Source organism: Rhinolophus sinicus, linkage group LG04, assembly GCF_036562045.2.
Source record: "Rhinolophus sinicus isolate RSC01 linkage group LG04, ASM3656204v1, whole genome shotgun sequence".
NCBI classification, from domain to species: domain Eukaryota; kingdom Metazoa; phylum Chordata; class Mammalia; order Chiroptera; family Rhinolophidae; genus Rhinolophus; species Rhinolophus sinicus.
In genome coordinates this window covers 85970405-86238744 of record NC_133754.1, presented here as the reverse complement: position 1 = coordinate 86238744, position 268340 = coordinate 85970405, and the positions used below count along the sequence as shown (strand labels likewise).

Below are 268340 nucleotides of genomic sequence, written 5' to 3'. Positions count from 1 at the left end.
GTGTGTTTGTAGTTTCAAAGACATGGCTAAATAATTTATCCAAGTTAGGATTTGGGGCATTAGATGGCTTAAAGAGGTACCAATCAGATAAAAGTAATATTCAATGCTAAGGAAAGACATAAGTGTACTTGGCAGAGTGGGGTAGGATTGAAAAAATTTACTGAATTCTAAGCCATCCTCATCTCTAAGGTGTAATAAGGAAAATAGCTTATATGCAAGGATACCTGCTGCAAGAAATCTCCCTCACCCCTCGTTGCTTAGGAGCAGCCCTAGGAAATAGTAAGATAAGAGAAGCCACGGAGAAGCAATTGATTTTGGCACAAAGGAGCCCCGCCTTTTGATAGCAAGGGTGTTTTTCATATACAAACACAGGAATGAGTAGCTATATGCCTGCTACATGTATTTTTGTCAGTATATTATATAAATGCCAAATTACTGATTTGTTTAAGGGCTGGCATTTGGTAATTTGTTTTGTGAATCTTAATTTGTTTAGCATCATCTACATTGCCTCCAGTGCCCTGAATGCCTACTCTCAAGTCCTGAGATCCAGTTGTGTCCCTGCAATTCACCAGGTGTGAGATCTTAGCCAGGTAATTAACTCATTGGTCTTTACCTTCCCCATTTGCAGCAGTTAAATTGGTAAGCTCCAATATCCCTGCTGGTTCTGACTTACATTTTTTTCATGTATTTAATATTTTATTCATTCACTCAATAACCACTTACTGAATGTCTACTATGTGATAGGCATTGTTCTGTGGACACAGCAGTGGGCAAAAACAGGCCAGGTCTATGCTCTCTTAGAACTTATATTCTGTGAATCTGCTCCTTTACTATTAATGAAATATAAATTGTAAGTGGTAAGAATGCAAATTTTATGATGCCCTCATTGATTATGACACATTTCTGCATTTTTCTGAATCTAAAAGTAATACATTAATCAATAATACCCTGGTTCAGTGAGGGTGTGGAAAAGTGAATGAGCAGTCTCTTTTCCTGTAGGTAGGATGTAAATTAGTTCAACCATTTTGGAGGATAAATTCGAAATGCACATATATTTTGATCCAGGATGTTTCCTCTGTGGAATATTTCTTATGGAAATAATCACATATGTTCACAAAAACCAAATGTATCACTAATAATATCAGTGTTTGTTGTAAAAACACACATTTGGAGATCCTCTAATTATCCCTATTTAGATGGATGGATAAATAAATTATAGTATATTATATTAAGAAATACACTGAAACCATTAAAAAATGATATAAATGCTGACATGGAAAAATAACCAAGGCATACTTTAATAAAAACTCACAGAACTTGTACACAATAATTACAGTTCTATTTTTTAAACTATAGAAGAAGATACCAATTGCTACTTCTGGTAATGGCACAAGAGTGAACTGGTCACATGAACCCTCCCTTCAAATAAAAATTATACAAACTGGATAAAATAAAACAAAAATATTTTAAGAGAGTGGAACGTACAAAAGTAGACTGAAACTACAGGAAAGTTCAGCTAAAATTTTCAGTTAGAAAGGGTAAGAATTATGAGGTTGTGACTTTCTGAGCCAAGTGCACTGCCCAATCCTAGTATCAATGACTACAGAAAATTGTAGAAGAAAACCACATTGTTATTAGCTAAAGGTGCCAGAGATAAGAGTTGAGGAGTGGAAAAGCAGCTGGAAATTTATCAGGGAAATCTGGCAGTGAGAGAGCAAGAGAAATATTGAAACAGAAATTCTGAACATAAACTCTTCCCAAATCCTTGACTAACAGCTAAAATCCACAGATATTGGAGAAGACCTTAGGGATCCAACAAACAAGCATGGAGAAGGAAATCTACTCTTGAAAAAAATAAAATTACATGAGGTCATACCTATGGGTTTGTTTCTTTTAAATATAAATATATTTAAAAATGTATTTAAATATATAAATGTGCTTAGTTAAAAAGCAAACTCTCTCTCTAGATGATAGATAGATGATAGATAGATAGATAGATAGATAGATAGATAGATAGATAGATAGATGATAGATATATAGAGAGAGTTTGTTTTTTAACTAAGCACATTCCTCAAACATGCAAAACCTTGGCTGGAAAAAGTGAAGGAAGCCTTATGCATCTGAAGTACACAGAACAGAATCTGTAGATGGCACAGTAGCTGGCTGTGAGATCCCTAGAAACAAGGAAACCGCTGAGAGGGTAAGCCATATCCACGTACAAAGAGCTGGCTGATTGACAAATAATGCAGACACAACAGAGGCAAGGTTAAAAGGCAGTAGTTAGAAACTGTAAGAATATAACAAGATATCAGCTGCTGCATTATAGGAGGAAAGTTTGCAGTTTGAATTTACACAAGTTAGCTGTCTGGAATAAAGAGCAGTAATCCTTAGAGGAATGTAACAGAATCCTGAGTAACTACAATGTATTAAATGAGATATCCAGTCTCAAAACAGAAAATAATTAACATGCATAGAAATAGAAAAGTGTAACCCTTACTAAGAAATAAAAGCAGTCAATAGAAGTTGACCCCAACTGGGCCCAGGTTTTGGACTTAATAGACAAAGACTACAAAGTAGAAATTATAAATAGATTTACATTTTTAAAGAAAAAATATGGCATTAATGAATAATAGCATAGAGTATCTCTACATAGAAAAAAATTCTAAAAAATAAAATTTGCAGAAGTGGAAAGTATAAGAACTGAAATAAAATTTCACTATAGAGGCTCAATAACATTGGAAATTGCAGAAAATATAGAGCTTATCCAAGCCAATACAAGCAGAAAAAATACTGACAAAAAATGAACAGAATCTCAGAGACATGTGTGACAATATTAACCAGTACAACATCTGTGTAATTAGAATTTTAGGAGGAGAGGAGAAATAACAACAATAATTTAAAAAAAAATTTTTTTTGAGGAACTGACATCTGAGAACTTCCCAGATTGGACAGAAAACATGAATCCATAGATCCAAGAAGCTCATCTAGTCATAAGAGGATGAACTCAAGTAAAACCACTCCTAAATATATCAGAGTCAAACAGCTGAAAGATGAAGAGGAGGCGGAACTGTTGAAAACAGGAAAAGAAAACCCACAAGTTACATACAGGGAGACAATAAAAAGGTAACATAACAACCAAAATATTGAAGCCAGAAGACTTTGGAGTGCTGAGGGGGGAAAATGTCAATTAACAATTCTATACCCAGTGAAATTATTCTTCAAAAAAGAAGACAAAACAAAGATAATTTTTCGATAAGCAATAAAACAGTGTGTTGCAAATAGGCCTGCATTACAGTAAATTCAAAAACAAACAACAAAAACAAAAACAAAAAAACAATTTTTGGCTGAAGGGAAATAACATCAGATAGCAATTAAAATATATAGAAAAAAAATGAAGAGCACCAGAAATGGAAATATGTGGGCAAATAAAAATTACTATGTATTTTTTTCATTTCATTAAAAGACTTAAAGCTGGTTAAAGAAAATAATGATAATAAGTAGATGGGTTAAAACATATAAAGATCTCATGTATGTGACTAAAATAACTCAAAGGAGAGACAGAAAATGGAAATATATTGTTTTGAGATTCCTATATTTTACCTAAAGTCAGTCAATACTAACTCTAAGTAGTCAGAGTTATGTTAAATATTGTAATATATGAATAAAAAATAAAAATAAAGCAAGGAATTATAGCTAGAAAGCCAAGAAGAATAAAAGTGGAATCCTATAAGATATCTTATTTTAAAATAAAAGGAGCAGAGGATAAATAAATAAAAACAGAGATGACACAAAATAACAGCAAAATGGCAGCCCTAAATACAACCACTATACCACTGCATTTTCTACAAATATTAAAAGTATAATAAGAAATTATTATGAACAACTTAATGCCAATAATTTCAACAACTTAGATAAAATGGATAAATTCCTTGAAATACACAAACTACCAAAACACTTAAGAAAAGACAGATAACCTGATTAGAAATTTTTATTAGAGAAATTAATCTGTATATATTATAGAAAGTTAATTTATAGTTAGAAACTTTCCCATAAGAGCAACAAATATTCTTGTTTAGATGGGTTGACTAATATATTCCACCAAGCAATTAAGGAACATATAATATCAATTCTACACAATTTTTTCCAGAGAATCAGAATACAGAATACTTCCTAATACATTCTATGAGGCAAGTATCCTGATACCAAAACCTCACATAGATACCACAAGAAAACTACACATCCATGTCCCTCATAAATAAGCCCCCAAAATTCTAATAATCTTAGTAAACTGAATCCAACAATATACAAAAATTGTAATACATCCAATTGAGGTTTATTCAGGAATGCAAAGTTGATTTAATATTTGAAAATCATTCAGTGAAACAGTCTAAAAAAGAAAAACTATATCGTCGTATCAATAGATACAGAACAGGCCTTTCACAAATTCCAGTATCTATTCCTGATAAAAATTTACAGTAATCTAGGAATAGAAAAGAACTTCCTCAATCTGAAAAAGTGCATCCTTAAACAATTTACAACTACACCATACCAATGTTAAAAGACTGAATGCTTTCCCCCTAAAATTAGGATGAGGAAAAAGTGTTCACTATCACCATTTCTATTCAACATTGTTCTAGAAGATTCTAGCCAGTGTAAAGAGGCAAAATAATAATAATAACAATAATAATAAATTAGTCATCCAGATTGGAAAAGGTAAAACTATCTTTCTTTGCATTCAACATGATGATCTATGTGAAAAATTCAATAGGAATCTATTTTTTTTTAAAATCGCTGGAACTAATAAATGAATACAGCATGCTTTCAGGGTTGAGGTCGATATTCAACAATCAATTGTTATTTCTATATATTAGTAACAAATACAAATTAAAACTTTAAAAGAAGTGCCATTTATAGTACATCAAAAAGTAAGAAATAATTAGGAATAAATTTGACAAAATACGTGCAATATTTGTGTGCTAAAAATGATAAAACATTGCTAAGAGACATTAATGAAGATCGAAATACATGGAGAGATACACCATGTTCATTGATCAGAAGTATTAAATATTGTTAAGATGCCAATTCTTCCTAAATGTATATGTACAGATTCAACACAATCTCATTCAAAATTTCAGCAGGCTTTTTTGTATAAATTGACAAACTGACAATAAAATTCATGTGGAAATGAAAAGACCTAAAATAGCCAAAACACTTTGAAAAAGAACAAAAGTAATTTCAAGAAATTTTATAAGCCACAGTAATTAAGATAGTGTGGTGTTGGAGTCTCAAAGGAGAGATCCAAGATGGTGGAGTAGATCAACATAGTGGCTGAATCCTTCCATAAACACATTAAAATTACAACTAAATTATATAACAGTTAACTTGGTGAACCATCCGAAGTCTAGCCAAACAGATGTCCTATAATTAAAAAAATAAAGAAGAAGCCATGTAGACGAGACTGGTAGGAGGTGCAGCGTCATGGAACGAGCCCCAAACCTCCCGTGGCGGTTGAGAATCAGGCATATCAGGATATCTCAGCTGCAGAGGTTACACCCAGAGGAGTGAGGGAACCGAGCCCCACACAACACACCAGGCTCCCCAGCCCAGAGGACTGATGCTGCGAAAAGGAGCCCCTACAACATCTGCCTGTGAAAAACAGTGGGGATTCCAACTGTACAGGTGGGACAGAAGGCTGCAGGAAACCTAGACATCTTCTTAAATGGCCCTCTTAAATTACCTTCTTTTTCTTTTTTTTTTTAGATTAGCTCGCAGGCACTCACCTTGGGCTCCAGTGGAGGGAAGGTGACCTGGGGGCATGAGAGACATACAGGGGGCAGACTGAAGTGTGTTGCTTCAGGGGGAGGACTGGAGGACAGTTAGCATTTTCTTAGTTAGGGGTCCTGCTCCTGTGCAACCAGCAGATGGGGCACCATCTTTCTTATCTTTCTTATGTTGAGCCCACTCTCACAGGCTAAATCTGAAACTTATTAGCCTGGTGAACTCTGCTGTTCTGCCATGCTGACTCAGCTGGGACCCCACCCCACCCAACTCCCCCATGCCCACACGTGGAAGGGACTTTCTCCAGGAGCAGCCACCCCCCACCCCCATTGCATTTTTCTTGGAAAACTATCAGAATCCAGCAGGCCCCAGGCAGGCAGAGACTGGCCACTATGTGCTCTGAGACTTTTGTTGAGTCACTCAAGGCTCAGCACAGGCACCAAACCAGAGTCTACATTACCCTGGTGACCACAACTCTTCCCACTCTAGTGACTCCCTAACACCCTGCCTTACCCAACTTGTGTACCGCCCGAGGTTTTATCAGTGGTTGAAACTTAAGGGAACCAGCAGGTGGCAGTAGCCATTATTCTAGGATGTCCTGGCTTTTTGTGGAGTTACTCCATGCCTGGTACTGGTGGAAGCCATTCTTAGTTTGCAGTGTGGACTCTCCCATGCATCTCCAGGATTAGCACAGGCAGCACACAACCATGGATTGCTTTGTAACTCCTACCAGGTAGCCCCCAGCCATCAACAGGCAGTAGCTAACCTGGGTCTGCAGTGGAGCCTCTCCCAAGAAGCCCCAGAGCAAGCATATGTGGAGGTTAGCTTCAGACCATAGCAGAGTACCAACAAATTAACCTCACAAGTGGCACACACAAAGGGTGGTCTCAACAGGCACTACAGCCCTCTTGTACAAATTCCACTCAGGAGGGAAAGCCTCTCACACCACAGCCCATAAGCTGGAAATTTAGCCAAACCACACAGCCACTCAGCCTGAGGATCAATCCCACCCACTGACGTGCCAATAGCAATCAAGACTCAACTATAACAGCAGAGCACACACAATCCACACAAAGGACATTCCTGGAGTACCTGGCTCAGGTGACCAGGGAGACTGTCCCACGTCCCAAAAGGACACCTACTATATATGGCCCCTGGCCAACACTGATAGAAATAGCAGATCTACCTAATACATAGAAACAAACACAGAGAGGCAGCTAAAATCAGGAAAAAAAGAAATGTGTCCCAAATGAAAGAACAGGAGAAAAATCCAGAAAAAGAACTAAATGAAATGGAGGTAAGCAACCTACCAAAGACAGAGTTCAAAACAATGGTTATAAGGATGCTCAAGGAACTTAGTGAGAACTTCAAGAAAGAGATAGCAAGCATAAAAAAAGGACATAGAAACCATAAAAAAGAACCAGTCAGAAGTGAAGAACACAATAACTGAAATGATGGATGTACCAGAAGGGGAATCACCAGCAGACTAGATGAAGCAGAAGATTGAATCAACAATTTGGAAGATAAGATAACAGAAAACACCCAATCGGAAGAGCAAAAAGAGAAAATAATAATATTTAAAAAAATGAAGACAATTTAAGAGACTTCTGGGACAACATCAAGCATAACAACATTCATATCACAGGGCTACCAGAAGGAGAAAAAAAACAGCAAGGGAGTGAGAACCTATTTGAAGAAATAATGACTGAAAACTTTCCTAACCTGGCAAAGGAAAAAGACATACAAGTCCAGGAAGTGCACAGAGTTCCAAACAAGATGAACCCAAACAGGCTCACACCTAGACACATTAAAATTAAAATGGCAAAGGTGAAAGACAAAGAGAGAATCCTAAAACCAGCAAGAGAAAAGCAACCAATAACTTATAAGGGAGCTCCCATAAGACTATCAGATGATTTCTCAATAGAAACTTTGCAGGCTAGAAGGGATTGGCTGGAAATACCCAACGTGATGAAAAGTCAGGACTACAATTGAGACTACACTACCTAGCAAGGTTATCATTTAAAATTAAAGGACAGATACAGAGCTTCCCAGACAAGAAAAAGCTAAAGGAGTTCATCACCACCAAATCAGTATTACAAGGAATGTTACAGGGACTTCCTTAAGATGGAAAAAAAAATCAAAATTATGAATAATAAAGTGGCAATAACTACATATCTATCAACAATTACTTTCAATGTAAATGGATTAACTGCTCCACTCAAAAGACATAGGAGGTGTGAATGGATGAGAAAACAAAACCCTTGCATATGCTACGCACAAGAGACTCACTTTAGATTGAAAGACACACACAGACAGAAAGCAAAGGGATGGTAAAAGATATTTCATGAAAATGGAAATGGAAAATGTATAAAAAGCTCGGGTATCAATACTTACACTAGACAAGATAGACTTTAAAACAAAAGCTATAACAAGAGACAATGAAGGATCCAGTAATCTCAATTCAGGATATTTATCTGAAGAAACCCAAAACAGTACTTCTAGGGGACCTGTGCATCCATATGTTCATTGCAGCATTGTTTACAATGGCCAAGATGTGGAAGCAGCCTGGGTGTCTGTTGATGGACAATGGATAAGGAGAAAGGGATACATTTTTACAATGGAATATTGCTCAGCCATTAAAAGGAAAGGGTTCTTGTCATCTGTGGGGCATGGATGGATCTGGAGGGTATTGTGCTAAGTAAAGTATATCAGGGAGCAAAAGACAGATGTAATATTATTTTGCTCATATGTGGAATCTAAGGACAACATTAACAAACAAAACAGAAACAAACTCATAGATACAGAAAACATTTTGATGGTTGCCAGATGGGAGGAGGGTTAGGGGTGTGGCTGAAGGAAGCGGAAGGGATTATGAAGTACAAATTGGTTGTTACAAAATAGTCATGGGAGGTAGGGCATAGCAATACAGTCAATAATATTATAATAACTATGTATGGTGTCTGATGGGTACTATATTTGTTGGGATGATAGATGGGAGGGGGTTGGGGACAGGGCTAAAAAGTGAAGGGATTAAAAAGTACAAATTGGTAGTTATAAAGTAGTTATGGGGATATAAAGTAAAGCATCGGGAATATAGTCAATAAAAAAAGAAGATGGTGTGGTGTTGGAATAAGCTAGGCAAATAGATCAATGAAGTAGATAGAGTCCAGAAATAAATTCACACATATAAGATCAATTGATACTTCACAAAATTGTTAAGGCAATTAAGTGAGGAAAGAAGATCAGTTCAACAAATTGTACTGGTATACTTGCAAAGTATTTAGAATAGTGATAGCTATTCTGAAAAAGAACAATGTAGTTATAGAATTTATGCTACACATATATATGAGGTCTGGTAATTAAGTTTGCAGACTCATCCTAGAGAAAGTGTTACATATCTCGTTGCTGAATATCACTATGGTCACCTTCGAAGTACTCCCCTTGGGAAGATATGCATCTATGCCAGTGCATAGTCTACCCTTCAAAGCAATTTTGGAACTCTTTTTCTGGAATGCCCATCAGAGCTGTCATTATATTACCCTTGATGTCCTGAATGTCATCAAAATGTTTTCCTTTCAACATTTCCTTTATCTTCAGGTAAACAAAGAAGTCATTGGGGGCCAGATCAGGTGAGTAGGGAAGGTGTTCCAATACAGTTATTTGTTTACTGGCTAAAAACTCCCTCACAGACAGTGCCTGCCGTGTGAGCTGGTGCATTGTTGTGTTGCAAGAGCCATGAATTGTTGGCAAATGTTCAGGTCGTCTAACATTTTCACTCAGCCTTTTCAGCACTTCCAAATAGTAAACTTGGTTAACTGTTTCTCCAGTTGGTACAAATCATAATAAATAATCTCTCTGATAGCAAAAATATGCTAGTAACATTGTGGAGAATTGGCTGACTTCCACTGTGTACTTTGACACTTTGTTTTAGGATCGTATTGGTACATCCATGTTTCACCATCAGTGATAACACAGCCCAAAACATCGTCTTGCCTCTCCAAATGGTCTTGGCAAACTTCGATTGTCCTTTGCTTTTGTTCATCGGTGAACTCCTATGGGACCATTTTGGCACACACCATTCTCATGCCAATATTTTCAGTTAAGATTTTCCTAAATGTTTCCCTATTAATGTTTACTTGGTCTGCTATGCTTCTCATAGTCAGCCAATGAATTTGATGCAAATTTGATGAATTTTTGCAATGTTTTCACCAATTCTGCTCGTTACTGGCTGCCCTGTCCTCTATTCACCAGTGACACATTCTCTTATCTCAGAAAACTTGTTAATCCATTTGTACACTGCCATCTTCTTCAGGGCATTATCCCCATAAACTTGGACTAGCATGTCCTTGATTTCACTTCCACTCTTGCCAAGTTTAACAAAAAATTTAATGTTTGTCCATTGCTCTAATTCAAGCTCATTCTTGCAGCAGCACACAAAAACACAGAAAATATTAATGAGCACCATTCAGCAAGACACCGTCACATGTCGACACGAACACAGCTGTGAGACACTGATACACCAAGGTTATGAAACCTTACGGAGCTATTTGTATAATGCTGCCAGTGTCAGCGCATGGTGGCAAGTTCGCGAACTTAATTGGCGGACCTCATGTATTCAGGTGATTTTTGACAAAATTGATCAATTGGTTTAAAAAAAAGTGCTAGAAAAAACTGGATATCTGTATTTTAACAATAAACTTCAACTTCCATGTCACTCTGTAGAGGAAAATCAATTTAAGAGGGATCATACTGTTATAGGAAAAGAGAGTCCTTGACTTCACGTGAGGAAAGAATTCAAACGTGAGCTGATATAGAGTTTAAAGTAAAAGTAAGTTTACTTAGCAGAGAGTAAGTAAGAAATCAAAGCCCACCCTATAGACAGAGTGCTGGTCTCTAATTGCTAGTGAAAGAGAGACTCCCTAGGGTTTATATGTGTTTTCTGCTTCCATGGAAAATTCATTAGTATGGAGGATAGAAGAACAATGGTGAGTTTATCTTCAAGTTCAGTAAGATGCAAGAAGAGTAAGGGCAGGTTGTTTTTTAACTCCTGTAAAGCACAGCCTGTGTTTTCTTTCCGTGGGCATAACTACAGAGATGGTCACAAGGGATCTCTGGTCTTTGAAGAGATGCTCTAAGTGAATGATTAGCGAATGGTCTCCCAGAGCTCTGTGTGTTTGGGCACACAGGCAGCAGGCTTGGAATCCAACCTCTTACTTCCTTCTTCTGCAAAAATAGTACCCATGCCCTTTCCCTATATTAGTATCTTTAAAAGTAAACCATCTATAACCATAGAGCTTCTAGAAAAAACATAGATATTCTTAGACAAGACTTCAAAACCACTAACAATAGTACCAAAAATATTGATAAATTGGACTTCATCAAAATTAAATTGTCTGATATTCAAGAGCCATTTTTGAGAAAATGAATAGGCAAGTCACAGACTGGAGAAAATATTAAAATAAATATGTGACAAAGGACTTGTAGTCTGATAAATACACATTAATAATTGAAAATCTTATGTTTAAAATGGGCACAAACTTTGGACAGACATTTCACAAAAGAAAGCATATGATTAATCAACAAGCACAAAAAAGTAGCTGAGCATCTTAGTCCTCTGGAAAAGGCAAACTGAAACCACAATGTGCTAAAATTTTACACTCACTAGAATGGATTTTTAAAAAGACCGACAACAGCAAATGTAGGGAGGATATACAGCAGTTGAAACTCTCATACATTAATGGTGGGTGTGAAAAAAATGGTGCAAACAACTTGGAGAACTATTTGGCAGCTTCTTATAAAATTAAACATACATGTCCCCCATGACTCAGCAATTACATTCCTAGGTACTTAACAAGAGAAATGCAAACATATGTTAACTAAAGGACTTGTAAAAGAATATTCATAGGATTCTTATTCATGATGGCCCAAAACTGGAAAACACATGTGTCATTCAACTAGGAGAATGGATAAACAAACTATGGTATGTTCACAGGACAAAATACTTCTCAAGAAAGAAAAGTTCGTAATTGATAATTGCAAAATATGCCTGAATCTTACAGATATTAATCTGATTGCAACAAATGGAAAAAAAAAAAAAAACAGAGTGCTTACTGAAGTTGACAAAATTTTGGCTCCATGACCTTGGTCATGTTGTTATATCTGTAAATGTTAATTACATGGGACTTTGCAGATGTAATTAAGGTTATTCATTGGTTGACATTAAAATAAGAAGATTATTCCTATGAGCCCTTAAAAGCAGAGGTTGGAGGGGAAATCAGAGATATTCGAAGCTTGAGAATAACTCAAACTAGCCAGAAGATGGAGGGAGGAGTCCAAGTGGCAAGTGTGAGAAGGAAATGGATTCTGCCAATAGCCAGTGCTTGGAACACGATGAGACTCTACCCTCGGCCAACACCTTGATTTTGGCCTTAGGAAACCTGAGCAGAGAATTTAAGCTATAATGTGCCAGATTTCTGACCTAGAGAAACTATAAGATAATAAATGTCTATTGGTTTAAAGCTGCTAAGTTTGTGGCAATTTTTTTTATGCAGAAATAGATAACTAACACACTGTATGACTTCTGTTTATTTTAATTACTACAACTGGCAAAACTAATCTATAACAGTAGAAGTCAGAAAATAGTTGCCTATAAAAGGAGAGAACTAAGGAAAAACAGCGGAAGGGAAAGGGCCAGACAGAAACTTTCTGGAGATGGAAGTGTTCTGTATTTTGCTGTGGATAGTGATGACACAGGAATAATTGTCAAAATTTGTTAGACTGAATACTTAAGTTCTCTGTGTTATATTACATGTAAATTGCATCTCATTAAAAATGAAAAAATATCCCAAGGAAATACGAATAGTATTTATTTACTCAGCATTTACTCTCTTAATGTAGTTATTTGAATGCCTAGTATGTGCCCAGCCCTGTGCTGCGCCCTCACACGCGAAGACCATTTTGTTTTGACATTCTCTGTCCTGTTATCTTGACAGATGTGCTTCAAACCGGTCACTTCCCTTTCTTTAACAACAAATTTGATCATTTCAACTAGGTCTTTATTACATTAATAGTGGAAAGTTACATGTTATAAATATGCTATTAACCTAAAACATTTGTATCTCCAACAGCTACAGCATGAAACAAAATCTAGCTTATTTTCATAGGAAACGGAAAATTGTATATCTAAGGAATGATTTGATTTAGAATTCTGAGTCCATCCAAACCGTATGGGTTTGAAAGTTTTGAGATTAAACTGAAGGAAGATATTGAGATTTATATTCCTTTTTCACTTATTTCTATTCTGGCAGCATTTGTCTACCATAGTTTATTTATTCAGTGCTTCCATCCTTGCTGATACTATTCAAGATATGTTTTTAATATTATATTGTGGTGATTCTAAAGATTTGAAAGTTTTATAGAGAGTAGAGGGATTATTATAGAGATATAAAGGTTTTTAAGTTTCATTTTCCTTTGCAGAGTCTTTTGCTTCAAAATTTAAAACATGTGACAGTTCACAAAAGGATAAATACAAATGACTAATAAACATATGACAGAAGTTAAGCCATTCAAATAATAAAAGAGAAATAAATTGCAAATTAGATGTTATACTTTTGCCTCTCAAATTATCAAAGACTTTAAAACGTGACATTATCCAGGTTTGGCTGGGATGTACCATAGGTTGCTCGTGGAAATAGAAATTGGAACAGTTTTTGGAAGAAAAATGTGGCCCTGTGCATCCATAGTCTTAAAATGCAGGTAGCCCTCTCTTTGCAAGGTATTATGTTTAACTGAAGCTCAATCATATCAGAACCGTGCAAAGTAAGGACTGTTTGTGTTGCTTTAGATACAATAATTTCACCTCCAGAAATCTACTTAGCGATAAAAAATAGGGATGCATAAAAAGATTAACTTTTAACTATGTTTATTGGGGCATAATTTATAATTTAAAAATGGGAAATAATTCACATATCCAACAATAAGGAATTGGTTAAATAAATTACGGTGCTTCCATTTAGTAGAACACTATGCTTCCATAAAAATCATGTTTTCAAACAATAGCTAAAGACATTTGGAAATGTTTATAATATTAAATTTAAAAGCAGGATACAAAAATTACATACAGAATGATCTCAATTTTATGTGCATCTGTGCAATCATGTTCCCAAGAATATACATGCATGATACTAGTTTAAATTGAACCAAAATGTTAAGAAGTTTCTTTCCGAGTGATGAGATTATGGGTAATATGTAATTTTTCTTAAAATTTTCTATACTTTTCCAATCTTTCACCTCTCCTTCTGGGCCACTAATCACATGTATATTAGATGATTTGATATTGTCCCATGGATGTTTTAAAACAAACTCTTTAAAAGAATAGTCTGAGATTACAAAAATGTTGCAAAAATAATATAGTTCCCATATACCCCATATCTAGTTTCCCTTATTAAAATATGGGCCATCTGTGGATCTGTTTCTAACAGCATTCTTTTCTCTTAACCATGGGTCCCATTGTCCTACTATTCTTAGCATCTCACAATTTTGTTGTTGGATACTGATAATGTAGTTTAAAAGAACAATGGGAATGGCCCTATCAAATGGCATGGCCCTTACTCTGTCAGTCCTCTATGATTCAGAGATTGGTCAATCTGACCTGCAGTTATGTTGGTTCTGAGCTTTGTTGCAAGTATTTAGATTCAGTTCATGGTTAGTTTTATAAGTTTTAAGAGTTTGAAGAAAATAAGACTTTTGTTTCAGTATATCTAAGAATTTTAGCACCTGCAGGAGTCTGGAACTATCTCCAACCTTCATAGCCTAGCCCCCAGCTTTCCAAACTGTGGGAAACCTGTGTATGTTTTATAGCCCAGGGCCCAATTTTGGGGAGTTGCTGTCATATTTTCTTTGCTCTACAATTCTGCTTCTCCATTATAGAAGTTGGGAAGCTCTTTTCACTTTTCTGTCCTTCCCCCAGCTTTCAGTTGGCAGGCCTGGTATGCCTCAGGCAAAGGACATTTATCTCAGTTCTCCTGCTTTGCTGCCATTCCTGCAGGCTGCGACTTTGCGATAAGTAAAAGCCCATCCTCTCAGAATGCTTCCTCTCAGCTTTACTGCCCTCCACCCAAGCTTTGCTGGGCCACTGCCTTGTAATCGATGAAATTTGTATGCCTTGCAGAATTTCTCTCATCTGTCCTGCCTTGTTTCCACTTTCAGCAGGCCACTTTCTTGTGCTTGGGAAAACCTGCTGTACCTCTGGAGGATGTTTTTCAGCTCTCCTGCCCTGGCACTAAGTGCAGGCTGAGTGGGTACAGACTAGTTCTGTCACTGGGTGCCTTGTCACTCTAATGACAGCCCACATACAATCATTGAAAGTTTGTTGAAAGATAGGCTGGTTTCTCCCTTCTTTCTGTGTTCCTTCCACACGTCCCTAGGAATGAAAGCAGCTGTAGAAATCCTCTTCTACGAAGGGCTTGATTCTTTCTAAAATGTAGTTAATCCAGGTTTTTTTGCCTCATGGATTTTCTGATAGGTATAAAACAAGTAAACAAACCAAACTACTATTTTGTAGAAATTCTGGACTGTTCTGTTTATTAGGGTAAGAATGACAAATTCTTGTCACTTTCTACATCTTATACAGAAAGCAAGTCTTGTCCCCTCATTAGGTGTTGTGCATTATCCTAAAGATATAATTTGTGTACCTTTCACAAAGTCACCTTTGGTGCCCGCACGCACACACACACGCACCTTTTAAATATGGCTAACCAATGCTTTAAAGCCTCAAATTTCAACATCCACACTAAATATTAGGAGCTCAAACTTTCCTTGGTCTTCAAAACTGCCCTCTAGAATTTCCCATATTTATGATGGAATTCACATAATAAGTTTATTCAACAAATGTTTACTTGTATATCTACTATGTGCTAAGGACTAGTTACCTGGTACCCTGGAGATGCAAGATAAAAGCCCCATGGCATTTACCGTCCAGTGGACTTCTGGAAAAATAATAGAATCATGATTTAGATGTAAGCACACCCACCATATTCGAGTTCACCGTAGTCTAACATTTGAAAGAGCTATTTCAGGAGCCAAATTATTAAGGATAATTTATTCCAGATCTCTGCTGAAATAAACAATGCTTCTGAGCTCTGTACAGATGTGTAGCCAGCAGGAAGCTGCCTGACTACATCAGCAGTCAGAGCTCCACATGGAAAGCTGAGCATCCAGGGCCTCTGTGCATTTCCAGGCACGCCCTTGGGTCTCAGGCTCATGAGGGGATTATGCTCTTCTTTGTGTGTAATTCTTTCCTTGGTGACAGATTTAACATGGATAATCATGCTCATTTAATAAGCAATCCAGTATACTTTAACAGAAGTTACTAATATAAATTAAAATGAATCTTCATCTACAATTTTAAGAGCTTCATGTATATGACAGAGAAGGACACTGTGTGAAGAGTTAACCTAAAAATAGTAACATCCTGAATTGCATTATTGCATTATCTATTTTACTTAAACAACTGAGACTATAAAAATTGGAAAATTGCATTTCATGATAGACATGATTTAGGTACAATATTAAATGCTTAACCCAAAAGATTGTGCTATTCATCTAACATATCACAAGACATGAAATCATGTTTACTCACACAGTTTTAGCTTATCAACTAAAGCGGGGTCAGCAAACGTTCCCTCAAAAAAATCCAGATTGTGAATAGTTTAGGCTTTGCAGCCAATACAGTCTCTCTCCCAACTACTCAGGTCTGCTATTGCAGCATGAAAGCAGTCGTAGACAATAGGTAAATAAATGAGCACCACTGTGCCCCAATAAAACTTTATTTACAAAAATGGCAGCAGGCATAGTGCATCAACCCCTGAACAAAAGAGTTGGGAGTGCTGGAGTTGTAATTAGACTCTCCAGAAGAAATTACAAGTTACACACAAAATATGTTGATGCATGGCTGGGCACCAGCAGAATTGGTGGCTGTGTATGTGTTATGTACAAAATCTGACTCTATCGTGGAAGTATTTCTAGACCTGTGTGATAGGATTTATAAGCTGGTATCATATCAGCGCATAACGACATTTTGCCTGAGGGTGGTCAGGGAGAAAGATTCTCAATAGACTTTGATGTCCTAACTTTTCTCTGGGTGGGGAAGAATAATTAGATTAAGATTACTTCAAAGTTATATAGATGTTTTCAACACCATTCATTCATGATGTTGTTCACATCGTGCTAGGATCTGGGGATACAAAGATAAACAGAAAAACATACCTGCTCCTAAGGGCTTGCAGTCTACTAATAAAGTGATGAAAAACAAATTAGAGAGATTTAATAAATTCCATAGTAAAAAACATAAAGAAAGCACTCTGATGTGGAGAAAGGGAAGCACTCAACTTTTCCTGAAGATATTAATGAAGCCTTTGTGAGAAAGACGTCATTGATTTGGTCTTTAAAGATTAAGTATTTGCCAGGAAGACAAATGGAGGAGATAATGCTAAACGGATAGGCAATTTTATTTCATTTCACTTTCTTCTTGTGCCTTGTCGTCGGGCTTCTGTTTCCACAGCTTAATCTATTCTCTCCCAAAGGAGACCAATCCATTAACTGTTTCTCAGGCTGCATTTTCTCTGTGACTATTCTGCTGCATTTCACATTGTTAACCACTATCTCCTCCTCTTCCTTTCTTTTCTTCTTTCTACAGACTCATGCTTTGGGGAGATCACTCAGTTTAAAGTATGAAAAATAGATGGTTACAGGGAAACTGGTTAGGATTTTATTGCGCTGATCGAATTAAGAAATGATATGGCCTGACCTAAGACCTGGAGTGTTAACAGAGAAAGGGAATAGGTTCTAGAGTAATGAGAAAAACTGACTCTAGTGAATAGGGACCAGCTAGCTGGATGTGGTGCTGGGTGGGTGGATAAGTATGACCCCCACAGGCTGGACTCAGAGTCTTACAACCTTGACAAAGTGACTGTCTTCTCTCTCAGAAGTGCTTTCCCTCCTGAACATATTATAACATAAATTTTACCATCTTAACCATTTTTACATTGTATAGTTCAGTGGCATTAAATAAATTCACAATATTGTGCAACCATCGTCACCATCTATTTCCAGAACTTTTTTTTATCTTTTGCAAAACTGAAACTCTGTACTCATTAAACAATAACTCTCCATTCTCCTCTCTCTGCAGTCTGGCCACCACCATTTACATTTTGTCTCTATGAATGTGATTATTCTAGGTACTTCATATAAGTGGAATCATACCATATTTGTCTTTGATGATTGGCCTATTTCACTTAACATAGGGTCCTCAAGTTTCATCCATGTAGCATATGTCAGAATTTTCTTTTTAAAGTTGAATAATATTCTATTGTATGTATATACCACATTTTGTTTATCCATTCATCCATTGAGGGATACTTGCATTGCTTCTACCTTTTGGCTATTTACTTACTTTTTAAAGTTTAAATTACATTTGTAAGATGCTTACACTATTCCAAACTGAAAATACTTCGTTACACCCTCTCCCAGTCACCCAACTAAAGCCCAAACTCTCTAAAGTTTCCTTTTAATGCCCTCTTACTGAGACACCAATGATTTCCCATGGCCTGTGTTCTTCCCTGAAAGAAGGAACAACTCAACTTGTTCAACTACAGGTGTGTTTGGCGGTTGTGGGGAGGGGGTTGTCTTTGGCTGAAGTGTATATAAGTATAGAAACACATTGTTGACTTCATTAGGTGCAAGTAGTATTCCTTCCTTTTATGATGGAAAATTTGAGGTGGGAAATAAATGAGAGGTGCCAAGTATGTAACCCACCTGCCGGCGTGGCAGAGCCAGCTCCACTGGGGACCATTATTTCCTAAACTGGGTCATTCCAGAAACAAAATTTCAGGGCCTATCACATTGATCCTGTTACTTTTCTCCTTAAGTTTTCTGTTGCAAATCAACTGACCCCGTTATTTAGTTTCTGAAATGCTTTACTATTTCTTTTTCTGTGTTGGATAAATAAGTTCAGTAGAGGCACATGCTTTGAAGATCTTGCCTAGATTAGTGTCTTAAATCTATAAATTGTAACCAGAGACTCAGTTTTTAACTTGTGCTACACTCCTCTGGGATGGATTCCTAGAAGTTAGTGGAAGTTTTTGCTCTAGTATCTTGTAGAACCAGAGGAGGAAAGGGCCCTATAAGGAGAAAACATAAAATAGAATGGCTACTTCTAAGAATTCTCTCTGTCTCTCTGTCTCTGTCTCTGTCTCTCTCTCTGTCTCTCTGTCTCTCTATCTCTGTCTCTCTGTCTCTCTGTCTCTCTGTCTCTCTCTGTCTCTCTCTCTCAGTGTCTCTTTCACACACACACACACACACACACACACACACACACACACACGATGTAGACCAATCTAATATTTATTGACACCTACTCTGTGCCAGAAACTATTCTGGTTGCTTGAGATACCCGCCCTCCTGGAGTCTACATATAGTAGAAGAAGACAGACAAGCAATACAAACAATAAATAAATTCTATAGTACAATAGAAGGTGCCTAGTACTACGGAGGAAAGAAATACAGCAGGGAAAGGGGGTTCATGATACGAGAAGTGTTGCGATTTTAAATAAAGCAGTCAGGGTGGACCTCATTAATAAGGCAGCATTGGAGTATAAACTTAAAGGAAGAAAGGGAGTTAGGTGTGTACTATCCATGGGAAGGGTGTTCCAGGCACAGGGAACAGCCAGTGCAAAGACTCCGCAGTATAACACATTCAAGGACAGAAAAGAGGGCTGTGCATTTCGAATGGAGTGAGGAAGGAGAAGAGGTAATAAAAGGTGAGGTTGGAGAAGGGAGGACCTTGCACACCATTGAAGGGGGTAAAATGGGATTCCCCTAGAGGGTTGACCAAGGAGTCCTCAGAGACTGAAGTAATGAGTAAGAAAAGGACTTTGATCGATATGCAGCCAAGATTACAAAGGAGACCAACCAAGAGCAGCTGCAACTAAAAACCTGAAAGAAGCCCAGTGTTGTTCAAAATATTTTCACTATAATCCATAGTAAGAAATACATTTTACAGCTATAATCCACAGTAAGAACTACAAGGCCCAGCAGTTACACAAAAAAACATGCTGGTAACATTGACTAAATTGATTTCACAGCCTAGTAGTAGGTTGTGATCTGCAGTTGAAAAGCATTGTTATCGGTAACGTGATCATTTTGGCTACACCCTAACACATGGAGAATATAATCAACATCATTGTCAATTCTGAGCATGCTTTGGCTAAACACCACATAGGGCCTAATGACTTTAAACAGGGAACCACCATTAGCTCATTAATCAAAATCCAATGTGTATATAAGATATTCTGCTTTCATGACAGCTGTCATCATGTAAAAATATTGTGTGGGCTGGGTCACTATTAGGAAATGTAAAACATGTGAAATGCGGGTACATCATTTCTGACAGGCGGCCAATATTTATGGTAGTTGGCTAAAGAAATTTTATGTCAAATAAACAAATGTTTAATGTTTCCATTAAAGCATAGACCTGACCCTAATTAGTAACTTTGCTAATAGATTTTTATTCATTATCTCCAAACCAATCTTTAGATATATTTGTTTTTAGAAAACTGCACAAATTTTAGAACTGTATATCAAAATGTTTCAAGAGTTTCTCTTGATTTTATGAATATATAAACACTGGTACTTTTCTGAACTGTTAAATTGCCCTTTCAAAATTCAAAATTTGTTTTCAACTAGATTATAGTTTAAAATTTTTTTTGACTTCAAAATGTTCTTAGATTTACCGTTGGATAGCTCAAGGTATACAGCACACTGGAATCACCCCCACTGTCCCCCTTACCACACAGCAGTGTCCCATGTTTTCAACAGTGTTATCCAATGGATCTTTCTGCAATGAAAGAAATGCTTTATATCTGTGCTTTCTCTGAAGGAAGTCACTAGCCGCATGTGGTTTTTGAGCACTTGAAATTTCAACTGTGACTGACAAACTGAATTTTTCGATTTTGTTTGTTCTTAATTAATTTAAATTTAAATAGTCATGTGGGGCTAATGGCTGCCATATTGGACAGAGCAGTTTCATTACAAAAAGCTGAGCAAGACACTTTCCTGTTTAAACCATTCCAATGGCTTCCAATGACCTTTCCAATAAAATTTAAAATCCTCAGTTTGATATTCAAAACCAAGACGATCTGACCCCTGCCCACCCCTTAGTCACTGCAACTCTAGACTCTTGGGTTTTCTTTCTGCTCCCGCAGCATTCCACACTTGCTCCGTCTGTCCTCAAGGACCCAACACAGGTCATTCCCTCTGCCAGGAAAGTTCTTTCCACTCCCACCCAACACTCCTCTCACATTCCCCTGTCTCCTGGCCAAATGCTGCTCTTTCCTTAGGTCTCCTTCTCACTTTTTCATTCATTCAACAAATATTTGTTGAGTCCCAACTATGAGCCAGGCATTGTCCTAGGGGCTGGCTAGTGACAACAAAGACAATGGAACAAGATAGACAGGGTCTCTGTCCTTGTGGAGCTTATAGGCTAGTTAGGCTGTTAGACTTTTAAAAATAAATAACCATAATAATAGTAAATTGGTACAAGCATCTCAAATCAGGGCTATGAGCTGGACCAGAGAATAATGGCACATGGGGAGAGGGTCCTCAGAAGCTATGACATTTTCATTGAGACCCTAAAGAGAAAGGAACCTTGTATGTGAAGAGGAAGAAGAAGAGCACTGAGGAGATCTTACCACAGCAGTAATTAAAGCTTGTCCCTGTGATTACATATTTATTTACGTAATTATATGCTGTCTGTCTTGTCTTATTTTCTCATAGCACAGAGCCTGGCACATAATCAACACTCAGGAAATTCTTGTTAATGTTTTAATAAGTACTGTTTTGAAGTCTAAAAATAGAACAATTGCTATAGAATAGCTATGAAAGAAAAATCATTAGTGATTATTAATTATGATTTACTTTGGCTTATAAAGATAATTTTATCCAAAGGTTTTGGACCTTGAAAGTACAGCATATAAAGCACAAATACTAATTGTCAAGAATCAAGAATTTGTTGATATTCTATGAAATCTTAGAACGTCTTATTGAGGCAAGTATTTCTTGATTCTCATCTTTAGTGCTTAAGTTCCTACTAGTTACTAAATGAATCACTAAATTAAGCCGAATTAAGGCCATTCCTTCCTTTCATGCTTCGCATTCCTTCCTTCTTGGTTGTTCAAAATAAGGAGCATGCCAACTCAAGTTTGCACAGTAAGTTCATACTTCAAGTGCCCACCTACACTAGTACAAACAAATAAAATATAGAGCTATGATAAAAAAATTGAAAGGGCATAACTCACGTTGTAAAGCAAAACAAGCATCTCTATGGATTATAAGTAGAGCAAAAACACACAAAAATTAGTTGGGGCTGGTGCCCCAACTTATAGGCTCTGAGCCTATAGGCAGGTGGAGGGAGCTGGGAGCTCCACTGTGGTGGGTACCAGAATTAAAGGTACCATATGTGAGACAGGGATCAGGGCAGGCTCACTATTTCAAAAGGAAGTGAGGTAGAGATGAAAGGGAGAATAGTGAATGAGAGAAGATAGAGACACAGCCTCACAGCCAGGATCTGTTCACGGCTGTGTGTGACTATGTGCCTGGATCTTGGATCTCTCCAATATGACCAACTATAGGAGCTCTGAGCTACAGATATAAGACTTGGATCTGAGTTGGGAGCAGAGTGGAGGAGATCAAAATTTCTAGATAAGGGGGCTTGAGTGGAGCAGGAGGTAGGGGTATGGAAGACAAGCAAAAAACTATGTTTCAAGGTAAGCCTGCAACCTCAAATTCCAAAACACATAAGGAAAAGGACAATTGCTACTTAAAACATGGCCCACAGAATCTACAAGTTATATGGATTCTCTCACAGTGATATGAAAATAACAGAGCAATCTGAAAGTAACGTTAAAATAAATGTTTCAGAGTCCCAAAAAGACAAAGGAATACCCTCATAAAAATGACAGGAAATTATAAAATAAAAACTGATAGAAATAAAGTGAGAATAAACAACAAATCCAGTTGGATTCCTCAAAGTGAAAAATACAGCCATTGAAATAAATGCATAAAGTAGAACAAATTCTAGACTAGAAGTAGTCAAATAGAGAAGCAGTGAATTAGAAGACGGTGATGAGGAAATGACTGATAAAGCAGCATACACAAGGAGGTAGAAATATGAAAGACCAGTTTACAAATGGTGGCTAGATTGAGAGGCTCCAACAAGAGTTATAGAAAAGAATGGAGGGAACAGTAGATAAGCAAGATTAGAGAAATAATGGCTGAGCGTTTGCAAGAATCACTGAAGTACAAGTACACACAGAGCTTCTCCCCATCTCTTGCCACTCTCCAACTCCTGAACCTTCCAGTGTGCCCACCGGCACGTACTATCCGTCACACCCTGAATCCTTTATATCTCAGCCTCTTCTCTAAATGTTTTCTTCTCCTTTTTGCTCTAAAGCAGACCTGTATTACCCCAAGAACAGCGCTTTCCTGGACACCCTCTGGAGTTTTCTCCCTTATATACCACCGGGCTTTGAGGTGGGGTAAGTGTTCTTGCTCCTTATTGCTAGGAAGAAAAATTAAGAACTTAAGACAAGACTTAACAAGCAAAATCTATAGGAGAAAAATATAGATGAATTTAACTACTTTAAATATTTTTTTTAAAACCTACACAATATGACATTTAGAGTTAAAAGACAATCCACAGACTACAAGAAAGTATTTATAATATCTATAATTGACAAAGGATTAGAAAACAAATTGTATATACTTTTAAAGTCTACAAATCAAAAAGAATGACAAAATACAAAATGGGTCAATTTCACAAACAAGCAATTAACAGAGGAGGAAACCTGAATGATCAAGAAAATATGTTTAACCTCATAAACAATCAGGGGAATGACAAATAAAGTTACAAGATATCCACCTGAATAGCAAAAATTTTAAAGTCCACAATGTCAAGGTGGTAAAAAAAACCAAAAACTCTCAAAAACATCATCTTGTGGAAGTGTAACTTTCCATAAGCAACTTGGAGAGCAATTGTTATCATCTGGTAAAATTCAAGATGTACATATCCTATAATACAGCAACTCCACTTTTAAGTATAGATCCTAAAGAAATGCTCAGATATATATATGCACACTTTGATCAGTAGATGTATGTTCAATATATAGCTTATAACAGAGAAAAATTGGATACTATTTAAGTGTTCACCAATAGAATAATGAGTAAATACATTATATCACTGTTATACAGTGGCAAGCCAGTAAATAAAATAGATCTATATTGTCAACTTGGAGAAATCTTAAAAACATAATCTGGCATTTAGTAAGTTCCAGAGTGATACATATACTGTGGTATAAATAATATGAACACTCAAAAATAATGCATATTGTATATGTGATATACGAGTATATGTATCCCATTATGTATGTATATGATATATGCACGTATGTATATATGTAACTTTTATATATATAATATATATATATATATAATATATAAAAACGGGACAGGACAAATATACGCTTAGCTTCAGGATAGTCATTAATTACCCTTTGGGAGAAAAAACAGGAAGTTGTACAGAGGAGGCATTAATTATATCTGTAATATCTTAATTTTTAAAATTAAATAAATACTTAAAGCCAATGTGACAAAGTTTCTCTGTACTTTCTAAATATTTATAGATGTAAAGAACTTGCTGTATTATAATCAATACTACAGATGGCCTTTTCCTTTAAAACTGAGACCATGTATAAAACACAAGACCACATCCTTAATTTGTAAAGATAGATTGGTAAATACATTTTAAAAATCAGTTATATGCTGTGGACATGGTTTTCAGCAAAGAAAGCCCTAGTCCCTGTTACCACTTAGAGTTGTGATGGGGGAACAGACTTAAGTTGCAGCCAAAGAGATTTAGATTAGACATTCGAAATAACTTCAGGTCTCTGCAAGATAACCAAGACTGCCTGGGGATTTTGAGAAAAAGAGCTTAGCTGAAACAGCTTAGATCCTAGCCTACTTGGAACCAGAAGGGATTATCAATGTCACAGATGTCCTTTGAAATTTGGGATTCTGTCCATCGACTCTGTAGATATGAAGATCTTAATTGATTTACTCAGAATCTATGGCAAGGCAAAAAGGACACCCAGAATCAAGAAAGCGTGGTCCTCAGTCCTCGTAAGAACCAACCTTAATGGGAGAAGCTAGTGATACCCCAGTAGGACCAGAGGCAACCAAGGCTTCAGGGGCCAATGATGCCAGGTAAGGTGCTGCTTTACCTGTACTCCAGCTTATTTCTATTCCTACATCAAGAAGCATTTCTAGAGGAGCATTTGAGTTTCATACCATGCAAGGTACTCTGCAGAATGAATATGAGAAAATAACATCATTGCTTATTCTTCAAGTTCACAATCAAATTTGAAAAGACCCACACATATGAACTAATTAGAAAAATGTAACTCAGCAACTAATAATCAAGGACAAGCAGTACCGACATTAGTAAAGATCAGCCTAGGCTAGACTCACAGTCCATGAGGGGTTTGTGATGAGCCTCGTGGGTGGGTAGAACTTGAACAGTCACAGAGAGTCAAGGGCATTCCAGATGCTGGCTAAATGTGGGCACAACTTGATGGATATTCATGCAAATCAGAGAATGTTGTTAAATGGAGGGTTCTGGCTGGAGTGCAGACGTTTTAGAGAGCACAGGAGGTGGTGAAGTGAAATAGTTGACTACTGCTGTGTGGTCACAGAACGCTTTAAAATCAGCCAGAGAATTCTAGACTTGAGGATGGAGAGGGAGAGAAGCCAGTGTGTGTTCTTGGGTAAGACAGGAATATATTGAAAACCATGTATCCAAGATTTGTTTGGCAGCACTTTTCGTAATGAACTATTTCACATGGATTAGATATAAAGTAAAAGATCACCATGCTTTCCTTCTTTTTGATATTAAAATATATGATTTCTGTTGTTGTTGTTAAAACACTACTCAATTATTTTAGAACACACTTAAGGAAAGAAGCCTAGGTATAATTGGATAACCTTAGCATCAATCAGACCATTATGCTGAGCCTTAAGCTGGAGCTTAAAACCCTTTCCCCAATGGTTTGTTCTTTAGATTTGCACTGCATCTAAGCACTATTTCTCAGAAAAATGGCAATAACAGTCTTAACAGCTAACATGGGAAATACAGAATCTTCAGTATAGAATCTTAACAGTTTTACTTCCAATCCAACATGACGCTACACAGTGTTCCTATGCCCTTGGAGAAGGACAGTGTGTTAGAGCCGCAGGTGGACTATTGAGCTGAGAGCAGGACACTTGGGGACCTGTTTCTGTGTCTCCTCAGTTGTTTCTTCTGTGAAGCCACTTACCAGTCTAGGTTTCATCTAAAATTGAGGGGAATTCAGTTAGATAAACTAAAAAAAAAAAAAAAAAATACTTTTCAGCTTAAACCTTACGTAAAATACATTTCTTTGTGTATCAGGAGTTCTGGCTTGAGCCTAACTGGCATGTTTTAGGGCATCACTGGGCATATTTGGCAAGCAGGTAAGAAAAGTCTAGTTGCATGAGAATAGAATTCTCTTGTGAATGCAACCCATTAGTAGACACACACACATTTGGTTCAAAAACAGTTCTTTAGTAATGGAGACCGTGGACAATAATATATATTGAATACATTGTCTACTATTTAGAGCCTCTTTGGCCCAGCCTCTGTAGACTGGTGGTTGAATTCTAGGAAAAATTCAGAGAAATTGGAGGACAAACTGCTCAGAAGATCACTTAGATCAATTCCTTTCAACTGCAAGGAATTAAAATTCCTGACTAAAGCTGGCGTAATCAATAAAATCATTGGTCTATATAACCAGATTCTAAAGCTAGAAGACTGGTTCTCTTCATGCTCTCTATCTGGCTGCCAGTGGCAATGGGAGCTACATGCTTCTTAGTTAAACCGAAGACATGAAATATAACTTTCTTTTTATTCTGTCTATATCATCTCAGATTATGTGCCCATCGCTGGACTCGTCTCAGTGGCTGGGAGACTGTCATCGACTTGAACTAGGCAGGTGCTATCCTGGGTGGTCCGGATGGTAGTCTGAGATGTATTGAAGAGGGGTGGGTAGGTTTCTGAAAAGTACTTTGGTTCTACTAATGAACATTTTGCAGGCAATGAACTTCTTCCATGACTGTGACCTAGTGTCTGGGGAAGCGGGAAGAAGACAACGTCTCCTACCAGGTGAAAATACTTACCTAGAAAGACCAAAACACAGGATTTGTTGACAAGTATGGGTGTCTGTGATAGTTTTATAAGATTTGGAAGAACATACATTTCTCAATCTAATAAATTGTCCAAAGTGTAGTTTTGGTAACTCTCATGTTTTATATTCTTTAATATGAATCGTTTTCATACTTGTTGCTATTGTTTGGGTGGAAATCACATGTTCTATGTAGTTGGAAGGAAGTTGCCTAAGATAAATTATCAAATACGTGTGATTATTGAAGACGATATCAAATGTACAGATGATGACCCTATAGCCCAGGAGATCTGGGATGAGTGAAAATTCAAGAAATGCTTTTGGACAGACCTCTGGGGATTTGGCTAAAGCAGAGAATGGAAGACATTTTTTAAAATGGATTTTCCTTGATTCTTGGTATAATTATACTTTGAATCATGAATATAGTCTATTTCTTGATAGGTGGGTTTGAACTACAGAAATTCTAGTTCAGCTTTGACCTCTGCTGATGGTATCATTTTAATGTTAATGCCAGTTGACATACACCTTCTTTCTTTAGCAATAAGACCTCCTTGAGCTTATTAGAGGAGTTGTGTTTCCTACCTCTTTCAGTGAGTCTACTTTGCATATAAACGGGAAGCCTGGCTGTGGCCTAACTGAATTTCTAAGCACATAAGTGTGGTTTCCTGATAAAGAAAATGAAACCTGTCTCCATGTCATTATGAGTCTAACATATATGCTAATTTTTAACCGTGCATCTGATACACACTGAACAATCCTATTTCTACTCCAAAGGGAAAAAGTTAAATTTATGTTACATGTCTGTAAGGCATTTTAAAGTTAATCGTGCCCTTTGGGTCTAATTTAATTTGTGTAAGATTGCTGTTGATGATTAGAATAACTACTTAAGATTTTTGTTAACAGTCTGTTACGGGGACTTAATGGAAACACTCCAAAAGCAGTCTGTTCACTTTCCCCTGTCAAATTCAGGTTACACAGACTTCACAGATGTTGTAAGTATAATAGACATCAATATGAAAAGAGGATAGAACACAAATTAAAATCATAAGTGTACTAAAACTGCCAACGTTGAACCTTGGTTAAAAACATCTGTCACATAAAAGCAAACATTCAGAGCTATTGGGTCTTTTAATAATTGTCTTTATTTTTCATATCTTTGGTATTTTCATCATTTTATGTTACTGCTCCCTTTGGAATTTTTCTAACAAATGATTGCTTATTTAACATCACTGATTTTTTTTTACACAAAATGCTTTTGTAAGGCATTGGTGCTGATACTGAAAGTGACAGTCACAAGCATAGCTGGAATCCTAATGGTCTCAGAATGGGAAAGGTCAGCGGACTAGTGCAGAGCACTTGAAGGAAATGCATGTATTTAACTTGTACAGGCCAATATTAAATCAAACTAACCCTTTGATTCTTCCTACAAAGTTATTTTTCATCAGTAAAAAATTTAGTGACCATCCTTCAGGCATAAAGTATCCATGAAAAACACTGGTTCAGTCTCCCTTTTGTACAATCAAGGAGATTTCAGGATGGTCTTGAGTCAATCTCCTGTTATTTGTTATAAGTCACACTTTTTGTTTTTTTCAGATTTAAGACTTTATTTCTCTCGTAACTTTGTTTCATAGCTTTAACGTTTTTATTCCTTTATTCTGTTTCCACTTTCTGTTACCCAGGCTTTGCATTTCAAAACCACAGACCTTCTAGTTCATTTTTCGTTTTCTTCTCTCTCATCTCCCCTTCTACTTTCCAGGAGTTCCTTCCCCTTCCTTTACTCTGATTTCTTTTGCAGAGGGGTAGATTTTCCTGAATGTTAAGTACCCTGTGAGCTGCAGTTAAGCGTCTGCAGCTCTTGTTCAGCAACAAGAGCAAGAGGACAGCGAGCGGCTCCCCGTCCCCAACCCCATGTTCCACTGCCCAGGAAAACTCCTTGGTTCTCATGTGGCAGGTAAGGGCAGGTGCGGGCCGGCATAGGCACCCAGCACAAATGCTAAGCATTGTAGGCAAATACTTTAAAAATAATCAAGTCACTCTTTGAGTAGGAGGTGGTTGTAAACTTTATTTATTCTTGCTTTAAACTTAATGGTGATATTGCAATTTACACATAATAATCAATCAAGTGATTGAGGACTTAAAACTTATGCAGAAAGCATTCTCTTCATAGGCATTTGGCTGGGGGTTTACCATAAAGTAATCTTATCCTAAAATGATTTTTAAAAGTGTATTTATGCATAAAGTAAAACGTAAGGTTTAGATTAACCCTATTTCTTAATTTAGAAATCTCTGTTTTATAATGTTTTATTTAACGGGTAATTGACATTAAGAAAAGAGATTTTAGGATGGCTGGATGGCTCAGTTGGTTAGAGCACCAGCTCTGAACAACAGGGTTGCTGGTTCGATTCCCGCATGGGATGGTGGGCTGCGCCCCTTGCAATTAAAGATTGAAAACGGCGACTGGACTTGGAGCTAGCTGCACCCTCCACAATTAGATTGAAGGACAGTGACTTGGAGCTGATGGGCCCTGGAGATACACACTGTTCCCCAATATTCCCCAATAAAAAAAATAGAAAGAAAAGAGATTTTAAAAAACTAAGGGAAAAGGTTGCAGATCATCCTACCTCAACCCACTCTCCTCCTGGTCACCCCAGGTTGGCCGGCCACCACGCTCTCCTTCCTTAGGCTGTCATTTGCACCACCGATGAAGTTACATCAACTCTCATTTCATTTTCATTCAAAACAAAATCTCTTTTATACTAAAGCCGAGAATATGTTCAATGTCATGCATGCTGAGGCTCAAATACAAATGTCCTGCAATCATATTCCCCCCTATAATTCATTATGTAATTTTAAAGTATGGTCAAGCCTTTGTAGTTTACTGTCAAGTCAACTATATCTTTAAAGATTTTTTTAGACTAATCTTTTGTTTCTACATCCCTGACAGTAATGATTAAAAACGGCCTTACTTCCCCCATTCCCACAAGTCTGTCACATGTTCAATAATCTTGATGAAAACATGAGATCAGTGTGATTTAAGTAGAAAGATTTTGGCAGCCTTTTCATATTTGCTTAGATTGTGGAGATCTAATTTGAAGGTGGGCACTCTTTAAAAGGTTTGATGCCCTTTCCTGCGTGGAGCTTTGTCGTCTGTGACTCCATCTTATTATAGTTGCGATGTGGGCTTCTCTGTTGGAGACCTTTGTTATTAATATATCTACCTCAGTGCATGGCATGCTGCTAAATGTTAACAGCTGGCTTGAGGTGTGTGTGTGTGTGTGTGTGTGTGTGTGTGTGTGTGTGTGTGTGGTGGGGGAGGGACAGTTTGTAGCACCACAGTTTCTGTGGTGTAAATACTCCCAGCAATGACAATTTCAAGCTACCAACTCGACATCACTGAACCTAAAATTGGGAAATGATATGTACAATGGGCTCCTGGGATCAGGTATAAGCTGCTCATGTCGTTACTTATGCTAAGTGCCATGTCACTAAACTGAGACTTAACTTAATTATAGGTTCATCTTTCCCCAGAATGGAATCTTACACAGTCACTCAGGAATTATCAGATCAGCACCAGTCAGGTGATCTGCCTGAGAGAGACCCCTGTCATCCCCTAAAGGAAAGTAACTTTGCAATAACCAACCTGTTTCTTTGCCGAGTACAACTTCTTTGTTCCTGCTCCCTTCTGGCTAGAAATGTATTTCATTTTGTTCAGCTCCTTGGAGCGCCTTTCTATTTGCTGGATTGGATGCTGCTCGATTAGAAGCAAGTTTTTGCTCACATAACCTCTTAACAATTTGAATATGCTTGACTTTATCGTTTAACACTACTCACCAAGCATTTACCCACTGCGAGTCCACAGCTTTTGTTATGTATCATGGGAGGAGAGGATATATAAAATAACGTGTCTGACAAAGGAGAAAGAGACCCAAAGCAACGCCCAGAGCAAGGCAGCGTGCAACAGTGACCCACAAACTCCACTGAAGGAACTCGGACAAAAGCTTGAAAGAAGGGCACCTCCGTGGAGGAAGTGTGCTTGAAGGACTCAGAGGACTTCACGACATGGAGGGGAGCATGGAGGGGAGCGAAGGAGGCATTTCAGACAAGGGGAGGCTTGACGGCTAAAATAGTCGTGCATGTTCTTAGAAAAGACAAAACAGATTTTCAGTCGTTAAGACTTCCCTGATGACCCCAAATGAAAAGCTTTTTGTAAAATTACAGAATATTTGTTTCCCACTTACCAGGCATGTTTACACACAGATCCTCACTATAACCTTGGGAGACAGGCAGAACAGAATAGCTATTCTTATCATCGTCTTCATCATCATTATCATCATCATCACCCTCATTTTATGAATACGAAAACCTAGAATAAGAGACGTCAAGAGCCCGCATGAACTCCTATAAACCCTCGTCCAGATTGCTTTGTCCCACACTGTACTGCCTGCCGGCCGGAGGGTGCTCACCGAGCAGTAAGTAGATCGGTAAGAGAGTACGGTAGCCTCTCAAACGGAGCCCTCAGCTGCATGAGCGTCACGATACGCTTCTCTTTATGAAGAAACTGAAGAACTGCCTCAGTGGGTTCATAAAGAAGAGCAAAGCCTTCTAATGGAGTCCTTATCAACAACATTTATTCAAGATACTGTGAATCCACTTTGGAAATAGGCCAGTTATTTGAAATAAATGAACACACAAACAAATAAATACATAAATAAAAAAATAAATGGTTTGACTTTATATATTATTATTCTGTCTACTCCCACAAAACATTTCAGACAGCTCACGATGAAGTGCTCTGTATGGCACAGGGTTCTTTGGGTTGCAAGTGACAGAAAGCCAATGAGAAGCTAGCTGGAGCTACGAGGAAAATTCATTGGCTCAATTAACTGGAGTATAGTCAGGGGTATTTATCATTTTAGCATATTTCATATATATAAACAAAATACAGCTTTCTGTGTCTTTATAAACTACATGTGTATAATACTGTTCAGTTTTTTCTGTGTAGTGGACACTGTGTTGTATGGTCACCCAGACCTTCATTCCCCTGTATGGGAGTACTGGCCACAGTTGAATCCTTAACTGGGAATGTCCATTGGCCAAAGGGACCTACCTTACCCAAAGTCACACCCCCTTCCTGGGAGCATCCATCAACTGTTGGATGGGGGATGGATGTCAGTAGAAAGACCGGGCTTTCTTACCTCACACAGGGCCATCCCAGCCCCAGACCTCCCCATGGAATTGACTGAGGCCTCTGTTGCAATTGAGCTGTGGTTCAACTTCTCCTTCTGTCAGTTCAGCCTCCCTCACTCCCTCACAGGTATTAATCTTGAGGGCACACCCCCATAAACCTTCCATGAGCTACAGCACACTGGCAGAATCCATTTCCTGGGGAACTCGAGATATAGCATCCTACAACTTGCTTTTCACATAGCTCATATTCTAAAGATTTATCCACGTTGGTGTGTACCCAGTGCATTTATTCTAACTGCTACATGGCATTCTATTCTATGGTAAATCACTGTGTTTAATTATTCACATGTTGACTTGTTAGCCCTTTTATGCAGTTACAGAAGTGCTGCAATGAATACTTGTATATATGTCCATTTGGCACATGTTGAGGTGATTCTTTAGTGTCTATAACTAGATGTGGAACTGTTAGTCTGTGGATTATGTGGGCCTTCAGTTTTATTAAATAATACTAAATTTCCAAAGTGATTATAACAATTTACTCTCTAACCAATGATCTTTAAGTATTTCTTCTTCCACATCCTCACCAACATTCTGTGTTGTCAGATTAAATTTTTTTGCCAAGCCAGTGAGTGTAAAGAGCCATCTCAATGTTGTTATAGTTTTAATTTTTCTGACTACTGGTGAAATAATCTGGTTATTGGTTACTCAAGTTTCTTCTATAAATTGCCTATTCACATTTTTGGCCTATCTTTTCTATTTTCTCATTTGCTGGAATTTTTTTACATATTAATAATTGTCTGCTTTGTGCTATGCATGCAGCTTAGTGTGTGCCTTGCTTATATATTTTGTAAATGGTATTTTTAATTTACGATATTCAAGTTTAATATCTTTTTGAATCTTATAAGTACTTCCCTATTCCAATGTCATAAAGGTATTTTCTGTTTTCTTCCAACCTTTTACAATGTTGCTTTTTCACATTTAGGTTTTCATCTATCTGAATAGACAACTTCCCCAAGACTACTAATTTGCAATGCTGTTTCTGTCATATGACAAATGTCTATATATGAGTTGTTAAGTATTTAGACTTCTTTGTTTTTGGCATTCTAAAGTTTCACTATGATATGTCTAGCTATGGTTTTATTATTTTCTCTCAAGAATGAGGGCAAAATAGACTTTCAAAGAAATAAAACCTAAGAAATTTGTTACATCCTTGCTGAACAAACTATACTGAAGGATATACTTTGGGAAGAAGAAAATTGAAATCAGATGAAAGAATTGGGATTCAAGAAGCAATGGTGAGAAAGGAATTTGGCAAAGATGCAAGTAAAACAAAATAAGCACTGACTATAAAATAATAATCGTAATACATGTTGGCTATTTTAAGGGTATTTATATCACAAAACATAAGAAAGAGAAGGGCAAGAAAAATAACAAAAAGGAGAAGATTTTGAGAAATCTGTGCTGGTTGAGATCAAATTTGGTGCTTTTCTTTTTTTCCCATTATGCTAATTTGTAAAATAACAAATTTATGATTTTTTTTAAATATTAAGAATTTGCAGATGGGATTCACTCTAGATTGGGTGCCGTTAGAAAGCACGGCAATTCTGTGTGTGGATATCTCAATGAATCTTGTCTACAGGGAGGGGAAGCCAAAATGAGGATAAAGCTGTAATTGGTAAAGAAGTAGCAGTCACTCATTTTGGCTGAGAGAAGGTGTTTGGTATTTTGCGGGTGACACAGTGACGTGTTTTGTCTGTGATTTGCCAAAATCATGAAGTGTACTTGCTTTGTCTCATTTTATCATGACCTCAGAGCAGCCTTGTCTGAGGCTGGTGATATTCTGGGAGACCGTTTATGTCTATTGGGAAAGTCACATAGTCTGGCTGTGAGCGCTGGGCCAGCTTCTTATTGTCAAGGGCTTCTCCTCTTTCTTTCTCAAAAGCTTCAGTTATTCTCTAACTGACAGATTACATTTCTCCTTTTGTTAACAAGAACAATCCAACTTGGGTTGGGTAAAAAAAAAAAAAAAAAGAGTAAATATAAAGGAAATACTCTCCCTGGAAAGGATGGTTCAATACTACTCACTTGTCCCTTTTCTAAACAGTTGGCCCTTTCAAGAGCTGATCCTTTTCTCCTCTCTAGTGTACACATAAGTACCTTGCCTTCTCTGTTGTCCCTAGATGATCAATTGGAAACAAGACAAAAACAAGGCATAATCTTTTCTCATGATAAAAGTGATGATAAGTGTGAATTTTCACTTGTTTTGAAAGAAGCATTTTCATGTTTTTAATAGTCTATAAGAAAAAATAATTCTTTCGCTACCCTTAGTTCAAGCTCTCTCTGGTCTGATCACTAAGTATTGCTAAAGGTCATTTGACTCTGAACTATTTTTTTTTTCCCCAGTTCCTTGTTTTTTTTTTTACTAGAAAATGAAAATCTTTTGCTTCTGCTATTTAGAAAAGTCTCTATGATCCTATACTTAGAGGTATTAAGGTTGCTATTCCCTTCTTATTTTTTACAGAAAGACTTACTTGTCTCTTTGCATGTTAGCAGGCCTAGTAATAAGATTAATTTATAGAATATTTTATGATAAACTAGATGTAATGCTACAAGCCACACTGATTCTTCCCATAACTGCCTGTCTAGCTACATATATGTTTATTCAGAAACTATTTGCTGAGCACATGATGTGCCCATACCGCTTTGTCCTATGCACTGGGACACTAGGAGCGGGGAGTGGTTAAGAGCTCAGTCTCGGTTTGGAATTCCTGCTCTGTCATTTGCTCATTGTGCGTGTTGGGGAATTACCGTGTTTCCCCCAAAATAAGACCTAGCCGGACAATCAGCTCTAATGTGTCTTTTGGAGCAAAAGTCAATATAAGACGTGGTATTATATTATATTATATCATATTATATCTGGTCTTAATTTACATTATACTATATAAGACTCGGTCTTACAGTAAAATAAGACCGGGTCTTGTATTAATTTTTGCTCCAAAAGACGCATTAGAGCTGATTGTCGGCTAGGTCTTATTTTCAGGGAAACACTGTAGTTGGTCTCTCGAAACTTAAATTTTTCCTCTGTAAAATGTGGGGTTCATACTAACACTTCCCCTTAAGGCTGCTGGATGACTGAAAGAGAAATCCGAGTTAAGTGTTTAACGCAGAGCTTGTCACAGTGCTCAGTTAAAGCCATGGCTATTTTTTGAATGAAGTGGTGAATTACTAGATGCTGTCCTCTCCAGGAACTGACTGAGAGTCAGGCTCCACTGCCCAGTAAGAGAACTGGGAAGGTTGGAGACATTTCACTCATTCTCCATGAGAGCGTTGGGAGGCAGGAAGAGGAGTGCTAAGGAGAAGGCATTGTCTACGGGAGACCTGAAGGATGAGTAAAAGGAGTCCAGGCAGCCGTGGAGAGTGAGGGAGAAGGCAGAGGAATGAGGTTAGTGGAGAGCAAGGTGGTCCCAGCACTGGGAACACAGTGTCAGTGCTGGATGCGACAGAAGGCATTTCCTGATGTCCAGACTGTGGACAGGGTGGGGAGAGGGAGGTGGGAGGCACAGGGGTTGGAGGGGCAAGAGAGGACCAGATTTCAAGGCCCATGTGTTGAAAGCATAGTACCTTGGACTTCACTCTGAGAACAGTAGAAATCTAGAGTGAGTCTCCAAACACGGATCCCCCTTTCAAGGATTTTCTTTTTTTCTTTTTAAGTCGATAAAGGAAATTGCTTAGAGATGTTTGTTACAGCGCATTAAAAAAAAAAAAGCTTTTGCCCTTGGCTCTCATTAATAGGACATAGTGACAGTTGTCCATGTGTGTCCTGGTCCCTCTCTTGATTTTCCTTGACCCCTCTTTTCTTACCCATCCCTTATTCCATTCCTCTCTATTTTAAAGACACCCATTTCTCATGTATTTGATAGATGGCCTTAAATGTGCATGTATCCTTATAAAACATATAATGTTGTTTTATGTGTTTTTAACTACATGGCATTCTGCTATAAATCTCTTCCTGCGCCTAACTTTTTTTCTTGATATAAAGCATCCATGTTGTCACGTTGCGCAACTAGTTCATTATGTGTACATTTAATTCATTGCTTTGAACTGCTGCATAATATACGAGGTCTGACAATTAAGTTCGCGAACTCATCCTAAAAAAAGTGCTACATACCTCATTGCTGAATATCACTATGGTCACCTTCAAAGTACTCCCTTTGGGAAGCTGTGCACCGACACCAGCGCTTAGTCCACCTTTCAAAGCAATTTTGGAACTCTTTTTCTGGAATGGCCATCAGAGCTGTCGTCGTATTACCCTTGATGTCCTGAATGACATCAAAATGTCTTCTTTTCAGTATTTCCTTTATCTTCGGGTAAAGAAAGAAGTCATTGGGGGCCAGATCAGGTGAGTAGAGAGGGTGTTCCGATACAGTTATTTGTTCACTGGCTAAAAACTTCCTCACAGACAGTGCTCTGTGAGCTGGTACAAGAGCCATGATGCAAGAGCCATGAATTTTTGGCAAAAAGTTCAGGTCATCTAACATTTTTATATAGCCTTTTCAGCACTTCCAAATAGTAAACTTGGTTAACTGCTTATCCAGTTGTTACAAATACATAATGAATAATCCCTTTGATATCAAAAAAGGTTAGCAACATCGTTGCAACAAGTTTGAGAACTTGTCAGACCTCATACATTGTAGCATTATTTATAATACTTTCAAAGAACCTAAATATTGCACACTACTGGAATGGTTAGGTAATCTTGGTACATTAGCAGTGTGAAATAACATGCTTCCATTAACCATGATAATTCTGGATGCCATGGGCAACATGTTTATGTCAACGTAAAGGGAGAACAACAGACAAAATTGTCTTTACACTGTGAAAACAACCGCATAAAAGTATATATTCATACAGCCAACGGCTGGAAAAGATCAGAGAAAAATAAAAACAGCTCTGTATGTTGGAGCACGGGAACTGTGGGTAACGTTCCTCTCATGGCTGTTTGTTATGATTATGGTGTGCCTGGCGATATGGCCTACACACCAGAGCCTTTCCCACAGCATAATCTTGGGGGAGGGAAGAGATCAGATAACAATTTGCTGCCTGCCCCAGAGTTGGCATCTGGGTGTCCCTTCTCCACCAGGAATGTCCTGCAGTCACCATCAGCTGTCTCCTCCCATGGGAAATAGAATTGAAACTAAAAATCTTTTCAGAAGGCTGAAATAGATCTAGCACTGCCCACTTTATCTTCAAGATTAAACAAGAAAAGCAAAGTACATTAAGAGTTTTATACCAGGGGTGCCAAAAAATGTATACAAGTGGACACTTTGGTCAATGTTGCTTAAGCAGTAGTTCGCCATAATCAGAAGTGTCCAGATGTTGATGGTAACCACTTTGAGCACCTCTTATAATTGCAGAAGTCAAACGTGACACTTGTATGCATCTTTTATCGGTATATATTATTAACATTTTAATAGTTTTTCCTTTCTTAAAATGTGCATATATTTTTTGGCACCCTCTGTATGTTATTCTTCCATTTGTGCAAAAAGCAAGACACATTAATGTGTACATGCATGGAAAACTTCTGGAAGAATAGACAAGAAACTGTAAACAATAATTGTTCTGGGGAGGGGAACTGGGGATCTGGGGTAGAAGGAAGACATACTTTAAAAGTATGAGCGAAATATTTATCATCGTCTTTTTCAAAAACATGTACCAAGCATCACTTTTTCAATTAAATTTTATTTTAAAAAGTTTATATCCCCAAATTTCATGTCCCTAACCTTGTAAACATCACGTTCAAAAATCTTAATTTTTAACTCATTACTAAGAGTCTTCCAAAATAACAAATTCGTATTTTGAGCCTCAAATTGTGCACCTCTTTTTAGTGATAAGGACTCAGCCCAATTTGAGGACTACATGCGTTACGAATCACAAAGCACACAATAGCCTGACATTTATTCCAACGGAGAATGCAACTGGTGATCAAGATACATTGAAAACTGAGAGTACATTAGGGTTCAGATAGGATGACAGCTGTTGTCCTTAACATGGACTTGCTCCAGGCTTTTCTTCCCAGCCAGGGGTGTGCGAGTGCCCTGCGAGGGTAGCGGGCGTCACCCATCCTGGGGACCCACTCCCCTCTCCCGACCCCGGCCTCCCCAGCTCTCCCGCTCGGGTGTGTGTGTGTTGGTGGGTGGGGGGCCCTCAGCCGCCCCACCACCTCCCTGGGAGGGCCACTGAGTGTGGCGACCTGGCGCCCGGGCCGAGGCGACCCCGCCCGCCGTCGCGTCCCTGGGTCGCCGTCCCGCGCGCAGCGTCACTCGGAGCCCCGGGCGAGCACCTACCACTGGCGGAGAAGCGGAGGGGAGAGGCCGCGACCCTCCCCCCTGCCAGCGGGTTAGGCGCCAGTACTTGGGTTGCCTCCACCTGGCGCTAAATTTAAAAAGTTAACCGGAGCAGCCTGCTGGCTCCGGAAACGAAACCAAATTCGTCCCGCGGGCCGCCTGCTGGGCCCCGCCAGGCCCTCCGCGCGCCGCGCCACCCGGAATAGACCCTTCTCCCGCCATTTTCCGTCAGGCTCCAGCCAGGCCCCGCGCTCCGAGGGCTGAGGCCGGCGGCTGCCGGGCCCCCAGGCGCCGCGCTAGGGCCCCGGGCGAAGGCGGGCGGCATGGCGGGCCGCGTGGACTGCGGGGACAGCGCCGGCGCCCGGCAGCACGTGTTCCTGCTTCCAGGTAAACACACCCGCCCCAGTGCGACGAGCCAGCCCGCGCCGGGCGGGACAGCGCGCAGAGCGGCGGGCGGGGTGGCCCCGCGCGCGCGCCCTTGCGGGGCCCACCTCCCGCGCGGAGCCCGGACGCAGTCTGCGCGGGGCCCACCTCCCGCGCGGGGCCCACCTCCCGCGCGGGGCCCACCTCCCGCGCGGGGGCCCGGACGCAGTCTGCGCGGGGTCTGCGCGCCCCTGGGTCCCGCGTCCCCGACTGGCTTCTCCCCGGGAACACATTGTCCCTTATCTTGGTCACACGTTACAACCAACTGCGGTTTTCAAAACTCAAAGCCGGAAGCGCGGAAACGGACCGAGAGTAGCCCCCCAGCACGGATTCTTTGTGGCTCGGGGGGGCTGGAGGGGGCGGCCGGGCCTGCGGACAGCGGGTGCCGGGTCACGGGCGCTCTGCGGGGCCTGAGGTGCCTGCCCTGGGCGTGTAGTTTGGCGTCCCCCAGTCGGCAGCGGCGTCTGCGTTCCTAATGAATCGGAAGCTGGGATCCACTAGGCCCGGAATGGCCTCGGAGACCGCGCTGTCTTAACAAGGCCCCCGCCCTTGGACAAGCATTGGATGGGGAGGCAGGAGGGAAGCTGGATAGTGGTAGGGGTTAGGACAAGGGTGATCCAGAGATGCAGGGGGGTGGGCAGTGATAGAAGTGCGGGAGCCAGGCCTTTCCGCCTCCCCCTGGATTTTGACCAGCCATCTAGGGCCCGCAAGGGCTTATGAGGATGGACAGTAGGTTACCACACGCTGGGCCCTGTTAAGTGGCAAAATAAAGAGTTTGGGACTAGAAAGTGCAAACCAGAAAAGTTTGGCCCTTTTATAGAATGATTGTTGATATGCTGGCATAACTTTGGAAATAAGGAACATCCGTCATTTGCTGTATTGCAGGATTTAGCTCAGCAAATGCAGTTTTTGCTGATGACGATGTAGTTGCCCAGTAGTGTAGATTTTTATGGATTGTTACATGGCAACTTGTCAATATTTTTGTGTGTATGTTTCACTTTTTCCTTTATAAAGAGGTATAAATACATGAAGTGCACACATTTAAGTGTACAACTCAATGAGCTTTTCATATGTATATACATCTGTAAGGATCCTTCAGGTCAAGATGTATTAATAGAACTTTTTCAGTCATCTCCTATGCCGGTTGTTAGCTAGCCCCAGTAATCTCTCTTCTGACCTGTCACAGAGATTCCTTTTGCCTGTTTGGATCAGTGTTTGCTCTTTTGTGTCCCACTTCTTTCACTCAGCATCATGCCTGTGAGATTCCTCTATATTAGTTGTAGCAGTTTGTTGGTTGGTTGGTGTTTTCATGGCTGTGTATATTTTATTGTATGAATATCCATAATCTTTATCTCCTCTACTGTGGATGGACATTTGGATTGTTTCCAGTTGGTAACTATTATGAATTAGACTTGTAAGGTAGACAGAGTCACAGGGTGCGTACCCCAGAGTGGAACTGCTTGTCCTAGGTACTTGTGTGTCCAGCTTCAGTAGACACTGCTAAACAGTTTTCCAAAGTGGGTGTTCTGAGTGACACTCCCATCAGCAGTGTGTGAGAATTCCTATTGCTCCACATCCTCACTAGAGATGTTTGTAGTAAAACAGTTAATGCAAAATTCAGGGTTTTGACAGAAGCCAGCAAATGACTGCCTGTATGTGTGCTTTACTTTAGAAAAATCCTCTTCTCACTTTTGTCACATCAATTCTATGAAATTTTAAGGGTAGGAACTCTCATTCTTTGAGATCAAATACATTATTATTATTCAGATACACACAATGACTGAAGATAATCTAAGTTTTTTATTTTGTTCTGTTTAATCAGTAGCGACATTTCATTCTTAACCTGTGTTGTATTAAACACAAAATCCTTCAAAATAATTAAATATTGATGGCATCCCTGGAAACTAGGTATATTATGCTGCTGTGAGAAGAATTTCAGTCCAGCTCCTGTTCAAAACTGAGATGGACTGTGACCTTTGCATTCACTGCAGGAGGTTGAGGCAGCTGTTAAGGAGCCCAGAGAAGGAACTGGGGGGTCAGGCCTGCAGGTTCTGGCCCACAGCTTCAGCTTCCTGCGCCAGTAATTCTTCTAGCTGGTGTTTAGTGACACCTGCAGGCTGTGAGAGTACAGTGATGGTTTAATAGTTACTGCAGTGCAAAAGTGCGTCTCAGACTTGAGGAGATAGGTCACCTGGGGAGCTGGTCCCCAGCCCCAGAGTTTCTGATTCAGTAGGTCTGGAGTGGGCTTGAGAATGTGCATTTCTAGCAAGCTCCCAGGTGAGGTGGATGCTGCTGGCCTGAGCACCACAACAAGAACCGCTGCCGTGAGAACAGCCCTTGCGAGCTGCATCGGGAAATAGGAATGGCTGTCCTGAGGTTGAGGTCTCCTTTTGGGGGACCAGAATTCCCATGGGCAGGGGAGTGCATGGAAGCACAGGGTAAGAGACGTGCACAAGTATTTGTTAGGAAATTAGCTCCAGTAAGTCAGCATTTGAGATGAGGAGACTGGACCCTCAGCTGAGTCAGCACCGTAGCTACAGTCAAATTGGGCCCTTAGTAAAGAAAACAAAGATTATATGAAATTTTTCTAAAGTGTTTGGTGGGAGTAGTCTGTGCTTGGTTTTAGAAAACCGATAATCTGAAGAGCTTACTCTGGAAAGTGAGCCCATTAACCAACAGGCCAACAGAACTTTAGGGATTTGTCCACGAGGCAAATGTAAAAGCCACAGAACCCTTAAGATGACACTTTTTCTCTCAACATTTAATTGATGTTATTTATCGAGTTGCCTACCATAGCATTGTGTTATATCTTGAAGAGTAAATTAAAAAGTACTATTTAAGTCTCTTTGCCTCTCGTTTTTAATTTGTCTGAAAAAGTCGAATATCCCAGGAAAACAAAAGCTGGAACTTGGCAGGGATACTTGTGAGGTAGTCAGACTTGGGGCCTTGATTTTTTCGTAGGCCGGTGGAGACAGAACTGCCTCCCTTTTCAGCAAGGTAAGCATTTCTTATAGTTTAGGACGGTCTTAATGTTTCTCCAAAATGGCCTGGGAATACTAGCTTATTTGCAGTTGTAGTTACTATAAGAGACCATTAACATCTCTACTTTTTGGAATGTGGTAGAAGTTTCCATCCCTCTTTGCTGCCCTAAAAGTAAATGCTTAAGTCGTATTTTTAATATTTTTCTCTAGTCCACATTTTGTATGCTTGTCAGTTCTACTAAGTTGGAATGGATGCTAATGTGAAAGGCCAGCTGGGAACAGATTCACTAAGTGTAAGATAGAAGACTGTTGATTGTTATTGTGACTGAACCATGTTCCTTAGCCATCTCCAAGGAAATGTTAAAACATTGGGAAACCCTAATGTTGTGTGAGGGAAAAGAGCAAGGATAGAAATGATTTCAGGACCAAAACAAAAGGACAACAAAAACTCATTTGGGTCTACTTTGGCTGAAAACGTCCTTTAATCAGCCTCCTGATTAAACTGGACTTCAGATTGCATCTTCAACTATAGATAAGTTTTGCAATAAAATTATTCCTCTTTATTTTATGCAAATACATGTTTAAGAGTATCTTAGGAAACTTTGTATTTGTTACTTATTTCCCCACAGCTAGAATCACTAATGCCAGTTTGGAGTTTTGGGTTGGGGTGGGGGAGTAGAGGATGGGTTTCTCTTTGAGAGGTAAAAATCCCAAGCCCGCCTGCCAACCTTAGACATTCCAAATACATAATGAGCCTTTCATGTGAGGCGCCATGATAATCACAAATAAAGATATCAGATTTGTCTCTCCACATGGAATGCAAAATAGACTTGAAAGCGTTGTATGAATGTGAACTTTAGAACTATGTTCTAATTAAACAATTAAAAAATTAAGCTAAAAAGGAAAAACTGATTTTCCTATTTAATGATAGAGAAAATTTATATCAGTGCTATTTCTAATTAGTCTTGTAGCTTTTAAATAAGCCCACAAGAATACCACTTGTTTGAAAAAAATGTAAAATTAATGTGGCAAAAGAAGAATTACTATAGACTTAAATGACTTTTCAGTGACCCTGAAAAACAAAACTTTTTTCCGTCTTTACCTAAGTGCACATGGTTAATCTCAGAAGGAAACTTTAAGCAGATTTTTTGTTCTTTGTCAAAACTGTTTGCATGTAGTATGTCTGTTTGTGTTTAGAAGTATATACCTTGTGGACTAAAGGCTTCCTTACTTTCAGAAGAACTTATTCACATGGGAGGAACCTGCACTTAGCTTGGCCAGGAATAGGGGAGACCTGGCCAATTCAAGTGCTGATTTTAGACAACCTCTGAATAATTAAGCTCAGCTTCTTGGAAGATTTGTCATTTACTGAATAGTCGTCTGCAGGCCATCAGCAGTGTGGGAGTCTCTGAGTTTTCCAGCACGGAGCATGTTTAACATTTTCCACACAAATCCAGAGTCTGGCTTTGTCTTTATGAAACGTTTTTTGGTGGGAACTCGACTGACCTTTCTCAGATGGCCACTGGATCTGCTCCCCTTGCTATTTGAGCACGTTCTGAAATGGATGGACTTAATCAGTTGCCAGTTGGTGTAATTAGGCTGTTTCCGGACCCTGATCTTGTCCTGCTAGTAATTGTTCCAAAAGACCTGGGACGTTTATAAGTAAGAACTCATGACTCCTGCATATTTATCCTCCAGGGCAGGAAAAAATTCACAAAAGAAAAGTAAGCAATGTTCATAATTTTTTATTTGAATAGCAGAATAGGGGCTGCATGGGTTTTCCTCATATCCTCTGAGCTTTAACCCTGATGTTAAGAAACAAACAACTCACCAAAGTTCTCTAAAGCCTGGCTATAATAAAACACACCTAACACTAGATTTATGCTATCGATTAGCTCTGTGTTCTTGGACAAATTGTGTTCTCATTGTAAAACATCAATTTCCTCATCTCCACAGTGGGGAGAGCCATACCAGTCTCATGGGGTTTTGTCCAGTTGGTTTGAGTTACAAGTAAACTCTCTTTTGCACCCCAAGCTCTTGGCCTGGGGCTTGGGACAGAGGAGGCATTCAATAAACATTTACTGAGAGAATAAATGTCTCACATTCCATTTCTTCCTGCAGCGTTCTTTGCTTATGTTGTCCTTTTTCTTCTCCTTTCACTCCTATCCAAATTCTTCCCTCTCTTCAAGGTTCGGTTCAACTTTAGTTTCTGTGAAGCTAAGCCATTTGCTCCAGTCCAATTTCTCTCTTTTTTTTTTTTAATTGAGATTTTCTATTTCCTTTTTTTCTTTTCTTCTTTTTTTTTTTTTTTTTTCAAGATTTTATTGGGGAAGGGGAACAGGACTTCATTGGGGAACTGTGTATTTCCAGGACTTTTTTCCAAGTCAAGTTGTTGTCCTTTCAATATTAGTTGTGGAGGGCGCAGCTCAGCTCCAGGTCCAGTTGCCGTTGCTAGTTGCAGGGGCACAGCCCACCATCCCTTGCGGGAGTCGAAACCAGCAACTTTGTGGTTGAGAGGACACGCTCCAACCAACTGAGCCATCTGGGAGCTCAGCAACCAACTGAGCCATCTGGGAGCTCAGCGGCAGCTCAGCTCAAAGTGCCATGTTCAATTTTAGTTGCAGGGGGCGCTGCCCACCATCCGTTGCAGGAGTCAAGGAATCGAACTGGCAACCTTGTGGTTGAGAGCCCGCGCTCCAACCAACTGAGCCATCTGGGAGGCAGGTCAGCTCAAGGTGCCGTGTTCAATCTTAGTTGCAGGGGGCGGAGCCCACCATCCCTTGTGGGAGTCGAGCACAGTTGAACTGGTAACCTTGTGGTTGACAGCCCACTGGCCCTTGTGGGAATTGAACCGGCAGCCTTCGGAGTTAGAGTTAGGAGCATAGAGTTCTAACCGCCTGAGCCACCGGGCCGGCCCCCAACTTCTCTTTTTTTGAATGCCCATGACTTTGTATCTGCCTGGACCCCTCCTTGCTTTTCACCATGTTCTCTGCCTGCCAAATGACTACTTACTCTTTAAACCAGCATGTCACCTCCTTCAGGAAGTCTTCCCTCTCAGCCTCTCCCCGTTAGTGTACAAATTAGTGATACCCCTGCAATCACCTACACATTCATCATGATTATCAGTTCACTATCATTTTTATATAAATATGTATTGAACACCCAACACACGCCAGTAGCTGGGAAGAATCCAGGCGCATTCTCCTTGAGTCACCACTGTTAGCTTCTTGTAGTCTTAATTATGTAGTCTACCCTGTGAAAGCGATACTTATTTGGTGTATTTATTATAAATAAACTCATAACAAGCACCTTGGCCTTAAGCTTCAGAGCCCAACCTTGCTCGTTGCCTCTGAAAGCAGAGCATACTACTTAGGACTTCTAGCCTTTTGTTCAGAGGTCCTTTGTATTTATTTTTCTACTATCTTTAAAAGTGACTTTATTTTCTAGGTATGTCTGTCTGCTTACATGTAATGGGCTACCTGTTGCAAGGGTCAGACCCGCATGTTCTGGTGCCTATTTTGTGATCTGCCTCTGAAATAAATAGGACCCAGGCTGGCTGAGGTCTTGTTGGCCAGAGCTGATTTTCCTGGGAGGGCCTAAAGTCCCAACAGCATTTGGTGAAGCTCTGCTGTGATCAGTTTCTCAGTTTTGACCAGTTAACTTTTCATTTACACATTTTTCTCCATGTATTTTTTTTTTCAGTAACTTTTAAAATTAGAATGATAATACATACCCAGTAAAGAAATTTTAGTAATGCAGAAAAATATAAAGAAGAAAATAATTTGTCCATCATCCTACCACCCAGAAATAACAATTTTGGAAATATTTCTTTCCAGTCTTTTTATGTTGTATGTATCACAGAATGAATTCAGTGTTCTTAAATTTTTTCTCATTTTTCATTTCTGCCTCTATTTCGCCATTTACACTTTCTGCTTATTTACTGTAACATTCACTAAAATACTCAGGGATATTGGGGTTATACAAGAATGCTGTATGGTTTTATTCCTTGTACTTGATCACAGAATTAGAGAAGATAGTTAAATTGATTTAATGGAGAGCTAGGGGACTGATATTTTTTTCTCTTAATTTTGATGAAGATAGAAACTTACACAGCCATATGATATGAACAAAGTTGACAAAGAGAATTTGTAAGTCCCACTTTGAGCATTGAAGAAGCTTATTACGAGTTTATTTATAATAAATACACCAAATAAGTACCACTTTCACAGGGTAGACTACATAATTAGAATGGATTATATGTAAGAGTAAATAAAGACTGAGCATACAAATAGATTCAAGAGAGATGAAGATAAATTCCTGGAGCAATATGGACACGCTGGCAAGGCAGGAGGTTTTGAAAGCTATTTGAGGTGGGATGTTTTAGGACAGCCACGGCCTCCTGAAAACATCCCTTGGTGTGCTTGCCAATAAGTAGGATGCCAGTTTGAGTGGACCGTTCGTCTGCGTACTATTTCTTTAGTGCGGGGGGCCAATGCATCCTGACTGTGTGTTACAAAACCTGACAACCCTTCACCCCTAGTGGATTCACGTATTCCTACGACGGGCTGGCTGTGTGTTGGGGCGAGGGGTGGTGGGCTGGTGGAGGACATGGCACATCCGGAGCATCAGAGGGTCCAGGGTGTCTGCCTCCCTGAGAGTTGACTTCCTCCTCTTAGTGGACCACAGGCTGCACACTGCACCCAAGTCTCAGATCTCCTGGTGTCTGCTGGGAGAAGCTGCCCTGATCTTAGTTCTAGTTTTAATACACTTTGATGTGTATTATTGTATTTGACCCTCACAATGACCTGGGAAGTAGTCAAGGCAAGCTTCATTATCACTATTCTGCAAGACTCAGGGAAGTCCAATAATCTGCCCAACACTTTATAGGAATTAAGTGGCACAGACTGCCAGCTCTGCTGTGCTCCTGGACCCCTGCTGTGTGCCAAAGGCCACTCTGCTGACTGAATGACTGTTGAAGAGGTGGAAGGATCAGGAAGGGCTGGGGACCCCTCTGTTGTGTCACTGGACATTCCCTTCCTGGAGGCAGCCCTTGTTACTGGACCTTCCGGTCAGGTCCGTCCTTTCTGCCCATCCAGAATTTTCCTGCTAGGCCTTAGCACTATCTATGTGTTGCTGGTCTTTGTGGCTCTGAAATTGCTGCAAACCTGAAGTTTTTCATCAGTTCTTTAGGGTGCACACATTCCTAGAAACAGGGCAGTTGATAGGGGCAGCCCTGGAAGAACGGAGGTTTTATCTTCTATGGTCTTGGTTAAGGCCAGTTTTTATTTTATCTTCAAAGCTTCCAAATAAAGAGAGAACTCTTAGAGGAACCTATTACTTGGGAATTATTTTCCTCATTCGTGCCTTTCTCTAGCTTTCTTGGTTTGCCTCCTGTAATGTTTGAGGAGGCTAAGAGCTTAGAAGTCAGGAAAACAACCCAGACCTCTTTGATGGCGGTGCTAACATCTTTGGAAGGAAAGGCATAGAGTTATTACTGGAATTAGCATTTTTGGAAGCAGAAAGTAACTTGAACATTATGCTGCTTTGTCTTACATGTAATATATTTGAGTCCTAGCAAAGTGGTTCCAAGGAGGTATCTCAGAAAATCAGGCAGAAGGGATCCAGGTGTTCTGAGTATATTCTAATGGATGATGACTGAAGAAAATGAACTGGGACCTATTTAGGACGCAGAGAGTGATATTCTCATCATTTTTTCCCCTATTAGATTTTCTTATGAAACCCGAGTAGCCTTGCTACAGTATCTAAAAATAAAATGAATGGTGCTTTGGTGTCTGTTCTTCCTTCTCCATGTAATAGCAGGTGTGTGTTTTCAGAGCTTATCTGCTATGTGCCAAAAATCAACAGGGCTGTGAACAAATGCCCATTGCTTCCAGGTCATAAGAACACTTGGCAAAAAGGTGGTTCTCTCTCTCTGGTCTTGTGTCTTTAAATTTTATATGATATGAAGAAACTTGTCTTAGTTAAGAGCGGAATGAGAAAAAGCTGCCAAGTTTAAGAAATGGTTGATACATAACTTCATATCAAGTATAGAACAACCCATACTATATAGTCTGTAGATGAAAAATAATATTCCGTTTTGGCTTGTACAATATTTTTCTGACTAAATTTTCAAAATTATGATTAAGTCTCTGTGTTGATACATGCTATGCCCCCTAATTTTTAAGCATTAAAATGTCACAGATTACTCGGGCGGGTGTATGCAGCTATGATTAGGATATTGTCATCTCTAATCGGAAGTTTTCTTTTCTTGTCATTGGTCAGACTTGACTTTATCAGTTTTTATCACTAGATGTTTCTTGTATCCCACAACAAATTTCTCTCATCCTTCCTTATGTATTTTTTGATCCTGCCTTTTTCTGTCTTTCTCTAGTACCCCCGTCCTTCCTCTTCATCCTGCTGCATCCCTGGCAGTGTGGGGTACTGGCTGGATTGGAGAGGGGGCAGCTGATTATATGACTAATCCTGGAGGCTGAGGAAGACAGAGCAAGGGGGACAGATGAGTCTGAGATGGTTGTGTCGTAGGAGAACAAACAGTCATACCAAGAGTTATTGTGCTTTAGAGCTGCAGTTTGTTTTTTGAGTTTAGAAGGGTGAGACTTGAGATTAAGATATTCTCTGACGTGTCATAGTTTAAAATGTGGGTGGCTTGAGTTTAAATCTTGGCTATTTATATAGTTGTATAGCTCTGTGACCTTGGACAGATTTTTTAACTTTGGACAAGTTTCTCATCCATAAAAAGTGAGAATTAAAATAGTCCCCCTACCTCATTGAGATATTATGAGAATTATACAATTTATATAAAAGACATTGCCTGGTATATAGGAAAAGCCTGATACATATTAGATATTGTTTGTTGTTTTACATTTATTGGACACAGTTGTTTCTTAAGTTCAAATGTCAGGAAAATGGTTATCAGTTTCTTTTTGTTGAGGTTTTTAGATCAGGATGATAAACAGATGGAAGATTTGCTGCTAGAGTTAATGGTGACCAGTGGGACATAAAATTGAATCTTTACAGAGAACACAGAGACTAAATGTAAGTAAACTGCTATGGAATTGGTTTGACACAAGAAACTAGAGGGGCAGGGCTTGAGATAATTGGGAAGTCGGAGATATTATTGAATCTGACATGGCCACAAAGACTGAGTACCTGCTTCTGATTTGTCTGAATTTTTTCTGTTTTTGTAAAAACACTCTTTTAGCCAGCATGGCTTATGTCATCGGTTATGTAAGAGAAAACATTTTTTTTTTAAAAAAGTGTAAAACTTACTCTTTAAAAAATATAATGTGAAGTCTTATTTTATTCAGCATAATTTTAGAAAAGGTGTTTCACATTAATAAATTTTCTAGATAAATGAGGTTCAGTTCGTTAAGTATCAAAACTTGCGTTTACCATGTCTTAATGAGCTTTTTCTAAAATCAAATAACACATTCATATATTTATTGAGTGTATTGCATGTGCTAGAAGCTCTGCTGGGTATTTTACTATATATTACCTTAATGCTCATAAAATGCATTGTGTTCTGGCTTTTTAAAAAAGATACACTGGTCCTAATTTATATCTTCTTGAAAAGCTAATTGTTAGGCCTTTATGTATTTCTTGGAATTTTTGATACTATTGTTCTCTACACACTCTTAATGTTTCTGTGTAGTTGAGAGAAAGAAAGCTGATTTTTAACTGAGTGCTTATTACATATTCTGGGCATTTTCACATATATTATATTTAAACCTAACAAAAAGCTGTAAAATAATTGTTATGCCTATTTTTATAAATGAACCAACTGAGGCACAGAGAAGTTGAATATCTTGCTCAAGGTCATACTGCTGATTAAGAAGAGGATCTTGGATTAGATTGTGCACCTGTCTGACTGCAGATCTTGTTGATATTATCAAAGAAGTAGATCAAAATAGGTTTATGGAGGAAAACCCTTCTCTACACTCCCACTCTCTCTTTTGTCTGATTCTTTCCCATTCTAAAAGCAGATTTTTTCTTCCCTAATTAATTTAGCTGTCCTTCAGCTGTGCTAGCTGAAGGTAAAAGTTAGAAAAAAGATGGAGCTTCCAAGTCTGGTGGGTGAGAAACTAACCGATGGGATGACCCAGGTTTTTCCAAATTTAAGTGAAAATAAAAATCTCTTTAACTTTGATAGGCCTTTAATTTATAGTCACAGGTAATTTTGTATGCCTAAGGACAGGTGTAGACTAAGGACTTTATTAGAAGTATTATAGCAATATGAGATTGTTGTTGTTGTTTTTTTTTCATACTAAGCCTTCAAAATATGGTGGGGGTAGATGCATTCTTCCATAAAAGCAATGAAAACATTGACAAAGATGGCCAAAATCAACTTTTTCAGAACTCTTGAAATTAGCCAAAAGCTTCCAACAATTTGAGGAGTGTTTATTCAAGAAAAACTGCTGAATCTCATTAAACAGGATTTGTGGCATTGTAACTTGAACTGCTCCCATCTCCCTCTATTCAGGTCTGCAGTAACCTTGAAAACCACCAGTCTTGCAAACATGGTACTTGTAAAATCCAGCTGCCTTGCAACCACTGGACAGGTCAGTCCTTATTTAGAGCTCCTCAAAAAGTCCCATTCCCAGAACACTGTCCCTGTTTGACCTGTCTTGCAGCTCCCTTGAAAAGCCCCATTTGCAGGGCATTGTTATCACTTCGCCCTGATTGGAGCTCAGAACTTGCTCTGTGGGAAAAGCAGTATCCCCAGGGCCTTTGTTAAAAACAATCAGAGGCACTTGTTTAACAGATCAGCTGCTGAGGGTACAATACCAGTTGGGCAAATAACCTGGCCAAAAATTTGAACTTATGGGAATAAGATATCCATAAGGGCCTTTAAAGAGCTCTGACATATTCTTAGGGAATTAGAAGGTTGTGCACCTATGCAGGGCTGTGTACATGCTCAGGAAAGACCAGAGAGGGCCCTAATCTCTCGCCTCTGACTGACTTTGAGGCCCTAGGCAATCAGTGATTAAATGCTAAGGCAGAAGTTTAAAGTGCTTGAGTGCTGAAGGCATGCCCCAACACACAGGCAGAACCCCTCAGCAAATGTTGGGACACAATACCTGCAATGAAAAATTCCCTATCAGGCTCAAATAGCAAATCTGAGCTAAGAGAGGAAAAAGCAGCAAACCTGAAGATAGATGAATTGAGATTTTCTAGCCTGAGGAACAGAAAGAATTAAGAAAACTGAACAAAGTTTCACAGACCTGTAATAAACCATCAAGCATAATAGCATATGTATAATGGGATTCCCAAAAGGAGAAGAACGGGACAAAAGGAATATTTGAAGAATTAATAGCCAAATATTTCCCAAATTTGATGAAAGACATTAAGAAGCTCAACAAACTCCAAGTAGATAAACTAAAGAAGATCCATGCCTACACACGTCATAGTCAAACTATCAAAAGACAAAGACAAGGGAGAGAATCTTGAAACCAGCAATAGAAAATGAACTATCTAGGAGGAGACCTAAGATGGCTGAGAAGATAAACACTGTGCTTGCATCCTTCTGTGAACCCATTAAAATTACAACTAAATTGCAGAACAATCAACCTGGAGAACCATCTGAAGCTAGCTGAACAGAAGTCCTATGACTAAAAATATAAAGAAGAATCCATGTTGAGACTGGGATGAGGGGCAGAGACACGGAATGGGCCCCAAACCTCCGTGTGGTGCTTGAGAATCAGGAAGGATATCTCGGCTGTTAAGGATCCCTCTGGAGGAGCAAGGGACCCCAGCCCCCCACCCCAGGCTTCCTAGCCTGGAGTACTGGTACCAGGAAGGGGAGCTGCAACAACATCTGGATGTGAAAAACGGTGGGGATTCCGACCATCCAGGGGACAGAGGCTGCAGGAAACCCAGACATCCTTTTAAATGGCCCATGCACAGACCCATTCCTTTGTAGGAACTCAGCTTGGGCTCCAGGAGAGGGACAGTGACTCGCAGGGTATCAGAGGCATACAGGGGTCAGACTGAGCTGTGTGTCTTTGGAAGTGAGGACTGTTGGGTAGTCACCATTTTCATTGTGTGGGGTCCTTCCATGCAGCTGTCAAGTGGGTGCCATCTTTCCTGTGTTCAGCCCTCCCCCTACCCCCAGGTCAATTCTGAATCATTGTTCTGTTGAGTGCTTGCTCCATTCTGTTGACTCATGGGACCCCACCCCTCCCAACTCCCTCAATACTGGAGGCACTTTCTCTGAGAGCAGCCAGCCCTGCACGAATTGCACTCTTTCTTGGAAATCTTTTGGAATCCTGGGGCTCAAGGTGGGTGGCGACTGGCCTCAGTGTGCTCTGAGAATTTTGCTGAGTAGCTCCAGGCTCAGCACTGGCACAAAACCAGAATTTACATTAACCTGATGACCACAAGTCTTCCAACTCTGGTGACTCCCCAAGACCCTGTCTTATCCAATTCACGTACTGCCCAAGACTTTATCAGGGGCTGAACCTTATGGGAGACAGCAGATAGCAGCAGGCCTCTGGGTGTCCTGCCTTTTTGCAAAGTTACCCCAGGCCCAGTACTGGTGGTAGCTGTCCTAGGTTTTCAGCGTGGCCTCTCCCATGTCTCCAAGTTTAACACAGGCAGCGAACAACCTCAGATTACTTTGTAGCTCCTACCAGGTAGTCCCCAGCCACTCACAGGCAGTGGGTGACCTGGGACAGCACCAGAGTCTCTCCCCAGTGGCCCCAGAACCAACATACTTGGAGGTTGGCTACAGACTACAGAAGAACATGCCCAATTAGCTCCACAAGCAGCACACACAACGGGCAGTCTCAGCAGGCATCAGAGCCTGCTGGGGCGAATCCCACTCAGTGGGGTAAGCCTTTCACACAGCAGACCATAGGCTATGGACCTGGCCAAACCCTACAGCCAGTCAACCTGAGAATCAATCGCACCCAGTGACATGTCAGTAGCAATCAAGGCTCAACTAGAGGAGGGCACACACAACCCACCCAAGGGACACCCCTGGAGCACCCAGAGCAGGTGACCAGGGAGACTGTGCCAAGACCCCACAGGGCACCTACTGCATAAGGCCACCTGGTCAAGACTAGGAGTCATAGCACATCTACCTAATACATAGAAACAAACACAGGGAAGCAGCCAAAAGGAGGAAACAAAGAAATGCATTCCAATGAAACAATAGAAAAATCCTGAGAAAGAACTAAACAAAATGGAGGTAAGCAAACTACCAGACACAGAGTTCGAGCACTGGTTATAAGGATTCTCAAGAAACTTAGTGAGATCGTCAACAAAGAGATAGAAAGCTTGAAAAGAGACATAGAAGCCATAAAAAAGAACCAGTGAGAAGTGAAGGTTACAATAACTGAAATGAAGGATGCAATAGAAGGAATCACCAGCAGACTAGATGAAGCAGAGATCAGATCAGCAATTTGGAAGACAAGATAGCAGAAAACACCCAATTGAAACAGAAAAAAAAAGAATCCCCCCAAAACATGACAGTTTACAAGACCTTTGGGACAACATCAAGCGTAACAACATTTGCATCATAGGAGTACCAGAAGGAGAAGAGAGAAAGCAAGGGATTGAGAACCTATCTGAAGAAAAATGACTGAACACTTTCCTAATCTGGCAAAGGAAATAAACATACAAGTACAGGAAGCATGGAGGGTCCCAAACAAGATGAACTCAAGCAGGCCCACACCAAGACACATTATAATTAGAATGACAAGTGTTAACGACAGAGAGTCCTAAAAGCAAGAAGAGAAAAGCCGTTAGTTACCTACAGTGGAGCTCCCATAAGACTGTCAGATGATTTCTCAGCAGAAACTTTGCAAGCCAGAAGAGAGTGGCACAAAATATTTCACATGGTGAAAAACAAGGACATACATACAACCAAGGGTACTCTACCCAGCAAGGTTATCATTTAAAATCAAATGACAAATAAAGTACTTCCCAAACAACAAAAAACTAAAGGAGTTCTTCATCACCATTCCAGTAAAGAATGTTAAAGGGACTTTTAAGACTGGGGGAGACAACTAAATTATGAATAATACAATGGCAATAGTACTTATCTATAAACATTTACTTTGGATGTAAATGGATTAAATGCTCCAATCAAAAACATAGGGTGGCTGAATGGAGAAGAAAACAAGACCCTTACATATGCTGCCTACAAAAGAATGACTTCAGATTGAAAGACACATACACAGATGGAAAGTAAACGGATGAAAAAAGATATTTGATGAAAATGGTAATGAAAAACAACAACAAAAAAAGCTGTGGTAGACATACTTATACCAGACAAAACAGACTTTAAAACAGACTATAACAAGAGACAAAGAAGGACTAAATAATCCCACTTCTGATTATTTATTCAAAGAAACCCAAAATACTACTTCGAGGGGACATGTGAATTCAATTGCAGCATTGTTTACAATGACCAAGATATGGAAGCAGTCTGGTGTCTGTGGATGGAAGAATGGATAAAGAGGAGGTGGTACATATATACAATGGAATATTGCTTGGCCATGGAAGGGAATGGGTTCTTGCCATCTGCAGCAGCATGGAGGACCTGGAGGTTATTGTGCTGAGTGGAGTGTCAGACAGATAAAGACAGATGCAATGTGATTTCTCTTATGTGGAATCTAAAGAACAAAACAAACAAACAAAACAGAAACAAACTCATAGATACAGAGAACATTTTGATGGTTGCCACATGGGAACGGGGTTGCCAGTGGGTAGGTGAACAAATGGGAAGGGATTAAGAAGTATAAATTTGTTGTTACAAAGTAGTCATGGGAATGTAGGGTACAGCATAAGGAATACAATGAATAATATTGTCATAACCATGTATGGTATCAGATGCGTATTAGATTTGTTGGGGTGATAGATGGAAGGGGATTAGGGGCAGGGTGAAAAAGGTGGAGGGATTAAAATGTACAAATTGGTAGTTACAAAATAGTCATGGGGATGTAAATTATAGCATAAGGAATATAGCCAGTAATATGGCAATAACTATGTATAGTGCAGAATGGGTACTAGACTAACTGGGAGGATCACTTATATAAATGTCTAACAACTATGCCATACAACTGAAATTAATATAAAATAATATTGAATATCAAGTGTAATTAAAAATTTAAAAAGGAAAGGGGAATAAAGGTCCAATTTCTAGGTATAAAACAAATAAGTCATGGGGATGTAATATGCAGCATAGGAAATATAGTCAATAATATTGCGATAGTATGATATCAGATGGTTGCTGGACTTATGGTGATCACTTCTTTAGGTATATAAATGTTGAATAACTATGGTGTACCCCCTGAAACTCATATAATATTGTATGTTAGCTATATTTTTAATAAAAGTCTTTTTAAAAATGACTTGTAAAGTAAAGGATCCTCAGTGAGATGAGCAGCTGCCTTCTCATTTGAAACCATAGAGGCCACAAGTTAGTGGTTTGATATCAAGATGCTGAAAGAAAAATACACTCAACCAAGAATTCTACATATGACAAACTATCCTTCAAAACTGATGGAAAAACTAAGACATTCTCAGATTAAGAAACATGAGAGAATTCATCCCTAGGAGACATAATTGGCCCCTCTCTCCCGCCAAAATCATAAAGGGAGTCCTTTAGTAGAAAGGAAGAGACACTAGATGGTAACTTGAATCCACATGAATACAGAGCACTGGTAAAGATAAATACATAGATAAATATAAGAAAGAGTACAATGTGTTTTTGTTTGTAACTCTTTTTTCCGATCTGATTTAAAATACAACTTCACAATGCAATAATTATAAAACTGTTAATGGACTTTTATAAAGATGTAATTTATATAATAAGAGCACAAAGGGAGAGGAGGAAGAATATAGTGCAGGTAAGTTTCTATATACTATTGAAATTTTCAAGTTAGCATTAATCTGAACTAAATTATTGTACATTAAAATACTAATTGTAATTCCCAGGACAACAACAAAGAAAATAACTCCCCCCAAAATAGAGTGAAAGAAACAACAAGGGAATTAAAATGGTACAATAGATAATATCTTTTTTAATACAAAAGAAGGCAATAATAGAGGAATAGAGGAACAAAAACATATGACATATAGAAAACAAATTGTTAAATGACAGATATAAATCCTACATTATCAGTAATTACATTAAATGTAAATGCATTAAACATTTCTATTAAAAGGCAGGGATTGGCAGAATGGCAGGTGGAAAAACATGATCCTACTATATGCTGTCTATAAGACAAATACTTGAGGATCAAAGGCACAAATAGGTTGAAAATAAACAAATGGAAAAAGACACACTATGCAAACAGTAATTTAAGGAGAGCTGACATGACTAATACCAGCTGAAATAGACTTTAAGCAAAAATTGTTACAGGACACAAAGATATTTTACAACGATAACATCTCAACAGTTTAGTCTATTAGGAAGATATAACTGTTATAAACATATGTAAATACAAGGTTGGACAACTAAGTTCGCGAACTCAACCTAGGAAAAAGTGCTACATACCTCACTGCTGAATATCACTAGGGTCATCTTCGAAGTACTTCCCCTAGGAAGCTATGCACTGACGCCAGCGCCTAGTCCACCCTTCAAAGCAATTTTGGGACTTTTTCTGGAATGGCCATCAGAGCTGTCTTTGCATTACCCTTGATGTCCTGAATGTCATCAAAATGTCTCCCTTTCAATATTTCCTTTATCTTTGGGTGAAGAAAGAAGTCATTGGGGGCCAGATCGGGTGAGTAGGGAGGGTGTTCCAATACAGTTATTTGTTCACTGGCTAAAAACTCCCTCACTGACAGTGCCATGGGAGCTGGTGCATTGTCGTGATGCATTGTTGCTGAAAAGTTCAGGTCTTCTAACTTTTTCATGCAGCCATATCAGCACTTCCAAACAGTAAACTTGGTTAACTATTTATCCAGTTGGTACAAATTCATAATAAACAATCACTCTAATATCAAAAAAGGTTAGCAACATTGTTGCAATAAGTGCAAACTTAATTGTCAGATCTGGTATACCTAATGAGAGAGTCCAAAAATACATCAATCAAAACCCGACAATTCAAAGGCATTATAGACAATTGAACAATTATGGTGGGAGATTTTAATAACCCATTTTTAATATGGATAAAACAATTAGGAGGGAGATCATCACGGAAATAGAAAATTTGACCACCATATTAAACCAACGAGATCTAAGAGACATCTATAGAACACTCCACTCAACAACAGTGGACTACAAATTCTTCTCAAGTGAACATGAAACATTCTCCAGATCAAACCATATTTTAGGCCATAAAACAAACCTCATTAAATTTGAAAGTATTGAAGTTATACAAACTATGCTGTCCAAAAATAGTGGAATAAAAATAGAAGCCAATAATAGGAAGATATTTGGAGAGTTTACAGACATGTGGAAATTAAACAATACACTCCGAATAACCAATGGATCAAAGAAGTTTCAAGGGAAACTAGAAAATACTTTGAAATGAATAAAAAGGGTATACAATATATCAAAAATGGATACAGGTGAAGCAGTGTTTAGAGCAACATACACAGCTGTACATACCTATGTTAAAAAAGAAGGAAGATCTCAAATCACTAACATAATCTCCACCTTAAGAAACTTTTAGAAAAAGAAGAACAAATCAAACAAACCTAAAGAAAGTGGAAGGAAAAAAATAAAAGATTAGAGCAGAAGTAAACAAAATAGAGAATAGAAAAACAGCAGAGAGAAAAATCAATGAAACTAAAGTTGCCCTCTTGAAAAGATCAACTAAATTGACAAATCTTTAGCTAGCCCACAAATGAAAGAGAAAAGACTCAAATTACTAAAATCAGGAAAGAAAGAGGAGTCATTGCTACTAATCATGCAGAATTAAGAGGATCAGAAAGGAATACAATGAACAACTGTATACCAACCAAATAGATAACTTTGATGAAATGGACAAATTCCTAGAAAGACATAAACTACCAAAACTGATCAAGAAGAAATAGACACTCTGAATAGATCTATAGCAAGTAAACAGATTACGTTAGCAAATTAAAACCTTTCCATAGAAAAAAGCCCAAATCCCAGATAGCTTAACTGGTTAATTCTGCTGTTATAGTATTGCACAAGTTAGTACCAGTCCTTTACAAAATTTCCTAAATAATGGAAAAAGAGAAAACACTTCCCAACTCATTCTATGAGGCTAGTATTACCCTCATCCCCAAACCAAAGACGTAAGAAAAGAAAACTACAGACCAATATCCCTATGAACTTAGATACAAAAATCCTCAAAAACTTGCAAACCAAATCCAGGAGTATGTAAAAAGGATTATACACCATGACCAAGTGGGATTTATTCTAGGAATGCAAGGTTGGTTCAACATACCAAAATCAATCAATGTAATTATATCATTTTAATAAAATAAAAGCCCAAACCACATAATCATCTCAATAGTCACAGAAAAACATTTGAGAAAAATCTAATACTCTTTCACACACATACACACACACACACACACACACACACACACACACAAACACACACACACACATAGTAACAAGAATAGGGAACTTTTTCAATCTGATAAAAGGCATCTGACAAACCTACAGCTAACATCGTGCTAATACATTTCATGAAATTTTTTTACGTGTTGAAATAGAAATATTTTAAATCATTGGGTTAAGAAATTTATCATTGAACTTTACTTGACCTATCTGTAATGTGGCTCCTAGAAAATTTTTAATTACATATGTGGCTTTCATTTGGGGAATGTATTTTATTTGTGTTGGACAGCCCAGTTTTGGACCCAGGATCTCCAGGTTCTGGCAGATCTGTGTCTTATTCCCTGCCATGTAGGAGTGGATGCGGTGTGGGCAGAGCATGGGGATTGATGGACTAGAGTGGAGAAGAAGTAGACGGGAAGACAAAGGGATGCATTGAATGTTGTCTTTCTGTGAGGGCAGGGGCTTTGTTTCATTCACAGCTGTATCCTCAGTGCCAAGAATAGTGCCTGAATTGGTGAGAGAAAATTGGTAATATAAAAATGATTCAATAAGACAGTGGTGTTTGTTACCAAATGGTTATTTAACACCTGATATTTGCTAGGTCCTGCTGTGGTATGTGTACATAGAATCTATCAACTGAGAAGTCAGTTTAATTAGGACAGACATGGCATTTGACAATCATCCAACAATGAGATGAGTGTATAGCTTGCTGTAGAGGAGGACTGAGGGCAACCTGAGACTGGTAGTTACTGTCTGACAAAGTGAGTTTGCTGTTGCCAGGTTTTTTTATTGTGCAAGGCAAAATCTTTACCTAATTGTTTTTCATATTTAGGGAAATATATTTGCAGTCTGAACTCTGTAAAATCACATGATTGGCTGATTGGCACCTATTTCTAATTTTTAAAAATGTTCATATCAAACAAAACCCTTCTGTGAGTTGGGTTTGACCCAGGAGCCAACTAAAGATTTAACTGGTGAAACGAATGGATAATTCATTTGACTCCTTAACCATCCAAGCAAAGAACTTAACCAGTACTAGGCATAGGGAGCCTTCTCATACCTCCTCGTCTATTTTATATCCTCCGTCATAAGGTCTCGTATTCCATGTGTTTTCTTCTTCATAGCAGTTGTTACATTCGCAGTCTACATTTGTGTGATTATTTGATTCAATATCTGCCTCTATCATGGACATCCAAAAGCACCCCATGAGTAGGTGCTCTATCTGTTTTTGCTAATCAATAGTTAATAAATTAATAAACTGCCCAGGAGAGATTAAAATACATTCAATAGTTAAAGAGAGGGGAAAACAACCTGAGTATAGCATCTCACTTGGAATTCTATGTTGAAAGATTCAGTCTAATAGCAAGTTCTTTTGTTGGCACAGTGTGAGAAAGATGACTTCTTTCACTAACTAGACATTTCAGTGTTATCTATACTATTGTATCTCAAAGCATATTTCAGAGAACACTGGCATTTGCAACAGAACACATTAATGCAGTATTTATTTGTACTTAGTAATTCCAAAGTTCTTATAATTTGACATTTTGGGCTATAGCTAATCCTCTGGCCTTACTGCTGTTCCGGGAAAAAAATGGAAACACTGCTTACCTTGTAGAGTTATTAAAAATATTTTCTTAGACTTTTGGTATTTGTAAATTTTAATTATTTTAAGGTCTGGAGGAATGGGAATGCTGAAGAACTGGCAAGGATCACTAGAACCAAAGTTTTCTACTGAAGAAAAAAGGAAACAAAAAATCGATAATTTACCAACTTAAAGGTGAAAGAGATGCTGTAGTACTGAAATAAAATAAAGGGTGTATTGTGGAAAAAGAGAGAGGACACCTTTTCTATGTCTTGAATGATGAAGATTTGTGATACTGGAAAAGTGAGAAACAGCAAGGGGGGAAAGGAGAGAAAACCATAACCATTTTAGTCTTTTGTAAAACTTTTTAACAGTGCTAAACTTTATCCTTTATGTTTTTATAAGTTGCAGACACGAAAGTCTTAAGAGAGTCGTAAAATTGAATCCGTATGGTTCATCTATTTGACATTCTCAAAATGACAAAATTATAGAGACGGAAAATAGATTAGTGGTTGCCCGGGGTTAGAGATGGGGCAGAGGGTTCTATCAGTTTTTACCTCGTACGTCTTGAAGCTCTGTATTTGTGAAAGTAAATATTTAGGATTATTTCTTGAGCCGTCTGTCGTTATGAAAAGACCTACTTTATGCCTGTTAATAATCCTTGTTTGTTATTAACAGAGCCATTTCACCTTTCTTTTAATTAGTGTTAGCATGATAAGTACACTTTATCTTATTCTTTTACTTTTTAATCTGCTTGTGTCTTTGTATTTAATGTGTGTCTTATAGGCAGAATATAGTTTTATCTTACTTTTTAAATCCAATATTACAATTTAATTTCTGCCTTTTAATTGAGGTGTACAGATTATTTACATTGAATGTGCTTGTTGACATGATTAGGTTTGAGTCTGTCATCTCGCTGGTTGTTTTCTATTTGTCTCATTTGTTCTTTGTATTTCTTACCCCCTTTCTGCCTTCTTCTGGATTACTCACTTTTTTATGATTCTGTTTCATCTCCTTTGTTGTATTACTAGTGACAGCATTTTTTGTTTTGTAATTTTGGTGGCTGCTGTAGGATATAGTGTACACATATTTAAATGATCCCCTCTACCATCAAGTGATATTACACCACTTCGCATAGTGTAATGTGAAACTTACAATGGTATGAGTTTATTTCTCCACTCCTGGCCTTTGTGCTATCGTTGTCATACATTGTATTGTTTAGTCAGTGATCTTTAAAGAGATTGAAACCATAAGAAAATTCTTTTTTATTTATCCCTGCAGTCACCATTACCAGTGTTCCTCAATCCCTTGTTTAGATTTATATTTTCATCTGATGTCATATTCCTTCTGCCAGAAGGACTTCCCTTTGCACTCCGTGTAGTGTGGGTCTATTGATGATTTATTATTTCTTTCAGCTCTTGTATATCTGAAAAAGTCTATTTATCATCTTCATTTTTGAAGGGTATTTTCTCTGGATTCACCATGTTTTCTTTTAGTGCTTTAAAGACGTTTCTCCATTGTCTTCTGGCTTGCATTGTTTCCAACAAGAAATTTACTGTCATTTTTAGCTGTGTGGCTCAGTACAAAATGTGTTTTTGTTTTTCCCCTTTCTGCTTTTAAGATTTTCTTTTTATTACTCGTTTTGAACTCTTAATCTTATGTATAGTTTTATTCCTGTTTCTTTGGATTTACTGAACTTCTTGGATGTGTGGGTTTATGTTTTCGTCAAATTGAAAATATTCAGCCATACTTTCTTCAAATATTTTTCTCTATTCCTGTCCCTGCCTTTCAGGAATTTCAATTACATATATATTGCTGGGATGCTTGAAGTTGTTCCACAGTTCACTGATACTCTTTTTTTATTTTTAATTATTTTTTTCTCTGTGCTTTCATTTTAGATATTTTCTATTACTATGTCTTCAAGTTCATTAATCTTCATCTGCCATTAATCTCATCTCAAGTTGAGTCTTCTAAAAAAGGTTCTAATTGTCTACTTATGAGTAATACTGTTTTAATGCTCTTGTCTGTTTATTCTAACATCTGTGTCTAATATCAGTAATTGTCTCTCAATAATTGATTTCTTTGTTTTTCTCATTATACGCCATCTTTTTTCTGCTGCTTTGAATGCCTCGCAATATTTGATTAGATTGATTAGAATGTTTGATTTTATATTTTTGGCTGATGAATATTTTTGTATTCCTATAAATAATCTTGAGATTCATTCTGGGACTCAGTGAAGGTACTTGGAAACTTGGAAATTTGATCCTTTTAGGTATTACTTTTAAAATTAGTTCAGTGGAACCAGAGCAGCTTTGAGTCTATGGTTATATTACTGAAGCAAGACCTTTTTAAGGTATCTACCCAATGACCTCTGAATTATGAGGTTTTCCGATCTGTCTGGGAGTAGGCCCAATGCAAGGCCCTGAGTGAACGTGAGGTTCTGTTTCCTCTCATCTGTTCAGATGGTTTTTCTTCCAGCCCTCGGGTAGTTAGTCACATCATATGCATTCGCTGATCCTTACTTTATTGAATACTCAGGCAGTACCCTGAGCAGGTCTCTGGGGTTTTCTTTCTTTGTAGCTCTCTCCTTTCCTGTAAACTCTAGCCATCGTATCTCCAGAACTCTCAGCTCCCTTTCTTCAACTCAGGGCATCTGCCAGGCTTCAGCTGGGTTCTCCCATTCTACACCATGGCCTGGAAACTCGCTCAAGGCAGTAAGCTGGGGAAATCACGGGGCTCAGAGATCACCATCCTGCCCGGCTCAGTAGCCAATGTCTTGAAATAGTTGTTTCACACATTTTGTCTTTTTTTGGTTACTTCAGGTCGGAAGGTAAATTGGGTTCCTATTATTCCATTTGATTGCAAGTGGAAATCTCAAAATTAGTGTGTATATATATATATACATATATATGCAAAATTAGTGTGTGTATATATATACATATATATATATATATACATATATATATGCGGTCATTTTCAGAAAAAAGTTGTATTTTAACCATTTATAAGTCAGTTTCTAAACATGCTTGCTGAAGATCTGAAGTAGGGCAAAGGCAGTGGGGACCATAGAAAATAAAAGTGACTAAAAGTTTCCCTGAAGCTTTCTGATTTGCTCTTCGGTAGGTTGTTGCTGTGCTCCCTTATTACCGTGTTTTCCCCAAAAAATAAGACCTAGCCGGACCATCAGCTCTAATGCGTCTTTTGGAGCAAAAATTAATATAAGACCCGGTCTTACTTTACTATAGTATAAGACCGGGTATAATATCATATCATATCATATCATATCATATCATATCATATCATATCATATCATATAATATATAATATATATAATATTGGGTCTTATATTAATTTTTGCTCCAAAAGATGCATTAGAGCTGATGGTCCAGCTAGGTCTTATTTTTTGGGGAAACAACGGTAGTCAGAGCCCCTTTTGGAGAGAGATTCTTTAAATGAATTCTGTGAATGTGCCACTCAAAATGTAGGGAGGATGTTATAAATAAAATTTTATGGTCTTTATGTTTTAATTTGTATAATTAAAACTTTGACAGTGCAATATTGAAAAGGAAACATAATGTGGGGGCTTACCTCACTAGATATTAAAATGTATTTTAAAGCTATGATAATGAAAATATTGAAGTACTAATGCTAATATACACAGATTAGTGGATCAAAATAGAATGTTCATTGACAGACTCATACATGTGTTTTAAACATTTAGCATAAAGGAATTCTTTTAATGATGGGCCATTCAGTTGATGGCGCTGGTACAACTGGACAGCTCATTGGAAAAAAAAAATTAAAGCCAATCTGTCCATATCTTATAACTAGATATATTCCAGATAGGTTAAAGATATAATCTAAAAGTATTAGAAGAAAATATAGGCAATTCACATTATCTTGAGAAAGAGAAGGGCTTTCTAAGTATGACAGAAAGGGTACAAGCATAATGGAAAATATTGATATGATTACATAAAAATAAAAAATATGTATCTTCTAAATGGCAAAAAAAATCATTAAAAACAGAGTTCATATTCTTATTGTATAAAAACTCCTCATAAAATAGTAAAAGAAAGATGAATACCGCACTAGAAAAATGGGCAGAGGACATGATTAGGTAATCACAATTAGGGACAAAATGTATAAATGTCTAGGAAATATTTATTTTAAAAATGTTCTATTTCATAATAATAGTAACAATAAAAATAATAATACTAGTAAAAGTAACTATCATTTATTATGTGTTTCTATTTTTCTGACTATGTTAAGAACTCTCAGCAGATTAGCTAATTTAATTCTCTGAAAGGCAAGTATGTATGTTATCATTTTATAAATGTGTCAGCTGAGCTAGGACATGAAGAACCTTGCCCAAGGTGACAAAGCTTCCAGGTGGTTGAGCCAAGCTTATAACTCAGGACAGCTGACTTAAAGTCCTATTCCTCATCACTTCTCAAGGAGGTAAATTAAAACAACCTAAAAACCCCATGCACCTTATAGAGACATTGGTAATTTGCTCAAGATCACACAGCTCCTAAGCAATAGGATTGAGTTAAAAATGTAAGGAAAAAGAATCATATAAAGAAAGAAAATCAGGTAAAGTAAATTAGAAGAGCAACAAAGCAAATGTCTTTTAATTTTACAAACTCACTGTTTCTTTTCAGAATGTTTAAAAGATGCTTCAAAGAAAATGAAAAGTGGGCTTATGTTTGTAAAATTGGTCAACCCATGTTTAGGTAAGCTCCCTCCTCCTCTCTCTTCCGATAATAGTAACTTCTTTTTTTAAACGTTGTGGCTGAAAAAAAAATATAAACTTATTTGCCTTTGTATGTTCTAACTGAATAGCTTTTAAAGGTTAAATGGCATTACAGGGTGACAAGCAAGCTAATGACAGTACTAGTCTTCTCAGATGATTCACTCTGCCTAAACATTTTTTGTTTATTCTTATAATTTTAATCTATAGAACTGTTCATTCATCAGAAATAATGGACGGCAAAACAAAAAAGTAGCTTGTTTGATTTCTCTCTGAAAACAGGTTAATTTTCTTTGGCTTTCTTAAGCCAACTTTTCTTAGAGTAGTTAGCCTCCATTTATATTCATTTTATGTTATAAAGTAAAATAAACAGCCAGGGTGGGGGAGGAGAAGGCTTTTACTTGACATGCCAAGATTATGAGTAGTTTCATTTTTAGCTGTACTTTCCTTATTTTGTTCTGACCAGAAAGTAGTGTATTTTTTTCCTGTCAAGGGGTGATTTTTATTGTGTGCTAAAATCATTGTATATTGAAGAGATGCACATTTTATCAGAAATAATTTTATTTTAACCTTATATTCATGTATTTTCTGTTTTGTCTTCTAATTTTTAGGCAAAAATATTAAAATATAGCATAAATATGTAGTAATATTGATGATAATATTTATCTCTATGTGGAATTGTTTTTCCGTTAACTTGTTTTATAAGATTTATGTTATAAGGTTATTGTTAATTTTATAAGATTTTGAGTTGATACCCGATATTTAGTAAATCAGAACATTCTCCTGCAGACTGCAAAATGGAATAGAAAAAGCAAGGGGAAGCCAATGGCTAGTGTCTTCTTGTTACTGTTACTATTAGAAAAACATATAATAGAAACAACAAGAGAGGAAAAAAATTCTTGGCTTCCTCTAGCTTTCTTTACCTTAAAATGAAATTGAATGTAATTGGTCTGCTGTATTATTTAGAGCTCCTAACTATGCAGAAGACTAAGTTGAAGTGAGAAATATATTTTTCGAGAGAAATTTTAGGTAGTAGTAAAGATTCTAAAGCAGTTAGCAAAAGTAAAGGTACAAAAAAAGTCAGGCTTCTGATAAAATTTCTTTTTTTTATCTAAATGTCCATAGAGAAACAAATGTTTATATTTGCTACATTGACTATGGATAAAACAAAGGCTAGTACTTGCTGAGCAGTTACTGTGTGCCAAGTACTGTTTTAAGAACTTTGCGTATTCTCTTTTTAATCCTTATAAAAACCCTGTGAGGTAGGTTCAGTATTGCTCCCATTTTACAGATATGGAAACCAAGATGCCGAAAGGTTTACATAACTTCCCCAAGGGCACACACCCAGCATGTGGCAGAGACAGATTCAAAGTCCCTGATTGCGCTATGTTTAGGGAAAAGTTTCATGACTGAAGGGCCCTGCCTCTCACTCAGAGCTGGCCTTCGGGGTCTGCAGGCTCAGTCTCTCTTGGTCCCTATGTGTGGGGAGTCACAGGCTGCCTTGGAGACAGGCACCCACATGCCAGCTCAGTTCATCTGACTGAATCATTAGGTTTGGGTTGTTTAAGAATGGGTTTCCCTCCTGATTTGATGGAAGATTCAATAAGAGGCTTTGTAGCAGTTAAGATAAATGATTTGCATTTTATTATTTATTGGTTTAAGTCAGTGAGGGTTATAGAGCTGGAAAACAAGCATCTGTATATATTAACTATAAGCTTTGCTTGGAGTCAGTTTGTATAGACTATATAACTGGTGTATGTTTATGTTCATATTAGAAACATTCCTTAGAACTATTGGGTAGTCTTTTGATTTTTTTTTTGTGGGTGTGAAAACTTACAAATAAAAAACAGATTTGTCTTAACAGGGGAAGGAGCCCTTTACTTGTTCAATATGTGTCCACAGCAGCTGTTTGAAATAAAAGTTTTCAAGGAAAAACACCATTCTTGGTTTATAAATCAATCAGTTCAATCAGGTAAGTGACTCGTGTATATATTTCCATTAACTAAACACATACTCTAGCTTTTCCATCCTTCATGGGCATACGCGGTCTATCCTCCTGCTTTGGAGTCTGGTCCATGATTTTTTCTTCCTTGGCATCAGAGCAGGGTTTAATCAAGGAGAAAGGAAAGATAATTTGAGCAAGTTTATATCAATACCTACACATCTTAGATGGTAGGAAATGTTTACCTAACGACTGATGTGTCTCCTAAAGCCCTGATACCTTCTTAGTCAGAAGGTAGATGACCTCTGGACCATGGAGTGCATTGTCTTGATGGGAAACTGTTTGCTCTTTTGTTAGCCACAGTTGAGGATTTGCAAGTTTTTAGCATCTTATTGCCTTGGAAATGGACATTGATAAAGCTTCTAAAATAGAATAAATAGAACAAAGATTTTTTTTTAATGCTTTGTCATATAAATTACTGTTGCCACCCTCCCCCTAAGCACACAAACGCCCCCCCAAACACCAAAGTTCTATTTCTTTTTATGTTCCTTACATTTGGAGTAGTGTTGACTCAGAAGGAAAGGGATACCACGTGTTGTTCTGGAGCTTCTGAGGGGGGTGGGGAGGAGGGGGGCGTCCTAGGATAGTTGAGGCACTCTGTATTTCCTCCGCCAGTTCTCATTGTTTCCAGAGAGTACTTTCAATTTCCTTCTTAGCCCCCTGCTTTCTGTTGACTCTACATGGCTACTTAGACCTAAGGTAGGAAGGCCGCTTTGCCTTGCTTCTAAGACAGAAGAAGGATTTCATGCTGCTGATAAACTTCCCATGCCTATGTGCATGAGAAGAATTACAGTGGTTTTTAGTTGTCGAATGCAATGGTAGTCTGTGTGGCCTGGTAGTTGGAGCATGTATATCCCCTTTGATTATTGCTGCCATGCTTGCTCGTTTGGCAGTGTGTGAGACTTCTGACTTCCGTTATAGTACGTACACTTGCAGTTGGGCCTGCCTAGATAGACACAGTAATATCCCGATGAACTGGAAAATATCGGTCACTTCTCCTGGACTGAGTTGGTCCGTACTTTTTTTTCTTTGTTAGTAGACCTTGTTGTTTAGAGTAGTTTTCACAGCATAGGTACCTGCTTTTCCCATATTGTCTTCTTTTTAAACTTAGCCTTGAAGAAAGAGCTGTTTTTAAGAATTTTTGTTTTCAGACCTAGAAACCTATTCCTAATTCCTGAATATAATAGATGCCTCGTGTAAAATGAACTCAGAGCTTCTGATAGGTTGTTTTCATAAACTTCCACTTTTAAAAAGATAATCAACTAATATCATAATATGAAATTACTTCCTTAAATCTTTTACTTATTATGAAATGGATTCATATATATAATTTAGGGTTAGAATCTTGGCTGTGTAGGTAAATTGCTATGTTAGAGAATAAAAGTAAGTGCAAGTATTTCCTGAAACCAGAATAATAAACATGGAGATAAATGAATTGTTTATTGTTCCATTTGGTGAACTACCTCTTCTGCTTCACTTCTGTGGAAGAGGAAGTCTGGGGTGCTCTGAGGGGAGTGTGATAGAGTAAAGAAAAGTGGGGAGTAGGTAGGCTGCTTTGTTTGATTTGCCTTCTTTCAGCCTGGAGAGCACCATTAATCTTAATGCAGATTTTCCAGTTTCTTATGCTTAGCCTTGTTAGACGCTTGCCCCCTTGCCTGTTTTTTGGGGGCAAGGGGCAGGATCTGGGGTGGGTAACAACCTTCTGAGCTTTGTGTCATTAGCAGTTTGGAGCCGTGAGCCCACAGACCATAGAAGGAGCTATGTACAGAGGGGAATAATATTGCTTTCCCATGGCTTTGTCCTCAAAAGCACAGGAAATTACATTTTACTGCAGCTTTATAGATAGACTTATATAGGTTTCCTATGTTTGTGCAGTTCACATTCTGTCCATATTTCCCCTAACCCTGCCTTTTTGGGGTGGTAGGGAAGACCTCTGTTAAAAATGATTTCTAAAGAGAAATAGAAAGGTAGATTGAGTTCAGTGTCTTGGCTATCCTCTACACACAGGGATTTGAAGCTCTTTGGAGTAAAATCTTATGGACCACATTCTGCCTTTTGAGAGAATCACATAGAATCTTGGGCCTGTGTAAGAAGAGCTTCCGAATCTAGAATTTCACATACATTTTTCAATGAATGGTTTCCACATTGGGCTTAAGATGTCTTTCCAGGCGTTCATTCCCTTTGTTCTCTTCTTAATCTATAGGTGGTCTTCTCCACCTTGCCACACCCATGGACCCTCTATTTTTGCTTCTCTACTACCTTAAAAAGGCTGATAAAGAGGTGAGTTTCCCAGTTTGGGGTAATAACGGTAAGGAAACAGAATAGATTGTTTTTTGCTTGATCTCCACTCTCTCTTTTTAACGATCCAAATATAGATTCCCTACAATTCAGATTTAGTTTGGTTGGTATAGAACTCACGTATCACGTGTGCTGCTGTGGATTCGGGAGACCTGAGAACTACCACCTTAATCTTGGAATAGTTTACCCGTGACTTCTGAGAACTGCCTCACCCTCTGTGCTGTGTGTCTTACTTGTCTGACACAGCCTAGCAATGAGAATTTTATTGTTAAGTACTCATTAGTTTTGAAATACAATACAAATGCTAAAAAAATTGAGCTCAGTACATAGAAGTTTGGAAATTTTCATATAGTTTACATACTCATGGGTTCATCTTATTTAATCCTTAGACCAAATTTCCAAAACTTCTATTTTGTGGGAATATTAGTCGAGTTTGCTATAAATAGTGAAAGTAATAAAACTGAATTAAAACTTTAAGTCATCCTTTCTCCTGCTGCAGCTTAGCTTCTTTTATTTTCTTCCTTTCCTATAGCCCGGGTCCCTTGGTGTGGATTAGTGAAGTTTTATTCCTTAGTTTAATCATGTTTCCTGTTATCTGGAAGCTACATAGGGCATGTTTCCTGTTATCTGGAAGCTACATAGGGCATGTTTCCTGTTATCTGGAAGCTACAAGCAGTGAGGCTAGTCAGCCATGGGTCTCTGGTGAACACAAATGGTTCTAATCACCACCAGGAAGGCCTGGCAGTATTCAGAGAGGAGGTTGAAAACTTCATTTGTGCCCAGTTTGTTTTCTGTGATACATTAACAGAGACAAAGCCACCAACCAGCCTTAGTACCTGCATTGATGAATGTTTAAAGCTCCCCTCACCCATTTTTTTGGTAATGTTTCCCTATTTCCCATTAAGACCATGACTGGTGGATAAACCCTCACCCTGATCTTCTGGGACTCTCTGGGGATGCTATGGTTCATTCAAGTTCACAGATGCAGAATGAAGCAGGGATCCTGCTCAAGGCGGTAGTTGGCTTTCATTGTAAACCATCTTTTCTTCTCAAATACTAGAAATGTCCTCTAAAGTAACCCATGAGACAGTTAGGTATTTGTTTCCCTACATTTTAGACGTGATCTTTTCCTGTTTAGTTAAATAAATGTATTGGTACCCACTTTTAAAATGTTGACCTATTCTTTTTCAATCATAAGATTTATTTTAACATCACAAGAAATAATTCTTGATTCTAACTATCCCAACTGTTATTACCTTTATATGCAAAGCAAGTTGCTTATTACGTTTTCTTTTTATGTGTATATGGTAAAGAAAACAAGAATGAAACATTACTGTGAAATTATTGTATCATGACTTTATGAAGCAGAATATTGTTTTAAAGTAGTTAAATATTTAAAATACTGATTGATTGTGGAAGGATACAGATTAAGGTAGAAATCTAAAGACAGTGAGACTTGGGAAATCTGTGAGTTATTTTACTATCTGAAGGAAAAAGAAAACATTTAAAGTGAGGTATTTCTTGCCACATTTTAACCTAACAGAAAAGGTGACAGACTGTCACACATAGTACTGAATGAATGAGAACATTTCACCCTTGAAAAACAAAGAAAGCTGCAATTGCAGAAGGAAAACTGATCAGACAGTTTTTCTGTCTTAAAATGGAGTTGTCACTAACACAGAAACGGAGAGGGAGCTGGAAGTGGGACATGGGCAAAACGATGCACCTTCTAAAAAGTCTGGTATCCCCAAGTCAGGAGACTAATAATTTAGACAGACTTCTCTCCATTCCTTAACTAGTAAGGTTAAGAAAAACAAAGTCCTAACTGAGAAGAAGAATGTTCTACATTTCTGTTTCTGTACTTCTGGCCCATTGGTCACCAGGCCGTATACACTTATCTAGCGGAACCTGATTTAATGTGTCTGCAGCTTCATTGTAATTATCCTTCGAGCTGTGTTTTCTTTTATTATCGTCTAAATTCGGAAGCATCGTCAGACAGCCCTGACAGGAGTAGGTTCACTTGTAGTATTTTTCTTTTTGTCGTGGTGTTTAAGCCCTGAAGTGAGGCAGGAAGGGGAGCTGTACGCTCTGGGCTTGGCCTGTGCTTAGTCCTGGATGATGGTCAGGATTCCTGCTCGGGGACCTTCAGCTTGTCCTTCTTTAAATTAAACTGGTTGGACCAGCCCTAGGCAATCTCTACCATCTTGTAAATTTCCGTAGCTTCCAGTGCTTTTCTAGAATTTTGCTGCCCTGTTTTATCAGATAACTGTACCCCTGAGGTTGGAACCCCAGTGCTTTCAAGAGCTTCCTAAAGGAAACTGAGAGTCAGTTCTGGAGGCTTTCCCAATTTAGGGATTCTTTAGGTGGAACAAGTGGCTTTGAACTTCGTTTAAAGGTCCAGCAATGAGGTAACGTATCTTTTTCTAATGTATGAGTTGTTGACTGCTATGCCTGCTATGACTGACTAAAGTCTTTTTTCAGGGAAAGTTTCAGCCTCTAGATCAAGTTGTGGTGGATGACATGTTTCCAGATTGCATCTTACTGCTCAAACTTCCTGAACTTGAGAAATTGCTTCAACACGTGACAGAGGAAAAGGGTATAGTATACAGCCTTTAAAATCAGCCTATGGCTGCTAGAAAGGCCGGGCATCTGTCTTGTGATGTGGCTGCTTGAAGGCCCACGGATTGTAATGCGTATTCTCCGTGGGCCATAGGGGACACTGTCACCCAGATTGACTTCCACTTGTCAATACTAGGCCTCCACTGCTTTGAATTGTTCATTTTTTGACATTCCAACCAATGAAATGTGGTGGCCTGTTTCCTATGGGACCAGGCTTCACAAGGCTTGTGCTTTAGTATCAGTTCTTTGAATTAGTCTATGACTTTCACTTTCTGCTTCAAGTTTCTTATTTGTAAAAATTACATAAAACCTATACCTTTGTAGATTTAAGAGACATTTATTGGACATTTGTTAAGAAGTATACGTTGAACACTGGTGCTAGACTCTGGGAATACTTATAAATGAGACATCATTCTTTCCCTCACTTAGCTTGGAGTCTGATAGGAGCAAATGACAGGCAGGGCAGTGACAGTAGGGACTAATGGAAGTAATCTCTGAGTTTTCTGGCGATGCAAAAGACAAGTTTGTAACTTGGCCTGGGTTGGGTGGGAGTACAGGTCAGTGGGTATTGTGTTGCTCTCCTGGGGGGAAATCACCTCTGAGTGGAGTCCTAGAGGGATATCTCAGAGTGGCAGCATAACAGAGGAATGGATGTATGGAAAAGTTTGTCACATTCAGGACGTTCCAAGGAGTTCAGTGTGGTCAGCGTACAGGATTCCAGGATGGATTTAGGTTAGTAAGGAAGGGTTCAGATGGTGAAGGGCATTATATCTGTGTGAACTTGACCTAATGGTACTGGAGTGTCAGCAAAGTTTTAAGCTGGAAACTGCAATAGTGTAGAGTATGTCGGAGAAGCTAAGGCCAGGTTCATGGAGGCTACTGCAGTGGTCTAGGAAGGAGGTGATGGTAGCCTGACCTTAGGAGCCGGAACTAGAGGGAAGTAGCAATTTGGAGGTGGAACCAACCCCCATTGGTAATTGGATGGTACTCAGGCGTAGGAGGAGTCAGGATGACTTCTGGGTTTGTGCCCATCCTCCTGGGGACAGCGACGTGGATGGGAGGAACAGGCGGGGGGTAACGAAGAGATGAGTTAGATATTATTCATTGGAATTTTTAGAGGAGGAAGTGAGGCAGTGTGTATGAATGTGTTTTGACAAGTTAAAGAAACACTGTACAAACTTAGCATCAAGGTCTCAAAAAATCCTCCAAGTAGTTTCAGGGTTAATGTGGAAATCGTGTGGGAACCAAAACAACAGGCTGATAAGTTGTGGTTTTTTGGGGTCATAGATAGTTTGTCCAACTATGGCAGTTCTTCTGGGACCAAGAAAGTGGAGAGTCCAAGAAGTGTAAGCTTACAGTGGGAGAGGGGAGAACCTCATTGATTGCATTTTACATTTGAGGGGTCTACTAAATTCACACTTGGCCAGACTTAGAGCTCATTTTGGATCTGAGGGGTGTGTGATGCCAGGGTTTTATCAAAGCAGTCCATTAAAGACATTCCCTGATGCTGAGCTTGGCAGGAGACAGCAGTCTTTTTCTGGGTGACAAATGAGTAGTTCATAACCATTTCTGAAAGCTAAAGTAATGAGGAATAATTACAAGTCATTTTAATTGTGTCAAGTTAACACAAATTGAAAATGCAATTAGCTCTCATTATCCAAAATTCTTATAATAGCTATATAAGAACAGTTATCTTAAACCCAAACCCAGAAACCCAGATTCAGAAAGAGTTCTAATGCATGATCTTACCCCTCTCTCATTTCTTCCTTGTTGAATACCAAATCACTGACCTCTTATTGAATTGTTATCTGAACTCCTGTTCTAATCTCTTTCACTTTTCATCATTGCCTAGCTCTGGGAAGTTCTGCTGTATTAGAAGTGTGTACCCTATACTTACCTTGTTTGGCTCTAAATAACCAGTTGTAAACTTCAAAATACTGTGCATTTCCCTTTGGAATTTTATGGAAAAGGTATCTATCTCAGTATGTTCTCTGTATATAGAACTCACATAAATAAAAATATTTTATATATTTTTGTTCTGGGTCAAAGGGTGAAGCAAGTAATGTGGAATTGCTTCTGTATATTTTGATGAAGAGGCCGTTTTGAGGATGAGACCCGAAAGACCTTATTATTTCTTTCTTTTTTTTTTAACTTTGTTTTTAAACCTTCCATTATTTTAAGATTTACAGACTGTAGTTCATTAGGGGAAGAGTTTGATTATGAAGAAAACTGCCAAGACATCTAGAGAATTGCATACATCTTTTACTGTGTGAAATTTAATCTGCATTACTTTGTGTTTTGCCTTACTGTTGTTAAAAAAGAAAGAAAGAAAAATTTGAGGCCTAGAGTTTTTAGAAACTTGATATATGTAAAGGTTGGTAATGTATTTGCTTTCAAAATGAAAGTACATGGGCAGGTGAAACAATTTGTTTAATGAAAAAGATTTTAAGTTTCAGGAAAAAGCTATAAGTATTATTTGTACCCAACCCCAATAATCAACAAATGTTAATATTTTATTATAGTTGCTTTATATCTCTTTGAGGGCAAGAATTTCTTTAGGAACAGTCTGGTAATCTGATCGCAGGATCTGATGGCCTGCAAGGAAAATAAAAAATGTATTTGCTATATAGTTTTGAACAAATCTTTCAAAGTTTTCAGCATTCTTTATGTATCAGATGAAGAGTTTCAAGAGTTGAAGGTATCTCCTGTATTCTTTCATACATTATAATTAGTATTCTGCAAATTATTCTAAATAGTTGTTCTAAATCATAAAACTTTCATTCTCTTAGCTTTATAGTGTTGAGATTTCTGAATGACCAACGTATGTATGAACATTATTTAAGTATTGCTGTTTAGTGGTACCTAGTACCTACCACAAAGAGATACTTCAGTAATTAAGTGAAATAATACAAGTAAATCAGTGCCCAGAGAGTGCAGGGTATATAGTAAATGCCCAATAAGTGTTAGTACTATTGAGGCTTCCAAATTAGAAATTTTAAAATCATTTGCTGATGTTTAAGTACAAGGGACACAATAAGTGACCAATACACATTTGTTTGATGGTCCATTTATTAATATATATTGAAGTGGTTCAAATAGGAGAATGGGGATAATCAGATAACAAAAATATCTTCCATATATAAGCATCTCTATGCTTATTGTTTTGCATATATTATTGAATCCTTCCAGTAATTCACTTTCATTTTTATTATAACCTGCATTTTTACAAATGAGGAAACTGAGGCTCATAGAGTTCATGTTAACTGACATCATAAAATTTGAAGTGGTAGAATCAAGATTTGAACCCTTGTCTATCTGACAGCAACTCTTTCCCTTCCTTCTTACTACTGTGTAACACTTCCAAAATACTGTTAGAGTTTTTAGATTGTCTCATGTAAAACTAGAAACTTAAAAAAAACAAAAACTATCTTGTATGTCACCTCTCAATGATTTCCCTTTGTGAGTCAAAAAGAGAGAGACAGGAAAGGAGACAGAAAGAACTTCGATAACTTAAGGAAAAGGCAATTTTCTGATCTTGGTAGTGAGCTTTCAGTTTTCAAGGCACTATATAATCCTGTTTTAATGATTGCTTTGGGTGCTGACTACTTACTTGATTTGGGGGAATTGTCCGTTTATAAGTTAGTGTTTCATTCCAGTCTTTGTATTTTATTGCTAAGATTTTTAAGAAACAAAGAAGACTACTAAAGAGTGGTCAGGTTATATCCATGACAGGGAGCAAAGATAGAGAAGAAAGCTGATGTTTTTAACTTCCATCCTCTCCACAGGCACTATGCAGATAGAGTAAACCCTGAAATAGTCAAGTTCCCCAGCCAGCTATTTTGATAGTAGACTCCAGATGCTGTCTCAAAAGTCAATTACAGTACAGATCTGCTTAAGCCTGCTACGTCTATGAGAACCTTCCCGACTTGCCTTCTCCCTGCCGAATAAATCCAGCCACAGTTGTTTGTATCCTGAATGATGATGGCGATGACCTGAGTTAGCACTGCCTGCTTTATTAGTGAAGGAAATGATGTGTCTCTGTTTGCGAGCTCTGGAGTTCAGCACGTTTTTTGCCAAAGAAGCTCACATTCCGTGGAGAGATGACAGGGTGAAGGACTGCTAAAGGGAGATGAACTTCATCCTGAGTGTAACACTCTGTTTCGTGTTGCAAGCAAAGGCTGCACTGCGCTGTCCAATGTGACTCACAGGAAGAGCCAGGAAAACTTACCTGATTAAAATGCCCCAACCACAGTTGCCAAGTTTCTATCCCCAGGAGGCAGGAAAAAAAGAGACCATATGAGTTTCTCAGTTGTGGAAAACATTGAGAAAGTAGATGTGAAAATATGCTCTCGGCAGTTTGTTCAACAATACATCAGGGAAATTCAGGTTTGTGAACCGATTATCCAACTGCTGAACATGTTATTTAACTGTGGACTCACTTTTATTCCATCTTTATTTTGTAAACCCAATCTTTCCAGATGTTTGAGACCAGTTTTATAGGCACCAGACACATTAGAGAAAGAAACCTTTCCAGCATATGTGCATATTATCTAACTCCCTAACTCTTGCAAATATTAAATTTAGGACATGAACAAACATGTTATGGTATTTTTTTCATAACTGTGGGTAATCTGTGGCCTTGGTGAGTATTTTAAATCTCCTTGCTTATAAAAATTTGTAAATTTTAAAGTTAAGCAGTACTTGGTCGTTGTGTAGCATTTTGGGACATTCAAGCTGGATGTTTCTTCTGATCATCTTGTCCAGGGAATGTTTAATTAAAAGTAAATTTATAATTTAAAAAACTTCCTAGGAAAAAACTCCAGGCCCAGCTAGCTTCACTTGTGAATTTTGCCATACTTTAAGGAAGAAATAATACTCAAAAAAATAATGATACTTTCTCAAACTCTTTCAGAAATTATATGAAAAAGGAATATTTCCCAACTGATTTTGTGAAACCAGAATTACCCCAATATCAAAATCAAAATTATTACAAAAAGAAAACTAGGCCATTCTCCCTTATGATAATAGACTGAAAATTTTAAGACAAATATTAGCAAATCAGATCTATAAAAAGGATAATGTGTTATAACCAAGTGGGGTTTATCACAGCAATGCAAAGTTGATAGAACATTAGACAATCAGTATAATTCACCATATTTACACATCACAAAAGAAAAACTGTATGATCATCTCAATAGATGTAGAAAAGCATTTGACAAAATTTAGTCATGATGTAAATTTTCAGCAAATTACAAATAGAAGAGAACTGCCTCAGTCTGGTAAAGGGCGTCTATGCCAAATCCAAGCTAACATCATACTTCGTTGTAAAAGACTGAACACACTTTTCTCCTAAGATTAGGTGCAAGATGAGGATGACCACTCTCACCACTTCCGTTCATCCTGTAGTGGAAGTCCTAGCAGTTTCAATGAGACAAGAAAAAGACAAAAGGTATACAGATTGGACAGTAAATAGTGAAACTACTCAAAACCAGTATGGTCAGTATATAAAAAGCTCAAAAGAATCTACAAAAAAAGTCACTAGAACTAATAAACCAAGGTCTCAGGATACAAGGTCAATATACCAAAATCAATTGTATGTCTGTATATGAGCAGTGATTTAAAGGACAATGGAATAAAACCATACCATTTATAATATCAACAAAAATCATGAAGTTCCAGGGATAAATGTAACACAAAGTGTACAAGACCAGTACACAGAACGTTACAAAACATTGCTGAGAGAAATTAAAGAAAAATTGAATAAATAGAGATATACCATGTTCATGAATTAGAAGACTCAATGTTATTAAGATGTCCATTCTCTCCAAGTTGATCTATAGATTTAATTATAGAGAATCCAGAAGTAGACCTACACTTTTAAAGAGTCAGTTGATTTTTTTCAAGATAATCCAGTGGGAGAAAGGATAGTCTTTTCAACAAATGACCTGGAAAAAACAGATCCCCATACGAAAAACAACATTGATCCCTCACCTCACAGTCATACAGAAAAATTAACTCAAAATGGATCACTAACTTAAATGCAAAAATGAAAACTATTAAACTTCTAGAAGAAAACCTTTGTGACTTTGGGGATAGGCAAATCTGTCTTAGAACACAAAAACCACTAGCCATAAGAAAAAATTATAAATTACATTTCATCAAAATTAATAGCTTTTGTTTTTTGAAAGACACCATTATGGAAAGAAGATAAGCCACAGTTGGAAGAAACTGTTTACGTGGCATATATGTATCTCAAATGCACAAAGAACTCTTTTAACACAATAATAAGGTGATATACAGCCCAGTAAAAAATCAGCAAACAGTTTTAACAGACACTTCAGGAAAGAAGATTTATGGACACCCCATAGGTACATGAAAAAAATGTTCAATACCATTAGTCACTGGGGAAATGTAAATTAAAACCACAAGGAATTATGATCGATATCCACCAGAGTGGCTAAAATAAGAAAGACGGTAAATTGTGGAACAACTGGAACTCCCCTACCTGGCGAGTGGAAGCATAAAATCGCATAACTGGCAATTTCTTATGACTCAGTAATTCTGCTCCTAGATATGTACCCAAGGACTGAAAACATATGTCTGCCGTGCAAAGACTTGGGCAAGAATGTTCAGAGCACCCTTTGATTTCATAGCAACTTTTTAAAAATAGCCAAACACTAGAAACAACCTAAATGTCCTTTAGTGGGTGAATGGGTAAACAACACGTGGAATATTCATACACAGGATACATACTCCATAATACCAAGGAAGGAACTACTGCTAGCTGCAAGAAAACGGAATAATCTCACAGAAATTATATTGTGCAACAAAGGATGGTCACAAGAAAGTGCTCACCTCAGGATTCCAGAATAAAGGAAAAACGCATCTATAATGCCAGCAGACCAGTGGTTGCGTGAGGTCTGGGGAGGAATGGGAGAACGGACAGCAGGAGGGCTCAGGGAACTTTCTGGGGTGATGGTTACATACAGTCATCCATGCTCCTCAGATTGTACACTTAAAAAGGGTGTATTACTCATGAACAGTTACTAAATAAAACTGATTTTTTAAAAAAATGTATTACTGATCAGCACAAGAAGCTAAGCCTCCTGACTTCTGACAGTGTTTGTTTGTTTGTTTGTTTGCTTTTTCCTCCCCCGTTGTCCCCTACAAGATAGTGTTGGCTCTTTCCCATCTCCCGTGGAATCAGTGATGGAATGTGGGGAGCAAGGTGGGAAAGAGTAATGGCCCCGGGATTTGAGCCTGGTGTCCGGCAGGGTGGTTCCGGAGGAAGGTGGCTCGTTTGGCTTCAGGCACACAGCCTCAGCCCAGAGCAGTCGGCTTCCTCATTGGGCTTGTTTGGTTTTGTTAGGATGAAGTCACCCAGAGAAAGGTACAGTTGGCCTCAAAGGAGGAAGTGGAGCTAGAAAAGAATCCAAGGAAAAGTCATCAGAGATGTAGAAAAACCGAGAGAAAGGTTTTATAGAACCACGGCAGAGAGGTTTTCCCCACAAATAACGGTCAGAAGTACTGAGGCGGGTGAAGAGCTCCTTGATCTTGATAAACTGAACATCAGATCTACAGCTTTGCAGTCAGCTTGAGAAAGAATCCCGATGCTCCTGCTTACTAGCTCAGTGACTTTGGACAATTTACCGAACGTCTCTCAAACCCAGCCCTTTAAGATGGGGACAAACAATGGTTTTCACCGGCGATTCATACTGAGCACTCCATGAGAAAATGTGTATAAGGAACGTAGCACAGGCCTGGATGTAAATCAGTTTCTGATGCTATTATCAGTAACAAGTTGTCAGTTCTGCTTTGTTCTTAGCTAATATTGAGTAAGTTTTGTTATGTGCCAGGTGTTGTACTATCGGTTTTATATGGGTCAGCTCATTTAGTAGGTGACTTCCCAAGGTGACATTGTGCACTGTGTAAGAGCCCAGGAAGTATGGCTCAGGGCCTGTGGTCTGTGCTTCTTCTGAAAGAGCATTTTCAAGAGGGAATGGAGTATTTCATCTTTTATGGCAGAATAGTATTCCATTGTGTATATACGGTATACCACAACTTCTTTCATCCATTCATCTATTGAAGGACACTTTGGTTGTTTCCATGTCTTGGCCACCGTAAATAAAGCTGCAAGGGTGGTAGAAGAGGGTAAAGGGGGTCAAATATATGGTGATGGAAGGAGAACTGACTCTGGGTGGTGAACACACAATGTGATATATAGATGATGTATTACAGAACTGTACACCTGAAACCTATGTAACTTTACAAACCACTGTCACCCCAATAAACTTTTAATTAAAATAAAAACAGGGAAAGGAATAGCCTACAGGGGGTCAGGGAGTGAGGAAGAGGAAGGAAACTGGCAGATTATAGAATGGTCTTTCAGGGAATCTGGAGGTAGAGCCAAGAGGGAGGTGAGTAGCCGAGTCAAGGTAGGATTTCTTAGGCGAGCCCTGAGCCCTGAGTTTTTTTGGAGATGATTTGTCTCAGGCAATGAACAGCACTTCTAAACTCCAGTCAACAGTGTACATGTATTGAGTGATCGCCGTCTGCTCTAATGAACGTGGAGTGGGACATCGCCTCCAGGGAAGTCGAGTCCAGTCTCCTTGGCCTCGGTTAACAGCAGGCTGGTGGCTCAGGCAGTCCTGGCTCCAGGGCAGTAGACCTTGCCCCTTGGAGTTCTCAGACTTCTGACAGTACACATTCTCTTTTTGTTAATCCAGTGACATGTCCTGAGGAGATGGGTGCAAAGGTCCAGACCCCACTCCATCCCGCCTCCAGTTGCCCACAATGTTGACAACCCGAAGCTGAAATGGGGAGGAAATGTACAGGAGCTAGAGCCAGGGACCTGCCAGCGCCTCCCCCACACAAACTATTTAGTGCAACTCAAGCAATTTAACAGGCTGCAGAAAATGATCCCCGAATAAGCCATTTCCACTTCCCACTACAATTACAGAGGAGAGAAAGAGAAAACACCATTCTCTGTAACTCTAGGATGGCTCCCACAGAGTCACACGCATCTGGCCTTAGGATTTCCAGTGGTCACAGGATAACTCCTGTGGAGGCAGCAGGCCGGGGGTGGAAGTGCTGCCTCCGCTGATTGCACGGAGACCTATGAACGAAGTGTTACTGAGGAAATAATTGTTCAGTGACATATGAGATAACACTGGGTGGACTGTGGACAGGATGTATAATTTATAAGATGTGAAACTTTTATCCCTATAAAAGGGCCAGTGTGAGCCTATCATAAATCTAAATTCCCCTGAAACAGCAATGTTTATCTTGTAATACAGTGAAAGAGATATACATTTTCTTCTTTCTCTTAATCCCACCGGGACAGTACTGATTAGTTAACAAGATTTTAAAACTTTTTAAAATTTTTTGTTTTTGGTATGGAATGAAGTTCACAGGCATCTACATTTAATTTCAATTGTATTTTTGGGGATTTCTATTTTTTCAGAAAAAAAGCCTTTCATTGAAAACATTGAGGCAAGCTGAAAATTATTCAGAAAAATGAAGTTTTCTTAGCTTGTTCATTTTCTGTTTTAAAAATTAACGTTTTCTACAGATTTGTTAGTGTAACATGATGTTTTCTTAAATTCCCACTCATTTAATGGTTGGATGAAACCTAAGGTACCCAAATTCTGTTTTGGAATTCTTTTTAATGTCTCAAGTATGCTCTCGGATTTGTAAATTGAGTTTTTCAAGAACATAAACTATGAAATATTTTAAAATTATCTTGTATGTGATATAACTTTGAGTTTTGTTTTTGTTTAACCCACTATACTCAGTCTCTTTTTTTCTTTTAATTTAATCCAGAAATAGACAAAAAGAAATATTACAAATACAGCAAAGAGAAGACATTAAAGTGGCTGGAAAAAAAGGTATAGTACTTCTCCAGTGCCTTTAGCAGAAAAAATTCAGTGCTCCTTTTTAAAAATCTTCAGAGAATATGGTAAATCTTTATCCAAAGACTCTTGTATTTCCAACTAAGAGAAGAAATCTGTATAAAGATACCCAATATGAGAAGAAATCTTTTACTTTTCATCCTCCCTAACTCATGTATCTCTGGACTTAGCTTGATATTTTCCTCTGACCTGAATCCCCATTTTCCTATGATCCTCACCACTGAATGAAAGTTCTTGCGCTTTGTTGGTATAGAATTGAGTCTAACAATCCAGACAGTACCAGCCAGGCCTGACGAGCCATGCTACTGCTGGTCCTGCAGGTGTGTCAGGCTGATGTTGCTCACACAGCCAGGCAGAGGCCTGCGGCAGAGTGGATTCAGGCTTAGAGGAAGTGTGTCCCACTCTGTGTCTGGATGCTGAAGAGGGGTCATCTTCCAGGCACACCCTGTGCCTTAGTAATGCTAAGAATTAGACCTCAGGTAAGGTCTGGGGCAGTGTTTTCAAATTGATTTAGTAATTCACACCAGTATTTTTCTTGGAATGGCATGTAGTACAATGGGATATGATAAAATAGGATGTATTAAAATTTAACAGAGTAAGGGCAAGTATTAAGTCTGGCTCTATGAAACATATTTATATGTGTGTTTGAGTATTGGATTATTATGTATTTCTTGCTCTGGGTTGTGGCTAAAAAAAAAAAAAAAAAAACTTTGAAAGCCATTGGTCTCAGGATGTAGTGTACTTTCACATTGATTAAGAATCTCACTGGAGCAGATCTATTGCTGACAAAGTTTTTGCAAGTCAGTGGATACCAGCAGTTACAGTACTGATTCCTAAGATTCTCTTCTATCATATATGTTCTGTCTTCCATCTTGTGAAAAACGTGTTTGTGTGTCATATGTTACTGGGCACATTAGGAGTCTGGGAACATGGGAATGAACCTTGTAGAATTAATCAGGTACCTACGGTACAGAGTAGTGAAAAGATTTTAAAGTGCCCCCATGTTTCACGCTTCATTTGCCTTTGTAGTCTACGTGAAGTATGAGTATTAAGTGCTGAACAAAATCGTGGCATTTAATTTTTGCTCTTAGCAAATGATAATGACATGAATAGCAAAGTTTGTATTTATTGATTGTGTTTCCTTTCTTAAATTCCTAGGAAGTGGGAAATTTACATTATTTATTTTGTTTCAAAATTTATTACATATAAACTTTGTGTCAGGTTCTATTCTAAGGGCCTTACATGTATTAACTCATTTAAGCCTCATCTCATAACAGCTCTATGAGAGCGATAGTATTTTTGTCCCCGTTTCACAGAGAGGTTGCGTAACTAGCCCATGGTCACAGAGCAAACCCAAGCAGCCTGATGCCAGAGTCAGTGCCCTCATATTGTGTAGCCCTTAGAAAGTCCACGCGTTGAGATCAGCCTGAAACGCTGCAGCTGCTGCTCAGCTTTTCTCCAAATGTATAGCTCTCTCATCTTCTGACGTCAGCTAAAGAAATACTTCTTCCTGGATCGTAAATGGATTGAGGACCATCTGGAAAATTGTGGATTTCTATAGTTCAAAATACCCTAATATTCCCCTTTTGGTTACTTCATAGGTAAATCAGACTATGGCAGCATTAAAAACCAATCACATAAATGTCGGTGCCCGGGTACAGTCAAGTGCATTTTTCTCCAGCCACCAAGTTTCCAGTGACAAGGAAGGTAAGTCAATTGTTTCATCGCAAATGATTCTTGTCTGGAGTAAGTTGCTTACATATAATTGCCTGTCTTAATGATTCTAAAATCTTATTTCAGAAGCTTCACATTCTTGCCAGTGTACTACATGTACTCATAGATCTTGTGGCAAGTGTGCATTTTATATCAGAACCAAGTAATACTTTTACTATAGATCATGATTGTGTCACTAATTGATAGTTAAATCATTCATTCAGCAAATATTTATTTCATACTAACAATAACAACCCTCACAGTGCTGGCTTTCATTTATTGAGGGTGTATTGTGTGCCAGGCCTTTTACTAGGTTGCCAGTGTACACACATTATCTCATCTGACCCCAGTAAGTCTCATTTAACAATGAGATTCTTGCTGCTGCGGCCAAACTTGCAATTCTAGTAAAGGTTAAAGCCGAGCTACTAATGGAGCTGGTCTGACCTTTGTGCTCACACTCAACTTTCTTGTACTGTTCGTGAGGCACAGCGTGCCCAGAGAGCTGCATGTGTTGGCATCTTTCTCTCAAGAAGCGTATGTCCTCCTGTAGGCCTCAATATTTCAATTTTAGATGAAAAATTAATTCACTTGGCACTGTTTTCTTCTTTGAGGTTATTAAGGTACATTCTTTTGCTTTTTCCAGTGTAGTATACATATATATAATAAAAATAGCTATATAATGCAATTAACATTCTCGAATGGTAGGAAAGGACAGAAATTATTCAGACTAAGCTCCAGTTCAGTGTTCCTCTGTTCTGGGTATAAAATTCTGAAACATCTCACATTAGTCATTAACAAAATAAAAACTAGGAACTAGTGGCCTGTTTGTGATTGATGGTGGTTGAGATACTCTTTGATTTGCAGAAATATACCTTAAACACCTCGCACAGGCAGATGATACCTGGCTCCAGCCATTCTGCAAGTGGTGGACCGCTGCCTTGCCATGCTGAGTTTACCAGCTATCGGGGTTTTTGTTTGGCTTTAACAAAAGAAGAGAGGGAATTGAATCAGATAGATGGATGGATGGATGGACGGACAGATAAACAAAACCATAGATTTTTTTTTTTTTTTTTTTTAAGGAGAAGGGATGTTACAGGTTATTTAGACAGATCTCATTTTAAAAATGAAAATCTATCATCTCAGTGAAGTAGATGACTTATCCAAGGTCACCCATCCTGGCTAGTAGGCCAGGTCTTCTTTTCCAAGTCCAGTGTTTTTACCAGTCTCTAAATATAAGGGTGTGGGTTTGGCTATATTGTCACTTAGGGTTCCAGCCATAAAATAAGCTTTACACTCTTTACGCTAGTTCCTTTTTTAGATCTTTAGTTTGATGTGCTACCAGAAGCAGCAAACAGACGATATGTTGGCATTCTTACTATCATTTTGTATATTCATGACTCATTAGATAATTATTAGCACAGAACCATGAGAACATTTTGAGAAGAACTGGGTGATAACTTTCAGTTCTACATTGGCAGTGAAAGTCTCTTACTGAAGAGTTTTTGAGATCAGGTGGTCCAGACAGCAGTCACTTTCTAACCAACGCTGGGGCAAATTCTTATCTTAACTTGAAGGCAAAAGACAAAGGAAAAAAAGAAGCGAATGACTATCCTAGCAACAAACCTGGGATATTGCTTTTGATAGTTTATATCCCCATGTGATTATCCCATCTTACTGTTAAGTTTGATTATCCCCCAGTCTTCTATATAAAATACTGAACTAAGGAGCAGGGCTTTAAAACAGATTTTATTGTCTTATGTAACTAGATTTAATGAATACACATTTTAGTATTGAGGATCCAGATGCTTTGGAATTAATGATTTTATACTCTGCTGAGTTTAGGTTTTTTACAGTTTTTAAGGCATTTTATTAGTTTGGGAGTATATATAATGTTCAGGACTCTTATAAAGCAAGTACTTAATAGACATATTATTTCTCTTAAATGAGCATACATTGTGGTTCTATAATTAGATGTATTCTGTATTCAAACAGACCTAGAAATGATTAGTCTTTTAAAAAGACATGAATATTTCATATTGTTACAACCGATTTTTCAACTTTATTTGTATTTAAGGGCTTCAACTAAAAAACCAACCCTGAATTTTTGTTTTAACTATCATTTAGTGGGTGTTGTACTTGTATTATCTTATCTTTGATATCATCTTGTATCCTAGCTCATCCATCATATCCCCCTGCTACTCTGACAGATAGATATGAGCATCCCCATTTTACAAATGAGGACACGGGCTAGGAGCTTAAGTGAGTCCCTAAGGCCAAATAGAGCCAGAATTTGAACTCTGGTCAATTTGACTTTAAAACTACCATAATTATTACTAATTTTTTTCTTTCACTCTCCATTTTGTTTATTTCAGAGGATTATATTTGTTATGCCCATGGTCTGATATCTGATTACATTCCTAAAGAATTAAGTGATGACTTAGCTAAACATTTAAAGTAAGTATTGTTCATCTTTAGTGATAATTAAGAAGTACCTTTTTACTTCTGGGTTTTCCAGAAGTAAGGTATCTTTGTGCCTTATCATGTCACTCCTTCTGATAAGTTCTTCTTGAGTTATGTCATAGGCTCTGTGGTTTGAAAGTGATTTTTAATGGACATTCATTGATTGAAATGAATTTGTTTAGTGGAAACCGATTGTAGGAACTTGTGTCAGGACTGGAATTATTGGTTGGTATGACTTCTGATGGTGAACTATGGTAAAAATTTTTCTCCAAATAGACTTAACAAATTTGGTTCTTTGTGGTCATTTTAATAGAAATAAAAGTGGGAAGGAAAGAGTAGATGGCATGTAGAATATTTTTGCAAGTTACATTTAGAGGTTCTGTACCATTTTCACTGTCATTAAATGTTCACTAAGAACTTTTGTTATGCCTAGCACTTGGAACCCAAGGAAAAACACAACCTGGCCTTTGAGGGCAGAAGAAAGGTTTAAGAATGACTTGATTTGTGTTTCTTCCTTTGTAAAGATCTTTGATATAATAAAAAAGACTTTATCTTAAGCTGAAAAAAAATGTTACTTCCAGAATTTAGTAACTGTTATTAAGATTTTATGTGTGTGATAATTTAATAGCTTTGCCTTATAATAGCTTTATCTTCTGACACATGAAGGTAAAGTAACTTTTTAATAGATACAGTTGCTGTTTTTAGTAAATTGCATAGGCCCTACTTTAAAAAACAATTAGTAGTTAAAGTGTATTGAAAGCCTGCTTTAAATTGATAACCATATCCTTCTGTTTAGTATCTCTCTGGAGTTTTTAGTCACTGTTTATTTCGTTAGAGACCTTATGTCTTTGAACTCCTTTTTTTTTCCCTTAGATTCTTTTCTTTCCACTGAAATTTTTAAGTTTTCAGTAAAGATTTGGGGAGAAAGACATGTCAATTAAACTTATTTTTAATGAGAGAAAGATACATTTTGTGTGGCTTTTGTCAACAGTTAAAATCATTTTAACTTTTAAATATATACTAGATTGATCAATTTTGAAAAAAATACTACGATGCCAAAATGCAAATTTATGGTGGCTAAAGAAAAGCAATTCCATTTCAACAAATGAGTTCTAGTTTTACTTTTTAGTTCAAACAATTCCTATGCAAGGAATTAAGTAGTGAAATGAAGGTTTATTCATTTAGAGAAATTTCATTCTTTACACTGAGATGATTGTTCAATAAGATACATGGTGGTGAAGCTGCCAGAAGAAGGCAGGGCTTACCAAATAAATGTCAAGTTGGCCCAGTCTTTCTGTTTGCTTGTCTATGAAAATCATGATTGTAATTCATATTTTTTACTCATTAGGCTTCCAGAACCTTCAGCTTCAATGCCAAACCCTCCTTCAAAGGTAAGATATCTTTGTGACTAAGATACCTTGGGGAAAAATGTCATACTTTTATCACGTAAGTTTAGTTTGTTCTAGTGTATTTTAAAGCATACTAAATCCACCTTGCATGGGTGCTGTCATGTGGAATAAAGATTGTACTGGGCTCTCCAGCAATGTTTTTTTTTTTTAATAGATTTTACCTGAATAATAAAGTGCTGTCAAAACCCAGTAAGAGTTGATTTAGCCAGATACCTACATAAAAATATTATAGATATATAAGTATAATTAAATATTCTTGAATTAGCCAGATCCTGTAGTTAATTTTGTTAATCACCATGAATGCCTTATATATAACTAAAACTTATTTTGCCAGATCGAATTGTTACTGGCACAAAGGTACAGAGCATGATCTTTGTAACACAAAGGACCCTTTGAGCAAGAATGACCACCCTTCTTTTTTCTGTACTTGAAGTGATGGACGCAGTGTGTAATCCTCTGTCTGTTAGTGGGAAGACTTTTCCTCTTCCAGATGTTCTCCACCGGCCACCCACAGCTCCTCTGCACTGTGGACCACAGCTTGTGTTTGTCTCCCAGGTTGGGAGAGCAGAGCAGCCAGTCCTCAACCACACCTGGAGGCACGCTGCGCAGGCCTGAGCTCGGGCAGAATGCACACCTGCGCCAGTCCTGTCAGTGAGCTCATTCTCCTGCCAGCAGAATAGCAGATGCCTTGACAATGTGAAGTGGACATATGGTGGATGTTAGACAATTGCCTTTTCCCCCGCCTTCAAGGTGGCCAGCGTGCTCGGGATTGTTTTGTATCATGCCCTAATTTGGAGGTGGTAGCTCCAAAAACATTTATTACTTTGACTTTTAGAAAAGGAAGGAAAATTTACAGTACATCAGTGTGAGTTATGGGCCATTTCCAGCTGACTGTCTGAGGTTCATCTTTTACTCTCTGGAAGAAGAGTGCGGGGCAGAAGTCAGTTGCTATAAGATCTCAGGTCAGATCCACACTTCTCCCACTCCAGTAGTCTCCTGTCTCTGACAGTGGCCCTCGGGGCACAGACATGATTGTCTGACTGTAACTAAGAGGATAAGCGTATTTACTTTTTTCTTATTTCTCTCCCTCCACAGACTAAGTATATTTCTTTCTCTCAAATTCTTCCTTGGTAACTTAGAGATCATTCATGAATGGCTTCTTGAAGGTTTTAGCCTTTGATTCTGTCTCGGGTAGTGCGTTTCGTAAGTTTATTCTTCTCGGACCCCATTTTTTGTTTTCTTATTTTCATTTCCAAAATTTAAGGTGTTTGTGATTTCTTCATTTACGATTTAGATCAGGGGTCAGCAAACTTACTCTGTAAAGGCCAGATAGTAAATATTTTAGGTTTCATGAAGCAGATGGTTTCTGTCACAGCTACTCAGCTCTGCTGTTGCAGTGCGGAGACAGCCACAAACAATTCATACGCGACCCTGCGCGGCTGTGACCCAGTAGAACTTCAGTTATAAAAGCAGGCAGCCGGTGGATTTGGCCCATGGACAGCAGTTTGTCAAACCCTGATTTAGAACTCGGCGTCTTGTTTCTCCTAAATCTCAGCCTTATCTCCTGGATTATTTTAGTTGCTTTTTTGAAATCTCCTACTCTATGGAGTCTTCCTGGGGCGCTAATGTCTAATGTACACATTACAAACTGCCCTGGGCGATGTACCGTAGTTTAAAGAGGCGTAGGGTGATGTCTTCTGCTAACTTTCCTGTCTGTGGCCAGCAGTTGATTGATTTTTATAGTAATAATAGTTGATTGTTTTCAGGAAATGCATTCCAGTGGCTATTAGGTTTCTTTTTATCTGTGTAGTAATCGATAGCATGGAGCTTGTCATCCTTAATAATATGTTTTGCAGTATTTTCTTACTATTGTGTGTTTGCCTGTGTTGAAACTCAGCTTCCAACCCTCACCACCTTCCATCTCTTGAATTTATCACTGTCAGCTAGCAGAGCTGAATACAATCAGTGGATCTGAAGATGTTCCTGAGTTCCTTGCAAATCATTTATAAGCATAGGACCAGTCCATCCTAGCATTAACTCCTGCGGTACTCTGCCTTTTTTTCTTCCCTTTCCAGGACCGTGCCCATTTTGTCATACCTTTTGTTACTGTCTTTCTTTTTCTTCTGAAACATTCTCCCAAATCCATAGTGATTCAGTCTTTTAAATAACAAAAATCTAAGTAAATCTAACAATTATGGTTTTTCTCCAACATAGTCACAGTGTGCTGAGAATAACATAAAAACTACTTATGTGCAAAGGCCTACCACAATCATTTTCTTTTTTATAAGTACTTATAACTGTTGTCTTGTTTGATAGTGAGCTGTTAAAGCACCTGACGAAGTCAGTCATCTAATTAAATGATTGATATTTATAAGGAAGCATCTTTCATCTTAAGCCCTTGCTATGAACTCTTTTTTATTTGACTTATAAAAAGTGAACATGCCCAAGTGTTTATCATGACGTGTACTAGAACATTTTGCCACAGAGGATGAAAGCAAACATCCTCATAACATGAAGCTTTTTACCATGTAAAGCTGTTATGCCTTCATCATTATTCCCTGAGTTCTCTCCCGGTTGCAGATACTTTCCTGGTAAAAGCATGCATCACCCAAACCCCCTGTACTGCCTTAATTTTAGTAGAAACGTGTATGCTTAAGAAAGTTGCTTGTACATCTACATTCACTTCGCTGGTAGGTAGTTCATATAGGATAAGCTAGTCTTTTTCTTTTGCTTGAGGTTGCTGTGTGGCCAAGAGAAGGTTTTGCCCCATTATGTGATATATGCCCAGATGCCCCCCTGTTTGCTGCAGTGAAGAATTTCAAGACTTGTTGTTTTATCCCGTGTTAAACATGTACTGTGGCATCTTTTAGCACTAACTCTATCTGTTCTTTGTTTAACAATAGCTCTACCTGTTCTTTGTTTTGCAAAGTGAAGCCGGGAACAAATCTGTATTTCCTAGGGTGGATCCATGTTGGGTCTTGTCAACCTGGTATCTCCACAAAGAGCTTGAAGATCTGTCCAATTCCGAGTTCGGATCACTGTGCAGTCAGTGCTCCATGTTAAACATCAAAACTTATCTGCCCTGCTATGTGCCTTTTACATAATAAATGTGACACCATTTCTTCTATAGTGTCAACAGTAAGGCTACAGTCTAGCTCTTGACAAGATTCTTATGTTCGTTAGTGCAAAGTGTCATGTGAAAGGTGAAAACACAAAGTAAAGGGTGACATAGTCATACTGGGCCTAATGGAAAGAGCACTTGTACAAAACCAGATTTCACCCCAAGTCCTCCACTAGTAGCCTTGGGCTGTTCATTTAACCTCTCTGTGCTTCCTTCTCCTGCTGGCTGCTTGCTTTGTAAGGTTGTTCTGTGTGGATAAAATGACATCATTGACTTGAAAGGAAGTTAAGAACATGAAGCTATACAAAGCTGGTAATGAGCTACATTCCTAAGCCAACATTCCACCAGCCCAGGAGGTGAATGAAGTGGGGGTCTGGCTGGACATCTGGCCCCATTAAAGGAAATTTCCGTCTTTGCTTCTGTGCCTGTGTTCACCCCTTACACTGCCCTGGAGAGTCAGCAGTCACCGTCCCTGGCACATATGAACCGTGTGGTTGGGACTGCTCGACTGCCGACAGGCTGGGGCCGGGACCTGCCGAATTATATCTGCCCATCACCAGAACTCCTCACAAGGGCTGTGTGACTTAGTTCCCTAGATAATCAGCAAAGTGTGAAAGAGCTTTTAAAAGTGAGCCCTTTGCAGGGTCACTTGGCCTCATTTGGCCTCGATGTGAGTCCAAATTGCACATATTGATTCTTTTTAAATGGATGGATGGGTCAAGGTGATGTTTGACACTTCACTGCTCTAACATTACAGAAAGTAAAGTTATCAGATGAGCCCGTAGAAGCAAAAGAAGATTACACTAAGTTTAATACTAAAGATTTGAAGACTGAAAAGGTATGTGTGTCCAGGTGTAGTGGATGCGCTTGGGCTCAGTGGGTGATGCTGCACGGGGACACCCGGGCACGCGTGTGTGCTTGATTGTGATCTCACAATTTTAACCATGAAGAATTTTAACTAGTGTTTGTGTGACTTAATCATCAATTCAAACTTGTGAATGGCAATGAAAATATCAAGCAAGGAATACTTCAGGAATCAAAGAAACACAATATACTTAGCAAGAGTGTGCCTAAACTTTGCTATGTATTCAGTGATAGGGTGGGGCAGGGTGGGGGGGATTAACTGCCACAGGTAATGTTTTGTCAATTACTGCCGAGGAGCTTCCCAGAAATTATAATGATGACAAAAATTAAGAAACCCACCCTTCAGTATCACCCCTGCAAATGTTTTTATAACATTTCTTACTAAGTTTTATCTTATACATGCATTATATATGTAGCTTTTTAAATTGGCATTGTTTTATATATACCGGGGGTGCCAACAAAATGTATACAAGTGGACACTTTGGTCAGCATTGCTCAAGCAGTAGTTCGCTGTAATCAGACGTGTCTGGACGCTGATAGTAACCACTTTGAGCACCTCCTGTAATTGCAGAAGTCAAATGTGACTTGTATTCATCTTTTGTTACCAGTATATATTGAGTATTACAATTAATACAGTTTTTCTTTCTTAAAATGTGAGTACATTTTTTGGCACCCCCTGTATGTATAGTTTTGGGTTCTGCCTTTTAATTTCTGACTTGTGAAAATGTTCACGTCATTAAACATTCTTTGAAATGTATTAATTGTTCATCATATTCAATCATGTGGGTTATTTCACCATATGAAATATAATTTATTGAATCGTTCCCCTACTTTTGGACACATAGGTTACTTCTGCTTTTTTTATTTTTTATTTTTAGGAAGTGATTCACATTCTTATTTATAGTCTGCATTTCTGATTTTTTCATTGACACAATTTAAACTAAGTAACAGTTTAAAAAAACATGAGCTCTTTCCATAATTATTGAGATATACATAATATGAGTTGTGATCAAAATACAGTGAATGTTTAAATTTAAAAAAAAGTTATTACAGTAAAAGACACATTGCCATGAATCCCCCTCAAACTAGTCCCCCTTGCTTTGAACACACTTATCCCATCGTTCTTGCCACTTTCTGAAGCAGTTCTGGAAGTCCTCTTTCGTGTCTTTACTTCATCCTCCATCATGACAATGCTCCCTGTTACACATCGATACTGGTACAGCAATTTCTGTCAAATAAAAACATTACGATGTGTCCTCATCCACCTTATTCACCGGATCTGGCACCGTGCAACTTCTGGCTCTTCCCCAAAGTCAAAATGACCATGAAAGGTAAATATTTTGAATTGATTCAGGACATCAAGGCAGCCACAACAGTGCAACTAAAGATACTCACAAAAGAAGACTTCAGAACTGCTTCTGAAAGTGGCAAGAACAGTGGGATGCGTGTGTTCAAAGCGAGGGGGAGTATTTTGAGGGGGATTAATGGCAATGTGTCTTTTACTGTAATAATTTTTTAAATTTAAACATTCACTGTGTTTTTTGATCACACCTTGTAAAATGCTTTCCAAACATTTAGTAGAAATTTGTACTCCCAACCGTTATTCCTGATGAGTATTCGTCTTGCATTCTTGACAACATTGAGTATTATGATTATTCTTGAAAATTTTTGCCTATGCAATTAGGCTACATTTCTTTAACTAGAAAGCTTAGTTGTTTTTCCAGATGCTTATTGCTCATTTGCATTTTTGCAAATTGTCAGTTCATGTCTTTGGCTGTTTTTATATTGAATAGTAATGTTTTCCTTGTTGATTTGTAAGAGCTCATTCTAAGTTAAGGCTGTTAACACTTTTCATGACATATAAGGTACAAATAATTTTCCAGTTATGTTTAGACTATTCATTTGATTTTTAACCATTTTAAGATTTTTCTGAGGATTAAATATAGGAATTATTTTTCTTTGATTTTCTCAGTACTTTTATGCTTAGAAAAACCTTGCCTATCCCAAGATGAATCAATTTCCACTTAGATTTCATAAGATATACTTCCTTTATAGTTTAAAAGTTTTTTTTAATCAATTTTATTCTTTAATTTACATGTAATTTATCTGGGCATGTGATATTAGCGGATAAGCCAACTTAGAGATGGCTAAATAGCTGGCTATCTCCATGCTTTCTGTAAGCAGGGACATTTTTTCAGTTTCTCTGGGAGAACTATTTCTGCCCCACCCTTCCAACTGCCCATTGTATCCCCGTGGGCACAGCACCAGTGAGATAAGGGGTTGGATCAGATGTCAGTTAAATGCAGGGGATAACTTATCTCAAAGAGACTGTCACTTTTCACTATCCAGGCAGAAAATAAGGCCACTAAATTATAAGTGACAGAATGTGAGAAGCAAAATTTCAGGGATCATAAACTGTGCCCTTAAAAGATACTTTGGCAACAATTTTGTCTCACATTTCCCAGGGAGGCAGCTGATTTCTTTCTCTGCTGAGTCCCATTATTTATACTTCTGCTCAACAAGTTGTGATGCATCAAAGTAAAATCAGCTGCTATTTACCTTCTGCTAGGACATGACACACACACACACACAAAAGTGACCAGGAAGAGATAAAAATGACAAGGCAGAGATATTTGAAGTCAGCTTTTTGGAAAGTATTTCTTTGTTGGAAGGAAAATGGGGCAGCTAGTTGGTCCAGATGCTTTGCAATACAGGTTATCTTTTGAATATAATATAGTGTTGTCATTGGTTTCCCATAAAGCCTCTGAATAAAATCAGATGGTAAATTGGTGTGAATTATTCATCACATAATAATACAAGGCTGTAATTCCTCCTTCTGACAATTGCTGCCTGTGTCACTTCCATTGTTTGTGTTATTGCACTTAATGCACCCTCCAGAATTATTGCCCCTAAAGTAAACCATTGGTTGTACCATTCCACTCTTTAGAAGGCAGCAGTTTGTTGCCTCTTTTAACAAATTTTGTCTCTTAGGTCTGAATTCTGAAGAGAAATCAGAACTTTTTAAAATAATAACTCCCTTATGAAGCATGTTAGTAGCAAATGATTACCTCCCTTAATGAACCTTGAGACATGCATGGTCTGGTTTGATTTGCATGTATGATGTATAAATGTTACATTCGTAACAATTTTTCTCTTATTTTCATTAACAGAAAAATAGCAAAATGACTGCAGCTCAGAAGGCTTTGGCTAAAGTTGACAAGAGTGGAATGAAAAGTATTGATTCCTTTTTTGGTATAAAAACTAAAAAAATTGTTGGAAAGATTTGAAACTGAAAATGAAATCTAGCAAAAATATTTTCCTTTTACATGTTCCATTTTCGTCCTTCTTCCATGTCACTGTACTTCCTGACCCTTAATCACCACCTTTTGAAATAAAATTTAAAAAATGCAGTTTTCAGATTCATTTGAACATTTCTTTATATTTGATTTTTATGTTCCTGAACAAAATATGGGAAAGTAATTGTGTAACTAAATGGCTTGTGGACTTTGGAGTCTTCTTTGACATGATGAAAAGTAATCAAGTGAATAGAATTAACCTCTAGCACCACAATTTCCTCAATAAACTGACATGTGACAATATTTGAGTGTATGCCTGTTATTTTATGCAACTTTGCCACATGATAGCTATAACAATATGATTTTCAATATATTGAGAAAAATCAGATAGCAAAACTAGCTGATAATCTACTACTTTTTAAAAGCCTTTAGTGTTTGGCTTTTGTTTAGTGGTATTTTCTGTTTTATGAATACATGTTCTTTGTAGAAAACAGAGAAACGTATAAAAAAAAAATTATGTTCTCCCAATTCTTCATTACCCAGAGATAATATGATGCATTTTCTTATAATAATAAATTTTTTAAATTATAATTTTGTAACCTTTTTTCTAGACATCATTTTGTGAGCATTTTTCTAAGCTATTAAAGTATTTTTCATAAATATGTTTTTTTAAGGACAGTAATTTTTTTTCTTTAAATTAAAGTTAATTGGGGTGACAATTGTTAGTAAAGTTACATAGATTTCAGGTGTACAATTCTGTAATATATTATCTGTATCTCACATTGTGTGTTCACCACCCAGAGTCAGTTCTCTTTCATCACCATATATTAGACCCCGTTTACCCTCTTCTAGAGCCCCCCTTCCCCCATACTCTCTGGTAACCCCTAAACTATTGTCTGTGTCTATGAGTTTTTGTTTCTTCATTTGTTTGTCTTGTTCTTTTGTTGTTTTCAGTTTTATGTACCACGTATCAGTGAAATCATATGGTTCTCTACTTTTTATGTCTGACGTATTTTGCTTAACATTATAATCTCAAGATCCATCCATTTTGTCACAAATGGTACTATTTCATATTTTATTTATGATTTTTTTTGTATCTATGTTCAAAAGTAATATTGCTGTTAGGTTTTAGTTTCAGAAGTATTCTAGCTTTACATCATTCCCAGTGTTCTGGAAGGAATAATATTGCCTAAGAATAATCTATTTCTGGAAAATTTAAAGGAATATAAGTGGTAAAATTGTCTACCACTGAGCCTTCTTTTGTTGTTGTTGTTGTTGTTACAATCTTTAATTTGGAAGAATAAATCTTCATCAAACATTTACCCACATTTTAGAATCCACTGATGATTTTCTAACTCCATCATTTCTTCTACACTTACTTCTTTTATATTTAGTTGGCATTTTTCTCTAAGAAAGAGCTTTCCCTTCTCCACTTATTTATTCATTTATAAACTTATATCAGTATGGACTTGAAGATTTTTATTTTATCTAATGGGTTATATTATTTTTTTTATTTATTTTGATGCTCATATTGTCTCAGTGGGAGTCCCTTCAAGCTGGATCCTGTATCTTTGTGGTATGTTCTTATCATTTTTTAATACTCCCTTCTTCCACAACAGGTTCTCCAGGCTCTTGTACATTTTCTGCCCAAGCCCTGGAATTGACTTTTTTCCCAAGGAGCCAAGGTTTCTTTTTATAAAGTAATATTTTTTATTATGTGCAGTATAATGATTGAATTTTGAATGTTAAACTACCTTTACATTCCTGAGATAAACCCTACTTGATCACAGTGTATTATTCTTTTCATATGTAGTATTGCATTTTATTTCCTAATGTTTTGTTAAGGATTTTCCTATCTTGGTTCATGAGGGATATTGGTGTAGTTTTTCTTACTTGTAATGATTTTGTCTATTGTCTAGTTTTGGTATCAGAGTAAAACTGGCCTTATGAAATGACTTGGGAAATATTCCTTTATCACCTAGTTTCTGAGTCTATGTAAAATTAGTGTTGTTTATTCCTTTATGTTGGACAGAATTCACCAGTGAAGCCATTTCAGCCTGGAATTTTCTTTCTGGGGAAGTTTTAAATTACTAATTCAATTTTTATAATACATATAAAGCTGTTCTAATTTTCTCCTTTTTCTTGTGCCAGTTTTAGTAATTTATGTCTTTCAATAAATGTGTATTTCATCTAGGTTGTCAAATTTATTGGCATAAGTTGGTCCTCATATCTTTATTATGCATTTAATGTCTGTGGATCTGTAGTGATGTTCCCTCTTTTATACCTGATATTGGTAATTTGTCTTCTTTTTTATCTTCTTGATTAGTCCAGCTAATAACCTATTAATTTCTTTGACCCTTTTAAAGAATCAGTCTTCTGGCTTGTATAATTTCTGATTAGACATCTGTGATGATTCTTATATTTCTTGCACTTTATATAATTGTCCCCTTCCCTTCCTGACTTTTTTTTTTTTTAAGATTTTTTTCCTGTGTTTTCTTTTTTGTTTTCTTCTTTTTTAAAAGATTTTATTGGGGAAGGAGAACAGGACTTTATTGGGGAATAGTGTGTACTTCCAGGACTCTTTTCCAAGTCAAGTTGTTGTCTTTTCAACCTTAGTTGTGGAGGGTGCTGTTCAGCTTCAAGTTGTTGTCCTTTCAGTCTTAGTTGTGGAGGGCGCAGTACAACTCCAGGGCCAGTTGCCGTTGCTAGTTGCATCGGGCAGAGTCCACCATCCCTTGCGGGACTCAAGGAGTTGAACCGGCAACCTTGTGGTTGAGAGCCCATTGGCCCATGTGGGAATCGAACCGGCAGCCTTCGGAGTTAGGAGCACGGAGCTCCAACCTCCTGAGCCACTGGGCCAGCCCCCTGACTTCTTTTAAGTTTTTATTTTTTCCATTATAATAGTTTCCAACAAGTTGATTATGATTTGCTGGTGTGGTTTTCTTTGTGTTTATCTAGTTTGTGGATCTGTTGAGCTTCTTGAATCTTTGAGTTTATAATTTTCATCAAATTTGGAAAAATTTTGGCCAATATTTCTTTAAATATTTCCTAGTTCTTTCTCCCCCTCTTTTTCTTCCCCTCTCTGCTTCTGGGACTCCAATTACATGTACACTAGACCCACAGGTCCTTTCACTGACTTACTGTCCTTTTTTTTAATATTCCAGTTTAGATAATTTCTCTTGCTATATTTTCAAGTTTATTTTTTTCATTGATGCCTTATTTATTTCTTGTTTTGTTTTTTATTAAACTTATTGAGGTAACAGTGGTTAATAACATTATATAAATTTCAGGTGTACATTATACTTCAATGTATCTGTATACTGTATTGTGTGCTCATCAGCAAAAGTCTAGTCTCCTTCCTTCACCATATATTTGACCCCTTTACCCAATTCGCCCTCCCCCCAGCCTCCTTACCCTCTGGTAACCCCCATTCTATGGTCAGTATCTATGAGTTTATTTTTGCTTGTTTTGTTAATTCATTTTTTATTCTTGTTTCATATTTCACATGAGTGAAATCATACCTTTTTTTGTCCTTTTCCTTCTCACTTGTTTCACGTAGCATAATAACCTCAAGATCCATCTATGTTGTTGCAAATGGCAATAGTTCATCATCTTTTTATGGTTGACTAGTATTCCATTGTATATTTATACCACATGTTTATCCATTCATCTGTCAGTGGACAGTTAGGTTACTTGGTTTTGTAGTGTTCTTCTATTAACCTCAATTAGTGAATTTTTATTTCAAAAATTGTAATTTTCAGTTTTAGATGTTCCATTGGTTCTTTTTTATGTCTTCCCATTTCTTTCCTCACTGTGTTCGTGTTTTCTTTTAAATGCTTCATTGTGGTTACAGTAGCTGCTTAAATGCCCTTGCCTGCTAGTTCATCATCTCTGTCATTTCTGGGCCTATTTCTCTCTCTACTTATCTCCTCTAATTTTTTCTATTGTGTAAGAGTCTCTGAATCTTTCTTTGTCTTTCAGTAACCTTGACATTTTACAAGTACTGGTCTGTTATTTTGTGAAATACCCCTCTATTTTTGAGATACTTTGAAACTATGCTAATTTCCTGTTTTCATATGATGATTTCTTAATACAAGTAGTTAATGATACTACTGGCAACAAATAATGTATAGCATTTATGTGTTTGGCACTATTATGAGCACATTACATATTATAACTTATCTGATTCCCAAAACAGCTATGGTTGTAGGGTAGTGTATAATAAGAGCCAGGATAGTGCCATCCAACCCAAACGACGAGGGTTGAGAAGAAAAGCTATTTAAATACTTGAATTATCACTACTATTGAAGTTAAGCTGCTCCTTAACAGCAGGAACTCAGTACTATTCAAGTTTTGGGTGTTGCAGAGTGCTGGGCACACAGTGTACAATTAGTAACTGTTGAGTACGTGCTAAAAAGCAAGGTTAAATAATCTAACCAGTGTTCTCACTAGTTGAGACTTGACTATTTTTGTCAAGAGTCAAAGTCAGGATCTTGATCTACCTTGGTCTTTTAAAATGTCTAAGCTTTTATCTGGCCTTTTTTTGTTTTTGGTCCTTGAATTTGCCAAGCTGTACCCACATTGGTGTCTTTGTATGACTGGTTTATTATCTGGGTCTTCCTCCAGATCTTCACATGATTGGTTCCATTTTGTCATTATCCGTTATCTCAAGAATCTTTTTTTCAGAGACTCAATTCCTGACTTTCCTCACCTGCTTCCACCCCGTCCAACTTCAGTCACTCTTCATCCCATTTTTTTGCCTTACCCTTTTCACAGAACATTGCCTAACTGGTTCACAGTTATATCCACAGCACCTACATGGGCAGCACAGAGAAGACCTTTAATAAATACAGAGGGTGCCAAAAAAATGTATACACATTTTAGGAAAGGAAAACTGTATTAAAATTTTAATAACTCAATATATACTGATAACAAAAGATGAATACAAGTCATGTGTATACATTTTGTTTGGCACCCCCGGTATTGCATGAAATAAGCAATGAGTCAATCTGTAAAGGATACTTCAGACAATTGTTCTATAGCACAACATTGGGAGTCCTTGACACCATATGGCTGAACCTAGAAATTTAAAGTTCATTCTGAGAGTAGGTTTCTGTGATGCTCCAGAATTTGATGTCCAAGAACATATTTATAAACTCATTCTGAAACTTGTATTGGCTTAAATAGGAATAGACGCAATCTCTAATCTCTGTAGATAATCTCTGTGAACTTTCTTCTGTCAGTTGACTGAATTGCACTTACTGTAGTCATTTTATCTGTCACAAGTCAGGTTAAAATGCATTGGTTACATCTGTGGCAGTGCCAATGTAAATAAATTTGCTTTTACGTGGCATTTAGTCATTATTTATATCAAACTCACAACCTATATTGTTGAAGTTTGAGAATATATATGGTCTATATAAATTCCTTGTCTTCCCAGGAGCTTTACTGAGGTATAATTGACAAAATTGTATATATTTAAGGTATACAATGTGATTTTCGGTGTATATATACATTGTGAAATGATCACTACAATCAAACTAATTAACATATCTATCACCTCACACAGTGACTTTTTGTGTGGTAAGAACAGTTAAGAGCTACTCTCAGCAAATTTGAAGTACACAATACAGTACTACTAATTATAGTCACCATGCTGTACATTAGATGCCAGGAACTTTAAATAGGAGCTCACATCATGACTTAGCTATAGATTAAGTGGGAATTTGGGAAATCAACTATTTTGTTTTCTTCCATCTATGGTTTTACCTTTGATGCCAAGATGAAGATCCTAATCTCACTTGTAATTTCCAGGAACTGAATAGTAATTGAAGAATGCAAAACTAAAAGTGTCACACATGCCAAGTGCTGTTTGGGAAGCTAATATCATAATCATATCAGTATGGGCTTATATGTACACATACACTTATGCACACACAGACACACATATACCGGGGGCGCCAAAAAGATGTATACAAGTGAATACTTTGGTCAACGTTGCTCAAGCAGTAGTTCACCATAATCAGAAGTGTCTGGACCCTGATAGTAACCACTTTGAGCACCTCCTGTAATTGCAGAAGTCAGACGTGACTTGTATTCATCTTTTGTTATCAGTATATATTGAGTATTATAGTTTTAATATAGTTTTCCTTTCTTAAAATGTGTATACAGTCTTTTGGCACCCTCTGTATATATGTACACAAACATATATACATATAAATGCACATATGCAAACAGGCACAGATATATTCTTTTTTCCAAATCCTTTAAGGAATTTCAAACTAGAACCTTTTTAGACTTTATTATACCACAAACATTAGGATACCTTAGCTTACTCAAATCCTTTGGCTCTTTGCTTCTTTTACTTACATCATTTTTCTTTTTGTGCTGAGTTTGGGGAAAGCTTTAAAAACTATCTGCAACTATACGACCACTGTATATACACACAAGAGCCCCCATCTTTTTTATCAAACCGTACATATTCTGAAACTGATCTCAGATTACCAACATTCTTTTTTTACTTCTGATTTGTCTTCATTTACATTTTCCTTGTACTCTAGCTCTCAGGCTCTTTCATCTCTGAAGGTTTATGCTTCCACACTACCAAGGAGATCCTCCTCCATCAGGTTTAATGTGAATGTCAAGTGGAATTGTGTTTTGTTGGTTCGGGTCTGTTTCCAGTGTGCTGCAGTCCATTCCCGGAATCACATTTCTCTTATTTGGGGCCTTAGCAAAGCACAAAGGCAATTTGGAAGTGAGACACTAAAATGGACCCATTTACGTACTAAATGTGTGTCATTTATATTGTATGCTAACTTAGAACAATAATAAACAGATATCTTACTCTTTAAAAATGTAAATGAAGTGAAAAATAAGCAACCATGTTTCAAACTAAACTAAAACAATTTACTTTTAAAAAATAAAAGAAGGGGGGGTACAACCAAGGTGGCACAGTAGGTAAATGCTGTGTTTACCTTCTCACACAACCACATCAAAATTACAGCTCATCTATAAAACAACCATTATTGAGAATTGCCTAAAATCAAGCAGAACTGAAGCCTTTCAACTAAGGACGTGAAGAAGAAGCCACCTTCTGTGCTGTGGCTGAAGTAGACCTACAGCTGATCCTCTCCAAGGTGGTCCTGGGGCTGGCGCCCCCAGTGGCCAGCTTCAAAATGAACTGGATCATCACCCAGCTGCCTCCAAGTACAACACACCCAAGGGGCAGATTGGGCGGGCACCAGAGCCCTGCTGAGGCAGATCTGCTCTGTAGGGTCAGCCCCTGCACAATAGCTCTTCCACTGTAGTCAAGGCCAGTCCTCACAACCAGTGAGCCCAAGGGTCAGTCCCTCCCATTGATGTGCAGTTATCAACTAAGGCTTAACCAGAAGAGGAGGGTACACACAACCCACACAAGGGACACACCAGGAGTACATGGCCCAGGTGACCAGAAAGACTGCATCACTGAACCCCACAGCACACCTATTGCATAAGGCCACTCTACTAAGACCAGAAGACATAGCAACCCTACCTAATACATAGAAACAAACACAGGGAGGCAGCCAAAATGGGGAAACAAAGAAACATCCCAAATAAAAGAACAGAACGAAGCTCCAGAAAAAGAACTAAGTGAAACAGAGATAAGCAATCTACTAAACACAGAGTCCAAACACTGGTTATAAAGATGTTCAATGAGCTCAGGGAGAACTTCAACAGAGAGATGAAAACCATAAAGAACCAGTCAGAAATAAAGGATACAATAATGGAAATGAAGACTATGTTACAGGGAATCAACAGTAGATTAGATGAAGCAGAGGATCCAACTAGCGATGTAGAAGATAAGGTAGCAGAAAACACCCAAGAAGAACAGCAAAAAGAAAAAAGAATCCAAAAAATTGAGAGTTTAAGGGGCCTCTTGGACAATATCAAGCATACCAACATTCCTATTATAGGGGTAACAGAAGAGAGAGAGCAAGGAATTGAAAACCTATTTGAGGAAATAATGACAGAAAACTTCCCTAACCTGGTGAATGAAATAGACATACAAGCCCAGTAAGCACAGAGTCCCAAATAAGATAAACCCAAAGAGGCCAACACCAAGACACATCATAATTAAAATGGCAAAGGTCAAATACAAAGAGAGAATCATAAAAGCAACAAGAGAAAATCAGTTATCTACAAGGGAGCCCCCATAAGACTGTCAGCTGATTTCTCAACAGAAACTTTGCAGGCCAGAAGGGAGTGGCAGGAAATATTCCAAGTGATGAAAACCAACAACGTACAACCAAGATTGTTTAACGGGCCTCTGGGACAATATCAAGCATACCAACATTCCTATTATAGGGGTAACAGCAAGGTTGTCATTTAGAATTAAAAGACAGATAAGGAACTTTCCAGACAAGAAAAAGCTGAAGGAGTTCATCACCACCAAACCAGTATTACAAGAAATCTTAGAGGGACTTCTTTAAGATGGGAGAGGAGTAAAGGATGGGGGAGAGGGGAAGGGATTAAGAAGTATAAATGGGTCATTATAGAGTAGTCATGGGGATGTAGGGTATAGCATAAGGAATATAGTCAACAATATTGTAACAACTAGGTATGTAACAGATAGGTACTAGATCTATCAGGGTGATAGATGGGAAGGGGGTTGGGGTCAGGGTGAAAAAGGTGAAGGCATTAAGAAATAAAAATTGGTAGTTAATACTATATGGGGAATATAATCAACAATATTGTAAAGATCAGTAAGGTGCCAGATGAGCACTGGACTTATCAGAGGGATCACATCATAGACTGCATAGATACCTGGCCAATGCCCTATACACTTAAAGCTGAAGTAGAATAATATTGAATGTCAACTATAAATATATAGTTATATATAGTCACGGGATGTGGAGTACAGCATGGGGAAGATAGTCAACAATATTGTTACAGCTATTTAAGATGTCAGAGGGGTAGTAGCTTGGGGGTGGGTGGGTTATTCACTTTATGAGGGGTTTAAATGTCTATTACGTTGCTTTGTGCACCTGAAACTAATAAAAAAAAGTATTATAAAGAAAAAAGTAAAAGCAATTGGTTTAAAAAGATGAGTTAATTTAAAGTAGCTGGAGTCTACCCGCTGGTAGTCCCAGCCCTGCCTTACTTCTGTGATCCGTGGTCAAATCAGCAGCATTACTGGCCCACAGTAGCATCCTGTGTGAGATGAGACTAAACCATTGAGTTGTTTTATGTCCTTCCCTGCGTCGCTGCTGCTTGGGGAGCCTCACCTCCTTTACACGGGTGAGGGAAATGCTTTAGGTTAGCCTCCATCCGGTGCTTAGCATGCCGCAGGTACTCCGCTAATTCTAGATGGGTCATCTCATCTGTTTGTCTGGAAGAAAATCCACCAACGTGCTCGTACTGCCTATTGTGGTTTTCAGGATATATATATTTTTTCTTCCTTTCCCATAGATTATAGCACTTTTCAGTGGAAAGAAATGAAAAGAGCACAATTACTGGAAAGTAATAAAGACTGACAAAGTGCTTTCAATTTTTAAGCACTTTTCACATTAATTTATATGTTTAATACTTCCAGAAACCATATGACACAATTGGTTTATTTTACAATTGAATTATTTCCCCACTTTACAGTTGAAAAAGGTAAAGTGAGCTTATTTGCCCGAGGTCACACAGCTAATAAAGAAGTGAGCCAGAATTTAAACTCAGGAACTCAGACTCCCAGACTCTCCGCACCAAATTCCGTTTCCTCAGAACTTTGACCTCTGTTACATCCTGGGAAGTCTCTCCCTCACCAGATTTGAAAGACAGGCTCTTCACATAGGTTAGGGTTGACTTTCTCTGTTCTTAAAGTTGATCTCACGTGGCTAGCTGCCTTGTATCACATGTTTTCTCCCTTGGATTAGCCCTTATTCCAGGACTAAGCCAAAATTTGGTGATCTCCAGAGTTAGCTGCATCAAACCTATATGTGGAAGACACAGAGCTCCCTTTTTAGGAAGGCAGTGAGCGCAACGGTATTTCCTTAGTGCCCTTGGAAGATGGCCACAGGCTTTGACCGTGTCTGAATACTGGGAAGAAATTATTAGATTCATACACCTTTTTATACACAGAGATTTATACCCTCCTCAGAGTCATTAGGCTGATGAAAAGGTTATGTTTAATAGTCCTTTACAGTGTTTACAGCAGTCCCACATCAGCTGTTCAATTAACCTTTACGACAGCTCTCCGTTTTATAGATGGTCAGGGTGGGGTCGCAGGGACTGAAAGTGGCAGAATCCGGTTCTGCCCTTCCACCCCAAGCTCGGGCCTCCCCTTTTTTGCCTCCCTGAGACTCTTACCCATACCATTGTTTGTGTGGCTTTGTGGCCTTTTATTCTTCTGTAGTCTGTTTTTATTGTGAATTTTAAGAAAGGAAAAAACAGATTTATTCTGCTTCATCTTGCTCTATTCATAATGATTTCTGCAGGTCCATTTATCGTCAGCAGTGGTGAGCCAGAATTTAAGTAAAACTTCCACTTGGCTGGTGCATCTGCATGTCAAATCTTTAATTCAGCTGTCAGCTTTTTAGCATTTACTGTACTTCTGTAAATAACTTATTTTATCTCTCACTAATCTAGCCTATGCGGTGTGGGGGAGGGGAAGCACCAAATATGATTTACAGAGAAATCAGCTTCTTCACAGACATTAAAAGAATTGTTACCTTACATGTGTTTTACTAGAATATGTGTAAATTAACGTCAGTCATGTTAGTCTTTCAAAAGAAAAAAGAAGCCAAAGGATAAGCTTAGATTAATTTATTCCTTTAAGAACACCTACAAGCCAAATGTTGTTCTAGGCACTAGCAATGCAGCTGCCAATGTGGCAAACAAAGTACCTGCCTTCTAGAAGTTTCTGTTCGAGGGAGCAGTTAGTTGGCATTATCCGGGGGCAATGGAAAAAGCTGAGCTGGGGAGGTGGACAGAGCGCTGGGGAGGTGGGTGGTCAGGGGATGTCTAATCCCAGTCACATCTTATTCACATTATGGCATAGAAATTGAGTTCCATCAACTTTTCTTCTTCTGGTAATTCATATCTTCAGAATAAATTAGGTATGACTTTGTACTCAGTAAGAAACCAGCTTATACTAAACTTGTTCACTGGCATTCTTTAGAAGGATATTAGGGACTGCTACGTCCACCAGCAACTCTATATTTATCTATTTTTTATACATTGGCGACGACTAAAGCCTCCTAATTTTTTAAAAAAGGATGCACCTTAAAAATAGAAGAAAAAAAAACAAAAGGAAAAGAGAAAAATGGTGTTAGAACCTTGTTTTAGTGTATTTCTTGTATTTTTCTTTTCTAAAATGAGGGTGTGTATTCCATAAGTTGGGGGAACCTTAACAGTTTTTGTATTTCACTCCCTTTGAACACTGGAAAGAAAATATGCTTCTTCCCCACCGCCTCTCCAGGAGCCCTAGAGTGAGGTCACCGAGGTTGGTGACAACCGAAACCCCTTTTCCACCTGAGGTCTTCCTCAGAAGCAAAAATGCACCGCTGCTGATTCTCAGAGGACTAAACCAGCCAGCGTTGCTTTTGTGTTCTAGAAGGTGCAGATGGTGCTTGGGATTTCAGGTGTCTCCTTCTCACCAGGATACAACATGTTTTCCTTTTCTCTCTAGGTGGCAGCACAAAGACAGAAAAGGAACAAGTGACAGCAGGTCCACACAAGGCTTGATTGGCTGCTTCTCATGTCACTTAAGACTCTGCCAGAGGGCTCTTTCTTCTGCACATTCTAGAAAATCACCAAATGCCAAAAGATGTACACATATGTTAAAGAACTAACATCGAATGCTGTATTCCTTTGATCCGTTTCGCTGGTGTGGTGGGTGGTAGCATATCGTCTGGACACGATTCCATCCTGGAACTTGAAAGCAGCCTGGGAGTGTGACATGCCCATAGTCTGAAGAATTCAAGGCACATCACCCCTGGGGGTAGCCCCAGGCCTATCTCCATGAAGGTGTGGATTTTTAGGGTAGTCCTTTAGATTTCAAAACATCGGCAGGAAAAAGCTCATTGTGAAATTCGGGTCATTTCTTAAGCCTGATCATGTTGGCTTGTCCTGCTTTCCTAGGTCTAGGCTAGCATGTTTTAGGCACGTGGTAACCATACATGTGTAGGGATTATGAGAACTTCGTTCTACACTAAAAGGTTTGATGAACCAATTTTCTACCCTTCTCCCCATATACCAGAACATGTGCATTTTATGACCTGCTGAAGTTATAAACATTGCTTCATTTTTAAAAGATTTGCCCAGCATGTATATTATTTTTTAGAGCGAGGGCATAAGATATGGAAGAAAGTTTCAAGTAGATGCCAAAAACTAATTTAGTGGGGAATTCTGATACATAGTGAATATGTTTTAGGGGATAGTGTGGGGTTTTGTGCAAAAATGTCCCAGGGGTTTGAGCTGGCTCATCTGTTTGACATGCAAGAGAAATAGGGCAGGTAGATGGATAGAAATAAGCAGGAGGAGAAATTTAGCCTGTTAGCCCCTTGCTGCAGCTCCCACTTGGGTTAAGACCCCTTGCAGCTGCCCAACAGGATTCCAGGCTTACACATCCCCCTAAGGGATGTGTTTACACATGTTTCTAAATAAAAAAACAAAAAGCCTGGTTAAGAGAGGAAGACATCCTGCTTGTCAGGTAACACATGCTGTTTGTCAGGACCCTCAGTCCCTCACTAGCCCAATAGGATCCCAGGTTTTCACACACCCCAAAGGGAGGTGTTTACACATGCCCCCAAATCAAAGAAATACATTGCTAAATGCCAGAGAACTAGGCATCTCATGGGGGGGAGAGAGAGAGAGAGAGAAGAGAAGGGAGAGTGGGAGGCAATTCTACCCACAGAAATTAAAGCCATCATGCCATGTAAGGTGAGGCTGCTTCCCCTCTTGGGTCAGCCCACTCCCTGTCTCGGAGTGTACTCTCTTTGACTAATAAACTGCTCCTGTCCATGCTGCACACATTTCTGTCTCATGATTGAATTCGTTCCTTCAAGGTGAAGAGCCGAGGTTCAATGCAGTTTCCTAGTAACAAGACGTATGGGGCGGAAGCCACTCAGGTGAACTTACTGCATTCAAACAGCATCCCAAACCTCTTCTTCAGGAAATAACTTTGTTTCTGATTCTCTGGTGCGCGCTGTCTCCTCCTTACACATGTTAGAATTTGAAACAGGTTAGCTAGCATGACCCTAGGTAGACAGGGAGGTCCCTGATGGATACACAAAGACAGCCATATTCTAAAACTCCAGGTTTTGAAATCACTCCTTCACTCCAGGACAAAATGTAACAAGGCCTTGAGGTTAATCATAAAATTCCTTTTGGCCTGACAAATGGAGCAGATCTGATAGATAAGAGTGGGTTACTTTGCTAATTCCTTTAGGATGGGCAAGCAGAGCAAACCCGGTAGACGAATTTCATTAGAAGGCGCCAGTTCCCTTCTTCAAACAGCTCCCTTCCCCAAACAGGCAAGGGAAGGTATAAAAGTTAAGAGCTTTTGCCTCAGTCATGGGGCCACCCCCATTCGGGACCCCCTCCAGCTCAGGAACTCTGACTCTTTGCTTTCAATAAACTATCCTCTTTTTAAAACTCTTTGCCTCCCCTGGGTTCGTGTTTCCATTCTTTGGTCGAGACACGATCCCAGCCCACACCCAGAAACTGCCGGCAGCTCCAACATCAGCTACATCATTTGGGGACTCACAGGAAAAATATTCCTCCATCAAATTCTTCCATGATCAACATGTATTACTATTATATTAATACCTCCCCCCCAAAAAAAACTATAAAAATACCCAGTTAATTTATACCATTAGTTCCTTAACATTTTTTCTCAAGATTATATATATATATTTTTTAATTTTACATCTCATTTATTAAGTTTCTTGGAGGAAGAATCCGTGATTTGCTGTTCTGTGCTTAGTATTCAAATGGACGCTTACCAAAGACTGTGAGTAATCAAGTAATTGTTCTTCTGTCCTCAAATCTTTAAAGGTTTCAGATCCCAACTATTGATTCCTTGACTTCCCTTACCCAGTCAAAAATATGTTTTGCTGTAAATTGTGTGTGTTTGACATGAATATGGATGGTGAAATTAATTAATTTTGCTTTAGAGAATTACAAAGAGACTTGGAGATCATTGCAAATGCTCTGGGGTATTTCACCAACACAACCGAAAAGTACTGTTCCTACGTGTAAAACTGAGGTGAGACAAAAAACATGACTGAAGGAAGAGAGCAGAAAATGTTTCTCCTTTGCTGTTTTGTTTTCTTTTCCTGGCAGGTAGTAACCAAACTGTTCAACTTTACAACAATAACAGAATCACACACATACATACACACACACACACACACACACACACACACACACACACACCAGCTTCACTTAAAACTTTTCAGTGGTTTCTTTTTGCTCTCAGGAAAAATCCCCCAACCCCCCCCACCCCATGACCTCAAGGCTTTACATGCCCTACGTAGCTCCAGCCCTCCCATCTGTTACAGCCACACTACCTTTTCAGACCCTCAGTGGCACTCTGCTTGCTCTAGCTACATGGCTTTTAGACGTGCTGTTTCCTCACCAGTTCTTCAAGCCCCTCTCTGATTCCCTAAGCCCTGCTCTTCCCTCAGCTCTGATCTTCCCTAGTTTGCCATCCCTGACCTTCCCAGCCAGGGTAGATATCCTATGGGAACTCTCATGGCACCCTGTGCCTCTCCTTCTTGCAACTATCAGAGATGTTTATGTTTGTAGGTACAATGGTTAGATGAATGTTTCTCTCCCCCAATTACACAGAGCTTCAAGAAGGCAGAGACCCTTTCAGCTTACCATTTGTGCAGCAGAGTTAATGTAGCAGGACTGGGGCTGCTGCCCTTGCCTGCTGGCAAGCTTGGCCCTTGGATGGTGACTGGGAACTTGGCTGGTAAACAGCTCCTGATACTGATATGATCAGAGTGGCCCCATGTCTAAACTGTTTGTACACACAATACGGCTGATGCTGAACACCTGTTTTCCTTCTGGGGATCTGGAAATTTGGAATGTGCTAGGCAGAGTGTGACCAGACCCCAATAAAAACCTTAGGCTGGAGTCTCTAAGGGGCGTCCTCAGGCAGAAACATTGCATGCATGTTGCTGCATTTTTGCTGCTACTGGGGTGTGCTCTGTGTGACCCCTTGCTGGAGGGAGAGAGCATAAGGAAACCTGCACATGATTTCTCCAGACCTGTGTCTTTTTCCCTTATGATTCAGCTGTGTGTCCTTACTATACTGCTGTAGTAAATCTTACCTGTGAATACAACTATATATCGACTCCTGCAATCTCCTTATTGCAAATATTCAAACATGGGAGTGGTCTTGGGGGCCCTCAATGCACCAGGGTATCCACAGAACCCTGCACGGTATTTGACATTTAATAAATGGTGTGTTACGTGTTTTTTGAAATGATAATGAAAATGATCTCAGAGGGCTAAGGCTAAATCTATCTTGTGGAAATTCTCCAAAGAACTAAGAAATGTTATCATTTATCAACTACATCTTAACAACCCAAATAAGAATGTAAATACTTCTGGAAAAGGCAGAATAAAAAATGATTCAGGAAATGTAGGAGGTGAAAGCCTGTCAGAATTTATTTTCTCATGAAGATGAATTTTCTGTATCTGGAGCAGGGAGCAATGGACCAGGACCTTCGCTCTGACCCTCAGGTGGTTCCCTGGCTTTCCTGTCCCCTCCCTCCCCTTCCCCAGGTTACAGTGCTGGCCAGTTCCATCATGTAGAGTGACTCGGGAGCAGGGAGTGCTTCTCTACTTTGGCTGCACATTGGGAATCTTCTGGAAGTTTAAAAACAAGTGCTGATGCCAGAGCCTCAGCTCTAGAGATTCCGATATAATTGGTCTGGGCACAGGGATTTCAATGTGTAGCCCCTGCTGACACCCCCACCCTGCATCCCTTCCTTCCTTCCAATCCCGGCCTTTGACAATCGTATTTCACAAGGTCCAGGCTTCCACTCAAGGCCAATTTATTCTCATTCTTGAAAGATTTCTTTAAATTTTTGTTTTCTGGCTTCCTGGCTCACAGCTAATAGGCAGGCATACTAATAAGAGGAGAAAATAACACCTTTGATTTCAACCGCACAAGAAAAAGGAAGCAGCTAGGACAAGCATGTGGAAGAACTCAGAACCCTAAAACTCAGGGCAGTTTCTGAGGGGGTCACTCATAAGGGCATGGCTGTAGCACAGAACAGAGTCACTCGTGAGAATGTTGTTTTTAACAATGACCAGCAGTCTCCACCACCACTCAGCACTGCCCTCCCCATATACACTTCACTTTATGTATAAAATGCAGTTCATTAATTTTATTTTGAATATTTGGTAAGAGCTCATTATCAGGGATAGGGATGCATATATTACTTACTGTCTTGGGGAAGCTCTCCCCTCCAATAAATGTAAACCCAACCATTTGCTATTTTTTAACTCTTCTCCAGGGAAAACAGGACTCTGAGATGCATTGGCTGTTAATTGGCAGAGCTGTGATCTATCTTTCCTTTGTAACACCCAGCATGGCTGCTGTGGGATTCCAGGAGTAGTGGGTAATAAATTGGATGAAGTAAGGTTATCAAGGTCTTGAAAACCAAGCAGAGGAGTTTGGCTTTGAAGTGGATGGAAATGTTTGGTTCTCAAACGGAATAGAAGAGTCATAAAAAGAGAGATATCAGAATTTCCAGGTATATGAAGTGTGGCTCCTTGGAGAAGGTGGACCTGAGCTGGAATAATTGGGTAAATAGAATTAATAGTGCATGCACCTACTGTGTGTCCCAGCTGTCCTTTCCTCAGAATGAGAAGGGACAAGAATTCAGGAGGCAGTCTCTGCTTTAATGGGGTTGGAGAATCTCTTTGGGATATAACTTCACTTTTTCTCTGCCTGCTGCTGTGGCCTCAAGGTGGCAGTGGAAATGTCAAGATAAGTCGTGGTTAGCACCTCTGCTCCAAGGAGACTCCACAAAGGCTGGCTAACAGGCCTGCAAGGACGTGGCCTGTCCAGGGCCCCTGCGGTTGGGCAGGCCCAGGAAGGATAAGAAGAAGTCAGGAGACCGCCTTTACCCAGGTGGGAAGAAAGGCATCAGCCTTCCAAGCCCATCTAGTCCGCTTTCCATTGTTAACAAGCCAACCAGAGGTAACTAATCACTAAATGGGTACTAATCATTTTGCTGCTCATTTATCTTCCCAGTGAGTGCTTTTCAACATGAGCAATTACATGTCCGTTACATTTCCGAAGAATAAAGACTTGTAAAAAGGGTGGTGGGGTTTATAGCTCCCAGTTTGCTCTGCTGACAGGTTTATATGGCCAAGGAAGTTCATAAGGTAAAATAATTTTTAAGCAAATGTATTTTTAGGAAATGAATTGTTGACGTTTTCTTTTTCTTTAACAGTATAAAGGTTATGTGTATTGATTTCATGGGTGAACAATGGGAAATGGTCAAAATATACAGTATCTTTTCTTAAACGTGAACAGAAGTGCCAATGGGTTTTTCATTTGTTGTTAATAAATGATCTGGGTTTTAAAAAAAAAAAGACACCTTGGGTCTTCAAAGATATCCAGCTGGTCTATTTTTAAAATGCATGAGTTGCCTAAAATTATCGTATTAAAGTTTTAGTAAATGAATACCCTCATATTTAGAGTATAGTTTCCAGAACACTAGCCTGAATATGAATAGGCAGAATATGGTTACCTTAACACAGCCCTGATTTGGTCACCAGGAGACTAATAGCAGTTATTCGGTGGCCTTCATCGTTAGAGACTAAGTCAATGTGATGAATATTAAAAAGCCTGTTTTCAATTAATTGTCAAGGAAATGAGAAGGAAAGCAGGGAAGCCAGGGCCATGTGACCTAGCAATGCATTCAGGCGCCTATAAGAGTTGCTCCGGGGAAGAACACTGGGTTCCAGAACAAGGAAGGCCAATCCTCTCTGCCATCTTGAGTAAGTTACCTAACCTCTTAGGATCTCATTTTCCATGACTCTAAAACGAAGCTCATAATAATACCTGTCTCTCAGGTATATTAATGTAAAGTTCCTAGCACAGAGCCAGACACTTAGTAATTTCTCTCTGCGAGTTAGTTCGCCTCTTCCTACTTCAGGGCCCCATACGTTTCCCCAATCCAAGTATCCTTGAGCCTAAATTCAACCTCGTGATTTATTCCTTGGAGTTAAACTTTGGGTTGTCCACTGTGTGTTAAGGCTTTAGAGGTCCTTTCCCTTTACTGGAAAAATGAAGATGACTTGCCCAAATGATAAGCTAAGAAAATACCTTGAAGCTTCAAAATATCTATGAGTCTCTGGAAAGTGAATCCTATATTGGTTCTCTTTAAAAGATTTTCAAAATTAGCTGCTTCAATCCTTTAAACTATTCACTATGAAATATTGATGTTCATGTACTTTTTTTATTTGTGAGAAGTCTATCTTTCCCCTTCTCTTCTTTGAAGTTGTGGAAAGCCAAAGGAAAATAAGATATGAAAATAAAATGTCAATTTTCAGCAAACTAGGAGGGATTTAAAACCGTGAAGAATGAAATAGATGGAAGGCCTGCAAAAAGCAGGGGAGCATACAGGAAGAAGAAGAGCAAAGAAGAGCACGTGGTTGCAGAAATCAGCATGAGTTAGTAAAATACATTTTTAAAGGGGAGAGATGAGGTAAAGAATAGAATCTAAGTCTCATGTTTACTACAGAGGGAACAATGTACAAATAAGGGAACCAAGAATTTCCTGAATTCAATTTAGTTGTAAATAAATAGAGGTTATTGGACTTTAAAAAAAAAATCACACATTTACAGGGAATGCCCCATCTATAAGCAGAAGAAAGAAAAAAAATGGGTTTTGAAAAAACCTAAAGCTGCCTATCTTTATTGGCTGGGGAAAGAGATCTAAAACTCATGCACAAAACCCTGGTTCCTAAAGAATATTCCTACTTGGCTGAGATGTGGCCCTGCAAATATTTGGTCCAAGAAAAACTCACCTGCCTCAAAGTTATTTCAAAAATTTAAGAAATATAACAACAAAAAGATCAGGAAAGGTGAATGGCACATAAAATGTTGCCAAAGAACAGATGAAAATAGCAAAAAAGTATTTACTACAAATGTAAAATATTTAATGAAATAGTTACCTCTACAAAGCCTGGGCACAAAGCAAAGACACAGGCAGTGATAGTGAGACAGCAAGAGAAGATGTGTGAGCTGGCGAGATTCAGGATACAAATGGGAGAAAAAATAAACCATCAAAGAAAGGAGGGTGAACTGGAAGGGAAAATAGGAAATAATAAAAGCACAGTAAAGAGCTTAGAGGATCAAAATGAGGAAAACAAACAAAATGAAAGGATATGGGTGTAGGAAAGATGTATTAAGTAGGACACAAAAAGTGGGCATAATATTGATAGAAAAATCTGGTAATAATTGTGCAATTAAAAAAACTTACTTTAAAAATACTAATGCAAAAATACTAAACAAAATATTACCAAATAGACACAAGCAACTCATTAAAAGAATAAAGAATGTGACAATTCAATGCAAAGATGGTTCAATTTTAGGAGTCTACTTATATGAATTTACCATATCAGTGATCAAATAAAAAATATTTATCTCTTTAGATGCTTTAAAATGCTTAGTAAAGTTCAACTTCTATTATTGATCTAAAAAAAAAATTCAATGAAATAGAATAGATATGTACTTCCCTAACGTAAACCAAATTGAAAGTCAACATTATGTTTAAAGGAGAAATACCAATAACATTCCTACTAAAGTCAGAAATAAGATATAAATATTATAAATAAAAAAGAGAGAAATTAGAAATAAAAATTGCAAAGAGGTAAAATCATCATTGTTTGCAAATTATACATTTGTATGTTTGTATAACCCAAGGGGATCATCTGAAAAAGATTATGAAGTAAGAATTCAGTAGGGTGGTTTAATATAAAATCAATTTATAATTTTCAAAAGCTTTCATACATTTAAACAACTGGATAGAAGATATAAAAGAAGAAAATACCTTTTCACACTTAAAGTAACAACAAAAAACTAAAATAACTGTGAATAAGCCTAAGAAATGTTCCAGATCTATATAAGAAAAACTTTAAATTGATCCAGAAAGACACAAAAGCAGTCTTAAACAAATGAAAAATCACACCAAATCCTTGGGCAAAAGGAGTGAATATCATAAAGATGTCAAATCTCCTTAAATTAAATGTCCTTGTTTGTAATTCCAATTAACACACTACCAGGGTTTTCTTGTAACTGAACAAGTTGATTCTAAGGTATATATAAGAACATTTGTTTAGTACCTATGTTTTCTTCTACGCAGTTTATTGTTTCAGGTCTTATGTTTAGGTCTTTGATCCATTTCAAGTTAATTTTGGTATATGGTGACAGATAGCAGTCTAGCTTCATTCTTTTGCACGGGGCTTTACAATTTTCCCAGCACCTTTTATCTTGGGTTCAAAGAGCAGTTTATGAATTTCACTCCAAGGCAAGGGAAGTAAAAGCTAAAATAAATCAATGGGACTATGTCAAACTAAAAAGCTTCTGCACAGCAAAAGAAACCATTGACAAAATAAAGAGGCAAACAACCAAATGGGAGAAGATTTTTGCAAACAACGCCTTCGATAAGGGGCTAATATCCAAAATATACAAGGAACTCATACAACTCAACAACAAAAAAACAAACAACCCAATTGAAAAATGGGCAGAGGACCTGAAGAGATATTTCTCCAAAGAGGACATACAAATGGCCAATAGACATATGAAAAAATGCTCAACATCACTAATCATCAGAGAAATGCAAATTCAAACCACAATGAGATATCACCTCACACCAGTTAGAATGGCTATCACCCACAAGACAAATAGTAACAAGTGTTGGAGAGGCTGTGGAGAAAAAGGAAACCTCATACACTATTGGTGGGAATGCAGATTGGTGCAGCTGCTATGGAAGGCAGTGTGGAGGTTCCTCAAAAAATTAAGACTGGAATTACCATATGACCCAGCAATCCTCTCCTGGGTATCTACCCCAAAAATCTGAAAACATTTATCCATAAAGACATATGTGTTCCAATGTTTATTGCAACTTTATTTATGGTGGCCACGACATGTAAACAAGCAAAGTGTCCTTTGATAGATGAATGGATAAAGAAGTTGTGGTATATATACACAATGGAATACAATTCTGCCATAAGAAAAGATAATATAGGACCATTTGTGACAACGTGGATAGATCTTGAGAGTATAATGCTAAGCAAAATAAGTCAGACAGAAAAAGTAGAGAACCATATGATTTCACTGATATGTGGGTTATAAAACTGAAAACAACAAAAGAACAAGGCCAACAAATGAAGAAACAAAAACTCATAGACACAGACAATAGTTTAGTGTTACCAGAGGGTAAGGGGCAGGGAGTGGTAGATGAGGGTAAAGGGGATCAAATATAAGGTGATGGAAAGAGAATTGATTGGGTGGTGAACACACAATATATATAGATGATGTATTACAGAATTGCACACCTGAAATATATGTAAGTTTACTAACAGTTGTCATCCCAATAAACTTTAATTTAAAAAAAAAAGAAAGAAAGAAAATTAATTTGGTAGAATATTTAGAAGAATACTTTAAAACAAAAATAAAAAGGTATACACTAGCCACTTCACATATTAAAATATATTTTAACTTACAAAAATTAGGAGTGTGGTTTGGAATGGATAGACAGATAAAGAATCAGTAGAAATATTACAGATAGGCCCATATGCATACTAAAATTTAGCATTTGAAATAAATTTTAAAATGTGGATTAATTCAATAAATGATTTAAAGACAGTAGCAATATAGAAAAATTAAGTTAGATGCATGCATCAGAACAAATTCCAAATGGATCAAAGATTAAATGTTAAAAGATAAAAGAAATGGAGGAAACATGGGAGACTTAAAAATAGAATTCTTCATGGCAAAAATCAACATAAGCAAAGTCCAAAGACAAGATGACTGGGAAAAAATATTTGTACCTCATATCACAAAGCCCCAAATGTCTAGAAACTGAGAAGTAAAAGAATAAACCAATAGAAAAATGGGAAAGGAGAGATTCAAAATGGCAGAGTAGATAAACACTGCGCCCGTGTCCTTCCATGAACACATTACAATTACAACTAAATTATAGAACAACCAACCTGGAGAACAATCTGAAGTCTAGCTGAACAGAAGTCCTTTAACTAAAAATATAATAAAGCCACAAAGAGACTGGTAGGAGGGGCAGAAACACGGAACAGGCCCCAAAGCTCCGTGTGTAGGTTGAGAATCAGGAGGGATATCTCAGCTGTGGAGGTTGCTCCCAGAGGAGCAAAGGACCCCAGCTCCCACACCAGGCTCCCCAGCCTGGAGTACTGGTGCCAGCAAGAGGAGCCCCCACAACATGTGGCTGTGAAAAACAGTGGGAATTCCAACAGTTTGGGTAGGACAGAAAGCTATAGGAAACCCAGACGTCCTCTTAAATGGCCCGCGCAAAGACTCACTCGCTCGCAGGCACTCACCTTGGGTTCCAGCGGAGGGATAGTAACTTGGGTGTCCTCGGAGGCATACAGGGCTCAGACTGAGGAATGTGGCTTCAGGGGGAGGACTGGAGGACAGTTGGCATTTTCCCCGGGAGGGGTTCTTCCGTGTGGCTGACAGGCGGCCGCCATCTTTCTTAGGTTGAGCCCACCCACATAGGCAAAACCTGAATCTGATTGGCCTGGTGAGCTCTGCTGCTCCACCCTGCTGACAGCGGGGAACCCACCCCACCCAACTCACGCATCTCCAGAGGCACTTTCTCTGTGAGCAGCCAGCCCCTCCTGTATTGCACCCTTTCTTGGAAAACTATCAGAGTCCATGGGCCCCAGGCAGGCAGCAGCTGGCCTTGGTGTACTCTGAGACTTTTGCTGAGTCACTCCAGGCTCAGCTTTGACACCAAACCAGAGTCTATATTAACCTGGTGACCACAACTCTTCCAAATCTAATAATACCCTGAGACCCTGCCTCACCCAACTTGCATACTTCACGAGGTTTTTGCAATGGCTCAACCATGAGGGAGCCGGCAAGTGGCAGCAGGCTTTTCGGTGTCCTGGCTTTTTGCGGAGTTACCCCAGGCCCAGTACTGGTGGCAGCCATCCTCAGTGGGCAGCGTGGCCTCTTCCACATGCCTCCAGGTCCAGTATAAGCAGTGACCAACTGTGGATACCTTTATAGTTTCTGCCAGGTAGTCCCTAGCCAGTCATAGGCAGTGGGTGACCTGAGCCTGCACCAGAGGCCCTCCCAAGAGGCCTGCATCTGTACAAAACAATATATAGACAAGACTATTCGTTACATCATTGGTTGAAATAACAAAAGATTAGAAACAACCTGAATGTTTATCTATATGGGGCTAATTAAATAAACTACGTATCTGCATAATGTGTTCAGGTTACCAATTGCTATGTAACAAATGCTGTCAAAATATAGTGATTAGAACAACAGTGGATCTTAATGTATGCCTTTTTATATTATTTTGATTTTTGAAATAAATTGAAAGAGAAAATAATTGGATCTCAAAGAAATCCAAAGAAGCTCAACCTTGGTCATTTCCTCAGGGTGCTGGAGCTTTTGGGAAAGTAATAATGGATCCTATTTTTACAGTCCCATCAGTTTCCAAGGCATCTTACGTTTTACCACCACTATAATAAAAATCAACCCAGAAAATGGTCCATTTGGTTATATGTTTATTTACAGATAACAGCCCCCACTGGTGATATTGCCTATAAATTAATTGTCATATTTGTGCTGGCCAGAGGGTATGGAGTGAGGAATTATTTTCCTTCATTGTCAAACCCAAACTACCATTTCAAATGTAATTTAAAAAGGTTGAACTTGTCAAAATAGATTAGCCAGTGGTGTGCTGGCTCATGAGAGCTAGTTGTTACATATTCAGGAGTTTTGCAAGCCAGTTGTTAAACCAGTTGTTTGGAGCTTAAAATCAACCATGGTGGCTGATTCTAGTATATAAACAAATAAACTAATTCCAGGTTGCAATTAGTGTTATAAATGAAAAACACAGGGAAGTGTGGAAGAGAACGAACTGAAGTGATGCTCATTTGTACCAGGTGATCAGACAATGCAGCATATGGAAATTATACTGACTTTATCAATGAGACTTAGGATTTCCACTTTTTCTATTTCTGTAAGAAACTGTACAGATGTGGACTGTAGAAGGATTTTTCTTAAATAGTTAACATTTATTGCACAGTTACACGTGCAAGGAACTGCATGCTTTGCGAGCATTATCTCACCATCATAACAACTTTGTAGGCACTATGATGATTTCCGTTCTACAGAGAGGAAATTGCGAGTCCAAGGTGGAAAGTGACTTGCACAAGCCAATGAGCCGCAGAACCAGGCTCCAGATCTGGTGGCTTGGCTCCAGTGCCCACTCATTTAAACATCATGCTGGAAACCCATTATATATTATTTGGAAAACTCAGAAACACATGTAGAAGAAAAATAAAGTCACCCATAATTCTAGCTTCTAAAAATGACCACTATTAACATTTTCATCTAAATCAATGGCTTTCAATTGTTTCTTCACCCCAATCCATCTTACGACTGACTCACTTCCTTGAGTAACTGTGGCTGTCTGAAAAGATTTTCTCAAGGGTATGAAGGATGCAATCTGAAAAATCCCACTGTGTTTTTTTTATATAGTGTGCCCACTGTCTCATTTTCTTTCTTCTTCTAAGTGGCATGGTCTTTCTAAGTTCAAAATGTCTGTGATCAGATGTAAGGAAGTTTGGTAGGTTTTTATTGGAATGATTAATGGAAAGCTTTCCTGCACTGTTGCATCCCTACTGATTTATCTGCACCCTCGTTGGCCAGCAATTTGCTTTACTTCTCATAAGATGTTTAAGTATTATGGTGATATGCATACACAGTCACATACAGTCTCAATGTATACTCGTATGTTACCTGAGAGCGTGGCTAATATTCAAACACACACACACGCATGCACACACGCGCGCACACACACACGCACATTACTTTTTGGAAGAACTGGGTCAAAATAAATTCTGATTTTGCCAATCATAACCACAATATTAATTTTTTCTTTTATTGAAATCAAATTTATTGGGATGACATGATTAGTAAAATTACATAGGTTTCAAGTGTATAATTCTATACTACATCATCTATATATATGGACATGGAAACAACCAAAATATTATTATAATAATAACTTCAAGTAGATGTGTTGAAAAGGAGAAGAAAAGAGCAAAACTAATTTCTCTTTAATCAGAGGGTTTTAAAATTTATTTTCTGTGATAAGATAAATTGATGGCCCAAAAGATTTTGAATGGTTTTCTTTTTTTTTTTCTCTCTATTGGGAAATAACAAATATGTGTGTGTGTGTGTGTGTGTGTGTGTGCGCGTGTGTTTCTGATGCTTGTTAATCATAGGCAAATTAGTAGACACCTGAGGTTTAGTTAATAAATTATATCTGCAAATTTAGGCATCTTGAACTTTCAAAATGACACTTTTTGAGTTTGGGAAAGTGTTAGCGGTTTTTCTATAAACTGATTTTCTTTTTTGTGTGTCAAATGCTTAATTAAACATATTTTTTGATGAGTAAGGAACTTATAATGAAGTTGTTAGACAAAATTCTTTGTGGAAAGATTTTACATGCAAATAACTGATCATAAACATTAACCAGTTGAATGACGTGAGCCATGACATATAGCTTGAGGTTGTTAACCTCCATTTGTGTTCTTGATTTTTAAAACTTTTAATTCCTGGTTTTTCATTGGTTTTCCCAGTTTCTTCGCTCCGATTTTTTCCCCTCGGGTTGTTAGCCTTGGTCTCTGTGGAACAAGGCCTGGCTGTATTGGGAGTGATTCAGCCTTTCTGGCCACGCCAACTGGATGGTGCTCCTGTTGCTTTGTTGAGCTGCTGACCGATCCCTTCTTGAGTGATTTGTGACTTTGGCCTCTTTTGTGCTCATCACTAGCGTTTTCAATCCATTGTAACTAAAATCTTTGATAAAGAGTATACTTTAATGATATTTCTGTAATGCAACCTCATTATTCTGATATTTTCAACCAAGTGTGTTCAGTAGAGATGAAAAAAATCAAATTACTTTTTCCATAAGCAGAAATTTAGTTTTTTCCTAACATAAAACAAAGCTAGTGGCCTAAAAGGTTTTAAACCTCCTTAAACGGTTTTCCACCCTTGAATAAGGTAAAACAAGTCATGATCAGAGGGTGCTGTGCATGTGATGGTGTGTATTTTTCTTTTTTGTCAGTAGCAAGTTAGTAGACATTTTGTCTCTTGAAACCTCTGGTTTTATTTGACTAATGTATTCTCGCTACAGGGGGCCTCGTGGACTTTAAAATGACAGCTATTGATCCGAGAAAGCATTAGAGATTCCTGTGTAAACCTGTTTTATTTATTTGTCATATGTTTAGTTTACATATACGTTTTCTGAGAGATAAAATGTCTTCTCTTTTTGCTCAGTTCTAATTGGCACTAGTCTGAGTGTAGTCCAAGGCAGCTGCATACCAGGGAAATTCAGGGACTGCTGAAGTCCGATCTCATGGACCAAAGCCTGCTATGAGTTGTTTCCTCTGTAACAGAAGAGAGACATGGCCAGGTTTTGGGACACTTTACTTTTCCGTAATGAACACTAGTAGAAACCCAGTTTTGGACACATTGAGTGTTGAATCTTACTGGACATTTCAGGCCCCAAATGAAACATATGTTTAAAAGCTGGATATTTTAGAAGAAAACTTAAATTTTAACTTTTATTTAGGTCTCTTCTGTTCAGTTCACTCAAACTATTTGGGTCTGACATAGGGTGAATGAGTGAGTGTGTATCTTCCTAATATCTGCTGAAACATTAGAGAGGGTAGAACCCAGTGACCGAGAGCTAAGACCAGAGTCAGGCGAGGCTACATCTGAAACTCAGTTCTTCCAGGTACCTCTGGTGCCAACGTCCCCGTCTGTAAAACATGGGTCACCCACCTCACACTCACAGGACGAGAGCCCTTGGCTGGGGCTTAGCACATAACAAGTACTCAGTCGGTAGCCGTGATACTGTTACCATATTTTTCTACACCAGCACCTATGTATCTAATGCTGAATGTGGACAGGAAGCTGCTCCATTAGGTGGACATCAGGCAGCTACCAGCCCCTCTCCTCCTTAAGCCAACTGGAGTGCCCATCCACCCCCAGTGTGGGGGAAGCGAAACAAGTTAAAATACTCTGAAGCTTTGCATTTGTAAACTGGAAAACAGATGCGCAAAGCAGTGTCCACCTCTGAGTGCATATTGTAATAGATTTTCTAATGCCACCTTTACAAGGATGAGTTAAGTGGTTCGTTAACATATCATTATCACATTCTGAAGTTAAACAGCCACAGGATCTATGAACTCTCATCACACAGTTAATTATTCCTGGATTTTTCTGTGCTCTTGAAACATATTCTATTTATTGAGCCATCCCCTGGGAGCACTGGCCGCCTTTGTCCCCATGACACGGCCAGTGGTGTAGAACCTCTGCATCTGTCAGATTTCTCCATGTGAAGCATAATTGCCTGATTTCCATTTGAAAGTATAGCCCTGGCATTACAACTACATAGAGCCACCAAAGATAACAATGACGTCCTGACACCTACAAGGGAACGGGGGTGCAGGGGGGCATAATGCCATAATAAATACGTGCACCAAATGAACCCTTGCCTTCAGATGGACCAGGTCTGAGTTTACAGCTGCACTGAAGTGGTCCTTGGGAACAACCACAACAATTAAAAAAGAATAAAGAAAAAGAGACCAACAGATTAGCATCAGCGTGAGTCTGGTGGAGCCAGATGGCTCTCTGTGGAAATGGAACTTTCCTGCTTTCTTCCAGTAACCCCGACCAGCAGACAGCAAGCCTGCTAAGACGGGAGAGAAATGATCTCATTCCTCAGCCAGGCACATGATTTGCCTTCTTTCTGTCACATACAACTGGAGCTGAAGGAAACTTGGAAAAGAAAGGGTGAAAAAGAAGGGATGGGGGACGTTGGGTCGTGTAAAGAATGAGCCAGTCACAGCCAGATGGGGGGGGAGGTGCCAGCCCTGGGCCAGTCCCGAGCATTCAAAAACCTGGGCTCAGATGTCTACAAAGGAAGGAGAAAGGGGCATCGAAGGGGCACCCTGACACACCTGGCCACGTCCATGAACTCTACCTCGGGAGGCTTGGTGTGTAAGAGGTTGGGAGGTGGGGCATCTCTGGCTGTAGAAGCCGTGGAATTAAGCTCTGCATCCTCTTGGGAAGGAATGGTGGACAGTGTTTGTGTTTTTACTAATGAAAACCTACATCTCTCTTCATGGGCCGATGAAGAGGTCGATGAGTTTGTAGCAGTCTTTGGCCTGCTGGACCAGGTCAGAAGCTGCCTGCGCCTGGGCTGTGCTTGGGAGTGGGGGGAGATGAAGGAGCTGGAACCAGACAGGGTTACCGGGTCAAATGAATCTAACAGGTTTTTTATGTGAGTTTTCTCTCCTAGAAGGTCCTAAGGTTGGAGGAGGCTCAGCCTGGAATAATTCTGCCTTCCAGTTGAGCAAAGCATTTGCTGCTCATGAAAGTCTGTTATCTAGAGAGAAAGCCAGATAACAGCTATATCTGGCTGATGGACGTCAGCAGATACCAGAGGTTGGTGTTCGAGCACAGCACTTATAGAAGTGTGCAGAGGTGCAGACATCCTACGAGCTAATCTGCCTATGAGTGGATGTTCACACACCCCAGGGTGGCACGGGGGTTCCTGAGGGCTCCAACCTAGAGAGGTGCGTCCAAGAAAGAATGCTCTCCTGAGAATTCCAAGGTCTCACGGAGTACACCGGCAGCCTGGCTAGGATTCCTGGGTACCTGAAATTTGTCTCCACCAGTGTTTCCTCCAAAGAGTAAATAGTAGGCTCCAGGAGGGTACTAAATGAAGGATGTAGTCATTCATTTACAGTTGCAAACCATTATTTCAATAATAATAAATATTGAACAAAATCCTCTCCATTTTCAAGCAGGGCTGGGGCACCTGCTTTGCAATTTCTGGCAGTCTTAGGTATAGCTGAGCATGACATGGGCATATTCTACTGGGGCCAAGGAAGCAAAGCAAGCTGCCAGCTGGGATCCGAGGTGCCAGGCTCCTGCTCTTCTCCTACCAAAAACAAAACAAAAGGCTGCCACTCCCCCACTCAACTGTTTTGCTCTTCATCACTCGGACAATGCTACCACCTAACAGAGTTTGTAGTCCTGAGTTGAGTTCTTGCTCACAACTGAGCTAAAGGATTTTGAAGGAAAGCATACAGAGAATGGAACAAGGATCGTGGGCTGGGTCATCTTTTCTTGCCCCCCTTTAGCGGAGAGACAACTTAATAGGAGCATTAAAAAAAATTGCTAGTATTTAAAGAGGGCTCACTAAGTGTCAGTAACTCTTCAAAGTGCTTTGTGTATATTTCATGTAATCCTCATGGCACCCCTATGAGGCAGGCCCTCTGATCATCCCCATTTTACAAAGGGGACAGTGAGCACAGAGATGCTAAGTAACTTTTTCAAACTCACACAGCTGGAAAATGGTAGAGCCAGGATTCAAATCTGGCTCTACCTGGCTCCAGGATCCATACCTCCAGGCCATCCTGCCTCTTGTTGATGGTGTAAGAACAGAGCAGCCGGTGTCCTGCCTAGGCTATTCACCAGCACCAGTGGTGTGATCTCAGGCCACCGAATCTCCCTGAGTTTTTGTTTCATCATCTGTCAGGTATCTGAAAGAGCGGGATTGTTGCCAGGAGCAGAAGTAACGTGTGACACATGTGCGGAGCCAGTGCCGAGCATGTGGTTGGTGGTCCATAAATGTTAGTATTTACTATTACTATATCACATTCATCTTTGGGTTTTTGTATTTCACTGAATCATCACCAAAAAGCAAACAAAACAAACAAAGAAACAAAACCACCTGTGAAGAAGGTGGGACAGCTGCCACCCCATTTTATAGATGGTGGAATTGAGATACCAAGGCATCAGGCAGCACAGTCTGGACAAGAAACTCATCTCTTGATGCTACACTTTGCACTCAGTCTAATCCTGGTCCTGCTGACTTCTAGACACGAGACATAGTTGCTGCTGTCTAGAAGGGTAAAACAAGGAATTGAACTCTTGTCACCTTCCCTTCACCTCCTGCGCCTGGGATTGGCTGGGGACAGAGTCAGGTCCCGCCCAGACCCTCTAGGGAATTGCTAAAAGACAGTTAATGCCTCTTGAGACAACTAAGGTCCTCCCAAGAATGAATCACAAGATTATGTGTGCCCTTAAGATTTTCTGTATTATCTAGGTTAAAAAACAAAAAACAACCTTATTTTCTCACCATCGCCAAGTGCAGCTGTATAGTCCATAGACCACCGCTGTCCCCCTGTCCATGCTCGCACGCCTTGGGAACATTTCCAGCCCTCTCCATTGCAGAAGGTGTTTCCACACCTGCAGCGGGAAGCAGAGCAGGGGCGTCCTGTGCCATGAAGGAAGCTGGCCAAGGGACCGGGGTATCTGGCTGCTCTACCTTGACTCCCTATCGCTCCTAACTCTGCCCTTCCTGTGATTTTCACATTTCCCCCTCCATTTTACTTTCAGCAAATCTCTGGGGAATGCAGTTTTTGTTCTATTGCTTTGTGTAATTTCCAGGACTGGGAGTGAAAATGATTTCCTTTCACAAACCTGGCTGAGTGCCTTTCACATGCCGGCTATGTTATGGGGTGATTTATAAACTGCAGGTCTGGGTCTCTTTCTTCCTCTCTCCCCTGCCCCACCATCATTTAAATCAAGACACTGCATACCATGAGCTCCAAGCTTCAAGGTCAGGGTGTCCTCTGAACTCGGCCACTGGGGCTTTTGCTCAGAGGCAAAGATTCAGTGGAGTTACAGTGGTGGGAGCATAGGTGGCGTTCCCTGCTGCTAGAATAAAACAGAAAGAGACCCCACAGCCGAACTTGTGATCTATGAGAACAAACCAGACCCAAACTCTCAAAGTATAGGGGTTGGCTTTGAACCGACAATGTAAAAGCACATTTTCCAAACTTGTCAGGATTGTGTTTCATTTCTAGACTTTTATTCTCAAGGGGACAATGAGGAAGAGATGCCGCTTAGGAAGTTTTGAGCTGAGAAATCAAAAGAAGTTACTTTTCTTTGTCACCATAAAATTGAGTAGGGGAAAAATTAAGCTTTCCCTCTGTTACAAAGACCAGAGCACAGAAACCAAAGGGCAGAGCATCACTAGGCAAGGGATGTGTCTTTGTCTGATCTGAAGACCGTTTCCCATCAGCTGCCTCTACTGGACTCCCTTCCGGTGTCCATTTATCAGAAGCTGAAACAAGACAGGGGGGTGAGGAAATGAGTCAAACCTCAGACTGGTCTCTGCAGTCAGAGGGTTTCTGTCTGAGCCAGGCCCCAGAAAACACATTGTGGGCACTAGGGGATTCCTTTCCTACCTCCTGGGCAGGAACACGTCTTCATAGCCTGGCCGGAAAAGGCACATACAGACCTCAGCCTTGTTGCCACATTATTTCTTTCATCCCACACTGTGTCATCTTGTTGGTCACATGCCAAAGCTTTCCTTGTGCATAACTCACGTACCGGCACCGAGCCTCCAGACTTGCTGCTCTGTGACTACTAAGAGGTCTGAACATCAACATCACTCAGGCTGAGGTTCATACGCAGCATGGCCACCACTCACTACTCCCCTCATTTGTCCTCGTCTGAAAACTGGGGAAATAAGGATTACGCCTGACTCCCAGGGTTGTTGTGATAATTACATTAGATGATTTATAGAAAGCGATTAACACAGTACCCCACGTAGAGTACACATTCAAAGATGTCAATTCTTATTTCTAAGTATGGAAAGAAGCCCAGGGAGAGGCACTGGAAAAGCCCCACCTCTGGGACTGTGAGGTAGGGAGCGAGATTCAGAGAAGAATGGAAACAAGCCTGGATGGAAGACATGGTCTCCATCTCCTGCTCTCCCTGCAGTTTCACTTGGAAAGGTTAGCAGCTAAGATTTTACAGTCATATATCATTCCCATTTTTGTACACTAATCATTGTTCCAGGGACATTCGAGTTCAGAGAGGCTCATGTATTAGATTTGAGGCTCTAGTGTTCTAGAACTCAGGAAATACAGGAAGGGCTTCTATCGTTAGATTTCTGTTCCCAAATGAATGAATGACTTTTTTTTTTTTTTTGACCATGATGAGCTGTTAACTCCGCAGACATCTTCCTGAACTTGGGTCAGTGATTAATTTTGTCAAAAAGCAATGGGTAGGTGTCAGCGCCAACAATTAGACTGAGACAACGCTCAATGTGCTAATGATGATATACATGTGGAAATATTTGGGCCACTGGACTTCTCCCCAGTTTCAGGCCCAGGATGAGGTGAAAATTTGGAGAAGGACCCTTGGGAAAGGAAGGGGGGAATTCCTGGGACACCTAGAATCATGTCACTGGGATATGGAGTATTTAGCTCAGGCATAAATTGGGGCTATTCTGACAAGGAATGAAGGTTCATAACACCCTCAAGTGTGACAATTTTATAGGACATGGCCAAACCGGAACTGGCTAAGTGGAGCTGTCATTCGTTATGTGTACATCTGAGCATGCTAGCACATCCTCCCCAACCCCCATCCCCAAAGACTAAAACATGCTTAGCAATTTCTTTGGAAATTGTTAATTATTCAGATATGGGGTTTTGTTTTTGTTTTTTGCTAATTCTCTACTAGTATTATTCCTCTAAATACTCTGTTCCTTTCATTTTGGATTACAGAGTTTATTACAGCCCTGTTTTCCTTTGAGATGGAAACACTGTTATTATTTTTAAAAGGAATTGAATTTTTCAAAATGGAAACAGGCAGGATACATGATAAGGACAATGTGTTTGAAAGTTCGAGATCAGTCAGTTTTATTTCAGTATCACTGCCAATAAACGAAGAAGGAGTTGATTACAGATAGAAATGCAATATTTTCTCTCGAGAAGATATGGCTGTCTGCCTCCAGGTCTATAATTTCCCATCAGAACTCCATCTTACATTGCTCTGTGCCTCAGTTTCTCCAGATGTAAAAGGATCCTAACCAATACGTCTATCTCCCATTCAACTTATGTAAGGACCTATGTGAGAAAATCTCCTCAAAATAGACTGTGATCACAGAACTTATTTGTTTTGAGTCTTTGCAATTGTACCAAATGTGGGCATTACCCTAACAAACAAACAAAAACACTGAACCAGAAGGTGTTGGTGTTGCAAAAACAAAAGGAGGAAATATAGCAAGGGAAAAACTTTCCCTTCACCTATCAATACTCAGGCTCTGCTTATCATACGCTCCCACTTCCAGACAGAACCATGATTTCTGTGTACCCAAGATGAATAATCTATTTTCTGCCTTAACCTCTCACAAAGAATTTTGGAAATAAACTCAACACTAGAAAATAATATTTCTCAGTTCTTTTGATCTCCTCTTTATTCAACACTTTTTCTAATTCCTTCTAATTCCTCTTCTCAAAATCTTCTCCACTTAGCTTTTCATTGCCTATTCATGTCTGTTACCTCCACAGCACATTTTTTTTTGTCTTCTAACCTGACCATTTTTCATTTTCTTACTTGTACCTTATCTGTGGTCCTCCTTCTCCAGTTCTGTTCCCATTTTTCTTGTACTTCTGTTAAACTCATTTTCCTATTTTCCTTTTCTCTCTTTGAGGAAAAATTCCCTGATCAAAAGGGAGAAACATATGACCAGCTAGGATTGTACTGGAAAAGAACTGAGATGGCATATTTAAAGCTGGGCAGGTCACACATGATTCCATCAATTTGAGTGGATGCCTCCTGACAATTCAAATAAAAAGATTTCATCAGGACAAAATAGCAAGACTCTCTTAGAATTTCTACACTTATATATTTGACATTTTAACCCTAATCCAATTCCACAATGCAGATGGTGGAAGAATTTCCTTATTTACTTGAGATGAATTTTCATACATCATCTTTTGCTTCCACAAGACCATTGCTCACCCTACAACTGCCTATTAGGACCATCATTTTGTTACAGTTAATGCTCGTTATTGTGCACGTTGAGAAATATAGCATTCTTGTTAATTAAGTTTTCTGATTAATTGAAATCTTCCATAGATTACTAATATACAGACACCTGGAATAATCTAAATACCAAAGCTAAATTGAACAAGATTAACCCTTCATGGAAAGTTCAGAGGAAACTTCAAGACTCCCCGAAAAGCAGGGTCATCACAGATGTGTTGTAAATGTGAAGAAGTACAAGATATTTGGGTTTCCATTTGATACAATGTAAGTGTGACTTTTGGTTTGTGACAGCACAAGTCATGTGAATATGAGTGTATAGAATGTCTTTTTTAAAATTTTCTTCCTGTCTTCAAAAGCGTTTAAATGTTCAAAGCAAAGAAATTCATGACCTGCCAAGTTCCAAAACAGTGTATGTGTGATAATCCTAATTTTGTAAGAAAGAGTATATACCAGAGGTATCAAAAATGTACACATTTTAAGATATATTATCTATGTATTACTTTTTGAAGTTGAATTGAATTATGTAGCAATTGTGTAGTATGACATTTGCTCAAAAGATGGCGTTAATCAAATGAATGCTAACATCATTCATTGTATTACAATTTTAATACAGGTTTTTCCTTTCTTAAAATGTGTATGCATTTTTTGGCACCCTCTGTATGTATACACATACATATGCATCGTCACACACACAAATCTGGGAAGATCGGCACCAAAATTTTAACAGCAGTCTTTCTGGGTGATGGAATTACAGGTGCTTTTGTTGTTTTCTTTTGTTTTATCTGTACTTTCTGGTTTTAAAAAATAATAATAATTAAACATTCCTTCTATAATGTAAATAAATATACAAATAAGTTGTCTTTAGTTAAATAAACCAATGCAGCCCCATCAAGAATTAGAAGCAGCACAGAAACACATTTCGATATAGAGTAAAAATACATTAAATACATGGTTGCAGGAAAAATCTTCTCTTTGGAAAACAACCATTACATAGTCATGTCCTCAAATGTGAATCTGAGGGGTGCTGTGGTGCAGGAGTGACAGCAGCGTGGAGTTAGGGAATGCTGTTACCTTGAGAAATACGGGTGGTATTTGGGTCATTTCCCGGTTGTTACAGGCAGGGCTCTGTGAGTCATAAAGGATATGATTTGGGGTTACAAGAAGGGCTTCTTATATTTGCAATGAAAATTATTCCTTATCTGCATTTCTACATCTGTTCCTAACCTCCTAGATAGAATAAGATATGGGAAACCACGTCGTGGTTTCAACAGTGATTCTCCACGACTGGAGTGAGGGATTTGGCTTGAGCCTGAAATCAGACTCTCAGTCGGGTCGTCTCGGTCCTCTGGGCTTCACCTGTCCTGGTACTTCCCAGCATAAGGCCTGTTGCGGGGCGTCCCGTCTCTCCATACCACTCCGCCTGTCCCCATCCTGGCCTTTACTCTGTTTGGTCTCCAGGTATGCAGAGCACTTTATCCTCCTTTCACTTGGTTCCATCTGGGTTAATTTTACAATGAATTAACTTGCCTGGGAGAAAGGCAGGTTAACCATACAAGAGGTGTGAACAGAGAAAGGAGCCACGAATTCTAGAAGTGATATTTCTGGAGGAAAACTCCACCATTGAGAACCTTTTATCTTAATGATAAAAAACGTGCAATGGAGTCTTCAGGTTTCAGGAAGGGTTGCCATTCTAGAATCAGTCATCCCTTTGCTTCCTATTTCTATCCATGGGCAAAAGAGGCCACACCCTGGAGGACTAGATCTTTAGCTTCCGGAAGACCCTGCGTTCCCTAGAGATCAGAGCAGAGGCCATGTCCTTGCTGTCCCTACTTCTGCCGTCAACCGCACCTTCTCACTCGAGCCCTCAGGGTGTATCCAGCATCATGTGTGCTTGGTGTCGGCCCTGCAGCACCTCCCCCTAAGTGAGGGGCCTGACTTCCACTTGGGTCTTCTTCTGTCTACTGAGCTAAAGCCCCTGTGTGCAGCAGATCATTCTTACATTTTTTTACACTCCTGTATTACCTCTTACAGTTTTGTGCCAAGATCCACATATTTGTTAAGTGAATGAATTCCCAACAATAGGGTCCGTAAGGATTAAGGGGTTGGCACACCTGCTATGTCTTCAGCACTTTACAGTTTTCAGATGATACATAATATTGCATATATTCCTCAAAGCAACCCTGGAAAGCAGGCACTCTATCATCTCAGCTTTGGGGATGAGAAAAATGCTGCAAGCTTCCATCTATAAAACATTGCTGTGTTAACAGCTCAACTTCTAGAAAGCCCAAGGTTAAAACACAGATATGCCATTCATCAGCCCTAAATAGAAAAGGTCAGGAGAGGTTGACAGCCACAGCCACACTTATGAAGGCCTCAGAAAGGCTGTTGAAAGGCTGAGAATAGGGGCCCAGGCTCCTTAACCTGGCTCTGAACCAGCTGGACCCTAGGTCATTGGACACGTCTGGGAAAAACACTTGTATTGTCAAGACTCTGTGAAGTGAGGGGCAAGGACCTGGCAATAAATGACCACAAATCCATTGAAGAATCACTAACGTTTTTCAGAGGAATGGTTAGAAATTTGTGTAAGAAATCCTCCAAACTGACTTAACCTGCCATGAACCCAGCAAATGGACACCCTCAGCTTGTGATTTATAAGGAGGCATCACTAACAGAGAGGGGCCAGGGCTACTTGCCTAAGTGCTGTATGCAGGTCAGTCTGGAACCCATTATTATAATCGTTGGGAGACGAGTTGAAGCAAGTTGAAATTTGAAAAACATTAACAGGGGTCTGATGAGATGCCAGTAGAGCCTGCCAGCAGGGACAGCTGGAAGGCCAATTTTTTAGTCAATACTGAAAGGTGGTTGCTGAAATATCTGAGTCAACACACACTGATTTCACTTCTGCTCAATACTCCTGTTTAATTGCACTGGGGACTCTCTCCACAGATACTTCTAACACCCAAATACATAGTGGAGTGAAAGAAAAGCATGTTATTGAAGTGCAAATGAGGTCCTGGGTGCAGCCTGCCGGCCTGGGTCCCTGGAGGGCATCCTATTGCCCCAGCAGACAGATGTTGGCTGGGCCTCACAGCCATTCAATGAGGCTTCCTGTTTAAAGAACTGAAGGAAGGGTGAGCATCACCTCTCAGCTGGCTCCAGAGAGACGTCCCTGTGGTGTGCTCCTTGCCACCACAGCTGTGTGTGCTGCCAAGGCTCTGGGATACTTTTCAGGAGCACAGTCCGCACAGGGCAGAGGGAGGCAGGGGAGTGCCTGCTTCCCACACCAGGGAGCCAAGCCAAATGGCCATGGCCCCGGAGAGAGGTCATAAGTTTGTCAACCAGGTGATAACTTGGTGAGATTCATGGCAGAGGTCATGGAGAGGTGATCAATGAGTTGAGCCTGGAATGTCCTCCCGACTGCCGAGAGACTGGGAAGCAGGCAGATCTCTGCGGTAGTGAGATCCAACAGCCGTTTAATCTTCCGAGTCCTGACAGGTTTTGGCTACTGATGGAAACACTTTCCCGTAATGACAGCCACATAGGAACAAGGTGGAATGGCCCTGGGGCTGGAGGTGAGAATGGGGGCTTCTGCAATGACCTTCTGGCAACCTTTAGGTTCCTCAGAGCTAAGCATGGCTTATATAGCCAAAAACTCTCCAGAGCTGGGACCTAAGCCACGATGAAAAGACAGGCCCTGGGAACAGGTGACACAAATCCTTTAAAAGTAAATTCTATGTCTGCTGCCAACCCTCACAGATAAGGAAGAAGCTTGTGTCATGGTAAACGCAAGTTCTAATTACCTAAGGAAGCTGTTAAAAGCAATTTCTGATTTGGTAGGTCTGGGTTTGAGCAGCTAGAGTGAGGTCCAATGGCCCAGCTGGCTTTGTTCTCATTTCTCCAAGCCTCTTGCTCACCTTGTCCATTATATCAGCCATCCACACCCACAGTGTGTCAGCTATGCCTTTTCAACACATCTGCTAACCACACCCAACAATCAGAAATCTGTTCAGATGGGGCCCAGAGGATCTGAGAGAAACATGGCTGGGTCATTGTGAAGCCAAGAAGTTTAAGTGCAGCAGCCTACCCTTTGGGGAAACTATGAAATTATTGTGGCCTGTTACTCAAAGAGGGCTCATCTGGACACGGTCTGCCCCAGATAAACAAGCCTGAAGATCAAGTTCTACCTCTTCCACTTATTACTTGTAGGACTTTATATAAATTATATAATCTTTCTGAACTTCTGTTTCTTACCTCTGTTATAGGAATAGTCATGGCACTGTTGTATCATATGAAATAATGTGGGTAAAATACCCAGCACAAAGTAGTTACCCAACAAATCCCAGTTCTCCACCCTTTCAGTTTCCCCCCACCAAATGGAGGTGGCCTCAGTTTCTCCTTCTCTAGTTGTTGGTATTGGTTTTTGTCCAGGAAAGCAACAGTTAGAAGAGGTACTGAATCAGGGTCCCAGTTGAGAAATTCCTGCTCCCTACTTCTAAGCAAGATGTCCAGCTTTGCCCAACCCTGTTGGTTTCTCCTGTAGAGGGACCTCCATGCAGCAGAAGTTTGATAAATAAATTTGATCACCTTCCTGGAGCATAAGGAGTTCTTAGACCTCCCCTTCTGAGCTGTTACTGGAACAGCCATTTAGGAATGAAAATGGGAGAGACCTTCTTCCTTTGAATGCCCCCATGGAGGCCCCCAGCAACTCCTCACCCTGCCTCATACATGACTTCATGCTCATACTTTGTATGTGTGGATAGGAAAGTTCAAGGTCAAACAGTCTAAGGCTCTTGCCCACCTTTCTGACTACACCCCCTACTGCTCCCTTCCTCTTCCCTTCATCTCTAGACACACTGACCTTCTTATTCTCCTTTGAACTTGCCAAGCTTGTGTCTGCCTTGGAGCATGGCCCTGCCTGGAAGCCCCTACCCAGAGAGCCACGCCTGGCTCTTTCCCTTTATACACCTTTCAGCTTACATGCTGCTGCCTCAGAGAAGCCTTCACTGGCCCTCTTCTCCATTAACTGGTTTTATTTTCTTCTTGATGTCTATCGCTATCTAACATGACCTCAATTATTTTGTTACATGTTGTCTGTCTCCCCCTACTAAAACGCAAGCTGCATGAGGCAGGAACCTCATGTGTCTAGTTCAAGGAACATCAGTTCTCACGTGGTGCCTGCCGTCAACCCTCTGTATTCCTGGAGCATAGACAGTTTTCCAAGAAACATTGTTGAATGAATCTATGAATATTGCAATTCCATAGTGTAATAGGATGACTACCGGGGGTTTGAACATTGCCAGAAACATGCAACTATAGGGAGGTAGGGACTGGGGAGGGGAGGAAAATACCACTGGGTGATAGTAGAAAGTCTACTTTGAACTCCTCACATCCCAGAATCCAAGATTCCACCTGACCCTGGGTCAGAATGAGTAGAGTTTTGCTCTGTCTCTTTTCACCAGAATTGAACAGAAGTGTGCTGATCATTCCCTCAACCTCAGATTCTGGGATTAAACTAGAGGGAAGTCTTCAGACATTTGAGTAATGCCCAAGGCCAAGGGCTCTAGTGACACTCAATCTAAGAGATATTGTTTAACAAAAATAACAATAGCTACGGAAGATACAAGATAGCTGAGAAGACAAACACTGTGCCTGTGTCCTTTGGCGAACAAAATAAAATTACAATTGAATTATAGAACAATCAACCTGGAGAAGCATCTGAAGTCTTGCCAAACAGAAGTTTTATAACTAAGGATATAGAGAAGAAGCCACGTCGAGACTGGTAGGAGGGGCAGAGATGCGGAATTGGCTAACCCCAAACATCTGCGTGGCAGTTGAGAATGGGGAGGGATATCTCAGCCACAGAAGTTCCCTCTGGAGGAGCAAGGGACCCCAGCCCCCCACACCAGGATCCCCAGCCCAGATTACTGGTGGCAGGAAGAGGAGCCCCCACAACTTCTGGCTGTGAAGAACAGTGGGGATTCTGATCATTCGGGTGGAATGGAAGGTGGCAAGAAACACATGTCCTCTTAAATGGCCCCCACACAGACTCACTAGCTTGCAGGTGCTCACGTTGGGGGGCTCCAATGGAGGGATGGTGACTCAGGGGCCTCAGAGACATATAGGCAGCAGACCAAGGAACGTTGCTTCAGGGGAAGGACTGGAGGACAGTTGGCATTTTCCTGGCGAGGCGTCCTTCTACCTTGCAGGAGGCAGGCGGGCACCATCTTTCTTATGTTGAGCATGCCCCCACAGGCCAGATTTGAATCTGATTGACCTGCTGACCTCTGATGCTCTTCCCTGCTGACTCAGCTGGGACCCCACCCCACTCAACTCCAGCCCCGCCCACATTGCACTCTTTCTTGGGAAACTATCAGGGTCTGGAAGGCCCCAGGTGGGTGGAGACTGGCCTCCTCAATGTGCTCTGAGATTTTTGCTGAGTAGATCCATGTTTAGCACTGGCACCAAACCAGACTCTACATTAATCTTGTGACCACAACTCTTCCCACTCTAGTGACTCCCTGAGAACCTGCCTTACCCAACTTACTTACTGCCCAAGGCTTTATCTGTGGCTGAACCTTAAGGTGGCAGTAGGCCTCCAGGTGTCCTGGCATTCTGTGGAGTTACCCCAGGCCTGATACTGGTGGCAGCCATCCTCCACTCACAGTGTGACCTTTTCCATGCACCTCCACACAGGTTTAACACAGCAGTGAACAATCATGGATTGCTTTGTAGCTCCTACCAGGTAGCCCCCAGCCAGTCACAGGCAGAGGGTGACCTGAGTCTGCACCAGAGCCCCTCCCAAGAGGCCCTAGTATCAACACACTTGAAGGTTGGCTTCAGACCACAGCAGAACACCATCCAATTAGCCCCACAAGCAGTACACACAAAGGGTAGTCTCAACAGGCACCTAGGGTAGGGCAAATACCACTCACTGGGGTAAGCCCCCTGCACTGCAGCTTGTAAGCTGTGGATGTGGCAAACCCCACAGTCAATGAGACTGAGGGTCAATCCCACCCACTGATGTGCCAATAGCAACCAAGGCTCAACTATAAGAAGAAGGCACACACAACCACAAAAGGGAAACTCATGGAGCACTCATTGCATGTGACCAGAGAGACTGTGTCACTGGGCCCCCCAGGACACCTATTTCATAAGGCCACCTGGCCAAGACTGGGGGCCATAGCAGATCTAACTAATACATAGAAATAGAGAGGCAGCCAAAATTAGGAAACCAAGAAATACATCCCAAATGAAAGAACAGGAGAAAACTCCAGATACAGAACTAAACAAAATGGAGGCAAGCAACCTACCAGAGACAGAGTTCAAAACACTGATTATAAAGATGCTCAGGGAACTTAGTGAGAACTTCAACAAAAAGATAACAAGCATAAGAAAGACATAGAAATCATAAAAAAGAACCAGTCAGACGTGGGAACACAATAGCTGAAGAATGCATTAGAAGAGATCCCAGCAGACTAGATGAAACAGAGGATCGAATCAGCAATTTGGAAGACAAAGTAATAGAAAATACCCAATCAGAACATCAAAAGGAAAAAAAGAATTAAAAAAAAAAAAAAAGAGGATAATTTAAGGGACCTCTGGAAAACATCAAACATAACAACATTCACATCATAGGGGTACCAGAAGGAGAATAAAGAAAGCAAGGGATTGAGAACATATTTGAAGAAATAATGGTTGTAAATTTTCCTAACCTGGCAAAGGAAATAGACGTATAAGCCCAGAAAGCTTGTAAGGAGGGAAAGCTTGTTTGCAGGGAGCCCCAAACAAGAGGAACCCAAACAGACCCACACCAAGACACATTATAATTAAAATGGCAAAGGTTAAAGACAAATAAAGGATCCTAAAAGCAGCAAGAGAAAGACAACTAGTAACTTATAAGGGAGCTCCCATAGGATTGTCAGCTGATTTTTCAAAAGAAACTTTGCAGGCCAGAAGTGATTGGCAAGTAATATTCGAAGAATACAAGGATCTACAACCAAGACTATTCTACCCAGCAAGGTTATCATTTAAAATGAAAGCACAGATAGAGCTTCCCAGACAATAAAAAACAAAAGGAGTTTATCATTCCCAAACCAGTATCACAAGGAATGTTAGAGGGACTTCTTTAAGATGAAAAAAAAAAAAAAAAATCAGAAATATGAATAATAAAATTGCAATAGTTACATGTCTATCAGTAATTACTTCCAATGTAAATGGATTAAATGCTTCAATCAAAAACATAGGAGGGCTGAATGGATAAGAAAACAAAACCCTTATATATGCTGCCTACAAGGGACTCACTTCAGATTGAAAGACACACATAGACTGAAAGTAAAGGGATGGAAAAAGATAATTCATAAAAATGGAAATGGAAAAAACAAAAAGGCTGGGGTAGTAATAGTTACACCAGATAAAATGGACGTTAAAAGAAAAGCTATAACAAGAGACAAAGAAGACCCTGTAATCCCACTTCTGGGTATTTATCTGAAGAAATCCAAAGTGCTACTTTGAGGGGATGTGTGTATCTATATGTTCATTGCAGCGTTGTATACAGTGGCCAAGATATGGAGGTAGCCAGAGTGACTGTTGGTGGATGAATGGATAAAGAGGAGCTGGTACATATGGAATATTGCTTGGCCATGGAAGGGAATGTGTTCCTGCCATCTGCATTGGCATGAATGAACCTGGAGGGTATTGTGCTGAGCAAAATATGTCATACAGAGAAAGACAGATGCAATGTGATTTCACTTATATGTGAATTTAAAGAACAAAATAAACAAACAAACAAAACAGAAACAAATTCATAGACAAAGAAAACATTTTGGTGGTTGCCAGATGGCAGGAGGGTTGGGGATGAGTGCAAAAGGAAACGGGATTAAAAAGTACAAATTGGTTGTTACACAGAAATCATAGAAATGTAAGGTATAGCATAAGGAATATAGTCAATAATATTGTAATAACTATGTATGGAGTTATTGATACTAAATTTTTGGGGGTGATAGATGGGAGGGGGTTAGGGACAAGGTGAAAAAGTGAATGCATTAAGAGGCACAAATTGGTCATTACAAAATAGTCATGAGGGATGTAAAGTAAAGTATAGGAAATATAGACAATGATATAGTAATAACTATGTACAGTGCTAGGTGGGTACTAGACTAGTCAGGGGGATCACTTCTTAAATTATATAAATGTCTCACCACTATATTGTACACCTGAAATTAATATAAAATAATACTGACTGTCAACTGTAATTGAAAATTTAAGAAGGAGGAAAAATGAAGGGGAATAAGAGGTTTAAGTCTCCAGGTCTAAAACAAAAAAGTCATGGGAATGTCACGTACAGCATGGGGAACATTGTCAATAATATGGTGATAGCGTGGTACAGTGTCAGGTGGTTGCTGGACTTACCATGGGGATCACTTCTTTAGGCATAAAATGTTGAATAACTATGGTGTACTCCTGAAACTATTATAATGTTGTATGTTAGCTATCTTTTAATAAAAAAAATCTTAAAAAAAATAACAATAGCTAACGCTTTACATGGATTATTAAGCTGTTCTAACTCTTCATGTGGATTGTCTCATGAAACTGTCTCAGGGACATGGGATGGATTTTGAAAAATCCCAGGGACGTTGTCCTCTGTAACAGACATTCACTGCTCCCTTGTCTCAAAGCTTAACTCCATTTGGGTCACTTAGCATGGGGTTTCCAGAAATGGAGAGGGTGGCAGTGGCTGCACAAAGCTAGAGGGGAGAGGTGCGAGGTGCGCTGCGCCTGTGATTCACCTGCAGGCCCATCCCTGGTCCTTCATCATCCCTTTGTGACCCAGCCTCAGAAAGCACCTGTGTCAGTCCTGAGAATGGCTCTTGAGGGAGCTGAATGGCTCAACAGGGCAGTCAAGTGTAGGCATGAATTGAGAGAAACCTCCCATCCCTATCACCTTCGGGGACAAAGTGGAGAAGAGGGTCACTGGGCCAACGCTGTGTGGTCGTGTCAGTGCTCTGAGTTCTCCGTGGAGCACCAGAAGATGGAATGGTGAGATGGTCTCCAGCACGCCTTATTAAGAGGAGGCAGGCCCTGAGGGCACAGTGTTCAGAGTAGCTTCGTTTAGTGGGTACATGGAGGCTAGTAGGTTTTTCTGAGTATTAGAGATTCTTTTGGAGGGGGGCATAGAGGGCCCTTTCAGAATGAGACGCCCCTTCCGGGGACACTTGGGGATGGGGAGGTGAATGGGTTGGGGCAGCATTCAAAAGACTCATATTCAAAATACAGTAAGTAACCAGTCAGAAGAATCCTGCCCCAGGGCCCCAAACTCCACCTGAGTTGTCCCTTTCTGGCTCTTTCCCACCCCCCATTAGTCATACCTCTGAAGCCACAATTCTCTTCACATACAACACAGGCACTGGGGTCTTTGTCACGGGTCTGAAGTCCTCACTTTCTGCGGCGTCACCTTTCGGGAGCAGCTGCCAGCTGGCTGAGTTCCTCATGACAGCAACAAGACCCATCCTCAACTTCCTTGAGCACTTGCTTCTGCAAAAAGTGTGAGGGGAAGGAAAAGTAAGAACAGACGCACAAGCAGACTTCACGAGCGGCCGAGGTGGGGGACCTTTCTTCCATGCCTCTGACATCAACAGCCCCTGGGTAGTTCCTCAGGTGCCTGTCGTGTGAAGGACTAGAGAGACAGGGGTCCCTACTGCTAACTGTCACTGTGGGGAGGCTGCAGGATATTTAATACATTTAAGGCATGCTCTACACGAAAGGAGAATGAGCAAATGCACCTGCTTTGGAAAACAAAAGGGAGAAGAGGACAGTTTGAGGACGGGCTCTCCAGGATCTCAACCTTTCTTGTTCCTGTTACTGCCTTGGTATCTTCATTTCAGGCGGACAGAGGGTTGAGAGGAGGGACATTCAGTCATGAGGACACAAGAAGGACACACTGAGGTCCCTTCCCCCTGTCCTGCTGCAGTCTACAACTGCACTGGCTGTATATTTGAATTCTGCAGATTCATCTTTTTGGTCTCCCTCCCACATCTCCCCAAAATCACCTGAAAAGCCAATATATGTGTCTTATGGGAGCTAATCAGAGGAAAGAGGCCAATTTGGGAAGAGCATTATCTTGCATATTCATGTTTCTGTATCCCCTCCTCCCTCACTGACTTTGAGAGACTCTGCCCCTGGAGGTTAATGGGGTCACATTCTGGAGCCACTTAGACACTAGGAAGCAGTGTCAGCACCGGTCTCCTCTGAGGGTTCCTGGCCTCCCTGCTCCTGCTGGGGTCTCCAGCCCTGCACTCCAGTGGGGATGGGAGTGTGGGCCGGGAGAGGCAGACAGCCCCTTCCCCAGAGCCTGACAGCTGAGGCTCCTAGGCTGATGGGGAAAAGGACGAGGGAAATGTACAGAGGCATGAAAAGAAAGGATGCCGAGATCCCCCCTCTGGGTTCCACATACACGGCTGTGCCGTTTCTCTTCAGGGATACCTGGGGAGCAGGCTGGGGGCTGGCATTGGCCCCAGAAAGAGGTGACTTTCCTCTATTGTAAGCCATGCCTTGGGACTACCTACACTCAAAGGGGTGCCTTTTCCCGGTTTGCACAGACACTGTTTAGGATTTGGGAGGGGCTACCCCCATCTGTTTGTATGAACCTTCTCCTTCTTCTTCCTTGGGGTCCACACTGAGATATTCAGTTGAGGCACGATTACTCATTTTCTACTTGGTTGTTTTGTTTTGTTTTTCCAGCTTAGAACTGAAAGTGGGTTAGAATCTGTTGACGCAGACCGTGTTCTAGAATCCTGTTTCTCCAACTGGAAAGTTTGGGAACCCCTATAGTGGGAATGGCAGAAATTAGTAGTATCAGGTTTGAACTGGGCACACCTTCCAAGCAAGATTCTGCCCTGTCCTCGTGCTAAAACCTCCAGCTCTACTTTCCTCTCTCCCATGAGCAGGTGGCAAAATACACACCTCACCCCTTTATTTTGTCTATCTCTGATAACAAAGAAAAAAATAAGGGGGAAAATGTTTGTTTATCCCTGTCTAGCAACCCTCTGTGCTGTGGGAGGACATGGTGAGATGGAGGGAGTCATGTAGGTGGGCAAAGAGCCTAGAAATTCAGAGACCAAAACCTCTAATGAGGGTAGCTCCTGGTTTTTATTAGCCGGTTATTTTTAGTTTCTAGTTTACATCTTTCTATCTCAGTGTCTCCATCAGTAAAATGTAGCCAAAACCAATCACAGCTCACAGGGACACTAAGGTTAGATGTTATTTGAATGAAAGCACTATGAAAACCATTTAAAAGCTTCTTCAAATACCCATCTCTTCATTGGTATAGCCCCAATGTTAAAAATAATAACCACATTTCGTGTCCCAAAGAGACATTCGCATATATTAGCTATGTAAACGAGAAACCTCTGGAATTGGAGATTTTTCTTTTCAGGCCCCTGGAGCAGCTAAAGATTAGCTCCTGTCAGAATGAATCCATTTCGTTCCCCAGTTTGCTTCTGAGGTTCAGGAAGGTCTGCTTCCTGCTACTGGGTTTCCCCTTCTGTTCAGCATTTCTCAGATTTAAGCAGGGGTGTTGTTAAGGGTCCCTGACTGCATGGGGTGGATGGAATCTGCCTTGAAGCTGATGGAGACCTTGTTGTTGAATTGTAGCTGCTGCTTTTTTTGAGCACCACGAGCCAAACGGTATTCCCAGTCCCGCTTAGTGCTAGGAGATGTAACCTAAACTCACTCCCTTGTCATCCCTTGAGCTGGGTAGTCATGGATTTTGTCCTTCTTCCCTGTTTTGGAAGGCAGCAGAAAATGAGGAAGGTGGAAGGTTCCAGGTTTCTGCAAAGTCTGTTCTGAGGCCTCTGAGGCTAAGGAGCAGAAGGAGACTCTGGAATTAGCTCCCAACTGCAGGAGAAGCTATTGGAGAAAGCCCCTTTGTAAGACAGAGAAGAACCTTGAAAATAAGGTTCTTAGACTGGGTTCATCAGCCCTGCTCAAGGCACATCATAATATCCAGGATGCAAGAGAAGAGTGTTCAGGGAAAAATGGTGGCACTGATCCTCAGGAGCTGTTACCAAACGGAAGGTGGCATCTTGTTGTGCAGATGGATGATACCCACACTGACCCTGCAACCCAAGGACCACACTACATACATCTGACATTGTCAGTGGGAAATACATTCAACACTCCTGACGAGGCTTCTCTGTTTTGCTTACCTTTGTGATCAAGCACAGTGCAAGGCCTCCCCATGATCTTATTCTCTGAGGCATTCAAATTCTGGATCAGACAGTATGTGGTCATTTTCCCTTTCCCTTTCACTTTGATTTCACCCCTCTCAATTATTTCAAACACTCAATTTTCCAGGGCTCTGCACAGAAGGGGTAAATAATGCACCAGATATCGAAGATCACAGGTCTGTAACTTGAGGGTAGGCTACAATGGGACAGTAATCAGAGAGAAGTCTGGGGTGCAGGACACACAATGGAGGAGGATGGGAACCCTGAGACTACAAGGCCTGCTGAGGGGGGCAAAGAGGCAGGTGGGGAGAGGAGGTAGGCATGAAGCTCAGACATTCTGAACAGGGTGCCAAAGGCAGAGGGACAGCACAGGGGAGCCACCAAAACCCTGTGACTCTATCACCACCTCTCCTTTCTTCAACGCACTGCTCATACCAGCAGTCCTCAGATGTCTACAGCCATGTCCCAAACTCCCCAAACTTCTACATGGTTTCCAGCTGTTGAGGAACCGAAGGAGAGGATCGAGAGGGGGACCAGGAAAAGAGACAGAGCTATGGAAGTACTATAAAATGTTTATTTATTTACTGGCCACTGAGAGAAAAACCACAGAACAGTGCCAACCAGCAATGTTTCAAATTCATGGTCAGCTGCCTCAGCCAGGTCTCAGCACACATCAACCTTCCCGTGCTCTTGGCCAGCTTCCTGGAGGTGTTAGACCTTCACCACTCTCATTTCCCCCCATTTGGCACTGGCTCGCCTCACTGTGAAGCAGCTGACAGTGCCTCCTTCTTTGTGATCTGATTCATCTATGAAATTTTAACCATTATAGTGAAATCCAGCAACTTCTCACCCCACTGACCACACTCACCCTTTTCCCCAATCTCAGAGGATGAAGTGTCTTTTTCAAGGGCACCCAATCCATGCTCCCTTCCTACCTCCTTGGGCCCTAACCCCATGGCCACCTCTTCCCTCATCTTCAGCTCCCTCTCCATTTGCATCCTCTCCTCACCCTACTAGCATGCTAAGGTCTCTTTCATCCTAAATAGAAACAAAAAACTCACTTGCATTAATCCCATTTATCCTTCAACCCATAATCCAGTGTCTAGACAACCACTTCTGATAATGTCCCCACAAATGTCTGGTGAATATTTTTCAGTCCTGTTAGTATATCTGACATTTTTGTTCAGTCCCTCCTCCCTGAAAATATCCATAAGGGTGTTTCTCACCCTGGACTTTCCCTGGGTTCTTTTCTGTTTCTCCCGCTTCTTACATGTGCTCCTCTTTCTCCAACAGCCACTTAAATGTTAGTTCTTTCCACTGTTTTTCTCACACTGCATCCTTCTCTAGATGATCTTATCAACTCTCATGGCTTAATTGCTACCTAAATGTTGCTTATGCCAAGTCTGGATGCCAGCCAACAACTCCATTACAAATTTCATCCATCCCTTTAATGGTACCTCTACCTAGATGCTCCACAATTCCTTTGAATTCAGCACTCATTGTCTGCCCCTATGTCCTGAAATCCCTTTTGTCCTATTTCAGACAGTAAAATTCAGGCCCTAGTCACCCAAGGTGGAGACTGGGAGATAAGCAAGGGTCCTCTCTCTTTCTCATTCTCCATTTCTAGCAATTACCCAGTCCAGCTGATCTACTTACCCCCAACCCCCACCACCCATGTTCTGGTTCAAACCAAACTCCTAACAGGTCTTCTCTTTCCCGTTTCCTGAATTTCTGTCAGTCTGGAGTGGTCAGTATCAAATAGGACCCTGACCTGGCCATTGTCTCCGATCTCATATTCCTTAGGAGCTCTTCCTCACTTTCAGGGTAAAGCCTTGCTCTTTAGTAAGGCACCCATAGCTCTCACCACTTTGCTTCATATTTTCTACCACAGAAGCTAAATTGTTATAGTTCTCTGCAGTCATTCTACATCTGTGTTTGTACTGCTTGCTTTTTCACTCCCAATACCACAGTTTTGGCTAAGTCCTACTCTGGGAATCCTTGCTCAAGATTCAGCTCAGGAATCTCCCCTTCCACAAAGAATTTCTTTACTGGGTTGGGCACCCTTGCCTCGGGCTCCCATAACACACCCTGTAATTTCCTCCAAGCCTGATTCCCTGGGTTGTATCTGACTCTTTTCCTTCCTAGCTTACTTATGACCTGAAGCACCTTACTAGCCTTTTTGTGCCTAATTTTTCTCATCTATAGAAAACAATAATAATAGTATATCGTCAGAGAGTTGTTGCAACAGTGAATGAACTAACATATGTAAAAAAAAAAAACTTAGGACAGAGTGGGACCTCTTATAAGTTCTCAAGAAATCATAAGTATCGTTTTATGAATATCTTTATTATTGTACTTATCACAATTTTAAAATAATGATCTGTGAATATTTCTCTCTTCTTCCACTAGGCTGAGGGTCTAAGGGTGTAAAAGATCAGATAGTAAATGTTTTTGGCTTTGCAGGCTATACTGTCTCTCACAACTACTTAGCTCTTCCATTTTAACATGAAGGCAGTCATAGACATTGGCTGTGTTCCAATAAAACTTTATTTATAAAAATAAGCGGCAGACTGAATTTGGCCTGTGGGCAAAATTTGCCAATCCCTGCACTAGACGATGTGCTCCTTGAGAGCAAAAACTATCCTGTAGTAGAGACTCAACAATGTTTATTGTCTGACACAATGTCTCCTCTAAGCTAGTGTGACATGGAAGAGAAAACATGGGTGTCCTCCACTGCCCCATCCACCCCATGGCTGCTAGGCCCTCTGTAAATTCTGGAAGGAGAAGAGTCAAAGGAAGGCATGAATGAATGAATGGTTACCTGTAGGCTGTGGGGCTCAGGTGCACTTTGTCAGGAAGTCCATGACTTTCCATCCTAGAAGCTGTGCTCACTGTGTCACCAAATAAGCAGTACCGGGGCATCTTGTCCCCTACAATACCTGCTAAAACATGTCCAGTATGAATCCCACTCTGATCTGTACAGAGAGAACCTCACTAAAAAGAGGTTCTCTCTTACTTTTATTTTTAAACTGAGACATAATTTACATAAAACAAAAAAGACAGACCTTAAATGTTGAGTTCATGAGTTTTGACAAGTGCATAAATCCTTATAGCCATCATCTGAAATAAAATATAGACTAATTCCATTACTTCATAAAATTATCTCGGGCCGCTTTCCAGTTCAGTGCCATCCTCTCTGCACAGGTAACCACTTTATTTCTTTTTACCAAAGATCAACTTGCCTATTCTAGAACTTCACATACATGGGATTACTTAGTATACCCTGTTTTATATCAGGCTTTGTTTATGTAACATAATGTTTTTGAGATTTACCCACATTGTTGTTCATTCTTTTATTGCTGAATACTATTCTATTGTAAGACTATATGACAATTTATTTATCCAGTCTCTTCTCTTCATGAATATGAACATTAGGTTATTTCCATTTTAGAGCTGTTATGAACATTCGTTTTGTGGACATATATTTTCATCTGGGTCACAAGGTAGATGTATACTTATTACAAAACAAACAAACAAACAAACAAAAAATACCTTGCTCAACAATTCCCCAAAATCTTTGAACCATTTTACATTTTTGTCAGCAATGTGACACTTCCAGTTGCTCCACATTCTCACCACCATTTGGTCTTCTAGTGAGTGTGAAATGATATTTCATTGTGGTTTTAATTTGCATTTCCCTGATAGCTAATGATGTTAAGCACATTTTCATGTACATATTGTCCATTCATGTATCTTCTTTTGTGAAAAGTTTGTTCAAGATTTCTGCTCATTTAAAAAATTGAGTTGTTTATCTTTTATTGTTAATATATAGGAGTTCTACATATATTTGGATATGTAATGTATATGTATTATAAATATTTTCCCCATTCTGTGGGTTTGTATATGCATTTTATTTAATAAGCAGAAATTTTCAATTTTGAAGAATGTATTACTTTCCTAGGGCTACCATAACAAAATACCACAAACTGAGTGGCTTAAACAACAGAAATTTACTTTCTCATAGTTCTAGAGATTGGAAGTCCAACATCATGGTGTCAGCAGGTTTCGTTTTTCTGCAGGCTCTCTCTTCACCTAGCAAATTGTACGTTCCCACTATAACCTCATATGGTCTTTTCCCTATGTGTGTGCCTCCCTAGTATCTCCTCATATATACAAATTTCCTCTTTTTATAAAAATACTGTTTAGGTTGAATTAAAACCCCTCATTTTAACTTAATCACACCCTTTAAAGGCCCTACCTACAAATATAGTCACATTGTGAGGTACTAGGGGTTAAAGCATCAACATGTGAATTTCAAGGGGGACACAATTAACTCATAACAATGAATTTTATCTCTTTTTCCCCCACTGTTAATGCTTTTTCTGTTTTATTTAAGAAGTCATTGCTTACCCCAAAGTAAGGAAGCTATTCTCCTAGATTTGCTTTTAAGAAGCTTTATAATTCGAACATTTATGTTAGGTCTTTGATACATGTTAAATTAATTTTTATATACGCAATAAGGTAGGATTGAGGTACATTTTTCTTTCTACGAGGAAATTCAATAGTAACAAAACCATTTCTCAAAATGAGATTCCTTCCTACATTGAATTAATTTGGTGTCTTGGTCAAAAGTTATGTGGCCTTAGGCAGCCAGTCAAAATGGTAGAGTAGGCAAACGCTGAGCTCACCTCCTTCCATGACTTTGCTACAGAATAAAATATAACTATACTACAGAACAACTATCATTAAGAATTGCCTGAAGTCTAGCTGAATAGAAGTCCTATAACAAAGGATATACAGAAGAAGCCACTTGGAGACTTGTAGGAGGGGCAGAGATGCAGATCAGGCAGGTCCCAAACCAACCTGTGGCAGTTAAAAAGCAGGAGGAGGGATATCTTGGCTGCAGAAATCTCCCTTGAGGAGCCCCATACCAGGCTCCCTAGTCCTGGGTTCAGTGTTGGGAAGAGAAGTCACCATAACACATGACTGTGAAAACCAGTGGGGATTGTGGCTAAGTGAGCTGGAGGGCAACTGGAGTCACAGGTATTCCTCTTAAAGGGTCCACCCATAGATTTACTCGCTGATGGATTCACTTACTCTGAGCTCCAGTACTGGGGAAGCAGCTCAAAAGGTGCCAGGCACATACATACAGGGAGGAACTGAGTTGTCTGGCTTCGTGATGAGGTCTGGAGAGGCAGCTTTCTCCCAGACTGAAGTACTGGTAGAAGCCATTGGTTCTTTGGTGAACCTTCCCACCACCTAGCCTGCATGTGCAGGTAGGCACCATATCTGAACTCTACATCTAGTAGATTGCTTGTCTCCATTTTGTTTAGTTCTTTTTCTGGAGTTTTGTTCTGTTTTTTTCACTTGGGACATGTTTTTTTGTCTCCCTATTTTGGCTGCCTCCCCATGTTTGTATGTATTAGGTAGGGCTGCTATGCCTCCTGGTCTTGGTAGAGTGGCCTTATGTAGTAAGTATCCTTTGGGGCCCAGTGGCACAGTCTCCCTGGTCACCTGAGCCAGGTGTTGTAGATGTGTCCCTTTTGTAGATTGTGTGTGCCTTCCAGTTGCAGTTGAGCCTTGGTTGCTGTTTTCACATAAGAGGGACAGATTGACAGGTTGGGGATTAACCTGGCTAAGACCATTCACCCTGTTTTGGTGATTCTCCAGCCCACCCAACATGACAGCCCACCCAAGCCACTTCCAGTGGCTTTTCCTTACAAACAGCCTATCTTGGCTCATGCTGCAGATTTTCCAAATCTCTCTCAAAGGTTCACAAACCCCAAACGAGCAAAACCTGGCCTCAGCATGCTTCATACCTCTTGCTAAGCAGCCTCAAGCCCGGCACTAGCGGAATCTGGCCTCAGTTCACAGCTTTACCTCTCCCAGGCACCTCCAAGCCATCACAGGTGGCAACCAACTGCAGATCACTTTGTAGCTCATACCAACTAGCCCTAGGCAGAGCATAGACAGTGGCTGATCTTGACCTTCAACAGAGCCCCACCGCCCACCCCAAAACACCTCAGAACCAACACTCTCAATGGACAGCCTCAGACCACACCACAGCACCATCCAGCCACCCACACAAATGACACATCCAAAGGGAAGACTCAGTAGGCACCAGAGACCTGCTAAAGTGAATCCTACTCCATAGGGTCAGCTTTTGCACAATAGCTCCTCACTATTGTCATGGCCAGTCTTCAGGACAAGTCAGCCTGAGAATCAGTCTGTCCCTCTGATATGAAAATAGAACAGCAACCAAGGCTCAATTGCAACTGGAAGGCACACACAATCTACACAATGGACACATCTTCAACACCTGGCTCAAGTGACCAGGGAGACTGTGCCACTGGGCCCCAAAGGACACCTACTACATAAGGCCACTCTACCAAGACTAGGAGGCATAGCAGCCCTACCTATTATATAGAAACAAACACGGGGAGGCAGCCAAAATAGGGAGACAAAAAAACATGTCCCAAATGTAAAAACAGAACAAAGCTCCAGAAAAAGAGCTAAACAAAAATGACACAAGCAATCTACTAGATGTAGAGTTCAAAACATTGGTTATAAGGATGCTCAATTATCTCAGTGAGAACTTCAACAAGTTGACAGAAAACATAAAAAGAGAACCATCCAGAAATGAAGAATACAATAACTGAAATAAAGAATACACTAGAGGGAATCAACAGTAGATTAGATGAAGCAGAGAACTAATCGGTGATTTGCAAGATAAGGTAGCAGAAAACACCCAATCAAAACAGCAAAAAGAAAAAAGAATTTAAAAAATGAGGATAGTTTAAGGGGCCTCTGGGCCAGCATCAAATGTACCAACATTTGCATTATAGGGTTACCAGAAGGAGAAGAGAGAGAACAAGGAGTTGAAAACTTATTTGAAGAAATAATGATGGAAAACTTCCCTAACCTGGAGAAGGACACAGACATACAAGCCCAGGAAGTGCAGAGAGTCCCAAACAAGATGAACCCAAACAGGCTCATGCCAAGACACATCATAATTAAGATACCAAAGGTTAAAAACAAAGAGAGAATCTTCAAAATAGCAAGAGAAAAGCAGTTAGTTACCTGCAGAGGAGCTCCCATAAGACTATCAGCTGATTTCTCAACAAAAATATTGCAGGCCAGAAGATATTGGCAAGAAATATTTAAAGTGATGAAAGCAAGGAACTATAATCAAGATTACTCTATCCAGCAAAGCTATTGTTTAGAATCAAAGGACAGACAAAGAGCTTCCCAGACAAGAAAAAGCTAAAGGAGTTCATCACCACCAAAACAGTATTACATTCTTGTAATACTTGTTATAAGGACTTCTTTAAGAAAAAGATATAAATATGAATAATAAAATGACAATAACTACATATCTATCAACAATTACTTTAAATTTAAATGGATTAAATGCTTCAATCAAAAGATATACAGTGATTGAATGGATCAGTAAACAAGACCTTATCTATGCTGCCTACAAGAAACTCACTTCAGATTGAAAGACACACACAGAAAGTAAAGGGATGGAAAAAGATATTTCGTGAAAATAGGAACAAAACAAGAAATCTGGAGTAGCAATACTTATACCAGACAAAATAGACTTTAAAACAAAAGCTATACCAAGAGACAAAGAACTTAATTATTCCACCTCTGGGTATCTATCTGAAGAAAATGAAAACACTAATTTGAAAAGACATATGCATCTATTTGTTCATTGCAGCATTATTTATAATAGGCAAGATATGGAAGTAACCTAAGTGTCCATCACCAGAGGAATGGATAAAGAAGTGGTACATATATACAATGGAACATTACTCAGCCATTAAAAAGAATGAACTCTTGCCATCTGCAACATGGATGGACATAGAGGGTATTATGCTGAGTGAAATAAATCAGACAGAGAAAGACAATACCATATGATTTCACTTATATGTGGAATCAAAATAACAATAAATGAACAAACAAAACAGAAACAAACTCATAGATACAGAGAACATTTTGATGGTTGCCAGATGAGAAGGTGTTGAGGGAATGGGTGGAAAGGTGAAGAGATAAGAGGTACAAATTGGTAGTTACAAAATAGTCATGGATATGTAAAGTATAACATAGGGAATATAGTCAATAATATTGTAACAACTGTATGGTGTCAGATAGGTACTAGATTTATCGAGGTGATCACTTCATAAGTTATATAAATGTTTAATAACTATGTTGTACACCTGAAGCTAATATAATATTGTATGTAAACTGTAATTGAAAAAAATTATTTATAAAATTAGTTGGTCTTAAATATATATACTCTATACTGCTGAACACATAATACAGTTTTAATGATTTGTTTTTCAATCCTTCTGCCAATTCTACCATTTTTATTACTGTAGCTTTAGAATAAGTCTTAAAGTTAGGTAGGGTAAATCCTCCAATTTTATTATTTTGTAAGATTTAAGACTAGACTTAAAGTTTTTTATTTCATTTTCCAATTTTTTGCCCTCAGAATATAAAACTTCAACTAATTTTGTGTATTGTCCTTGTATCCTGTGACTTTGGTAAACTCATTTATTAGATCTAGTAGTTTACCATAGCTAAAGGTTTATTAGGTACACCATTATTTGCTCTGTGAATAATGATAATTTTACTTCTTTTTTTCCCAGTCTTTATGTATTAGAATTCTTTTTGTTGCCTTATTGTACTGGGTAGGTCTTTTGATATATTTGAATATATATTGTAGTATTGTACTTATCTTGCTTTAATTTGCTAAGCTCTTAGATTTGTGGGTTGATATCCTTTATCAATGTTGAAAATTTTCCAGTTTGGATAATTTCTATTGCTGTGCCTTCAAAATCCCTGATCATTCCCGCTACTGTGTCTAGTCTCTTTTAAGCCCATAAAATGAATAATTTATTTCTGATATCATGGTTTTCATTTCCATGGGATATATAGATAAATAGATAGACACACACCGACAGACAGACAGAAAGAGCAACAGATGATACATAGATGAATAGACAGAGATATAGTTTGTGTGTATTTCCCATCTGTTCAAACTTGTTCCCCTTTTCCATTAGATCCTTTAAAATATTTATCACAGTCATTTTTAAAGACACTGTCTGATAATTCCAACATCTAGGCCATCTCTGGACCTGCTTCTATTGACTATTTCCTCTCTTGGCTATACACCACACCACCATTTTCTTGTTTTTTTGTTGCATCTAATATTTTAAATTATTTAATTGTATGTTTCATATTGTGTGTGAAAGTACAGTAGAGATTGAAGTAGATAACATTTACCCTTCATAAAATTCATACCCCTCTTTCTGTCAGACTGCTAGATTGAAGACTGAATGAAGTAATCTGCATTTGAGTTGGGTCTGAGCTTCTTCCAGAGATATTGCTAGATTTATGTAGCGCTGATTTCAAATTCATGAAAGGTAGATCAGGACTTTTTTTCCAGCAGGGCTTGGGATCAGGGCACTAGTAAGGCTCTGAGAACCTCCTTATGCTTTATAGCCACACCACTAGCTTTCTGAATAATGGGAGATCTCTTCTGCTTTAGAGACTAACAATGAGATTTTGGGGAATCTCCTTAATCTTCAGTACCTTGGCTCTCTGTACCTTGGGAGATTTATCTCTGCCCTCAGACTTCAAAGGGTCATTGTAGTATATTTGGTGAAAGCCAAGAGTACCTCAGAAGGATTTCTCTTAGTTTTTGTACTCTAACACCTTCCATAGGCCATTGCCTTGCATTTCTGGAAGGCCCTCTGTACCTCAGGGACTGTAATCTCTCTCAACTCTCCTTTCTTATCCCTAGCCTTTGGCTGAATAACCCTATTCAGCCAAAAGCCTGTGGGAAAGAATTGGTAGATGGGTACAGCCTCTGTGGCTAGGACTTATCAAATACAGGATCTTTGGGATTCTAACTTTCCATTTCAGTCCCAATGTGGCCATTAAAAGTTCACTACAATTTAGACTGGTTTCTCCTTAACCTCACCTGATGGATTACTTCTCCTGCTGCTCTCCTAAGGGATAAATGTAATTAGGGTGTCTTCTCCTTGAAAAAGTTTGTCACTTTCTGGAATTTAGTTCGTTTGTATTTCTCTGCACTCTGATTTTTTTTTTTTTTTTTTTTAACTGCTAGTATGGGAACAGAAGTCTCTGGCAGCCTTCAATATCCTAACCATATTTACTTGTTTTTTCGTCTTTTTATGGTAGATTTTCTCCTTGAAATAAGATTATAAATTCCTCTAGGAAAAGAGCCTGTTGTGTACTTCTCTGAATCCTTCAAAGCACTTAGTAGTACTGTCATATGCATAAAAGTTCCTCAGTAAATGTATATTCAAGGTTATATGAATGGAATAATAGAAGATCTCAAAGAGTACTAATTTTAAAATTGTAGAAATGGAGCACAATTCTCTTGAGAGAGAAAATATTTCCAGTCCTTTCCCCTACTTCCCTAAATAAACATGACATGCCCTTTCTGGTGGATATTTGACGATGTTCCTATGTCCCTATTCTTAGAATTGATAATGTCTTTTCCTGTTTACTTCTTAGGATATCTACCACGAGAGTTTCCAGGAATTCATTGTTTAATTTCATTCTTATAGTTGTAGTATTATTCACATCTCTGTTGCTATGCCTCTTTCACACACAGACACACACACACACACACACACACTTTCTGTTTACACAACAGTATATTTTCAATTATTTTTTTCTCCAATAGCTTGCATTAGTCCTTAAACTAAAACATCTCTTGTCTGACCTTCTTATCTCTATGCCCTCACTACCTCCCATCCTGATTTTTCAATTCTTACATTGGGGGTTTTACTCAGCAGATGTATCTGTGTGTACACAACAGGCAAAGTATTGTGGACATGTTGTTCTTGTGATTACCTAAAGCCAACCTTTACTCAGAAGACTGCAGTGGACACAATAATCAGGTTCTACGGTATTTCTCAGCTTCTAAATTATTGTGGTGAGGGTGAGTGGAGCACATTTTTAGGATCTCCTGCATACAGGTTATAATGGGAAAAATTATTTCCATCTTATAACTGGCTCTATTTATTTCTGGTTGGCTATTTAGTTCATTTTGAAGATCTGACCGACATGCACAGGAAATGATTCGATTTCAAAAGGCAGAGACACTGCTCTAAGCCATCTCAGAGCAATTAAGATCTGCTGAGCAGACAGAAAGGGACACCTACTTTTCGTTTCCAAAATTGTTCAACTTTTATAGAGTGAACAAACTTCCGTACTTGGAAGAGTAGCTTCCTGCAGAAAGGAGAGCAGATGTCTCCCTAATGGCCACGTGGTGGAAGGAAAGCTATTCTGAATATCTTATGGCACCATGGTGTCTAGCCTGCTGGCTGGAGGCAGTTTCACACCTCAGCCTGAGTTCTGAACCTGTCAGACAGCAAGTTGGATACACAATTTCCCTCAGCAGGAAAAGTTGGCTATTTAGTAAACCTGACCACTTGTTGAAATGATTGAACAAAAAAGCAGGAATTATAAATGAGCTGGCTTCCAAGATGGACTGAACCCTACAAAGTAAATGAGGAGACGTGCTCAGCTCTATCCTAAGTTATGGACAAAGAAGCCTGCAGTGTACCACGTGAAAATCCTGAGCTCCACAGCCTCTTCTGAAATTTGAGAGAAATTGGAACAATAATATTCTGACTACCATGTTTCCCTGAAAATAAGACGGGGTCTTCTATTAATTTTTGCTCCAAAAGATGCATTAGGGCTTATGTTCAGGGCATGTCACCCTGGAAAATCATGTTAGGGCTTATTTTCTGGTTAGGTCTTATTTTCGGAGAAACACAGTACTGTCTATTACTTAGTAACATATACAAGAGAAGAGAAGAGTTGAGAGAAAGCACTCATTTTAATCACTGTAACATAGCTAGGAATCACTTGAGCAGACTAATAAACAGAATTCTACTTTTTTGTGTGAGGTGGTATTAAGCAAAGTACTCAGTTGCTCTCTACCTGGCTGGGCTCTCCAGTAACAGCATTCGTCACTTCTTTTGCAGAAATTCTCATCCCCAATGCAAAATTAACCACTCTTTGAACATGGCTTCCAATAGGCACCGGTACACCCCCTACCGCCATATAAGCAGCTCCTATTGTTTCCACCTATAAGGGGAAAAAATGGTATTCAGAGGGTTTCCTCGATGTACTAAACATATCACTAGAAATTTGTGTAATTTTCCACGTATTGATGGTAGGGCCATATTAAAGCTGGCGATTACTTGTTAGGGGTATGAGGAATATGAGGAAGGAGGGGTCAGGGAAATGACTTAGAAAACAACCAAGAGAGAGCCAAAAGGCCTTTCTGCTTTTGAAACAAATCCCAGAGAAGATGAAGCTCCTGGAATAGGCGTAGGATGCTATATGTTAGATATGTATTATTTGTATTAGATTTGCTGCTGAATTTAAGGAGTAGGAGAACTACTCTCTGGGAAAAGTGTGCCCTCAAATGGACCTTAGTATTGGGTGTTATGAAGGATTCCTAAAAAAACTAACATTCCTGAAATACCTCCAATTTCCTTTTAGCTCTTCTCACCTTGCTTCCATCCACACCAAACCCTAGACCGGTGATGAGAAAGGCCTGCAACTGAGTACCAGCCTGCCCGAGTGCACTGTGACACACACCCCATAGTACACAAACACTTACTTTGTAAATCTCGTGGACACTGGTTAATTTGTCAAACTTGGAGTACATTGAATTTAGCATATTCACTATTTGGATAGGTTCACAGGCAGCACAGATGTTTTTAAATGTCACCACATCACTAAAAAGGATTGTGCAGGTTTTAAATCCCTTTGTTACATCCTGTGTTAGTGATAGCCAAGGATTTAGAATAATAATTCTATAAATTCTGAATTCAAGAGACCCTTGGGAACCAAAACTGACTGTGCCTTGGGGGAAAGGAGACAGATGCTATTCACCATTCACCCAACTGACATTTATTAAATGCCTGCTATGAGCTGGTCACCGTGCTGGGAAAATCACATAGCACGACGCAAACATGGCCCCTGCTCTTAAGGAGTGCCCATTCGAGAGAAGTAGATAGAAGAGTAAACAAATTCTCAGTAAGATGTGCCAAGTGCTGTGGAATGACAGAAATGGATTGGGTGGGCACTTGCTTGCAGAGAAAACACTGGCAGGTGGGCCAAGGCAGAGGCTGAACTATAGGAGAGCCAGAGTCAGGGCTGGTAGAGACTGGTCACCACGAAGGACAGCAGGAAGCTACCATATCCACAACATGTTCTCAAGTCATCTGGCTGCATTCACTCCTGCTAATTCCATACAGCAGCCAGCTGATTTGTTCAAGTCAGATCTCTGATTCCTCTGCCTCAAATCTTCCACAGCTGTCATCATACTTAGACTAAAACACAAAATCCTAACTATGGCCTGTAAAGGGCCCCACTCTGTGCCCACCACCTCTCTGACCTCATGTCTCCACACTGCTCCTCTGGCTGGCTCTAGTCCAGCCACACTGGCCTCCTTGGGGATTCTCCAGCGGAGCAAGTGCCTCCTGCTTGGGCCTTTGCACCTGCTGTTTCCTCTGCCTGACTCACTCTCTTCTCAAATATAAATGGGGCTCTGTCTCTCACATCTTAAATGGAACCACCTCAGTGAGAACTTTTCTGACCACCCTATCTAAAATAACACTCCCTAGTTCTCTGTCCTCTTAGCTTGAGTGCAGCCCTCTACTCCATAAAACTCAAGTGACATGATATTTTATATGAGATTGTTTATTTGGCTATTGCCTATCTTCCCCATTGGAACATAAACTCCATGAGATGAGAGACTGTTTTGATCTCTACTGTATCCCCAGTTCCTAGAGCAGGGGCCTGGCACATAGTAGGTGCTCAATAAATATTTGTTGAATGACTAAATGGATATCTCCTTGAACAGAGCTGGGAGCCTTCTATATTATTTATACTTCTGGTAATAATCTCCTATTTATGTAACTTTCACTTCCCTTTGGCTTCTGGCCCACATCCTCTCTTCATATTCTTCCTACTTTTCTCATGTGCTTTTATATATTTCCCTGGCTTTTCTCCCTTCTTAAATAATAGGTGTCCCCTAATGTTCAATACCCAACTCTTTTCATCTCACCTCATGCCTCCTAGATGACCTTATCCATCATTCATAGTCTATGATGAATCACCATCCACACTGTGATAACTCCCAGATCTATAGCTCTGTCCTAGAACTTTCCATTGAGCTCCCCTTACAGTTCCTCTCTACCTATCAGCCATGCTCTGTGGAGTATCCCACAGGTATTTCAAATCCAACAGTTCTAAAACTGACCTTACTTTCCTACCCTCAGGATTCTTCTTTTTGATTCTGTCTTAGGATAAAACATCACATCTTTCCCCACTAGAAACCTCACACTCATCACAGACTCTTATCTCTTACCTTTTCCATCTTCTCAGTTATGAAATCCTGTCAATTCCTACTGGTGCTGCCTGAATTCCGGCCTTTACCATCACTCAACTGCATATTGATGGGCTTTCAGTATGCCTCCCTCACACGTGTTCACTGCACTGCAGTCAAAATCATATTTACAAAGCTAATCATGTCACCTCCAGTATTAAAAAACAAAAACAAACAAACAAAAAACTTCAGTGAATCCCCACATCTAAAATTTAAGATGATTTCCTTTTCCATGGTAATCCAGATTCATCACGATATCAGCTGAGCCTCATCCTGCCTGCTCAGCCTCATACGGCACCACTTTGCCATAAACCCTCATGTTCTAAGGATAATACCCAGCAGTATTTATTTTTATATGACCTTACCTTTTCTCTTACTATCCTATTTTCCTGAAATGCCTTGCCCTTCCTGGCTTTTGTTTGTTAGTTTTGTGTTTTGCTGATATTCAGCCTCATGGCCCAACTCAAGTACCACACACTTTATATAGGTCTTCACAACCCGACCTTGCTCCCATCTCTTTCTTTTCTGGCATTTATTTATTATTAATTTCCATCGTCTGTGTTTCTATAGTACCTTATGTCATGGAAAGAGTATGAATGTTTGTGTTAGATGGACTGATTATTTGTCCATTATTGGACTGATTACCTCAGCTCTTTTACTCATAAGCTGAGGGAAATGTAAATTTGCTCAACTGTACAATCTGGATAAATAACTACTCCCTCATAGAAATGTTCAGAAAATTAAATAAAATAGCATATGTAAAATGTCTAACACAGATCCTGGCACAGTAATTGTTAATGCATGTTAGTTTCCTTTCCTTTGGCCAACCTCACACCCTCATTAATTTATTCTGTGTATATCTCTCAAACTCACAAAACTGTGAACTCTTTTGGGTCCCCAGACCCTGGGACAGCACCCTGGCACTGAGTACATTCACCTTGCTTGTCTGGTAGATGAACACATGCCCACTACAAATGGAAAGTGAGTTCAAAGTAAACATGGCATCCTTCATTCTAGAAATAGCTTACTCTCCCAGGTGGTCTTTAGAGGCACCCCATAATTTAATGTGTAGGTGTATCACTTCCAGTCATAGTGAAGAATCCTATTCATGGTCACTGAGCAAAGAGGCCCGTCTTAGGATATAGCTTTAAATCCTTAGAGAATGTTATATATGTTAGTGTCATTGACAGGCATTTTTATTTAATCTATATTTCACCCCTGTATTATTTTTATTAATTTCAATGTACAGGAGAAAACTGAGGCTATACAGCTTAAGTAATTAGCTCAAGGTCATGTTGCTCAAAAGCAATGGATCCAGAATTCAACCCCAGGTTGCTCTGGTTTCAGATTCTGTGCCTCTAACCACAAAGGCACACTGCCTCCTGCTCAGAGGTCCCTGTGGAGGGAAGGAAATGCCTTACCTGCAGCCATCTTTTTGCCTTCCTTCAGCTGGTTGGCCACATGCTTGGGCAGCGTGGCATAAAGCAAGGTCTGTTTTCTTCTTTTCTATGGCCAATTGCTTGGCAAGGACACGCAGCTCCTCCTTCTTCCTCTCCAGCTGGGTGGACAGCTCAATCTCAGCCAGTCGCTGCTGGTTCAGCAGGATGAGATCCCTGGTGGTGTCATAGAGGGGAGAGGTCCGAAAGATGCATCTGGCGCTCCTCTAGCTCTTGCAGGCTGCAGAGCTTGGGGGAGCAGAGGTATACCATGCACTACATAGACTCCATCCAGATCACCTGGCCTTTCCATCATGGAGAGAAATGTGACAAGACAGCATGTTACCAACAGGAGATGATATGGCTCTCCATGCAACGTGCCTTTCTATCCACTGCAGTCTCGCTCCTTCCCTTTCAGCCAAATTTTGTGAGAGTTAGCTATACTTTCTGCCTCCACGTACTCATCTCCTCTTCTCTCCATGGCCTCCAAACACCTGCTTCAACACAAGTCTGTCAGTCTTTTCCTTACTCAGCCAATCTGCTGTGTGGTGGAGCAGACTCTCCTCCCTGAAATCTCGTTTCCAGGGACTTCCCTGACACTGCTTTCCCCCTGAGACTTCTCCTACTTCTTTCAACTATTTCTTTAGGGTTTTGTTGTTGTTGTTATTGTTGTTCATTCCTTAAATGTTGGTGTTCCCCAGGGTTCTGTCTTGGTAGTCTTCTCTTTTGGCATCCTACAACTGCATTGTGCACCAGGCTGACAATCAATAGTGCTTACCAGAGGGTAAGGGGGGAAGGGGTGATAGATGAGGGTAAAGGGGATCAAATATATGGTGATGGAAGGAGAACTGACTCTGGGTGGTGAACACACAATGTGATATATAGATGATGTAATACAGAATTGTACACCTGAAATCTATGCAACTTTCCTAACAATTGTCACCCCAATAAACTTTAATTTAAAAAAAGAAAGTAGACAAAGAAATATGCACCTCGAATAGTGCATTGACGAATCTGATAGGGCAGAGACTCTTTAAAAAGTTGAACTTATATGTTACTCATTTTATGATAAAGATTAATTTTTCAATAAAAACTTTAAGATAAAAAAATAGATGTGCTTATTATTTTATTGTAAAAGTAATACACATTCATTGCAGAAAAGAACCACATAGGTAATTACTGTTAATTTTTATATTACAAAAAAATGGGGTTATCTGGCATCTATTTTTTGTAATCTGAATTTTTCACTTCGAATATTTAATAGATATTTTTCCATATCATTAAATATAGACATGTATCATATTTTTGCTGGCTACATTTGTTATACTATATTTTATTTAAGCAATAAACTAGAATTGATTACAGTACATCTAGTTTATCGCTCTATAAACAACATTGCCAAGAGCAAGTTTGAAGTAACTCATTGTGTATAATCATGGCTATTGTGTTAAAGAATGTATCCTTAAACATGGAATTACTTAGACAAAGAATATACTCATTTTTAAGGCTTTTGACACATATTGCCAAATTGCCCTCTTTAGAAAGATTGTGACAATTTATACTCCCATCAAGTTATTTTATTTTTATTACCAATTAGGTATTTATACATGACTATCTGCAACTGAACTCACCTTCTATGCCCTCTGCAAATCTTTTCTTTCTTTATTAATTCTTCTATAACGTATGTGCTTAGTCCCTACTATGAGCCAGGCATGTAATATTAAACATTAAGGATATAGCAGTGACTGAAACTGACAAAAGTCCTTGCTCTCAACGAGTTTACATCATGTCTTTTCTGTTAATCATACCTTTATCACCCAGTTACCCAAGCAAGAAAGCTAATAATTATCCTAAATATTTTTCAATTCCTACATCTGGCCACCAGTTTCTGCCTTAATCATCTCATGCATCTGTTCCTTGATCACCACCCCAGTGCCGCTGCCTGAATGCAATCAGCACTTGAAAGTTTCTCACCTGCTCTTCAATGGCAGCCTCCACCTGATCTCCAAGGTTCCATTTTCTCCACTCTCTAGTCCATCCTTCACATGCCTCGCGAGTGACCTTTCTAAATCTCAAATATGGTCAGAGCAGACACTTAAAAATGTTTCCAACTGCACAATGGAGCTTAAGTCTTCATCTTGCCAACTTCATCTCCCATCACTCCACTCTACAATTCAATCGGGGTTCCCAAAACACATCATTTCCCTCTCACATGTCTCTGCCTATGTTCATGCCTAGAACACCTAATCATCAGTCTAATAAATAGACAGTTCAAAATGTGTGCCCTCTTACATCATATACAAAAATTAACTCAAAGTAGATCAAAGACCTAAATGTAAGACGTAAAACTATAAAACTCTTAGAAGAAAACACAGAGAAGAGCTGCATGATATTGGATTTGGCAATGATTTCTTGGATGTGATACCAAAAGCACAGGCAATACAAGGAAAACTAGTTAAGTTGGATTACATCAAAATTTAAAACTTCTCTGCACCAAAGGTTACAATCAACAGAGTGAACCGGCAATTCATGGAAAGGGAGAAAATATTTGCAAATCATATTTCTGATAAGGGTTAATATCCAGAATATTTAGTGAACTCCTATAACTCAACAACAGCAACAACAACAACAACAAAAACTGATTAAAAAATAGGCAAATGACTTGAATAGACATTTCTCTAAATATGTACAAAAGGCCAATAAGCATATGAAAAGATGCTCAATCACTAATCATTAGGGAAATGAAAATCAAAACCATAATGAGATATCAGTTAAAACCCATTAGAATAGCAATTATCAAACAAACAAGCAAACAAACAAAAAACAGAAGATAACAAGTGTTCATGAGGATTTAGAGAAACTGGCATCCTTGTGATACAAGTATTGCTTACTACTCTAGCTGTCTGTTTCTACTTGCATCGGAATATCTTTTTCCATCTCTTCACGTTCAGTTTGTATGTCTTTGGATGTGAAGTGAGTCTCTTGTAGGCAGCACGTAGATGGGTCATGTTTTTTAATCCATTGAGCCACCCTAGTCTTTGGAGCATTTGATCAATTTACATTTAAAGTAATTATTGACAAGTATGTACTTATTGTCATTTTATAAATTGTTTTTTGGTTGTTTTTATAGCTCTCCTTTCTTCCTTTCTTCTCTTGGTCTCTTTTGTTGTGGTTGTTTGGTTTTCTTTAGTGTTTTTCACTTTGTTTCCTTTCTCTTTATTCTTTGTTTACCTTTTGTAGGTTTTTTTTGTTTGTGGTTACCTTGAGGTTTATGTATATTATTCTTTATCTATAGCAATCTATTTTAAGCTGATGGGCATTTAAGCTTGAATATATTCCATAAGGACTATATTTTTACTCCCCCCTCCATGCTTTATGTTATTGTTGTCATTTATTATAGTTTGAGTTGAGTTTGATACATTTTTCTTTTAATCCTGTTGTAATGTTTTAAATGTCTGATATACTGTATTTATTGAATATTTGCCTTTACCCATGAGATTTTTACCTTTCTCATGTTTTCTTATTTCTTTCCTTGTCTACTTAAAGGAGACCCTTTAACATTTCTTGTAAAGCTAGTTTAATGATAATGAAGTCCTTTAATTTTTGCTTGTCTGGTAAACTCTATCTCTTCTGCAGTTCTGAATGACAACTTTGCTGGGTAAATTATTCTAGGTTGTATGTTCCTTTCTTTCTGCATTTTAAAGATGTCCTGCCACTCCCCTCTGAATTGCAAAGTTGCTGATGAAAAATCAGCTGATAATTGTATAGGGTTTCTTTCCTTTGTGTGTAATTCATTTTTCTCTTGTTTTCTTCAAGACTGTCTCTTTAACTTCTGCAATTTTTAACTACAATATGTCTTGGTATGACTCTCTTTGGGTTCATCTTGTTTGGAACTCTGTGCTTTCTGGACCTACATGTCTTTTTTCTTTCCCACTTACGGAAAGTTTTAAGTCATTATTTCTTTAAATAAAGTTTCTGCTCTTTTCTCCCTTTCTCCTCTTTCTGGGATCCCGATAATGTGAATGTTTGAATGTTTGATGTTATCCCAGAATGCCCTTAATCTAGCCTCATTTTTCTAAAGTTCACTTTTCTTCTGCTGTTCTGAGTGGTTGATTTCCAGTAGTCTGTCTTCCAGGCCATTGACCCATTCTCCTGTGTTAGCTACTCTGCTGTTGATTCCTTCTAATGTGCTTTTCATTTCAGTTATTGTATTCTTCATGTCGATTTGGTTCTTTCTTATAGCTTCTAAATCTTTGTTGATGTTCTCCCTAAGTTCTCCTATCCACTCTCAAGTTTAGTAAGCAATCTTATGACCATTTCTTTGAATTCTTTATCAGGCAAATTATTTATTTCCATTTCCTTAGGGTTCTCCCCTGCTGCCCTCGCCCTGTCCCGTGGGGAATTTTTCTTGTTCCTTCATTTAAGAGACATTCTTCTGCCTTTTCATTTTGTTTGAATTTCTATGTTTGTTTATATGAATTAGACAAGATAGTTGTCTCTCCCAGTCTTGGAAAAGTGGCCTTATATAGAAGCAGGCTCTGTGTGGACTGTGTGCAGCATGGTTTTGACAGGCTGGTAGGAGCCAAGCAGGTACTTAAGGTGTACAGGGCACTGGCCCATTGAGCCAGAGCAGCTCTGAGTGGGGAGGCCAGGGGTATGTAGTAATGCCCTGTTGATCCTCTTGCTCTATTTGTGCAGAGCCAAAATGGGCCAAGGCGATGTGTCTGGGAACACATTGCAGCAACCTTGCAGGCATGCCAGAGCACCTGGATAGAGCCCCTACCCACCCCGTGGAGGTGGAAGGGGTCATAAACAATGGTGCTCCCCCACTCCTCCAGTCCTAGAGAGTTTCCAAAGCTCCCAGAGGACTCCCTCGTCTTCCCAGTATTCTCTGTTTAGTCTCTTTCTCTTGATTGTTGTCAGAAGCTGTTCATTCAGTGCTTGGTTGTCTCACAGCAGCAACTGACATCTCTATACATATGTATTTGATTTTGCTCATGGGATGAGGTGAGTTCAGTGTCCTCCTACCATAGCCATCTCGTCCACTTTTGGATATATACTAAAAAGTTTTGCAGGTAGGGATTTCAAGAGAGACTTGTACTCTATAAATCACAATAGCCAAAAATTGGAAGCACTCAAAAATGGTTAAAGTGGTAAAATTTACCACAACCGAAACAAAAATGTGCATGCCCCATTAACAGTAGGTCGTATGATCATGCTGCTATACAAAAGAGACATTAAGTTAGTTCTGATAGTACCACGTGCATTCTGAAAATCTTGGTAACAGAGACCAGAATTTTATAATTTTATATATATGATACAATATATTATATTCTATATATTATACAATTAGAGTCCATTTATGTCTAAACCATAAACAGTTGAGGAAATAAAACATATTGTTTACAGATCAAGCCAAATGGAAACGTCAGAAAAACAACTGTTCTGAATGCAGTCCCTGCCCCATTTTTCATCCAATTTTTTTGAAGAAATTGGAAGGCTCTTCTTCTTTCTTTTCTAGCCAATCTCCCAAACAGCAGAGAACAAGGGGAAAAGGGTGACTTATTACCTCGGAGTTTGAGCGTGGGTTTATGTTTCCATGCTTCAGGCATCATTTCTTTCCATGTCTTCAGGACAAATTGACTGTTGATAAATTTGCAGATGCTCAAAATGTTGAAGGTAACTTGGGGATGAATGATGGAGAAATACTTATCTAATCGAATCTTCTGGTTTTGGAGTCCTGGGACATATTTCTGAATATTCACTCCATCTTGCGTGACCCTCAGCTATACACAGAGAACAGATGTAACCCTGAAGAATAGAAACCTGCATCATAAAAAGCAACCTGCACCATAAACTTTCCCTTAGAAATATCATTCTGGCCATGCTTTGTGACTCATTAGGGGGAAAGAGGTCAGGAATGAAATAAACACCAGAGTAGTAGTTAAACATTCTTTTAAAAATCAAATCTGCAGCTAATCTCTAAAATAGAAAAGAATATTTGAACAATGAAGTGCTCAAAAGCATATCTCTGACTAATAAGAAACAGAAGTTAAAGCTCTCACTTGGGCTAATAGTGCGTCCTAGCTCTGTGAGATCTCTCTCTCTCTCTCTCTCTCCTTCTTTTTAGAATTAATTAAGAAAGAAAGTAGCGAATTCTGTAGCATTGGATGTGGTACCCAAGCCTGGGTGAAGGAGTCCATCATGGAGCTGGGGAGACATCATTCATTGCTGTCTCCAGGGAACACACAGAAGGAAGAAGAAAGATAAGTACGCTTTACATGAAATGCCCAATGCCAGCACTAGTTGTCCAGGAACACTTGGCTTCACTAACCATAGGGACTTTCTGAGGTGATAGAAATCAACCTAATCTTATGAATAAGTATCACTAAAGGTTCTGTTATTCTGTGCCCAAAACTCAGAAAGGGAGTTTTTAAAGTAGACAAGCAATTTAAAATATTAATAGTAGCAATAATAATATCTTGTGGCATTAGGGAACAGCTGAGGTACACTGTTTTATAATTTCCTAGTTGTTTCTTATGGAGTGCTTGTAATGGAATAAACACCAGAGAAGTAATAAATATTATTTTAAAAATCAAATCTGCAGCTAATCTCTGAAAGAGAAAAGAATAGTATTGAAGTGCTCAAAAGCATATTTCTGACTAACAAGAAACAGAAGAAATAGCAGCAACATGTCTATTTATTCCAACAAATATCAGAGAAAAATCACAATAGCTGAAGGGATTTTAACTGATTTTTTTAGACCAGATTTACTTTGCCTAATTGACCTTTATGTGAGTTCATAACCAATTTAGTTGACATATATTTTATCCAAGAAAATGGAAAATGACCAAACATGACCTGTTGACAGTCATTCTCATAACCCTTGACCTCTCCCCCACCTTCATGATACAGAAAGTGAAGTTTGGTGGGATTGGGACATCCATGGTGACCACAAGGATGATGAGTGGTCATGTCTAGAATGCCACCCTGCCATTGCTACTGACTATGTTCTCTTGTCTCTTAGTGCAGTGAACTTTAGTGTCACTTCCTTTTTCTCGGAGGGCAAACTTTCTCATGTACTCACTAGTTCAAACCCCTTGGCACTGCTTCCTTCCATATCTATCAAAAAGAGCCTGCATTCTGGTTTCTGGAGGCTGCCACAAGGAAAAGGAAATCAATGGTCCTCCCAGGCTAAATTCTGGTTTCCCAAACTCTGGGGACTCCTCAGGGACTTAAAAGTCCCCACCAGCCATAAAGACTATACAATATAGTCTATCCCCAACCCAAGCTATAGAAGGAAAGGGTCTCTTACGGATTCATCAAATACAATGTGGAAAAGAAAAGCATTACAGAATGTCTTCTCTTCCATCCAGAGCCGCTCGGGATAAAGTGGCACAAAGACGTACATTCAGGAGATGTCCTGCCTGTAGAAAAAGAGAGTCCTGTTCACAGGCCACTTGCGCCACCAACCTGGCACAGAGCAGAGTTTAGGACAGTATCTTAAATGTTTCACAGGAAAGTACAGTCCCTCACTCTCCAGCACAGCTCCCTCAGCATCTCCAGATGGCCACAGCAATTCCACTTCCAAATTAAAACAAACAGAAAACTTGCTACCAGGTTGAGAAGCCCCCCTGCCCCCTGCCAAGTTTCTGCCTGCCGCTGAAGGGTTTCTAGGCCAATTGAGTATGTCTCGCCATGAAAACAGAGTCGGCATTGAAACGGTGACAGCCAGACAATGAGCTTGCAGAGCAGAGTGTGTGTGCCCAGCCCAGCGTCAGGGACATTTGCCATGGAGCTTTTTAGACTGACAGTTTGGGGTGGCACATAAAAATTTAACCAACAGCCCTATTTGGCAGAGGGTAGAGATTCCAAATGGAGCCTTTTTGATATGAAAATCTCCTAGACAAAGGATGTCAATTGTGTGTTTGAGTCGCTTGCCACGGCTCTCGGCTCTCGAGGGACTTAAAATTCAGCCTTTTGAGCCCTGCAGACCTTCTCCCAGATGCATGTCATCCTGATCCAGGGGACGTGAGGAGGACGCTCTAGCTCCCTTCTCTCCGTGGGCGGGAGCCCTTAGTCTAACTCAGGCATTCAGTGTTGATCATCAGACCAGCTCAGGGCCAACGGACAGACTACTGCCTTCATTTATCAGATGGAAGATGGAGGACCTTGGCCAAGGTCACACAGCACCTCAGGGACAGAGCCAGAATTCTGCTTTCCTGGCTCTTGACACAGTATCCTTTGCATTACCGGACACTATGGTTGTTATCCACAGAATTGTAGGCCAGAAGTGCTGCCCAGTCCAGAAGGGGTGGTGAGCTGTGGGAAATTCATTGTTCTTGATAATATGTCAGTACTCATTGTCCTTCTCTTTAACAGTCACCAGTTGGGACTGAATCCAATCCTCTCTCCAGTGGTTTTCCCTGACGACAAGGGAGACTGGGTCTGTGTGTCACCCAGCACAAATAAAACAGGCAAAAGAAGGCAAATTACACTCTGACATTTTCAAGTTAAAAACCATGTGGGCCAAATCCAAGCTCTGCAGAGTCAGTGACATAATAATCACCAAGGACTTTGTCCATTTGTGTGCTCCAAGCGGTCACTGTGCTCTGAGAGCCCAGCTCCGTGGAATAGCCCACTCATCTTTTTCAAACATGACAATACTTCTCATAACTTCCCAGCGGGATTGCTTCACAGGATGAACAAAGACACTCCAATACTTCGCCTTCATCCTAAGGAAAGCTGCCTCAAGGGCCTACAGATGACAGGGAGAGAAGCAGACATGCCTGGTCACGTGACTGGTCGTGACCCAAGAGATGCACAAACCCCATTTGCTGTTATTAGGGCCACAGGAACAGTGAGGGCTGCAAGGTCAATCCTACCAAGACTTCGTAAGCCCCAAGATTTTTATCTACTTAATCCTTGTGCTATTCTCTATCAAAGGCAGCAGGAACTTTTTATAAAATCTCAAGAGGGCACTGGTAGGAAAATCACACATGATCATCTTTTTTCCTGTGGTCAAAGACGCTTCAGTGAACAGACTCGAGGTGGACTTTGAATACTGTAAGATACCAACACTGTGCTCCAGGAATCACAGACTTACCTGGATATTTGTACAAGCTATACAGACATGGAGAGCTATGCACCTAATATATGTGGTTCCTAAATTGATAATGGTCTACAATTTGCAATTGAGGCAGCCAAATACGTGACCCCAGACCCCTGACTGGCCCCAGCTGCAGAAATGGGCACTAAGGACTTAAAAGGTCAATTGGTTTAGGAATAATGCAAAATAAGCCACCAGACCTGAATTTCAAGCCCTTTTTATTGGTATTCCTATAGATAAAAAATTTCCAGGCTAAGGGACACCCCAGAAAGCCTCCAATGTATATCCAGGTTAACTTAACCCAGTGGTTCTCAACCAGGACAGATTTTTGTCCCTTACCCCCACCCAGGGGACACTTGGCAATACCTGGAGATATTTTTTATTGCAAAAATTGGGGGGAGGGGGGCGGGAAGCAAAGTGTTACTAGTATCTAGTGGGCAGAGACCAGAAAGTTGCTAAACATCCCATCACAACAAAGGACAGCCCATCACAACAAAGAATTATCTGTTCCAAAATGTCAACAGCTGAGATTAAGAAACCCTGCCTTCACTCTATTATTAAACACTCTGTGAGTATCTAATGCCTAAGAAAGTACTTGACACATAGTAGGTGCTGAATATATAGAGGGTGCCAAAAAAATCTATATAGGGGCAGCCAGATGGCTCAGTTGGTTAGAGTGCGAGCTCTCAACAACAAGGTTGCTGGTTCAATTCCCGCCTGGGATGGTGGGCTGTGCCCCCTGCAACTAAAGATTGAAAACAGCAACTGGACTTGGAGCTGAGCTGCGCCTTCCACAATTAGATTGAAGGACAACGACTTGGAGCTGATGGGCCCTGGAGAAACACACTGTTCCCCAATATTCCCCAATAAAATTAAAACAACAACAACAAAAAACCACAAATTAAAATTTTTTTTAAATGTATACACATTTTAAGAAAGGAAAACTATATTAAAATTGTAAGGGGGGTGGAGGGTGGGAGATGAGGGTAAGGGGGTTCAAATATATGGTGATGGAAGGAGAACTGACTCTTGGTGGTGAACACACAATGGGATTTATAGATGATGTAATACAGAATTGTACACCTGAAATCTATGTAATTTTACTAACAATTGTCACCCCAATAAATTTAAAAAAAAATTGTAATACTCGATATACACTGATAACAAAAGATGAGTGAACATAAGTCACGTTTGACTTCTGCAATTACAAGAGATGCTCAAAGTGGTTACCATCAGCGTTCAGCACTTCTGATTATGGCAAACTACTGCTTGAGTAACGCTGACCAAAGTGTCCACTTGTATACATTATTTTTGGCACCCCTGATATGTGAAAAAATTGAGGCCCAGTTGATTCTCCCACTAGGAGGGACTGTGCTTTCTGAAGACGCAGCAAGCCCAGTACCTCTTGGTCTCTCCAGGTGCCCTGACCGTCTTGTAACCTATTTGGCTTTGCCCTTCTCATCCGTCTGTGAGATTTCTGCACAATCAGAAACACACCATTCTCCTTCTTGCCGGTCCTCTCCACTCCCTTGTTCACGTTAGGGAATCCATGGACACATTGATGTTAAAAAAGTCTTTGGCCACAGCTTTCTGCAGCCAGCAGAAGGCTGTCTGTTAGTGAGCAGTGGCACAAGGCAGTGTGTCAACAAAACTCATAAAAATAGTTAAGTTATACAACTTCTGATGAACATTCCCGAGTTCACCAAGTCCAGGTCCTGCGTCAAGACGGGCAGCATATGACAGATCAATAAAATAAAAAATTAAAATAACTTTATAGAGATTTAAGTTTTACGTGGCTCGATACCAAATATATTCCTGCCACTCTAATTTCTAGTTCAGCATCTATTCATGGAAGGCACTCAACTTATTCAACAAACAAATAAACTCTGGAGATAATGTAAGCAAAATTCAGTTGTAAAAGCGTTAAGGATCATGTTTGTTAAGTGTTCCTCTGGGATTCTATCCCAGGTTACAATATAAAAATGGTAAATCATGCATGAAGCTGTTCATCACAGCACTGTTTACAATGGCAAATGCATAGTATCAACTAAAAGTTGAACAATAGGGGACTAGTTAATTATAATATCAAATATCATTCAGCCATGGAAGGCAGTGGTTTTACAGACTGTGAAAACACGGAAAGTTGATTTTTTATAATGCTGAGTACAAAAATAAGTTGATATAAAATAGTGTCTGCAGAATTATCACAACGATAGAAAAACCAGCATAATTTTAAGTGTTGAAATAAAAGTGAAATGATGCCTTCTTTTGGCTCTTTGGAAGCTCATTTTAAAGGCTTGAAAATTTGGGAGTAATGGTCAAGATGGCAAAGTCAGACTATGGAAGAGATGGAGTTTTAACTTCCTCTCACAGCTGGCATCAACTATCCTGAGAATTTGTAGGGAAACCCATCCTGACTCCAGAGACCTCATAGCTGCAGGACTAGTTAAGGCATCCCCATACCTGGTACAATGTGGCACAGACCATTTCTATCAAAGTAGTCATGGAGGAGCATCTTCCTGTGTGCTCCTCTCTCCAAATGGAACGATGGTGCATGCATCTCCTAATTAAAAGACACAATATGTTTTTCCCAGTGAATGGAGGTTGTCTAAGTTATGCTTTTAAGTTTTTGTGAAACAACAGCTCTTATCCATTGCACCACACTGAACTATATCCCAAAGCCCCCTCCAATCTCACAAAAATAAAATCTACCATGTTTTCAGCCCCTATATGTCATGAATTTTGTATTATACCTAACCCCCGAATCAGCTCTATATGGCAAGTATTATCTCCATTTTAAAGAGGAGGAAACTGACGCTTAGGGCAGTTATGGCTAGATTAATGGTAGAACAATATTTTGACACCACCCCCCCCCAAATGAACCTTTCCACCATGCCATGCTGCTTCTCCCCACACTCAAAAGCTGGAGCTGGCTGCCATGCTTGGCATGTGACAGTGGGCATCTTCACTATCAGGAAGATCAGGGGCTCAAAATAATTTGCAAGTGGAAAAAGAGTTTATTTCTTGTTCTGGGAGGATAATGCTGTGTGTGGTGAAAACTAGTACATTTGGAAAATCAAGGACACATCAGAGGAGATCATCTTTCTCCAGGAATAAATGCTGACATCCAAGTATGCACCATGTCATGGTAGATGTATGACAGGAAATGAGGATGAAGACTCTGTCTGGGGGCATCCCTGAGAGAAGCAGTTTTCTCCCTGCTTGATCATAGGCAGCCAGAACCCTGCCCTGCAGCTTTTGGTCTGAGTGAGGGACGAGATTAAGGAGGTGGGTTCTTTCTGAGATCTTTGTTCTCTTCCATGGTGGGGTGTGTGTGGGTAGGGGTGTGTGTGTGTGTGTGTGTGTGTGTGTGTGTGTGTGTGTGTTTTGGGGTTGCTAATTAAAATGAGGTTTTTCTCCAAACATTGATTTTATCTTTGCAAAAGCATATATATGGAGAGAAAGTGTATGTGTGTAGGTATGTGTGTTTACATCTTGACTGAATCTAAAGATCGTTTGAGGCAGCACATATAAAAATCATAAGATAAAACAGGAAATTAAAAGTTATTTTAAAAAATTATATCCAAACTCTACACAGTGGGAAAAATAACAGAGTATAGAGGGGCTAAAATGAAAATTGACACACTTCCGGGGACCATCTCCACCCTCACTTCTGCCCCAGCCTACGCCACCTCCCCGAGACACTTGCCGAAGTTTGTGCTTTTAATTCTTCTGATTGGTGTCTCCAATTATCTAAATAATGTGATCATACTTTTATTTCTTGATGAAAATAGGGCTTTATAAAAGTGGAGAATGAGGGCAAGGGGAAACTAATGAGAAGCAGACCAGAGCACGGTCTCTGGAGACAGGCACACCTGGGGTTGGGGCCTAGCTCAACGACCACAGCTGGGCAATTTGGAATCGTTACTTGACCTTTCTGGACCTCTTCTGTATAATGGGAAAAGTAAGAGTACCTAATCTCAGGGGTTAGAGGATAATTCAATGTTTATTAATTACTTAGCCCAATACCTGCCTCATAATTAGCGCTCAATGAAAGTTAGCTAAAAATAATAACTAGATTAAAAGCACAGTTATAACCAGAAATGTATTCCTTAAGGGACTGCCAAATTCCTAGAGACAGACACAAAGAAAAGTCAGTATTATCTCATATTATTTTTGCCTACAGAGACACGCTATAATATTTCGCCCAATATAAAGAACAATGTAGATATCAGTTATCATTGCATATATTTTATTTCAACTTGCATATGGCAACATTTATGCATTTATTTACCTCATGTGCAAAATGCCCTTACTTACCTCTGGAGAAGTCCTGTTGCTTCTCTAGCATTGGTTTTGGCATATGAAGGAATAACTACCACAGGAAATGTAGCAGGAAGGGGTATAGAAATAATGGACTTGGGAATTCAGAACCTCGATTCCTTCCACTCTTATCATAAAACCATGACAGTAATATGCTGAGAACAATATCTGGAATGTAAAAGATATTCCATAATTTTCTTTCTTATTTAAGGAATGAATGGAAGACTATTGATATTTTCTCCAGAACTGACTTAAAATATTAGCCAAATTTTCAGATGACAGATATGATATTAAAAAGCATGAAAGATTATTGAAAGGGTCTAACTATATTTCTTTATCTCCTAATTGTAGCGCTTTAATAAATTTGAGAGAAAGTTACCATGTGAATTATCACAATTTTAACACTAGCCCTACTGAACAGAAAGAAAAGGAAGAGGAAGGAAGAAAGTTATTAGAAATGGAATGCCTTTTCTGAACTGATTACAATGGTAGAGACTTTTACATGTTATGTCTTTTAATCATCCACACCTCACTATGAGGTAGGATTCCCCCACCCCACCCCCATTTATTCCTTTGGTCTCTGTGAGTGTCTAATGCCTAGGAAAGTGCTTGGCACATCGTAGGTACTGAATACATATTAACTAAATAATATGTGAAAAAAATTGAGGTCCAGAGAGGACAAGTAACTTGCCTGGAACCATCAGCTAGTAAGTTGCCACCTCTGATCCCCAGCCAGGCTTCTTTTCATTCCCTTTATTCTTGAGTTGATCACATGATAACAACAGAACAGACCCAACTACTCATTCTACTTGACGTCAGTTAAGGTTTTCAAGCCTCTTATTTCAATCATTCATATGAACGATTGTTACATGTGTAAATGCCACCTCGCCTTTTCAATAAGACATTTTCTTTTCTAAAATAGAGTAGGGAGTCTAGGTATTTGAATTTCCAATGATCTCTACAAACAAGAAAACCAAAGAGTGAACTCCAGAAGGACATATCCCAATAGGGAAATTAGTTTCCTAACACCTCAGGCAGTCACCCCGTGGGTTAATCAGAGTTGGATGGTGTCTGATTCTGGCTCTTGGCCGTGTCAAGTCTTTCGTTCTGGTACATGAATAAATGAATCTGGCTGCGGAAGCTGTTTATCAGCTCCATCCAGGCCAGGAAACCTGAGGAAAGATTTTGCAAATCCACTGAAACCTGACTGTTTCCCAGCCTTTGTTCTCATTGTAATCAGTCTTCTAGATTTAATTCCAAACTCACACCAGCCCTATCAGAACAGACTGTCCTCCAACTCAAAGCTGAACTCTCCAGCTTGCCCTTCTTTGATTGTTGTTGGTCTTTTTATGTAAGTGGCCAGCAGGTATTCATTCTCCATTCCTTTCCCCAGAGAACTCTTTGGTCCTCTGACACCAGGTACCAAGGATTCTGCAGGCCCTTTGCAGCTGACCCCTCTTGGGGGAAGTGGGGAGATGGCCCTGAAGGACTCAGAATGGCACTTGCTTCCTTTACGAGCCACCAAGACCAGACTCAAACACCTTACCGTAAGAGAGTGCAAGGTAACTGTGGAGGGCATCTAGGTTTTCAATAAACTCCGTGAGATTTCCTCCCAATGTCCGTAACATCCTGTCATAGCCAGACTTCTTACTTATTCAAAGATATTCTCCAAAGAGTTTCAGGATGGCTTCCATGGAGACACCTGAGGAATCCAAAGCAGCCCCCCAAAATAAAAGCACCTGCAAGTGTTTGTTCTCATTTAAGTGGTCTCCATTTACTTCCAAACAGTTCAACTCCTGGCTGTGTGATACGTTACTTACTGAATTTCTCTCCAACACTTCTCTTTCCTCACCTGTAAAATGCCAATGATAACATCTATGTTGTAAAGAACCCAGGGAAGCTCTGGCAACTGGTAGGTGCTCATTAAACATGAGTCCCCTCTAACTCTACTCCGATCTTTTCCGTGATCCCCATGGTGGAAATTTCTCTGCAGTCCAGAAGGGGATGCAGAGCTGCAGAACCCTGTGAAGGCTGAATCTAGAATGAGATTCACTCTTGGCAGGGCAGTGAATGCAATCTTTCCTGCCACCTCTAGAAATCTTGAAATATTATACAATGATCTTTAACCAAGTAAAAAGCTACCTCTGAGAAATAACTAATACTGCAACCAAAAAACAATACTGACAAACTTATATTATCCTGATTTACCCAAAAGATAATATCAAATGCTTGCAATGACTTCCCCTTTCTCTCTCTTTTCTCTACATGCTCATCTCCCTTTGAGGTACAGTTTTCACATTGCATCCTCCAAAATGATTTCTCTCAATATCCCAAGTCACACTGAATCCTCTCTTCCTACATGTTGCACTTTTCTTTTCTTCCTAACTATATGACAATTCTGAAGGGCAGCGACCTCGTCCTAAACCTTCCTATGCGAGACACAAAGAGAAGTGCTTGATAAATTCCTGCACTGGAATAGATAGTTGGAATACACAGTGTGCCATCATTTGCTTTGTGGAGAGACAGCCAGTGTTTTTCAAGAATATTTTTAAATTTCTAAAACACACATTAACCAATGCTACTTTATTCAATGCTTCCCAAAACCTTGTAAGGTAGAACATTTTAATATCACGTCCCCTCATTTACAGGTGAACCCACTGAAGATGAGAGTTATCTTTGTGAATTGACCCAAATCCCACAGAGTGACAGAAGCCCTAGCTCTAAATTTGGTGCTTTTTGTACCATATCCCACAGCGTCTGGAGCAGCAGTCAGAGAAACACTTGGGGGACTGCTTATGGATTTTCACATCATTGACACAGGAGACAGGGCAACCATCTATGCTGGTAGTCTGGATCATCTGTGAGAGAACATTCTCTTATTTACGTGATGTAATGAGTCATGGTAAGTCCTGGGGGCTGAGGAAAGGTCTGGAAAGCCCAGCTTCATGGGAGACCTGCCAGATTCACCATCACCAGCATCCTTGGCTGGATCCTGGAAGGACCCTAGGATTCTGACTGGTCTGGAATTCACAGCAGGGGCTTTCCAGATCTCTCGAGCTATCCACAACCACTTCCTACAGAGGTGGCAGGCGATCAGAGGAGGTCTTTCCAGCCTCTACTTGCTTCCTAAGCTGGTCTGACAGAATCTCTATAACTCATTGTCCACAGCCAGACTGAAGGGCAGATAATCATTCTGCAATCTGAGCAAGATAGAGTCCCCATTGAGTTAGTCTGGCCTTGTCAGAGATGAGTTATACATACATCCCAACAATGGATTAGCCAGGCCTTCTGAATCTAGACAAAGTTCAGGATAGTAGATGGGATGTGATAATGGCCTGTGTTAATTGCCTCCATTGAGTTCTCTGTTGTGGGTCCATTCCTAGCTGAATGCAGGCAGGCTTGTCTATAAGAGCAATCAAGAGCCACCTGCTAACTCCCAAGGGAACTGAAATTAATTGCACTGAAATCCTTTTCAATGATTATGAGACCCTGGAAGGAGAACTCCTGAAAAGTACATGGACAGGTGTCAAATTGTTCCTTCCTCTTTCCTCCTCCCACCCCTCCTTTCCTGCTAAATCTGGCTCATTCACATTGAGGAAAAAAACAGCTGTGTTTTGTGTCCCATAGGCTGGAGCTCTAAGCAGATGCCTCCTGTTACCTGCCAGGAAAGTACAGCTCCCAGAGGCCTCCCTTTTCCCAGGGACCTCTCCCAGGAGGCCTGGGCTGTCTGCAAGCCAAGCCAAATTATAGAAAAGTGACTGTGGCGGCCCTGTGTGGAAAGACTACCTCCTTGACTGTTCTTTTAAATTTGTAAACCTACAAAAATCCATGAAGTTGCTTGTTCCAGACCCTGGTTGTTTTGTTTCTGGGTGCCCAGTTCTGTTAATAGGAAAGGACGTCTGGCTGACAGAGTGTTCCTTGAACAAGGATCTTGGATTTGGGTGTGGTGTTTTCCATCTGTGCTGAGTTTGGGGTTTGTTCTAGAATTCTTGGTTGAGAATGCTTGTCTAGCAGAGGACGAAGGTCACTTTTTAAAACCAACACATGTATTGTGTTGTTATACAGTTTCATCTCAATGAACTTAGGATTCCATGAGCTCTCTAGTCACAAGGAGTCAGGAATATATCTATATATCTATATCTATATCTCTCTCTATATATATTTTGTGTTGTCATTTGCATTTATATATATGTATATATACATATATGTACATAGTATATGCAGAGACATCATGTCTGCATTTATATGTATATATATATATATATAAATTCAAAAGACAACTAAACAAAAGTCATAGGGTCCTTAACATATTTTTGATAGTGCAAAGGAGAATCTATAGTATGCTTAGTATTCTATCTTTTATGTAACAAATAAAGGGAATAAGGAAATAGGCATCTATCTGTTTATTTGTGCAAAATTAAACATCAGAAGGATAAATCAGGGGCTATTGAGATTGATTACCTACAAAGCATTGGTGGGAATGAGGTGAAAAGTTTAGAAAATTGTGGCCTGGGGCAGGGGAGTCACACTGCTTGAGCATAACTTTTTGAACAGTTCTGGTTTTAGATGATCATGTTAATGACTCATATCATACAGAAAATACAGAAAATAACTAAGGTTGACCATACAGAAAATAACTAAGATCAATAAGGATAGGGAAAGCCCGAAGATGGAATACACACAAAAACAGATTAACAGGGCAATATTCCAACACAACAGTTTGAAATAACCTAATTACCTAAGAAAAAAATTAACCCAGTCACATTGAAACATAGTATTTTGAATGCTTTGTCTTCACACTAAAGACAGAAAAGAACTTGAAACAAATATTTAACTGTAGTTAGCAGGCTTCCTTTTCGCAATGGTGTGGGTTAGCAATTCTGAAACAACTTTCTGAACATTCGAGGATTAAGCATATAAGTAAATATATCATGGATAATGGGATCCAGGTTTCTCACTGTGTGAGAATAAAGTTACAGTTATGGAAAGAAGAACAGAATGAAACCTGTTGTGTAGGTTAGGAAACTTACCTTAATAAAACCATAAGACTGATCATGGTTTTAGGTAAATAAATGGAGAGAGAGAGAGAGAGAGAGAGAGAGAGAGAGAGAGATAAACTGACTGACAGACAGACAGACAGACAGACACGGGTGTGTATGTGCGTGTGTATTCAGGTTCCTTGGAGAAATGGCAAATATGAGGGCTAGGGCAGGGAAAGGATAAGTTTATAACATCTTCTCATTCTAGAAAGTAAAAAAGTGACCAACGAGTGATGGGGACATGTTAAAAGGACACAAGGGGCAGCTTGGAGAGGCTCCCGCTCCCTAAATCTCAGAGAATTTGAGATCAAATAAATAGTGAAAGTAAAGATTTCCATCTATTTTAAAAAACAAGAATCAAGAGTTCACATTGACATAAATAAATAAATGGACAAAGGGGAAAATTCTTCCTTATAGTAGAAATCCAACTAGTAAATGTGAAAAGAATGGTATAATTAGAAAATCACCATTTGACCACCATCAGAATTATTGATTCAGACAAGAATCACCAATGAACACTAAAACTAGGGAAGGGGGAGTTTGAGAAGAAACAAGGTAGTATTTATATCATCCGAAAGTATCTTCTCACAAGATACTCATTACAAAGGGGAAAAAATGTATCTTTACAGTGGAGAACCCTGACAGAATCCATCTTAACAAAGCAATCAAAGTTAACACCAATCATAAGACAAGCTGACATAAATATGCCTCATGATATGATGAACTGAAAAGGGCAATACATCACATCTGTGGTCTTCTGGCCAAGAAAGCATAACCTGAACTGAATCAGAAGGAAATATCACATAAGCCTGAATTGAAGGGCATTCTACAAAATAGCTGACCAGAACTTTCCAAAGATATCAGTATTATAAAACACAAAGAAAGACTCAGAGACTGTTCCAGACTACAGAAGATTGAAGAAATGTGACAACTGACATGATCTGGGGTTTTCTTTTGTTTTAAAGGACATCAATGGGACAGTTAGAAAAATCTCAGTGAAGTCTGTACATTAGATAAAGCACTGTACCAATGTCTATTTCCCTAGTTGGAGAGTTGTACTGTAGTTACATAAGAGAATTTTTAGGGATACAGAGACATCATATCTGCATATACTATTAATTCAGAAAAAGTATTACAGGTATAGATATAGAGACAAGGATATATGCTAAATATTAACAGTTGGGGAATATAGATGAAGAGTGTATGGGAATTCTTTGTACTAGTCTTACAAATCATCTGTGAGTTTGAAATTATGTCAAAGCAAAACGTTTTTGCTGGTTGTCCTGAAAAGACCTTAGGAAATCTCATATAATAAGACCACAAAGACCACATTTATCCGTAGCCAACTGAGATACCCTGGGTCCTAGACATCTGCAATGCGATGAATTTTGTTAGGTATAATCAGGACATTATGATTATGTTTTTAAATGTCTTTATCTTGTTAGAGGCTCATACTGAAATACTTAGAAGTAAAATTAGGGGAAACCTGAGATTTGCTTTCAGATGTTCCAGCAAAAACAAAACCAGAAAAAGGGTGGAGGGACTAGAGAGATGAAACAAGATTGGCAAAATAGTAATATTTTTTATTATTAAGCTGGGGCAAGGATACATGGGCTTCAATTCGCTCTACTTTAGTGTTCATGTGAAACATTCTATTAAAAAGTGTTTGTTTTTTTAAAAAAATAGACTTCTTTGTTGACAGGAAAATAACTGCCACTAAGTGTCTACACTTGGCTTCCCTGGAGAGGTATGGAAACTTCTAAGAAGCTTTTCCATTGGAATGATGTATAAATTCAGAGTTTCTGATTCAACAAGTTTGGCTCATCAGTGTCACCAGGAAATGTTTACTTCTTGCTGGGTGACAGCTCAAGCAACTGGAAACAGCTGAGGTGGGCTGCCCAGGGCAGGAGAAGATAACTGCTAAGCCCTGAGTGAGGGCAGGCTGGCAGAGGAATGCCAGCGCCACAGCTGCCTCTGCCGGAGTTCCTGGGCCAAAGGCACACTCGGGGCTGGACTTCCCAAGATCCCAGCCCACCTCTCATCACCCAGCACATAGGTCACAAGAGCTATTCCTCATGGTGACCCACCTCTGGCAGCCAGAGAAGCATGTGTTCTTCCACAAGACAGGGAAGTGTATGCCGAACATCTTAGAAAGTTTACCATTGGAAATGGTTTGTTTGGTTTTTCATTTTTCTTTCCCCAAAGCTTTGGTATCCACAGGAATAAGCTTCAGATATCTGAAGAAAGCTGTTCATCTAGAGTACTCTCCTTGTCAAATGGTATCACTTAAGCCAAGCATGAGATAGTGGATGGGGAAATTTTTGTGAATAGGAGAGAAAGGAGTTTAAGAAAAGGAGAGGAACAGCAATCCTTGTTGATACCGTGTTTCTCCGAAAATAAGACCTAGCTGGGCAATCAGCACCAAGCATCTTTTGGAGCAAAAATTAATATAAGACCTGGTATTATATACTATACGATATTATATTATATTATATTATATTATATTATATTATATTATATTATATTATATTATATTATATTATATTATATTAATTATATGAGATCCGGTCCTATATTATATTAAAATAAGACCGGGTCTTACATTAATTTTGCTCCAAAAGATGCATTAGAGCTGATGGTCTGGCTAGGTCTTATTTTCGGGGAAACACGGTACAAGAGGTTGCTAGGAGGAAACAGACTCTAAACTGAGAGGGTTGGATTCCAGGTGTAGCAATAAGCTCATCAGGACATAGATGGGGGAGGGGTAAAGCTCAGAAAGGAGTAAGGCAGCTCAGGTGAGGGCCTCTGCAGTGAGGGGCTGTCTCGCGTAAGCCTGGTAGATAAGCTGCCTGCTTCCGGGGAAACTTTGGAACAGAGAAGTCAGCGCAACCAGGAACCAGAGCACAGGGGTAGGAATCTGCTAGCGGAGCTGAGAAGGGGACTGGGTGAAAGGACTGCTTTGTTGAGTACCCACTCTGCGTTAGGTACTTAGCTCACGCTATCAGATTCAATCTTTCCGACAACCCTCTGAGATAGACGCTGTAGGAATCATTGCTGTTTTGCCAATGGGGAACAGCTCAAGGTGACATTACTAGGAGACCCTACAGCCAGGGGGCTCATGCAGGTCTGTCTGATTCCAAAGCCCTTCATAGAGACCTCATGCCCCCACCCCCAGCCCCGCCCAATCAGCTGATCTTCCAGTCTGTGGGCTTCAGCACCAGCCTCTGGCCTCTGAGTCGGGACACCTGAGTTCCTTTCCATTTTCCGTTGGTCACATGGCCTGGGTCACTTGTCCCACCTCAGAGGGCCATAATAAAGAGCACATATTTAATGCCTGATTTCAAGACTGTGTAAGTTTTACATTGTTCCCCTCATTTTTAAAGAGGTAGTTGCTTGTTGGCATTTGCTGATAACTAACTGTTGAAAGGAGTTTTACTATTGGTTTCTTAGCAAGCAAAGTCGAGACTGACACAGCTGTGCCAAATGGCTGTTGTGTGTTGTCACTTCAGATCACTAATAACCCACTTACACACTAAGTAGGCACTTATTCATACACAGAACAATTCCTTATGCAATGCTCAACCTGCCATCTGGTCCCAGCCTGAATTATGCTAATTAGAAAGCACAGAGCTGTGCAGTGGCGGAGTGGTCTGGAAAACTCTCAACAATGGGTAAGGTAGGAAATGGCATTCTGGGGCCCACTTGGAAGGTAAAACACTAACGGGTGGTAACTAAGCATGCTTTTTTTCTTTGTCTAAGGGGGAAATTAGTTGTAACTGACCATATTTTGTTAAACTGTGAAATGTCCTTAATGTCCTTCCTTCAAACTTCCATCTGGCAGAGCTTTGTTCTCTCTGACTCACAGGAGATGATAGATAGGTAGGTAGGTAGGTAGATAGATAGATAGATAGATAGATAGATAGATAGATAGATAGATAGATAGAGCATACGGCCCATGCCCCAGGGCCATCCTGATTCCAAGTCTCATGCATGCGTTTACCTGATTTTGAATCTCAGCTTTTTATTTTAAAAATGCACTCACCATATTTACACACCCTTCCAGGTATAGGACAACACATGTTATTGAGATAAAAATCAAGAAGAAAATACCCTTCTGATTTTGAAATTGAAAACCCAAATATAAACCCACATAAATATGGACATATAATTTTCAACAAAGGAGCCAAAAACATACAATGGAGAAAAGAAAGCCTCTTCAATAAATGGTACTGAGAAAATTGGAAAGCCACATGCAAAAAGAATGAAACTAGACTGCTATCTGTCACCATATACCAAACTTAACTCAAAATGGATCAAAGACCTAAATATAAGACCTGAAACAATAAACTGCATAGAAAGAAGAAATCATAGGTACTAAACTTACAGACCTTGAGTTCAAAGAGGATTTTATGAATTTGATTTCAAAGGCAAGGGAAGTAAAAGCTAAAATAAATCAATGGGCCTGTATCAAACTATAAAGCTTCTGCACAGCAAAAGAAACCATCACAAAACAAAGAGGCAACCAACCAAATGGGAGAAGATATTTGCAAACAACTCCTCCATTAAGGGACTAATACCCAAAATATATAAGGAATTCATACAACTCAACAACAAAAAGACAGACAATCCAATTAAAAAATGGGCAGAGGACATGAACAGAAACTTGTGCCAAGAAGACATACAAATGGCTAACAGATATATGAAAAAATGTTCAACCTCAGTAGCTATTAGGGAAATGCAAATCAAAACCACAATGAGATATCACTCACACCCATCAGAATGGTTATTATCAACAAGACAAATAGTAACAAGTGTTGGAGAGGCTGTGGAGAAAAGGAACCCTTATACACTGTTGGAAATGCAGACTGGTGCAGCCACTATGGAAGGCAGTGTGGAGGTTCCTCAAAAAATTACAAATAGAATTACCGTATGACCCATCAATCCCTCTCCTGGGTATCTACCCAAAAAATCTGAAAACATTTACCCATAAAGATATATGTACTCCAGTGTTCATTGCAGCATTATTTACAGTGGCCAAGACATGGAAACAAGCAAAGTGTCCTTCGATAGATGAATGGTTAAAGAAGATGAGGTACATATACACAATGGAATACTACTCTGCTATAAGAAAAGATGAAATACTGCCACGGATTGCGACATGGATGGACCTTGAGATTATTTTACTAAGCAAAATAAGTCAGACAGAGAAAGTCAAGGACCATATGATTTCACTCATATGTGGGATACAAAACTGAAAGCAACGAAGGAACAAAACAAATAGAGAAACAAAAACTCACAGACAAGAGTTTAGTGGTTACCAGAGGGTAAGGGAGAGGGAGGATGGTAGAAGAGGGTAAAGGAGGTCAAATATATGGTAGCAGAAGGAGAACTGACTCTGGGTGGTGAGCAGACAATGTGATATACAGATGATGTATTATAGAACTGTACACTTGAAACCTATGTAATTTTACTAACCATTGTCACCCCAATCAATAAAATTAAAAAAAAAAAAAAAGAAGAAGAAAACACCCTTCTGATTTTCAAAGCTAGACAGAGAGAAATCACAGTGATATGCTTAACTTTTGGCGGAAAGGTAATATGAGTCAGCCCACCCACTGATCTATAAATTCGTTGCTGCCTCTGTATATATTGTACTGGTTGTTTTGGATCTGTGAATGCATTAGGGCAGGTGTGTGATGGCATCTTTCTGCTAAAGGTACTGCCACACCACAGTGTTCACCATCATACAGTTATAAAAATGACCTGGGTATGATATTAGACATATGAAGTATTTCTTTCTGGAGATCGAAAACTAATTAGAGTTTCTGTACAAGTCTGCTCAGGCTGCCATAACAAAACTGTAGACTGGTGGCTTAAAAACAGAAATTTATTTTCTCACAATTCTGGAGTCTAGCCGTCCAAGATTAAGGTGCCAGCATGGTAAGGTTGTCTAGTGAGAGTTCACTTCCTGGCTTCTCACTGTCTCCTCACATGGCTTGTGCTGTGGGGGGTGGGGGACGAGAGCATTAGCTCTCTGGTGTGTCTTCTTATAAGGGCACTAATCCTGTGATCAGGGCCCCACCCTCATGACCTCATCTGAACCTAATTATCTCCCAAAGACCTCATCTCCAAATACTGTCATATTGGGGGTTAGGGTTTCAACGTATGAATATGTGGGGGGGTGGGAGGGGGCAGGATATAATTCAGTCTATAATAGTTCTTAAGTAAAATGAGGTTTTTAAAATTTTGAAAAAGATCTGTGTGTGAAAGATCCATTCTCTAGAGCGTGGGATGACAAAACATTTTTGGTAAAGGGAAGACAGTAAATATTTTCAGGTTTACAGTCATATATATGGTCTCTGTAACAACTACTCAACTCTGCTGTTATAGTGCAAAAGCAGCCACAGACAATACCCATAACTGTGTTCCAATAAAACTTTATTTACAAAAATAAATAGGCAGGGGGCCAGATTTGTCTCATGGGCTGCATGTAGTTTGCTGACTATTACTCAGAGGGTTCAGAACGTTATTTTGTAGCACACTCATTCAAGGTGAATGGCAAAGCTTGTCTCTACTTTTAAGTGGCAACAGCCAGAGGTAAAAAATACAGAAATGCCCCTGCCTCCCCTTCAGATCCACCATTCGGTTCACAGTTGCTGAGCGCCTACTATGGGACCTGCAGGTTGCTAAGAGCCTTATATTTGTTATCTGATTTAATTCACTCTTTCCCATGACATTTTGGGGTATTGTTCCTCTTTGAGAAGGAGATCAACTCTCAGTGAAGTTCTGTCACTGGCCCAAGGTCACACAGCTGGCATGACAGAGCAGAATCCAACCCCTTGTGCTCATTCCGAATGACAAGATGCCCTTTGGCAGAGGGACAGGATGTAGCCACTGCAGCCTCCTGGTGCAGGGATCCTTTGAAATAAAAATCATGAAAAGACTGAAGGTGGGCTTCATTCCACCACCCAGTCCAAGCTTCTTTGCTCTTTTCTAAACTGTGTCAAAACTCTGGCTTTGCAGGTCAAGTCTCAGTAGACACCTCCAAGTACAGAATTCCCACCTAAAGATTTTTATCCGTTGTGTGGAGGGAAAGTCACCGGATGCCCCGCCTACTCTGCTGGAAGAAAGCAGACAACTGGAAGCATTCAGACTTGCCTGTGGGCCAGCAGCGCACACTCAAAATCCTGCAGAGCTGCCCACAGAGGGGCGGCGTCTAGGCTCATGTGGGGTGTGCAAATTAGAATAGGGGGGGCAGGGGTCTGCCTGTTTGATTTTAAAAAGCATATTTAACATCATAATTCCATATTTTAGAGGTTTAAAAAGTGATGTTTAAGCAAATAAACCACATTATCTCTGTCATGTATGTTAAGCCAGAAGGCCGAGAGGTATCGCTATGATGCTGCTAGATGTGAAGCAGGAAGCCTGCTACTTACAGGAGCTGAGCTGAGTCTAGATCTGGGGGTGGCACAGAGCTATAAAGAGTACACAACTGGTGTCCAGCTCCTGCATAAAATTCCCACTCCACCTGCTGCTTGATAGTCCCGGCTCCACACAAACCCACCCCCCACCCCTGGCATCAGCTATAGGAGCGACAAAGGGGCATGGGAGCCCCCCAAACAGGCTGGACAGGGAAAGGTTTGCAGGTACCACTGGGGTTGGCAGGTACCCTAGGTCCTGGCCCATCTTTTTCCTGGGAACTCTTTCTGTGGGGTTATTGGAAGGGGTAGTAGGCAGGGGGTGACCCTGTGATTGTTGGGAGGCCACATGAGCCCTGCCCTCTCCCTCAGAGGGTCACACCAGCTTTAGAAGGCATTGGGAAGTTTGCTGCTCTTGGAGCCTGCATTCTAGAAGCTGAAGGAACAAATGAACGTCATACTCCCTGCACCTTATTTCTGGCCTGAGACAGGACCTTTTCTAGTTCTACCAGGAGGTGCAGGTGCTGAGTGGCCAGCAGCTAATGCACATCTGGCTGGAAGTTACTGACCAGCTGGTGGCCCAGCCTCCTCCGAGCTCCAATCGCCATCATCCTGCCAGCCCTCAATGGCACCTCTGGGCCCTGCTTGGCTCTGTGGCTCCAGGACAGATTAGAGGGGCTGAATGAACTAGGGGCAGCAGGTGAGCACCCCTGGCTGAGAGATCTGCTGATCACACACAGTGAGCTCCCTAAGCCTCAGTGACTTCCCACTCCAGGCTGTGCAGCAACTTGGGATTTCTCCCAGACACCGGTGCCCGGAAGGTTTTCTGCATCAGGGGGATGACTAGGAACATGAGAAGAGATGCAGGTGTCAGTCCAATTGCCATGTGAAAATAGAGGGAGAGCCTCTTTTCTACCAGATCCAGGTGCATGGGATCAACTGCCACATTTTTTTTTTTTTTTAATCAAAGGATTCTTCTGAGATCCAAGGGAAAGGGAAATAATTTCTATGCCTCACCTGACACAGACACGTTACACATCACTGCTGTTTTCTAGAAAAGCCACCTGGCCCTGCAGGCTTAGCATTAGCAGGCTGCCCTGGCGTGTTCTCAGGCACACCTGGTAGGCTGCTTATCATATGCCTGGGTTGGCTTTACCCTGTAACTGCTTCAGGAAGAGCTCGTAAGGACAGCAGGCCAATTTGGTGGGCCCTCACAGACACCATGAAAACCAGCAGAAAACCACAGCCCCTACCACCTGACCCTCTACAGGCCACACAGGAACCAGCTTAAAGGTCCTGCACACCCAGGTCTCACCTACATTTCCAACATCTCTGCCCCAGGGTCTCAGGTGCCAGGCGAGGATGCTGATGCAGTGTCCACCTGCAATTATCCCTAAATACTGTCTCACTGTGACCCAAAGCCACTCTGTCTGTGAGGAATGGGCAAAGCAAGTTCCACTGGCACCGAAAGCGGCATGTTGTCAAAGAGCCTGGAAGTGCCAGGGGCTTCCTCTGCTTCCTGAACACAGTTCCCTAGAGCCTGGGACACCGAGGCTGCCCACGCCCCCTTCCTTTCCAGTTCATTGCGTGCTCAGTGCTGGTGAGAAGGAAGGATAAAGGAAAGGAGGCTGTACTGGGCTGAATAGTGTCCCCCCAAAATCCATGTCCACCTGGAACCTTCAAATGTCACCTTATTTGGAAATGGGGTCTTTGCAGATCTAAACTAGTTAAATGAAGATAAGGTCATACTGGATTATGGTGGGCTCTAAATCCAATTATGTGTCCCTATAGGAAGGCTGTGTGAAGACACACAGAGGTTATGTGAAGACAGAGGCAGAGATGGGAGTGATGCAGCTACAAGCCAAGAATTGCCAGCTACCACCAGAAGCCAGAAGAAAGAGTCATGAGGCCGGTTCTCCCTCAGAGCATCCAGAGGGAATTCACCCTACTGACACCTTGATTTTGTGCTTCTGGCCTCCACAACTGTGATAGAATAAATTTCTGTTGTTTGAAGCTACCCAATTTGCAGTACTTTTTTTATGGCTGCCCCAGGAAATTAATACAAAGGGAAAGAAGAAAAAAATTTTCAGAACTTATTATATACCAGATACCACATTTGATATATTCACATACATTACCTCATGTAATCCTCAAAACAACTCTGAAGGGTAGATGTTATTCTCATTTGACCAATGAGAAACCTTTGACTGAGTCAATAACTTGTCCAGGGTCATCAAACTAGAAAGAGGAAGAGCTAAATTCTCTCTTTGTCCTGTTGCTCTTCCCCTGGGAGCCTAGGAAGTGGGCAAGTTAATATAATAAACCATCCTTTGTTGATACATCCATGGGCGAAATCATCCTGGTATTACACGTTCATTGTAAGTAGGACCATCCACACTTGGTGAATGGTATTTTAGTGTCTAGGCAGATGAAAAGATGTCCCATGGCTGAGCAGAAGGGGAGAAGGGACCTCAGCACCCTACAAAACACACCATGTCCATTTCCAAATAAACATGAGTGTGGTTGGCCTAGCAAGATTCTCAGTGCTGTTCCTTCAGACACCCAGAGGTAATCATGACTGTTCATTTCAAAGGTATTGCAACAGCTGTCAAAGCCAAACACAATGGTGGTACAGATGATGAAATTCAGTGACACTCGTAATTTTTGTCCATCAAAAGTCTCAGGCTATTCAAATACGAGCTCAGTAATGGGTTAAATAGTGCCCCTCAAAAATTCATGACCACTCAGAACCTATGAATGTGACCTGATTTGAATATTGGGTCTTTGTAGATGTAATCAAGTTAAGATGAGATCATACTTGATTAGAATGAGTCCTAAATCCAATGTAACTGAGGTCTTTATAAGAAGAGGGAAATTTGGACATAGAAACATGGACACCCAGGGAAAAGACGGTCATGTGAAGAAGGAAGCAGAGACTCGAGTTATGCTGCACAAGGGACACCTGGGAACTCCAGAACCTGGAAGAAGACAGATTCTTCCCTGGAGTCTGCAGAGAAGGCATGGCCCTGCCAGCAACTTGATTGTGGATTTCTAGTCCTCTATGACAGAATCAATGCTGTTTTAAGCTACCCAGTTTGTGGTACAGTCGAGCCTCATTATTTTCAGATTCCAAACGAGTATGTACGAATTTACCTACCTGTTGCTAGAATTTATTTGCAACCCAACATCAATACTCATAGAGCTTTCAGAGTCATTCATGGTCACATGCAAAACAGATAAAATTTTGAACTGTCCAACACACATTTCTAGCTACAGGCAGACAAGGCAATGAATGCACTGCATTCCTGTTTCCGTTCTCATACTATAAACCGGTGTCCTTTCGGCAGTCTCTTTAGCGCTACATGTTTGCATTTTTGTACTTTCTGCTGGTGACTGCTGTTTCAAATGTTCCCAAGCTTGGTGCTGAAGTGCTGTCTAGTGTTCAGTGCCAACAAGGTTGTGACATGCCTTGCGGAGAAAATATGTAGCTTAGATCAATTTCATTCAGGCATGAGTTACATTAATATGCTGCTAGCTGCGAGCCCAATGATACTGAATAGCAATATATATTAGTAAGTGGTCTGTAAGTAGAAACATACACAAAACAAGGTTATATATTTATCAGTTGATGAAAATATTGTAACCAGAGGTTCCCGGAAATTGGCTCTGTATTTCCCCTGAGAAAAATGGCTCAGTATTTGCTAATTCAGTGTTCACGAAGACTTTATAGAACAGAACTGCTCTGAATAATGAGAATTGATCGTACTTTCTATGACAGCCCTAGGAAACCAAAATAAGCCATTTTCATGCTCACCCAGATCCTTGCAGGCCTCTTGAATGAGCTTAATGCTGATGTCATCATACACGGTGTACATCACGAAAGCATCTTGCATTTCACAGTAGCTCTGAAAGATAAATCAAGGTGCAATGACAACCCAGTAACTGGAGCTTTGCCCCAGGAATACATCCATTGACCCAGCAAGATGTAACATAGCAAGAACACTCCTGATCATTAAGAATGGGAGGCAGTGGAGTGTTTGGGTGTCAACTCCTCCAAGAAACCTTCCCTGGGCCCCAGTTTGGGCCAAGAACTCCCTTCTCAAGTACCCACAGTAGGCGATGTGTTTTCCCAACGTATGTCAAGATGATTGGTTTTATCCCTTAGACTGGGCTCCTTGAGCATGGGCATTGGGACTTATTTCTATCTTTGAACCCCTAGCAAGTGGTGCTATGCTTGGCACATGTGAGAAACTAATACATGGTAGTGAACTTGGAACTCAGTGGTTGTGGAGCCCTGTGCTCTGAAGCAAGTAGAACAACTGCTTGAGCAGCTCAGTGTTTTCCAATGTGATTGGCTGTGTTGCGGGACTTACTGGTGAACCTTGGTCTTGCAACAGCTAATCAAACCTAGTGAAAAGAGGCTGAACCTGAGAGTCAGAAAGCTTGCACTCTTGGCTTGGTCCTTGTGTGAACCCCTAAACTGTACTGAGCAATTCAGCCAATTCAGGGGGAAGGAGGCTGGGAAAGAAATGGGTAGGCAAAGAAGAGCATTCTGGACAGAGAGACGAGGCTCCAAGGCAGTGGAGAGGATGAATAGAGTGCAGAACATTTGACTTATCCCAGAACAGATCCCAGAATCCCAGAACTGGGAGAGTTGTAACATTTCCTAATTGTCCAATTTCCCACCCTAAATGATTTCTGACTATTGGCCTTCCAGTTGCCTCTTGAATGCTTCCAGTGACAAGAAACTCACTGCTCTTGAAGGCAGCATATTCCACGTACAGACTGTTTTCTTTGATTGAAAGTTCTTATATTCAACTGAAACCTGCTTCTGGGCCCTAATCACACCTTCTATTTATTGAGCATCTCCTATGACCAAAAAGGTGACAGATTACTTCTGACCATCTTTTTTTACTGTTGAGGAAACGGATGCTCAGAGAGGTTAAGTGTCTTGCCAGGATCACCCAGTTGACAAGCGAAAGACCCGGGCTCTGGGCTCCAACGTCCACATAACTCCTGCATTTTGCCACTGCAGTTTCACTGATTGGTCCTAGTTCTGCCCTCTGGGGAAATGCAGATCAGACTGGTCCTGCCTCCAGTTACCAAGCCCTCTAATATTTGAAGATCCTAATTGACTCTTAAGTCTTTATTTTCTCCTAGGCTGCACACTCCTTTTTCTTTCTGGAATTCATCTTCCTCACTGCAAAATGGGGTGATGCTACCAGTCCCGCATTTCTGACTGGAGTATTGATGAGGATGAAATAGGATAACAGACATGAAAGAGCTCAAAGAAAGTGAGAAGAACACACTAGGCAAGAAGTAGCTTCCATAGTGATGAGATCATAAAGGTGGTGTGGGGCTCGGCGTCAGGAGACGGCGGGTCCAGGCCTGTGCCTGACACAAATGAGCTCAGAGGGAAAAGCACTTCCGCTCTCTGTGCCTTGACTTCCTTCTCTGTAAAATAAGGGAGGTGGTGGTGAGATCAGTGTTCCTCCACCTCTTTTTAAATCCATGTTGCCCCTCCCCACACACATTTCACTGGGGATCCTAAAACAGCCCTAGAGGTCCTGCCCACACCGTTGAACATCACTAAACAAGAAGCTTTCTGAGTTTGACCCATTTGCAAGATTTCCTGTTTTGGTCCATGTCTGTACAGGGGTCTCTAAGCATCATCAGATGCAGCTGTTCAGAGAAGCTGGATGTGAGCCCAGGGAAGACAGGAGATGCTATTAAACAACATCACTCACTTAAGTGACTTCTTCTTGCCATGTTGGTATCACCTTCCTCCCACCTCCCCAGGGCCTGCGGGCCTGTATGACAATGTGCGTCCTCCTTCTGTGCCTCCAAGCAACATAGAAATAGGATGGGCAAGACCCAAGTTTAAACTTGACATGTTGTTGTAATTTGTTCTGAAGGCCCCAGAAGGATTATATCAGCTCCAGGACCCTTGGAAACAAACTCTATGGCTTTCCCCAGGCCTCTGGTGGGACCAGCCATTCATCCCTGTCTGGGGCTGGCAGCCTCTCCTTTCCTGTAAGTTGAACTGATAATACTTTAGTGTCAAATATTTATTTGGTTTGTATATATGTGGCACGTTTCTGGAATGCCAGACAAGCCCAGACTGTTATGATTACACAGGGATTGTCAGCCTTGTTTATTTATGGCCATGATCTTGCATATACCACTTCCCACAGACTCAGTGCACATTTGCATATATAGTCATTCAGACCACTTTACTGGAACAATATGTTCACCAAGATTTATAAAAATAAACCAATTGATACCTTTCTAATGGGATAACAAAGCCTGTAATAAGAAGAAGGGAGGAAAAGATAAAGGACCATCAGAAAACATTTTGAAGAGATTGAGGATTGTAAAAGCAACAAATGTGGGCAATAAAGTAAGTTTGATGTTTCCAGCTCACACAAAGAGAAGTGCATTTCGTGTAACACAAAAAGTGCTGACCGCATAGGTGTCATATATACACATAGTCAGAAGATGTGATGGATCAATATTTAACTGAACAATCAGCCATTACATGTATGTTCTTCTTTAGTTAATTCTAACTAGTGATACCCAAGATATCTGGGCAGGAAACCAGGACTAGGTTGCCTGTTCCAGAATAACTTAGGGAACGAAATAAACATACAGATTCCTGGGCTCTGGTGCTGGTGTCTGGAAATCTATATTTTTTAACTACTGTCTCAGATGACTCCCCAGGTTTGGAAATCACTGCTCAGAACACTTTCTAGGATTCAATTTGGCAAAGCAACAGATTAAAAAGTATAGATCTTACATTGTTCACCATTACTAAACTGATATCATGGTTTCTAAAAGTCTGGGGGGAGCCATAAAGCCCACAGAAAAAAATAAATAGTAGTTTACAGTAAGTTGCAGGCCAAGAAAATGGATCAGTTCTTAGTCATGGGCAATTGTTCCTTCAAGAGCTCCCTTCTGGTAGGTGGGCATTCATGTAACAAACGTGTATGTCACCCTGTGACTCAAGATGTAGTCAAGGAAGGTGACCGTTGAAGGGCTTGTACTGGTGTCTTTACCACCTGGTATTTAGAAGCAGCACCAACCGTCATGCTAGCCAGTTCTCCAGAGGGTTTTTCCAGCTCCCCAAGGCTTTCACGATAAAGTCCAGACTTCCTGGTTCTCACAGACAGTCTTCCACCTGTACCAACCCCCTGTCACCTCCAGCCATCCCCATTATCCATTCTACTCAAAGTTCCTGCGACAGCCATGCAGTTTCTTCCTCCCTACCTTCCCACGGACTCTCCCTCCACAGGAAGGGCCCTCACTCCCTCTTATCTGGCTAACTTTCGTTCCTCCTTCCCAACTCAGCCTAGGAATCACCGATGTTGTTTGATCTGAGTAACAATCAGATTCAGGCATCCGTCCTATGAGCTCCTGAGCCTCCCTAAATGTACCTGTCTTAGTTCTGGCTGCACATATAACCTTTGATTGACCTGGCCACGCGGTCTTAGACTTCAGAGTCCCAAAAGGCAGGCAAATGTCATTTGATTTTACATCTTCAATACCTAGCATTGTAACTGGCCCACAATAGGAGCATGATAGATATTTATAAGAGAATTTAGGAGATATGAGAGACCTCACTTGACAGAGGCATACATGTTCACTATGTGTGAGTAAAAACATCTGGGAGTGAATCCTGGCTCTACCACAGTTGAGCTGGACGAATTGGATCTAATCTCACTGTGCCTCCGTTTCTTCATCTTTACAAGGATGGTATTGGGTTAGGTCAATGTTTCCATGGAGATTTTGATGTACAACCTTCCCCTAACCTCCCCTCCACTCTTCCCAGCCAATACATGATGTGATTTGCTGAGAAAGATGCTGGTACTTCAACCAGCAGGTCTCAAGATGTGTCCCATAGAATCCCCGGTAGTCCCTAAGATGCTTTTAGGTGTCCATAAGGTCAAAACCATTTTCTTAGAAAATTAAGACATTATTTGCCTTTTTTTACTGATTGACATGTGTGCTAGTTGTACAAAGGCATTGGTGGGTAAAACTGTTGGTGCCACGGCACTAATCTGTCCTAAGCAGGCCTTGTATTCTTCACTGCCACACACTTGCAGTTAAAAAAAAAAAAAAAAAGCCCGTTTCCCTTCAGATTGTCCTCAGTGAAGCAGTAAAAATTGTCAACTTTATTAAATCTCAGCCCTGAGTACACATCTTTTGAACAATACGTGTAAGGAAATGGGAAGTCCATACATATGACATTTCTGTTGTACACAGCAGTGCGGATGGTATTGGTTTTGTCAGCTGAATTAGCCCTTTTTTTCATGAAACATCATTTCTATTTGAAAGAGTCTCTGACAGATGAACAACCGTTACTAAGACTTCAATATTTGGCAGACAACATTTTCTTTAAAAAAAAACACAAAGTTGCTTGTCATTTAAGGAAAATAACTGACAGAATTTGTTGCCAATGATAAAACTCAAGCTCTCAAGTGAAAATTGGAATTTTGTAAACTTGCATCTGCTACTGTGAGCTCATTAGTTTCCCAATTCTTAGAGGCTTTGATGAGAGTGTGGTGATATTGACAAATATGATTTGATATTGTACATTGTATTATGTCAACATTCATAAGATCTGCATAACTCAGTGAGCCAATATTTTCCAAATGACTAGTGTATGATAGTACCAAGTGATGGTAAAAGACTTATTTCAATGTGTAACACAGGCCACAGGATTTTCATATAATGGAGTGTGCAAAAGCTCATTGGTGTCGTCTCCCACTCAACACTGTAACTGATGTTTGAGAAACTACCACTGGGGGAGCTTTCAAGAGATTTAAAAAAAATCTCCAGAACTATCTGAAAAGAATATTAAAGTACTTCCTCCTTCTATATTTTCTCCATATATTTCAACAAAAAAACATCAATCACAACAGAGAATGCAGAAAATAGAATCCTGCTATCTTCTAGTAAGTCAAAAATTAAAGAGACTTGTAAAAACGTAAAATAAAGTCACTCTTCTCACTAATTTTTTATTTGGATAATAGTTATTTTTCATATGAAACATATAAAAATATTTTAACATATAAAGTATGTTATTTATGCCGCCATGTGATAGGTTTGTTGTTATTTTTAGATGAATTAATAAATAACCATTAAAAAAATGTCTCAGCTTTCATTTTTAATATAGTGAATACTAATAGATTAAAGTTCTTTGGGGTCTTCAATAACTTTTCAGAGCAAAAAAGCTTCCTAAGTCCAAAATGTTTTGAGAACTTCAAATTTAAACCCACAATGAATCAGATTTGCTTTGGGAGCTAATGAAGCTACGAGCTTCTGGGAAGCAGCCCTGCCCAGCCCCCTCTAGTTTGGAGCCATTCCCAGCCTGGAGGGTGGGAGTTGTCACCCTGTATGACCTGATGGCAGGCCACCCAGCCCCCAGAGCCACCTCCCCCTGGTAGACTCAACAAGCATCCAGACCTTAATGTGACCCCCCAAAACAGCATCCAGACCTTAACGTGACCTCCAAAGGAGAGGCCACAATTCTCTCATTCTCAGAGAACTTTCCCTAAAACAGCAGCAGGAGGATGGGGGCAGAGGAGTGAGGCATGTCAGAGTGAGATCAAGGCCTAGTGTTCTCCCAGGACTTCCCACCAGGAAAGAAGCACATCTCTGCAAACAAACTGCTGAGAAAGTTATAGATGTGCAGAAAAAAAATTGCCTAAGCTATCAATAAAAATAAAATACAATAAAAACAATTTTCAACCAGCCTTGTTAAAGGAATATTCATTCTATTCTCTTTATGGGAAAATGATCTGATTAAATCATTGTCATATGAATGAGTAAACCAAAAGCAGCCAAAGACACAAGGAAAAAATATGATAAAAGTGGGTCAGATAGCTAATTAATGATAGCAATAATAAATAAATGTTACCTTTAGGGCTTTTGATGTTAATCTGTCAGGTTTATACATTTTTTCTCATCTGAAGTAAGTATTCATTTTTGTAACGAAATTTTTATTTGTAATTTATACTCTTTTTAAAAAAGAGTCTCTCTAAATCATGTAAGTTCAGTTTCCTTATAATATCAGTTTTTACTCCTGCTAAATTTATCTTCCATATATTCCCACTAAACAAAAATATTTGTCAATCTTCACTTTCAATGGCCTTTATTAGAAAAACAATTTCTATTTCATATACACAATGATATCATGAAGTTAAATATGTTTTTAAAATTTCCTAAGCCCTTGGATACTCTGATATGATCTTTTAGAGAGTAAGTTTCCCCAGTTGAGATATCCTAACCAAATGGATTCCTTGGGGCCCTTCTAATTCTGATAACCTATGATTTTAGGCCACCAGAAAAATCAACGAACACATTCATGGCTAGGAATGCAGTAGGAGGGGGAGACGGGCAGCATTCCCTGATAAGGTTAAAAAGTAGAAACTCTCTTCTTTTGGCTACATTTTAGCTAGATTTTATTTGTAGGAAAAGTAGAGAACTTGGAGGCAGCGGGTGCTTTCTAAGAATGGGAAAAGAGACATGGTAAGTCAATGGACAGAGGAGGTATAGCAGAAGGAGAATGAATGGGAACCATCCTTTTCTGGCTCAAATTGTTTTTTTCAGTGTATTTGAAGCGATGCTTTTCAAGATGTCAGAATGTTAGGAGCATTTATTTAGTAAGAACAAAAATTCCAAGAATGTATAGGGAGGGATCCTTGAACTTTTTCGATCGTAGAGCTCTTGGGGAGTCTGATGATTACTATGGACCCTCGCTCCAGAAAATACATGTAGACAGATGTACACATTTTCATAGATGATTCAGAGGTTCTCAGATCCTCTGAAGCCCATCCGTGAACCTCTGATTAAGAACCCCTGAGACTGAGAGAAACCATGCCAGCCCATCCACCTCCCTCCTAAATGGCTTGGGCTTGCAGGTCATCCATCCGTCAATCACTCATTGATTCATCTTCCATTCATACACACATAGATCATCCAACCACTCATTCTGACTCCATGCATTTGTTTATAGGTGGAGAAGACATGCCAATCATGCAAGTCTATTTATAAACCCTTTTTAGGGACCCCTACCCTCTCAAGTCCACCTCATTGGGCTAGGTATGGGTACCTGACCAAAGTCGGCCCTTCCAATCCTCTGTCTCAGCTGTCTGGAATTGAGACACTGAGAAACTGAGCCAATCAGATGATGGTGGTCTCTAGAAATGCAGAGGCTTGCAGAGAGAGCCAGGAAAACAGAGTAAATATGAAGAGAGGCACAGAAACGGACAGAGACCCACTGAGCTTCCATCTCCTCCAGGTCTCTGCGCTTTGCACGGTTGAGCTCTGTGAGTCCCTTGAATCCTTCTACTAACGCTTGTAAACGTTAGTGAATTGTGGATCCTTGCAAACGAAATTCTGGACTAAGTTCTACAACCAAAGTGCCAGATGCTTCGCCTGTGTTAGTCACCCCAATCCTCACAAGTAGCTGAGGTTATTATCCCTATTTACAAGTAAGGACACCAAAGCTCAGGGACCTCAGGAACCCACTGCAGTTACCGGTAGAGTATAATGCCAAATCTTTTCCATTTTCCACATATCTATATATTCTGATCCTTAACGACTTCTCCACTTTCATCTCCTACCACACTCTGACTCATGGTACTCCAGTCATAATGAATTTTCTTCTCAAATTCACCAAACTCAACCCCATCTCGGGACCTTTACACTTGCTGTTCTAGCTGCCTGGAAAACACGTACTTTTCTGACTCAAAGCTGTCTCCTTCCTGCTTTCAACTCAAATATCATCTTAGCAGAGAAGCCTTTTCTGACCACTTCAGGGAAACTGGCATCTTCTCTCCCTGGTCACTATCAAGTACCCTATATTTTTATAGTGCTGAAAGATTTTTATTTCTAAAATTTACTTGTTTATTGTCTGCCACCCCACATTGAAATAAACATTCCCAGAAAAAAGCACCCTTGTCTGTTCCCTTCACCACTATTCCCAGTGCCAGGAATTCTGTTTGGCATATACTAGGAGCTAAATAAATACTTGTTGAATAAATAAACTTGCTCAAGTCAAACAGCTAGTAAATGAGACAGGCAAAATGTAAAGGTTTATCTGACTCCTGAGGCCTCAGTCGTCCCAACCTATTAGTTGCTTCTCATTGTTAAGTCTTGATAAAGGTTTTAGCCAGGAGATTATAAAAGAGCAGTTCACATAATGAGAAAGCTATAAATCTAGGTTATACAAGAGGGAAATAAACAATGCAGGCAAAGGAGGAGAAACATCTGTTTCTGATTATTTCCTATAAGGTAAAATTTATGTCATGAAGTTTGGAGACATACTTCATTTTACCTAATCGTTTCTTCTTAAAATTCATGTAGGAATTGATAGGTTTCTCTTTTCTAGCTAAAATTCTATTTTAAAAGAACCAGGGAACTTGTTATTAAATGCAGCCTGAAGCAAATCCTTTTGCACAGCAAATAGGCTTGATTTGCGTTTATGGATTGAGTTTTCTGCAATACAGGGTTTTTTTTGTTTGTTTGTTTTAACAAGTTCTGATATGATGCAATTTTCATAGCTGGTTGAACTTATTAGATAGGCTCAGCTTTTGATTTAAATATGCATTTTCAATGCAATCACATAAGTGTCTAGTGCTGCATATACAAACATAGCCTTTGAGACTCAGTGAAGCAGAAAATTGGCACTTCAAGATTAAAGATGTAAAACCTAGCGACACAGACCAGGATAGAGCCCCACTGGGTTCTGCGTTCCCGGACATGTTTCTCTAATTCCCTTGCACCCTTTTACACCCCTCGTTCAAATGTCCTTATCGCCTTAGAGTGTTGTTTGGGAATGCTATGAGAACTGTCCCTTTAGAAACAGAAGAGAAAATGAACCATTCCTTTCAGTGAGGTTGCACCTAGGGTCCAAAATGGAAAAAGTCTCTTCCATCCACTTAATCATGGAGAGGGTTTTTTCCCTAAATTTACAAAGATATGTTGAGCATCTCAACCAGTCAGTGTTCTGGTAGCTGGCCATGCTACATCTGCTCCATAATGTAGGGGAGGGCAAGAGGCCTTCTTTAAACAGAGCATCTCAGCTGCCCACCATAGGCAGACTGAACACCTTCTTGTTTTACTTCCACTCATGTCTAAGTGCTCCAGCTATTCCTGGTTATTTCCAGGTATTTCCAGAGCCCTGACGTCTCAGCCAGTCAGGACATACTCTTCTGGGCCACCAGCCGAGCTGATGCTAAAAGGCCTAACCAGAGTTCAGATGGTACAAGGATCACGAGTCAAAAATCAATCAACAAAAGTCCATCCTTCCCTTTCACAGCTGGCTGGCCACTAGTGTTTATGGAGGTCCTCGAGGCAGGGCTGGATAATGCCCACACTGGGGGTTAGGAAGACCACTCCAAAAGAAGGAGCAGAGGCACCAAATGATGCAAATTTTAGGAAGCCAGTTCTCCTCTGGGCAAGGAGGACGCCTTAGAGGAACATCTGCCATCAAGATGCAAGGATAACTGTGTCTGACCAGCAGCAAAGTGGTGCCCGTCAATGTCAAATATAGTCAGATGCTAATGTTATACCTTACTGAGGGGGGAACGACACATACTGGGTACCTACTATGTACTTTGAGGTAGGTTTTCCCATTCAATCCTCTCCGCAACCCTAGAAGATAGGTGCACTATTCCCCTTTTATCAATAACAGCTTCAGAGAGGTGAAGCAACCTGCTCAGGAACACACAGTTCCAAGCAGCAGAGCCAGGGCTCAAATCCAGTCCAGTGAGGTCCATACCCTACTGCCCTGCACCTCTCCCTACCCTACCTGAGGACCAGCATCTGGAAAATAAGCAAATATCGAGCATTGACTTCAATAACACAGCTTACATTTGTTCAGTGCTCACCACTGACCAGGCATTTTTTCCTGAGTCTTGTTTATTTCTTTTATCACTTGCAACAAGCCCTATGAAGTTAGTTAATGTTATTATCACTACTTTATGATGAAACACCTGAGTCACAGAGTGGTCAAGTACTTGCCCGGGGTCATACGGGACTATAAGCAATGCATCTAAACTTCCACCCAGGCACTGCAGCTCCAGAGCCCCTGCTGAAACCAACTGTGGCTTCCTAGGGACTTGCAGCCATATCCAGTGACTTCTGACAGTGCAAATGTCCTATTTCCCAAGTTAGTTCCCACCCCATCCCACAATGTCCTCCGGGTGGCCAGTCTGGGCTCACCACCTTTCCCTTCCTCCTCCTCCTAAGACTGACTGCACGCAGGGAGGGGCAGCTGACCCTCTAGCAGACTGACCTGCTCCTGTCCAGTTTGTGACAGAGCAGAAGATCCCAGTTTCCCATTTGACTTGGGTTCCAGCATCTAGTTCCTATGTCCCAGGTATATGTGTGATGTTTCTGCAGATTATAAAACCATCCAGGCCACACGGCTTAATTGATTCATTAATCCCCCTGTGTTTGTAACAGTACCAGGCATACTATGACAGCTCAGTAAGTATGTGTTTAAAGAGATGCCCTTCTCTCTTCACCCGGAGACTTGGTATGACTGGAAATTCAGTCCTGTTGCCAGTGGCTCTTCCTTCCCCCAGGCAGTATGGCCCGTTTGAAAGAGAAGCCTTTGTGGTCACAGGCAGGTGTTCCCCAAGTCCCAGCCCTGTTACTTATCTGTGTGGCCCTCAGTGACGGTCTCTCTGGGACTCAGTTTCCTCTGGGGTGAAAGGGGACAATAACCGGCCTTGCAGTGTTCTTCTTAGGCTTTAAGAAGACCATAATGGAAGAAGCCTGGACCCAAAATAAGTGCTTAATATGAGACTTCTTTTCTTCTTTCCCTTTCTTACTGAGTTTATCTTTTACAAAATAATAGTCATTAAAAAATAAACTCTCAGAGCCCTTCAAGATACTGACATTGCGTCTGGCCCTGTCGCCCACTTGCTGTGTAATCCTGGGCAAGGCACTGAATCTCTAGGCCTCATTTTTCTCACCAGTAAAATGAGGAGATCATGGCTAGATGATCTCTCAAGCACCCACCAGTCCAAGCTTTCTCTGATCATTACTCAGCATTCTTCCTTGAAATACTGGGAAATAAGGATTCTTTGCCTCTATGAAGCCAGAGCTTTTTCCCACCCATACTGTGACACTCTAAGTGAGTTGCCCCAGAGATACTATGGCGATAGCCTGGGGCTGCCCTTCCCTAGAATAAGGGAACTGAGGCACAGCTGTGGGACGTGGTGCAGAGCAGGGCTGAGGCTGTATCTCCTCCTCCATTCAGTCTCATGTTTCCAAGGCTCCTGCACTCTCAGCTCGAATTATTATTTGTAAAATGGGGGTAGAATGGGGTGAGGGGAAGTTGGCACAAAGAATTTTGAGTTGTTTGTACATTACAAAAACAATGAAAACATAAAAATCAGGGAAATAGGTATTAGAAAAAAGCCAGTCATCCAGCATTTCTTTTTTTTTTTTTTAAGAAATGTTGTTGTTGATTTTTTTTTAATTTATTGGGGTGACAATTGTTAGTAAAATTACATAGATTTCAGGTGTAGAATTCTGTATTACATCATCTATAAATCCCATTGTGTGTTCACCACCCAGAGTCAGCTCTCCTTCCATCACCATATATTTGATCCCCCTTACCCTCATCTCCCACCCCCCACCCCCCTTACCTTTCTAATTCAATTACTATTATTATTTTGGTCCTTCTCTTTTTTCATTTGCATGATCTACCCAGTGGCTATGGAAGTTTGTGTCTTGTTTTGGGGGATGGAATTGATTTGTTTTATTTGTTGTTGTTTATTTCTTTTTTTTTTTACTTACTATTGTCTTTTTTTTTTTACATAATATTGTTGTGATGTTTGCAATCATGACATGTAATGATGCCTATTGCTTTTACTATTCCCCTGTCTGTTGGTTTGTTCTGAACATTAAAGACAAATTTTCTTTATTTATAAATATAAGGCTACGTTACATTGCATACATAAACACACACACACACAAACACACACGCACACGCACACATGCCCGAGGTCTGACAATTAAGTTCGTGAACTTGTTGCAATGCTGTGACTAAACTTTTTTGATATCAGAGGGATTATTCATTATGAATTTGTACCAACTGGACAGTTAAGCAAGTTTACTATTTGGAAGTGCTGAAAAGGCTGCATGAAAAAGTTAGACGACCTGAACTTTTCGCCAATAATTCATGGCTCTTGCATCACAACAATGCACCAGCTCACACAGCACTGTCTGTGAGGGAGTTTTTAGCCAGTAAACAAATAACTGTATTGGAACATCCTCCCTACTCACCTGATCTGCCCCCCAATGAATTCTTTCTTTACCTGAAGATAAAGGAAATATTGAAAGGAAGACGTTTTGATGACATTCAGGGCATCAAGAGTAATACAACGACAGCTCTAATGGCCATTCCAGAAAAAGAATTCCAAAATTGCTTTGACGGTGGACTAGGCGCTGGCATCAGTGCATAGCTTCTCAAGGGGAATACTTCGAAGGTAACCATAGTGATATTCAGCAATGAGGTATGTGGCATGTTTTTTAGGATGAGTTTGTGAAATTAATTGCTTGACTATATATATAAAACATATATATAATATGTATATACATTGTATATACATATTATAGGTATGTGTGTTTTTGTGGGAATAGATTCTCGAGAATAAATTCTCAAGGTAGAAATTACTACTTCAAAGGATTTCATCATTTTCAAAACTTTTTGTATATGTTGTTGAGTTGCTTTCCAAAAGAGCTGCACTAATTTATAATGCCATCAGCAATTACCCATTTTGCTGCCTTTTAACTGGAATTGGTTATTATCATTTAAAGTTTTTGAAGATTTACCTGAAGGCAAAGCAGCACCTAATTGTTTTCATTTGCATGTCATTGATTAACTAAGAAAGCTAATCATTTGTCCATATAGTTTTATTCCTCCCTCTTCATAGGACCACATGATTTCGGAGACCCCTCCAGCCTCATCCAGAGGTATAGAACAAGACTACCAGAATCAGACAGGTGACTAGATGGAGATGTAAATAACAGTGTGAAGGGTTTACCAGAGGGAGGCAGAGAGGAAACACTGTAACAGTTACCCAAAGAACACCTATGGAGGGATTCTGGCTAAACTTAAAAGGGATATTCCCTCTTCTGTGGGGCTTTGGCTGCTCCATTTGGCTGCAATGGAAATAATGCAGTTACTTCTTTTTACTGCAATTAAAAAGAGCAAGTAAGAATTTATTCATGAAATAAAAGTTAGAGTGATATTGGTCATATTCATATTGGGACCCTGTTTTAAGGCTGGTTTTAGGGACTGAGACAGATAGGGTATAGCAGGGTTTTCTGTATCACCTAGATGTGTTAAGATATTTAAATTGATCTCCTTAGTAACAACCAACTAACTGGCTTAATCTAAAGGTTAGTGAAAACCCGTAACCCTCACAGAATTGGAGACTTACCAGTTGTACCAGGAATTCTTCACCTTTCCTTTAATGTACTTACTTTAATGTTTCCCACGTCTCTTCACGAAATTTCTCTATCACAAGGGATTGCAGACAGGTGTTGATGAATCCATGCTAGAACACAAAACAAGAGGAAAACCATGGATAATGAAGCATGAAATCCCCTGTCATCGACATTGGACACTTTTAGGACAAGTGTCGTGGCGTCCTCTTGGAGAAACAAATTATATCTTTTCCTTATTTCTCGTGAGTTTTTTCTAGTTATAAACTGCTGATTCCTGACTTGGGATAAAGTCGTTTCCATAGAGAAAACATAGGAACTAAATTTGAAATCAGATCAACATTAGAAGTGGTTCATTGTAGTCTTCTCTGAAATAGGGAATTGTTGAGCCAGAACAAAGAGTTCAAAATCACAACAGGGGCGAAGGGGTTGCTTGTAGGTGGGGACGAGAATGTCTCTCACCTGGAGGAAGACAGAAAAAGTGGAGGAAAATAAAGGGGGAGAAAAAAACAATAAAGGGCACTGGGATTAACAGAAAGAATTTTCTATTAGAATTGTTCATTAATCTGTAATCCTCTTTCATTCCCTCCTTCAGATTAAAGAAAAAAAATTTTTAATAAAAATAGAGGGACCACAAATGCCTCTGCTTAGTGAAAGGCAGTACAACCCACACAGGCCACCCCACTTTCTACAACATGCAGACTAGGGGCCTGTGGATGATTGGATTATATTTGAAAGCACCAAGAGAACTCACTTTTAAAAAGATATATTCATAAAGTGAAAAATCCTTCTATCACAAATATCAGGTTCAAGATTTGTAAGTTTGGATTTTCACATATGAGGGTTTCTTAAAGGGCAGAAGTCAATGCCAAGAGAAAGGAGAGAGGTCTAACCTCTAGCAGCTCTTTCCTGGGAACAGAATGCATACCCCTCCTTGGCTGTGCTTCCACAGCCCAAAGGGATATAAGCCTTCTCCCCTGTCTCCATCTTTTCTTGCCTCTACCTTCCCCCATGTGTGACCCACTTACAAGACTGAACCTTTGCCTGAGATTTAAAGCACTCTCTAGAACTCTCTAGAACTGCTTGGCCCCTCTGTGTCCTCATCACCACAGGATTATTCTGTTAAAATATCACATGGTCTGTATTTCTTTCTTCCCTTCTCTCTCTCTCTTTCTCTTTCTATCAACACATGCACCCACACTCACACACACACATATATATGTATATACATTTATATTATTTTTACATATAAGTTGTTTTCTTCTCCTTTGCTATTATAAATTACAAGCTTCTCGGGGTCAGGAAGCAAGTGTAATTTGTCTATATTTCGACTAACATGCCAAGACAGTACCTGGCACATAGTAGGTATTTAATAAATACTTGAATAAATAAGTACTAAATCCAAGCCTCTAGTCTGAACTCCTGAAAATCCTTAAACAGCTCCAGTCATTTAAAAAATCAATCCAATGTTAACAAAGATATTGTTTATCCTAGTGATCTTTGCAAAAAGAGTGCCGAGTCAGAGGAAAACACCATGGCCACTGCCTAAGCCCTGGGTGCTCGTGACACCCTTCTAGTGTGTGACAAAGGAAACTCATTATTCTGCTGCTGGGTTACAACCACAGAGGATAACATTTCTCAGTTTGATGAATTTGGGATCAATGAGACATATGACAGCACTTGGTCTTTATGTTCAACAGTTCCTGAAGCCAGTGACACAGCCAGTCATTAGCGAACCCTGAGCATATAGGTCAGAGAGCAACTGATTATAAATATGCCCTTCTCCTGGGTGCTGAAATCAGGGGACTTTCTCTGCCTCTGGACAGAGCAAAAAAGAGCCAACTTACAGGCTGGTCCCACATAATTGTTCAGCGTATGCCATAGGCATTTTATATTTGCTTCTTACACACCAGGTTGCAGGGATTCTTGGTAAGACACTCTCTTTACACATTTGAGGGATGGGCAAGAATGACAAACAGTCCTCAGGTTCTCCAACACTCAGGAACTAGTGCTGTTAAACTAGTTAGATGATCAGGAAGGTAGCAACTCATGTTGGCTGGTGGCACTCAAATATTTCAGGGCTACTTGAGTACTAGTTGTGATACCCCCGGAAAAAAAATCAGTGTTCAAAAGAATGATTTTTTTTTTAAGTCCAAAAATGTTAAGATTTACCTAAATCTGTCTCTTATAAAGATGACTTTGCACATTCCATACCCAATCCTACCTACTGTGCCTGCCATCTGTTGGCTGGGGGATGTACTATAGCTTTAGTGAGTCCAGAGTCAGGTGGGACTTGAGGAAATGGCTTGGGCTCTGGAGTTAGATGGGTTTCTTTCTCTGTGCCTTGTAGCTGTGTGGCTTTAGGTAAGTTACCTAACCTCTCTGAGCCCTGTCTGCTCATGAGCTAAACTGGAAATAACAGTACTTATTCTTTTGTAGGACTATTGTTGAGGTTATAAAATGATGGTTCTAGAATCAGACTACGTAAGTTGATTGCCGATCCCACGTTTCACCAGCTGTTTGACCCTGGCCCTTCACCAAATCTCATTCATCTTCAGTTATTTCACCTGGAAACTAAAGGTGAAAATGGTCCCCTCCTCATAGGGTTGTAGTAAGGATTCAATGAGATAATAGTTATAAGGCACTTGGCACGTCACAAGTGCTCAGGAAATGATAGCCATTCTTAGATAAAATGTATTTTGAGCAATAGGCCTCAACAATGGAAGCTGAGGGGAAGTCGGTACAGAGGACGCTGAGAGCTGTTTACCATGTTGCCGCGGCAGCTGTCTTTAGGCCCAGGCAATCCCAGGGAAGCACCGAGCTCCTGAACGTCCTGGCAGCCCCGAGTCATCTGGGAGAATCCCCAGCATCTCCAGAAGCTTGTCTTGCAGAAGTTCAGGTGGTCCCCAGGGAAATCAGGAGCTCACCGCTGGCCTCCAGGCAAGGAGCTAACTGTTGGGCCCATCACCACCAAGGCAGTAAAAAGTAAGGCTGCCCTGCCAGCGAATGTGGGCCCTGCTGCCAGGCTACCCAGGGTGCACATTGCTGATGCTAAACCCCGGGGCAGAGGCCAGCCTGAAACCTGAACTTCTCCCTGAGGTGCCAACCCAGCAGCAGCACCATTCTGCCAGCACGGAACCCCCTGGGCCTGGAGTTCCCAGAGACCCTCGGAGCACTGGGGACGGGAGGGCCTCTCCGTTGACCACCCTCCTGTGGGAGAAGGCTTAGAGGACAAGCACATCCTGATCATGTGACCCTGGGGTTTGGCATCACTTCCCACTTAATCTTGCTGCAAATGCAGAAACTCTTTTCTCCTTCTCTCACTCCGTCCCTCCTTAGAGAGGCTGGCGTCTGACTTTCCATGAAGCATTCTTTCCTTGATTGGCTTAAGTGGGAGGCCAGGATTCCTGAAACCTGGCAGGCTTTTGCAAAGTCATTTATCCTTTCATTTGACATTTCACTATTGGCCATCTACCTGTGTAATGGCAGCATGAGGGGCATGGGGAGGCTGAGGGTCGGCTGTGCTCTCAGGTGGCTAGTCTGGCCCACTTGGCCCAGAGCACTCCTGACTCTGAACTTGACCTTGAGGATGCCCCTGGGATCCTGCTGGAAGACGGCCTTGTAGATGAAATTGCCTATTGAGAGGTCTTCTTAGTTATTTAATTAAACCTCCTTGGATATGGTCCAAGAATGGCCTGCTCTGACCAGAACTTGACTCTATAATGATATAATGTGAAATTCCCTGGTGCCGTAAAGCCTCCCCTCCCCTTCACCACTCCCTGTCAGGCTCAGGTAGGCTGTTAGCTAGAGGTCTAAATCCTGAGCAGTGTGATCGGAGGTGAGAAACCCAGCCAGGAACCAGGTGCAGCGGATGTTGCCTACAACAATTCCAATAGACATGCCAGCTTTGGGATAAACACAAGAGTAAAAATAAATAGATACAATGAAATCAAGGGGTTAGGCGAGCCCTCCAGGCTCAGTGCTCTGAAGATACATAGGACAGCCACAGCCGTGTGGATAGGACTCATGGTCAAAACAGCATCTCCTAAACCCAATAATGCCAGAGACTGAGGCAGTCCCCTGAAATGAATGCCCTCCTTCAAGTTCAAAGCATCGTTATCTTTGTATCCCCAATACCCAACACATGCAGTAAAATTCCACACAATTTGTTGAAAGACTTCTCCCTTCCCAAGAGGCACTCCTGCACTGCCCCGCCCCCCTTCAGATCCTGCTCCACTCTTGCCTCCACCTCTTTCTGCATCTCCTCTCTATCCATTAAGCCTTTTTTGTCTCCCTAGTCTGTTCCCTCCTGTCTTACCTGCACTTACATGAAAGGGTGCCCTCATGGAGAGACCTAATATTCAGAGAGACTGGTTAAGCCCCCTCTTCTTCCTTTCTGAAATGGAGGCTTTGCTTATTCTCAAAAGCTGGCCTCTCTACTGTGTGTTCCCAAAAATAAGACTTCGCCGGACCATCAGCTCTAATGCTGATTTGGAGCAAAAATTAATATAAGACCCAGTCTTATATGATATTATATAAGACCCGGTCTTATATTAAAATAAGACTGGGTCTTACATTAATTTTTGTTTCAAAAGACACATTAGAGCTGATTATCCGGCTAGGTCTTATTTTCAGGGAAACACAGTATGTGCTATTCCTGTATGGAAGGAACATGTGGTCAGGAGGAGAAAAAAGGCCCTGGGACAGGTGATTTCCATAATTATGCTTCCCAAGCCTTTGCCACCATTCAGCTGACAGTCTTCTTTCGCCCCTGCCAAGTGGGCTTGCTCTGGTTCTCTCTTATAAACGTCCCCACTCCCCACTCAGCCCCCAACTCTGCTTTTTCAAACACACCAGCACGCTCACATTTCACAATAAGTAAATGGTTTCTAAAAAATCTCCATTTTCTTTCTCATGCAGCAGATGGCAGGTCTCAGGAACTTGGTGGAAATTAGGCTTTCTGATTTTCTAATAAATTTCAGCATCTCACACAAAAAGCACAAGCTCATTTTGATTCTGATGTTAAGTACCATATGGCATATAATTCGTGGGCCACGGCAGCTTCATCCTCAGGGTAACAAGGAAGGGAGATCTTTCTTAGGACAACAAGATTGAGCTGGTACGGACCAATTGGATTCCTTGGTGAATGCCATTTGATAATAATATTGTATATGGCAGTGGAGCAATTATCCCTCTTTTATGGTATGTGTTAATTTTCGCTGCCAGTTTTCCTAATTACAACCGCCACCCAAAGGAATACTCTGTAAACATTTGAAAAGACATAGGCAGTGCGTGCATGAAGAAAAATGTCCCTGGATTTCGAAACTGTCTGGAAAATTGACTGACGTTTTCCATTTGTCAATTGTGTAGACGAGAGAGGGACTTACAGTGTACGGAAAGTCCCTTCTCTGCCTTCCTGCCTCGCTGTGAGCGCTGTTCTGAGGGGCACTTTGGTCTTCCGTGTGCAGTTCTATGCACTTTGACAAATGTCTACTCTTGTGTAACTCACACCCTAATAAAGAAGTAGAACATCTCTAGCATGGCAGAAAGTTCCCTGCGGCCCCATCTCCATCATTCTACCAACGACCACTGTTCTCGTTACTATCTCTATAGATTAGTTTGGCTTGTTCTTTTAACTTTTTTTTTTTTAAGCAGTGAAAACAGATTTTATTCAGTAACTGGATTTACTGTTTTGTTCTAGTCAATACCTGAAGACTGGCTTCTTAACTTTTAACCCGTGCTTTTTGCATCAGAGTTCAAACCTTGTTCCCCAAGTTAGACACATCACTGTAAAAACGCAGCCTCGTTTGGTACATATCCTATGCTATCTAGTGAGAGCATAAAGACACCGCCGATCTCCTGTTGTTTAGGTCTGATGTGCAATGAGAAACACAAGCCTTTTATTTTTCATATGACCAGGGGGGAAAGCTGAGATGCCATAGGTTATGAGAGTAAATCTCTACAGTTGGGGGAAATGAGAGGGAGAGTTCAAGGAAAGAGTACCTGGGAAGAACATTTTTTTGGATGAAATACAATCAGCACATAATTTTCGTTTGTTTATTTTTGCACTTCTACCACTGTAGCTGCCTTACTCTTGGTGGGGACTCTTAGATTGCCTCAGTTTGTCACTCCCAGACTGCCTCAGGCTTCCTAGCTTTGAGCTGCCACCAGCTTCCAACCAGGGACTAAGGCAGCGGGACCAGGCCGTGGGATGTGGCCCCAGCTGGGCTCCCAGAGGCCCTTCCGATGAGAAAGATCCCCACCTGGCCTGCCAGGTGTCTGAAATTCTCATTGTTTTGGGCTACAGCTTTGAAAACTTCTACCAAAATGAAAATCGTATCTATTCCCTCGGGTAATGAGATTCGTTAGTATTCTCCTGGCTTGCTAGGAGGGACTGAGACATAGAAGAGATAAACTTTGATGTGCATGCATCGGAGAGACTGAGAGAGCTAAATTTCAGTACCAGTCCAAGATGTAGAGAGCGCACGAGAAGCTCTGAATGGTGGAGGAAAGGGGATGAACGTGAGTTCAACTTTACTAACATTACAGGTAGTACTGGGTTGGCCTTGACTTTCTCCCTTGATGGGACTAATATCTCAATGAAAGACGGTTTGAGGTAGGGAGGACTTGGCTAAAGGTAAAGCTGTGATATCGAGCCAGATTTCTTTCAGGCATATTTTCACATTTGGAACTTGAGCACACAGAAACAAGAGTCACCTAGCAGTAAGAATTTTCAGGAAAAGAATTTCCAGAAGACAGGGCAGTTTATCTTCTAAATGTTCATACGAAGTGCTTGTTGTATGCTAGCTGTGCTAACAGCTCACTTCTAACCAAGCCTCACTATGTGCTGGGCACAAAGTACTTATAGCATGAACCTCACCAAATTGCCACTCTTATGGGTCAAGGAATGTCAATAATTTCACTTGATTCAACTTAACATTAATTCATCCTTACACAATCCTATAAAGTAGGTCCTATTATCGTTTATCCTCTCTAAAGATGACAACAGCAAGGTCAGACGTTAAGTAGCTTTCTTCAGGCTCCAAAACTAGTTAGTGTCAGAGTTGGTATTCAAACTCTGGCCCATGTTCTATACAGCCTCCAATAAAAAAAAAAAAAAGTGAAAATGGAGGGTAATGACCCCTCTCTTTTTTCTGGAGGAAGACTCTCCTGGAGTCAGAATCTTCAGAAAAATAATATCTTCAGAAAAAAAAGTCTCTTTTTCCAGGCAAGTCACGATTCTGGCTCCTGTGGGCCACCTTTCTTTCATCCACCACGCTGGTAGGTGATGTTTAACTTTGTACGTGAAGTTGGTGCAATGTTATGGGAAAACTCTGACAAATGGGCTCTGGGTGCTTTGATTTCAAACCATAGCCTTCCCCTTACGACTGATGAAACCAGCATGATCCAAGGCTTTCCCTCAGTCGTTGATTCCAGCTCGCCTCTACTATCCCTAACAGCCCCTCTGGCACTGGGATCTGTTTCGTTCTAAGCAAGGGCACGCCTCTTTTTTCTTCCTTTCCATTTGAATTTCAAACCCTCAAAGATACATAACCAGGAACGGAGGAATTGCTAGGCGTGAGGCGCCACCGTGTGGCCAAATCACCACATACCAACAGGCGGCTGGTAATTCCTCCATCACAAGGGAGGCCTTGTATGTGGCTTTGATCAGCCCACACATGCTGATTAGGTGGAAGAATCTCAGAGGATGGGACCCAGGACCGAGTCCTCGCTCTAGTACTGGTACCCGAGGTGATGATTAATCATGAAAAAGCCATTCGTCTTCCCTGAGTGGCAGTTCCCCTCAGTGTAAAACGGGGCTATGATCTTCCATTAGGTCCCATTAAGATCAAATTCAGCAACCTTCAAATCTAACCTAACTTATACTTCCATTTAATTCTGGAAAAGCTGCAAATAAGTCATGTATTTGCATATGTAGAAGAGACATGACGATAAAGGATTGTCACATTGTAACCAACAGGCAATAATTATACTCTGATGTTTTTCCAAAGTCCATAATAATACTGATTGCAATATTTACTGCGTGCTTGCTGTGTGCCTGACACTGCAGACTATGAGCATGATGGTATAAGGTGCTCATAACACCCCATGAAGGAGACTTTACAATCAGGAAACTGAGATGTGACAACAGTAATCACGTCCAACACCACCCAGTGTTGGTTGGAGGAGCTGGGATTTCCACCAGACCCCTGACTGCAGAGCCCGCTCTTAACCTTATGTTGGTTCAGTGCTGTCTTCTTCCAAACAGTTTTTCTTAGGAGGCAATACATTTCCCAGTTATGTCCAAAACATTTCAGAATTTCCCTTTAGAGCTATTTGTGACTATCCTAAGTGATAGCAAATTGTCATCCTTCTATATGACAGTAGTTACCACTTACGATGGACCAGGTACTTTAAAGGTATAAATCATTTAACCCTCACCTGTATAACACTGCAAGTTAAGAACTATTATTATCCTGCCAACTCCCATTTGAGAAATACGAGACGTAGATAGCCTAAGTCACCTGCCCACCTTTACACGCCTAAGTCACCTGCCCACCTCACACACTCCAGGCTCCAGGTCCACAGAAGGCCACCAGGTGAGAGTGAATCATTTGCTCATTGGGTGAGGTGATGCAGTGGGGCCTGAACCCATCCCATCCCACCCCACCCCCACCTGGTGCAGGCCAGAGGCCACTCAGGGGAAGGGGTGCCTAAGTCACTGTACTTGCCAGTGAAGTCCCCACGGGCCTGGTCCATTACACTCAGCGGCTTCTCAGGAGGGCTCGAGGTTTAGAAGCAGCCAAAAAGGATCTGGAGCTGTGTCTTGTGGGCAGGGTCAGTGAGCATTCCGGACCTAGACAATACCATTGAGAATCAAATCCAGACTGCTTTTCTCAGCTGGCTTTGATAAGAATAGACTGCAGGCCATGAACACCCTCCCTCACTACCTGTGCTCTGTCCCCCCAACCTTGGAGCCTTTTCTTCCCCTCATTAGCCTGCTGTCCCTCACACCACCCATGTTCCTTCTGTTCCTAGCCAGTATGTCAGGGTCCTCCGGGGCCCATCCTCCACCTCACTGTCCTCTTAGATCTCCACTCAGAACCCAGGGACTGCACCTTCCCATGCCTTCAGATTCCGTCTCTACACTGACAGCTCCCAGTTTTATAACTCGGATCCAATCGGAACTCTACACACAGGTGGCTCATTTCCCACCTGGAAGTCTACAGAAAGCTCTACGTTAAGGTATCCAAAGCAGAACTTTTGATTTTCATCCTCACCACCCCCCAAAAAAAACACCACCACCACCACCAAAAACCCCGCTAACCAGCCCCTTTCTTACTTAGCTTAATAAATGGTACCTCCAGTCGCTGGTTCCTCTTATCGCCAAACCCCGTAGCTCCCTGTCTCAAGCCTACATGCCTGTAAGTCCTACTTTAGAGATTATCCTAAACCCCGGCATCTTAGTCACCAAGCCTCCCATCCAGGCCCCAGTCACCACCACCTGGTCTGGACAACTGCAGAGCCACCCAACTTGTTCCCCAAGTTTTCCTTTTGACTCTGCAGTCAAATCCCCACCCAACAGCCAGAATTGTCTTTTAGAAATTAAATCAGATGATGTTACTCTCCTGCTCAGGACCCTCCAAGGACCTCTGTGTCCTAAAGGTCCCCTGATGCCATCCTGCCTTGGGGCCTTGGCGTTGGTGCCTTCCTTTGCTTGGCCAGTTCCTCCCCTGGTCTCAATCCCTCCCTGGCAGACCTCTGTCCTATCCGCTCCTCTGAGAGGCTTTCCCACCTCCTGCCTCTCTACCCTCTAGCCCTTTCTCTATTTTGCTCCATAGCATTTATCATTACCTGACACTTTATTATATACAAATATGTATGCATAGAATGTATGATTGCTTATTGCCTGTACACCTCTCCCTCAAAATGGATAAGCTCTAAAGACAGGGTCTTTCCTTCTTGTTCTCCTCTCAGGGCAAATATGGGTACTCAATAATACCTCAGGAATAACTTAATGACCTCTCTGAACTCCCTCTAAGAAGCCATAGACCGTTTGCCCATGACATTGTCTCAGCCTGAATCTCTCTCTGCAGCCCCCAACCCTTTACCTTTTGATGCCTCATATTCACGTACAGATCTCAACTCATTTTCACTTCATTCATTTATGCAACCTTTCAATCGATGACTCAGTCAACAAATAGTTGTTGGTGTAGGCTCGGTTCCAGCGCTGGGGATGGGGAGTGAACAGAACAGACTAAGCTACTGTCCGTGTGGAGCTCACAATCTACTGGGAGTACAGAGGTATGTTTCTGTGAGTGTGTGTGTGTCATCGTGTGTTAGATCATGGCAAACACAGTCCACTATAGCACAGTAGAGATTAAGGACAGTGATGATTGAGATAGGGCCTTAGGGAAAGGTCGCTCTGAGGAGGTGATATTTGAGTATTTGAGTGCGACAAATGAAGCAATGTGAGATCCAGAAAGTCCTCCCCAAGCCACCTGCCCTGACTAGCTCAGATCCCCGTCACACGAGTTCTCCATGACACCCTGGGCCCCCCTCACAGCATTTACCACAATTTGGATTCATGTGTATTGGTATAATCCTTTAATTAATGTCTTTTCTCCCACCAGACTGAAAGCGCTGTGTGGCAGTTTGTATTATATCCCGAGACACAAGGCTGGAACACAGTACATGTTCAACACTCTTTGTCAAATGACAAATAAATGAAAAAAACGAACGTGGTTAAATCCTCAAAGAGAATAGTCAGGGGTCTTTGGCATCCTCTGTGGCCCTTGGCTATTACCTTATATGGCAAAAAGGACTTTGCAGCTTTGATTAAATTAAGGATCTTGAGATGGAGAGATTATCCTGGATCTCCCAGGTGGGACTGGTATGATCACAAAGGTCATAATAAAAAGGTAGGGAATCAAAGTGAGTAGGTGGAAATGTGACAACAGAAGCAAAAGTTTGGGGGTGATGCAAGGAAGGAGTCACAAGCTACAGAACACAGGCAGCTTTTGGAAGCTGAAAAAGATAAGGAAGTGGATTCACTCCTCGAAGCCTACAGAGGAAGCCAATTCTGCCCACACCTTATGACCTCCAGACTGTAAAAGAATAAGTTTGGGTTGTTTTAAGCCCTTAAATTTGTGGTAATTTGTTACAGCAGCAACAGGAAACTAATCCGCCATAAAAAGGCCATCAATGATGAAGGAAGCACAGTCTCCTCTTAGACCCACTCTGGGATCTGTGTCTAAGAGTAGGCAGCAGAAAGTTCTGTCCTGGCAACCATGTTCTCAGTTGCCTAGCAACCAGGAAAAGGGCTGGAATATACAGTTCAAACTAAAGGACCCCATGTATCTTTCTCCATGAAAGAGAAGATATTTTATGGGGGTGGGGGGTGGGGACGGGCGAGGGGAGCGCTAGCAACCAAAAGCTAAAGAACAAACCAGATGCCAGGGACTCGCAACTTCTTTTTGGACATTCTGTCTAGGGACGTTCTGTCTAGGCAGATTTTCATATATCAAAACTGAGACAGTTCTGGGAAAACTAGAGCCACTAACATAATTCCACAAAGACCAGCTGATCGAATAACTGGTCGTTTCAAAGGGGAAAAGAATCAATCATCTGTTTTACTGAACTAACCTTCTTTTATCTCGAAACCCCAGCAGACCCCATCTCAGTATTCCCCAGAGAGAACTCACATCCTAGGGTTTATCACCAATTTCAAAGACTTACAATCATCCCAATGACAAGCCAGCCTCATGTTTCTGAATCACGGAATTTTTCAGACAGTCTGTGTAGAGTCTCATTAAAGATAAAAATTTACAAAACATGAAGCAAATGAGAAAAACATAGCTTCATGTCCCACAGTAATAAATGCTTTAAAAAAAAATCAAGACTCCAAACATCCTCTCTATCATGTTTATTTTCTTCTTATCTGTTAAAGCAAAATGTACACAGTGTCTTCACCACATAATGTCCGGGTCCATTTATGATAAACTGTAGTTTGATAAAGAAGCACAGTCAAGAGACCTTCATTTTGAGTTTACCCTCATCAGTGACTTTCATTTGTGGGACTTCAAAACAAAGCCACATTTGGGGAAAAGCAAGATACATGGTGATGTTAACTTGGTGTGCTTTAATGCAGTTTATAAAACAAATCTCCCAAACATTTATTTTTCAATTAAGCTTCTGGCTATATAGCGAGCTTAGTATAAGCAACAAAATGAAAGAAACCTCCCAAACATTGACATTGGCACTCAAAAAATAATAAAGACAAGCATTAAAACATTTCCAGTATATTTTCATTCTGAAAATGTGTTTATATAAAATTTCTAAGAATGCCACATAAGTATTAGGAATTTTTTTTTTTTTTTTTCTGAGAGGAATTATAAATCCTTAGATTCAGGCAGTCAGGTTCACATAACTAAAAGGTTCTTTCTTAAAAAACTGAACAATAAGAATGTCATTACATGGGCCTGGCAGAAAGGAAGCTTTATTTAGTTCTTGGAGTGACCTTAGCCTAGAACATTCTTGGCTTAATTCAAATTACTGGTTTTTCCTAGTCTGTCTCCCTGCCTTAAGCCTATTAGCACTCTTGCATTCATGGGCATGCATCCTTCTCTCACCCCCAGGTGATTTCTTTTCTTTTTTTAAAGAAAATGTCAGAAGACATAGGACAAAGTGCAGTCCTATTCTGCAAACCGGCACTTCTCAAACTTGAGCAGGGGTAAATATAAGCAAAATTGCAAAAAATATATTGAAAACGTAATTCTGATTCATATACAATTGCTGAAATACAGAAATCCTGCCTAGTCCAAAAGAACTTAATGATTCTGATTGCCCCCTTAATTGGTGAAAGGGAGAAGCACAGCCTGTCAGAAACTGGTTACCTGGGAATCTATAAGGATTTTATGGGTGAGAATGAGGGGGAAGCACCACTTCATCTCCCTCCTTCCCCAGCAAACTGCCTATGAGAAGTGGAGATGAGTTTGGAGCTGGGGGAGATAGTGTGGTCCCAAGACATGGCTCCGACACGTTCCTTCTCCCATTCCACTGCCAGGGCACTGGCCTCATCTGTAGCCTAATCCAGCAGAAGTTTCCAGAACATTGTGGAAAAGGTTAGGGTAAAAGGAGCTGCTTCTTGAACTGCGTTCTGCACACAAAAAAAGGCAATCTCGATATGTACCCAGAGTGTTTCTGAGCCCCGTAGAGAGGAGCTGCCTCTTCGAAAAATTTGGCCCAGATCCCTGGGTGGCTTTGTTCCCTGTGACAAGCACAGTGCTAGCAGCCACTTGGATAGATGCAAGGAGAACTAGGAACAGCCAGGGGAGGCAAGGGAGTGAATCTGGACACTCCCACTCAAGGCCTTCCATTCTTTCTGCCATTGAAGACCAGCCAGGCAGTTACTACCTGCTAACCTGCCTGTGTAGGGAAAGGTCAGCTCCCAAACTCTCCAAAGGCAGGATGTCGGGGAGGCCGCAGGTTGTTTGGCACTAACTGGGTACCAGCAGTGTGATCATAGGCTTGACTTTGTTACAGTTTCCATTTTAAACTCTTCTAAACCTCCATGCTGCACTGAAAGCAGACAGCTTCTCAAGGATCCAGCTCGAGCCGGGCTGAAGCGCCGAAGGAGTCAGGACACTGGCCTCTCCCAGAGTCGCTCTCGAAGCAGCCACTGCCCTTTGGGGTTCTCTGTCTTGTAGCAGTCCTCCCCCAGAGATGTCAGCTGCTCCAGCTCAAAGAGCTCCCCATCCCATTCCATGTCTTCTCCCGAGAAGTTGAAGAGGATCCGTCTGGAGCTCCCCAGGCTGGAAGGGAGGAAGGCAGCAGAGGGGTTAAGTTTGGCTTGGCCAACCACACTGAGAAGGGATGCTCTGATTCACGTCTCCAGTGGAGACCATCAGATACTCCCCCAGTGCTGGACCTTGTGGAGGACAAAGCAGTGTCAGCACAGGGGTTGTGCATAGACCTCAACTGGACCTTGAGCTGGCCTTGAAGGAGAAGGGTTGATGGTGAGGGCTGGGTCCAGTACATAGTCCACTACTGTGGCAGGAAAATGCTATTTAGAAAACCCCTGAATCCATCAGAGTTGAATGGCTCTTGCAGAAACAAAGAAAAACAGGTGGATGAGCCTCGATGAGCCCTTCTATTGTGAAAGGTGAGGTTCCCCCAGAGTGGCCTAGGTTGGCCAGAGCAAGAGAGGACTTACTGTTCTGAATAAATGGGTCACAGGAATTTTGGGCTAGAGATGTAACTCGTCTTGGGAGAGGAGGACCTGGAGAGATAGGGGCCGAAAGGGGCCAAGAAATGGTAGCAAGATGGCAAGACGGGTCCAGCCAGCAAGTTCTCCAGCTGAGCCTGGCCAATGCCTTTCTAAGGTAGGGGCATGTAATTGGTTTGATGTTGGTTTCCTCTTGGTGCTATGCCCTCTTCAACCCCAAACTCTCATTAAAAGTGTGTAGCACACGGTGTGTCAGTAGCACTTAGGGGAGGAAAGGAAAGAGGATATCACACAGTACGAGGACTAAGTGGGCCAGAGAAAGGGAGGCAAATCCAGAGCTGAAGTGACAGGACTGGGGACAGGAGTGAACCAGGCTAGAATAGTATATATATATGGTGCATAAAAAAAGCATACACATTTTAAGAAAGGAAAACTGTATTAAAATTGTAATACTCGATATATAGTGATAACAAAAGATGAATACAAGTCACATTTGACTTCTGCAATTACAAGAGGTGCTCAAAGTGGTTACCATCAGCGTCCAGACACTTCTGATTATGGCGAACTACTGCTTGAGCCATGCTGACCAAAGTGTCCACTTGTATACATTTTGTTGGCACCCCTGGTGTGTGTGTGTGTGTATATGTATATATATATATATATATGGCATGTAGGAAAGGGACTCAAGGCACCTTAAGAATAACCCAAGAGTCTGGGGGACATGATAACATCTTGGTTATACTATGTGGTCCAAGCACTTACTCTTTTTTGCAGGCTTTAGGCTTGAACTTCAAGGTGCTGAATGCCCCTTCCACAGCCTTGGGCAAGTAGATGGGATGCCTCTCGAGTCGCCTCTGAATGCCGATGGTCCTGCGCTCTGTGCTCCTCCGAAACTGGCCATCTGTTGTGTGCACGGTATGCACAGCCATGTCGTCAGAGTGCCGGCGTGGAGCCCGCAGGATCCAGTTGGAGTGCAGGCTGTGCTCGCGGGAGCTGGTGGCCACTGGAGGAGAGAAGCAGGGCCCCCAGAAGGAGGACTAGCCGTCAGGAGCAGCAGAAGTCAACAGAGAGTGGGCTGAGGACTCAGCAACAAACGTGTAGAAAATTCATAGCAAAGTCTTAGAAAGCACTGGAGGGCCAAGCAAAGGCACTGATTTGACTCTGCAATTATGGTGTATGAATACAATGGAATATTGTGTGTCCATTAAAAATAAGGACATTGATCTGTATTTACTAACTTGAAAAGATGCCCATGCTGTATTGTAAATTCTTCGGTGAAAAGAGCAGATGACAAAATAGCAAAGAGATTCTATTTTTTTTGTTTTTTTGTTTTTGTTTTTGTTTTTCCCCCAAAAATGAATCTGTGTGTTTAAAACCTTTTTGAAAGGACATACACCAAAATGTTAGGAGTAATTATTATCTCCAGGTGGTAGTATTACAGGTCATATTCTTTACTTTCTTCTTTATATTTTAGTGTGTTGTTTGATTCATTTGATTTACAATAAACTGTTACTGTTGTAATCAGAGAAAAACCATGTAGTCATTTTCACAGTTATAACTATGAAGATGACATTTTTGTCCTCAGTGGATTTCGTTGTCCTTCACCAATGTCCTGGATTCCCAGAGTCCTGAGGAGAGGGCTGCTTTTTGTCAAGGACTGAAGGGGCTACGGTGGGAGCGGAGGGCGGCAGATGGCCCTGCAGGATACAGTGAGATTGGGGAGTGGGAGTAACTTATGACAGTCCCCAGAACTCAGTGAGAACCGAAAACTCACAGATAAAAGGCTATGGGGCCAGAACAACAACAAACCACAAGAATGTAATCTGTTGAACACTAGATAAAACACTCAAGAATGATTTAATACTGGTACCGAAAGCTGTTACCTCATTAACCAGGGGCCGGTAACCCCTGAATAAAATCATTAATTATACCATGGCAAGGCAAGTCAAAAATTAAAGAAACTAACAGTAGAGTAATAGAATTTAAAAGTGGGCTCAACTCTTGAACTGGTTGAATTCTTTGCTCTCCACCAGGAGAAAGCCAGTGACACACCGTGACGAGGAGGAAAGCATCGTCCTCAGCCCTCAGCTCACTTCCTCTCCAGTGATCCAGGCTGGGCCTGGGCAACCCCCCAGGCCCTCTCCTGCCCTACACATGCTCACAGTGTGGTGACCCGTGAGGACCACAAAGGGAGTGCTGGGGGGAGGGGTGCAGAGGGGTGACAAAGTGGGTTATGGATCAGCGTTGGGTCCAGCCACCAGTGCTGCCCCAGGGCCAAGCTAGCTCAGCTGGGTCAGATGCTGGATTTTAAAATATAGTTTGTCCTTTTTCCTTCTTTTTTTTTTTTTTAAAAAAAATATGATCAAATAAACATAACATAAAATGTACCACTTTAGCCATCTTTTAGTGCACAGTTCAGTAATGTTGAGTATATTTGCATTGTTGAGGGAGAGATCTCCAGAACTTTTTCATCTTGCAAAACTAAAATTCTCTCTCTCTACCCATTTAACAATGACTCCCCACCTAATGCCTTTGTTTAATCATGTTTCTGTGGCTTTCCCTTATGGAACTTTACAAAAGGCCTACCCTGTCTCAGCTGTGGCAAGTAGACCACAGGGAAGGAGTTTTTGTCCAACTATGGCCCCAAGTGTTGAAGGGGCGGGCTGGGGCAGTGGCAGCAGAAACAACTAAAGCAGGGACCCCAAAGGGAAGAGCAAGTCCAGGGCCAGGTTCTGGCTGGCAGATATTATTTTCTCTGTAATTGGGAGGTGGGATTCCGGATAGCCCATCTTGTAAGTCCATGCCAGAGACTGCAACCCAGCCCCTTCTGCCCCCAAGATCTGCACTCACCATCGAAGTCCACGTCTTCATTCTGCGGGTCTGCTTCAGCAGCCCTTGGCCGTTTCTCTGTATCCAGCTCTGCGATGATGGAATCAAAAAAAGCTATGGCCTCTTCCACATCTGCGCTGAATTGCGAGTATTTCCTTGGGCTTGTTTTCTGCTGCAGGTGAAGGGAAGGAGAGAAAGTTGCCTGAGCCAGCCTCATAGCACTCTCACACAAGTCAGCCACAACCGCCAAAAAGGATTAAATGTTCCTGAATGCATGTAGAGTTATGAATTTGTGGGGTTTAAAAAGGTAAATTTGAATAAGTGCTTGTGGAAGAAAGGTAGGCACTCCACATCCCCATTGCTGTAGGTCGATGGATTTCTAATTATCTCAAGGAGAGAGAGGGAAAGGATGAAAAGATCTGCCTCCCTTGGTCAGGACCTGTTATTGACCATTAGGCAAAATACTTGATCTTTCTTTGCCCCTGTTCCCTGCTCGGCGATTTTACAGTTCCTTAGGTAGGTGATGAAATGCTCACAGGAGGAAAAGGAGGACAAGATATGTTGGAAACTCTTCCTAAGAGTCTTCAGTCACTAAAGTGGCCAAACTTGGGCTCAAATCATTGAATAAATTGAAGAGAAATTAGTCTAATTGTTTGCAAAGTCTAAGGAATAATAAAATATAGAGTTAAAAAAATCTACTGAGTGCCTAACTACGCTCTGCCCTGATTCGTTCTCCTTCACAATCTCATTCACCATCATCTTCACAACAGTCCACCAATGGTCACAAGTCTGACATCATGGAAGTTTAAGCACCACGGTGAGCTTTGGTGGAGAGCGCACCAGCAAAGGCACAGAATCGATGCATGAACTAATACAACACTCTCCAGTGAATTTAGGAAATAAGAGAACTCAGGGAAAATAAAACAGGGACAATATGTGTTAACCAGGTTATTCTGACCAGGTGTAGAGTTCTTTTATTTGATGTGGGCATTTTGAAAGTAGAATGGTATTAAAAATGAATATGATCAAATTATAGACTGGAATGTTGGGAAATAAATGGGTGACATCTCTGTTTATGTACAAGATATGGGTGAAACGTATGCATTTTGTACTATTAGAAAACATTTTTAAATCGAGAGGTTTTTTTTATTCCTTTCTATTAGTAAGGAGCCTTCTTACAGAAAATATTAAAGAACCACAACATGCACCTCAATCTTTTCTGTTAAAAGTGGAAAACTATCCAAATGTAGTTACCGTCCCCTTCTTCAAAGAGCCCATTAAAATGAAAGCAAGGAGCAGAGACAATAGAAACCCCAATGACAAAGAGAAAAAGGGAGAGGCCATCAGTGAAAGAGAGATTTCCAAAAGCTTCTGGCCAGTGGGAAGCAGTTGAAAAGGGGTAATTGATGTAACAGAGAAGAGGGACTGGCCTCCCAGAGCAACATTGGTGGTGAAAGCAGCTGAGAAGGGGGACATTTTGACCCTTGGGAACTAAACATGCTTCAGACTTGGCAGCACCAGGTATCAGGTTGGGAGTAGGATGCGGGAACAGGATGAAGGACTGGTTGACGTCTCTGTGAGCACAGAAGGCCAGAGCAGCAGGCATGCTTCCTGCACCCCGATGACAGGACGCTCACCTCTGTAGGCCAGTCAGTGTTCTTTTCTCCTCCCTGTGCATTTTTCTTGCTGGCCCTTCTCCATTGGATGTCTCATCTGGGTGACTCCTATTCATCCTCTAAGACTTGACTGAGGCAGATCTTTCTGGAGGAAGACCCAGCTATTCCCTCCTTACAGCTCCATGGTCCTCAATACCTGACCTCATTCTACCAAGACACATACCATTTTAGAAATTTTTTTTTTTTTTTTTGGTGAGTGAAGTGGAGGAGGGAGATACAAAGAATGGAGAAAACCACACAATCTGGACTGAGTCCCAAAGGAAGGACGAATATTGTCTAATAGGAATGACAGGTCCATAGGTTTTTGCATCTCAAAATCCATCTCCACATGGAGAGGATGTGTCTAAGTTTCTAGTGGCAACTACCATCAGTGTTTGGCTTAATAATAGGGTCTCAGTCTTGCATCCGTCTGAGTCACCCTACTATTTGATCTAAGCTGTTCATTCCCCAGCATCTCCAGAAAGTAGACTTTGGTCAGCAGCTCAGAGCAGCCTGAAGCAGTTACTTTCATTTATGAAAGGGTTTAGAAGATTGTCTTAACTATCAAAGGCTAAGAGCCTTTTCCTGTGGTCTCTTAGGAGGGTTGCCTGACCCTCCTCAAGTATCATTCTCTAAGGACAACATTTACAGATTAAAAAAATAAATCAATCAACCACTAGCACATATATCACCAGTTTAGCCCCTGAACTCTCTGTCCATCAAAACTGGTAGACAAAGGCCCGTTAGCTGCACACTTGTTAGTTATTCCAAATATTCAAACATGTTGATTGTTTCCAAAACTTTAAGCTTTAGGATTCAAGACTCAGGTCTCCCTCCCACATCTCACTCTTTCTGCTGTGCTTAGCAGAGATTGCCTTCCCGGGCAATTTCACCCAGAGACACTGATAAGCTCCTTAGACAACACTGAAGACTCCCATCTTCCAGAGTCTCTATTGAGTCATGCAACGTTAGTATTATACAACATGTTTCTGTCACAAGAGCTTTGGGATCCTGGTGTGGCTGGAAAGTGAGACATTGGGACACACTGGTGACATTATTTGTGGCTGACCCACACCTGTGTGACCAAGTCATCATAAGAGGGCTTTCCCCCACCCCTTACCGCAACTGCCTTCATTAGTTCCCCACAAACCCTTCACGGGGTGAAGTAGGAGCATAAATAAATGTAAATGAACAAACAATTGCTTTCCTACCTTACTTAGCCCCACCTTCCTTCCCTGCACACAAAGCACCTGCCCCTGACTGAGTTTAAAAGCCAGGCTACCAGGCGGTGAGGGTATGCCTCTCCCTCATCCCTGCCAGGGTGAATCCATGGCAGTTGAACCCAATCCCATCTGGACATCAGAATGTCCTAGGGTGCTGTTAAAGAATATCTATACCGGGCCCTCTCCTGGATGAATTACTTCAGATAATCAAATGATTCTAATGCACAGCAGGTGAGAACCACTCATCTGTAGGGACCGGGACATGGGGGAGGGAGCAAGAGGGTCACAGGAATTCCTACCTCAGGGTCTGGTGTAGGGCGCAAACCTTAAACACCACTCTTCCTCCCTGGCTCTGCAAGAGCCGACAGGAGTGCTTCCACAAAGTCAAGGGCACAGCGACAGGACCCAAGGGGACAGGACACAGGTCACTGAAGAAAGAGGACATAAGCTCCTGGATCATGATGCCCAGGCTCCCTGTGTACTTGTGTACCTGCTGTCGCTCAGCTCGCAGAGGGGCCAGATGAAAGGACCACACCCACCCTGTGCCTCTCCCTTTCCGGTGGGGGCACGAGAGCATCCCGCCATGTGGTTCGCCCAACCTCTATCTTTCCCTCCCAGCCCCCAAACCTGACCTAAATCACCTCCTAGAGAGGCATCCCTCTGCTTGTACTCATACGGTTTTGTTTGCTGCCTGGGCTTACTGTTTGGCCTTCATCTCTGCTAGATTTAATTTTGTTTAGACACCAAGTTTTTTGTTTATCTCCCCATCATTTCTTCTTAAAATATATTTACATTTGTATTTAGCCACATAGTTAAAAAACAAAAGGCAGTGTACAATATCCACCTGTGAACATTGCTTTTTTCACTGACTCTATCCTGAGGATTACTTCATAGCAGTAAATAGAGGGTCTGCCTCATCCCTTTTAATAGCTGCATGATTCTTCATTGTCCAGACACACTGTGGGAACAAACTGTGGTCCCCTACTGTTAGATCTCTGGGTGTTCAGCATCTTTTGCTATTACACTTAGTGCCTACACATATATCATCTTGGGATTTGCCAACAATACCCTAGTTCGGGGTAGGCTTCTAATTGTAAGTGTTCAGCGTGCTGTGCATATGCTTTACAGACAGAATGGGAAGCATCAAGCGATCTGGCAAAGCAGTTCAGTGAACAGAGCTTCTGTTGTACTTGATAAAGTACACTTGTAAATGTCTCCGCACGAATTGTGTGGTGATTTTTCTGTGCACCGAGGCTAAGCTACAAGTCTGGGCTTTCTGGGCCTTTTCAAGTCCTAGTTTAAAGCCAGGCTAAGTCTAGTTTTTTCAGCCTTCCCACAGCTTCCATGGGCCTTTCTCCCCACTATGAGGACCTTCTCTTGGTCAACACTCACAGACCATGAGCACAACGACTACACCAACTGAGGCTCAAGTTTCCAGACTCGGGCTAATAAACATCTACTTTACAAAGAGGTGGTTGTACAAAATGGGACGTCTGTCATCAACACCCCTGGCTGAGATCCAAAATTGTCCTCCCCCTCTGAACGCAGAACTCTGGGTATAAGTGGATTGCTTCCTTCCCAACCTTGACTTTTTTCTAGCCCACGACATTTTCAGTACTTCTCTGGAAAGACTGCACGCCAAGCAGCTTGCATCCTGTTGCACCTGATCAGGCCTGAGTTTCACCGGGCTCATGTTCCTTCACCAGCAGCCCCACGACAGCCCCAGGGAGAAAGAACTTTCTCTGAAAGCCTCTGTATTGCATTGCTGACTCCACTCCAGTTTGCCTTTCACATTTCACCTTCAGTGGCCTTGGGGTGATTATTTTCCACGCCTCCCTGTCCCACCCTCTCACACCAGGCCTGGGTCTCAGATTACTTTACCCAGATGGAACCCTTTGCATTTTTCCAAATGAAGCTCTGCTGTATTTCTCATTTTAATTTCTAAGCACCACCACCCCCTACCAAAGGCAGTTAATGATATTTTTCTGTATTTCATACCAGCTGCCACCCTGCTGGTTTCACCTGCCCTGGGGGTCCCTGGCCTTCTCCAATCTATTCGTTTCCTTCTGGGATCTGTCAGTATTTGTAGACAAGTGATCTGGAGTCTACAAAATGAACTTCCAGTTGTAAACAGCACTACTTTTTTTTCAGAGTTTAGGTCAGGGTGACATTCTAAACCCACCCAAAGTCAAGAGGACCACTACTAAACATGTTGCCTCCTTCTCTCTTCTCCTCCTTGGCAATCTCCCTCACCTTTTCAGAGAGCCAACTTACATGTCACCTCCCCTCTGACGCCTTCACTCGTTGCAGCTAACAGACCTAGGCACACCCCTCCAGGCTCATGATCTGACCTTGTGAACCGTCCACTCCAGCGCGTTGTATTGTACCCACGGAGCTCCCAGCAGACCAGTGGTCCTTACCTTCTTCTCTGACATAGCTTTGGCATACAGCATCACAGAAACGACTCGCTAAATGCTCACTGCCAGCTGCTGCTTACATGAGACAGGTTTACAGTACATGCAAACACAACATTCTTAGTTGTATGCCACCCATTTCTCTTCCAAGGAACCCAAACACACAGTGAGGTTCAGGCAGTGAAGCTGAGAATGACAGCTTCGGACTATGGGCTGCGTCAGGGCAGACGGGTTGTCTGTTCATCTATGAATGTCAAGCACCTATTCTGGCAGCTGGTACAGAGTAATAAGTATTTCTTGAGTGAATGAATGTACACAGTACACATGCCACTACCTAACGTTTATATTCTCCAATCCGTTTGCATTGCACGATGCTACTGTCTACTTTTGGATTTCACTTGGCAAATTTTGAGAACTCTGAACTCCTTGTTTTTATGGAGTACTGCTAATAGTCTCTTGAGCTAATAATAACTGGAAATCTGAATGTCAACAATTGAGATAAAATTTCCAGGATCAAATATGGAGTTAGTCTGAATTGGAGAGATAATTTTCCCTTGCATCATTCAGCTGGGTGAAGTTAAATGCAAAACAGCTCAAATGTATCCACAAGCAATTTAATAACATTAAAAGAAGCTATTCAGAGTAAACCTTAAAAGCTCTGACTAATACATCCTCTTTGCCTTCTGCCAATTTTGCGATGGATATTCAAGACCAAGTCCAAAGTGACATTACCTTGTCCCTTCTATATTAGAGCACCTAAGGAAATGTGCACCCATAACTGAATAGGTGTTTGTGAAAAAAAAGGGGGGGGGAGATTTATGAAACAAGAATTGTACATATCAGAAACAAACAACTTGGAAAAAGATATAATCACTGAAATTTAAATATATACATACACAGACCCACATTCAAATTTTCGATAGATAACCTAAATGGTAGATTTGCCAGAACCGAAGAAAAACAATCAATGAAGTAGATAATGGAGCTGAGAAAATAAGCCCAAAGGGACAAAAAGAAGCAAGAGGTTTGTCACGAACTCTAGTATAACTAAAACTTGGTATTGCCTGTCATAACTAAACATTAGTCGTTTTAGAAGCAGAGCTGCACGTCTTCTGTCTTTGGTTTTGTAGGTTCTAGATTCACAGGCTGACAGGCTCAGTCTTTTTTTCTCCCAGCTTTAAAATCTTAAGGCCATTATTTTTTCTTTGCTAGCACCTGGCAACTCCTTAACGTGTCATCTAAATGATCATTTCACTTTAACAAAACACTGAGTGAAAAATTTTTGCTCACATTTGTCAAACTGTTAGAAGCCAGACTTACAGAATTGAATCAACATCCTTGAAACACAGTGTAAAATCTTTACGTACGATAAATGAAACATCACATTCCAATGAGAAAAGGGATAGATTTGTCAATAAATGATGTGAGAAACTTTGTTATTTGGGAAAAATTCAACTCAGATTCTTACTAAGTGTCAAAATGAATTACTGATAGACAAAAGACTTGGGGTTTTATTAAAAAATAAAACTATTAATAATGGAGAAAAATGGCAAATATGCAATTTGACCTTGAAACATAGAAGGACTTTCTAAGCATGAAAACAATGGAAGAAATATCAAAGACAAAAATTGATATGTTTGACTATATAAAAATCAGTAGTACTCGTACATCAGAAAATGTCAAATAAAATTCAAAGATACATAATAACTTAGAGAAAATATTTTTAACACAGATGGCAGACAATGTACTCATATCCTTAATATAAGAAGATTTCATGTAAGTCAATAACAAATCTTTAATAAAGCCAAAAGAAAATTTATGAAGACATAAATGGGCAATCCATTAAATAAGAAATACACATTGGTTTGATAAAATAAAAGGGTCATTCTTTGCTCAAGCAATAATTAAAAAAACTACATAAAATAATGTAGTTTATCTACATATTACATCAGTAAACTTTTTAAATTAATGACAATGCTTGGTGCTGATTAAATGCAATTAGAAGGACTTTCTAAGTCAACATTGATGAAAGTATAAATTATAAAATGTTTCTAAAAAGGAATATGAAGAAGAATTTTTTTAAAAGAATGAGTTTTAACCTTTGATCCATTAATCACACTTCTAGGAATCACTGCTAAAAAATGCTTTACAGACCTAGAGTAAGATGTATTTATAGTTTTTAACAAGTGTTTCAAGAATATAAGTTGTTAAATTTTTGCTGTTAAAACTTCAGTTCTCAAAACCTAGTTAATGAAATGGGAAAGAACCTACAATCTGAAAAAATATATTATAAAAAGTATGAACGAAATTTAGTAAATTCATACATATACATATATTAGAGTTGCCAAATAGGAAATAAAAATATAGAATAGCAATTCAATTTCAATTTCACATAAATGATGAATAAATTTTTAGTATAAATATATACCAAATAGTGCATGGACATAATTGTACTAAAAAAATTTTATTGTTTATCTAAAATTCAAATTTAAATAGTCATCCTTTATTTTATCTGGCAACCCTAATAAACATATATGCAAAAATACAAGAAATAAATGATTGAAAAAATACACCTAAACCTTTTACAGTGATTATCTTTGAATAGTAGGATTCTAAGTAATTTATACTTTCTTCTGTATATTTTTTTTGTGTTTTACAAATTTCATCTAATAAGGAAATAAATATAACCTTATCATCAGAAAAAAAATGTTTACCTAACAACATGTCCTTTTGATGATGAGCTCTGAGCCATTACACCCTGAATATTTTAATTGTTAGGATATGATTCCATATGAATATACTCAAACTGTATCTACTCTGTGAAAAACAAAAGAGAATTTTCCACTCACTGAAAACCACACATCTATTATTTTTCAGATCTTTCATCAAACTTTGACACTTTCCTTCTTAAATTACAGTGGAACATCTCTGATTATTGGTTTAGTGAACATCTACTATGTGCCTGGAACCTTGCTAGAGGTTGAAGATAAAAAGATAAGTAAAACATGGTGCCCCCACTCAATGAGCTGATGGCCAGTGCAGAAACAGCAAATGAACAGACAATTACAGTGCTATGTGCTGAGTAGTGAGTGCTGCGTGCTGAGTGTTGAGTGCTGAGCGCTGAGCTAGGGGTCAGAAAAAGGAGGAGGGAAATCCACTGTATTAGATTATGAATGTGAGAAATAGCTTCCTGGGGAAGTGCTTTCTCTACATGCCTAAAAAAGACAAGATGTTAGCCAGGTGAACGAATGTGATGAGGAAGAAAAAGGAAGAAGGAAGTGTTGCTTCTAGGCTGAGCAAACAGCACGTGCCCAGAAGACAAACTGGAAAATATAATTACCAATCTATGGTCTGAGAGGGGCTGCAGGAATTATATGCTCTGCTGTCAGTCATTATTATACTATCTGTCATTTGTGGAGCACTCTACCAAGCATAATGGAATATTGTTTGCAACTCATATTGATTTTTTACTGCCTTTCAACTCTGGAAACCAGATACAGGCCAAGTGATAGAGACCCCCACCCCCTCCTCATAATTGATGCTCACAGAAAACCTGCATTTTAATATCACTGTGTTTGCAGAAATTCTCACCGATGCATCTGAAAAATATTTCTCAGCTGTTTAAAACAGATCCAGAACCTGCTTCCCTCCCCATATGCAATTCATATATGGATAATTTGGAACCTTTTAGATGACTTGGATATGACCCTCCTGCCATAGAGGAGAAAGAATCTTCTATTTGCTGTTGACATGGCCTTATTTCATGAATCAGGATTGAATGGCCTTTACAGAAAATTGATTCTGAAAGCTAACTTTGCCAGAATAAAACTACTTTAAATAAAAATCAATCACTTTTGGCAGGCATTCCCCAGAATTCCATTGGCTCTTTTTAAATCGTTCTTGAAGCAAGTGAATTTCTTTAGTTGGGGTGGGGATGGGGTAGGGTGGTGGTGCAAGGAAGGGTATACGTTTTGCAGCTAGTTCATCCAGGCAGAAAATCAGGAATCCAAACTGCTCAGAACCAGATGATCCACAGGAGAATTAATGAAATTTCTTCTGGCTGTGGTAGGCGACTGGCCTCAGAAAATACATACCTAAACCATCTGATCAGTGATCCATGGGGTGCTGCAGCCAAAGCCAAACTGCCCCCTCAGGCCAGCCTGGTTCTGTGGCCAGTCTCCCTGAGGCTCTTCTCTGTGGTCCGCCCAAGCCAGCGTCCACTTACAGGGCCATTCTCCTAGTGGGATGCTGGCTGTTTACCAGTTCATCTGGCCCTAAAAGTCTGAGGAGCTGCCCTCAGTGAGGACCCCAAATGCCAACAAGCATTTGATCAGAGTCAGAGCATAATCTCAAACTTTCTCTCTTCACCTCCCCTCAAAACCCAAGATGGTCAGGCACACAATGGAAGGAAGTTCTGCTACCATGTGGGTGAACCTTGAAAACATTACTCTAGGTGAAAAAAGCCAGTCACAAAAGGACAAATACAGTACGACTCTATTTATATGAGGTTCCTAGAATAGGTAAATTCATAGAGACAGAAAGTAGAGGTTACCAGGGTGGAGGTGGGAAAATGAGGAGTTATTATTTAATGGATAAGGACTCTCTGTTTGGGATGACAAAAAAGTCCCGGAAATGGATGGTACTTAATGTCTGTACTTAATGTCACAGAATTGTACCCATAAATATGACTAGAATGGTAAATATAAAAATAAATTTTAAGATTTTTTTACTTAAAAAGACTATTTTGTATTTTAAGAAATGAAACTTTGATAAAACTTTGATAAAAAAAATTCTCCTAATTCCCAGGTAAAGTATTTTTAGAGCTTCCATGACCTCTGAAGGAACTCATTTCTTAAAGTATTCTAAAAATATATTAATTAGGATTTAATAGTCTTTCAGAGGAATTATTATGGGTTTATATAAACGGTAATTTGGAAAGGTTCATGGAAGTCTAGCATGAAGCACTCTGGTTATTTTCTGACAATGAACAATTTGAAAAGGTATACATTTTTCTTTAAAAGAAATTCATATAAAATCATTCAAAGAAAAGCACGTAACTTCTAAAGAATGCGTTACTGTGACAGACTTCATTACCCATAATCTGGGAACACTAAAAAGCACTCATTTAAAGAACTATGAAGTACTATGTTTAAAAAGGTAAATTTTATATTATGTTTACTTTACCGCAACAACAAAAAAAGCAAGCTGAAATGAGTGATGAAAATGTTCTGGAATTAGATAGTGGTGAAGGTTGCACAGCTCTGAATATACTAAAACTCACTCAATTATACACTTTAAAGGGTAAGTTTTATGGCATGTGACTTAAAGCTGTTGTTAAAAAACACACACACAAAAAAAACGCCTAGTTGAGAGAAGTGAGTTCAGGAGGAGGAGTGAAAAGAGAAAAGTAAGATAACCCCTCCCAGCAGCCTGAAGAAATTTCCGAGGGAACAAGAAGTTAGGGAGAAACATGCAGAGGCTGAAGCCAGTCAGGTCTCAGTCATGTCCTCAAACAGATTGCAGAGGGAGCAGTTTGCTTTCCCAGGTGCTGGGATGAGGGCGGAAAATAGCAGGAAACACAATAAGACAACTTTCTGCTTTGTACAGGCATTATTTTTTCATAAGGTAAGCCACATCGTCAGAGGATTTTGAAAAAAAATCTTAGAAGAATGTGCCGTCCCTCCAAGCCTCTGGCATCTGAATTCTCAGCTGTGTCCAGAAGGCACCGGCAGAAGCTAATACTCAGGTGGCATTCCCTAGACCCTCACTAAGACCCAATGCAATGCTGCACCCTTGGCTGTCACAGCAGGGGCTCTGAGAAAACGCCACCAGGAATATGTGTACTGGTGCATTGCCTCACTCTCCCACAAGATTGAGCACCAATGAGGACGGGGACTTTGACTTGCTTACCAGTATCTAGAATAGTTCCTGCCACCTAGTGTGTGCTCAACAAATATGTGTTGGGGAATGAAGAGGAGAATGAATGAATGATATATGTATTGATGAATTGTTACTAAAATGTTACTGAGGGCATTACAAATCGCTTCACGTCCGGTTCCCTGTCTTGAGTTCCATCCGAGAAATTTTGAAATGTAAAGTTGGGAAAAATCTCACTTCCCTTAAGCAATGGGTACTGTTCTTCCTCTTAGATAGTCAGAATTTTGAAACGAGTCCAGCTCTCTTTTTATTGTAGCTTCCAGAAAGTGCAGAGCCAACTCTAAAGTTCACCCATAGCAGCGGAATTAACTGCATGAGCTGCATATTCTTTTGCGTGGTCTTGATTTTCTGTTGATATTTTTTCTCTCCCAATTTTCTAGTTTCTGTTGTTCCATTATTCGGCTGGTGTGTGGCTCCCTCAGATAGTTTGTAGAATGAGCTGGGAAGTATGAAAATATTTCACAATACCTACCCATCATGGAGTTCTTGTTGCAGCAGTGCTCACACACTGTCCCCCCAGCTTGCTTCCCAGTGCAAAAGAAGGTAGTACAAACTCAATATTTCAATGCTAAGGAGACCAAGAGTAAAAATGACGTCAGAGTTAGCCACGTGAAGAGAAGGTGTCAAGATAGAAGGAATTTTTACTCATGGGTTGTGAAGAGGCAAGAGTCTAAAACATGCCTTCCCATCCTGCTTCCGGTCCAGGTTCTCCTGGACAAAGAGAGGCCAGGTCACACAGCCTCATGGGGGAGCTTCAGTTCAGCACAGAACCCATGCGGGGTAGGAGACAGGTAGCTCCCTGATGCCTCTCCCTGGCCCAGATGCGCAGAACAAAGCAGCATCCTCACCTCCTCCTGAGGTGCACACTCTTGCCTCTGATATACTATACAAGTTCAAAATATGGTATCCAATTGCAAAGCACTGTGGGCACATTAACGAGAGTGTGAGTTCTGGCACAACAGAGCCTGGGTGTAAATCCTGGCTCACTCTTCATCAGGTGCACAACCTTACATAAATCACTTAATGTCTCTGAGCCCCAGTTTTCTCATCTGCAGAGTGGGGCTAACACTGGGTTTGGAGGATGACTAGAGATCAGGGATAACTGCTGATTATTCCTGATCGTGCCTGGGCTTCGGCACAGGAGCATGGGAGGTGGGTGTGAAGGAGAACCCATGGCTCCACTTCACTGGCAGAAACACCCCAGGTGTCCAGGGCTGGGGGTGGTGGGGGGCGGGGTGTCTTGCCCTATCAGTTCAGAAACTCTACATTCCAGGACAGGACTATTTCAAATATGCCATGCTTCCGCCACATGAATTTTGTACCGTGTTGGAAATTTTCACATTTGGTCATCCAAACAATGAGTCCCAAACTGCAGCGCATGCCCAACACTGACACAAAACTGTGCAGATATGACATTTTTGTTTGTTTTGATTTAACAATGTTGCAGAAAGTGTGTTTCATTCAGTGTTGCAATGACCTCCTATTCTGCAGGAAGAGCAGATTATCACAGGGCCTGGCCAAGACCCACCATACAGGGACCCAGGGGTCTCCCCACACCTAGCCCAGGCTCACCTCACTTCCTCCTTCCATCAACCCACGCAGCTAGCTGCCCTTCTAGGCTCTCAGCATCTCCAGAGGGCTAGGATGGCAAACCATTTGGCACCTAGTGCCTCATACCTTAGACACACATTAGCATGGCGACAGAACCTATTGGAACGCCTTACTCCAGGCTGTGAGAAACTATAGCTCGCAAATTAGTATAACATGACCAACATTTAAAAAAAAAAAAAAGTACAGAATACTTTGAAAAACATCAGAGTACCAAACAGAGAACACGAATAAGTCTATTTCATGAAACTTTTATGTTGGTGTGTTTGGGTAAATGGGGTCAACATCTAAAAATCTATTTATTACTGAGGGTTTTAAACAAAAGGGTTTAAAAGCCACTATCTTTCCCTCAAAGAAAGACAGATAAAGGAACTCGGGTTCTGGGGCCAGGCCAGGGGCTGGTATTTGTGGGGAGGGAGGGAAGGAGAGAGGGAGAGGCGGCCATGGTGTCCAGGCCACAGGGAACACTACTCACTCCCTACATGAAAACCAGCTCTCCCCGATTTACAGCATGAAAGACCACAGACATAAAGTCTACAAAGCATCCATAAGTGACCCGTAAGTACTCACTGCTTTGCTCTGGGGACAGAAAAACTGACAAAGATACTGTTTTCAGCTTCATCGAGCTCACCAAGCTCACTGCAGTCCACTGGGGAAGACACACATGCTAACAAACCACAAAGGGTGTGGTAGAAGCTAGAACAGAGATGCGTTTAGACTAATGTTTGAGAAGAGAAAAGGCTGCTTCTATCCAGGGGTGCATTCATTTCCTAGGGCTGCTCTGACAAAGTACCACAAACTGGGCAGCTTAGCGCCACAGAAATGTATTGTCTCACGGTTCTGGAGGCCAGAAGTCTGACAGCAGGGTGGCAGCAGGGTCATGCTTTCTTTGAAAGTGCTAAGGAAGGATGTTCTGGCCCCTCTCCCGGCTTCTGGTCTTTCCTCGGCTTGTGAGAGCATAACTATAAGCGTCACACAGCATTCTCCTTGTGTGTGTGCATGTGTCCCAATTTTCCCTTCTTTTTTTTTTTTTCAGAGGTGGGAACACTATTTTATTGTTTTGGAGATAACCACATGAATGGGCAAAGGAAGCTTTGACTTTAGTCAACACTAGTAATTGTATTTGGGTCACTTGTTCTGTAGGGGACAGTCTTTAATGTGTCAGCATGGAGAAAGCTACTTAACCACTGGGATAATTGAGAAGTAATTTGTTACTTTGCATAGCCTCAATAATCAACTCCAACTCATATCCAACAAGAGTGTAAGATTCCACCCGTTTGGGATCTATGGGTTAGAGTTTTGCAAGATGAAGAACTTTGGGCGATTTGGGATTTTTCTGATGCTGTCACTATCGGGAATGAGACCAAAGCTGGGAAAAAGCAAAACCAGAGGCTGGTGCTCACCACTGTGTTTCGGATTCTCATGAAGAATGTAGGCTACTTCTGAGGTCTAATGCCTAATAGCCACTGGAGGGAGCCTGCCTTATTTCTCAGGATCATGGATGAGAAGATGGGAATTGGCTTCCTTCTCTAGTGTGTTCAGAGATCAGTTTTTAAAACATCTTGGCCAGATGAAAGATCATTCTGAAAGACTCACAGGTAAATGATTAATAACATACCCCTACAAAAAGTAGAAATCTATAAATAGTTCCATTTAAATAAATGGAACCATTTATTTCTTTCACTCTATAATAACCAATTTTCCCTTCTTATAAGGACACCAGTGGTGTCAGATTAGGGGCCCACCCTAACAATATGCATTCACCCTGACTAATCATATCTATAATCTCCCTTTTCCCAAATAAGGTCATCTTCAGAAGTAGTGAGGGTTAGGACTTAAACATAGGGTTTGGGGGAAGCACAATTCAGCACGTAACAGAGGATCAGGGGAAAGAATGTTATTTGCCCTAAACCTTGAACACCAGCAAGCATTTTCTACCAATGCAGGAAGGTGATGACATTCCAGAAGGAAGAAGCTCACCTGGTCCCCTGCCCCTGCATGCACAGAGAGGCAGGTAGGTACAAGCCACCTTGCTAGCCTATCCTCACGGAGGCCATGGAGCCTGCACCCACTATGTCTCAGGCATGCCCAGCATACAGCTCCTTCCTTAGGTGTGATGACGGACAGCAGCTTGTCTGAAGGCTGCTGAAAAGCCTCCTGCGCCTTACACTTCAGAGTCAGCAAACCCTGGACTACCTAGTACGAGCCAGGTCCTCTCACCGGCAGGGTCTTGCTTCCTCCTCACAAGGTCTATTCTTGTTTCCATTTGTACACTACAGAAATAGAGGCCCAGAGAGGTAAACTTAACTTGACAAAGGCACACAGCTTTTATTTGTAAATACAGAGTTAACATTCAGGCCTTGTTCTGACTGACTTCGAGATCCTTTCCAAACTCTTTCCTGGTTACAACCTGGTAAGAGGCATCTCCTGAAGAAATCCACATATTCTGTCGTGCCCATGCCCCTCCTCACAGCATTCCTACTCAGCCAGCTGGCTGTTCTGCCTCTAACTCTCTCTCTGTCTTCAAACAGCTGGAAGGGAGCTTGGTTCTGCAAAGAAAGGACTCCATTTTGCAGGAAAATGTAGTGCCTGGAGGGGTTTCTAACCAGAGCCCAGAGCCCAGGATACTCAAGCTGGAAGGGAGTCCAGAAGCCACTGCAACTCCCCCACTCCCTTGTCATCAGAGATGACCCAAAAGAAGGGTGACTGGCCTACAGCTGGATGGTGAGGGTCAGTACTGGGACCTAAAAGTAGGACCCCTTGTGTCGATCCAACACTGACATACTTTTGGAGTTAAATTGATTATTTTAACTGCTCCCACCTGGGATAAAAAGCAGACAGTTGAAACCAGTTGGATGAGGCCAAGCCCTGGAGATTTGATAGCAGGCCAATGTCATTCAACCTTAATGGGGCTTGCACAGCCTGTGGGACACTCTGGGGACACAGCCAGGATATGGGAGAGACAGGCCTGCTCTGAATAACTTAGAGTCCCATCCTCAGGAAAACGATTGATGGAAATATAAAACAAAACAATCTAAAACCTCAGGCATTAAAACAAAAACTGAGGAAATGAAGGAAGGAGGAACTGAATGAATTGAGGGTCCTGTCGGAATCAGGTCACCCAGCTTCAGCTTGCTCTTCTGTGACACAGAGGGAACTGCTTCCCCCTTCTCCTCACATACCACTGGAATGCTCAAAGAAAGGCAATGTGTACAAACACTGTGATGAGTATAAACAAGCAGATAAATGCAAGTTATTTCTGTCCCTAATTTCCTGCTTAGTCTATTTGAGCTGAAAGTCTCCAGTGCCCAGCAAAACTGTCATGCAATCTCCTTTGAGGCACAGACTCTCTTTGTGGCTGTTCCCAAGTCCCCAGAATACCCGGGTGCAGGGTCCTGATGGAGCAAATCCTCCAGTTATTCGGTTCCCATGGGGTTAAGCACCGAGGTATTTGAAAACATTTATTTCATGTGAAGATTTCACCATTCCCTGGGATTTTTAGATATGATTGCAATCATAAAAATAATAACAACAATAATTTGCTGAGAAATGATGTGCTGTCACTCGAACGCCATACAAGCATAATGTCATCCGTGAAATGGGCGGTAAAGGACAGAGCACCATGCAGAGCAGAGCTTCCTGACCCCACAGGCCAAGCCCTTCCCCCCAGACCGCTGTGGGACACCAGGAATTGCGCCCCCCTGTTGGAAAATCAACACAGGACGAGCCCCTCTTCCCAGGCTGGGCACTGGCAATGAAGAGTCTCTGAGGACGACTAAGCCATTGTTCAGAATGTACAGATGAATTAAGCTGTGCTTGGAGGGGCCAGGCTTCACACCGGCATGGAAGGCTCCTGGAACAACTCTCATCTCACTTGCACTTCTCAATGGCACTTACCTTTATTTCTTTGGAGGTGGATTGGCCAAGGGCCTTTTTCCCTCCCTTGGAGGATTTGGACGAAGTGGAGGAGAAGCCCTGGACGCGCTTGGGCTTCAGGTCATTGAGGCTGCTCAGATATTTCCTCCGCAGGGCCAGCAGCTCCTGCAGGTACTGTAGGCAGTCCTGGGTGCGTGAGTACATCCACGCCCGGTCGCCCTCATGCTGCAGGTAGTACAGGCTGGTGTCCATGCTGCTGGCGCTTTTGTATTTCTTTAAGGACTCGCTGAATTTCTCCCCGTGGTCCCCGACCACGTACATGGAGCTGCTGCGGATCAACCGCACCGTAGGGGCTGCTCGGTCGTAGTAGGAGCTCTCCGCCACCTCCGCCTTCCTCTGCGGGCTGGAGTTAAAAATGGAATGGAGCTTTCTGAACATGCTGCTCGATTTCTCTCTGTGGGTGCCTTCCAGCTGCCTGAGCCGCGCCACTTGATCTAGCTGGGGGTGAAGGAGCCAACATGCAGGCCTTCCGCCATCTGCCGTCCCGGAGGCCTCCGATCTCTGGAATCCCAGCAAGTGTGGGCTCAGTCAGGCGGGCGACCAGGGCATCTCTCATAAGGCGGACGTTTACACCCAATAACCGAGATGCCATAAAGCACCTGAGGACATGAGTTCAAAAGCAAGCGCCCTGGCTGGTTCTAAGCACATTTGGGGCAAATACCTTCTGTGCTCGTCCAACTGGAGAGGGAAAGCTGACAATGCCTTTCCTGCTCAGCTATTTTCTTTCCTTTTCATTTTCCGTTGCTGGAAGTGGTCTCGCTTGGTTTGACTTGCTCTTGGTGTGGATTTTTACGTTTCCACCTCCACTGAGCTGGCCCTGGTCCTGAATTTCCTGTATCCAAAATGAAATCCTACTTGGCAAAGACACCCTCAGCCCAAAGCAGTGTGTTGCTTGAGGTAAAATCTAGTTCCCCGAGCTGGGCCAGGGCGCACACAGCCAGGGCAGTTGGCAGCAGGCTCGGAGATCCCCGATAAGCTGGGCTCTGAGCAGGCATCCGAGCGCCCTGCAGGCGCCTCACCTCCGGTAACGAGACCTCACAACCGTCACCAGATAGCAGCCCATTGTGGAGACGGAAGGATTCAGGTATCTGGACCACAACTTTCTGCACAAAAGGCTCAGTGAAGGTGGCCACATATATGGGGCAGACCTGTTTTTCAGCTTGAGTACATTTTCATTTAAATAGACTAGTTGTGATCAGACACAAATTTTGTTCAAAAGCATCATTTGAGAACATTAGAATCTCAGGGATGTTCGCTCTAGGATTTTTCTCAGGTAAATGCTAAACATCATTATTGCACTCATTTTTCTACAGCCTATTTTTTTTCACTCAGAGAGTTGAAGCCTGTAAATCTCTAGCACAGGCATTTTTCTTGAGCTGAGAAGGACATTAGAGGAGACCATGAGCCCCCAGAAATTGTATGGAAAATGTTATTGGATGTATGTGCTAACATGGTTTATTTTTGCTGCGGTTTTTTTGGTTTTGTTTTGTTTGTTTGTTTGTTTAGAGAGAGAAATTGTTCATGGTTTTATCAGATATTCAAAGAGGTCTTTGATACAAAATATTAAATTAAAAAATGTTTATATCCTGTTCTAGAACTATAACTTTGCTTTTTAAAATATAGCTATAAAAGGACATTATCGCTGCACCTGTATTGAGTGCTTCCTCTGCATGCAATGTTCTCCTAGACACTGTGATGAGATGGCCCCAAAGAGGTAGAAGCATTTACACCTGACACAGAGTGCTTCAGGGCTGATGAAACACTCCCACATAGGTTAACTTATTGACTTGTTATGGCTTTCTTGGGAAAGAAGGATCGTTTCCATTACGATTATGACTGGCCCTCAATTCACAGATAAAGAAGGTGAGCCTGGAGATCTTAGGAGACCTGTCTAAGGTCTAAATCTGATCGGTGAGAAACTAATCCTCAGACCAGTGCTCTAGCTTCAAGGGAAGCTGGTCAGACTGGCCCCTCGGACATGTCAAGTCACATGCTCCAACGTCTCCTGGAGGCTCTCTATCCAGCCCATTTCTCTGGCTTTGCACAGGCACAATATCTAAGCACCCAGGATGGAAAAGTACTGAGAAGATTTCCTCCTAGAGAATCCAGGGACTGTGACTATACCGCCTTTCTCAGTAGCTTTGCCAGTGGGCCTATAACAATACTTAGTTTACATGGATATTTTAGAAATTTTAAGTAGATTTTTTTAAAAATGAAGTGTAATCTATATCATATCCAGAACATCATAAGAACCAAACCTCTTGATTGCAAAGAGAATAAAACTATCTTCCTATGTATTCTTCCTATGTGTTCTTCTCCTGTCCACTCCTACCTCCCTGCTAGAGCCTTCCCGGGGGCCAGACTTATGAAGAAAATTGTAGTGACATCACTTGCAGAACATTTCATGGACACTACGGAACAAGGCATTCACAGCAGCCATGACCCAGCTCGCTGATGCTCACCTTCTGCCCTGGAAGCCATCCCTTTCTCTGGAGCTGCTACTGAGCGAGTCCAGGGGAGAGAATGCTTTCTCCCTACAAAAATACTTGTCAGCTCTGCTCAAGAAAATTTGTTCCAAGTGGCAACTGCCTTTATGCCATATTTAGATTTTCTCATGGCATCACTAGAAGAAATGGGTGTGAAGTCACCTCATGGTCTTAAAAAAATGTATTTCAACGCCATTACAAATGCCCATCCCATCCCAAATCAGGCACCCGGGCTTGACTCTTCCCTTGCATCATGGGGAACCCTGGGCAAGCACCTAAGTGGGGAAGGGAGAAAGGCCTGTGTCCTCACCCCCAGCCCGGACCTCCCACACCAGCCCCACAGTGGACTGGAAGGGAGCCGGCCCTCGGAGAAGTGCCCCTCACTCACATAAACCAGGCATGCTGTTTGTGTAGTGTCAAGAGCCTTGAGGGTTCACCAGGACCCCAGAGAACTGGTGTAAGGTGACTCAGCACCACAAAGTTGGCTTTATTCCAGAATTTTTCAAACTCAAAAGGAAGACTTCAGGGCGGGGGCATAGTAGTCCAGAGAATGTGCTCTGTGGTGATGTGGGGCCCTGGCGGCTCTGGGCAGACTGATGGAGCTTTCCTGTCTGCTCCTGGGTGAGCCAAGTCTGCACTGCGGGAACTGTGGTAATGCTCACAGCCCAGTAGTCAGGGCACGGTGACAGGTCTGCCACCTACCAGCTTAGGAAAGTTATTTCAAGTCTGAGCTTTAGTGTTCTCATCTTCAAAAGTTAGATATTAGCTATTTCATAGAGTTGTCATAATTAAGTGAGGTAATAGAGAACACTGAACATGTCACAGTTGCTCAATAAAAAGTAACAATTATTATTTTTACAATAACGTAAAAATACTACTATGTCTATTTTGCTGTTCCCAGCAAGTTGCCAAATTATTGTCCCAGGCAACTAGTTTGTACCCAGACCTCCTGCAATATCTGTAGAGGTCACAGGCTGAGGTGGGCCAGCCTTACTAGTGATCAGGTTAGAAATGGCGAGTTTAGGCCACTGCTTTGAATAATGCTGAGTTTCCCTGAGATGCTAGTTGCCCTAAGCAGCCCACATGCTGAGGGGGTACATGCCAGACATTCCATCCTCTTCCAGCATGAAGTCACCTGAGCACCTAATCACCTCCCTCCCCCACAGTCACGTGCTGACTATTACTGCGGTATCATCTGGAATAGTCTCAGTGGGGCATGCATCTCGAGGTAGATCCACCGTCAGTCCCACCAGGCTGCACCTGGAGTTCCCATAAAGAATCCTGAGTCAAAGAAAACAATCTGTTCACTGGTCCAGGTCTAGAAAACCCCTCGGCTGTGTCCCTGACAGGAAAGCGACTGTGAGTCACCACTTCCCAGAAGTCAAGGAAGATGGAGAGAGAAACAAAGGAGGAGGGAATGCAGAGGAAGAAGGGGGAAGCTGAGCAAAGGAAGAGATCAAATCGTCAGTGTTGAATATTTAATGAAGGGTAAGATTACAAAGTTCGACAACGTATATCCCATGTCATGTTGGCCCATTTGCACAGCATATTTGAACATTTTGCTTTCTGGTTGTGCTATAACTTGTGAGGAAAAGAATTTCCCCTGGAAACCAGCTTCCTTTGCCTCCCTTTGTCCTGAGCCTTTGGACCCTTGTCCAATGAACACTGCCTCCGGGGCAGAGTAACTCTCAGTCCCCCCACCCCCTGAGCTTGGCCTTCCACATATGGAGACCTAAAACAGAATAATGGATGGCTTCACTGCCTCTTCTTACTTTAACATGCTTGGAAATACCCCCCAAAATATGCCTGTAAGCAAATATCATATCCCCTGAGGTTTACAAGACTAAAAATGCCCTGCTGCCTGAGTACACAGAGGTTTTGCTGGCTGCATTTGAACCCTGCCCTACAATGTTCAGCCTCAGTTTGGGAACTGCTGCTGTTTGGAAGGCAGAATGGACATATCTGAGGATGGGAGGTAGGGTAACTCCGCTGGGCCAAGACTGGAGACAAGTAACAAGAGTTTGGGTTGGAAAAAGTTAGAGGGGTTACCAATAGATATATGAAAAAATGCTCAACATCACTACTCATCAGAGAAATGCAAATAAAAACCACAATGAGATATCACCTCACCACAGTTAGAATGGCTATCATCCACAAGACAAATAGTAACAAATGTTGGAGAGGCTGGGGAGGGAATGGAACCCTCATACACTGTTGGTGGGAATGCAGACTGGTGCAGCCATTATGGAAGGCAGTGTGGAGGTTCCTCAAAACATTACGAATAGAATTACCGTATGACCCAGCAATCCCTCTCCTGGGTACCTACCCCCAAAAACCTGAAAACATTTATCCATAAAGACACGTGTGCTCCAATGTTCATTGCAGCCTTATTTACGGTGGCCAAGACATGGAAACAACCAAAGTGTCCTTTGATAGATGAATGGATAAAGAAGTTGTGGTATATATACACAATGGAATACTATTCTGCCATAAGAAAAGATGAAATAGTACCATTTGCGACAACTTGGATGGATCTTGAGATTATTATGCTAAGCAAAATAAATCAGAAAGAAAAGGTTGAGAACCATATGATTTCACTGATATGTGGGTTATAAAACTGAAAACAACAAAAGAACAAGGCAAACAAATGAAGAAACAAAAACTCATAGACATACACAATAGTTTAGTGGTTACCAGTGGGTAAGGAGGTTGGAGGGTGGTAGATGAGAGTAAACAGGATCAAATATATGGTGATGGAAGGAGAACTGATGGAAGGTGGTGAGCACACAATGTGATATATAGATGATGTATTACAGAATTGTACACCTGAAATCTATGTAACTTACTAACAATTGTCACCCCAATAAACTTTAATTTAAAAAAAAAGTTGGAGGGGAGAGCAAAAGTGGCATCAAGCAGTTAAAGGAGGTTTGGAGGCCATGTCAACATCTTTGGGTTTGATTCGACTGAATACTCTTTGTCAGCTTTGGGCGCCCTCATGCAACTTAGAAACAGTGTCCTCTCTAGGCAAAGGCCAGGCAAGCAGTTCCCATTGGCTCCTGTGGTGGGTGCCCTGGTACAGTGCACAACCTGTGCAACTACAAACACTGACAGTGCACAACCTGTGCAACTACAAACACTGACTGGTTAAGATCTTAGAGCAGAAGACAGTGTGGCAAATAATGTTATGAGAAAATTCCACTTAGAGACCTTAAGTAGGAGCTCTGTAAGATCTTAGAAAAGTTAATGCTTCATTTACCTACTACTATGTCCACACCATCCCAAGACTTAGTGGCTTAAAACAATAATCATTGTGTTTGCTCACAATTCTACAATTTAGCTGGGTTTTTGATGGGCATGTCAGTGGTACTCCTGTGCCTGAATTCAACTGGTGGGTACGCTGGGGCTAGGCTCAGCTGGGAACAGGACAGCAGGGCCTCCCCCTCCCCACATAGTGCCCCGAGCAGGGCAGCCAGAATTCTTACACAGCTGCTCAGGGCTTCCAACTGTGCAAAGGCAGAAACAAGCCTTGAGGCTTAAACTGGGAATAACCACCATGTTCTTCTGCTGCATTGTATTGATTAAGTCAAATCATAGGACAGAATGAAGGGGGGGGGACTACACAAAGCATGACTCAGTGGGGCCACCACTGCCACCGTCTGTCAGGAAGCTATGGTGGCGAGCCAGGTAGAGTGGTGAGAACCTCAGTGAAGGGCAGCCAGTGAGCAGATTTTTCTTTTTAAGGATAATCTCGAAATTATTTACATTTCACTTGGGATGTATTCTGTACCCTACCACTTTATCCTTCTAAATACATTCAGCTAAGATTAATGGCAAAATAGATTACATTACCCAAAATCAACTGTCATAAATCACTATAGGAATAGGTCTCATTTTTTCCCAAAATATGAAAGGAATGTGGATAATTAGCAGTTAATTATATAATGATTGGAAAGAAATTTAAGGACATAATTTTATTCTGAATTATTTTCATGAGTTACTGCAGCATGTATTAAGACTCAAAAAAAATAGTCTTTGCATGTTTCTTTATCAAACATCTACATGACCATGAATAGAAAAGTTGGGTGTGATTTTCCAAAGCCCCAAGGGAAGGCTAAGCCTGAAGGTGCTTTGGGGATAGGAATGAGATCAGCTATCTGTCCATTTTTGTTTTTTGTTTTTTTTTCATCTTCTCCTGCAGCTCCGTTTCCTTTCCCATACTCTCCTCGCCGCTACCATTTTTTTCTCATTTCTTTTTCTTTCCAATGGGAGGGTATTATATTCATTAGAGTATCAGCTTGGCTTCCATAATGGAGATAATGTGTCATTTCTTTCTCTCTTGTATATCAGTGTGGAGGAAGGCATGTGGGTAGATGCCTCTGCTCCATGTGACAATCCAGGGGCCCAGGCCCACCTCATCTTGTCGCTTTATGTTCTGTTTTCAGATCTGTCAGTTATTGCTATGTGACCTTGGGAAAGTCTTTGGTTACTCTTTAGTAAAATAATAATCATAATAAACCTTGCCCTACCCTGCCCTTCCCAGGGAGGGTTTTGAGGATTCTCATGCCTCCCAAGTTGCAGCAGTTGATAGCTGAGCTCAAGGTTGAGGGCAGGATGAGGAGTTAGTCCCCTGCACTTACGAGAACCTAGAGCTGTCCTGAAGGAAGGGACAAGGGATTCAACGAGGCAGACCCAGAACCCAGAGACCTAGAACTGTGCAATGGAAAGAATGAAATTATACCAAATTGCATGCCTCACTGGAGACCAAGTACACTTAACTTAAAATAACATTTATCACTTGTTGGAAAAGACTTTGAGAAAAATAACACCTAGTGTTGCAAGGGTGGGAAAAGTTGACAGGAAAAAGATACCCTAATACCCTATTAATAAGAGTACACATTGGAATAACTTCTATGGCTTAGTTCAGAAACACATATCAAAATCCTTAAAATTGGCATTCATTTTGATCCAACCACTCTACTTTTAGTAATTTATCCTAAAAAGATAAATCATGGATGTGCACAAATATTTGGCCATAAATTTCTTACAGCTGAAATTTAGCTAAATAAAGTATGCGCATATAATAGAACACAGCATAGGAATTAAAAATGATGCCCTAGAACAACATTAACAATATGAAAAGATGTTCACAACGTAACAAGTGAAAAAGCTCCAGTGTAAAAGTAGGTGCAATATACTCCTTTTTGCCTAGATCTGTATAGTAAACACACTATGTATTGTTTCTGTTATAGGTACAAATGGAGTCATATAGAGAAAGAATATTTAAATACATAGGAAATATTGATAGTATATACTATAGTATATAGTATATAGTATATAGAGAAAAAGGTTAGAAAATAGAATGTGAAATAGGAAAGGCAGTATAATACAAATATTGTATATATTTATTTAGATATTTATATAAAGAATATAAATCAGAATAGATGACCAAAAAGATCAAAAAATAAAAGCATTTATAAACTTTAAAACAATTTTTTAAACCTGTCGTCATCTTGTTATAAAATGCTAGTTCTGTAGTTTTGTTCTTTAATTAAGTAAATGGGTCTTATGGATACAGCAAGGTAAAGGCTTATCAATTACCCCAGGTAATCTGTGGTGCTTCCTGCTTCCTGACTAGTCTTAAAATTGGACGTATATCCTTGGTACTTTCTTTCAATTCTACCCTTGTTTCTGATTATCATTTTTAACTTCTGTGCATGCTCATAATTTTTAAAACAATTTTTTAAAGAATGCGTTCTTATCTGGTCCTCAGCAACCTTGTATCAATCAGTTCACCATCGTCTAAAGTCAAACCAGGGAGAGGCAGCTGGGCTGCAAAATACAATGGGGAGGAAGGAGGGCTTGTTCTGAGGTCTAATTCACTGCTGTGACTCTTCATTAAGCATCTCTCTTTGATTTTCTAGGAGAGTCGGTTCAATCAAAGCCACATGTGGTGAATGAGCAATCGGTGTGTTAGACAATCCAGAAACCACAATCCCTCCCTCTTCCCAGCTACCCTCGCACTACTTGCTCACTTGTGTGTTTTATGTCAGTCAGCATGGGCTAGTTTCGCTGTGGTAATCAATAATCCCATACTCTCACAGGCTCGTTACACATATTTCACTCACCATCACATTGCAAGTTCATTGCAGTTGGCTGGGGGCTCTGCTCAGGGACTCAGGCTGACAGAAACTCCATCTAAATAAGCTTACCATGGCAGAGAGAAGAGACTACGGTGAAAGGTTCTTATTCCTAAACCTTCCCTGTGAAATTACACTCTATTTCTGTGCACACTTCATTGATCAAAGTAAGTCACACATCCTCTCCCAACTTCCAAGCAGGTGGGGCAGTACGATTCTAGCATGTGCCTGGAGGAGACCTAGACTACTTGTAAGCAGCCCTAATAACTTCTGTGCATGCTCATACTTTGTTTATACCTCTGGTTTCCCCTTATGGGTTCATGCAGGGCAGGAATGTATTTTTCTCCATAGTTAAATCTGCCTCCATCACCTAACCCAGTGCCTGGCACACAGAAAGGACTGAATATTTATTGAATGAATTAATTAATAACTTGTCTCACATAATGAGGAAGTAAATCTAGGAACTTAGGAGCTTTAGTGTTGTGTTGTGTTGTGTTGTCAGTTGTCAACTTTCCCTACTACTGCCAACCTCTTAGTGGGCCTTCCTTTTCCAAAATCCCCTTCCTTGTACATTTCAGGCTTAGATTTCCAATTGGAGGAACTGGCCTGAGCTTTGGAAGGTGGAACTGAGGAGAGACGGTTATCCTTAGGACATCACGGGGATCAAACCAGAAACAAGGTTCATAGTGGTTTCTAGGGGTCTTGGCAAGTACGAGATTGGGTGGAAGACTTCCCAGAGATTCTTGAAAATTGTAGCAGTTTCCCACCAAACTTTAGAGAAACATGCACTTACCATGTTTCCCCAAAAATAAGACCTAGCCAGACAATCAGCTCTAAAGCGTCTTTTGGAGCAAAAATTAATATATAACCTGGTCTTATTTTAATATAATATAGGACCAGGTCTCATATAATATAAAATAACATAAGACCGGGTCTTATATTAATTTTTGCTCCAAAAGATGCTTTAAAGCTGATTGTTTGGCTAGGTCTTATTTTCGGGGAAACACTGTAGGTGTTTCAGGCTGCCCTTCCAGCTGTTTCTATGACCTTCTAACTGCTTTCACTCCCCCAGCTCTTCTCACTCTGTGTGTGCCTTAAATCCTATTAGTATAACATGCAGAGTGGTTTTAATACTAGGTCTTCCTAAATTTTTCCCAAAACTAAAACAGGATTTTTTTTGGTCATACTCCAAAGAAACCTGTTACTTTCACTCTGTAGGAAAACCCTCTACTGTTATGTAAGATTTGCTATTCTTTTCCTCCTCAAGTCTTAGCAGGAAAGGGGGCCTGAAAAAATTATTTCTGATTCTGAAGAGGACCCGCTAGCAACCTGTCTCTCCTCTCCATTCAGTGACAGCCTCTCTCCTGGGCAGAGGTGCCACGCTTATTTGTGACAAGTAAATTAGGAACAGGTGTAGCTAGAGGCAGTAAAACTTCAAGGTGTGCAAGAAGATTAGCAAACGTATCAGGGACCTGTCCATTCTGACCAATAATTACAGACTAAATTCTGACTAAATTCTCAGCTCTGCACTTGCCCCTTCCAATAAAGCATGTTATTAATATTTCCCTCTTCTTGGATTCCGAGTAAAATTGCTACTGTGTATTGAATATTGATGCCTGGTTGAATTGACATTTCTGGGGTGTAGGTTGCACTGTTCGAGAATGCGTATTTCATCTCTAAATCCTTTAACTCCCCTCGAGTGGAAAATGGCTGGCTATTTCTAGCTCAGAGAGCTGACGGAGAGACGCCTCACACTCTGTAACAGTGCTGGGGGGATTAAGCGATTACTGAAAGTGAATATTGAAACATTTCAAGATTCAGCAGGATTCTCACTGTTGGTGCAGAATTAGTCATCTCACCTCAGTTGCTAGCACTGAGCCCCCCACCCGTCGGTGAATCAACATCATGGACCCCCCCCATCCCCCAGGCTTATCTTTTTAATCCGTCAACAAACATTTACTGGAGGCTACTCTGTGCTCATCACTGTCTTATGTTCTATGGGGGTTCTTCTCTGACTGCTCCTTCTCTTCCTCTGTCATTCATTAAATAAATACAACTGCAACATGATGAGCTAATATTTACCGAGCTCTTACTGTGGTACCGCAATTTCTTTCATTTGGCTGAGCATCCAAGACTTCTAACTTCCACCAGAGAGCAGCACCTTCACACGCTCAGCCCAGTTCTAGCCAGCTTGAAGAGCAAAGCAAGAACAACCCTTGCCATTGAAATAAAGGTGAGCACATGTTGGAGGGAAAGGAAACCTGTCCAAATTAGCAAGTGTATACCAATTGTATGTGTGGGCCTGCGAGTGTATGACTGGATGGAGCTGCAAGTGTATATTCACATCTTATAATTTGCAGCCAAGGCACAGTAACTATTGGACACCTACCATATGTACCAGAAACTGTGCTTCTTGCTTTAATTGTTTTCTTTTAGTAAGGAATTAGTTGTAACTAGGACTTTACATGAAGAGAAATGCCAAGGAAATGCACTTGTCTTAACACTTCAATAAAATAAGCATTTCCCTCTAACCTTGTTGAATGCCATTTAATGGTCTTACAGAGGATCTTTAATAATAACATAAAAAGAATAAATAGAGTCATTGCATTCAGGCAAAACTATTTTAATGCTCTGGTGATGAGAGAAGGATGCAGGAGAGAATATTAAAATTATGTCTTTGAAGTTAAGATATTCTCAAATTGAGCTACTAATTTAAAAACACATCAGTTTCTGATCCAGTTTTTAAATTGTCCCCTTACACCCAGGGTTCTGTGATGTTTTATTTGCAAACAGTCATGCATTTGCAAATGAAAGGTGCTGTGCAAAAAGGGAGCCCTTCACAGGGTTCAAAATAGAGACTTGTGTGACTATTGTCATCATCCTCCTGGCCAAAGAAGTTGGCCTCCAAGCGAACAGACGGCCAAGGGGGACAGGAGGAGATTGCTAAGGGGGTTCCAGACTAAGACCGGGGTGGGTGATTGTTAGTGTTTTGTTTGTTTGTGTGTTTTTTTTAATGGACCAAGACCAGATTTGATAGCTGTGACAAATGACAAATTTAGTGCGGATCAAGTGCTAGGTGTCTGAGGAATTTAAAAGATGAGAGGAAGAGCAAAAGAAAGGGGCTGCAGGGAAATTGTACACAAGCCTTGAAGGAATGGCAGCAATAGTTACAGGGTTCCACCCATGTGCCAGGCATCAGTCTAGGCAATTTATTGACTCATTCAGCCCTGACAATAGCGATGAGTTAGCTATGAGCTCCTAAAATGGCATTTAGGAGACAGAGAGGACCTGTGTTACCGGAGGCCTGGCCAGGGTCACTTGGGACCTAGGTGCTAGAGGGGATGCGTCCACTAGCAAATGTCACCTGCCCCCCCCACCAACCAGCTCTCACTGCTGGGCTTCCCGTGTGTGCTGTTCTCTTCTGTTAGCTCATGTAATTCTCACAGCCACCCTGGGGTGGGTTATTTTCATTTTGCTGATGGGACACACAGATAACACTCCACCCACTCCCAAGTAAGAAATAATATGAACCCAGATCAATCTAGCTCCAAAACCCTAGCTGTATGTATCCTCCAGAGACCCTACCTTTGTATTCCTGGATCCAGAATCATAGGCTCAAGAAACAGTTATTGAACTAATCAGATTCAGAGTCATTTAGCTCTGGGAGTGAAGGATTGGTCAGTTGCCTTCCGAGGAGCTGTCAAAAGAAGGGAAACAGTAAAATGCTGCTCCTGAAAGCGCATTTGCTGCAGAAGCGCCCGACTGTAGAGCGGGTCCCAGGGCCTCAGCCTCGGAGGTCGGACAGGCTCCCTAAATGATCCTTAGCATCCTAGAGTTGGCCCCCTCTAAGGAAGAGGACCACCTAGTGGGAAACGGGCACACCGAGACAGAGACAAACCTCTTCGCCAGCCCTGGGGGAGGCACAGTGACACCAGGAGGAGTGTGAGGCCAGCAGGTTGACCACCCAAGGCCAGAACCCCAGGGGCCATAAGTGAAGGGATGTTGAGAATGCATTCATGGAGTCAGTCATTCACCCAGAAAACATGCAACAAGCACCCAAGATGCTCGTACTGGGAAGACAGTGGTGAGTGAGACTGTGTCCCGGCTGTCGGAAAACTTAATGTCAGTTCCTTGCTGCCCCTACTCCTCCTTTGAGAGTTTCTTGGTGGCAAGAAACCCCTCAGGGACATGGTAGTATCGCTGGAAAGGAGGGGAGGGAGACGGGGGTAATAGCAGCAAGAGTTAGGCACCTGGACTCATAAAAGAGGAGAGTGTATGTGTGCGTGTCTATATGTGTGTATGTGTGTCTCTGTGTGTGTGTCTGTGCGTGTAGTACAGCCACATACATGTGTGGCTCTTGGTTATCCTGAAAACGAAAGACAGAGCATGTGGAAAATTAAATAAACTCATTAGGCAAATTATTTATGTTGATAAATAACATATGCGTTTATGCAGATTAATTAACCAAAATTATGACCTGTGCTGAACTTCTAAATAATGCTCCATAACTAATAATTGAGGCTGTAGGCACTCAGCAATGGAATGAAACCCTGAACAGGCCTCTGGGATGTAGCAGCTGTGCAGCCCCCTCCCCCCCAGATACTCAGCAGACCACTCACAGGCTACAATCTGATCTGTGGATTCCAGGGTCCTGCCATGCTGGACAGGGCTGTGACCAGGGCCACCAAGAGGACGGACAATGTCTATGCCTCATCTCACGATGGGGAGGGGAAGAGGGACAGGACTGACCTGAGGACTGTGTGTCTCCTCTGCCCCCTGGGTGTCCCCCAGTTCCATCCCTGACATCTCTGTCCTTTTCTGTCTCCCACTTCTTGGTGCCTGGACAGAGGGACAAATGACAACCAAGCACAAAAGGAGGGGTGAGCTCCTTTCTTCCTTCCCATCTTCCCTCCCTCCTTCCCTCCCTCTTTCCCTTCCTCCCTTCCTTCCATTTTTCTTCTTTCTTCCTTTCTTTCATATCAGTATTTTAAAACAACATATATTTTTATCTGATTGCAAAAATAATAATCATTATAGAAATTCTAGAAATTTCAGAAAAGCACAACAAATAAACTAAAAATCCCATGTAAAGCCCACGATGGGTGCATATACTATTAGTCTCCATTTCCATGCTTTGGCACATACAACGTGTGATCAGAAAAATATGGTGAATGCTTACATTAAAAAAATTTATTACAGCAAAAGATACATTGCCATTAACCCCCTCAAAATACTCCCCCTCACTTCAAACACACTTATCCCATTGTTCTTGCCACTTTCTGAAGCAGTTCTGGAAGTCCTCTTTCATGATTGTCTTAGTTGTGCTGTCGTGGCTGCCTCTATGTCCTGAATTGATTCAAAATGTTTACCTTTCATGGTCATTTTGACTTTGGGGAAGAGCCAGAGGTCGCACGATGCCAGGTCCGGTGAATAAGGTGGATGAGGACACACCATAATGTTTTTATTTGACAGAAATTGCCATACCAGAAGCGATGTGTGATATGGCACATTGTCACGATGGAGGATGAAGTAAAGACACTCATGAAAGAGGACTTCCAGAACTACTTCAGAAAGTGGTAAGAACGATGGGATAAGTGTGTTCAACGTGAGGGGTAGTATTTTATGGTGTATTAATGGCAATGTGTCTTTTACTATAATAATTTTTTAAATGTAAATATTTACTGTATTTTTCATCGTACCTTGTATATGCCTTCTATAGCAACAGGCTCAGTGTGCACAGTTTGGGAGCCTGCTTTTGTCACTGAACAATACCCTATGGACTGTACCTTTTCTCAGATCATTAAATATTTTTCTTCAACTTCACTTTTAAGTGTTAAGTGTTAAGTGTTACCTATTCTATGGTATAGAAGTATCCGAATTTATGTAATCAACAGTGTCCCTGACCCCCTCGCACGCCCAGGTCCGTCTCTTTTCCCCTATTTTCTGTCGTCCGTTCTTGTAGAATATAAGCTGAGCACAGGCCTTGGAGAGGAGGAGGGGACAGGGGACACTTAGACTCAAGCTGCACAAAGGGTCTCAAAATAACGACAGTTTATAGAATTCCCAAATACTGTGATACACCCAATGCTATGGACTGAATTGTGTCCCTCCAAAATTCATATATTGAAGCCCTAACACCCAATGTGATGATATTTAGTGTTGAGGCCTTTGGGAGATGATTAGGTCATGGGGGTGGAGACTTCAGAAATGGGGGTCAGTGTCCTTATAAGAAAAGACACTGGAGATCTTGGAGATCTCTCTCCCTCCCTCCCTCTGTCCCTCCCTTCCTCCCTCCCTCTCTCCCTATCATGTGAGGGCTTAGCAAAATGGCAGCCATGTACAAGCCTAAAAGAGCCTCATCAGGAACCAAATTGGCCAGCACGCAGATCTTGGACTTCCAGCCTCCAGAACTGTGAGAAATAAATGTCTGTTGTTTAAGCCACTCAGTCAATGTTGTTTTGTTATACTGTGTTTCCCTGAAAATAAGACCTAGCCGGATCATCAGCTCTAATGCATCTTTTGGAGCAAAAATTAATATAAGACCCGGTCTTATTTTACTATAATATAAGACCCAGTATAATATAATATAATATAATATAATATAATATAATATAATATAATATAATATAATATAATACCGGGTCTTATATTAATTTTTGCTTCAAAAGACGCATTAGAGCTGATGGTCTGGCTTGGTCTTATTTTCAGGGAAACAGGGTAGCAGCCTGAACTGACGAAGATACCCAGCTGTAGAGCTAGCTACACCTACAAAATTAAAAGATGCTTACTACACAACTCTACATTTGTGGCCCATTATCATACCACAACACTTGAAGTGTGTTATGATTTCATACTTTTATAAATCTTATGATTGTCTTGTAAACAGTGCAATTATCTTGCATTGCACATTTGAGTGTGTGTTAAAAGCATTCGTTTGTTAAATGTGAACTTGTAAAATGCACTAATTTGTACATCTGTTTTGGAATTCATCAGTCGTTTATACAGTAAGTGTTTCAAAAAATACAAGTGGCGTGTTCTTCCTTTACACCTCAGAGCCTCTAATAACTGGGTGTCTGCAGAATTAAGACCTTTGAGAACCCTGCTGTGATCTGCAATGACAAAGGTGTGGGAAGGGTTTCTCACCCCCTTCTACATCCCTGAGCTGTGTTCCATCTGGAACAAAACAAACCTATTGTGTCCCCTCAAATGTAAACTAAATCACCCCTTGCGAAGGGCTCTGGATTTCTCAGTGTCTGTGTGGCCTGTATTCATTACCTGACCAAGGTTCCCAACCTGCTTTGATCCTCTGCCCAGCATGAAAGCCCACAGCTTTTCCCTGGCTTATACCAATCTTAAGGGCCCTATTGGAAGCAGTGAAACAGCTGCATCTGCCACAGCTGGGAGTTCTAAAGCTTTTAGCAACAGGCCCAGGGCCCAGGGAGGGGCTCCAGGCCAGGCAGGAAGTTGCAGGTGCTGACCACCTGTCTCCATCCCAGGTGTTGTGCCCAGACACGTATGCTGCACCAGTTTCTGCTCCAGTCTATGTGGCATTCACAAACTGCTCTTGGACCTTCGACAGGGTGTGATGTGGACCAGTCTTACCAGTCTTATCTAATGAGACCTTCTCTCACACTAAATGCAAGAGACTGGCCTCTCAGACTCTGGCTGTGGGACAAATCCTGCCTGGTGTCTGTGGCCAGGGTCCCTCCCTGTGCACAGTGCCGGAGGGACAGTTACTCTACATAGATAGCCTCCTGATCGCTGCTTACTTATCTATAATCTTGGGTGGGTCCCATCAGGGTCCTCAGCCTTGGGTGCACGAGAGAATTACTTGGAAAACTGTTTCCTAACTGTGCCTCCCCCTCCTTGCCAACCAATTAAATCAGAGCCTCTGGGGTGAGACCTGAGTGTGAAGCTATCACACAAACTTCTCAGTTGATTCTAACATGCAGACATGTTGGAAGCCCTGTGTTGGGGGACCTCCAACGTCCTCCCATCACTGACTTTTGGGATTCCCTGTATGATCTTGGGCTCTGGAAGATGGTGCCCCACCCCCACCCCCCACACCTCACACCTCTTATCCCCTAGTAAAGGGATCCATAAAGCAGGGGCATTTACAGTAAATGTAAATAAGCAAATGGAAATGAAGCAGCACTTGATAGTGCTTTGTATTTGCAGATCACAGTGGACCCAAGTGATTTCCTTAACAACCTCGTAAACGGCCCCACTGTTATTACCTCCAGTGGAGAGGGAGGAATCACACCAAGATTCACGCCTCTCCCTCAAGAAAAAGGGGGCCTTTTCCGCCATCTAGCCTCCCAGCCTTTAGGTTCAGACGCCCATCCCTTCTTACAAACGCAGAGAACCTCCCCGATGCCAGCCCTTGCACCAGGTTCCATCCACACAGAGATCACAGTCTCTGCCCCAGTGGGGAGATCACAACAAACATGGTGACATGTGACCTTATGACAAGTTGTGATAAGCACTGGGAAGGAAAACACAAGGTGCCATGCAGAGAACTATGGTGACAACCAGAGGACAAGTCTTCCTGAGAGACAGTGAAAAGTCTCCACAGGGGAGCTATACTACCCAAAAGGAAGGCAGCCTGAGAAAAGCCAGGATGCTCTCATGTGGCCAGCAGGCTGCATGGACTCTCCAGAGCGCCCTGGGGGGTGAGGTGACCAGCTAGGGATCAGGTCTCCTGTATGAGAAGGAAAGGATTTTCCTCCAGTGCTTGGTGGGATTCTGCCTTATTGACAGGAATCCACTCCCAACGGGGCAGGACCTGGCTTAGGAAACAGAAGAATAAAACCCCTGCACCTTCAGAGGGTACAAATGCCCCACAGGCTTCAGGCATCGGCTCTACCAGTTCCCCTCGGGAGCCTGTGCTGCCCAATGCTTAGGCTCTGGGATTTCCGGAATCTTCCAATGGCCCAGCCTCCCCACAGGCTGACTGACTCCTCCTGACTCCTGATCAGGCTTCCCTCTAACTCTGGAGAGGGGCACAGGGAGCATCTTCATGCTCCACAGAGGAAGATCCTTTCCCTTCCCTTGACAAAGCATGTCCTGGACTGCCCACTCTGTCATGCAAGCTCAAGGAGAATGGCTGGTACCCTTGACATTTGGAACCGAGGCTTATGCAGCGACCTCCCTTGGGCTCTACGGGAGGAGCTGGGCAGGAATTTTAAACGTCCTACTAATTTCACTCAACAACTGCGGTGGCAGCTCCCTATTTCCCCCACTAGGTGGGGTCCTTGATCTCCAGAGTTCACAGCTCCCATCGTTTAATTTGGATTTGAAGGCTGCTCTGAAATGTCTTCAAAGCAGAGAGAACTCTTCTTTTATAGGAACTGGCCATGGGCCGAAATAGGAGAAAGCTTTGAGTTCTGGTTCCACCTGTATCTTCCCTAATCAATAAATATGATAAAGGTGACGATGTTTGCCAAAGAAACCTAACAAATCTGAAATATGGATACAAATGGAGTCAGCTAGAAAATGATTCTGGCTCTGCCCCTTGAGACAGGCCCGAGATGTTAACTTCAGACAATCAGGCTGAAAACACCCTTTGGCCTGGTTATCATTTTGCTTGATCAATGGCAGCCTGGTTCTGGTTGATCAACCCCAGGCCCCAGACACACAAATCAAGAAGACTGACGTAAGAACGAGGGTGGTGATGCCTTTTTTTTACCTTTCGGGGCAGAGTTGAGATAGTGCGAGGCATAACAAAAATGAAAAGACACCAACTCTGTCTTCAGAGTCTACATTTTAGCCCCAGAAACAGAACTCTCCAGAAAACAATAAAGATATACCTTTTTACATCACGTTAGAACTTGGCATGGATGAGTTTAAACAGAATCCTTCACAAACAAACTCAAACTTTCGATGTGTGAAGTTTTCATAGATACAAAACCAGTTTTAAAGTGACCTCCTTTTTGAAATGCCTTCACAGGACTCCCCAAAACGGTCACCAACAGGAGTTGAAGATGATTGTGAGACAAAAACAGATGATAACGTGTTACTGTTCACATGTTTACTTACTAGGAACCTGCTTGCAGGGACCCCCATGTTTCCCCAGGATTGGGGATATTTTTGACGGGCGGTCTCTGAGAACGTGGTCATTTTGCAAACAAACAGCTTTGGGTACTGGGTCACCGCACTTCACAATTTTGACTCAAATGTACAGCCACGAGGCATCACCTATTGGGAAAGTTGAGGGAAACAGATACTGGGCTTTGTCTTCAATACATGCTGGGAACAAGCGCAAGGTAGTCCCCGAGGAAGTAAAATTAGAACTTCAATAATTTGGGGAGGTGGCCTTTAAGAAATGTGCTTCCCTAAGAGTTCTGAGATTGGCTGCACAATAATGTGAATGTACTGAACATTACCGAACTGCACCCTTAAAAGTGCGTAAGATGATTTCTAAATCTTCAGATCACTGAGTTTCAATTTATTTCTCCTGCCATCAGCAAAAACAGGTCCGGGAGGCCAGCACCGCCAAGCCCTGGTGTTCAGGACCTCAGTCCCCAGAAACCCTTGGTTGAAAGCCCTTTTGTGTTTGCGCTCCCATCTCCAGCCTGCGCAGGAGCAGAGCATGACAGCATGAGGAAGCAATAAAATGGCATTTTTTTAAATGCAGAATGAATAAAGCAAGCTTAGTAGAATCCCAGTGTGTCATGAACTAAACGTTCACTAAAATTCAGAGGTAGGCAATTAAATATTGATACCTGTCTTATGTCTCTCACAAAAATCTTGCCAAGGATTTGTAAGTGGCAAGGATGAGGAAAGAGGAAGGTGTTTAGCCATCACATGAGTTTAAAACAATCACATGTCCCTACCCTTACTGATAGGTATTACTAAGAATAATGGTTCAGGAAAAAATAATAATAACAGGCCTTTTCCACATTCATAATGTCCCAGGCCTTATACAACGGATTTCGTATTCATTGGTTCCATGAATACATTTTGCAGATGGGAAAACTGAAATTCAGAAAGGTTAAGTAAATTGCACAAGGTCCCACACTAAGTAGAGGTGCCAGGATTTGAACCCGTCTTTGTCCGGTTCGAGAACCTATGCTCACAGCCACCACACTATGCAGAGATGAGGGGCAGATGGTATCCCAAAGAGAACTGTGGCTTTGGCAATGGACAGAGATGGGTTCAAATCCTGCCTCTGCCTCTCAACGCTGGCTGAGTAAATGACTTCTCTAAAGTTTTCAAGCAATAGAACAGGAAGGGATGACAACTTCTGCCTCGCTGGTTTGTTACAGGTAAGTAATAATATTTGTAAAGTGCTTCTGTCACAGAAGGTACTCAGCTAATGGTGGCTGTTAAGAGTATTTACCGCCGTGCAAACTAGAGGTAAGTCGCCCATGAGGATGATAATGGCTGCACCCCGCAGTAAGGTCATTCCCAGCCAGAGAAGCACCTATTGGCCATGGTGAGCTTGCATCCTCTGTTACCTGGCACTTCGTAGCCTCCCAGCAGGATCTGCCAGGTCCTGAAGTTCCCACACACCACACTGCGCAGACCTGGCAGCAACTGAGCACACAGGCCAGCGATGGATCTGAACGACTTGAAGTCACCCATCAATTCAATGAAACAACTGTTATTGATGGGGGTTTTTTTCCTCCCTACTGGTTGTTTAACTGAATTGATGGGTGTTCTGGGGAATTGATTGCACCAGCCGGTTCTTTTAGTGCGATAGAGACAAAATGATACTGTGTTCCCCAGAAAAATGAATGAACCTGCTCAGTAAAGCAATGCTCAGGCAAATAATTTTTTTCCCTGTGACAGTGGCTTGACTCATCAACTCCTTCTGCATAGGGAATTGAGAAGTATTTAAGGGGGATTTCATCGCATATCAATATGCTGATAAGCTGGCTGCTTGCCTTTTCTTACTGTTCTTGGGGACTGTTTAGGTACCGAAATGACTCCAACAATGGATCACTCTCTCCACACACACAGACTTTTGCCAGTTCTGAGTCACTGAAACCATTATCTTTTATGTCTTCCCTGCTACCACCACCAACACATTCACCTAAAAGCTGACATTCAGCATTAAATGAAAATTCAGACTCTCAGGCAAGTCAATGGTATGCCAACTCTTGAGGGTGATGGTTCACACACCAATGATTTATATTTTCTTCCCTAGACGTTGACTTTTGTGGATTTCAGACAGCACCACACTTGTTTTCACTGACAGTGATGAAAAACACAGATGTCAGGATGAGGATGGGAAGGGTAAGAGGGTTGCTGTGGGGGGTGTAAAACGACAAGAAATGAAAGAGAGCTGAGTCCAGAGAATTCTGAAACCCTGAGTTGCTGAATTTTTAAGCTTCCTCCAGCCACAGCGAGAGACCAGCTTGCTGCCCCTTTCAGGAAATAGATTATAGTTGAATTTTTATTGACTCAAAAAAAAAGAAAAATCAATCTCTCTTCCTCTGAATTTTTGCTGCTGTCATTGTTATCCCATTGTGCTGAGATTTTGGGGTTATTAAATGAGTGGAGCAACTGAAATGATCACATACAATAAGAGAGAAAAAGATCCTCAGGACCTGGGGTCTCACTCATCATAAAGCCCCATAAGTCAGCTGACTTGGAACATGCAATGTATATTTCGCATTTTTATGCATTTTATATAGCATGGAATGTCTAATTCCTGGCAACTCACATGTAACATAGCGTGACATACAGACTGGGTTGACACAATGCCAATTTTTAAAAAATTTGATTTACTCCTCCATATTGACATACTTTATGGCGCACAAAATACAAGGCAGGAAACAGGCCTCCTTCGTTGTAAACTAATGAGGAATGGTGAATTGAGGCACCGGAAACCAGATAGTTTTTCAATGGTGTTAGAACATTCCTCAAAAAGGCAGGTGTAAAATGAGGGGGAACGCCCATACATTAATAATAATAATAATACACCTCATAGCAAACTAGAAATAGAAAGGAAATGTCTTAACCTGAGTTTTAAAAAGGTATCTGCTAAGATCCCACAAAGAGTGCTATTCCTAGTGGTAATCACAGAACGCATTCTCTCTGAGATAAGCAACAGGGCAAGGCGGCCTGAGGCCAGCTCTTCTAGTCAACGTTGTACCGGTGAGCCTGCCCGTACAGCAAGAAAAGTTAAATCTGTAACAAGGACTAGGAACAAAGATACAAACTGTCATTTTTCACAGTTGGTATGCTTGTCCACAAAAAAAAAAATTCAAGAAATAATTTATAACTAAGTAGAATTAATAAGTGCACTCCACATTCATTTAGCCAACAGGTATGTATCTAACACTACCGTGTTTGCCTGAAAATAAGACCTAGGCAATCAGCTCTAATGCGTCTTTTGGAGCAAAAATTAATATAAGACCTGGTCTTATTTTACTATAATATAAGACCTGGTCTAATATAATATAATATAGTATAATATAATATAATACCGGGTCTTATATTAATTTTTGCTCCAAAAGACTTATTAGAGCTGAGGGTATTATATTATACCAGGTATTATATTATATTATATTATATTATATTATATTATATTATATTATATTATATTAAAGACTGGGTCTTATATTATAATAAAATAAAACCGGGTATTATATATTATATATTATGTTATGTTATATTATGTTATGTTATGTTATGTTCTATTATATAAGACCGGGTCTTATATTATAGTGAAATAAGACCAGGTCTTATATTAATTTTTGCTCCAAAAGACGCATTAGAGCTGACTGTCTGGTTAGGTCTTATTTTCGGGGAAGCACAGGATGGACCACTTTTCCAGGCACCTGTAGTATATCAACGAACAGCACAGGCAGAGGCCCTGCCTTCTGGAGCTTACCAGCCACAGCCACTAAGCAATGCAATCGCAATGAGTTGGAACAGGAAGACTGGATGAGCAACGAAAGGTAGGAGCCTTGTAAACATAGGGTTCTGGTCCCTGGTAGTTTGCTGCATTACATTATTTATCAAGAGTGTATCTGCTCTTGGATCATCTAAGACAAGTAGGGTAGAGAGAACTCAGACCAGCTAAACAAGAGTCATTTTGGCCTTTGTTTAGCAGACAAATTTTTTTTTAAATCGCACCCCTAAAATTTAACATTGTTTCAATGATAGCAACAATTTACCAATCCATATTCAAATTTCCCTAATTGTCCTAATAAAAGTTCTTTATAGCCAACTTTCAAAAACCTAGGATCCCGTTAATGCTCACACACGCATTTGTTTGTCATATTGTCTCACTCTCATTTAATCTAGAACAATCCTCCCTCCGTCCTCTCACCCTGTGTCAAAGGCCATCGCTCCCACCAGTCAGCCCACGCACTCAGCTACCCCTGCTGAGTTCTAGTAACCACTCCTGCTTCTATCCCCTCAGACTTCCCCGTTTGTAACTCCAGAATTATTGGATTATTGACTGTTGATGCTCCTAACCTGTGTTCACATCGTCACAAAAATCACATTATTAAACTCACCTCAGATTACCTAGATTTTTCCATTAGGGCCCTGACCAACGCAGAGAGAGAATACAGATCGAGAAGACACCAAAGAGCTGGGACTGTTGGCTTAATACGTTGGGAAGAAACATAGGAACAAACAAAGAAGTCCAAGAAGGAACAACCAGGGAGGAAGAACAACACTCAAGAAAGTGCGGGGATCCTAAACACCAAGTGAAGAAAGCATTTCAGGAAGAATGACCAACTGTGCCAATGGTGTTGATAAGTCATGTGAGGTGAGGACTGACAGAGAATGTGCCAGTGGTTTAGCAACCTGGAAGTTACTGATCACCTTGCAAAAGCAATTTCAGGGGAATGCTGATGCAATGTTTCCAAGTACAGTGGTCACAGGTAGAAAATGAGTGCAGATTCTGCTAATTTCTTCCCAGTGGCAATAAATAATCCTAGTTTCTGAAAAATTAGATCTGAAACTACATTTAAGCCATGTGTTAACCAGCACAGCACTATGCAACTATGGAGACCCCCAAATAACAACAGCCACCATTAAACAATCACTAAGAGCCTTACTCAGGGCCAAGTGCTTTGCATCTATTGCCTTATTTAATCTTCAAAATACATGAGACAGAATTACTATCCCATTTAACTGATTCATCCAACAGATATTTGTTGAAAACACACTATGATCCAAGTACTATTCTAAATGCAGGGGATACATAAGTAATCGAAAGCAGCAATCAAAAGTGTCTGCTTTAATGGAACTTACATTCTGGTGGTAGCGTTGAAATAACTACACAGAGCAGTGACATCATTTTCCCAAGCTCAGAAAGCTAGGAAGTGGAGAAGCTGGCATTTAAACAAAACACTGGTTCTTTCCAACACTTTTTTTTTCTCTTTTGGCTTCAAAATGCAAACAAATGAATTTACAAATAAAAATGTTGTTAAAAAACTAAGAATGACATTAAACTTTCTATATGATACATATGATTGCCACAGCAAGTCTCAACTCTATATTCAAATATGAAACATTCAATTGTCTATAATGTCAAAGACTAAAATAAAAACTTCAAATATCAAGTAAATCTGTCGAAGAAACCTACCAAGAGTTTGCTGCATTTGAAAGGTAGTACAAGCACATACATGCATTCAAACAGAGTCTCTCTCTCTCTCTTACACATTCACATGTTTTCACATACACCTCTCTAGGAGGGTTGGGAGGATGACCTGGGCATTGTGTGTCTTTAGACAAGTCAGAGGAAAGAGTGGACTTCTGGAAGAAAGTGTATAAAACACCTTGTAAAACTGAAAAGCCCTCTTTAGATATCTAATGGCAGTAGACATAAAACCCATGACTCTAGGATTCCCCAAATCCGTCCCTGAAACAGAGTTTAAGGAGTTAGCCACTGAAGACCTGGGCCTTCCCTTCCAGCAAAGGCACAGCCGTCTACTGCACAGCATGGAGGACGAGGCTTGCTCTTGGGGACTGCAAGTCTCTTTGTCAGGCAAAATGACAGGAAAGTGACAAATGGCCTTTAAATTCCATTTCCATGGTTAGAAAAGTCTCAGTGGTCCCTTTACTTATTTTTAATCTTCTGGGTAAATGACTCTTTTGTATAGATATACATACCGGATTGGACCTCAACAAATCAACTCTAAGGGTTTCTGATTCCACTCAGGTATATTGGAAGATAACACAAGTTTCTAACTTGATTACCAGGCTTTGGATGTACTGTACTTCCTGCTACCTTATGGCTTTTATTTTTAATGTCTCTGAGTTCTGTATGCTCAGAGAGAAGCTTTCAAAATCATTTATCTGAGCTCTCCAGCTGCTGCCTCTCAGACTATGTTCCAGCCAGAAGATGACATTCCCATGCACATATTTGGGTTCTAAGCCTTCAGTTAGTTTTAGTTATACAGCCTTCTCGATAAAATGGCCAGAGTTGCATACTTTCTAAAAAGAGGAGAAGAAAGGGACCCTTCGTTGTTGACCACCTACTATGTGTCAGATGCTCTAACAGATACCTTGTAAACATTAATCCTCATTTCTCATCTCTATTTCATAGAAAAGAAAACATACCTGTGCAAGGTTCAGTTAAGATACGATTTGTTAGATTATCAGTTGCTTAAATTGAATGACAGTTTCCCATTGTCTTGTAAAGTCTTACCTGCTAGAGATTGCTAGTTATCCCCTAGTAACCATTGTCTCCTCTCTCAACTTTCGCTGAACAAATGTTTCCCAAAATAAAAGTTACATTTTCCAGCCTTCCTTGAAACAGAGTATAATCATGCAACAAAGTTTGATAAATGGAAAGTAAGTGGAAGGGATGTGATCTTCTTTGGTCGCTCTATTAGAAGAAAAGGGCTTTCCCTTTCCCTTGGTGTGTGTGTCTGCCTTTATGCTGGTGCCATACAATTTTGATTACGGCAGCTTCAGCATATATTTTGAAGTCAGGAAATGTGATGCCTCAAGCTTTGTTCTTCCTTAGGATTGATTTGGCTATTTGTGGTCTTTTGTGGTTCCATATGAATTATAGAATTGCTTTTTCTATTTCGGTAAAAAGAAAATTCTTTGGAATTTTGATAGGGATTACATTGAATCTGTAGCTAGCTTTGGGTATAGTACAGACATTTTAAAAATACAGTACTAAGTCTTCCAATCCATGAACACAAGATGGCTTTCCATTTATTTGTGTCTTGTTTCATTTCCCTCATCAACATTTTGTAGTTTTTAATATATAAATCTTTTACCTTCTTAGTTAACTTTATTCCTACAGAACAAAGAACCCAGAAATAAATGTATAAGATATGGTCAACTAATTTTCAATAAGGGTGCCAAAAACACACAATGGGGAAAGCACAGTCTTCAACAAATGGTATATTGGAAAAATTGGATATCCACATGTAACAAAATGAAACTGAACCTATATCTTACACCATACAAAAAATCAACTCAAAGTGGATCAAAGCCTTCAGTGTGAGACCTGACACTGTAAAACTCCTAGAAGAAAACATGGGATGGGGGGAAGTTTCATGACTCTGGCATGGCAATGATTTCATGGATATGACACCAAAATTACAGGCAACAAAAACAAAATAAACAGGTGGGCCTACATCAAATCAAAAAGCTTCTGCAGAGCAAAGGAAACAGTCAACAGAGTGAAAAAGCAACCTATATGTAGAATGAGAGAAAATATTCACAAACCATATATCTGATACAGAGTTACTGTATTTTGCCATGTATAATGCATATTATTTTGTCCAAATTTGTGAGAGAAAAATAAGGATGTACATTCTACATGGCAGTACTAATTCCATATCTATGTAAATGTTTTTAATTCTTTTATTTATACTTATGAGTTAAAAGTGTAACTCTAGAAATCAATAACGATATCTGTATGCAAAATAATACCCTGGAATATGATAATCGGTTTTGTTGAATTTACGATGAACTTGCAACAAGGAAAAGTTCTTGGCCTTCTATGATGTGTAAATATCGTAAATTTGTTACCGGTACATAAAATTTCTTGTACCTTGTATTTGTTCTTGTGTTTTGTAATTATTTGTCACATAAAATTTCACAAAAGATGTTTTTCCCTGAAAGCTTGGGCCAAAAATGTGTGTGTGCATTATACATGGCAAAATACAGTAATATCCAAAACACAGAAAGAATTCATACAACTCAATAGCAAAACAAACAAAGAAACAAGCAAAAAAAACCTATGCAATCTGATTTAAAAATTATACCCATCACTAGTCCCTCTCTTTTCTGCTCTAACCCTAAACTTAGACCAGGGTCTACTCCTTGGCACCCTCAAAACTCTAGAACTCCCACAAAATGACACTCACTTGCCTTGACTTCTTAATGAACTTTCAGGTGATAAGCTGAGTAACAGTGATTTTCTTTGGTCCACTGCTTACTCCCTTACTGAACAACAAATAATGAAAGCGTACTCATAGGGATAGGAGCTCTTTCAATGCTTGTTGCAAAGAAAAAGGCAATACATTTAGGAAAATGTCTCCCTGTTACAAAGTTGCCTCTGCTCTAGTTGCCTCTCACTCTCTTTCGTCCTGACCACTTTCCCATGGTGTAATCAAAATGCCCAAGTTACTCCTATAACTTGGGCATAAGGTAAAAAGGTATAAATATGTACCTTTGGGAGAGAAGTCAAGCTTCTGATGTAGCCTTTGACTTACTATGTGTCCACACCTGGTCAAGCAGCACACAGACCATAGATCCAGCTCAAGGGCCACCCTACATTTTCATTAAAATGCAATGGACCCACAACAGAAATATAGGACACACACCAACATCGAGAAATCACATAGCGATGTGTTATTTCTGAAGGCAAGTTGCCTTCTCCATTACTCCTCCCAATGTTGCCCTCACAAGCTGTGGAATTCAGCCCGAAGAATTGACTTCCCCTGTCCTGAATAATACTGGGCTTTCAAAATTCCTTGCACTCACTCTCTGCCTCTACATGGCCAGCCATCTGTCTTGGCTGATAAAGTCTGCATTCCCAAGGAATACATTAAGCTCAAGGCATTCCATTTCCAAGAACATATGCTACATTCTTTCCTTTTCTTCCTAGAAAAACATTGACATTTAATTCCAGATTCATCAGGGAAACTCTGCTATGACTGAGTACACTTCTTCTCTTCACTCTCAGGATTTCTGTGACCCCAGAAATCAGTGTGGCTTGGTGGGAAAGGATGGGTCTTGGAAACCACAGAGCTGGGGTTGAATACAAATTCTCCAAACTCTTATCTGTGTGACTTTGGGCCAATTATGAATCCTTCCCGAGCCTCTGTTTTACCATCTGTAAAATGGGGATGGTGATAATGCTACTTTGCCAAATTAGATAATGAAATAATATCTGGTACTTCATTAATTAAAAAAATAGAAGCTAGTATTATTTAACATGACCAAATACAGAAGAAATGGTTAAGAATTTGAGCTTTTGTGCCAGGCAGACCTGGCTTAGCATTTCCATCAGTACTATGATTTTGGAAAATTGTTTAACTTCCTGAGTCTGTTTCTGTGTCTAGAAAATATCAGTGAAAACTAATGTACTTCTTGTTGAGAGGATTAGAGGTGATTTTTGTAAAGCACTTGCTCCTAGAACATGCTTAATAAGTGGTAGCTGCTTTTATCTTTGATGTTGCTATTATTATTATTGGGCAGCTTTCCAGACACTGGCTCCAAACGCTCCTTCTCTCAGTAAAATTATTTACCAAGTCAGTTTGAGAGACAACTTCTGGACTTGGAGCCCTTGTTTCCATTCTGCCTACCCTACAGCTGAATCCTGGGTAAGAGGAGGAGAAAGGGTTTTCACTTTCTGATTGTTTAGTGCATCAAGGACCTTTGTGTCCTCTCTGAAAAATGCCTTGGTTACCACATCCAACCTTCAGCATAACCAAGAAAGCTGTCAGCCATGATGAAGATTCCTTCTTCACAAGTGGGGAGTGGTCCAGGGGAACTAGGAGTCTAAGGTAATAAAGGCTTATAAGAATAATTCAATACTATCTGCTTTTAAGGGAACCAATAAAGACTATTATTGTTATTCAAGCAATGAGATCTCTGTCACACAGCACCTACTTCCTTTGAAGCCTCTCTAAATTTCCACTTATGATCTCCATTTTAAGCCCCAAGTAATGTGCAGATGGCTGTGTAAAACCCCACGTCATCTCTCTAAAGAAGATTGTGCCACACCCATCTACCTGCTACTGAACTGCTTGCTTATCTCTTTGCCCACAGACAGTCCTTCAATCAATTCATCTAGCGTTCTTACTAAAAGAACAGTTGACTGGGTTTGAATGTTCAAGACCTAAGCCGGATGGGGAGGGGAAGAGTTACCCATAAAAACACCTCCAATCAACTGGCTTTGACTCATTTGAAATACGGGAGATTCTGAAAGGCATCTTTCATGATGAGAAAGTGGAAAAGGACTATACTCAGTTATGTTTCCATGACCACTCATGACAGAAGGTAGCCCTATATCCAGTTGAAATGGGTATAAATAGGGTGAAACTACACTGTAAATTAAATTACTGCATGGAAAGCATAAACCTTAGATTGAAATAGAATTTTATGACTGTGCCATATTTGTCCATTTGTCAATACAGTTTTAAATGATATTTGTAATAATGTCTCAAGAACCTATGAGATTGTGACTGTGATAACTAGTTCACAATATACATCAAAATAATCATATATAGTGATAATCATATGTATATATAATAATGCATATGTAATATACACATAATACATGTTATATAATATACATAATAATCATACACACATGATTATATCATGTATATATAATGATATGTATACAATTTGTATACATACAGATATTATGTAATATACAGATACACTATATATATATATACACACACACGACATATATGTATCACTATTACATACGACAGCCATATACGCATATACCTTGAATGATGGTTGTCATGTGCGATAGTGAGGCCAAGGCAAATTCTTAGTCCCTGACAATCTAATTAATAATCAGTACTTTATTAGTTTTAATTTCATAGCACTGTTTGTTTCACTCTCCAAACTTGAATATCCATTAAAATACATTTAAAAGGCCAATACTGGGAACATTTGTTATTGATTTTTAATTTAATACATAATCCACTGACTTTATCTATAACATGTGTACATATATACATACATGTGTATGTATATATACATATATGTGTGTGTATATATACATATATACATATATATTCACCTTTTTAAATTATCTTGTTAGAATCATTATTCTTTGCTTGATTTAATTGTCAGAACCTGACTGTGGGATCCAGCAACCTCTAACTCCAGCGTCCCAGCTTTAGCCATCCCCCCCCACTCCCACCAGCCAGAACAAATCCACTCTGGAACAAGTGTCCAGCATTCCAATTAAGCTTCACGGCAAAAAATAAATCTGACCAAATAATTCTGTAATGGCAATTGCTGACGATGCTTATTACAATTACGAGAAGGATTTGAAAAACAAATTGGCACTCCAAATACCTCCAAAACGTACACATGAACCATGTTTGATCACATCAGAGACCACATAGTAAATCACAGTAAATTCCTCAGTAAGTTCTGGTGGAATTGGCACCCAGTTTCCCATGAGGAGGTCACCTAGATAAAACATCCTTATATTGGCTTTCCCTCACTCACTTTATCAGTGCCACTCTCCTACTCCCCGGGTCCCATCCCAAATAAACCATCTGCCCATAAGTCCTCATTTCAGGCTTTGTTTTCAGAGGGAACTAAATTTAGGACATGCTTTTTCTCTTGCACTTATTGTCTACGTCCTGCTCCATTCGGATTCTACTCCCAGGTGTTTCTCCTCAGTGCATAGATTTGTCCTGCAAGAGCCCTGTCATTTGTTAGTTTTGATAGTTCACAGAGGTCCAATCCATTGTAGCACTCATCCGTAAATTGAAGGTTGTGAAATACTCTCCACGCTTTTCTGCTCTCAGAGCAGCCAATGGCACTTCCCTGTGAAAATGTGTTAGCAATTTTGAGATTTTTAGTTCTCAGGTCTCCCAGAAACCCTCTTGATTTCCCTCCCCTTCGACCTATGTAGTTGCTGACATCAAGCAGGTTTGGTTGCTGTGCATAATTCATGCCAACACCATAGTATTTGGGGCTTCATGTGAATGCTTTCTTACCAGGATTTCATCTTGGATATTGTCTATTTGGTTTTCCCACTCCATGCTATTGCATTCCATTCCATGGCCACACAGTGTGGAAAGGATATACGTAGTAGTAAATAATCTGCAAAATAGATAAATGACAAAAATAGTAATCATTTTACAAGATATACTAAAATAAGTTGTAGGTGAATTGAGATAAATGTAACTGAATTGAGTTAAAATGTAAACATAATGAGAAGAAATAGTAGGTAAACATGTATCTTATTTGTGGAGAAGAAATTGTTTTGCTAAGCTTCAAACTCTAGAATACAATCAGAAAACATTATAGACTTATCTCTATAAAAACTGCAACACCTAATACAAAATAATGACAAACAAATTAAAAACAATAAACAACAAGCAAGAAAAATACTAGCAGTTAATATGCAGGTAAAGTATCAATATTTTTAATAAATAAATGCTATCAAATAAATAAGTATGGATGATACTAAAACCTATTTAGAAAAATGAGCATAAGGCATGAACATGTAATTTGTAGTAAAGGAAATACAATTGAGTAATAAACAAATGAATAATTTTTAAGCTCTCTAGTAAGCAAAACATTGCAAATTAGAACAATAGTATAATACCTTTTCCCCCCAAATTGCCAATGTTTAAAAACCAATTAATGTCTTTTCCTAGTAAGGATGCTGGAAAACTAGCATTTTCAAGGATTGCTACTGAGAATTAAATTGGTACAATATTTCTGGAAGGCAATTTGGCAATATGTATCAATGGGTTAAAATTTTTCAATACCTTTTGACCAAGTAATTCAGCTTTCAAGAATCTGTCCTAAGTGAACAATCAGAAAAGCAGACAAATAATTGTGACATGAATGTTCATATAAATGTCATTTACAATAGCAAAACATTGATATCACCAAAATACCCCCAAAATAATATTTTATAGTCACTAAAATATATTATTTGAAGAATAATTACATATGTATATCCAAATATAAATATATTATTGAAAGACTGAAAAGTAATATACCTGCACTTCATTTGGGTTGTGTGCTTATGTGTGGTTTATTTTTTTCTTATATATTTTCCTATTTTTCAGGTTCTCTAATATGAGCAAATGCTGTTTTAACCACACAAAAAGTAAGTTAAACAATCAGAATATTATTTGGTACAATATAGAGTAAGAGCACAAGTGGGTGGTATGGGAAGGTATGCCATAGTTGCAAATTACTGGTAACTTCAGAGTGTCATCCTTCTCCATTACAAGGATCAACCCACCTCCACACAATAGAAGTGTCTACTCAGTGTGGCATCCTCTACCCTGGAGACGTGTTAGAAATACTCTCCAATTTACCTGTTTCTAAACTCTTTGAGCATTGCAGCCTTTCTCTTTGTTCTTGTTAGGTCACACTTCTTTATTTAAATCTATTTTCAAATAAGAGAGTAATTCAGAAAGAAAGAACCTTTCTTTAATAATTTTAACGGTAAAGATCTCCCCCACACTACCTCCAACTCTCTATCACTCCTATTATTACATATTTTTTACCCACATCAGGAGATGCATAATTCCAAAATAACAGATAAAAGTTAGATTTACTGGCATAATAAAAATGAACCCAAACTATTTCAGAATTTTACTTTCTCTCTTTACTCTCAGTACAGATGTTTGAACTGGCATGATAAGGAGGCGACTGTACATACATCTCTCCTTTACTTTTGTCTGGAATAAGAACTGCCTTAGATTAGTGAGATCAAAATTTACAGAAAATCACTCAGATGTGTAAGAAACATAGCTTCTCTTTCTTATATAATTGATTTACCTATCTCCTGTGCCCCTACTCAAATATTAAATACACAATTTACTTCCAGAATTAAATTCAGTTGAGGATAAAAGAGAAAGAGAATACTATGTAATAGCTATACAGTCAGGCAGTGTAGACATGATAAAATTGCAAAAAGTAGGACAGAATGGGGAGCACGTGTGCAAAAAATTAACTGCTGGTGGTAGTATTACTATAAATATTGTTAGACTGTTATGTGTATAATGTGGGGAAAAGAAAATAAGTATCTATGAAGTTTTTTATTTCTATTATTCCTTGGGTCCTTGAGAACCAGGATTTCCAGATTCTCAGTGTGGAAAATTGAGATACAGAAATAACATAAAATATTAAGTAAAAAACAAACCCTTCTAGATCTGAACTGAATTTGAATTAAAGGTCAGTATGAACTCATGAGATTATAAACATATGCAATACAGAGCTATGTATTAACTCTGTTTACTAAGAGCCTAGAAACAATTAACGCCAAAATTATGGTCTTTAAAAATACCCTTTCTACCAAAAGAGCCTAGAATTTCTTGAGAAAAATGACTGATTCCAGATCTAAGGTAGGAAATAAACAAGATGAGCCTAGAATACCACAAGACAAGAAAGCTATCAAAGACCAAGAGGGTTATGTCAAAAATACTCAGAAAACAACTTGACGAGGCGCCCACTGGCCAAAGAGGAACAGTTTGAGCTTCAATTGCAATTGATTAAATTCATTAAACCAATGGTTTCATAAAGACATTTTGAAAATCTAATTGTTCACTTTCAAAGAATGATAG

At 40.4% G+C, this 268340-nt stretch overlaps 2 protein-coding genes and 1 pseudogene across 10 annotated transcripts; 1 reads left to right on the top strand and 2 right to left on the bottom strand.

Annotated features, from left to right (window-relative positions):
• The first annotated feature begins 38187 nt into the window (after positions 1–38187).
• RNASEH2B (ribonuclease H2 subunit B) lies at positions 38188–111169 on the top strand. Of its 8 annotated transcripts, none has more exons than XM_074329913.1 (11): positions 38188–39001; positions 64772–64843; positions 66711–66832; positions 69066–69142; positions 71642–71756; positions 81602–81666; positions 83292–83397; positions 85776–85857; positions 87212–87254; positions 91151–91231; positions 94428–94667. In XM_074329913.1, the coding sequence occupies exons 2-11, from the start codon at positions 64773–64775 to the stop codon at positions 94542–94544; spliced, it is 879 nt and encodes a 292-aa protein (XP_074186014.1). In that variant the 5' UTR covers positions 38188–39001; position 64772; the 3' UTR covers positions 94545–94667. The 8 variants fall into 8 exon arrangements, with proteins under 8 accessions (XP_074186014.1, XP_074186013.1, XP_074186017.1 ...); XM_074329911.1 differs by having other exon boundaries at positions 38208–39001; positions 66725–66832; XM_074329912.1 differs by lacking the exons at positions 91151–91231; positions 94428–94667 and adding an exon at positions 87763–91142 and having other exon boundaries at positions 38198–39001; positions 66725–66832.
• A 30251-nt stretch (positions 111170–141420) lies between these two features.
• On the bottom strand, positions 141421–183499 carry LOC109458459 (guanylate cyclase soluble subunit beta-2; annotated as a pseudogene).
• A 29572-nt stretch (positions 183500–213071) lies between these two features.
• LG04H13orf42 (linkage group 04 C13orf42 homolog) lies at positions 213072–236062 on the bottom strand. 2 transcript variants are annotated; one of them, XM_074329910.1, is made up of 4 exons: positions 234951–236062; positions 218238–218385; positions 216150–216390; positions 213072–214974 (listed from the first exon to the last, which is right to left on the bottom strand). In XM_074329910.1, the coding sequence occupies exons 1-4, from the start codon at positions 235365–235367 to the stop codon at positions 214800–214802; spliced, it is 981 nt and encodes a 326-aa protein (XP_074186011.1). In that variant the 5' UTR covers positions 235368–236062; the 3' UTR covers positions 213072–214799. The 2 variants fall into 2 exon arrangements, with proteins under 2 accessions (XP_074186011.1, XP_019607743.1); XM_019752184.2 differs by having other exon boundaries at positions 218238–218388; positions 234951–236059.
• Between the last annotated feature and the right edge of the window lie 32278 nt (positions 236063–268340).

Coding starts and splice junctions, on each gene's coding strand:
- RNASEH2B (XM_074329911.1), top strand. CDS start 38,938: ATGGCGGGCCGCGTGGACTGCGGGGACAGCGCCGGCGCCCGGCAGCAC. Junction 66,833..69,065: donor AAATCAATCAGTTCAATCAG/GTAAGTGACTCG, acceptor CTTAATCTATAG/GTGGTCTTCTCCACCTTGCC. Junction 71,757..81,601: donor ACACGTGACAGAGGAAAAGG/GTATAGTATACA, acceptor AATTTAATCCAG/AAATAGACAAAAAGAAATAT.
- LG04H13orf42 (XM_019752184.2), bottom strand. CDS start 235,367: ATGTTCAGAAAGCTCCATTCCATTTTTAACTCCAGCCCGCAGAGGAAG. Junction 216,391..218,237: donor TGAAGACGTGGACTTCGATG/GTGAGTGCAGAT, acceptor TCTCTCCTCCAG/TGGCCACCAGCTCCCGCGAG. Junction 214,975..216,149: donor CCTAAAGCCTGCAAAAAAGA/GTAAGTGCTTGG, acceptor CCTCCCTTCCAG/CCTGGGGAGCTCCAGACGGA.